At 39.4% G+C, this 287272-nt stretch overlaps 8 protein-coding genes and 1 long non-coding RNA gene across 12 annotated transcripts; 3 read left to right on the top strand and 6 right to left on the bottom strand.

Annotated features, from left to right (window-relative positions):
* Positions 1 to 51957: 51957 nt before the first annotated feature.
* LOC137271671 (ankyrin repeat domain-containing protein 61-like) lies at positions 51958 to 53298 on the bottom strand. Its single transcript, XM_067804096.1, has one exon. It carries the CDS (start codon positions 53296 to 53298, stop codon positions 51958 to 51960), a length of 1341 nt encoding a protein of 446 aa, XP_067660197.1.
* A 33753-nt stretch (positions 53299 to 87051) lies between these two features.
* Positions 87052 to 88785, top strand: LOC137271670 (kelch-like protein 24). The gene has a single exon (XM_067804095.1). It carries the CDS (start codon positions 87052 to 87054, stop codon positions 88783 to 88785), a length of 1734 nt encoding a protein of 577 aa, XP_067660196.1.
* Positions 88786 to 95007: 6222 nt separating this feature from the next.
* LOC137271669 (lysosomal thioesterase PPT2-like) lies at positions 95008 to 113191 on the bottom strand. The gene is made up of 9 exons (XM_067804094.1): positions 112969 to 113191; positions 104786 to 104939; positions 103936 to 104028; positions 103147 to 103201; positions 101452 to 101504; positions 100508 to 100591; positions 99386 to 99470; positions 97415 to 97469; positions 95008 to 96564 (listed from the first exon to the last, which is right to left on the bottom strand). Exons 1-9 carry the CDS (start codon positions 113095 to 113097, stop codon positions 96421 to 96423), a joined length of 852 nt encoding a protein of 283 aa, XP_067660195.1. The 5' UTR covers positions 113098 to 113191; the 3' UTR covers positions 95008 to 96420.
* A 10136-nt stretch (positions 113192 to 123327) lies between these two features.
* Positions 123328 to 131594, bottom strand: LOC137272398 (lysosomal thioesterase PPT2-A-like). Its single transcript, XM_067804775.1, has 9 exons — positions 131385 to 131594; positions 130638 to 130791; positions 129500 to 129592; positions 128581 to 128635; positions 127648 to 127700; positions 126469 to 126552; positions 125798 to 125882; positions 124900 to 124954; positions 123328 to 124505 (listed from the first exon to the last, which is right to left on the bottom strand). The coding sequence occupies exons 1-9, from the start codon at positions 131532 to 131534 to the stop codon at positions 124362 to 124364; spliced, it is 873 nt and encodes a 290-aa protein (XP_067660876.1). The 5' UTR covers positions 131535 to 131594; the 3' UTR covers positions 123328 to 124361.
* A 187-nt stretch (positions 131595 to 131781) lies between these two features.
* LOC137272399 (uncharacterized) lies at positions 131782 to 145474 on the bottom strand. The gene is made up of 2 exons (XR_010956089.1): positions 145398 to 145474; positions 131782 to 132137 (listed from the first exon to the last, which is right to left on the bottom strand). It is a non-coding gene; the product is annotated as an uncharacterized lncRNA (long non-coding RNA).
* Positions 145475 to 155074: 9600 nt separating this feature from the next.
* On the bottom strand, positions 155075 to 186529 carry LOC137272397 (uncharacterized). The gene is made up of 15 exons (XM_067804774.1): positions 186338 to 186529; positions 171642 to 171835; positions 170917 to 171107; positions 168617 to 168778; positions 168259 to 168358; positions 166917 to 167039; positions 164878 to 165976; positions 163074 to 163208; positions 161987 to 162127; positions 161619 to 161689; positions 160059 to 160123; positions 158875 to 159064; positions 157742 to 157816; positions 156134 to 156204; positions 155075 to 155294 (listed from the first exon to the last, which is right to left on the bottom strand). The coding sequence occupies exons 1-15, from the start codon at positions 186422 to 186424 to the stop codon at positions 155137 to 155139; spliced, it is 2862 nt and encodes a 953-aa protein (XP_067660875.1). The 5' UTR covers positions 186425 to 186529; the 3' UTR covers positions 155075 to 155136.
* A 292-nt stretch (positions 186530 to 186821) lies between these two features.
* Positions 186822 to 209467, top strand: LOC137272396 (tetratricopeptide repeat protein 16-like). Of its 2 annotated transcripts, none has more exons than XM_067804773.1 (13): positions 186822 to 186913; positions 188267 to 188678; positions 196365 to 196534; positions 197314 to 197548; positions 198126 to 198226; positions 198949 to 199078; positions 199358 to 199572; positions 199783 to 200030; positions 201395 to 201546; positions 202180 to 202272; positions 203107 to 203309; positions 204788 to 204962; positions 206142 to 209467. In XM_067804773.1, the coding sequence occupies exons 2-13, from the start codon at positions 188325 to 188327 to the stop codon at positions 206346 to 206348; spliced, it is 2283 nt and encodes a 760-aa protein (XP_067660874.1). In that variant the 5' UTR covers positions 186822 to 186913; positions 188267 to 188324; the 3' UTR covers positions 206349 to 209467. The 2 variants fall into 2 exon arrangements, with proteins under 2 accessions (XP_067660874.1, XP_067660873.1); XM_067804772.1 differs by lacking the exon at positions 186822 to 186913 and adding an exon at positions 191390 to 191416 and having other exon boundaries at positions 188325 to 188678; positions 206142 to 206432.
* A 7742-nt stretch (positions 209468 to 217209) lies between these two features.
* On the bottom strand, positions 217210 to 286511 carry LOC137273443 (zinc finger CCCH-type with G patch domain-containing protein-like). Of its 2 annotated transcripts, XM_067806133.1 has the most exons (13): positions 285968 to 286511; positions 281858 to 281954; positions 277450 to 277583; positions 276394 to 276666; positions 273649 to 273743; positions 272284 to 272346; positions 271357 to 271511; positions 271085 to 271257; positions 270012 to 270120; positions 267153 to 267341; positions 219647 to 219759; positions 218355 to 218437; positions 217210 to 217931 (listed from the first exon to the last, which is right to left on the bottom strand). In XM_067806133.1, exons 1-13 carry the CDS (start codon positions 286013 to 286015, stop codon positions 217793 to 217795), a joined length of 1671 nt encoding a protein of 556 aa, XP_067662234.1. In that variant the 5' UTR covers positions 286016 to 286511; the 3' UTR covers positions 217210 to 217792. The 2 variants fall into 2 exon arrangements, with proteins under 2 accessions (XP_067662234.1, XP_067662235.1); XM_067806134.1 differs by lacking the exon at positions 271085 to 271257 and having other exon boundaries at positions 270012 to 270056; positions 271429 to 271511; positions 285968 to 286107.
* Positions 224134 to 264403, top strand: LOC137273441 (uncharacterized). 2 transcript variants are annotated; one of them, XM_067806132.1, is made up of 2 exons: positions 224134 to 224614; positions 258483 to 264403. In XM_067806132.1, exon 2 carries the CDS (start codon positions 258685 to 258687, stop codon positions 260806 to 260808), a length of 2124 nt encoding a protein of 707 aa, XP_067662233.1. In that variant the 5' UTR covers positions 224134 to 224614; positions 258483 to 258684; the 3' UTR covers positions 260809 to 264403. The 2 variants fall into 2 exon arrangements, with proteins under 2 accessions (XP_067662233.1, XP_067662232.1); XM_067806131.1 differs by lacking the exon at positions 224134 to 224614 and adding an exon at positions 241389 to 241485.
* Positions 286512 to 287272: the final 761 nt, after the last annotated feature.

The raw sequence follows: 287272 nt of genomic DNA, 5'->3' as shown, positions 1-287272 counted from the left end.
TTAAATCCTCTCTGTTCTGCGCACATGATTTCAGTTCAGTTTTCCGACCACTATTTAACTAATGACACCACATTTGAAAATTTGTCAACTTCCGTATAATTCTACAATGCACAACCCCAAGGAGTTCACGGCACTGTACATGTGTTGATTAACATGCTGCCATTCGATAAATAAGCAATGGAAATTTCAACGGAAATTATGTGATTTGTGTAAATTCTTGGCAAATGTGCAAAATTTGACTTGCATGTTGCTAAAACAAAAATCTATGAAAATTATTTATGTCTGAAAAAATTACTTCAAGAAGACCAGTATAACTGGCACGAGTCCATTATTAAGCAATGGACATTACAATGCTTGTAACGAATTGACGAGAGAACTGGTCGACTGTGCTAGACCTGTATACGGTTACAAGAAGTAGCTGAGGAGAACAAGACGCCAGCGCAACGTCCTAAGTGATGCCAAGGGCGTCTGCGGGGCATTTTTTATCCAGAATGCACTCGTAGGGCCTGACATCCGGGAAACTAGAAGGGTGCTGATATATTCCTTGAGCATGTTTAACATCATGATGGTGTTTCCCTTGACAGACAGGAGTGCGCTAGTCCGAAGAGCCGTTGGTGTAATTGTCTGGTGCATCCAGACTTACAGATGGCTTCTGTATGCGTGTTAAGGTAATATTCCAGTCAGGGCTCCGGAAAAGGCGCGTATTTGCGAATTTTACTCAATAAAGATCACATTTACTCAATTACAAATCTGGGATTACAAAGAGACGCATAAGAATTACTTAAAACCCAATAGGTCTATAATACCTTGTGTGCTTTACTCAGTGAACTAAATTTGCTTGCGTATGATAATTCGCCGTGGGGCCCGAACTCTACAACAGCGTTTGCAAATGTTAAGTCATGCCTATATATACACCCTTTTTTTAAGTGGTGAGTGAGTGAGTTTGGTTTTACGCCGCACTCAGCAATAATCGAGTCTGGACCAGACAATCCAGTGATCAACAACATGAGCATCGATCTGCGCAATTGGGAACCGATGACATGTGTCAACCAAGTCAGCGAGCCTGACCCACCCGATCCCGTTAGTCGCCTCTTACGACAAGCATAGTCGCCTTTTATGGCAAGCATGGGTTGCTGAAGGCCTATTCTACCCCGGGACCTTCACGGGTCCTTTTAAGTGGAATCACACCACTCATTGAAAACATGTCACTGAATGAGTGGGCTGTATTTATTGACATTACAGCAAAATGCTTCAGCTCCTGGAACCCCAATACACCGCTGTATCTGTGAAGCTGAGATTAGACAATATCTGCTTTGTTTTTGATGCGTGGTCTAACTTAAATTTCAGTTAGACAACGGCTGGAACTACATTTTCCAAGCATAGTAACGTGTGTATAAATTTCCGACTGGGTGTAAATTCTACTTCTGGTCATAAATGTAGCACTTAAAACACTACAACTGACCAGAAATAGAATATGAAGAAAAAGCAGACATAACGATTACAGCCTGGCTCCTTTATTCAGCATTATTGTCGATTTGACAGCGCTTTATTCTTTGAACAATTAGGCACGTGCAGTTTCATGATAAACATGTGCGTGAAGTTGACAGATCGTGGACCTCCGGGATCCATCGCCGCTTTATCGTTCCTGTGGATTGCGAAGTCGGAGAATTTTTAACTGTACGCTTGCGAAAACTCTCCACAATATTGCTTACCTCGTTCTCCTTCACTTGCCCTCTTGTATGACCTGAGGCCCGTTTCACGAAACTCTCGTAAGCCTAAGATCTCGTAACTTTTCTCGTAGCATCCGTAGCTCCTGTGTTACAGTGTAGGAGGTACAATGGCTACGAGAAAACTTACGAGTTCTTAGGCTTACGAGCGTTTTGTGAAACGGGCCCCTGATGCCAAAACGGACCGTTCATCAACTCCTCAGTGGTAGAAGCATGCAGCACACGTCGCACGCAATGAGTGGTTGGTGTAAAACTATAATTGTGGACATTTAGTGATGTTTGTGAGTTGTCTAGTAATTGTCGTATTAATAACTAAGTAGGTTTTGTTAATAATTCAGCATATAATGATTGAGAAATATTATTTGGGGTGAGGAAACGTGATATAAGGAAATACTCTCATGACACGTTTGATTTGATAATCAATTAAGACGTCACAATAAAGATGAGGTCTTTATTCAGTCTAAATATGTCCTTAAATAGCTTTCCCACGATAATGCAACGACTATATGACAAGGACAACCTCGCCACCACAGTCATGCATGTGATGTTATCTTTCAAGATTGGATTGAATATATACCACTTCCCTGCATCTCTTTCCTCCTTCATGCCTCCCCCCTCTCCTTCCTGCCACACCCCCCCACCCCCTTCTCATTCCTGCCTCCAACACCCCACCTGCACCCCCCACCCCCCTCCCCAACACAGAGCAAACATTATGCAGATGAATTGCCCTACGATATCATGTATCATATTGCTGAAGGGCCAGTACAAGTGTCGTGCATGTCAACAGCAGCGTGGTGATGTAAAGCTCTGTTTAGAATTCTCCAAATTTCAACGAGTTAAATCTTTTATTGAACTGATGCCAATAAGTTCATGTGTAAACGGTACCTTGAAGCAGAATGGAATACATGTATTTTGCAAAATCTACTTGAGAACACTTGACTGAAGAAAGTGGCTACAGTTGTACAAGCGTGCATGAACTTTTGATAGGTAGTACACGTATATAACAACAAATGTTGAAAATTTCACATTTTTTAACGGTTTTGAAATTTCACTATTTAAACTTTACAGTGTACTCACCAGCAAATCTAACAGGGGCACACAAATCCTTTTTTCACACACTGAGTTTGTGAACAGTGAATCTCTTAGTCCGAACTCACACTAGTCACAGGGTAGAAAGCGCTGTTCACACGAAATGGACCAAAAGCAACGCCATTTTCTAGCTGGACAGTAAGTGGGTGAGTGAGTTTAGTTTTACGCCGCACTCAGCAATATTCCAGCTATATGGTGGAGGTCTGTAAATAATCGAGTCTGGACCAGACAATCCAGTGATCAACAACATGAGCATCAATCTGCACATATGGAAACCGATGACATGTGTCAACCAAGTTAGCAAGTCTGACCACCCGATCCCGTTAGTCGCCTCTTACGACAAGCATAGTCGCCTTTTATGGCAAGCATGGGTTGCTGAAGGCCTATTCTACCCCGGGACCTTCACTTGTCCTGGACAGTAAGAAGGCAACACGTGGCGCTAGAGTAATGTTAAGTTTTCCCTCTCATTTTCAATATTTTGCTAATGTATCAGATTTTGCCATTTGGCACAGGGGTCTAGAAACTTGACACCTCTATATTTATGGAAATTGCGCCTTCAGCGAGTTCACCCCATTGAGTGTCGAAACAAGATCGCGGAAAATGATCGTTTCAACACGAAATATGACATTCTCATTAGCAGACATGCCTTTATTGGCGGTTAATGCATAGATATAATTGTTTTAGGTCTTCATGAACACTTAAGGCTTTCATGCATCAGTATTGTTTCAATTATCGTCGAAAATTGAAACTGTGCATTCCCATTGCACATTTTATTTCCAACCAATCGGATGACCCAAGGTCACTTATGGCCGACAAGTGAGTAGGACTGCCTGCGATTTTGGTGAAAATGCTTGCTTGCTGTCGAGAAAATGACATGTAGATGTTGAAATTCCGACCCGTGGAATGCCACAACCGATCGAATCAAGCCCAACGCTGGTGCTGTCAACGTGGCTGGAATTAAGAAACGAATTCAAAAGGTTTTCACCGTATTTGGTGATCCATGATTTTGGCGTGAAATTGCGGAGGTAGCTGTTTTCGATGATTCGTGGCCTATAACTTCTGAAATTATAATGATGTGACCATTTATAGCTCATTTTGTAGGGAAATCATCTGGCTTTCGATCTGTTGGCCTCGACGGGGCCTTAAAAATATTTTACGCGGTGACATGCAACTTTGATCGAGGAGGGGGTGGTTCCTTCGTTACATCCCTTTTCTTTTATATATATACATAGTGCTAGGGTAGGGCCTATAAACCTTTATGTCCTTCGAACGCCGGTCCTAAGCGATACAAGCCCCTGTGGGTTCGTGCACACACTCAGAGATATTTTACGTCCGTTTTTCCAAAGTTAATTGGACCTCCGTTCAAAACTCATGTCAAATATACTTTTTGTTTGATAATAAACATTCATTTTGGGGGTGAAAGTTTCGCATCTGTTAAAATGCACTCCTGACCTTTATCCAACATATTCTGTTCAGTTGCATCAGAGGTAATATACAACCTATGTATAGTCTCCCTAGTTTCATGTAATATTCTGAAGCATGACTTGTGGAACCGTGGAACAGGTTGCTATCCGAGCGGTTGTTGTGACAGTAGACAAAATGCTAGTATCTGAAATGAACATACAAATAAAACAGTTCTTAATGCAAAAATATAATATAATGAAAAGGAGCCCCGAGACTTTCTTCATTTTCAGCCTGAAACTGTGGCTATGTAGACTTACCACATATTCAAGACTTGCATGGGATTTCTTTGATATATTTTTCAGGGTTTGCTGCTGAGTGTGGCGTTAAACAACCAACAAGCCAACTCTTTTCTATGTAAAAAAACCCCGCTTAATTATAGATATATGCACATCAAAAAGTACATACGAAGCACACGTATAATGATAAATAATAGTGTTCCGTGTCAAAAGTATATATATGGTTGAAGGATGTTGATTCAGTAATTTAACTTGGATTTAACGCCTTGGATTTTACCGACTCGCTGACACACGCGAGCGTGGGTAGGGTAGTGATTAAATCAGAACCAGAGTGAGTGAGTGAGATTCTGGCAGAGAGGTGACTCTGCAAAACAGCGATACAAAACGTGAGAGAACACACGAGCACACGTTCAGCGCTAACAAACCTAGACACCTGTTCACGGAAAACCTGGGATTCGAACCCAAGACCAATAGTTTCTGGTACGCCTCAAACAACAAAACGATTTTTTTAAAATTTCAAATGAAAATGTCGCAAAATTCTTTTAAACATATGTAGAAGTATTAAAATTCCGGGTCCTGAATAAATGCCGATATACATGTAGTTTGAGTAGCAAACTTGAAATAATTTCAGTTGGAAGACAAAATGGAAAAATCGAGATTTTTAGGTTATTCTGACCACAGTTTTGACCAATCGAATAAGTACATAGATACAATGCGTGTAACCAATGTTTAGTGTTACCCGCCGTGATAATGCTGGAATATTGCTAAAACACGGCGTAAAATCAAACTCATTCACCCACTCAACCAACTCACATATCAACCACAATCGCGCCCCTCAACTTACAACAGCCCTGTCCCACATCAGACTGCAGCTTACACAGTTTGGTCTTTCGTTGAGGAACCTATTTCTGGTGTCCCTGCCGTGATATTGCTGGAAACTTGCTGAAAGCGGCGTAAAACCACACTGACTCAAACCATCAAACTCACTCGCTCATGCATTTCGCGATGCCACTTGATAGTGAGAGAGCCCAGGGAGTCGGAACAGTGTTAAAAGTAACGCTCTGATCCAATCACTCTCGTGGGCGAGAGGCATCCTGTGCTAATTATTAGTGTATTAGTGACACACAAGATTAAACACTTAACTTGCGAGTGAACTAATCGGGACAAGTTTACCGTCGGTGTAAATTTGTATGTCATGATTCAGTGCATATGTGAGGAATGGAGTGTAATTAAGGAACACTGGCGGCGGAATGAAGGTGGATGGGTGACTACCTTGGCCACTGTCAACTGGCGTGATGAGACGCTTGAGCGAGTGAGTTTGATGGTTTGAGTCAGTGTGGTTTTACGCCAACTCACATCAGACTGCAGTTTACACACTTAGGCCTTTCGCGATGGAACCTATTTCTGGTGTCCCCACCGTGATATTGCTGGAAAATGGCTGAAAGCGGCGTAAAACCATACTGACTTAATTGTCCCGATTAGCTCACTCGCAAGTCGAACGTCCTTTCAAATGTGACACCACTACCTTCTCCTTGCGTGTCACTAATTTATCACAGGATGCTTCTCTCCCACGTGAGTAATTTGATGGGAGTGTTACTTTTAACGGTATTCAGTCTCAAAAGGCGCTGTGTATTCTCCGTGATAGAGTAGATATACAGCTCATGAGAGAGTCCAGAAGTACAAAATTAACGTATTCCACATTAAGTTGTCTTGCTGTAAAGAATGAGAACCATCTGTCAAATCGGTCACATGCTGTGTTCAGGGCTACGAACGTTTCGAGAATAAGGGCCCAGTAAAACGCAATACAGCAGTTTAGTTTACTAGTAACACACAATACGTAGGTTTTGTCAACTAGTAAAAGTCAATACAGCAGTTTAGTTTACTAGTAATATATATATATATGGTTTAGATTACCAGTTGAACACAATATATTGGCTGAAAGTTGCCATAAAACGAAATGCTTTGGATTTGTTTAATGCTAAATCGATACATTTGTTGATTTACAATACGTCGGTCTAATTTACTAGTAACCCCAAATACATGTGCTTACTTTACTAGTAACATTAATACCTCGGATTACCTCAGTGCTTCATCTATACATTGGTTAATTTTCCCAGTAAGTAGCGTCGTCTTTCTCTGGTTAAATAACGCAATGCATCGTCTTTCTCTACTTGTAACGCGCCCGCGCAGTACAACGTTTTACGTTCTTGTAACATGAAAAGTACTGAACACGTCACAGTTAAATTCTGGCCTCACAAAAGTCTAGAAAATCTCCGCAACCGTGGCCACACGGGATCTGACAAAATCAAGAAAATTAAACATGCAGTTGTTATGAATATGTGTTAAGAATGAAACAATGAAAACAAAATCTGCTAATTGAAAGCGATTTTTAAAAAAATCTCGCATTTCTTCACAGGCCAGGGCCCCGTTTCACAAAGCTATCGTAAGCTTACGGGTTCTTCAGCTGGACCTGATCAAGTGAATACTAATACATTAATATTGCGTGACCTTGTCACAACTGGTTGGGTCTATTATTGTGAAGGAGTGCACCCTTTGTCACGTGATTACTGACATGTCCGAACAGTCGAGACAAGGTCGCCGTTTGACATCTTAGTGTCGAGAAATCGTCAGCAATGTTCTAACTTTCTTTAAACAATTAGGTCTGATGTTTCCTATTCTGGCTTTAGGCATCAGTGGATCGAAATCAGAAAGTAATTGACTTTACGTTTTTAAGTTAGTTAACCAAACTAGATAACTTATGACTGTAAATACAATTCAATTAAAACATTAAATGATAGCGTTTTTTTCAGCAGAGTTGTTTTCCGGGACAAGTTCTGTAACGAATCCAAGTATGCATGTTTAGCAAGAACGCAACGGTAACATCAATCTCCACTCCCCTATTTAATGAAGTTTGCTGGACCAGTCGTTGGTGCCATTTGACCTCCTGGGTCATGCATATGTAGATTAGCTCAGGTCAAGCTGAACAACCAATAAGATCTCGAGACTTTCCGTGTAGCACTCCTATCTCCTGTACTGTAACATGTTTGCGATATAGTCGTAGCGCTACGAGAGTTTATGAAACGGCGCTCAGGCGTCATAGAGCCGTTTACTTCAATGGGATGACGTCGTTTAACTCTCATGCTCTGCGTCGCCCAATATTACCGAGAACTGCATAGCCAGGATGCGTGGTAGCCAAGGATGGCTGCCTCACGAATAATAACAGTCTGTGGGAAGAGTTGATAACTTCGACAGCAGCCACCTTTATTATGGTTCGGGAATAATGATGTCTGTATTTGATGGTAACCACGTGGCACCGGTGCCAATATAAGCGTAATTATCCATGCGTGGAAATATTTTCATGCTCTTGAATGTGGCCCTAACTCTACTCCACATTACATTAAATGTGATTTATTATTTGATATTATTTACAACAGATAAGTCCCCTGTTCATAATACCGGTTCTGTGCCCGATTGGTGAACATTCTTGTACCACCCACAGGGCATGTGTACATGTGTATTTTATACCTGGGTATATAGTATCATTACGCAATGAATGAAGAATCATGTATACGTCATTATTATTGCTATGACTATTATGACTAATGATATATTATTATCTACCCTAACTGTACTGCATTGTATGTATCATTATTGCGATATGCGTAATGACGTAATATTTAATGTATAATTCTAATGTTCTTTATGTGTAATAAGTAACGTTATTCGTACTTTGAGTTACTGCATTATTCTCGGTATTTATCCCTATGTATTTACCCGTGCATGGAATTATATGTGTCTTGTATGAATTATGTGTGGTGTATTATTGTATTCATTGTTACAGTGTGTCGCTTACCAATTATATTCTCCAGGCGGAAATAAACATTATGATATATACTGACAAAGTGTCGGGAACATTCGATACAGTCGTGGCAGCATCGCCATTCACTTAGAACTTTCTCGACAGCCGGAAGTCAACAAAAGAAACCACCAATCAAGGGAGGCAAGTCTGGAACTCTATCAAAAAGGCGTGTTGCTGAAATACCGTTGCCACTGAACACATATAATGCGAGATGTGACCCAAAATAACTATCACCAAAGCAATGATTATTCAAATTAGAAAAAAACACACTTTCGTAACACATGATCAATCATAAAATGTCAGATTTCAAATCCTGTTGGGTATAGAGGGTTCAGAACACATTCATGTTTTGTGCACTTATCCCGATTTCGCGTTGTTTAATCATTCATCGTTTTCATTTGAACCCAAAACGGACTGTGTAACGAGAGTCAACCTTGTGACATTACTGAACAATTTGCACATGTTTGATATATGATCAGACTTTCGAATACTGGTGTCAGTGTTACTTTAAAAGATTAGTCTGAATCGATCAAACACAATTAACAGCAGATCAATATCCGTAAATCTAGTGGTGTAAATGTTGTTCTGTCACGGTAAATGTTGTTCAGTCATGGATCCATGATAGAAAGCATACATCCATGTGTCATAAAAAAAGAAATAAAACAAACACAACAGGATATTTGGTGGCGATGTATTTAATACGGTTATCCTGATTATCCATCGGATTGTAGCCAAGCAGCATTTCCAAAGAGTTTGCTATTTGTTTGGTCAAATCCAATTTTGGCGTGTGTACTTTTTGTTTTTGCCAGGCACTTGATTTGAATACCTCTTTTTATACGACGTGTACAGCCAGTCCTTCCCACAACACATGTGGTAGGTGAGTGAGTTTGTTAAAAATTCCCCTGTTCACCCAGCAGAAAATGGGTACCCTGTGGGATAAGTGACAATAAACCTTCGCTTCACAAACAGCTTGGCTTATCCGAGATAATAATTATCAAATTGTGATATCGGCGTCCCGTGAACAACTAGTCAGATGGATACATGTAAATAAATAAATAAATAAATAAATAAATAAATAAATAAATAAATAAATAAATAAATAAATAAATAAATAAACAAATAAATAAATAAATAAATAAATATTCTGCACTACTTGCCCCCACAACCTTTCCCCTCCCTCAGCCCTTCCCCACCCATTGTTCCCTCCCCTCGTCTCAACTCCGAGCCCAACCCATTCAATGACCGTGTGGAATGAGACAGGCAAACCTGTCAATTCGACTTCAACCAACACCTTTATTGTCGGATTTCTGAATGGTCTTCATGTATATGTTTCAGTTTGATATGAAGACATTGTGTTGTATGGAGACAAGCCGCTGAAGGACTGAAACCGCATCCCCTAATGCCAACAGGTCAATAAGATGGCATTACTCTGAAGCAGATTGCTTCGTTCCATCACAGCTAAAAGAACCTGGGGATCATTCTATTCTGATACCTGCACGTCAGGTAAGTTCCATTACAGATGTGAATAGAAGGATTACCAGCATTCATTTCGCTTCCGCCTACTTCCGGTCGCCATTGTTGTTCGCTGGTTAAACAATGGCCATCTTTGCGGCTGACAAGATAATGTGCCACTCAGTTGTGAATGTGATGCGTGGCAAAGTGTGTTTTTTCACAGAGACAGTTTCCTGCGTGTGGTGCTAGTCGTCCCAGAGGAAGACGTCTCCCATTAATACGACGTTCCTAGGGGGTGGTGCTTTAGTGCATTTAAGGCATTGTCTTCCTTGCTTCAATTCGTAGAAGATATTCAGGCTACAAGATGTCGACCTGAAGAGGAAATTTTATACATACGCACGCAGGCACGCGGACATACGTACATACATGCACACTCACGTACATACATACGTACATGTACACACACACGCATACATACATACATACATACATACATACATACATACATACATACATACATACATACATACATACATACATACATACATACATACATACATACATACATACATACATGTACCACGAGCACTTTTCCAAAGCACAGTCGTAGGTGACACTACCACCAGTGAAATGCCACTTGACAATTAAAACCCTCATAAGAAAACTGATAAATACACTACTATTCTTGTCGTTTTAATGATAAAATTCTCTTTAGGGACATGCGCATCTTCTTTCACAGATTTCATCATTCCTTGTCGTACAAAGGCAAGCTCTGTAACATAAGACTTTACGACTTTAATCCAAGTTTAAATGTTTTTGAAACTCGAGATTAGCTAGTATTGATGAAACTGAGACAACTTTTTATGTAAAATGGTGTCTTAAGGATTCACCATTGTGATGATACCATAACAGAATTTAAATACATCATCGAGAGACTGAACTTGTCGCGACTCAGGGGCGGTGGGGAAGTCTAATGGTTAAAGCGTCCGCTCTTCACGCTAAAGACCTGAGTTCGATTTCCCGCATTGTGAGAAGCCCATAGTCCCCCACTGTGATATTGCGGGCATATTGCTAAAAGCGGCGTAAAACCAATCACCATTGCCGAGTTATCGTTGCTTAAAACTGGAACTGTAAAACCCAACGTGTTATAGTGGTGGGATATTCTTTAAATGAAAGCCCGCCGTGACATTGCTGGAATATTGCATAAAGTGTCTGTGTGCGTGGTATATTTTTTAGAATATTGCTACCGGTGAGGGTGTTGAAAACCCGTAATAATTCTGGAATATTGCTCAGAGTGACACTGCAAAGCCTGCTGTGATATTTGTGGAATGTTGATTACAGTGTCGATGTAAAACCCGCAAAAATAAGTCTGTAATATTGCGAAAAGCCTCGATACAAGACCCGTCAAAACAATTCTTCTGTATTGCAAAATTAATTAAAGGTGCCTGAAAGGTAAAACCCGAAATATTAAGTTTAAGCGAAAATGGTCAATGTGAAAACTGCAATATTAAGTCTAAACGAAAAGGGCCCATGCCTGTGTAGGGAAGACCACGAGCAGGATAGTGGCCTTCGTAGGAGACTACCTGGGGTTGAGCAGGAACCCCGCTTAACTCATTCATGTATATTCGTTTTTCATGTCTTGTGAAAGCAACGAAAGAAGTTTGAACTCAATCGTGCCTTCGTATTCATTTGTCTTCGTCAACCATATCTAGGTGTTGACAACTAGTGAAGAATCCAGGTAATAATAAAGATCAAGAATACAGATTAAATAGCAACAAATAGGTCTCACATGGCTTGGCTACATAGTTTTGGGTTTTAGAAATATTTGGACGATGGTTGTCCTGAAATAGACGCTATAACAAAAAGATAACAAGGGAATTACAGAAAAAAATTATATCGCCCGAGCAAGAGACAGGGCACTACATACTTTAGCACAAGTCTCGACATTCTTTATTATCCACTTTATTCATGGACACTTGTGCAGTAAAACACGGTAAGCAAATGTGATGACCCTCTTTACTGACGTCGCATTCATTTGACGTAACATACAGCGAATACAGAAACAATGCCTGCTAGGCAAAGCGATATGTAGACACGTGCACATGTGCGTATATGATATATATGACACTGATTGTGTCTCACCATGTGGGCAATAAGACGCCTGTGACACTGCATATCTGAAAGGACATATTATTCACCGTGACCACATTTAGGTCAGTGTAACGATATATTGTTGCTCAAATAACATTTTTCATGATCTCGCGTGATAAATTCATTAATGACTCTTTTACTTTTTCTTCGGTCGTCCTCTATCGTCGAGGTGCTGGCATGAAACAACACATCGCTTAATTCTGTATTCTCATTCTGAATGAACAGCATTACTGTAACTTGATAAATATTCCACATCCGTCCACTCTTCCACTATTCCAAAACTGGCTTTCAACGTCTGCCTGTAGCGTTACGTCAATACCTCATACTTGCGCTCTCCGACGTTGACTGATGAACTTTTATCTGTGAAAGGTAACGCAGCAGTTCACCTTTTAGGTTGACATGCTGGCTTTATGACACTAATGGACTAAATTTAAATTGTACTAGCGAGCTATTTTCAGATTGCGATGTGACGTGAAAACATAGTTTGTTCAACTGTTGCGTAAGGATATATTTGTCTGTGTTTACAACCGCGAGAAATTCCAATGCTGTTAAACATTGAGCCCTAAAAGGGACATTGTCACGTTGTCGCCTTCACAAAATCAACAATGCGACATATTGGCCAGACATTGCAACAATGCGCCATTTATTGCATTACCTTCCTGTGGATGAAAACAAAAATATACTGAAAACGCGACAATGCGACAAATAACCATAGTGTCGCATTATATTTTAGCATTACCGAAAGGGTTAGGTAGAGGAACAATCAAGCGTTTCAGGGACTGAGAAACTATGGAATCTTAGAAGGGACATTGTCGCGTTGTTACATTGCCTCGGTGTCACCCTTTCAAAAACAAGCAAAACGAGGCAAAATTAAACAAAGCGCGACAATGACCCACCTAGGATTCTATACCAGGGGATGTCAAAGATAGTGAGCCTAAGTATATTCTCGATGTCCAATATTTGTTGAGTTGCCATTTTATTGTGAAGGGATCATTAGTAAAGCCATATCCAAGGTTTCACATATGTGGGTAGTGTGTTCCACCAGATATGAGCCATCACAACACATTAGGTTATAATATTTGCAAAATAATTGCTGAAAATGAAAATGATATGTCATTTGGTACCTCTTGAATAACGGTGTGTACTCAGATAATATATAAAGTATGTTCAGATTGGTATTGAATGCATTTCCGTCATAATCAACAGCCAAAGATTTTGATTGCTTGATTTAGACTTAGACAGAGGCTGTTTTTAAGGACACCCCGCTTTGACCTTTCACAAACATTGTGTCCACATATTCAAGCTGGCACTGTTTACGATATATTGGGAGCAGACACTTGCGTGACCATTCAGTATTTAGATTTAGTATCAGTATCATGTATGAATAGTGAAAACATTAGAATCAGTTATTGCCATCTGGAATGGGGTGGGGAGTGTCCCCCAAAACAAGCTATTTCTGTAAACAAGAAGTTATAATTAGTCACTATAAAAAGCGATTGTAGTTTCAAACTTTCTTGCATTGTTTGTTTCCTGAAGTTTGTGATGCACTACTTTTGGACATCCCCTCGTATGAGACAGACTATAAACTGATATTGTGTTGTCTTTCATGAAGAATTACTGGACACTAGACATTTGACTATAGGATAGGATGAAAATAGATGGGGTGGCAAGGTTCTTCAAAGACACTGCCGTTTCCCTCGCAGTGTTAGTGTTGGAATATTGCTAAAATTCGAGAAAAATATAGCAACTCCCCCAAGGTCTGTTTTGTTGTATTGTTTGTCCAATATTATCCCGAAGTAGTCAGCTGGCACAAAAAGATTCATAGAGACAAAGTCATTCCTAAATACTAATGAATTATTGTTTTTGAGCAGTGGCTTCGGTCTAGAATGTCGCGATTTAAAAAAATGTAGCCCACAAGCCAATGAAGAAATTGTAAGTCAGGGACAGTGTTGAGCTATTAGGAGGAAATGACAAGAGACTGCAGCGGGAAAATAGTTCCAAATGATCCCGGTCGACCAATGTCGTCTAATCACGTCTAATTATCAATCATCTTCAAAGAAAGCTCCCCAACAATATAGCGGCCTTCTGTACATGCTACAATGAAGATTTCTTTCTAAAAATAACTCCTTTTTGTTGTGTTATCTTTATAAAGCCGTACAGAATAGATATCCGGTCACCTAATGCCATCTTACTCACGGGGGAGGTCTTTCAATATCAATGCGTAAAGGGAACCATAACAGACAGAATGCGTAGCTGCCCCACCTAAATGGCCGAGTAGACAACCTGTTCTCTTGTCCCACGCTCGACCGGGTTTGATTCCCAGCGTTGAATCTTCTTTTCCAGGGGCTGTTTTATGTAATCAGCTTATGATGATTCAATATATACAATATCCGGATTGGGCGGATATTTTTATATCAGCCCTTTGAGATCCATCCTAGAATTGGTCTTCAACACATGCTTGGCGGAAGATTCGACTAACGGGATCGGGTTGACTGACATGGTTGGCACATTTCATTGTATCCAGCCTCGTAGATCGATGCTCGAGCTTGTCATTGTATCCAGCCTCGTCGTATGCTCGAGCTTGTCATTGTATCCAGCCTCGTCGTATGCTCGAGCTTGTCATTGTATCCAGCCTCGTCGTATGCTCGAGCTTGTCGTATGAGGTGACTAACAGGATCGGGGGGTCAGGCTCGCTTAATCAGGCTTGGTTGACACATGCCATCGGTTCCCAATGGCGGTCATAGATGCTCATGCTGTTGATCATAGGATCGTCTGGTCCAGACTTGATTATTTACAGACCGCCGCCATACAGCTGGAATATTGATTAGCGCGACTTTTAACAAGAGGCAAACGTACAATAGTGCAAGCATCTTGCACACCATTGTACTATATCTGAAGATTTAGAATAATCGATTAGCTTGCGTAGGATGACGCAGAGGAATGCGAGTGAATCCGCGCCGCTCGTCAGTATTACTTACCTGCTGAGAACATGGTGCATACAAAGTAACCAGTCCTAAAATGCACTTAATGGCTGAAACAAATTAACGTCCGGGTCCATAAATATCATTCAGTCACAAGAACGGAAGCTGTGAAAAGAAGGGTGTAATTTATACAGCCCGGCGTCTTGTCTGTGTAAATATGTATTTGTTTTGTTATATGAGACCGACAGCGTTCTAATGGCATCAGAGCCAAATGTTCTGCAACATACCTCATGTTCTGCAACATACCTCAGATCGCTTTGATACATACTGTAGAACATGGGGACTTATAATATAAAATGTATCCGATACAAATACTCTTATGTTTGGTGGTGCTTCAAAAGATTCTAAATACTATTTCAAAATTGAAAATCACATTTATAGAGAACGTGCCTTGTTATTTATACATACGAATCAAATAAAAAAAATAATACATTCACATTAATAAAAAAAGATCTAGCTGAGGAGGCCACCAAAACTATGCATTTGGTTTTAAGCAAAGATAGATTACTTAATTTGTCTTGTACGATTAACATATTCCTTGGTTGAACCTGTCCTTCTTTATGGATGTGAATTATGGGGTTTCGGTAACAATTCTTGAGTAGAAAATATTCATCATTCATGGGGAACTGGGGAGATATCCGCTGGAAAGTGAAATTAAATCACGAATATTACTCTTTTAGGGGAAACCTCATTTCAAGAAAGGTTTCTAAATTTTGTGTCCTAGTTTATAAATTACACTATTATGATACAATCTGTAACACACATGGCTATTAAGGGAGTGCCTTATTGAGGGCACTTTTGACAAAATTGGAATTAATTATATTTAGGTTACGCAGTCGTCGTGTAGGAGTTGACATCCATGATATGCTTAATGATATGATATGATGTATATGTATGATGATATATGTCATGATATGACACACACATGTCCTAATGAAACATTAGTGCATTGATTACTCATTGCCATTTACAAAGTGGTCAAATCTAACATATATCTAGGATTACGCTTTCTTAGTGAAGTCGCGGTGGCTGAGTGGGTTAGGCGGCTGACTTTCTGTGCTGGCGATTAGGTGCTTGACTCTAAGGGTGCGGGTTCGAATCCCGGATGGGGCTCAACAAGAAAAGGTTAAAAAATTTGTACCATGAAACTTTAACCCCAGTATGACATATGTTGCAGTCTCAAAGCACTTGCATCAAACTCAGAAAAATCTGCAAAAGATGTTATTTCTCATATTTTTAAAAATTCTAAACTGAAATATGCCACGTATGTTACATTTGGGATTACATTTTCTTGGTAATGTACAAATTCTAGTACTTTCTGTGTTCAGTCCCATCCGGGATTCGAACCCACACCCTCAGAGTCAGGCACATAACCGCCAGCACAGAAAGTCAGCCGCCTAGTCCTCTCAACCACCACGCCTTCCACGAAAATGAAAGTCAGACAAGTGGTAGTCTAGACTGCGGGCTTTGTGTACCCCCTCTGATAAGTGTTAATTGGCACGGCTCCCGCGGCCGAAAGCTATGATTACACAATGCGATTTAGAAAGTATGGCACCTATCTGAATTTATCACATTATAAAAATCGGAGGTATTACTTCATTTCACAACTTAAAACCGTCGTCTACCAACTGAAACAGGACGATGGATCAAAACTCCCTCAAAAGACAGCTTATGTACACTCCGTAACGCAACCGATATTGGAAATTAATGCCACTCTTTGTATATTTGCCCTCTTTTCGCCCAAAAAAGGAAAACATATGGCAGCAACTGTTTCTTTATATATAGAAACCCGAATATACACAAAATGAACCAGCATTTCCGCTCCAACAAACTAGAAACAATTTGGAAATTACCAGTAATTTGCAATATGGCATATGGTCTCTGGTTTAAACAATCTATTCACCAAAATTTGTTAACAAAGTGCTCGTTCATAACATGATTTTACACAATTTCACATGTAAAAAATCGACTTTACCTGAAAATGTTGAGGTTGATGAGATTTCTAGCAAGGATTAAAAAGGCATCACCACAATGCAACAGAAACCATTTTCCACTTGAAATTATTCAACAAAAATCCAGATTACTTTCGGTAATCGGCAGCTGTTTTTAATGAGTTTCAAGGTCCTCTATTTCAAGACTTGACACGGAACATCGCTAGGAAAGAATGAACACTGGAGATTACAAATCCGCTGTCGTCCGTCCTCAGAATGTTAGTCTGATATCACGGCTTGCAGCTTTATACAACAAAACAGGCATATCAAATGGCCATTACCGTTACGGGCAGATCTCGAGTCACCATTCCAAGCCAAAGATCGTTACATCCGGGTACTATTTTTGCGTGATCGCACTGCCACCGGTGAGAGCACCCATGTCCAGTCAAACTGGACGGAACAGGATGAAAACTTGGAGAGTGAACGCCAGGAGATCGGACGTCTGGCCTGCGCTACGTCGTCACCATGGCACCCAACGTGTCCGTTATCTGCAATTATCAACTTGGTTGTATAGACATTTTCTTCTTATATACAATGCAAAAAATCATGTACCATACAACATTTTCGAAACAGATTTCTGGGTTGTGCGTTTCTTTATTTAATAGCATATAGAGACACTAAGAGTCTTATGAGTCTTATGAGTGAGTATGATATCGCTTTCAGCAATATTCAAGCAATACCATGGCTGGGGACACCAGGGATGGTCTTCACACACTGTACCCATGTTGGGAATCGAACCCAGGTCTTCGGCGTGACAAGCAGACGCGTTTACCACCATGCTACCCCACCGCCCTGTGCAGTTCGTGTAGTACTGATTGTTCACATACACGGGGAACTGTATGAGGCAGTTTATGCAGTACTGACTATTCAGATCACGAGTCTTGTATAATGTCATGATGCCTGCATATTCCATGGAATGTTTGTTGATTCCACTGTCAGCCATGTTCCACCTACATCTGGACAAAACAATGATGAGCATCGATCTACGCAATATTGGGACACGATGACATGACTCACTCACGCCAGCGAGCCTGGGCCCCGTTTCACAAAGCTCTCGTAAGCCTAAGGTCTCGTAACTTTTCTCGTAGCATCCGTAGCTCCTGTGTTACAATATAGGAGGTACAATGGCTACGAGAAAACTTACGAGTTCTTAGGCTTACGAGAGTTTTGTGAAACGGGCCCCTGACCATTTGATCCCGTCAGTCAACTCTTACGACAAACATGGATTATTGAAAGTCAATAATACTTATAATGATTATAATAATAATACTTCAGTGATCGAAGTATTATCATAAAACAATGAGGATGGCTACACTAAGCTTTGGGGTCCGTGGAGTAGGTCCTCGCTCGTCACGCATAAGACACAGGTTTAGTTCCACACATTGGTACAATATATGAAGTGATGTTGTTGGATTCACTCTTATATTGTTGGGATATTGCTAAAAACGGAGCAAACCTAACTCCCTCACTCACTCAAACGTATTTGTTGGCGATCCTGCAATACGTTACAACAGCTACACCAACGCACGCGCATGCCATAATCAGGTGAAATAAGCCAAATATTTGAACAATATTAATTGACAGCAGCATATTGCTACAGGCATGTAAGTGTTTAGCAACGATTGGTGTTGATAACAATAACCTCTCGCAAACAAAAATCCAAGTTTATGCCTACATCTTAGCATCTCGTATGTTCTATTGGTTAGAATTGGTCTTCAGCAATCCGTGGCGACTAACGGATTCGGGTTGTCAAAGTCGCTGATTTGACTGACACGTCATCGTATCTCATCTGCGTAGGTCGATGCTCATGCTGTTGATCACTGGATTGTATTGTCCAGACTCGATTATGTACAGACCGCCCCGATCACTAGAATATTGGTGAATGTGGCGTTGAACAATAAACCAACCAACAAATCTACCCCTAACCTCCGCAATCTGTACACTACACAACCCTGTGCACTTAAAAGAACCCACGAATCCATTGGTATATGACCAAATGGTAGCCACATGAACACGTGCATACACCCATTTACAGGTACAGCAACGTGCAGTAAACTTGGACAAAGTGTTGTGACTATGTGTCCCAGTCCACCCAGCTGTCAATTGGGTACCTCGTTAGGATGAGAGAGCCACAATAAACACGGTGCGCCTAGTGGCAACAAGAGTTGTGAGTTGTATACACCTCAGGGAGTTGAGATTGAAATACGATGTGCTAATGTGCTGTTGGGATTGAGAGAGAGAGAGAGAATGCGGGGGTGGGGGATGGGGAAAGACAGACTCTGATATTTCTGTTAAGTGTTCATCTCCGTGGGTAGTGCGTGTGTGTGTGCGTGTGTGTTTGTGACAGAGGGAGAAGAGGGGAGGACAGGGAGAGAGATTGCTCTGATATTCTATGAACGGTTGGTGAGAGAGAAAGTGACGTGGAGATGGGGCATAGAAGAAGGGAAAGAAATAGGTTCCTGCATTATGCTATTTCTCTTCAAGACAAAAACGTCGTTATGTGCAATGAACAAAAGTAATTCAGTTGCACGCCTCATATATCTCCGTAACACCGCTGACGTGTACACCCATGTCAGTTTGGAGTTGACTGCCGTGTGTCGCACCTGCCATCACCGTGACACCATCTCCGTGAACGTTGTCGTTAATGACAGAAGTTGCCAGTGACGACATCGATAACAGCTTCCCGCTAACACGAACTGATTAAATGGGAACGGCTGCATCCGACTCCCGTACTGGGAAGCAGCGTACATTGGTCACGCTGTTTATGTGACATTGTACTCTTGTATTCTATGTATTTTCAGCAGTGTGTTTGAAATACAATAGAGAACCGATTTCATTAATTAGATGATGTGTTTACTCATAATCACTGTATTGATTGTACACATCTTAGCAGCAAGTGACTGAATCGCATATAATGGCTCGTGTATGGTTGAGATGCTCATGTTAACGATAACGAATGTGTCGTTTCCTTTAGATCAGTTGTCGTAAACAAATCACCTGAAGTCTTTATTGAAATATATATTTTAAAACCCACAAAGCGATTTACGTAAGTAGGACAAATTGCACTAAGGTAGCATACAAGTTAGTGGCACCGTCTTGCTTACTGCATAGAGCGCTTCTGTGTATTCTTCCCACATTTATCAAGATATCGGTTTTACAACACTGTTAAAATCCAAACTGAAACGTCACAAAAAGTGATTCTTACAGTTATACGCCTCATTACTGACTCACTAACTCCTAGAATGTCGATCAAACAATTAAAAAATCATATCGTTTGCAAACAAATCTGCTACAATATTCACACGGGGTATAACCGATAAATCGGAATAGGTTTTCCAATACTTATTAAAACTGAGATATTAAAAATTAATGGCAGTTCCACTTTGATAGGTCTCCTGCGTGTCACGTTAATATTTAAAGATTAATTCAACTGTCAACAGTTCACCCCACACGTCCATGGTTCGAAAGACGTCATGTACCTTCATGCATTAAACACTCCACACCCGCAGAATGAACCCTCCAACCTGATTGAGATATCATTCAGTCCAATAACGCCTTACAGCATTCTGGTTCCTCCCTTTTAGAAGACATATTCCTCATGTGCATCGCTGTTAGAATAACGACAAGAAAATACAGGAATCAATAGGTTGACGAACATTGTCCTGATTGGGTCTTCGCAGCATCGTTGACGTGTACAGTTTTCACAGAGGACAAAAGACCAGAGTTACCTGAGATCAATTATGGACCGTACCACCCTCCCCACTCCCTACACCTTTTACATGAAGACCACGCTCAGATCATCGCTGTGTTGGAAAATGCAATGAAAGTGGGCGGGGCTACCAATATAACACCGCGTCTGAATTCGCTCTGCCACTCCGACCAGTCTTCAGTCAAATAGTATCTTTCCACGCTAACGTAGGAATCAGGGACTTCACCAAATCTAGGAAAGGTAGGTGAACCACTAGACTGTTTTGATTTAACCGAGCTTTTTTGTAACATGCGTTTTTATGAGGATGTTTTAAATAAATATATGACTTTGGGGAAACTACTTTCTTTCCAAATCATACTTGGAAGGTCAAGCTGAACTGCATATAGACTGGAATACTATTCAATAGAACCCGTTTAATAAATTTCCTTTATTAAAAAAATAGAATTTATTTCGGGTTTCTAAGGTCATAGTCACCAGGGGTTTCATTTTATTTTATTTTTTTTATTTTTCATTTTCAATGCAATATCGCCGGTATAATTAATCGTGCATTATCTTCTATTTTTAAACGCTATGAAAATCATAAGTCATAATAGCATTTCCTCAAAACGCCTTGAAGCTTGTTTACAAAGAACATTCATAAGTACTCTTTAAAAAATAACCCGGTAAAACAACGCCGATACTTATAGAACGAATTGAATTTTCTTATAATTGCCTGAACGCTTTCTGAGAATTGCCTTTTTTCCTTTTGATAACAAACCACCCGCTGATGTGGTTTTTTTATGTTCATTTTTATATCTCCATTGTTGATGTCCTTTTTTCGTTTCGTCCGTTCTTTATCTTTCTTACATCTCCGCTGTAGTGACCTATCTTGTCGGACGAAATGGTTTAAGAATAGGAATTGAGGTGGGTTGAGCAAACAACTTTACGTAACACTGTAACATTGTGACCTGAAATCATTAAAGACGAGACAAGACACCTATTAATATCAGAGCGGAGGGTAGTCTTCTGGTTAAAGCGCTCGCTGGTTACGCCGAAGACCCGGGTTCTGTTCACGACATAGGTACAATGTGTGGAGCCCATTCTTGGTGTCCTCCGCTCAACATCTTAAGGTGACGTTCCATCATCCTCACTAAATCATGCAAATCGATGCTCATGCTGTTTATCACAGGATTATCTGATCCAGACATGTCCATTCTAGAGCGCCGACATATAGCTGGAATATTGCTGAGTGAGGTGTAAAATTAAACTCACTCACCCAACCCTAGCCCCGCATACTCTCAACCACTCACTCCGGCGATGCAATGCATCTCAAGCTTGTTCCCGAGGCTATCTCGGCAGGAGGATGGCAGCTTATAGACTTATCATTTAAGCTAACATGTTTTCAGCTCCATACAATTAAATGCACTCCTCTGCAACGATGGAATAGGAACGCTATGTCGTTAAATGTGAATGAACAAACACAATCGCTTCAGTATCGACGTGCAACAGATCAATGCAGCCACTGTTCACAATGTCGTTGAACACGATAAACAAAAAATGATTCTGACGGATTAACGCCACCTTACTGCGCAAATGTTTTGTACTTCCTGGTCAGGACAGGCCAATATTAGTTTATGAGTGGCGTAAAACACCAAAATAGTGATCTCATAGACTGGGCCTAGATTTTCGAAGCTCTCTTATCGCTATGACAGTCGTAAGTGCCATACATTTGCATTAACTTACGACGCTCAAAGCGCTAAGAGAGCTTCGAATATTTAGGTCCAGGCTCTTTTTAACTTGCTGTTTTTCATCTTCATTAAAATCGCAGTTTAGAATATTTCGCTCATGTGACGACGTGCAAGTGTGTGTGTGTGTGTGTAGCTGGTTGTACAAGCCCAGACTTAAGCTGGTTTTATAGTACTAGCTCCCTGATACCATGCCGCAGTTGAGCATGAATACCCCACTCAGACACATTATACTGACTCGGAGCCGACCAGTCGTCGTTGTGCCCATTAATGCCGAGCCCCAGGCAGGAACCAACAAGTACCATATATTTACGGCTTTTGGTATGACGGTTGGAGATCGAATCCGCAATCCTCCTCTATCAGGGCGGACGCTCTAACCACTACACAAGGAGTCAGTCTCTTCATTAAAGGTTACATGCAACCCAAAAATCAAACATTATTATAACACAGTTATCACTTATTCATTATGTATAAATACATAAAATGATTGCTGATTAAGAAAAGACAAATAAACAAAATTATAGGCGTATAATCGCAAGTCAAAAGTGCAATGTAAAATGCAAAGCTAAGCAACCGCTATATCGAATCCCATCAGAGTCGGCGGGTGTGCGCTCAAGTGTTAGGAAGCCTTTTCATTGGCCACTGGTTGATTTGCCGATACGCTTAGCCGGCTCTTTGTTTATGGCTTATAAGCCCGATATGTGTTAATTTCAAATTGCATGTGGTCAGTGATTGAAGCTGTGCATCGCATATTGTCATTAGCAGACAGGCAGGCAGGTATATAGGTTCAATAAACCAGACACTGCATGGGTTTTTTGCGTGACAGAGTCTGCTTATCACAATCAACATGTTTTTTTTAATGTAGCGAGTAGATTATTTACTGGCTTCTGTCAGCCAGGATTAGACCTTTAGGAATATCATGACTTGTGTTTTAACATTGGTTCCTAGACGGGTAATTCCCTTAACATTTGATATTTAACTAACCATGGCGTGGAAATGAAAGATACAAACACCACAATTCCGACATCATAACAAGCTTGAGGTTATGAATAATTATCAGCTACAGTTATTATAGCATAGACTATCGCTGCCGCAATAGTAATTTGCAATAGACTATTGCTGTTCTAATTGTTGTTTCTCCCTCAATAGCCACATTTATATAATAATACCAGGGTATTACAATCCACAATCAAATTGTTCATAGTCTAACATCACCATGGTGTCACATCGAGACAAGGACAACATAAACTAATTGACTGGGGTGCGTCTAAGCCAACATACCAATGCGCCGACATTTACGTCCGCCTTCATGCGCAAAGTGCACAATGGTGACGGTAGGAATAACTGCATGCCTGCATATGAGAGTGCACAATGAGCCAGAGCGCGTATACAGCAGGTCAGAGTGCATAGTAGGAAGCTAATAAGCAAAATAACACAGTAATACTACCTGCATTTTCCTGAGACGAACATAACTGGCGCGAGGTTGCTCACACATATAAGCCGGAGCATTGTCCCTTTGACATATAACAACAGCCCACATAGACAAACCGGGTATCCTCTTGTAATGGTCGAAGGTTTTTGAGACAAATTTCTTGATAACTCCTGATTTGCACGCTGATGTATTGTTTTCATTGGTACAATAGGTTGAGCCTATTCTTTTTTCCTTGCAGATTTTGTACCCCCATGAGCATATGTGATCTTTAAAGACGTCGCAAAACAATGGTCACTATCTTCGATTTGTGGGTTAACTTTTTTAGCAAGAAAATTACCAGTTTTAGAAAGAAACAAAAGCTAACATTCTGATATTGATATTTGCAAGAAACTTTTTTGTAATTAACAAGACACTAAATACTGCAATATTTGACAAAACAGCGGTAGGTTCTATTTCATAATACATTTTTATCGGGCATTGTCTTACAACCACTCACTCAGTGAGACGGGCTGAAAGTAATTTAACATTAAGTGGTACTTCACGGAGTGATAATAGATTCTTTTTCCTCAGATGGAACAGTAACATTTGATTACCAAATCGAAAATATAGCTTCTGAACAATATTTATATTGTTACCATGGGCAGATCCAATATTTCAGAGTTTAATTCTCTACGTTCCTTCTCCATACTGAAACTAAAAGATCGCGATGTGAGTCTCACAAACAAGCTATCAATTTCTTGACGTTATAAATTGGAGGATAAAAAATCAACTCTTATCTTTCAATAGCACGTAATGGTATACATATAACGTATACTTTATCGGTGACAAGTTAATCTTTGTTGGTGTATAATATATCATATACGTTAGACACATATGCTTTGGTCTCCTTTCCTGTTCAATATTAAAACGACTGAAACAAGTAAAAAACTATTCAACTTCAGGGGCTTGTAGATAGTCTTGTGTGATATATAATGAGCTTTATTGAGTGCGCTATTCAATACGTTTCGCTTTAGCGTTTTGAGCCGTTTTGCAGCCTCTGATGTAAAACAAATTTAAAAAAGTCTTTATCACAATGTTTTTTAAAAAATAACATTTCTATTGCAAACGTATTGTAAGACCACGCATTTGATATAGTACGTATCGCACACGTGGACACCCCATGCTTGTCGTAAGAGGTGCCTTACGGGACTCGCTGACTTTGCTGACGCATGTCATCGGTTCCTATTTGCGTAGGTCGATGTTCATGCTGTTGATCACTGGATTGTCTGGTCCAGACTCGATTATTTACAGACTGTCGCTATATAGCTGGAATACTTCTGAGTGTGGTGTAAAGCTAAACTCGCTCACTCACTTACTAGTACGTATTACAGTAATCTGTTACACAATATTGAAGAAAATACACAATGCAAATCAAGTTATACAAGTATTTTTGAAATGCTTATGAAGCATACGACTATAGTCTCAAAGTTAAATCGACACTGTTCGATTCCCCACATGGGTACAATATTTCTGATGTCCCAAGTCGTGAATTTGTGGGAAAATAGCTAAAAGCAGCGTAAAACCACTCTCCTCACTCACTCATGAAGTAAACTGTCTGTAAGTAGTAACCAGTGTTTGATGATGATAAGAAAAAGAATCAAGCAAGAAATGTTTTTGTTTGTTTGTTCGTTTGTTTTGGGGGTTTTCTTTTGTTTTGTTTTGTCTTTGCTGATGTTGCCACTCATTCACCCCATAAAGGTGTCGACACAACAGAGCAATACAACAGAATTATATTAAAGGTCTTTGTTTCGGTTAGGCTATGGGGATCTCGGTCTCAGATCTCGACACTTGCAAGGGAGGTAACCGTGTTTCACCGCAAACTCTATAGCATTGCGCTATTCCTGCGGTTTGAAGGGGTTACTTTCATCTAAAGTAAATTAGCTTAACCTCCAGTTTGAAAGGTGGTTGCACTCACATGTATTGTGTTTTTTCATGGCAGTCACAGTGACCATCGATATGGGTTTTCATCTGTCTGAAAACTCTCTATGTTTATAACAAGTGAGTGAGTTTAGGTTTACTCCGCATCCAGCAATATTCCAGCTATATGGCGGCGGTCTGTAAATAATCGAGTTGGGACCAAACAATCCAGTGATCAACAGCATGAGCATCGACTGTGACAAGTCGCCATGGGTTGCTGAAGACCTATTCCATCCGGGATATTCACGAATCCACTAGATTTGCTTGACTGCACTGATTGTAAATAAAAGCGAAAAAACACATTCAACATCCACAGAAAGTACTGATTGTACATTTCTGATTATTTTATAAGCATTTTTGTCTTATTAAGTGCCTCTCTTAATCGTAACGAAATCAAAGAGACCACTGGTTTAAGTTCGTTATAAACGATGTTCGTTAGACTCGCTTTAACGAAGCTATACATGTGAGGACAATTAAACCCACTGCTCAGTTGCTGTCCGTATTAAAGAAGGGCTGTGGGGTAGCCTAGTGGTCAAAGCTTTCGCTAGTCACACCAAAGACCCGGGTTCGATTCCCCACATGGGTACAATATGTGAAGCCCATTTCCGGTATCCCTCGCCGTGGTATTGCTGGAACGTCGCTGAAAGTGGCGTAAACACATTCTCACTCACTCGTTATAATAGAAGAGTGTTTTCAGACAGAGGCGTGTCATATTCAGTGCAAAATTGCTGACAACGCCACGCCCGACCTTCTCATATTTCATGGCCTTCACCTCAAGTTGCCAGTGTCTCTCCCGAGTCATATACAATTTCTCCCTCGCTCTGTCTGCAAATATCATAATACTCCTATGGGGTTTACACTAAACCAACCATGTTTTCATTTTATTTTTTCCCAGTGCCATCTGATCGTTTTATCTGTTTTTGCAAGTTTGGAGGTTCTCAACGACTCATACTCATTTGGAGATAGTGCTTTTCCGTTCAGAATGCAACATGCAAATTCTTACATAGCGAACAATGCATGTATGTTGCGGCTTCATCAAAAAGGGAAGATAATAATTATTACTTTTTTTATTTGTCGTTCGACCGGAACTATCTTCGACCGGAACGATTTTGTTTATGTAGGATGAGAACGCCCCGCATTGAAGAGAGTTCATTAACTGAATGACGAAGTCTTTGATTTTACAATCGGAGAAGCTTAGAATTACTCAAGTGATTTTATCGCCCTAGTAAAACTACTTTCCTGATTGTTTGTTTTATACGTTTTGATTGTTTACAAGCTCTCGAGAGACTCCAGTTTCATCTTATTGTCAGAACAGTGATTGAAATGTATAAGTCACGTGACGTGGGACAAAGATACCGTTAAGAATCGTCGGTGAGGCAAGAGTTGAAATCGAATATTAGAGGGGTGGATTAAAGCCATTCTGACGCGGTATGTTCAAAGACTCATGTAAGTCACGTGTTTGAAGGAGGTTGTAATTATTATCATAAATGAAGAGCAGACTCGTGGTTGAGGCTGGGGGCGTTTTGGCGACGTCTGTTGACGTGAGCCACTTTGAGGGCACGTTTTAAGGAGAAACTTAATTTGTTGGAATATGAATTATTCATCCTAATGACTCACTACAAGGAGTGAATGGAGAGGACTCCAAAGGCCCGTCCCCTAAACTCTAAGCTTTCCCCCAACATTAAAACAACTTGAGGATATTTTGTTGATGTTTTTCGTGCGAGTACCGTCATCTACTTCTGACCTTATAATTTCTTATTGTCACTTTCATTGGAGTTCCGCTTATCTTTCTGTAATGATTTCAACAACACCTCGATGTCTTGGCGACGACTGTCGAATATGCCCTGATTGACTGGAGTGGAAAATCGTGTCTGTTTAATGTAGATGATTGTTGTGGAGGGCTCGGGTTGCCGAATTTTAGGTCGACAGGGGACACGGTGCATCATGTACTGATGTCAAGGATCGAGTGAGAGACTATGGTTTTACGCCGTTTTTATTTCAGCACAGCAGTTTCAAAGCGGTATTCAGCATAGCTTTAGCCACTTTCAGCAATATTGAAGCGACATCGCGGCGGGAGACACCAGAAATGGATTTCACACATTGTACCAATGTGGGTCGGTATGTAGAGACAAATTGATACATATGACGTTGGTCAGACAGTGTGTAGACACCGCGTTGATACATGTAACGTTAGTCACACTGTGTGTACAGACCGTGTTGGTACACGTGACGCTGGTCAGACAGTGTATAGACATCGCTTTGACACATATGACGTTGGTCTAACAGTGTTTGGAGATCGCGTCGAAACATATGGCGTTGATCAGACAGTATATAGAGATCGCATTGCTATATATGACGTTAGTAAGACAGTGTGCATATCGTATTGATACATATGACGTTGGTCAGACAGTGTACAGAGACGCTGTTGATACATATGACGTTGAACAGAAAGTGTACAGACACCCCGTTGATACATATGACACGTTGAGCAGACAGCAACCACTGAGGTATTCATGGTTTGGTGGAGAGTGGTTAAGTGGGGGTTGTACTGAAAGGGGTCGATGTCATTTTTCACAGGTGCAATTGTAACTGCTGTACCCTTCATAAATATCTTTTAAATGTCTATCCAATCAGAACATGCGTTACGTCGACTTAGATCCAACTTGACTAATACAGGCCACAAATATCCCTTCTCTGCCCTGGACTTGTCTAACTTGTCTGTTCTGTTCGACGGCTTTGGTGACGCCATTGATCCGGCATTACATAACAGAGTTCTGCCTAAAAAGAAACATTTGCGCATCGCGCTGGTGGACAGGCGTTAGTTTCCTGAACCATACGGAAGTTACGACTGATCACTTTTGAAACAATGTCGCTGATTGCACAACTAAATCTTACTGCAACCAATCGCAAATCCTGAACGCTTGCACCATGACAGATACGTAATAGAACAGACATTCGTGGGCAGATATGACAATTAATGTCTGTGGAACTAGTGAAATCTGTCTGCGTGTAATAAATCTTACGACTTCTGTGCTGAACAACGTAACAGGTTTTTTCTCTATTCAAGGATACGCTGAAGTAGAGGAATTGTGAAATAACTGGCGACATTGCACCATGTAATGAAGTGAGCCTCTTTATGGCTTAGTCTAGGAAAATTACTTTACGGAAGATAAGTCACTTCATATTATTTAATCCGCTTACAGTGTCTGTAGGTTTTCTTTGCTTTAAATTGAATAAGTAAAGACCATTTTGCATCTATGCATGTTTTTAATAGTCTACGAATGAGCGAGTGGCTTAGCATTGATACCACTGAACATACTGATGCTTCAATTCCCTGACGTCGCATCCAACAAATCAATACACATTTCTCGTTTTTGCTATAAGATTATTGAACAATTCAACACACAAGGATAACGGAAACGACGCCTTATTCTCTTTGGCATATCATCTTAACATTCACAATAAAACATTTAAAACATAAAGTGATTTTAAACGGAAAATGACACTACACACTTTTTTTACAATATGTAATATTTGCATAATTGATTCGACGTGAAATAGTCCCTGTCCCTTATAATGCTCTTTACGGTTTACTCGACTCTTGTTACGACCATCAAGGTCGGAAGGAGACGAGACATTAGGTGTTGCTTGGTCGGATATCACTACGCCATTCATCATGCGTCATTGATTTGTTGCCTCTGTTTATGACGGGTGTTTATGGACTAGAACTGCGATAATGATTTTGTTCTGATAACAATTAGCGGGACTCCGGATGCAAAAACCTATACAAGTGGGTGGACAATACATTGATTGTGATGATAATTGAATATGACGTCACGACGTGGAGTATAGCACCAAATATATAACATGTGATATCAATCCAAATTTGGAAAATAAGGATGCGATCTTAAATTATGGATAAATGTTATCGCATTCCATCCAGATTTCACACAACTGCTTCGGTTGGCTTAAACTGACTTCACGGAAATGATGAAGACAATATTTTATCGACAGGTTTGAATCCGTTGTGTTGCAAACAAACAGACTCATTAAATGTTGACTCGCATAAGAAATAATTTATTTCAATTAAACGTATTAAAAATGAGATAACAGAAGTTAATGGCTTGAAACTTGAACACCGAGCCACGGAATCTTGGAAGGAAATTGTAGCGTGACTGACAAAAGCATGGGAATTGTGTCAGTATTAACCAAATGTTGACTCGCATAAGAAATAATTTATTTCAATTGAACGTATTAAAATGAAATAGCAGAAGTTAATGGCTTGAAACTTGAATATAGACAGAGCTATGGACTCTAAGAGGGCGATTTTAGCGAACTGACTGACAAAGCATGGAAAATGTGTCAATATTAACCAAATGTTGACTCGCATAAGAAATAATTAATTTCAATTAAACGTATTAAAAAATAACATAGCAGAAGTTAATGGCTTTGAAACTAGAATGCAGACAAAGCCATAGAAACGTAGAAGGAAATCTTAGTGCACTGGCTGACAAAGCATGGAAAATGTGTCAATATTAACCAAAGCGCAGGGCTGCAACTATCCAACAAATAAGGCTGGGTTTCGATGAAAAGAACACGGCCCAACACAGGTGCGGGTGACTCTTCATTTGAAGCATTGACACCCTGTAATTAATATAACAGAACATTAACAGCAGATACCACGATTCCCTCCTTTCGCTCACATTCACGTATAAACACAATGACGCTTTCAGAAATCAGGATCTCGATTATCACAGACTTTATTTTACCCATACATTAGGGGCAATACACTCACGATTAAAATATGAATAAAAATAATTTTGCATTAAGAAGAGTTACATGTTTCTGATGACTTTATCTTTCACCCAGTCAGTTATCGCAATTTTCCGCTATTCTGCTTTAGCTGTTGGCAATCGTCCGAGTTCTGAACTGGGACACGGACATTAACACACAGCAGCCAATATACATACATACATGCATTCATACATACATACATCTACATTCGCGACCTGTCATAACTATGTAATTTCCCTGTCACTGTTAACGACTTGCATTTGGATCTGAGAAAGATTGGATATGCAGGATATCACTATCTTTGTGCAGCAAGCTGGTGCTTGTAATTGTTTTGTACCATTGGGTCAAGAGTCAGAGACAAATGATCGTCATGTTGGTAATAAATGCGTCATCAACACAAAGAAATAAATGACAATGAAATTTCTCCTGGGTATTAAGTAATAACATCTAATGGATTTTGTCCACGCTTTCTTCAAGCACAAAATGGAAGGAAAACTCCCTGTAGGAGGAACATTTCCACGGCATTGATGAGTCATCAATATTTAAACCTCCATCATCAACTATCTTCACATGACTATCATTGCTTGGCCTAAATAGATTATATTCTTGCGTAATACAATCTATATGCGAAAAGATGGTTGTTCATGATGAAGACCTGTCACAGATTCGACCATTAATGCGCATGCAACTTGAAAATTGTGAAAGTGAGGGGCAGTTTGTCAAAACAACAGCGAGTGCCGGAAATGGTGGGAATATTTGATGCAAGAAACCTATGAAACAAAACCCCTTTAGGATAAAGCGGACGGCTTAGACATTCGATTGCTACATACGTTCTCATCTATTACACTTTGTCGGGGAACAGTTCTATGCTGAACAGCAAAAGAAACGCAAGTTTTGAAAAAATAAAATCTCATTAAAGTAAGCGGTCATGTTTATGTCTTTTATTTAAACACAGACTGTTCTGTATAGTTCTTATTGCGCACATATTGCTGGGGTTGAGTCCTATGCGTTATTCATGCTAACAATGTCATTAATCTGATCGCTAAGTAACTGCGGCTTCCAAGATCACACCATCTCTACCACGTCTTGCTCGACCCTCCGGACGCTTCCGAGCTTATATGTTATCTTTCCATAAAAATATCTTTGCGTTGTCGGTGATCTTGTTAAAATTCCAGACGTCATTGCAGAGGCGTGTTTACTTTCAGCCTCTTAGTTGTGAGTTCAGTGATTTTTTTCAGCAAGATCACTGTTCCTGCTGTCAATTACGTGGTTAAATGAGGTCAAGGTCGCGGTGTTAGTGATTTTGTTTCATCATGGTCGACGTTGTGTTGCATGATCAGACATATGTTTATCCATGGTCAAGGTTTTGTGGTCAGTCAACTTTTGCACGATTGTGGTCACACGGCAGACGCAGCCTAACTAGTTTACGTTAACGACTCTACGGTGAAAACGTCACCTTGTCGGATCACCATCCTCTGCAATGACGACAGCGCTGTGTCTGATTATTGTCGCTATTTTCAACAAAGAGCGATGCAGTAGCCTAATGGTTACAGCGTTCGTTCGTCACGCTGATGGCCTAGTTCGATTTCCTATATGGATCCAAAGAGTAAAGCCCATTTCTGGTGTACTCCCTATTTATATTGTTGGGATGTTGCTAAAAGAGATGTATTTTACTAAATCCTTTTAATTCAAAATGAGACCAGACAAATGTGTTACCGAAACAAATAAAATTTATAGAAGTGAGAAAATGTTGATGTTTCAGTATACGCGAAGAGAAGAAATATTTACACGAACGAAGAATCCTGCCATCCGAATTGATTCCTGAGTATTATATGAAGACGTTTAATAAGCGATGAAGCTGCAAAGGCCATCGATCACAGCAGTCTAACAAAGTATCAATTAATTTTCCCCCTTATATAAGCTCCAGATAACAACACAGAAGTATGATGAAATATTTAGGACGTTCAACAATGGCAAACCCATCGCAGCTTAGTGCATACACCGGGTCTATGGTTTCGGGTAGAAAACTGTCACGACATGTAAACAGGATCCGCGCCTAATGACGGGTGTATTTGTGAATTACTCGACGCAGAAACGATTGCTGCAATAATTGTGTTTCTTTCATCGATTTGTAATTGATATTCGTAGTCGGTGTGATTATTAACACCGAAGGAGCTGACCACCAAATATGGCGTTGTTACGAGCAGCCACGATGACGATAATGAGCTTGAATCGTAATTACACATTACTTGCAATCATTGACGAACTTCATATTTATATTGCAATGTTGTTTCCAAATAAATATTTCTTCACTTCTTCGGAGGGATTGTCACCTGGTTATTAAGAAATGACTAATGTGGGAGGTAGTAACCCTGTCTCAGGCGAGCAAGGATGATAGCTTCGGGTGTAGACTATAGTAGAATATAGTTATGTGAGTGACTATAGTTTTACGACGCATTTAGTAATATTCAGAAATCAGCTTTTCACGTAGCACACATGTGGAAATCGAACCGTTTTCGTAGTGACGAACGAACGCTTTAACCAGCCGCCCTGTTAAACAATTCAAAGTGTAATCACGTATAATGGGTCTACGCAAGGTGTCTCTTCGGAGCCGTGTTGATTTGATGGAGGCAAAATTCACCGTCTTTCAGCCAGGAGCCCAAGATATGCATGGCTTGATTAACAAACTTTAACCCGTAACGCATCATATTTTAAACACCCTATGTATGAAACATGTATAATCCCACATTACATCCAACAAAAACCTCTGACGTCTATTAATTTCAGACTGCCGTTCATAAGCAAAGGAATCATAAAGGTCTGAAAATATCAAGCAGAATCAATTAATCTGTATTTGTGGAAAATGTGATAGGTTTAATACCTAAAACCAGCTTTAGGTAATCGGTTATGAAACTGATAGGTTCACACTGGAATTATTTTCTAAATATTAATGAACTGCTATATGTTACACAGATAGCAACACAAATGTGATAAATATCAATCCAACATGAATCTCATTTTGGTATTTATTTCTGGCAAGATAATGGTGAGAAATATTAAGTAAGTCTTTTTCTTAACTGTGATGCCTCTGGGGATGTCAGACTATATATTCTATACCATGTAAACTCGACCAGAAATCAGCCATCTCGGAACACATTCTCAAGAGCCCTGGACATTCAGTTCGATGGGAGGACACCAGGATACTATCTATCAACAATAACAACCAAAGGAAACTAAAAGAGGCCATCGAGATCCGGAGACAGAAACCAGCAATCAACCAAGGAGTGTACCCACCAAGTACCTGGGACTTGTTGATAAATTAATCTCATCTAGCTGTGTACATTCCATCTATGTATTCATTAGTGTTTACAGTGTGCCAATATATAGCCAATCCACCCGTGTACATCCTTATCATCATCCCTAATCATGTACATCATCCTTATCCTCATCTAATCATGTGTATGTCATCACCATTGGCTTCCAACCTTAATCCCCAATCATGTACATCATCCTTAATCCCCAATCTGTGGTATGAATACATAATCTTATTGTTGGCTTCCATCATTGTTATCATAACTGTCGCCTTCCCATCAGTGCTTGTTTATACTGGCTTCCAGCTTTTGTTAACTCATTCCACTTGTTACTTTGTTATTGTTTACCTGTACATATAAATATAACTCTGTACCCCATTCTTATTCACCTGATGAAGGAGTAAGCATTAACTCCGAAACGTTGTGTTCTCATAATAAAGAAGTTGATATCCATAAAATCTTCTTTCTTATGACTGCTCATTGGTCAATAATTTCGAACTACTTACATCTCCCTCAGCTGTAAACAAAGATGGCCACCGCTATGAGGCTATTTTTGTTTATAGAGTGTTCTAGTGACATAAAAGGTTACTGAAAATGCCACCAAGAAATGGTGAAACTTATGCATCGCAGAAATTAAAGCAGTTAATGATAGCACTACTTTCTATGTGCTTGTATTTTATGACGTAATTGTGCCAGTGGTTTCCATTTCCATCACTCTTCACTCTTGTTCACTTGGATGTATTCATACGCAAGTCTTTAGGTGAACTTGTTACAGGTGACGTTTTTTTTAAAACAAATTAAGCATAATATTGGATGATAAATAGAATCTCACCAGAGAGTCTGTTGATATCAAAGCAAACTTTCGAGTTTTCTCACATTTATCAATTTGTGGTGATATCTTCTATAACAAAAGACATGGTTAGATTCCTTACATACCCGACAACAGTGAGTGAGTTTAGTTTTACGCCGCACTCAGCAATATGCCAGCTATATGGCGGCGGTCTGGATATAATCGAGTCGGGACCAGACAATCCAGTGACCAACAACATGAGCATCGATCTGCGCAATTGGGAACCGATGACATGTGTCAACCAAGCCAGCGAGCCTGACCACCCGATCCCGTTAATCGCCTCTTACGACAAGCATAGTCGCCTTTTATGGCAAGTATGGTTTGCTGAAGGCCTATTCTACCCCGAACCTTCACAGGTCTACCCGACGAGTGGCTCTGTTACTTAGTAATAGTAATCATTAATAGATAACGGGTCGAATTTTCAAATGGTGATCAACTCTGGCAAATATATGGTTATATGAGCATAAAATAATATAAATAGGAATATTTCTAGAGCAACTGCCCTGTGGCATATTTTCTAAATGTATAGCCATTATCAAATAAATTACATTACACATTCCTTTCCTGGTAACTGAGATGTCAATAAATAGCACAAAAAACCAAGGCAACTATACGGTTAAACCTGAGGCAAGTGAGTTTGTTAAAAAATGACCAGCAGAAAATGGATACCCGGTGGTTTCAGTCATAAGGCTGTGAGCTGAAATTCTTGAAAGACCTTTAGAAATTGGTGCAGTATTACTAGACAAATCGTATGGATAATGCTTTTTTAAATTTATTTTTCACATTTTTCATATTTGTGAACAATAAATCAAGAAAGTGTTATCTGTAAGACTGGCTTTGTATGACTATTTGACTTCTAGCACCTCACAGGCAGCTTGGGTTATCCGGGGCAAACCCGGACGGCGTGGAGTTTCAGCGCCATGTAAGTGGCCAATTATAATTATCTCTTTATTGTCCCCCTCAATGTATTATTATGTATTAGGCACCTTGTGTTTCTTTTTAATTAATGTCACTGTCAGCACCGTCAGAGGTGTGTTAGTTTGTGGTAGCCTGACATAAGCTGCCTGTGGAAAGAAAGGAGAATGTACAGGCTTGGAAATAAATTTATATGAACACGTTATTTGGGTGAAAACAGAAACACTGTGAAACTCAGTAATACCAAAAGCATGAATGCGATGCATGCGTCAGGTTCATAGTCATCAAATAACAAATGTTTGTTTCTCTTTTAGTCACTAGCAAACGTAAGAGTACACTTCTGTTTCCAGACAGTCCATGATAAAAGGATTTTTAGCACCGGAGCTTTTATGTCGTACTATATAAGGTATATACTGTGTAAGGATATAAACTCCTAATGCATGGTATGTACAATGCGGAAATGCTGTAGTACATATGATATGGAATGTCTCGACACTTCCTCTGTGATGTTTTAGCCCTAGATTACCCTAGTGTATGTTTTTGAGTTTAGATGTACCGTCAAAGAACGTTGGATAGAACATTGTGTTGACAAGACTGCAATTGCTTCGAAGTAATAGTAATTGGGTTTTGTTTTACGACGATTTTAGCATTTAGCAATAATCCAGCAATATCCCGGCAGGGTATATTAGAAATGGGCTTCTCACGTTATTCCTATGTCGGGAAAGGAACCCAGGTCTACCGCGTAGATAAGGACAAACAAACAAACACAAACGCACGCACGCACGCACGCACGCACGCACGCACACATGTCCCCACCACCACATTCCTCTCTGTGGGTAGTGAGTGCGTGTGTGCGAGTGTGCACGTGCGTGTGTGTATGTGTACGAGAGAGAGAGCGAGAGAGAGAGAGAGAGAGAAAGAGAGAGAGAGTGGGGTTGGCCTCCCCTCTCTTGGAGGGTGTGGGGGAAGCTGTCGATTTTATATCAGACAGACTGCGGCACCACGTGACATCGGGACATGACTTCTCTTTAACAGACTCTCGTACAAGATCATTCATCGTGACCAGAATATGTCCGATAAATGGCCAACGCTACCCATGCGCCACGTGATTGTTTGTTCTAACTGATTTATTGATGCTAAATTACTGGAACAGTGTACCTAACTGCATGTATACGTGTAAACCAACATGAAATAATTGCTCGTTTTCATGTTGCTGGCATTTCTTTCACGCAAACAGCGGCACATTTTATCAATTTCATCAGCTTTAAAATATACGATGACAGTAATGGACAACGTAAAAGTACTTACACATTAATGATCAAAAGAATAATTGATAATATTTCAGTCATCAGATCTTGTCATGATTCATTATGATTCAACACGTAAGTTGGGATCTGGTGTTGTTCAATCAGAGTCCAAGATACTGCGATATGCAACGGTTGAATTATGATGAGATATTTTGTTACGGTGCTACCTTAGATGTCGATCGTTACATTCCATTGGGACCTGCCTGAAAACATGGATATTGCACGTATTTCCGCTAAACCATTCGTTTTTTCTTTAAGATTCCCCCCGCTCATTTCTTTCCACAAAATGGATGAATGAATGAATAATGAACGGAAGGATGTATGAATGATGGATGAATGAAAGCATGACGGATTAAAAGTTTGTATGGATGATGAATGAATGAATTATGGATGATGAATGAATGAATAGATGATTTGAATGAAGGATGATGAATGAAAAATGGATAGATGAATGAATAGATAGATAATAGATGACGGATGAATAGATGAAATGAATGAAATGAATAGATTGAATGGATGAATGACGAGACTGAATGAATGAATTAATATGAATGAAGAAACAGATTAAATGAATGCACTTGGATGAATGTTGATTAAATGAATGAATGAATGAATGAATAAGGAAATTTGAATGAATGAAAAGGAAACATACACATTCCTTTTATTAAAATATGTAAATCTTCATAAAATGGTAAATACTATCATACTTCCCTACAAATAAACACAGTAATAGATACGATGATCAGGGATGTCCGAATCTTCAGGCTATTTCTGTATTTCTAGGCCACAGGTCATTAACGACACAGGGCTATTCTTGACCGGAACTTATTTTTCGGATTTCTGTGTAGGAATTTGTTATAGAAATGTGAGTGATGGGTTCATTGTGTCGTCAGGGTGATGCATGACACGCATCAAGGGGCATTACTACAATTGTATACGGACATATGGTTTCCTTGTCAATTTAGTTTTCTTTAGTCTCATCCAAAGTGACAAGCAAGAAATCTTTCTAAGATATTGTTCCGACAGCATGTCTGTTTGAGGTTTCAGTAAGATAAGAACAGATTCGTTTATATTCAGTTCAGACACCACGAACTCTTAAAAGGCTTAGCATATGATATTAAGGTTATTTATGTATGATGGCAATAGATTTGTCTCAACCAGATTTAGAAAGATATATTCTAAAAATAGTGTGCTCGTTTGGCATTTTCGTAGATACGATAGGTTCAATATGCGTCAATGCTTGATTGATCAATGAACAAAATTTTAGACATGACACATGTTTTATTTGGGATTCCACTTTCTCATGAAAGCTTAAATTTGAGTACTTTTGTGGGGATTCAAACCGCCGTCAGGCACCTAATCGCCAGCACACAAAGCCAGTCGTCTAACCCACAAAATCACCGCGGCACTAGGATCTGTACTTAACTGAGAAATTCAATGTATTTACCCCAATATAACGTGCACTGCTTTTGACTATTGTCTAGACTACCAGTTGTCCGACCTCTTCTTTGTGGAATCTACGGGTGACTGAGTGGGTTAACAGCTGACTGTGTGTGTGCTAGCGTTTATATTTAATTAGGTGCCGACGAAAGTACAAGAATCGGTAACTTACTGAAAACTTACAAATAAATAGTATGTGTCACATTTGAGTGAGTGAGCGAACACGTTTTGCGCCGCGTTTAGCAATATTTCGGCAATATCAGGGCGAGAGGCATCAGAAAAGGGATTCACACATTGTACCCATGTGGGGAGTCGAAGCCGGGTCCTCGGCGTCACGAGCTAACACTTTTGACACTAGACTAATATATACCACTAATTGGATTGGTCAGTCATAGGTATCAAATCCCAATAACAACCTATGACTGAAACAAGCGTTTTTTCAAACCAGATGTTTCTTTCATTTTGTGTATAGTATTCTCCTGTCGGCAAGTTTTTCAAAATCATTTGAAAGTTCCATCGCAGCTCCGGAGAGGATTGACGCTTTAAGCAGTCTCTTTGAAATAGCATCTTGACGTCCGATATAATGTGATACGCGAACCGATTGATTCCCTGTGTGTCGAGAGCTGCCGTATTTTCCCAACAGAGGGAACAGTTTACATGGCGATAGATCATTCATTGTATCTGTTTTCATCGGAATGGAAGGATTCTTTGAAAAAAAGTGAAAAAAGGATGAAATATCTATTGGATACTGAGCGAGAAGATCTAAAACAAATCTGCAACATGACTGCATCTGTGGTATCGTCACTACGACGAATTGAGAACAGGCATTGTCCAATATACATTTGATTACAAAGACCGGTTATTCAGCCAGCATATGTAGAGCTTGATTGCAATTATTTATTTGGAAGACTTGTCCGTCAACTCGTGTCTTTCTGTCATAACAATATTGCTGTTATTTATGTAACGAAATTTATAACCTTGATTGGACCTCTACTCACCTCATTCATACTTGAGCTGGTAGTCTAGCTCACTTGTGTTTATAACGCATTGTATTATAAACTAAAGAGGAAACTGGACTCCACTCATTGTATTCCTTCGTATCAGTTCTGGGATAATTTTCCTGTTGACATGTTCGCGCTCACAGAACATCGAGAAATTTCCCTTACCTTAACTATAACCGCCAATCATTAAAATCTTTTACCCTCTTTCAAATACTAAACTAAGTTTATTTTTGACACACTCTCAATTCCCATTTTTTTTTTTTAAAAAAAAAAGAGAAAAAAATATTCTGTAATGTATGTTTAACGGTCATGATTGTGAAACGATATTTGCACAGGGGAGGGGGAAATCTCGTCAGTTTCAAATGTTTATTCCTCTGAGGCGATGGGCGAAATCTTACAGCCTTATACTGTCGCTCGGAATGCTTCATGTGAACCTTACCGAGAAGTGTATAATTAGACAACACACTCAGATTTCCACTTTCGTGATCTCCGAAGAGACGATGTTTGGCCAAAGGAAAGGTCGTACTGATGTCATATCTAATGTACTGAAGAGCAAAAGAAACCAAACTCTGTTTTTTCGGGGTTTTTTGGTTTGTTTGATTTTGTTTGTTTGGGTTTTTTTGTTTTTTGTTTTTGTTTATTTGTTTTTGTTTGTTTGTTTGTTGTTGTTGTTGTTGCTGCTGTTGTTATTGTAAGTTTTGTTGGATGATGACGTCCAAACCTGAATAGCTGGTAATCTGGCTCCGTTTTTGAAAAAAATATACATTTTATTGTTCATATAAATAATTCTCATGACTGAATTTTGACAGATATTACGCAGTACGTGTCTGAACATCAATGTAGAAATGGGTATCTAAATAATACTATCATTAAATGAAGTATGACGTTATGGCATTTTAAGTATGACATTCTGACACTTTATTATTTATCATTATTAAAAGATATTTATATGGCACACGTGCCCATGCTGCTAGTAGATACTCAAGCCGCTGGTATTTTGTCCCTCATCATTGGATGTCAATCTAAAAGCACATCTTATTATCAATCTCAACTCCCTGAGACTCATAGAACTATTGCAGCAACTATTGCGGTTTTCCCTTCCTTACATTTCAAGTATGTCATAATGACATTTTAAGTATGACATTATGGCATTTTAAGTATGACATCACATATGACATTAGAACATTTTAAGTATACAGGACAGACCAGGCAACTAAACATCACGAGAAATTTTCAAATACGTACATACCAGTATATAGCTGTGTCAGATGTAACCGTGACAGTTCAATGCAACATTCAATGCATGTCCCGTCACATAGTTTTGCATGTCAAACATACTTTGGTACTTTGACCTTGTGCCTGCGGATCGTAGTTCAAGAATATGTACCTTTCTGTGCATAAAAGCTTCCATATTATTACTCAAATCAGCGGTTTCAATCCGTATTTGATGCTTTCAAACTGTCTAATCGGAAATGAGTCATAATAGTATTCACCAAATGTGGACTGCACCTAAATTTTGTGGTACAGCATCCTGTGATTGAGCTTACTTTGAAGTCGCTATTCCAGCAATGGGAGACTCCAGAAATGGACTTCACATTTTGAACCAATGTGGGGAAGAGAACCTTGGTCTCCGACGAGACGAACCAACGCTTTAACCACTAGGCTACCGTTTCACAAAGCTCTCGTAAGCCTGAGATCTATTCTCGTAGCATTGGTACCTCCTATGGTACAGTATAGGAGATAGGGATGCTATGGGGAAAATTACGAGATCTTGAGCTTACGAGACCTTTGTGAAACTGACCCCTGGCTATACCACCGCTACTGTACAGCATGCACTACCATCCCCTGTCATAAAGGTAAAACGTATGTTATTTTTGTTTCAGAGTGCTGGAAGCAGAATGCAAGCCTACGTCATAGTAGCCGTGCTCTCAGCACTATTGACTTTATGCACGTGCATGACTATCGACCGATCTCATGCAGCGTTATCTGGCGTGTCCCGCGTGAAACGACAGACTTTCCCGGACGAATACGATGACGTCGATGTGCGCATGGCATACCTGTACAACCTGCTGCTGTCAAGGATGGCGGAACTATCGGCAAAGGAGGCCTACCATAACACTTTCTCTGACTTCAAACGGACTTCACCAAGGGAGATAAATCCTGATAACTCGCCCATAACGCGCAAGAGGAAAGTGTTTTGGCAACCACTTGGTTATCTCCCTGCTTCGGCGCGAATCGGCCACCAGGGTGGATCTTCCGTTGCCGCAAAGGACAAAAACGGTTCGAGTATCTTCCGGTATGGAAAGTGAAACCATGGCAACAGATACTGTGTAAATATACGACTACAATAACGGGAGAAAATAGAAACTCTTATATTTTTAATCTTTCCGTCCCTCTGCATTGGAACTGGAGAGTTTGTAACGCTAACAATGGGAAAGGGTTGTTTGAGGATGTTAAGTGTATGCCAAGTCAGTGTAACGTTAAAATGAACTGGAAATATATCCCCCAGCAGGGCATAAGTCAACCTCTCTGCTTCTCTCTACATATCAAGACAGGAATTATACAGTGACGACTTTCAGCATGTGTAAATATTTTCAGAGACATCATACTATTGTAGCTAAGGATTAATTTCTGTAGAATAAAAGCAATTGTTCCTAACAATTTCTTTAAAAGTTTTTAATACGGTGATCATTTATCTTCTGGCTGAGCGTTCGAGATCGTTCATGAGAATTACATTATAAAAGTGACGATTGTTATTTAGATGCAATTAGGAACTTTTTTTGTTATTCGAATCAAGCTTCAACCGAGTCGAACTCCACTCCCACTTTCTCTGCAACTTGTTCATGCGACTTCTATACTATGAGAACCCAGAAGAAGGTAAATGAGAGATATCAGTTGTGGCAACAGTCGTATGCCTGCTGAAGGCGATTCTCCTTTCCCGACGGTGATGGATATTGTTGACCTATTGGACTTGGACCAGATAAACGGAGCGTCATTACAAATCTGGTTTTTTTTTTCACTTTTCACGTTTTTTCCTATTCCGCCTGTGCACTCTACTAGCATAGATATTTGAAAAAATGCACGGGTATCTTTGAATAGATCTGATCACAATGGCCACACACCTGAATTCTGAGCTAAAACACCAGCGACATCTTTCTTGTTGGTTTATATTCTCTTCAGAATAGTAACATGTATGAGGCATCAAGGTATGTAACAGAGTTGAGTTGATAATGACACGTGGCTCAGTGTGTACGCCTCAAATATCCCGCATTATTTCTCTGTGACGCCAGAATTAGGTTTGACACGATAAACCAATGCGGTAATCGAACCCGGAGCGAACGCTATAAACACAAGATCACCTTACCGACAGCATTTTCGATGAAGATAGCGCTGCAATAAAATTTCCATAACAATCTTGGGGACAGCTGTGACATCATCGGTTACCATGACGTTAGAATCATATGACATCACTTGCCTGTCTGCATTGAAAATATGTTAACCTCACAGTTCTCTAATTATTACGCATGACAAACTAAAAAGTGTATTAAAGGAATGACACTTGCTGATAAATATAATACCCTCCTTGTGTCAACAAATATATCAACACTTGTAGGCCAGTGTTTACAAACCATTTACGAATTTACAATATTCATCGGGGCGGTGGGGTAGCCGAATGGTTAACGCGTTCGCTCGTCACGCCGAAGAATGTGTGAAGCCCATTTCTGGTGATGCCGGCCGTACCATTGATTGGATATTGCTAAAAGCGGGGTAAAACAAACTCACTCATTCACTCACTCACTCACTCACTCACTCACTCCAGTATCCATCGACTCATGGTCACATCTGTACACAAGGGTAGGATTCCCTATATGTCAGGACCATCCTAATGCAAACACGTTCAGGATTACAAGCAGGCACAACGACATTTCATTCTGAAAGAAGGAAAAAATTTCTGTGTTAACAAAACGTGGTGTCTGTGTTTTCTCTTCTTATTACCTCAGTGAGTCCAGGCTGTGTGAGCTCAGCATTGTGCTCCTGGCGCACAAGCCTTGCTTCCCTGAGCCACTTCGAACACAGATCGTGGCTGTCACAACCATACGCCAGGCCAACCACAGGGATTAATTTCAGAATCGTTGCAATTATAATCATAATCAGAGGCAGGCCGTCTCTTCAAATGTCTCAAAAGAAATCACAACAGGAGGGAAAGGAATAATTTTCTTGAATTTCTAACTGTTGGGTTTTGAAGTATCTTTTTTCGAGGAAAGCGAAGATGGCGAAGCTTACGAAAGTCCATCAGTAAGACACACAAATCATCGGCTTTCAACGTACATTGATATCAAGTACAAATGGTTTAGTGATGTAAGGACACGTGTACAAAGTAAAAGTAAGTGCAATCTCCAACTGTAATGCATGCGTGAGTAAGTTTAGTTTTACTCCGCACTCAGCAAAGTCCAGCTTAATAGCGACGGTCTGAAAATATTAGCGACCAGTCCGGATAGCCCTGTGATCAACAGCATGAGCATCGATCTACGCAACTGGATACGATGACATGTGTCAGCCAAGTCAGAGAACCTGACCACCCTTTACGAGACAAGTTTGGGTTACTGCAGATCTATTCTAACCGGTATCTTCATGGGTCCTCAAATTGTAACAATGTATTATTTTGCAGTATATTAATGACGATAATCAACAAACGATATTGAAAATACAAGATTAGGTTCACAGTCATATAGTGAAAAATTATGAGTCAAATATATGACAAGTCAGCAAATTCAAGAATATGGAGCTAGAATTTGACGGACCCTATTAACACTGATCGAAACAGTCAGAAAATCGTCATTATTCAGATAGGTGTCACGTCCTCACTGGGACGATAAGTCGCTAGTAAGATAATTGTAGAAGGCTAGGTACAGCCAGCTTCTAAATATATTAGTCACAAAAACAAACAATGGTTAAAATTCCTTCTAAATTTGAACATAAAAGAACTAAAACAAGGTTCCATGTAAACCTTAACAGATGGCTATTGAGATCACCAGACGACAGGACAGCATTCTTAGTGCCCTTTGCATTGACGTTATGGGCCCATGGAAGGAACAAACAACATTGTCCCAAACCTAACAACGAGTTTGCGCAAAGAGAACGGCGCGAAGTGTGGTGCATTGCTGTCGTAGGGATTCTGTGAGTGAGTGAGTGAATGAGTGAGTTTGGTTTTACGCCGCACTGCAATATTCGAACTATATGGCTGCTGTCTGTAAATAATCGAGTCTGGAACAGACATTCCAGTGACCAAGACATGTCAACAAAATCAACGAGCCTGACCTCCCGATCCCATTTGTAGCCTCTTACGACAAGCATGGGTTACTGAAGATCATTTCTGACCCGGCTCTTGTAGTGAGTCTAGTGAGTTGTGAAATATACTGACATAACACCTGGCGGATTTAGTGCACAGCGTAGACGACGTACCCTTTCATCCAACGCAATGTCCATCCTTCAATATCATTAAGCCTTTACAATCGATAAGGTGAGTGTGAATGAGTTTAGTTTTACGCCGCTTTTAGCAACATTCCAGCAATATCACAGTGCAATATCACGGTCAACCAATGCAAGGCGTACGAGGCGACTAACGGGGTCTGGTGCCCAGGCTCCATGATATCTACTAGGGGCGTAGATCAATGAGGATGATGTCAGATGACACTTGTTACATAGCTTACACACTGCTAATTGAGACATTGATTTGTTTGATTGGCATTATGAGAAGCTGGTAAGTGATAAGAGGGTAAGATTCTTTATGGATAACAACTTCTTTATTACATATGATGATGTATCCTTTCTGCATCATATGTAATAAAGAAGTTGTTATCCATAAAGAATCTTACCCTCCTAATTGAGGCATTAACAAGAAATACACAAACTAACAAGCAGATATCTTTTACACTCAGTGATGCTGAGGTGTTTAAATTAACTACTTCATAGTGAGTGAGTGAGTGTACTTTCGGTTTACTAGGCGTTTAGGAATATTCAAGCAATAATCACGGCGGGGGACACCAGATATGGGCTTTGCACATTATATCCATGTGGGGAATCGAACCCGGGTCTTCGGCGTGACGAGCAAACGCTTTAACCACCAGACTACCCCACCGCATCACATACATAGACACACATACTATGCGGTTGAACAGCGTTCGTTGAAAACCATTCGCACTCACCAGCACAGCAATCACTAACACACATCATCCCACAAACACTTCGCTCCAGGTGAGGTGACAAACACCCAGTCAATCCTTGATGAATCACCACCCAAAGTACGTTCACGTTTGTATTCATTCGATGAGGATACCTGCTGATACGACTGCTCTGCGCATGCGCAGAGACGCGCTCTCGTTCATCACGCTGTTTCACGAGACACAAAGTCTAATGACCATGTTTTGTGCCACAAGACACACGACGTGTTTACATGGTCTAATTTTGTCCACAAATGCGCAAAATGTATTGTCGTAAAAGCCGTAACAAGTTTTAGTTTGCAAGGATTCTTTAATGGATAAGGTTCCAAATACAGAAGTTTCATAGCAATGCCCTTTAACATATGTGGACATTATTCTACGAATGTATGAGTCTGTGAGAAGGCTCGATGCTGCAAATCACGGCCTTGGGAGTATCCACCGGCCTGTGTGACGAATCGGAATGTCATTTTCTCTATCACTGTACACAGCTTGATAATGCACATTAATGCACCCAAATGGACATCGTCTAACTAGTCCGGAAGTCTCGTTCTCGCGTTTCCTCTACTTCCGTTTGGCACATAATACCACTCAGTCGGCTGGCATACTGCTATATCAGAATGCTAGGGGAAACGTTAAATATTTTGTCAAGCATGGAATCGCGGCGTTATCTGGACGTTTCTCCATATACCGCTATTACAGGAACGCTATGGTCATTGGGGGCAAATGGCTAACGATAATTACATATGTGATTACAGAAATTCCTCTCAACGGTACATTATGTTTTTCAGCAGTGCTGTTCCTATACTTATGCACAGGAACGTTTAAAGCTCCTGAACACGGGGGCGACTGGGACTGGTGGTTTGCAGCTATCCCGTATGTGCTTATGGAAATTTCTCATTTATAGTAAATTGTTTTTACTGTAATGTTTTTTCCCTGTGGGACTATCTATGGTAGCTAAGAGAGACCACCCTTCTCAACCAGAATATATCTTCATCTGTTGGACATGCAATGTTTCATTAAAGACGCTAGAGATAGGGCTTGGTGAGTTCATGCCATCTCTGCGAAAATATCTCTAAATATCGCTGTGAAAAAAGTCACATATTACATATAAATGCATTGCAAACTATGTCATTGTTGGTGCAGTTGGCGTCATTTTACCATCTCTGAACTTGGTTTAACTGCTCTTACATGATTACAATGAGTATGGGGACTGTGGGATAGTCTAGTGGTTAAAGCGTTCGCTCGTTATGCCGAAGACATTGTTATAACATGTAAAGCCAACTTCTAGTGTCCCCGCCATTATATTGGTGGACTATTGCTGAAAGCGGTGTAAAACTAAACTCACTCACTACGATAGCCACTGATTATGGAAACGATGGCAACTATCCGGGTGGAAGTTTGAAGGTGTATTTTGCCGAACGAAATCCAGTTTCGAACCCGAAGTCGGATTGTTGGTATCTCCAGCACCCCAAAGCCTGAAGCAATCTGAACAAGATATCAGCCATCTCCAAACATACTCGTGATACTGACGGACAAAAGAGAATTCCTTTCTCCTCAGTATTCACGGATACGACATAAGAACTTAGTAATACTTCGGGTATATGAGCGATATCACATTTCCGTCGCAGTGAGAGCCATGAGAGACACGCTATTATCAACATACATATACGTGCGCACTGGCGAAAAAGATATTTATCAGAACATTTCCCTAGTGTTGATGAGCATGAGCGATATCCAATCTCTTCAATACTAACTGACTCATGGCATGAGACATATCCCAACGCTTCAACACTGACATACATGAGACATATCCTATTCCTTCAACACTGACAGACATGAGACATATCCCTTCGCTTCAACAGTGACATACATGAGACATATCCTATCACTTCAACACTGACAGACATGAGACATATCCCATCGCTTCAATACTGACAGACATGAGACATATCCTATTCCTTCAATACTAACCGACATGAGACATATCACATCGCTTCAACACTGACAGACATGAGACATATCCTATCCCTTTAATAATGACAGACATGAGACATACCCTATCGCTTCAATACTGACAGACATGAGACATATCCTATCGCTTCACCACTGATAGACATGAGACATATCCTATCCCTTTAATACTGACAGACATGAGACATATCCTATCACTTCAATACTGACAGACATGAGACATATCCTATCGCTTCACCACTGACAGACATGAGACATATCCCATCGCTTCAATACTGACAGACATGAGACATAATCTATCGCTTCAATGCTGACAAAGATGAGACACATCCTATCGCTTCAATACTGACAGACATGCGACATAATCTATCGCTTCAATGCTTACCGACATGAGACATATCCCATCGCTTCAATACTGACAGACATGAGACATATCCTATTCCTTCAATACTAACCGACATGAGACATATCCCATCGCTTCAACACTGACAGACATGAGACATATCCTATCCCTTTAATACTGACAGACATGAGACATACCCTATGGCTTCAATACTGACAGACATGAGACATATCCTATTCCTTCACCACTGACAGACATGAGACATATCCTATTCCTTCAACACTGACAGACATGAGACATATCCTATCACTTCAATACTGACAGACATGAGACATATCCTATCGCTTCAACACTGACAGACATGAGACATATCCCATCGCTTCAATACTGACAGACATGAGACATAATCTATCGCTTCAATGCTGACAAAGATGAGACACATCCTATCGCTTCAATACTGACAGACATGCGACATAATCTATCGCTTCAATGCTTACCGACATGAGACATATCCCATCGCTTCAACACTGACAGACATGCGACATAATCTATCGCTTCAATGCTTACCGACATGAGACATATCCCATCGCTTCAATACTGACAGACATGCGACATAATCTATCGCTTCAATGCTTACCGACATGAGACATATCCCATCGCTTCAATACTGACAGACATGAGAGACATCCTATAGTTTCAATGCTTACGGACATGAGACATATCATATCGCTTTTTATAGTTACAGACATAAGAGATATCCTAGCTCATCAATACTGACGGACATATATCCTGATCTTGACGGTCAGAATTGATATGAAATTTCCGTAATATTGACAGACACGCCATCAGATATTCATGGCACAAATGAAATCAAAGACTGAATGAATGTTAAAGTACTCCTTACTGAAAAAAGTGGTAAGTCAGCTAGCTTCCCTGGATTCAGTTTTCATCTATTGATCAGTATGCAGCCATTGGCTGGAGATGTTTCTATGGGGATTTACAGATGAACTCGTCATCGTGCACACATGCTTAGTTGACCAGATACCATCTCTTCACGTTATAGCCCTATCAATGGTGGTATTCATGTGCCCGTTTAAATATCGATCTTGACGCTATTGTATACTTATTTATTTGTTTATTAGTTTGTTTGTTTATTTATGTAAACATTAATTCATTTAAGAGTCATGAGGAGTAAGACATCATCCATCCATTCAGTCAGTCGTTCGTTCATTCATTTACATCGTGCGTCTATCTATCCATCCACTGGGACCGTCCGGCCGTCTGTCGTGAGTGTCCGCATGTGTTTGGAAAAGCTCCTTTGAAAACAACACTTCATTTCCAGCGTGTCATTATCAACACATAAATCAATTTTGGGGTCTTGCATCCATTCACAGGTTGATGACGTTTAGGTTGACGCAGGTACAGGTGAAAACAACAGTCCAGAACTTGTACCATAGATACCATCAGCCGGGACCGACTGTCGAGCACAACCGGTGTCTGTCGACTTTACTGACTGGTCGATGGTGTCGGTCACGTACCCGTCGCCCTGATGTAGAAACTGCTGCTAATATATATAAATATATATATAAGGAACTGACATGCAGTTCCAATAGTGCGAGGTATTTCGGAAGAGGTCAGTGTCCACTAAGATTTAAGTTTCTATGTCCGTATAAATGTCCTCAATGTTGGTGTGATAACGCGTGTGATGAAAAGTATAGAAAACTCATTCTCTTGTCCGACTCGTCATAGATATATATTTGTTTTATGTTGACCCGATATACTGGTTTTTTTTCCACTGGACGAGAGGCTGATCACATGACCGAGACACTGACGTCCTACCAGAGTTCAATGCGGCCTGCAAAGTACCTCTGCCATAGGCCAAGGAGATGTGAGGATTCGTCACATATTGCATTCTCCATTCAGTATATAGTATATATTTCTTGTCCCTTTCAGTTTTGAGAAGTCTACATATCTGGCTGAATATGTTTGATAAAATGGTTTACAACGGTCAAACGGTCCTAAAACGTGTAACACCATTTCGGTTTGTATGGCGATCCTTTGAGAACATTTTATTGTGCGGCTCCACGAAAGTGTTGTCACTGTCATGTATGAATATATATTGTCATAAACCTTACTATAGACACTAGTTATACTTAAAAGCCTGCATTAGGCAACTCGTCTATGATTTATGAGTATATGTGTTTGATTATAAACAAGAGAAATGTCCGATCACGTGATAAACACATTAGGGTGTGGCAGTGATGCGAAGTCATCACTGAGCCCGACTGTGAAGCGTATGAACGGCACATTTTGACATTCACTCATTTTCCATGAGACAGTGGTTTCAACGCCAGGTTGTGTGTGTCTCCTCCCCGTGTGTCTGATTTATGAGCAATTCAGAATTCTCTCCGGTCACATCTTTGGTTTTTACGTCCACCTTTTGATGCACTGATGCGCTGTCACCGCCACTGCTAGGACTGTCCGTAAGAAATCTGATTAATGATTGTGTTATTTCAATCTAATTTTCTAACACGACAACAAAAGATGTTTCTGCAGAACACGTTATGGATACGCTTGCTATGTGACCTGACTTTTTAATGGGCTATTTTTTTCCGTGTCGGAGCTAGCTGCTGTATGTCTGTCTGTGTAAGTTTTAATTCTCATGTTCCAAATGAAATTGCGAAATACATTTCACAAGTACTAAAATATAGTGACAGAAGAACATTTTATCAACTGACTTTCACTGGTATGGGTGAATGTGGGAGTTGGGTTTAACGCCGCTTTTAGCAATATACTGCAGCAATATCACGGCGTAGGACACGATAAATCGGCTTCACACAGATGTGAAGAATCGAAAGCGGGCCTTCGGCGTGACGAGCGAACGATTTAACCAGTTGGCTACTCCACCACCCCTATTTAAATACGAACACCAGTGGAGTGGAACTTGATTCAAACTCCAAACCAGGATTCGAACCCAAGATCACTTCTTTCTGGCACATTAAAGGGATTCAACGTTGCACAAACAGTTTTTATGCTACTTTAAAAAGTTATTGTGCTGGCAGTATATACCGGTTGCATTACAAATACACTAGCATTGCAGTGAAATGCTCTCAACAAAATACACAAACGATAATGGAACGAGTTAACTTCGTTAACTATAGGAACAGACAATGTTATTGATGATGCGTTTGTGCGAAGCATGGTGTACACTGAGTCGTTACAGAGCTTGTCCCGGAAAACAACACTTCTGAAAAACAATCATTTCATGTTTGAATTATTTACGCGGTCATATGCCATCTGGTCTGGTTTACTAACTTTACAACGCACAGACGTCAGTTACTCTCACCATCCGATTCACTTTCGATATCACTCTTTACATGCACCCAGTTCGATTATCACCGGAAACACCAATTGCTGCTGCTGCTCGCAACCTAAAAGCCCGAATCGGAAACACTAGACCACATGTAGCTTCGTTTTAAAGACAACTTCAGACATTGTTGACGATTTCTCGACACTGAGATGTCTCGGCTGTTCGGACACCTTGACAATCAACTGACAAGGGAGAACCTGTTTACATTAAGCCCAACCAGTTGTGATGGATTAGTATTCACTTGAGGTCAAGCTGAACAACCTGTAGCAATATCCAATATCACTCGCGGGGCACACATTATACCCGTGTGGAGACTCGAGCCTGGATCATCAACGTAACGAGCGAACGCTTCAACCACTAAGCTACCCCGCCGCGACTCATAACATATATAAAATGTTGGGATTTTTTTTTATTTTCTGATAGGAAGACAGCCTTGCTTTATTTTTTCATTAATCTCAGCCTGTAATGGTCCTGAGGCTAATTGATTACTTGGAATTATTCGTCTCAAGCTCTACTGATTCTATCGAGACCAATCTTGATGATAATTTAAAGTACAGTTTATATTACAAGACATATGGTTTCACCTTCAAACGTAGCAATGATTACACTGAACCGGAACTAAATATATGCAAGGGCATATCGAGCATGTCTCTCTCTTTAAGGTCAACTTCCGGTCCCTGCCTCCAGCAAGAAGATTGGGTGAATGTTAGCGGCAATTAGGCACAGCTCGTCAGAACCTAGGACGCCATCTTGTAGAACTTTGGGCAGGGGCAAACAATCCACTACATCCATTTCACATCGTTGAATACCGAGAGTGGCTCGGATTTTAACGAGACAAATTCTTATCAAGGAAGGGGGGTTTCGACTTAGTTCCTCCAGCTGCCGCGAGAGATCGTTGTAACCACGTCTTTTTAACAACATCGGCAATTCTCCATCGTTGTCACGGATTCTTATTCTGGACGACGTCATCAACAAAGGAAGAAAACTTGCCATGACGATCTTTTCCCGTCGATGAAGTAGGAGAAATAATGGTGACCTTCCTCTACTGTTGAGAAAGTCTGGGTCAGCTCCGAGGTGTAGTAGGACCCGGATGTGTTCAGGAGAGCCATTCTTGGCAGCTCGGTGTAATGGCGTGTCGCCTGTGAAATCACGTGCGTTGACAAGCGCGCCACATTTGATCGTCTGAGTCACTAAACTGTGGGGATTCGTTGGGTTGTCGCACAAGTAATGTAGAACCTGTCGCTCGCAGTAGTCGCTCTTGTTGACGCTTGCTCCGGACTTCAGCAATTCTTGATACACGCTTCCATGGGCTATAGAAGCGGCGTACAGTAATGGCGTTCTCCCTTCATAGTCTTGGGCTTCCAAGTCCGCCCCTCTCTCCAGGAATATTTTCACTGGTTCTGACACATCAAACTTGGCACACAAGTGAAGTACCGATTGTTTCTGGCACGTGCTGGCGGCAACAAGCACGTCGAAGCCAGCGTTCAGAAGGTGTCGTAGACATGCACTTGATCTCTGATGTTGCTGCCAAACACGTGTTTTAAATTCTTCCTCTTCACGGGATTTCTTAGCCGTATCTCCCATTTCCTCCCAATCGACCGAGATCCGGGGCCAGTATTCCAGAAGCACGGCCACGGCACACCGCCCAAAATTATCCCAAGAATACGGGTTGGCACCATTTTCTAGAAGCAGTTTTACAATCTGGGGCCGTCGGTGCATGCAGGCAAGGTGTAAGGGAGGGGCTGTGCGCGTGAAACGGCCCCCTCCCCTGGGGTGAGAGTTTATCCACGAATCTAGGGAGTGCACGTTACCTGGGTAGATGTTGTCATGCAAGATGCTGCGACATCGCTCTATGTCGTTGTTGACGATAGCATCGTGAAGTCGGCGCCATGACACATCCTCAGCTTTCTCGCTTCCGTAGCGATCGGATATTAGGACGTCATTGAAAACAGGTGAAACTTTCGGCACATCTGGGACTGCTTCCTTGCTGACAAGCTCGCCCATGTTTTTGTGGCACAAACTGCTCACTGTGATAGAGATTCACGCTTGTCGGAACATGTGCAACATTTAGATAGAACGTGTAACGTCCTTTGTGACGTTACCGCACATGACGTCATTAGTAATGACGTCATAATAAGCAAAGCGCCAATGTAGAACACATTGTTTCCCATTGATAGTGCGTGCATAAACATCAACCTCGGAGGAACGAATATCCCCAACTAGTTTAAGGTATCTGTATTGCATTTAAGATGTCAATAACGTTTTCGCGTCTGTAAGATTTGAGCATATCGTTCTTTAATTTCCGATATCGAAAATGCTATTGTAGATATTCTAAAATGTGACTCTGTTCTCGGCAGTCTAGTCAGTAGCCCAATAGATAAGTGATCAATTGTGCACTTCTTGTTGCAAGCATGAAATTTAGCATGAGTGTAGCTTATATCATTCCTATGTAGAGGATGGAGATATGAGATGGAGAGGCCTCGAGATTATTTTTTATTATTGTTCATATAATTTTTCCCCTCTATTTTCGCCATAAGATTTTTTCATTAAATTCTATAGTTCTCATAAATCATATATCAAATTGTGGAAAATTCGTAGTTGAGCATTTTCCGTCTCTACATGTCACGTCAATCGTTAAGGGTTAGGTTTTATAATCTCTTTGTAAATTCAACACGAAACGCCTCGCAGATTGTGGCCACGTTTCATTTTGCGGGGAAAAAAGGGAGTCTTATCTGGATAGTCTGTTCCAGGCTCGATTGTTTACAGACCGCCGCCGTAGAGCTGAGATATTGCTGATTGTTGCGTAAATTACAAACAAACAAACAAATAAAACTTACAAATAAAACCCAATCAGGAACAAGATAATATTATATTATATTATTTCTCCGTTTCTCTTCAAAACCGTGTTTGGTGCACGAATGTGTCTGTTTTCAAAAACATTCTATTTATATATTAAACACCATTAGTGAAATTACAGAGAACTTCTCCTGAAAGACTTTAATTGACACTGTGCTTATTTTGAAACTCTATTTGGATAAATTCTAAAAAAGAAATATGACCCGATTGCAAATTAGGAGAAATCGCCTCACAAAACAGGTGTTGGCAGATTTATGGCGAGCTGGAGTCTATAGTCGCTCACGAAGCAACAGTCGTTACTTTTCCAATCCTTTAACTACGTACATTGTAATAAAAGTTTAACACACAGACCTATCTCTCTATGTATAGCTCATTTAATGAGAAACAATTACCACCACTGCGAGCCATATGTACGTACATCGTCTAACTCACTTGAGGACAAATTACAATCATTGATGATGGTCACTAAACAATTCCCACGCTGATTACAGACCAAAGACGTTACCGGACCTGATCAGTTCGAAATAGATATTGACCGAGTTGATGTATCTAAATATGTAACTGGACATTATAAAAGTAATTTCCGATATTTCTTTATGTTCCCCAAAGAGTAACTTGTTATTGTGGATGCCACTGGTGCGGATAGGTTTCGAATTTGTGGTATGGGTTTGAAACTGCAAGCGTACATATTTACTCAACCTTTCAAAGCAGGCGTTGACCAGCAATGTAAAACTGTCTGTAGTCTATTGGACTCTGGAAGGGACATTGCCACACAGAAACAAGCAAAAAACTGTCAACATTAACTGCCCAAAACGCCGTAATGACCCTTCTGAGAATACATATGGCAGTTCGATAATCAAGACCGACAACTCCGCAGCGTTGGTTTCCTATGTTTAAGCGACATCGTCACCTCATATATATTACTACGGAGGGGCGATGGGGTAGCCTAGTGGTTAAAGCGTTCGCTCGTCACACCGAAGATCCGGATTCGATTCTCGGCATAGGTATAATGAGTGACGACCACTTTCTTGTGTCGCCCGATCTGATATATTGCTAAAGCGGCGTAAACACATACTCACTCACTACTAACTTCCTATCTGCATGACCCGTTCAGGTCTTTGGTACACCAGGCCTTCAGCTACCCATGCTTGCCATAAAAGGCAACTATGTGCTTGTAGCAAGACCAACTGGATCGTGTGGTCAGGCTCACTGACTTGGTTGACACATGTTATCGGTTCCCAACAGCGCAGATCGATGCCCATGCTGTTGATCACACGATTGTCTGGTCCAGACTTGATTATTTACAGGCTGCCGGAATACAGCTGGAATATTGCTGACTGTGGCGTAAAACTAAACTCACTCGCTCGCTCTCTCTCTACCTGTGTACACTATATGTTCTGAATGAACGCAAGTGCTATCAATCACTTTCAGAGTATTTTACGAGAAATATATTGTATTGTCCTTTTTCATTTGAAATATGCTATACTTTTCATTATATTAATTAATTGTGCTGTAATGGAATATCAGTTTCACAAAGAGCTGACTGGTATGCATGGCTAGTATGCTATCTATATGCCCGAGGTGTGTATACATACAATCGCGTGGGAAGTAGACAATCCGAAATCTGGCATTAGAGACAACGATCGGGAAACGTTGGCACGTCATGATCATCCATCACGCCGCCGAGCCTGACCACTCGATCCGTTTTGCTGTCTAGTTGGAGAAACATTGTCAGCATACAATGTCGTCAGTGTAAGTTACTATATATGGCTTGATGGAACGTCGGATTATCTATCATCGCTTTTTTGCAGTTTTGTTTTTGCAGTAACTGCTGCAGTAACTGTTGAATATTTACCCCCAAACGTTTCATGTGAATTTACCGTTTCGGTAAAATGTATTCTTTGCTGCGAATTTTATATTCTTATTTATTTCCTTGTTTCCTTAAATGCAACTGTGCTTCACATAGCCGCGCGTCTTTCCCATATACTGTTTAAGTGAGTGAGTTTAGTTGTTCCCTGCGTATAAGTGTGTGTGTGTGTGTGTGTGTGTGTGTGTGTGTGTGTGTGTGTGTGTGTGTGTGTGTGTGTGTGTGTGTGTGTGTGTGTGTAGAGGTGGGGGGGGGGGGACAAGAAATGGAAGTCATACTTTGTATCTATGTGGGGGATCGAACTTGAGTTTTCGGCAGGACGAGCAAACACTTTAACCACTAGGCTACCCGACCCCCTCGTATATTCTGGTTGCGATAGTTTACAGAGTAGGGCATCGCAATCTTCAAGCAATATCACGGCGGACGGAGGAATGTGCTTCGATTGGGTATCGAACCGGGTATGAAGCATGACGAACGAACAATTAGACTACCCCCACGTCCCGACTGATGGGTCTGTGGCTTAAAATGAAGGATCATTAAAATATAAAAGTCATATTGAATGAATTGTATGAGATGTTTCTATCACAATGTTAGACTTCTCGGTCATTCGAAAGGTCGGGTTCGGAGTTCGAGTCCCCGGAAAAAAATATATTCTCGGGTAGGAAACTTGTTACAAATACTTCATTAATATACTCTTTAGATCGGGATATGATATACAATTTCTTTGTTAACGTCGACTGCTGTTTCATTAAAGTATATAATAATTTCGTCACTTTTAATTCCCACTTTTGGAATTATATTGCTTTGGGAGCTACAGCACCATGCAGAGTGTCTTGCGTAATGAATTAACCGAAACAGTTGGTAGTTTCCCTATCTGGTAAAGCGTATCACTTGAAGAACCGATGATTTCTGAGTGACGGCAAGTTAGGCTTGATCGCCTTCATTGTGCAATCTAGACCCACGTGTTGTCCATATCGTATGGAACAATCTCCACAGTCGTCATCAGCGTGAAGACTTACAGATTGGTCACTTTGGCTGCCGGCTGCAACCTTTACCACTTGCTGCAATCATATAAATCTCCATGGCTAATATTGCTGCAGTTTACACTATTATCAATGGTACATCGATTAATCAACCGTTTTTAGCACAATATGCAGTTTCGTTTTAACTGTTTGAGTCGTTTCCATAGTAACCGACGCAATATTATCCATCAAGCTATGAAAGAAACATAATATGGTCGTGATTAATAGGTTAGAAATCTAATAATCTATCATGTTTTTTTCAAGCTGACTCTTTCTTTGTGGCGACACTTAAGCGATTGAAGAACTTCTCCTTCTAAATCAAAGGCTTCAATCAGGCTTTGTCGAGAGTTTAGGAAGTAAATTGTGACGTGAATGCTGAGCTGAAGAATATGTACAGAAGATTTACATCTGCTTCAATGGCGAGGTTGGTGATGTAATTCTATCATTGTGATGACTATGTGGAAAGATTAAAGTGGGTTTGAGTGTGATTATGTGTGTATGCGTGTTTGTGCGAAAATCTATCAAATAATATCCTAACAAATATATATGAGTTTATATAAATTTATGTGTGATATATATGAGATTTTCACATACGAGAACCAAGAATTTCTAAAACTCCTGACACTGTAGGTATATCTTAAGTGAGTGAGTTTAGTTTTACGACACACTCAGCAATATTCCAGCTATATGGCCGCGGTCTGTAAATAATCGAGTCTGGACCAGACAATCCAGTGATCAACAGTAGGAGCATCGATTTGCTCAACTGGGAGTCGATGACGTGTAAACCAAGTGAGCAAGCCTGATCTTCCGCTAGTCGCCTCTTACGACAAGCATATACATGATGCAGTCGCCGTTATCTTGTGTGTCGTAAAACCAGTCTGGGCTAGCACAGGCAGAAACACGCACTCACGTTCCTACGTCGTCGAAATATTCTTAAGTACGACCGCACAGACGTTCAACCCCACCTCACCTGTCAAGAATATACCTGAATAAGAAGACACCTGAGTTCTTTTTTTAACTGTTATTATGTTTTACAATCATGCCATTACAATGCATTACCAGGTAGAGCTGGAAATATGTACACATTCATGTGGTATATCTGTGAATAAAATTTTCTGTCTATAACAAATATAAATCTTACCTGTCGGAAACCTATTTTCTAAATGTTTTCTTTAATTAGCAAAATTTCTAAAAGTTTCTCGCCACGAAAATCCCCAAGAAGATAGCTGGAGCGGCATTAAACAATAATCACTCGCCTCAGGTCCACATGACGAGCAAAAGAGTGACGAATGAATGTACATGTAGTTTTATGCCGCTCACAGTTACATCATCCAACGATTTCACGACAGGATCACAAAGAGTAGGCGTCTCGCCTTGATACATGCTTGTTTCCTGTTTAAAGCTGAATCGGTTGTTTTCAGTATAAGACAGGCGGTCTTGAAGTAATCGTGTAGGAATCAGACAATCCTATTTTAGGACTTACGCCGTTGGGGCACAATGATACTATCCGATCAAATGGTCGCCTTACTGAAGATAATTGGTTGCCAAGGGCCAATTCGAACCCGGAATCCCCACGGAGTGTTTCCATTGGACTTGAACCTGCTTGACAGAGCTCGCGTTTTTCAAAAATAGAAATGCAATATTTCGTACAACGCTGTATATTTATTCTATTTGAATAAGTAATTGATCACGTTATCCGTGTATTATCGTTCCGCCGTAGGCGATGGGAGTCTTTGACGATAATATTTCCTTATAAAATATGCATGGTCTGGCGAAAAGTGAGAGTTTGTATTTCAGATCTATACATAGAGTTTTCTTTTCCATTTGTGTCTGTCTGTTCCTTCATGTCTTGTTCATGCCACACAAGGAACTGACGATCTAAAGAAAGTGTACACCCACGTTTGACCATCTCTAGTTTGATCGGCGCTTCATGTTCATGAGCAGTTTTGTTAAGTATATGGCCCAAAAGTGGTCGATAGTTTTGGAGAAAATGCCTGCTAACCGTCGAGGAAATTATATGTAGATGTTGCCATAAGTTTTTATACCCATGAAATGCCACTGCCGATCAAATCTCTCCCTACACAGACACTGTCAACGTTCATGGAATTACTAAACGAATTTAAAAGGTGAGTTTTTTTCTGTCTTGGCTGATTCATGATTTTGTCTTGGAACTGAGGAGGTAGATATTTTCGGGGAGTCGTGGTATAACTGTTGAAAAAAATGATCCGATTGTTACCATTCATAGCTCATTTCCAGTGTATGAAACTCCTACAAAGGCCAGAAAGCCCACAGGGCTGATAGCTAAAAACGTTGCCGGCACTGTTAACATGTGACCAGCCCTGTATTAAAAATTCGAAATCGAGATATGGTGTTAAAATAAAGTAATTAATGAATTACTTGTAGTGAGGTAAACTTAAACATGTGCTAAGGCAAATGTAATAAAATCGTAACATGGTGGTCACTGTTGATTCAATAAGTGAAACTTCCAACTGAATCAGAAAAGGAGAAAAGAATGACATTATTCATAGCCTGAAAGCATTCCCTAGACCAGTCACACTTACTGAAAGGAACAACACTGTTCATTGGCTGAAAGCATTCCCTAGACCAGTCACACTTACTGAAAGGAACAACACTGTTCATTGGCTGAAAGCATTTCCTAGACCAGTCACACTTACTGAAAGGAACAACACTGTTCATTGGCTGAAAGCATTCCCTAGACCAGTCACACTTACTGAAAGGAACAACACTGTTCATTGGCTGAAAGCATTCCCTAGACCAGTCACACTTACTGAAAGGAACAACACTGTTCATTGGCTGAAAGCATTCTCTAGACCAATCACATTTAGTGTTAGATAAATGGGTAGGCTGATCTGTGGAAGTTAAAATTTGATTGATCATGAACTACATTGTATACAGACATATCACCTAGCTACGACAACTATTTTCAATTTTTTTCCCATAGTCAATGACATGTTCAAATATATACCCTTGAAAAAATATATTTGCACACAGGGCCGACTATAAAATAAAGTTGTAAGCCCGCCATGAAACTTGCAAGCAGCGGGCCGCCGAGCAGACGTTATTTCATACACGGTCATTTCGTTGGGAAATCATCTAGCTTTCGATCCGTAGTATTTCGCTTGGTGAAATCTAACTTTAATACAGGAGGGTGTGATATCGTCGATACATCCCTTTCCTTTTATACAACAATATTGTAGTGTGTATAGTAATAGGGTATAGTAATAGAGTATAGTATTAGGCGTCTTTTTATTCGCTGGCTCTAAGCGAAACACGTCTGTGTATTCATCTACACATTCTGTTACCTATATGATATTCCCGTGTTACATTCGACGTTACGCCGATATTGCGTAGGTTTTCATATCACGTATTTTTCTGTTAATGAAACATATGTTAAGATGGAAGGATGTGGCTGATTCTTTAAGATTCAGTGATGTGGAGGTGTTTGAATTAACTATTAAGTCGTGAGTGAATGAGTGAGTCTGGTTTTACACCTCTTTTAGGAATATTCCAGCACTTTCACGGCGGGGAACACCAGCAATGGGCTTCACACATTGCACCCACGTGGGGAATCGAACATGGTCTTCGGCGCGACGAGCGAACGCTTTAACCACTAGGTTACCCCACCACCCCCTACTATTTTATAGGGCAGTTTCAGTTTTCATATGGATTATATGGACTGAAAGCGTGAGTGACCTCAGCCTGAGATTAACTCTCTCGAGTTCTTTAGTTACAGGAGAAGGCAACGTTTCATTGGTACTGAGTATAATAGCTCATTACGTCATTCAAAACCTGAACGTGATTTCGAGGCTTTTGATTGGCTATCCAGAATTCCGTTTAATTTCCAGAATTAATGATTAGACAAAGAGTTTACAAGCGACTTATTCGGTTTGTTTGTACGTCAGATATCAACAGAACATTAATCCATTGCAAACGTGGTGCATTGGCAATGAACCCATCCGCGTACGTTATTCTTTCCAACAGCATGTAGCCATTTTTGTACACATTAATACATACATTTTACATGACTTGTGCTTTATTCAGTTTGTTCAAACAGAATGTGTTTGTCCACTGACGGCGCAGTCCAACCATAGCAGCTCCACACACATTGGTGAATAACTTTGTGCAGAAGAAATATGCAAGCATGAATTTTGACATGGAATATGATTATGTCACAGTGAACCTGTTTGTGTATTCAAATTTTGCAAATGCTGACATAGTTTTATGACTGAAAAACCTATACGTTTGTTTTGTGGAAAATTGCTGATATAGTTCAAGCAAGGATCATGAACCCTCAGCCAAGCTAGCCCAAGAACAATAGAGCGTGACAGTGAATGGAGACAGTCCTTTGTTCTGCTGAGTGTTGATGGTTACATCATTGCTGACTCACTGATTGATCTAGTACTTTTCAGCACAACTGAAGCATGGAGTTTTTTCAGACTGTTTATTGTGTTATTTTTTTTTATCTCTTCTTACAAATTGTTCCCCATTTCTTAAGAGTGAAAACAAAGTTTCTAGAACTAAAATTTCACTTGAAACACTTTATACCTTGCGAAGTCTGGGTATTTGTAGAGTTAAGTAAACACGCCATGGATCGAGCGGAGGACAAAACAAAAGGAATTCTTGAATTTCCATGGAAATTCTTTCAACACACAAGAATTACAATCCTTACATGGGACTGCTAAATGCGAGATCTATAAGACATGTCATGTTCGGATCCAGCCTTTTGAAAAAGGGGGTTGGGTTGCAACCCCCACAACCCTCCCCCTGGATCCACCACTGCATGTGAACCTTCAAATGACAAAGCATGAACAATTCATGATCTTATTGCGGATAATAAATTAAATGTTTTGGCAATTACAGAAAACTGGTTTAAAAGTGATGAAACTGACGCCTTGGCAGTTAACAAACTTGATCCAGGTGGATACAAATTTACTCACGTATCCCGATCTAACAGGCAAGGTGTCGGCATTGGTGTCGTGTACGATGATAGATTAAAAATGCGTCGTCTGACTGATGTCAGACACTTTGATTCATTCGAGTTATTGCCTATTGAGTTCGTAACTGAAAATCAGTGGGTAAATGTCATAGTGCTTTACAGGTCACCAAATTCTGGAAACATGTTCTTTGATGATTTCTCGGCACTTTTGGATACATTGAACACATTAGGTAGAAAACTGCTAGTGTGTGGGGATTTCAGTTTTCACATTGACAATCCTGAAGATACCAACGCAAAACAGCTGCTCTATAACCTGGATACCCATGCTCTCATACAAGTTTTAAACCAACCCATTCTGGCGGTCATATTCTGGATAGATCTGGTGATCGTTCGTGAGGAGGTGGACATAAAGCACGTGACCTTTTATCACTCAGTTAAGCCTGACTGCGGCAAGAGAAGATAGAGGAATGTTGTCACATACCGGAAATGGCAAAACGCTGACATTAAGTCTCTCGGTGAAGATATATCAACCGCATGTGTCGGCTACCAAGGCATGTCTGTTTCTGATGCTGTGGACATGTACGATTCACTACCCCGACAGCTAGCGGTCAACATGCACCTGTCAAAGCCTGTACCATCACAACCCATCCTTAGTCTCCATGGTATAATGATAGCATCCGTGCTGCAAAGAGACAGACGCGGAAGCTGGAACGTCAGGTCAGAAGAACTAAATTGGCCATTCATTAAGAGATGCACAGCGAACAATGCAATGCACTAGCATCACTGTTTGAGATAGCAATCTATAAAGATGCCATTAAATCAGCTGCTGCACAGAAGGAAGTGTTCAGAACTGCCAACAGATTGTTGCTTAAACGGAACTTGTTCTCCCATCTCACACATCTATTATTGAACTGGTTAATCGTTTTTCGGGCTTCTTCACTGACAAGATCAACATCATACGTCAATCTTTCAAAGATCACCATGACGCTGCGCAATTTCCTGTAATCATGAACTCCCTTACTTTGTTACCGTTCTGATCAGTGACAGAAGATGAAGTGTCCAAACTTGTCTCCAAATGTCAAGCGAAATCATGTTTGCATGACCCATTACCAACGTGGATCTTGAAACAAACCATTCAATCTCTTCTTCCTATCTGGACGTATATCATCAACAGCTCACTGAGCCAAGCTGTAATGCCTGATCAACTGGAGACAGCAAATATCACTCCCCTCATAATGAAGAAGAATCTCGATCATGAATTGTCAAACCACTACAGACCAATGTCCACTTTGATCATCTCTATGCTAATTGAGCGCATGGTTGTGTCTCAATTCAGAGACCATATAACCAGAAACAACTTGTATGAAGAGTGCCAGTCTGCCTACCGATTCTTCCACTGCACGGAAACTGCTTTGGTGAAGGTTCAGAACGACAACTTAAGAGGTATAGACACAGATGGAGCAGACCTTCTTGTATTGCTGGATTTATCTTCAGCTTTTGACACTGTTGATCATTCTGTGCTACTCTCTACCCTTGAAAACAGTTTTAATGTCAACGATCTTGCATTAGGGTTTTTTGCCTCCTACTTAATTGACCGGAAGCAGGCAGTTGTCATTCAGGTGAAAGGTCAGAGGCAACATACTTGAAGTTTGGGGTGCCCCAGGGCTCCCTCCTAGATCCCCTACTTTTCACATGTTACACATATCCCTTTGGTGATATTGTGAGGCCCTACTACTTAAGTAGGCACCCCTATACTGATGACACCCAAGTCTATTTATTCATCAAGCCATCCAATGCATCTTCAACCAAGTTCTCCTTTTCAAGAGTAGAAACATGTGTTGATTGCATCAAGAGATGGATGCCCATTAATTATTTCAAATTAAATGATGTCATTGATAAAACTGAACTCATTGCGTTCCAGCCTCTTCGACTTCAGAAAAAGATTCTGTTTCCACAGTTTTGTATCGGTGACTCTGCAATAACAGTGCTCCCACGTGCTGGCAATCTTGCTGTAATCTTTGACTCTTCCCTCAGCGTGGAACCCATGTTATCAATCATTATGTCCGTCGTCAATCTTATTTCCATCTGCGCAACATCGGTATGATCCGTCGATACCTGGACGTGAAATCTGCACAAGCTCTATTTCATCTGTGTGACATCCCGCTTGAACTATTGCAACGCTTTATCGTATGGTGTGCCAAACCAAGTCCTCTACACGTTACAGAAGACACAAAATTCAGCCGCACGATTGATCTGTCAACTTAACAGGACTGATCACATCTCTCCTGTCCTCAAACCTCTACACTGGCTTCCAATTCGCTTCAGAATCGACTACAGTCTCTCTGTGAAATACCACAAACTGAAACTCAGTCATATGGTGACAGATCTTTCTCTAGAGCAGAACCCTTCCTTTGGAACAATTTACCATCCATCCTTCGTTCCGAAATAGAACTATCAACTTTTAAAAGTGGTCTCAAAACGCACCTATTCATCTCTTCACATGGATAAAGTGGACTCAGCGCTTTTGAGCAATTGCAGTGATAAACAGCGCGTTTATGAATATCTAAGGAGAGAACATCTGTAGGTGCTGTAATAATGCTACAGAAGACGAGCATCATTTTTCTTCTTGTATGTCCAGCATAAAAGTCATATTGAGAATTCTCTTTAGACACTTAATCCATTGATAACTTTATTTCAAAAACTGTTAAAATGAAATTGCAATTCAAAATATTGCTGCTCTCATTTACTGAATCCATGATCATATGGAAAGTGTATATCTGAAATGTATTATAGGCCAGTGGCCTGTTTAGTTCTGAAATACAGATTGTACTGATATAAACAGTCACCACAGGCAAGTAATAGGCAACCAACTACTTAAATGGGGTAGTTCTAACCCAGATTCTCGACTGGGTACCCATTCTATAGATTGAACGTACATGCAGGCCTTTTGCATTCACATGGCTTCGGCTTTCCAAAATTCACTCACCATCCACTTGTGCTCAGTTAAAGCAACATTTAGCTAATTGATAAATAGGTTTACTTCGATCGTGAAAGAATGTTGATATAATTTTATACTGGGAGGGAAAAACATTCCATGTTCTAGCCTCTGATAGAGTATATTGGGGAGGAGATGGATCGACGTCTACGCCGTCTTCTTCATCTGCCAGATAACGTTCTTGACCTTGCAACAGAACTTAAGAGAATCTGGCGTGACATCCCACAAGCCTTCCTTCCGCGTTTGATAGGCTCTATGTGTCGTCGATGCACTGGTGTTCTCAATGCCGATGGTGGACATACCCGTTATTGTGCTTGTGGCATGGTGGTTTGACCCCTATGCCTCTAGTGGACCCGTGGACCCGTGGACCCGTGAAGGTCCCGGGGTAGAATAGGCCTTCAGCAACTCATGCTTGCTAAAAAAGGCGACTAAGGGGATCTGGTGGTCAGACTCGCTGACTTGGTTGACACTTGTAATCGGTTCCCAATTGCGCAGATCGATGCTCATGTTGTTGATCACTGGATTGTCTGGTTTCATTGACTCGATTATTTACAGACCGCCACCGTATAGCTGGAATATTGCTGAGTGCGGCGTAAAACTAATATTCACTCACTCACTAGTGGACTCGTGACGTCATTGTGATTGACGTTTCGGTTGAAATTCTCCCGACTTGTTATGGTCTCATGATCCCTCCATTAAAGTTTATATGTACCTGTGACATTGTTATCGTACCTCTCAGCTGTGATAATATTTTGACAATGCATAATTTCTTTATGTGGCTAGTATATAAGATCAGCTGCTTTGTGTGTTTAACGCCGCACTCAACAATATTCCAGCTGTACTGTGTCGGTTTGTAAATAATCTAGTCTGGACCACAGTCCAGTGATTACCAGCATGAGCAACGACTCATACAGTTGGGAACCGAGGACATGTGTGAACCAAGTCAGCGAGCCTGACCACCCGATCCCGTTAGTCACCTTTTACCACAAAGCTAACGGTTGATAAAGACCAAGTGTAACTCTGTACATTGTTTGGATTTGCCAATTACAATACACTCACTGTCAGGCGCACAAATCACCAAGAAAACCCTGCTGCTCGGTCATTAATCCGGATTAGCACGCCCTGTCTCGTGTGAAAACACGTGCACATTAGCGCTTTACTTCACACGGTCACCGGAAAATCAAAGCTTCATGCTTTGCCTTAATTAATTTAATTTTGTGTTGATGTAGTCGGTTTCTTTGTAAAATTTAGCATCCGGAAACGGAAACCGAATATCCGTCGCTTTTATAGCGTAAGCGATGTTGCGTGTGTTTTTTTTCAGGAGAATTGACCGGAATCCGCGCCCTCCGGATGTTTGGGGCCCGGGTATCCGGGTTCTCACTTGTTTTTCTCCGAGGCTATGCTAGTGTGATCACCACGTGTCTGTGGTCTGCACATCATTTGAAGCGGTATGAAAATCCTTCACGTTCTTGCTGGTAATTGGGGTGAAGCATGTAATTTCTGTTGTTAGTCTGGGCCATAGATGGCGCCAACATGGGGAGTGAATTAGAACATTATTTACTGGGATATTCGGTTCCATTTGTTCTGGGAGGTTTGGTTTACACAGAAAACCGGGATGTCAGACATTAGACCATGGATTCGATTCTCAGAACCTCGTTGGTCTTGAGTAACGCGCACTGCTTGGATTTCATTAAATTTTGAGCACGACGGCGACTTGCGTCCATTGCAAGTGTCGCGTCTTTAACGGTACAACGAGGTGTATCATACTTTGAAATGAAGAACACAAGATCGGAAACATACAACCTCTGGGTTAATGTCACGGCCTTTATCTTCCAGACGGTGTATAAACACACAGGTTGCGTGATTATCAGGCAATTCTGTTATTGGTACTGGAATGGTATCTGATAAATGGTCTTGTACCAAACAGTGTCCGTCTGTACACACTGCCAGATTGCCCCGTGACGTCAGTGTATGGAGGACAAAATGTCGCCATGATTGTCGCTAGGATACGATACGGTCCTCAGTAAAAGGTCGGAGAGGACATGACGGTTCACTGATGGCAGACCCGGATGCAAATAAAGGTTGAGAGTCACTTAGTGTTTAGTCAGTCAAATAGTACATATGAATCCGTGGGATAAATTGAGTAGCGTGGGCTGGGGTGCGACGTCGGGCGGAGGTATAAAAAGTGCGGGCGTGTTTTGAGTTCAAGACGTCGCTCGTAGAAACTTACAACGATTCGTCACGTTGTGACAAGAGTGCGTCCTGGTCCATTCAAGGTAGTCGTCCTGGAGCCTTAAATCTTTCAGTGAAAATACAATGGGCGACAAGAGGACAGACGACCTGGAATCTTTAAACCTCAGCATCGACGACATCTTGTCCGAGATCAAGTTCATCTACATCCTGCACGGGATTTGCCTCGCTTTCGTCATCACAGTGGGTGTCGTGTGCAACATTTTTAGCCTATATGTCCTCTGTCGACCTCATCTGCGCTCGCCGCCATATTGTCTTCTCCAGGTTCTTACTGTGTGTGACACCGCCATCTTGCTTTACTCGCTATACTCTGATGTTCAACCCGCCATTTCTGCATATAAACAGTCCCTTCAGTTTTCCACCATCGCGAAGTTTGACTTTTCACATTTCACAATCGGAAATGATACCAGGAATGACACGATTACAGAAAACCAGGATCTTTATCTCCTTCTGAAGTCACTAATGGAAACGGAAGTGACGTCATCATTAGAAAATGAGACGCATGGGAATGATGTCTTTGATAATGTATCAGGATATATTCCAGACTCGGGAACCATTGGAGTTTCACACCCAACAGAGCGACTGAGAGCAAATTCGACAAGCGTTGTTATCAATTCCAGGCCGATTGGACAAGCTGTGGAGAGATTTATCGGTTATCTGTTGCTCAATATTGGTCTTCTGTTGACGTTAACACTCGCCATCGAGCGTTGTGTTGCCGTGGTGTCACCGCTCAAGGTTACGTCAGTTGTGACGGTCAGGAGAACACGTATTGCTGTGGCGGGGATTGTGATGACGTCAGTGCTGTTCCACTTGCCGCAGCTTATCAAAGAAGTTATAATGTCAGTCACAATGGAGACGTTCGGAGATGACTTTGAAGGAAACGTCCTGCAGTCGTTTCGTAAGGACTATGAGAGAGCCTTTGTATTTTTCACTTTTATTGTGGGACTTGTCGTGTTGGCTTTGAATATATTCCTGCTACATAAAATATCAATACTACGAAAAAACGGTAAACTTTCCCGCAACGTATCTCAACGCACGAGTTATAAGAGTCAAATTAATATCACCGTTTTGATCACCGGAATAATCTTTTTGCAAATACCAGTATTCCTCTTCATGAACATATTTTCATTTATGACTATGGAAAACTTTCTCACCCAGTTTCAAGTCGTAGCTAAGGTGACTGTGGTACTTCGTTTCCTGTATGTCAGTAACTCTGCCGCCAATGTATTCATGTACTGTGTGTTCAGCCAACAGTTTAGAAAAACCCTCGTCAGTACCTTGCTGGGTTATTATTGTAAAACCAAAAGTCACGTAACCGGAAGTAAATATCACAGCCCTTATACGACCGTAGTGAGTACACCACGCATAGCCAGGGTAAATGTTGACTCGCGTCAAGCGAAGAGTATCTGAAGCGGAGTGTGTGCAAGTTTTTGACGTCACTGTGGGTAGTACTTCATTTATACCACGGCACGACAGCCCCATGTAACCAATATTTAATGTTACTCGTGCCATTTGTACGTATCCTATGTATAAAAACGAAACATCACCTGGGATTCGAACCCGTACCGGATCACCGGATCCTTAACATGTGAAATCAACTGTGATAAGTGAACTGTGTTACCTTAGACCACTCGCCCATACTGAGTCCCCTGTTTGAATTGTGCGTAGGCATTGCATAGAGTATGTATTGTAAATCGACAGTAATTCCTGGACATGAAAGCTTTTCGCACGTGTTACCCTATGGCTGAAAATGAAAGAAACGAGAAATACTTTAGTGATGGTGTTTCGATTTGATTGTCATAATTATGTTTGGTACATGCTTGATTCATGTTTGGTACATGTTTGATTCATGTTTAGTACGGAGCGGCGGGGTTGCCTAGTGGTTAAAGCGTTCGCTCGGCACGCCAAAGTCCCCGGTTCGATTCCCCAAATGGGTACAATGTGTAAAAGTTCCGCCGTGGTTTTGCTGGAATATTTCTAAAAGCGGCGTAAAACTAAACTCGCACATATTTTGTTCATGTTTGGTGACTTTGTTGTGTTTCGACAGTAGTTTCAGCCTAGTGGCGTTTTGATAATGTTCGTAGTACTGTTGTTGAATTAAAGTTTAAATATGTCCCCGCGGACATCTTCAATAGTGACTTAATAAACAGCTGATGTGAGGTTTTAGTAGCTTTGGGCTGGTGTGGTAGCCTAGTGGTTAAAGCGTTCAGCGTCACGTCAAAGACCCCGGTTCGATTCCGCATATGTGTACAGTGTGTGAAGTCCATTTCTGGTGTCCCCTGACGTGATATCGTTGGAATGTTGCTAAACACGGCGTTAAAATATACTCACTAACTCAGAGTAGCTTGTCCTTCAAGAATCCGACACGGACACTTGAGCTGTGAAGCAGACAAACGAGACGTTTGATCAAAGGGAGATAAATCTACAGTAACTGATGCTGCGGCATGGATCGATCAAGCACAATAGAAAAAATATTGATTTCGATGAGACCTGTGCTGAGAATTTGTACAGTAATTTCGTGAGTGTAATTTTACGCCGCATTTCGCAATATTCCAGCTAGAGGAAGAATATTTCCGAACAGTAAAAAGAGAAAACATTTGAGTGAGTGAGTGACTTTTATTTTACGCCACACTCAGCACTATTCCAGCTATATGGCGACGGTATGTAAATTACCGAGTCTGGACCAGACAATCCCGTGATCAACAGCATGAGTATCGATCTGTGCAACTGGGAACTGATGACATGTGTCTGAAGGCTGAAGGCCTATTCTACCCAGGACCTTCACGAGTGAAAACATTTGATGAGTAAGTATAATGCTCTTTGTGTTAGGAGTATAGCGTGAAATAAAATGATATCGAAAAGAAACAAACGCACTCAGTTGCAATACGTGTCTGCTTGTATTGTCATCCGGACAAAATACAAAATAAAACCACGTCTTGTTGGCCTGCAAATTCCGCCACGCGTGCTTCTAGGATGTTGCTATGTGACGGTAGTGGTATCCCAGTGACCCGTCAGTGAATAACAAGTGTCCTGCCAGTTACAGTGATAATACCGCACATCATTACTGAGTCACCCTCAAAACGATAGGTCTGTCCACTCGTTCCTTCTACACCGCACTCCGTTGCGCATATAAAAGAAGCCCAACGTATACCGTGATTCATCGGGAAGCATACAAAATTCCCAAGCGCGACTAGCCTACCACGTATGACGTCAACGGCGCTAACATGGCGGCCCCGTTACTCGTGACACGTGGACGTCAGGCATGCCGGGTCCATCTGAGTAGAAGGGGCGACGGGGAAGCCTAGTTGATAAGCATTCGCTCGTCACCCCCATTTCTAGTTCCCCCAGCCGCGATATTGCCGAAATATTGCTATACGCGGCGTAAAACCATACTCACTCACTCCATGTATGTCGCCGTTTACACACGTTCAGTCCACTCGCTCTACACATGTAACTCTGTGAACCTCATCTCCAGTTTAACATGGTCTTTGAACACCATTTCTGCAACCCAGTCGTTCGCCATCTTGTCATTTTGGATGCCAAATGATCGAGTGAATACAGCTTTACGGCGCTTTTTGCGATAATCCGGCAATATCATGGTGGAGGACACCAGAAATGTACCCATGTCTCAAGGGTGACGAGCGGACGCTTTCAGCTTTAGACTACCCCACCAGAGTAGTAGGTATTGTTTAGAGGTTAAAATTAGTGCACTGTACTAATCCTGGGAACATATGGATTCAGGCTCTAGTCTGTATTAGAAATGCAAATATGAATGAGCGAGTGAGTTCATTTTTACGCCGCACTCAGCAATATTCCAGCTATACATCGGCGGTCTGTAAATACTCGTGTCTGGACCAGACAATCCAGTGATAAACAACATGAGCATCGATCGCAATTGGGAACCGAGGACATGTGTCAACCAAATCAGCGAGCCTGACCACCCGATCTCGTTAGTCGCCTCTTACGACAAACATAGTCGCCTTCTATGGCAGGCCTTGATTTGCTGAAGGTGTTTTCTACCCCGGACCTTCAAGGGTCTGCAAATGTGAAAGCAAATGAGGAGAAACAGTAGAGTTTATCACATTCTGTTTATTGCATCTATCATCCACAAAAACAATAGATAAACAACTATGAATCATTTGACAATATAGTGGCATTTTTAATTTTTCTATTATTGCATACAACATCAACAAATGCGCAATACTGCATGTATACAAATATATGTCGTGCCTTGGTCGACCAGACTGGTCGTCATAAATGCTACTTGTCTGTCGATCGTGATTGTTATCTGCAAACTACAGACGGTGAAACGTGAAGTGTCGTTTCAGAAGGCTCTCTCTTGACCCAACATCCAACATACTAGCTGTATGGAGCGTCCCCGATGTGACAGACACCACGTGTAGTCTAGCAGCCGACTAGACTAACGCTTGGTCTCTACATATATATTAGTTTGGTAGTAACAAACAAACACATTTAAATTGAAAGGGAGACTGAACCTGAGGAAATCAAGGCTTACTTCATTTGGGACTTTAGCACAGTAGGGAGGGTCAGGCAGAATGGAAACTTACGTGCTTCATAGACTGTGAGACAGTCTAAGCAGCACACTGACACATTTCAGTGTAAAATCGAACTTCATCCCGACATGTTCACTTCCACAATTCTTGCACGAAAGTGACGTCTTTGCTTGAAATTCATAACACGCTGAGAAAGAAAACTAATAATCATTACCTATATTTATATACGAATTGATTCCCTCAAAATATCATCCCTAAATGGAATACTCCCACTTTTGTTCATAAAACATATTTTGATTTACACCTGAACCTATGTCCCAGAAAAAACTCACCGATATTCATTTTCTCACTGAGTAATGTATCAGTTTGTTGGTAACCATAGGAACCGAGGCACTGCCAGGTAGAAACTGTGACATGAACTGAAATGGCACAAGCTCTGTAAAGTTCGCTTAGACGAAAATATGAACAGGGTTATCAACCGGTTAGAGGTACAGTTGTCGAACTACTACTAAAAAGGTTCAACACAACCAGACCTGTGCTCATGCTGTTGACCACTGGATTGTGTGGCCCAGACTCGATTGTTTCCAGTCCAGACTCATAAAATAGTGAGTGAGTTGGGTTTCACACCACACCAGCAGTTTTCCATGCAGCAATATCAAGCACGGGACACTCTAAGAGGACAGCACACATTGTATCCATGTGAGGAATCAAACCGTTGTCAAACAGGGTCGAAGACCCATATGGATACTATTTTTTAAGCACATGTCTGGCGCCCCCTGCAGTGTTATTGGTGGAATATGGCTAAAAGCGCCAAAAAAAACCAAAAAAAACATACCCACTCACTTACTTCCCGTCACAACATACACGAAGAGAATGACTGTGATTTAGCCATGTGGGAATCGATCTTGAATTTGATAGTAAGAGAGACCTATATACGACACATATCTCAAGATTTAATATAAAGCGTTTACCTTAACAAGGTCTGCAAAGTTTTAGGTCTTCCTCTGACTTTAAGCTGTGGCGGTGGGGTAGCCTATGGACAAAGACGTTCTTTCGTCAAGCCGACAACCCGAGTCCGACTACAAGATCAACAAAACCGTAAATTCACTCACTCACTCACTCACTTAGTAACGCCAGCCTAAATTCTCTGAAGGTCATTCAGATCATCTGTCAAGAAACTTTATCCGAATCTGTACAAAGCTAAGCTATACACAAGTGAATACTATTGTTTCTCTTTGTGATGATGATTTATTTAAATCGATTTGCTTCACGCATCAGTTGTCACTATGACAACGGATCCAAAGGCGCCGACATACTGCCAAGTAATTGAACACATACGGCGAAATACCTTTACGAAACCTGAATAAGTACAGGGTCGATGTCCGGGGTTTGACATGATAAAGGGAGATAACTCTTTGTCACCCAGGCACACCTGTACAAAGTTTTGCAGGACGGCGATAACAGGGGCCCTCATCGGTGATCATTTAGCATAATGATACATTATTCGTACGGCTAAGGGTCCCTTTTACAACTGAAACAGGATTACAATTATCAAAGCGAAAAGGGCAGGCGCAAAACTTTATATCAAAGGGATGTAATCGCTGTGGTGCGTGTATACGTCACAATTCCCGCAGGAGGAGTATGGACGCGATACAAGAAAGGTGTTTTCTCGTATTGTGAGGCACTGCCAAGATGTCAACAGTTACCACACAAACTGTACAGGTGAGAATTATGTACAATCCGCGAACTGTCACGCGATATGAACTAAAGCTACAATCTCAATTATTGTTACCGAATTAACGGTGGATAGATCCAGGATCCCCTCCATGGATCATTTCATTTAGGACGTCCTTCCGACAGGAAATGTTACCAGTTATAGAGTTTTGTGGCCATACTGTGCTTGTTTCACGTATCTACCGTGATTGGCCATGGCCACTGTGACTACAGAAATGTAGTCGTGCGTAAATTAATTTAATTTAGTAATTGTATGTTTGTGTATCACGTTACACGTATGCTTGTTTTTAAAATGGCTTCCTAGATGTTGAATGTGGATTGCATTCACGCAGAGAGAGAGAGAGAGAGAGAGATTGAGAGAGAGAGAGAGAGAGAGAGAGAGAGAGAGAAAGATTAATATTACACAAATATGTAGGTATACAACGTTATCTATATAAATATGGAAGATATGTTGCTAGAGATGCATGCCAGACAGACAGACTGGCATTTAGATAGATAGAACGTCCTAGAAAAGAAAGAAAGTATACAACTAGTTGTTTTAGACCTTTTTTAGACTATTTTTGCGTGTGTATTCTGCATAATAACGTGTTGATAACGTCTAAAAATGTTTGATGAAATTCAATATTTATGCCAAGTAGCACAAAAATATGAATAACAATTTCTTGTTTATTTATTGCATAGAGTGAGGTTTCTAGGTAGATTTCAACACATTTATCACATTCATTGAAGGTGTAAACTATGACAGAATATTTGCTACATGGAAGCGTCGCCCAAATAAATAAATGTACATACATGCAATAAACAAGCCCATGAAGTAGTGCGATTCGTTATATGTTCACCAATTTCAAGGATGTAGATAATTTATTTTTGCGTTTCCGTCCTTTTGCTCTGTATTCATATATTATAGAACAATGTATAAATCTACAGTTTGATATTTTAGATAGTATGGTATTTTTTCATGGAACAACTGTTTCCACATAGGTTCCGTGGTTTGGTGGCCTTTAACAAGAATATTGATTAAATCGTATAATATTATTCTTCCTGACTAAATCTCTGTTCCAAAACACTGAAATATATATACATCTCGTCTACATATCGAATGTCCTGTCTATGTAGATTTCCGCGTTAATGTTCAATGTGAAAATCTATTAGGTTAAAATAAAAGTCGTCGCCACCATTTCACTTTTCTGATGGGAAGGGCGAATTTACATTATAAATATTAAGAGTCTATGTATAACCGACCCGTTCTATATTAGTGCTCTGTGTATAACCGTCCTAGTCAATATTAGTGATCTATGTATAACCGTCCCAGTCAATATTAGTGATCTGTGGATAAACGTCCCAGTTAATATTAGTGATCTGTGTATAACCGTCCCAGTCAATATTAGTGGTCTGTGTATAACCGTCCTAGTCAATATTAGTGATCTGTGTATAACCGTCCCAGTCAATATTAGTGATCTGTGTATAACCGTCCTAGTCAATGTTAGTGATGTGTGTATAACCGTCCCAGTCAATATTAGTGATCTGTGTATAACTGTCCTAGTCAATATTAGTGATCTGTGTATAACTGTCCTAGTCAATATTAGTGATCTGTGTATAACCGTCCCAGTCAATGTTAGTGATCTGTGTATAACCGTCCTAGTCAATATTATTGATCTGTGTATAAACGTCCGAGTCAATATTAGTGATCTGTCTATAACCGTCCTAGTCAATATTAGTGATCTGTGTATAACCGTCCCAGTCAATATTGGTGATCTGTGTATAACTGTCCCAGTCAATATTATTGATCTGTGTATAACCGTCCCAATCAATATGCCGACCCGGTCAGTATTAGGGGCCTATGTATAACCGATAGATGGAGAGGTAAAAGAAATTACACAACCAGATGTCTCAGGCATTCTCTGTATTTTGGCGTATGTATTCTGCATAATAACGTGTAGATACCATCTGAAATTGTTTGAGGAAATTCAATATTTATGCAATAGTTATAAGTAGCAGAAAAATATGAATGACAAATTGGCATAATCCATTTTTCATGGAACGAATGTTTCCAAATCTTCCGTGGTTTGGAGGTCCTAGTCACGAATACTGATTACAGCGAATGTCCTCCCTTACTAAATCTCCGTTCCAAAACATTGAAATATGTATACACCTCGTCTTCACTTGGAATTTCCTGTCTGTGTAGATTTTCGCGTTAATATTTGACGTGAAAATGTATCAGTTTAAAATAGAACTCGTCGCCGCCGCCATTTCACATTTCTAATGAGAAAGGCGACTTTAGATTTAATAAATACTAGGGGTCTTACATATAACCGATCCGTTCAGTATTAGGGGTTTATGTATAACCGACACTGTCAATAATAGGAATCTATGGGTAACCGACACAGTCAATATTAGAGGTTTATGTGTAACCGACCCGGGCAATATTAGGGGTTTATGTGTAACCGACCCGGTCAATATTAGGGGTGTATGTGTAACCGATCCGGTCAATATTAGGGGTTTATGTGTAACCGACCCGGTCAATATTAGGGGTCTATGCATAACCGTCCCGGTCAGCATAAGGAATATATGTACAATCCCAAGTAAACACAGCATCTTCTCACATCATCGGTACAGCGAACGACACAGAAGAACAACGATTCTGTCCATTGTCAGTCCGCGCATGAGCAACTGCTTGTGTACTATTCCGCGAATGACCTATTACCGAATCCCTCCGCGCATCAATATGTTTTAATTATGGTCTCGTCTGTTTTCCCTACGTCATGCCCTGGTTGTAATGTTATAGCTCTGAAGTCTAGATTTGCACAGTTTGCCACAATGCCTGACATTTTCGTATTGATATGTATTTGCTTTCTGTTAAAATTGGGTATTTTTAAAACGAACGTACAAGTAAGTCTTACCACTGAATTTGATGCGTTGATGAAACTGGGACACTGTAATAAGTGACGAAGATTTAATTTTAAACCATGTTGTCTTGACGATCGATGAGTAGGATATGCCCTAAGATATATAGTGGTATGACCTGCCTCCTAAACACTGTGACAAGTGAAGGTCCGAGGAGTGGTTACAGAGAGGTGATGTGTACCACAGCACTTACCACCCTACTCGCAGCCTTCCTTGACAAACGTCGATGACGTCAATCACACCGATAATGTTTGCTAAAATGTGTAACAAGCGCTAGATGACAATGAACGTCATTTCACAGACGTGTGACATCCGTCAAGGGACGGCATCAATATACATTTTCGATTGCCCACATGGGCACAATGTGTGAAGCCCATTTCTGGCGTCCTCCTCCCTGATATTTGCAGGATTGTTGCTAAAAGCGTCGTAAAATCACACTCACTCACTCACTAGTAAATTGAAGTGTGCACCCTCCTCAGCCCCTTTAGTCCGCTCCTGTAACAACGTACCACCTTGCTTGACGGAGGCACGTACTGTCAATCTTACTTCACAGAAGCAAATGTTTCTTCAGACAGGCTTCATGCATCGATGTCATGCATCGATGTGATATAATTTAATGGCAGTCAATACTTCATTCCGAAAGAAAACGTAGCATCAGTGATTGCGGTTCTTGCGGGGCGACCACATTGTCAGCTTTAACGTATCTTACACAAAGTTCATATCAGTTTAGTTTTTCGCCTCGATGCTCAATCCATTAGATGAGATATATTATATGTCATCAGCCAGCGATCAATTCATGGCTTTTGTTAGCTCCGACCGTCAATGCAGCATCTAGTCATTATGCCTTCATCTTTGTCGAAAGGTCAGGGTTGCATTTGTGTCGTCATATTTCGCTGAGAGACTGATCTTATATCTGGTTTCATCACACAGCTTTCATTGAATACTATGGTTGGTTTGCATCCGTCAGTCTCGGAAGACTATAGTCTTGCACACTGGTTGATGGAGCATCCTGTGATGTGGCTGGCCAGGCCGATGCAGGAATGACAGTCCCTCTGGCAGTTCGGGCAGGTGAACCGTGTTGCTGGTGTGTTCTCTAAGACTTTTCTTCTCTGCCGCTTGGTCTCAGAACATCGGGCATGTGTCTCCTCAATCTGCTGTGGCTCCCCATATGTTGGTGTCGATGTTCAGGGCTTTCATGTCTCCCTTGCAAGTATTACACAATGCCATTTACAACGTGGTAAAATGTAATATTTGTTATATTATGGGGTTACACTTTCTCAGTAAAGGTCAGATTCTATTACTTTTGTTGGGTTGAGTCCCGCTCGTCTGTCTTAACGCCCTCTGACCACCACTGACAATAGCTTGTCAGCAAGTAGCTTGTTTTGTACTAACAACCCCATAGGGATTTGTTTTAGAAGCGAGCAGAATCGAATAGCAAGCTTACTCATACAACTGATATTTTCCAATGATCAAATCCCTACAGAAAACTGTCTGATCCATTCAGCTAAATCACTACAGAAAACTGTCTGATCCATTCAGCCAAATCACTACAGAAAAGTGGCTGATCCATTCAGTCAAATCACTACAGAAAAATGGCTGATCCATTCATCCAAATCACTACAGAAAACTGGATGACCCATTCAGTCAAATCCCTACTGAAAACTGACTGAACCATTCAGTTAAATACCTACTGAAAACTGGCTGACCCATTCAGCTAAATAACTACAGAAAGGTGACTGACCCATTCGGCTAAATCCCTACTGAAAACTGCCTGACCCATTCAGCTAAATCCCTACTGAAACCTGGCTGACCCATTCAGTTAAATCCCTACAGGAAACTGTGTGACTCATTCAGCCAAATCCCTACCAAAACTGGCTGAAACAATAGGCCAAATCCCTACAGAATACTGGCTGATCCATTCAGCTAAATCACTACAGAAAACTGGCTGATCCATTCAGCCAAATCACTACTGAAAACTGGCTGACCCATTCAGTCAAATCCCTACTGAAAACTGGCTGATCCATTCAGCTAAATCCCTACTGAAAACTGCCTGACCCATTCAGCTAAATCCCTACAGGAAACCGTGTGATTCATTCTGCCAATCCCGAAAACTGGCTGAAACAATAGGCCAAATCCTTACAGAAAACCGGCTGACACTGTCGACCTTGTATTCCTACATAAAACTGGCTGACCCAATCAGCCGTATGTCCCATAAGAAACCTGTCTGGCCCAATCGGCCACATACCTACATAAAACTGGCCATGGTTGACCCAGTCGGCCACATCCCTACAGAAACGGCCTGACCCAAAGATCTACCATTTTATGGAAGACTTTCTTACCCATTAATCTGTAATATCCCTACGAAACACTGGCCAACCCAATCGACCATATTGTTTTGGAAACGTTCTGTACATAAACAATGGTTTACGAAATTGGACGTATCCCTACAGAAAAGATAGCATACCCAGTGAGCCATAGCCCTAATAAGAAAAGACTTGCCCATTTCTTCAAAAAAATCTGGCTTCCCCAGTCAGCCTGGTGCTGTTGGAAAACGTGGATAGTCATTCGTCTATATCCCTGGAGAAAACAGGCATGATCAATCAGCTTACTGAAAAGTAACCTACCTAATCGACTTTATTCCTACAGAGGCAATATGCTACATCGTTCATCATGGGCTCATCCGAATGTTGACAGAATCTATGAGAAAACCATCTCTGATCATAACTGCTAAGCCAACGAGAAATTGATTTCTGGTGCTCAGCGTCTATCCGACATTCATTTTTATCGTTACAGTGCTTGTTCCACACGACTGTCACGTTGCAGTGCACGTGTTTCGCGTTGCACGTAATGGCTATCGGTTATCACATCGATTTATTGGTAGCTGTTTTATTGATAGCTGTTTACCAAATCATCACAATTTACCTGCCCTAAAGTGTCATATCGCTTAACCGCTGGTAATTGTGACTATCGAAGTCCACGGAACAATTCAGCGTCTCGCTTCACAACGCGACCGTAACGTTACGGCTACGTAGTATATCTAGCATAACGTAGACATACGACAGAGGCTGCGTTACGATCGCTTCGTAGAAGAGAACCTTGTGTAACGACGAACGCTTCCACAGCGCTCCATCTCACCTGAATTGTTGAAACCTAGACATAATTTGGCGGGAAAGTACGATCATGTGACACCGAGTGAAGAATGTACGCCAAGTGAAGTCGTCAAGGTAACGACTGGTTCTTCCATATCCCAGCGAGGATGACATACATGTAAAACTTGCTTTTGACAAATCATCGCTGCGCACAAACTAACATTTTCCCCACGGAGAATTTACGATTTTGTATTGACCATTATTGAGGGAAAATTGTAACTCAGCGGATCCTGCTGATTACGTGTTTTACATCTTCCGCGGAATCAAATATTCGCGCACGCAACTACAACCAAAGTTGACCCCCAGTAAATACATATGTGACCGTCGGTGCTTTGTGTACCATTCTGAAAGGTACGTGTTATTAAAAAAATGAAACGCATATGTGACTTTTAGAATATTGGACTCAGAGTTGTTGTTTTGAGAAAGCTTATGAGAGGGAGGGGGAGAGGAATGGGGGAGAGGAAGGCAGGACAGGGGTGTTTGAAGAGACCAGGGCTCGAACCTCGACATCCTGTGGCAGGTTGCCCATCAAATCCACTGATGTCAGTAACAGTACATCGTCAAATACCTGCGTTACTTCACTTTTCACTTGAAGAAGCGTATCTTCAGTTATCATACAAACGCTCATTTTTTAACGCGGTGCCATAGCAACGCCATGTCATTCAGCGTGTATTACTTAACAGAAGGCAGGGTTTTCGTTTGTGCCAGTATTGTTGAACGCCAGTTGTCATTCTGTTTGTTGAATGGCGCCGTACTCGGCGCACTCAATTTGTCAATTCACCTACCACCCGACATATGCCCCAACACCCGCACCTATACATTCACTCAACAACCACCCGATATATCCACCAACACAAACACCCATATACATCCACTCACCGACCACCCGACATATCCACCAACACACCTACCCATACATACATCCACTCACAAACCAAGAGCTCCATCAGGTAACCAACCAGTAAAATCAACAAGTTACTAACTCACACGTACGAGCGTATATACAGATGTAGAAAACACATCCAGAACTCGGTTGCCCCAAACGACAGACAGAGACTTACAACAGCACTCCGAGGACCAGAAGTGACTGTTATATTGAATATTAATGACAGTCATGTATACTAGCGTAAAGATGACGACGGCTTGGTAAACATGGAATCCAAGAGGAATGATAGTATGGGAACTGCACATACGCGACCGGTTGATAAAGAGGTTTGTCTTGTTGGTTGGTTTGTTTCTTAACGCTGCATGGCCTAGTGGGTTAGATGGCTGTCTTCGAATCCTGGATGGGACTCCACCCAAAAAGTTGCAGAATCTGTACCATGTTACATTTGACCATGTTCAAAATGACACTGTGAATCATAACAGTTGGACAAATTGTTGTATGATCCAAAGGGAGTTGAGATTGAAAATACTATGTGCAGTCGTGATGGACATCCAATGATCGAGGGAAAAACAAAGCGCCCTTGAGCAGTTGAACCAACAGGATATCGTCGCTATACAAATATCTAGTAGTATAGTATATAGTATAAATTGACAAAAGCCTGGCTAAACGAGAGGTGCAACAAAATACCTCCAGGGCATGTATTAGACACATTATCGAACACCGTGTCGTGTGTTTATTGATTTATCTGCGACATACAAACAGTGATTTGTTTTACAAGAGCATGGGGTAAATAAAGTAGGAAGTGTGTTAACAACACGAGGCTGACTATGTAACTTGCTCCTGGCAAGTTATGGTCGATGTTTGGGCCTATTGTTCTGCAGTGGTTTCCGTTATCTTCTATTTACATGGTGGTTCGTAGAACGACAAAATATGCTGGAGGGAAATCGATGTTAAAGTAGGATCACGCCATTTGTCAACAGGCACACTGCAGGTACTACACTGATTTGACTTGAAACTGCAGTGATTGCATATACAGACGGAGCAAGGTGGAAATATTGGGTAGGTGAGTGCGTCTGTGCGTAGGTTGGGCTGCATAAAAATTAAATTACAAATGTTTCTCGGGCACGTACTTTTCAAAAGTGACGAGGGAGGTAGGACTTTTTATTCAATTTTAATAGAAATAAAGTGACGAGGGAGGATCACATATTTAATGTCCCTTTCTCTCAGAAATACAGCTTGGGAAGTTTAACACGTGAGGTTGTGAATTCTGTCACCCTCGTTCTTACAGACTCTGATTCTCATAGTGGACAAAATGAATGATCAGTCAAGTCTCAATTATCTTTTTCAAAATGCAATACAAAACTTTTACGCACACTAATAAAAATGACGCTTCGATGCCCGAAAAGCATTTTTTTTTTAATTTAGCCACTGTAATTTAGTAAACTTTAGTCATGCGTTTTCCTTGAGTCACGCGTTACAACCGTCAACTTAGAAATATATGCCCAAAGATCTTAATGAAACACCCTCTGTGTTTTTTGCAATGGCGGGATTTCAACACGTACCTCTCGTGGTGACCACGATGGACAAACATGAATTCTTCTGATTCGTATGACACTCCGACTCCTAACAAACAACAAAATGGTAATCACATTGGAATCCATGCTGATTTTATGATTATAAGTGCCTATAAAAAAAAACATTTTTAAAAAAAGACCAAATGAATAGCCCACCGATTTTCATAGAAACCTATGTTTGGAGACAAATATGGCCCTGAAATGTTTACTATTGACTTCAAATTATTGACTTTTGAATGTGAACATTCAAAATTTCGTTTTGCTTGTCGTACACGATTCAAGGTCAATACCGGGTGTAACCTCCATGAAGGGACAGCGTTCCTCGTGTACCAGGTTCTGTACAGGAGGATCTCTTTGTTGCACATGGCGACCAATCAAGTCATAGATATGGTCCAAAGGATTAAAGATCACATATACTCTAATAGGGTACAAATGCAAAATCACTTGCTGACATCGTTATAAATGAAACCCCGTCATTAAAACTGCTCATTTCGATCTTTAATTACCTGAAATCGACCTTTTTGTCAACAGTGCGCAATTCTCAGCCGCAAACGAAATTTCAACCAATCAGAGCGGCGCGTCTTCGTGACGTAATAGTGGGTATAGGAATGAGGGTCTGTGCAGTATTTATCTACATTTCAGGGGTTAAACTATTTCGTTTACAGGTTTGTACAAGCCTGAAATCGCGAAAGCTGTTGAGAAAAATGAAAGCTATATATTCTCAAAATCTACTATCATTTAGTTTTGTCTCCTGCTTTGCCTATTTTGGAGTTAGAACCCTTGTTTTCATAGACGATCCTGTCAAAATCACTTGGTGTCGCTAGGTTGTAATCCGTGTTAGGTGGTATAAACCTACACGTTATTTGTTATCATTCACTTGATACTCAGTTAATGAATTTATAACAGGTCTAATTAGTGGTAACGCCGCTTAGATTACCCGACAAAGGCCCCCGTTTGGCATTTCTTTTGTCTGGATCGATCAAAGGATAAACCGATGTCACGCTGATTGATTAATTAGTTTTATGGGGATTTAAATGGGGATTTGTCAAAAGGTAGAGTTTATGCATGTACATTTACTAATCTATACTGAATACACTCTGTCGTGTCTGTGTCTATGTAAAACAACACCCTTCTTTCAAAGGATTAACCGCCAATACATTGATTGCTATTGGCTGACTAAATAACTTTTTAAAAAGAATGACGCACATTATGCAATTATTTGCCAGGTGTGCTTTCTTGGGTAACCAATAAAACTATACAGCCATGTGAAAAACCTGAAACGATACATCACGTTTTCGTATATTAGACTGTTAAAAGACACATCACTTGGGAAATCTGCAGATGAATTACATATCACTTGTTTTTGTGGATATTGATGGATACATTCCTCGAACAAGGTAATAGCCTGACATTGCTCCTATAACTTTCATTTTAATATTTGCATTTTTGTTTTTAATAAGTTGTCGTAGCTTTCAACAGAATCATTGTTTTCGTCGTTAAGTGTAATGATGCAGACGACATACACTAGGGCGTGCGTGCGAATTATGATTCATATAGGAAAACTATGAAATCTCTACATATTACATTCCTGTTATACATTTGCAGATCGCTTCTTTTTATTAAGTTTCAAAATGCACGCAAGTATGATTATGAAATAATTAGGATTATGAGACCAAGTATAAAGACGTATATTGACAAGTGTCTACATACTGGTGAGTGAACGTTACAAACCAAGTGAATTTAGCAAGTGAAGAAATTTATCGCGCAGTATTTTCACTTCGACCCCGACCTCTCTTAGGTTATGTTACAGATTGTGTCATGCAAACTCCTTTTAGTAATGATTCAAATACACATTTATGTAGTTTTGATTTTCTATCGTGATGAGAACAAACCATACATAATCTCATTAATTCAAATGGATTTGACTTCACGATTTTCAAAAATGGCGGCGCCCTATCTGGGGATGAATGCAATTTAAGTTTGTTTTCACCGACTTACAAAAGGACAATTACTTTCTACTGGTAGTAAAATATGTATTTTATTGATGGACAATAGGATTTTGCATGACATTGCTTATAACATAACAATTTCACTCTTGGAAGTGAAGTGGAGGTCAATATAACATTGCGTGCAATATAAATGTCACTTCGAGCCCCACCTTGCTTCCTTGGAAGAAGTCCTTATGTTAAAAGTTGTGTCATGCAAAATCCTTTTGGCCATGATTCAAATGCATCTTTAACTACCAGTAGAAAGTAGTTTTGATTTTTAACTTGATGAGAACAATTCAAAATCTCAATAATTCTAACGGACTTTAGCCCGTGACTTCAGGATTTTCAAAAATGGCGGCGTCCTGTCTGAGGATGAATGCTATTTAAGTTTGTTTTCACCGACTTACAAAATCAAAATTAGTTTCTACTGGTAGTAATATATGTATTTTATTGATGGGCATTAGGATTCTACATGACATTGCTTATAACATTATAATTTCACTCTTGGAATCGGTCAATATAAGGGGTCAATATAAGACTACTTACGATAATATTGTCACTTCGACCGCAACCTCGTTTCCGAGGAAGAAAGCGTTATATCCATGCAACATCCTTTTGGTCAGCAATGTGTAGTAAGCAGTCTTAATTTTTTAAACTCGATGAAACTTAAACTCCATTTTCTATCCTGGAAGCGTGGTAGGGGGCGAACCATCCGATTTAGTATACGCCACAGGCTTCCACAAAGCTCACTTCGCACACACTAACAACCAATTTAAGCACAAACTACGGAGTCTGGTGGAAATCTGTGTATAGTGACACCATCACCCGACCCCAAGGAACAATTGACGGCAACACAACAATTCGGGTTGTCTTTGGTGACGTCGAGAAATCAGCAAAATGACGAGCTTCCTACACATTTTCTGTCCATTTAACTGGATACCGTTCCTTTTATGACGTCACTGTAGGGCTCTGGCGACAGAGTTACGTAACCTGCCTGCGGTTTCGTTTGCGGGCGAGAGAGAAGCAGACGGCTTTTTATCAACTTTTAAGCGCTTGGTATTAATTAACCACAAGTTTTTTTAGAAAAAAATGGTGTGTCGATTATGACTAACCAAAAGTCTTTCATATGCAGTGATAAAAAGAGTACCCAAAAACTTGAGTTTAGTGGTCCTTTAAGATCGGGGCTCTTTCAAGCGTGTAGATATGCAGTGCGGTGCTTAAGTAAGTTCCGAGAGTAATAGAAAGGAACCATACCTGTCAGCTGATTTTAGCTGATGCTTGATTTTCAATAAAAGATAAATTTAAATGTCAATTATCAAGGCACAATATCACGTATAATATATTTTACCTATATTATGTATATTCGGACATATGCACTCCCTTAAGCTTTCTATATATGCAACAAAAGACCTCTTATTCTTTATCACTTGCCTGAAATCAATAACAGCTTCCAAACGGAAAACACTTGTCATACATGGAATGTAAGCAATTGCTCCGTACGTCGAAAACTGTAGCATGCGGTGTTTTCGGTGTTTGCCGAACTGGTTTCAATCACAAGTTGAGCGTAGGATATTCGTAAAGAGCGCTTCACTTTATAGGGTTCGCTGGAAAAATACTCGACCGGTAGAGGGCGCTAGAGTAGATTTAATGCAGTGTTGCAATAATTCATTGGAACTTTTTAATTCTATGTTGTAGTCCAAACACGTAATGTTTTTGGAATACGTTATAGCCTCCCTGAGGGCTGAGAGTATTAGTGAGAGAAAAGATTTTTTTTTCATTTTCAGAGAAGCGTGGGGTGATATAGTGCCTTTAAATAACATTGCCCTGTAAGGTACAAATGGCAGCAATAAAACATTATTTGTGTCATATAGCTGCAGATTCTTTTTTTACCCTAGTATAATTTGAACCAAATGGTTGAAACGATGTGAACAAATTCAACTCTAGTTCTTTCAGTATTAAAAAAACGACACAAACTCGGAATATTTTCCTTTCATCTACAGTATACTGCTTACAACTCGCGTCAGATCGATACGTTTCTTAATTATGCATGGTTAAATGATATCCTATATGTAATATGAATCAGATTTTTGTTTGTTGTTTAAACGCAAAACACAACTATGCAGATTCTGATTCTTTTTAGTTTGGACCTAATATTAAACATCAAAAATGCAAATTCAACTTATAAAGTGTAAAAATAACGCGAAATCGGATTTCAAAATATTCACTCATTTTCACCCTGCGCTAGGGGAAAAAGTGGTTTCAACAGCTATGGTGCACTGCGCCCACAGCGCATGCGCAGTGATTAGACTCGCGCGGCTTGACCCGAGGAAGGCGACTCGTAAACCACAGTAAGTGATGCGTGCAAGGATTGTCGCAGCGGTCAAAGTTGGAGAACAAGAGATGTTTCTTATCATTACAAATATCTTGTGTAAACCAAATTTCCAAGACAGTGTAGCATGAGAAATGCGGATATATATACTGTTATCCCCCTTGCTTGACAACGGTATATGAATCCATGACGAAACGTTGTATCATGTACAATAAAAGAAGTTTTCTGTGAAAACCATACTTATAAAATGCCAGTCAAACAGGTCATCTCACACTCAATGAGTCCTCTGAGTATCGGCACATGAACCAGCCAATGAAAGGTCTTCGTTACACGTCTTCGTGCACCCACTCTGATTGGGTTCGGCCTCCTAGATGCTTCGTTTCAAGAGAAGTACAGTACAAAATATTGCGCTTTTAATTCGCGATTGTACGCGAAAGTACTGGGTTTTGGGGTCCTTTTCGCAGTCAGCAATGTGTGACCACCGACTTTGGCGCCTCATACAAGAATGATTTCCTGAAAAGCAATTCTGATACGTTTCGAGTTTATATCTAAAATCATAATATGTTTAAAATCAATAATCTTGGTAAATTTACAACTTATAAATGTTTGCTTTCTGTACAGGGTTGCGTTTGTTCCGTCGTGCCTGTAGTTATGATTGTAAATTTGTATATGTAGATATCAGACTACCTGAAATACTAATCGACCAGTATGTTGCAGAATCTTGGTGATGAAATGAAGCCGTTGCCGGGTGTCGACGTCGAGACGGCGTTGCATCTCCAGAGCAACCTACACCGCCTGTACACAGAGCGACGTCACACCGACGTCACTGTGTGTATCAAGGATGCCGTGTTCGAGTGTCACAAGGCAGTGCTCGCTGCAACATCGCCATACTTCGACGCTATGTTCTCCAGCGGAATGAAAGAATGTGTCGACAACATTGTTCGCCCACAGGGACTCTCTACAAACGCCTTTGAGAACATCCTGACTTTTTTGTACACAGGAAGGTGTCAAGTTGACGTCGACAACGCCGAAGAAATTTTGAAAGCGTCGTGCATGTTTCAAATCACGTTGCTGACTGAAAAGTGCGAGAAGTTCCTAATAGGCCATATTTGTTCAGACAATTGTATAGCATTGTGGAAAATAGCCCGTGCGCATGTGTGCAAGCTGTTAGAAGAGAAATCGTATGCGTGCATACTCAGCAATTTTCAAGAAATCTGCAAATCGGAAAATTTCTTCTGTTTGGACAAAGAAGAACTTCAACAAATCATCTCCAACGACGACTTGAACGTCCCCCAAGAGGAGAGCGTCTGTGACGCCGTCTTCTCGTGGTGTAAAGCGGACGTAGGCGAGAGGTCCCACTGCATGGACGACCTCATCCCGCACCTTCGTCTACCCTTGGTGACTTCCGAGTACCTCATCAACGAGGTGGAGTCGCACCCAATACTGAAGGAAAACCGACGCTGTCAGCGGGTCGTGAGTGAGGCAGTCAGTTACCACATGCTGCCCGCTCGCAGGCATGAGTTCATGTCACCCCGCACCTTCCACCGCCACCACACCCACAGCGAGGAGGTGCTTGTGGTACTCGGGGGCTACTCGGACAGCGGAGAGAAGGTCACGGACGTTCTGTGTTACAGCAGCCGGAAGAAGAAGTGGTTCATCCTCTGTCCGTTACTCTTCAAACTCGGTCGAGAATACTGCTGCACTGTGTACGGTAATGATATTTTTGTGTCCGGAGGATCTCAGAAGCCTCAGAGCCTCGTCCGGTTCAACTCAGAGCACAACGAGTGGCATAAATGCACGCAAATGATAACAGGACGTCGTCGTCACGCCATGGTGGCCGTCGGGGAATCGCTGTACGTCATGGGCGGCTATGACGACAGGGCGAACGAGGAGTCAAAGAGAACACTATGCGATGTTGAGGAGTTTCAGCTCAGCACGTGCACATGGCGGAAGGCGGGTTGTCTCGTGCAAGCGGTGAGGTCAATGTCGGCGGCGGTGTCCAAGGAAAAGATTTTCGTGTTCGGAGGTCTACAGAACGACGAAAGAGAGACCTCCGCTATCCAGTGCTTTGACACCCGGATCCAGAGCACATACTTCATAGGGGATTTATGCCTGCCGTGCAAGCTGACCCGTAGCGTCTTTTACGACAAACGCATCTACATTTTCTGCACAGACGGAACCGTCATGGACTACGACGATGACTTCCGGTGTAAAATTGTGTCCAAAATCCCAAACTTTAACCGCCGTCGGTTCGGTGTTGTAAGATGCCGGGGTGGGGTAGTGATAGTAGGTGGCGAGTCGGGGGACACTATATTCCGTGATACAGTATGGTTCGACCCCAGCCTGCTGGATTCTGACCCGAGCTCTGCCACCAGCTTCACTCTACCAGGGAGAGCCAACTTTGGGGTGGCCAATATTGTCATCAAAAAGAAGTTCTTGAATGTGGAATGGGCGGAGGAATTGTAAGGCCAACTTTGGGGCCATTATTCTCATAAAAAATGTTCCTAGATGAGGAAATGTAACAAAGAAACAAAAGTGCCAACTTTGGGATCAATACTGTCACAGGGAAGAATTTCTTTTATGTGGAATATATGTGCGGAGTATCTGTAACTTGTTGACCAACTGTGTGGTCACCAGTATTGTCATAAAGGCGAAGTTCCTGAATAGCGGAGGAGCAGTAACAATGAGACGTTCTGGTATCGGGCTATGTGGAATGGTACTGTTATTCAGTTCCCAGTGATCAGTATTTGGACTGGGAAGAGGCCGTCATATGTAAATTCTAACATGTTTTATTGTGTTCAGTCGAGGAGGTGGCAATCTGTCTGGTGGGTAAGTGGGGAAGTTTTCCCGTCGGGCTTGGATGGCAAATATGAACACAAGCAAATGACAATGACACATGACCTCTTGCTCAGTGACACTGGTTCAGGTTTACAAAATGTGTTGTGGGGTATTATATGTGTTATCTTGGATTCACGTAACTTTCACACAGGACGAACTCTCTCTCTCTCTCTCTTTCTCTCTCTCTCTCTCCCACAAGCACAGACACACGCTCTCTCTCTCTCTCCCACACACACAGACACAGACACACACACACACTCTCTCTCTCTCACACACACACACACACTCTCTGTCTCTCACACACACACTCTCTCACACACACATACACTCCCTCTCTCTCTCACACACACACACTCTCTCACACACAAACACACACACACTCTCTCTCTCACACACACGCACGCACGCACGCACACACACATCTACACTCACGCACATGCGCATGTGAACATCATTTACAAAACAAAACTGCTGGAGTGCTGAAAGTTTACACTCGGTAGCTACAACTGTAACAAAAAAAAACAACAACTGTTTTCCACGAAGGTATCACATTTGATATGACTCGCATTATATAATTGATTGTAGCTTTTGTTTGGATGTGTTTGCAATCCCATGTAAATTAGTAATGTTTTCGTAATCGCATCTTAAGATAATTCCCTCGGCAGGCACTATTGTGTGTTCCAATGTGACTCACTTATACTCTGGAAACTGAACTCGCTGTCCACTCTTATGTTTAACAACTGTACCACAGCACTGATACCCTTTGAAATCTGTCCGCTACTTGTTCATATCGCACAATGTAAGCCAGCTCGTGTCTTCAACTCACATGGCATATATTCATCGGTGGTATCGCCATATTCCTGTGGCAAGGGAGGTAATTGACTATCTGCTGTCCAGATTCACCCATGGCGAACGTGCCTGGACTAGCGTGTATTTTGTTTCTTTTGTTTGTTTGGATTTTTTGTTTGTTTGTTTGTTGTTGTTTTGTTTTGTTTTTGTTTTTTTTGTTTTGTTTTGTTTTTTTGTTGTTTTTTTTTTTTGGGGGGGTGTTGATTTTTTTCGTTTGTTTTGCTTTTTGTTTGTTTGGCTTGACTGGGCTCTATGAACAGTTGATAAATAAGACCAAAAGCATAATTTGCAAAACGTGTTTTGTCAACTTGTCGTCGAGGGGCATTTTCAAGTAATTGCATACGTTTATTCAAGGTCCACCCTTGAGTGTTAAGTTGACGCTCGAAATAAGAGCATAGATATGTAATATGATAGAATCTGGTTGGCCATTTGGGAGAACATAGAAGGGACGTAACTTGTAATAGTCACTGGTGCTGCTACGGTCTAGCACTGGTATTCCAGTCAAAGTTTGGACACTGGACTTGAATTAACGTATGCACATATTCAGATGCAATATTTATGTAGATATATTACTCAAACTACGTTTAGGGCCATTGATTTTTTCATATAACTTTAGTTAATCTATTGTGCCGTGTCAGACGAAGTATAGATTTCTGTAAGAATTGTGTGATACTTTACTCCTTTTGAGTAGTATATTTCTTAAAGGTGCAAGTCCAGGAATATTTAAAGGGAGTGTTCGTTCCGATACCGATACAGTATGCCATAGAGATACTGCTTCATCTGTCGTGACAAAAACCATTCCCAAACTAGCTGACGCTAAACCAAGATACAAGGACTGCTGCCATCTCGGGTCACACCTCAGAAAAGTTTCTAGAATGCTAATCAATCAATGAAATGACTACGCGAGTATACGAGTATTACCACACTAGATTCAAGCTGGTGGCTTCAAGTTCAGTATAAAATATAATTCTAACTTTCACAGAAATGAAAATTCTGACATACCTAACCCATTGCCGAGAGTGGGTTAGTAACTCCATTACATTTAGAAAACTCTTTTCAGAATCTTCAATCTGGCATACAGCACTGTTGTTCGTAATACCTCATGTCCCATTTTAAGGTTGCATGATTTGAAGACACATTCCGACTGAAATCTGATTTCCTGATTGATCTCGATTATGTATGGCCGCCCATGATATGACTCACTCTGTGGGAGTCTGTTATGTTGTGATATGTCTTGTGATTTCATTGTTAACTGTTCTTGTGGAAATGTCCTTGTTTTATAAGGTATGGCTCATTCTGTGATACGCTCAACTTTGCCAATATTCAATGTATAAAGTGTGTGAAGTCTTTCAGTTATGCTTTATGCTTGCAGTTGTCTTACACGTAGGACGATGCGGAGGAAATCCAGAGAAATACATACTACTCAATTGTAGGTAGGGATATGCTGTTTTCTTTCCAAGATTCATATAATCTATCAGGAAATTATAATATGTGAGTGAGTGAGTTTAGTTTTACGCCGCTTTCAGCAATATTCCAACTACATGGCTGTAAATAATCGAGTCTGGACCAGACCATTTAGTGATCAACAGCATGAGCATCGATCTGCACAATTGTGAACAGATGCCATGTGTCATCCAAGTCAGCAAGCCTGACCACCCGATCCCGTTAGTCGCCTCTTACGACAAGCATACTCGCCTTTTATGGCAAGCAAGGGTTGCTGAAGGCCTATTCTACCCCGGGTAGACCTTCACGGGTGTTATAGTATGTGAAAATTGATTAACAGTATCATTAGAGAAGTCGATAAGCTACTGGCAATACCACTTCACCTTCAACTTGGCTGATTGGCTGGTTGTTTAACGCCACACTAAGCAATATATAGCGGCGGTCTGTGAACAATCTGTACCAGACAATCCAGTGATCAGCTTTATGAGTATCGGTCTGCACAGCTGGGATACGATGATATGTTCAACCAAATCAGCAAGTCTGACCACCGGATCTCGTGAGTCGCTTCATCGACACTCATGGGTTGCTGAAGATCAATTTTAGCCAAGATCTTCATGGGGTTTAACCTTCAAGAGCAAAGAAACTGGGGTTGTAAACTCCCCAGGGAGCTGAGAAGAATTGAGTTTTAGTCCAGTTACAATCAACATTTATTAATTACTGATAAAATGTGAAAAGGTGAGTAAATGTACATGTATAGCAGATTAAATGCAATAAAATAGTTTTTATACTTTCAGTAAAGATGTACAGCGTAGGTCTATATGTGCCACACAGAGTGTGTTTAGTTTTACATGGCACTCAGCAATATTCTGTATGGCAGTGGTCTGTAAATAATCACATGTGGACAGACGATGACGTGTGTCAACCGAGTCTGCGAGCCTGACCACCTAATTAATCGTCACTACAAGCATGGGGTTACTGAAGATCAGTTCTAACCCGGATCGGATCTCCACGGGTGTGCCACACGGATATGTTATAGCACAGATATGTTCAAACCTGATAGATTATAACACAGATACATATTAAAAACAATGCAGTACATGGAGACAAACTACACAACAATGTATAACAGACATGGATTACATTTAATTGCATGACATATATACACAAGCAATTTGCTGCATACACAGGTGTGTGTGTGTGTGTGTGTGCGTGTGCGTGTTCGTGTGTGTGGTTTTATAATGTTAGTTCACTCCGATATCATGCGGATGCATATTATACGACTCCGAGGCGACCAGCCCCTGTTGTACCCATTAATGCCTAGAGTCAAGCAGGGACCAACACGTGCCATATTTTAACGTCTTTTGGTATGACGTGGCCGGAAATTGACCAGCGACACTCTAACCAGTATACTATGGAGGCGGTCTTTTTTCTAGTTGATCAGAACGAAATTGATAATGATAGTCACTGAGTCAACTCTTCTTCTTCTTCTTCATCATCATCATCATCATCATCATCAAAACAGAATCACGGAGTGGAACAACAAATCAAACAAAACATAGACGTATCAGTCATCTTTCTGAAATTTGAATATCAGATCATCACACGTATCACGTATTCTGTACTAACCAGAATTACAAAATGTATTAATTTTCGGGGGAAAAAATCATATACTTATGTAATGAGCAGACGATAGAACATTTTTGTCGCGGACTTGATCACGCTCAAGATCATGAAGTACGTGTATCAAATGCCAAGGTCTGTGGAAATGACGCAGTGCTCGAAATATATCAATAACGGCAACGAAAGTCGCCAACTGCAAGAGATACGTGAACTGTTACTCATAATCCAAATATTACATTTCTCCACCTTGGAGAAGTCATGAAACCAAACAGTTCAAATCATAAATGCTAGAACATTCCAAAGACAGGATACAAAGCGTTCCATCATCTGCCGTTTGCAGCAACCAGTTTCAGCTGGACGTGTAGGTGATCACCGTCGTCGAGGTGTACGTCGACGTCATCTACAACATCTCCGGTGCACGTCAACGTCATCTACAACATCTCGTATGTGACAGCAATACACATGTTGAGCCATAAATGGAGGGAGCTTTTCAGAAGATACGATGCAAAGTGTGTACGTTCAGAAGTTGATTGACCAAACAGGTTTAGTTTTGCATATCTTTCCAATTCTGGGTTATTGTATTTTAATTATAAAAATCCACAGGGCGCATAAGTTATCGTTCTGTCATCCTTTTGCATTTGCTGGTCTAGTTTCCAGCTCGAATTGTGATACTGTGTAATGGTACCATTGCGCCATTGCGGTCATGATGATTGCAAGAGCATGGGATGTTGTAACCACGATATATATATACCAAGTCGTTGAAATATTTAAAGGTCACATGCAACGTAAAACACAACTTTGCAGATTCTGGTACCTTTCGGTATGCACTTACCGAAACAAATCATCAAAAATGCCAATTCAACCTATAAAGTTGAAAAAAACGCGATGAAAGAAAGCCCGCGAAATCGGAGTTCAAACGTTTCACTAAATTCCCCCCAGCGCTGGGGGGAAAACTGGTTTCAATAGCTGTGCTGCGCTGCGTCCATAACGCATGCGCAGTGAATAGGTTCGCGGAGCTTGAAACAGTATGCATGCCCAGAGTCTGAGTTCGTGAGCAGTAGTCTAACCTTGGTTGTGTACACAAACAAGTACATAATCTACTCGTTACGTAAAAAACCTTGTTGATTGTGGTAAGCAGTCTCTGTCACAGAGAAAGCTCAGTGTCTGGTTTATTCACACCTATATGTCTGCCTGCCTGTCTGCTAAAGACAACATGCAATACACAGCTTCAATCATTGACCAGTGCAATTTGAATTTAACACCTATCAGACTATACGACATAAAGAAAATAAGATGATTTATGACTCGTGCACCCGAGTCCCGTGTCTGCCATATTATGTAATTAGGCACGTGTGATACACATGACATGTTTTTATGTCTGTGGGTTGCAAACAAACTACATTCATTTTTTTAGGATGACTGGATCTGACGGATACTGGTGCAAACTCTTGTCGGCTGCAAGTCCTGCTTTGTACTTGGACGAACGACAGTTTCCAGTTCACCATCTCTACTAAGATACTTTTTGACTGGATCGAACGAAAATTCAGAGAACATGTATTTTCCAAACCCAACATCTCTATATACATTCTTCATGGATAACGACTTCTTTTAGTGTATATGATTTTGTTTGACAACAGTATATGAATCCATACTGAAACGACGCATCAAGTACACAAAAAGAAGTTGTTGTCCATAAAGAATCTTACTTTCTTGTGACTGGCTATACTTCTAACATGCCCATCAAACAGTTCATCTTTCTGTACACACAATGAACCCTCAGCAGATCAGCAAATGAAACGGCCAATCGGAAGCCGTCGTTACACTTGAGTGCATATCCACCCGCTATGACTGGGTTCGGTCTCCCGAGGGCTTCGTTTCGGGGGAAGTAAGCCCAAGTACAAAATATTGCACTTTTGAATCGCGATTGTACGCTTATAATTTTGTTTATTTGTTTTTTAAAAGCAGCAATGTATATTATATGTCATGAATAAGTGATAAATGTGTTTTAATTATGTTTGATATTTTGGTTGCATGTGACCTTTAAATGATCATCAGCTCCACAAGTAGGCAACTCATGAACATTTAATACGATTTTGAATGGTTTCTACATTGTTGATGCCGTTCTGTAAGATTATTATTTTGGTCTGTGAAAATTGATTGCTGTATTAGAAGATTGTCATATAATGTATGATAGATGCCCGTGTTTATGTGAGGAATGGCCTGATACTGGACTGGTAGATTATCATATAATGTGGGATAGATTTCTGTGTTTATGTGAGGAATGGCTTGGTGCTGTACTGGTAGATTGTCATATAATGTGTGATAGATTTCTGTATTTATGTTAGGAATATGGCTTGATACTACTGTGCTGGTAGATTGTCATATAATGTGTGATAGATTTCTGTATTTATGTTAGGAATATGGCTTGATAATACTGTGCTGGTAGATTATCATATAATGTGTGATAGATTTCTGTGTTTATGTGAGGAATGGCTTGGTGCTGTACTGGTAGATTGTCATATAATGTGTGATAGATTTCTGTATTTATGTTAGGAATATGGCTTGATACTACTGTGCTGGTAGATTGTCATATAATGTGTGATAGATTTCTGTATTTATGTTAGGAATATGGCTTGATAATACTGTGCTGGTAGATTATCATATAATGTGTGATAGATTTCTGTGTTTATGTGAGGAATGGCTTGGTGCTGTACTGGTAGATTGTCATATAATGTGTGATAGATTTCTGTATTTATGTTAGGAATATGGCTTGATACTACTGTGCTGGTAGATTGTCATATAATGTGTGATAGATTTCTGTGTTTATGTGAGGAATGGCATGATGTTGTGCTGGTAGATTGTCATGTTGGGTGTGATAGATTTCAGTGTTTATGTGAGGAATGGCCTGATACTGTGCTGGTAGATTATCATATAATGTGTGATAGATTTCTGTGTTTATGTGAGGAATGGCTTGGTGCTGTACTGGTAGATTGCCATATAATGTGTGAGAGATTTCTGTATTTATGTCAGGAATATGGCTTGATAATACTGTGCTGGTAGATTGTTATATAATGTGTGATAGATTTCTGTGTTTATGTGAGGAATGGCATGATGTTGTGCTGGTAGATTGTCATGTTGGGTGTGATAGATTTCTGTGTTTATGTGAGGAATGGCTTGGTGCTGTACTGGTAGATTGTCATATAATGTGTGATAGATTTCTGTATTTATGTTAGGAATATGGCTTGATGATACTGTGCTTGTAGATGGTCATATAATGTGTGACAGATGTCCGTGTTTATATGAGGAATGACATGATGCTGTGTTGGTAGAGTGTCGTAATCCTTAGAGTATTTAAGTGAGGAATGGCTTGATACCGTTCTCGTAGATGCTCATGTTTTTATGCCAGTTGGTGTGGCAAACGCCGGAAAATGTGAGCATCTTGATTGCCTTCCTGTCGTTGAGTGTCCGGAGTCCAAAACTGTCTTCTTTATACCACTGAAATATAAATAAATAAAAATATGCAACCAATCCCCCTATCCAGAAAACTTAACGACATTCAAACCTTTATGATAAACTATCACACAACTTTGTAGACGATCAGATAAAAACAAAAATGAACTACTGTGGTTAAGTAACTAACTATTGCACCAACTTTATGATGTTAAATAAACTGTATGGCTGTGGTAACCCCATTACTGATGATGCGAATAGTTGTAAAGAAGATAATTATAATTTTCCCTATGCGAGTGAGTGAGTTTAGTTTTACGCCGCACTCAGCAATATTCTAGCTACATGGCGGCGGTCTGTAAATAGTCGAGTCTGGACCAGACAATCCAGTGGTCAACAACATGAACATCGATCTATGCAAATGCATTAAACCGTTGACAAGTGTCAACCAAGTCAGCGAGCCTGACCACCCGATCCCGTTAGTCGCCTTTTACGACAAGCATAGTCGCCTCTTATGGCCAGCATGGGTTACTGAAGGCCTATTCTACCCCCGACCTTGACGGGTCTTTTCCCTGTTCTACGATAATAGCATCTTATACCACTTTGATGATGATGATGATGATGATGATGATGATGGTGATGATTTCTAGCGTTAGGTTTTACATAATTGCGTCCCAAAATATATTTTATCATATTGTGTACTTGTGCCATAGTGAGTGGCAAACATACAGAGGCATCGATGACGCTGGACCTTTGTATTCACATGCAAGGTTTTGGATGGAAATGTTTAAGGTATCTAAAGGAATCAGATGTATTTCATTATAATCTTATTTTAATAATATTCTTTAGAGTCATTGAATAAAGAAAGTTTCCTACTTGCAGTATGAGGAATACGTACTGTTTGATCCTCCATGGGTAGAACAGCCTCACTAGAGTTAAACATCCCGAAGTGTCTGATTTTAACAGAAATGCCTCTAATTATACTCATGGAAACGAGCAATGGAAAGAGTTCCTTTATTATTTCCAGATTTGCATCCACAAAAGCACGACAAGAAACTCGGAGTATAGGAACACTTAACCCGGAGTATAGAAACACTTAACCCGGAGTACAGGAACACTTCACTCGGAGTATAGGAACACTTAACCCGGAGTATAGGAACACTTAACTCGGAGTATAGGAACACTTAAGCCGGAGTATAGGAACACTTAACCCGGAGTACAGGAACACTTAACTCGGAGTATAGGAACACTTAACCCGGAGTATAGGAACACTTAACTCGGAGTATAGGAACACTTAACCCGGAGTACAGGAACACTTAACTCGGAGTATAGGAACACTTAACTCGGAGTATAGGAACACTTAACCCGGAGTATAGGAACACTTAACTCGGAGTATAGGAACACTTAACCCGGAGTATAGGAACACTTAACCCGGAGTATAGGAACACTTAACTCGGAGTATAGGAACACTTCACCCGGAGTATAGGAACACTTAACCCGGAGTATAGGAACACTTAACTCGGAGTATAGGAACACTTAACCCGGAGTATAAGAACACTTAACTCGGAGTATAGGAACACTTAACTCGGAGTATAGGAACACTTAACTCGGAGTATAGGAACACTTAACCCGGAGTATAGGAACACTTAACCCGGAGTATAGGAACACTTAACTCGGAGTATAGGAACACTTAACTCGGAGTATAGGAACACTTAACCCGGAGTATAAGAACACTTAACTCGGAGTATAGGAACACTTAACCCGGAGTACAGGAACACTTAACTCGGAGTACAGGAACACTTAACCCGGAGTATAGGAACACTTAACTCGGAGTATAGGAACACTTAACTCGGAGTATAAGAACACTTAACTCGGAGTATAGGAACACTTAACTCCGAGTATAGGAACACTTAACCCGGAGTATAAGAACACTTAACTCGGAGTATAGGAACACTTAACTCGGAGTATAGGAACACTTAACTCCGAGTATAGGAACACTTAACCCGGAGTATAAGAACACTTAACTCGGAGTATAGGAACACTTAACTCGGAGTATAGGAACACTTAACTCGGAGTACAGGAACACTTAACCCGGAGTACAGGAACACTTAACTCGGAGTATAGGAACACTTAACCCGGAGTATAGGAACACTTAACTCGGAGTATAGGAACACTTAACTCGGAGTATAAGAACACTTAACTCGGAGTATAGGAACACTTAACCCGGAGTACGGGAACACTTAACCCGGAGTACAAGAACACTTAACCCGGAGTATAGGAACACTTATCCCGGAGTATAGGAACACTTAACCCGGAGTACAGGAACACTTAACACTTAACCCGGAGTATAGGAACACTTAACCCTGAGTATAGGAACACTTAACTCGGAGTATAGGAACATTTGCACATCCATGCCTTCCTGTTTTCGTTACCACGGGTATAGGTACGAGTCAGTCAGGTTATAAACTTCTTATATTCAGATTATACCCGACATACATTGGGGATTAGGGAGGCAATACATAGTGTAGTAATCGAGTTCGTCCATCATAGGTGCGACAGTTGAGAGCAAGTTCATAACAACAGCGACCATTTTTGTTAATTGATACTCAGTTTGTTTAAACAAATTCAACTCACCAAACCTGCATTTGCTGAATGACTGCAGACAAATATCAACATCATATGGTTGGTGACGAGCACTTCTGCTTGTCATGGTAAAGATATCCAGTGTTTTAAGAAGGCCGGCTGTGTTCCATAACCTGTTCCATAACCTGTACGTTTTGCCCAGGGGTATACACAGATTGTTTAGGGTTGTATAGACCGACACCTACCCCGATTGTTGATGGTAATAGTTGTTATATCCGGCACCTACCCGGACTGCCACGGGGTGATAACTCCGTCATCTGGCCCAGCAATCAGGACCAATTTCTTCAGGCGAGAGAAGTTTTGTTTGTACGCTGCAACGATGAGTGAAGTAGTGAGTTAAACAGAGAAATCGGAAAGTTGTATTTAATGTTATCAGGCCATGCAATCAGAAGAAGATACACATTGCAGCTTATCAAATGTCACATGTGCATGCTAAGACATTATCCTGTCTGACTGTTAGACCAAGCTGCTTGTTCGGCGCTAGGAGTCATATAGTGGCCATATGAATTAACCCACCGGGTACCCATTCACTGATGGGTGAACAGCGGCAATTATGAACAAACTCAGTGGCCGCAGATAAGACCAATTGTGTGCATGGTTGTTGGACAGGACTGAAGTCTCCCTGGAGTCACCCTGCCACAAAGTCACCTACCCAAGGACTCCCTTGGCCATCTTAGTTTAACTTCAGCTGATTTGAGACCCGGGTTTGATGCACAAAACCACATACTACAACCACAGATAGAGCAATATCAAACGTCGAGCCGCGTGTACATTACTGAATTTGCAATGGCACTCTATTGTTATTTAAATAAATATATTGCCAAATTTATTGTAAACGATGTAAGAAATAAATGAATAAATTCTTCTCATATATTTTCTTTCAAGGTTAAGCAGTCATCAGCAAGATTATGATGTTAAGTTTATTTGATATTTCCTCTTGATCAATCTAAGCTAGCATGGTAGAATTTATGCTTCATCATGAGTTTGCTGATAAGCGCATGACCACGAAAGTCGGTATTTGTTTGTTTTGATGTTATCACAAACTCGACTTGTAGGCAACACCATAAGATTTTGTCGAATATATGTTGCATTATATACATGCATTATATACAAACACATACTAAATAAACTGCATCGTAACTCCCCTTTAAATAATGCATTGTATCATATGGTGTGACGCGTCGGTAAACATTACGACGTCTGCAGGGTGCTACCGTCTGATTGTTGTGGAGTGTTAGAAGGGACAGAAAGAGAAATATGTATGTGAATGATGATAAAAAATCAAAACGTCCGCAATTTGGAAAACTTTGGGAAAGGCTGTACTTCAACAATGTCCTCGCCAACTTACTGTGACTCTGTCCTTTGTCTGTGTCGTTGTTGATGACTGCCAGAAACTGTGAATACATGCGATATTTCGTCAAGTGATGTGGATCTGAAAAATTGGTCGAACTGTGTGACACACTACATATATTACAACACCTATTTCCGTATCCAAGCATACACATTTTCCAGCAGGCCACCTTCCCGTTCCCAACATCCCCCTTCATGTCTCCAGCAGCCCATATTCCCGTTCACCTTCCTGTTCCCTGTACCCCACCTTCCTGTTCCCAGCATTACTCCTTCCTGTTCCCAGCATCCCACCTTCCTGTTCCCAGCAGCCCGCCTTCCTGTTCCCTGCATCCCACCTTCCTGTTCCCAGAATTACTCTTTCCTATTCTCAACATCCCTCCTTCCTGTTCCCAGCAGCCCGCCTTCCTGTTCCCAGCAGCCCGCCTTCCTGTTCCCTGCACCCCACCTTCCTGTTCCCAGCATTACTCCTTCCTGTTCCCTGCATCCCACCTTCCTGTTCCCAGAATTACTCCTTCCTGTTCCCAGCATCCCACCTTCCTGTTCCCAGCATTACTCCTTCCTGTTCCCTGCATCCCACCTTCCTGTTCCCAGAATTACTCCTTCCTATTCTCAACATCCCACCTTCCTGTTCCCAGAATTACTCCTTCCTGTTCCCAGCAGCCCGCCTTCCTGTTCCCTGCACCCCATCTTCCTGTTCCCAGCATTACTCCTTCCTGTTCCCAGCACCCCACCTTCCTGTTCCCAGCATTACTCCTTTCTGTTCCCAGCATCCCACCTTCCTGTTCTCAGAATTACTCCTTCCTATTCCCAGCATCCCTCCTTCCTGTTCCCAGTTCCCCTTCTTCCTGTTCCCAGCAGCCCTACTTGAAGCAAAACCAAAAATGCTCAGGACATCATTCTTATCCGAAAGCCCCGCCCTCTGAATACTATCGTGTAACTCACCCATCCAGTAGTTTCCGAAAGATATGTCTTGACCAGTCTTGGTGTACAAAATCCTACAACAGCACAGAACAGACACTGTAAACAAGTGGAACTCTTTGAGGAGAATAGCTTGTAGGGACATTGTGAACAATGCAAGTTGTGCGACGGAAGTTTAGAGAATTGGCTGTAGGAACAGGTTGTACAGTGGATGTTGTAGGAAGGCGTGTACAGAGTTGGTTTCAGGAACAGGGTGTAAATTGTAACTTGTAAGAAGGAAGTGTAGAGAGTTGGTTGTAGGAAAAGGGTGTACATTGTAAGTTGTAAGAAGGAAGTGTAGAGAGTTGGTTGTAGGAACAGGGTGTACATTGTAAGTTGTAAGAAGGAAGTGTAGAGAGTTGGTTGTAGGAACAGAGTGTACATTGTAAGTTGTAAGAAGGAAGTGTAGAGAATTGGTTGTAGGAACAGGGTGTACATTGTAAGTTGCAAGAAGGAAGTGTAGTGAATTGGTTGTAGGAACAGGGTGTACATTGTAAGTTGTAAGAAGGAAGTGTAGTGAATTGGTTGTAGGAACAGGGTGTACATTGTAAGTTGTAAGAAGGAAGTGTAGAGAATTGGTTGTAGGAACAGGGTGTACATTGTAAGTTGTAAGAAGGAAGTGTAGAGAATTGGTTGTAGGAACAGGGTGTACATTGTAAGTTGTAAGAAGGAAGTGTAGTGAGTTGGTTGTAAGAATAGGTGTGCAGAATAAATTGTTCACTGGTCACGGGACCATGGGTTGAAGCACCTATAAGGTTTTGTTATTCGATACACTTCTATACTGGGTTTAGGTTTTCTAAGTCATTACTGGGTACGTGAAAACTTGATATCAGTGATCATTAATATGTTATTTTTTAAATTCAAAACTCCCAGTAATTATCCAATTTTCACATTTCAAAATATACAGCAAATAACACTGTGTGTCGAGATTTTGTATTGTGTGAAAAATACCATAAAGCCAGTTTTAGAGGTTATTTTAAGCACTTTATATTCGTCTGAGATAATAGTGGATGGTATCAAGAAACATGGAATTTCCCGAAGAATTTAAAACTGCGATGTATATTTTTGTGTTTGACATATTTAGAATTTATTGGACTTGAAAGTGGGGGCTGAAGAGGAAGGGCATATATGACCCAGTGGAACCTAGCTTCCAGTAGGCATTGCCTTAGCAAAGTTGCCACGATGTAATTCCCCTTTCTAATATTCACAGGGCTACACTTTTGTCCAAATTAATTTATTGGAGTGCGAGGAATTTTTTTTTCGTAGCCATGGCGAGCGACACAACAAAAACAGATTTAGAGTTATCTCCCTTCCAACAATTTGCATTCGTAAAACATCGGTAATTTCCGTCCATTATGTTGATGCAATGTTATTCGAGATAACTACCACGAAGTACCGAATGAGTTGCTACTGGCAGCGGGGTGTACTGCGATACAACGTGGGTTGTAAGAAGAGTGGACAGAAACTGGCACCAAGTAATTAATAAAGATAGGATGTACGAGAAGTCGGGTGTAAGTGGGAGGTACGGATTGGTGGTGGGAGGCGAAGAACGTTGATTTTGTTAATTGGTCAGTTATTGACAATAACATATTACAGATTATAATATTACAGGTAAGATGGAAAATCGCAAATGCCATATCAACTCAAGGATATGTGTTTGAGTTTTTAAAGTCTACTCACTTGTAAAGGTTTTTTGTCACAGACTTCGGGAAATACTTCTTTAAGTACACCATGTCTAAAACAAAAAGCAAAAAATGCATCCTAGATCACGATGACGGAAGATAAGGTGGGGTAGCCTAATGCTTAGAGCCTTCGCTCGTCACGCCTAGGACCCGGGTTCGATTCCCCACATGGACACAATGTATGAAGCCAACGTTTGGTGTCCCTGTTGTTATATTGCTGGAATATTGCTAAAACAGCATATAATTAACTCGCTCACGCACTCACTCATAGCAGTCAGAACAACTGTGAGTTGCAGGCTGTGAGTGAGTGAGTGAGTGAGTGAGTGAGTGAGTGAGCGAGTGAGTGGGTTAGTGAGTACAGTTTTAGTAATATTCCAGCAATATCACGGTGTGGCAAAACCAGGACTGGACTTCACATACTATACCCATGGAAGAGCGTCGATACCGGACCTTCGGTGTGACGAGCGAACGCTTTAACCGCTGGGCTATCCCACCACCCCTTTCGAAGTTGTGTACATCACAGACGTATGCTAGCTGAGATGACTGAGATTCTGTCAGGGTATACCCACAGATTGTGTCAGTGAATACTGAGAGTTTGTCAGGGTATACCCACAGATTGTGTCAGGGATGACTGAGAATCTGTCAGGATATACTCACAGACTGTGTCAGGGATTACTGAGATTCTGTCAGGGTATACTCAGATTGTGTCGGGAAATATTGAGATTCTGCCAGGATATACTCACAGATTGTGTCAGGGAATACTCAGATTCTGTCTGGTTATACTCACATCCATACTGACCAGCAAGGGGGCTGCTGAGTGAAATGAATGTGTCCACGTTGTGTTGGAGCACGGACAGGAGACCTCGACATATCAATCCTCCTGAAAGTCAAGAAATGACAGTGTTAATGGCATGTTCGGTGCCACAAGAACGTGAATAAAAGGCTCAGAGAAGCTGGTCACCCCTCGTTTGTGAGTGATGATACCGACCCTATCACCCAATGTTCAATGCAGTCAGTGTGCTTCTGACATTTCTCTGTTGTGATTTATTTACAGTTTTAAATAAATTAAGTATTGTGCCCACTTTGCCTATCTACCACCTGACCAGGAAGAATGTTTGAAACCCCAAAAATAAGAAATAAACCGAGCCCTAACAAAGGTGCAACAACCCATACACCTCCACAGCCAAAGGAGGAACAAATATATCTTGCCCAACCCTTAACAAAGTATAAATTCTGCATATTGCCCAACCCCTAACAAAGGATAAATCCTGCATATTGCCTAACCCCTAACAAAGGATACATTCTGCCTATTGCCCAGCACCAACAAAGGATAAATCCAGCATATTGCCCAACCCCTAACAAAGGATACATTCTGCATATTGCCCAACCCCTAACAAAGGATAAATTCTGCATATTGCAAAACCACTAACACAGGATAAATTCTGCCTAATGCCCAATCACTAACAAAGGATAAATTCTGCATATTGCCCAACCCCTAACAAGAACAAATTCTGCATATTGCAAAACCCCTAACAAAGGATAAATTCTGCCTATTCTGCCTCCCACCCAGCAGCATCCCCATCTAACAAGGGAACAAATACATCCATCAACCCTGAAAAGGGGGCCCCCTCACTCACCCTGCGAGAAGCAAACAAGATGGATGCCTGCAGGGTTGCTTTTCATGACCGCAGCAACTTGGCTCTTGATCTTCCCCACCTGCCTCCAGAGTGGTTCCACGCTACATATACCACTGTAGGCTTTGATTAGGGTCACATTGGTTCCCGGGTGGTCCTGCATGGGAAGAATAAATACCGTATAGAGGGAGGTCCATTCGTGGGTAAACAGTTACCGTTTAGAGGCGGGACCATTCATTGGGAAACAATTACCTTATTGAGGGAGGGCCCTTCATAGGTAAATAATTACCTGTTGAGGGATGTCCGTTCGTGGTTGAACAATTACCTTAGCGAGGGAGGTCCATTCACTGGGAAAGAACTACTGTAGATTCTGTTTATCATACAAAGTCGGTCTACAGATATTTTATTTGAATGCTGAAAAATTTGGTTGGCTGTTTAGCGGCGGGCTCAGCAATATTTCTTCTATGTGTATTTGTAAATAATCGAGTCTGGACCAGACAATCCAGTGATCAACAACATGATCACGAATCAACGCTAGTGGGATACGCCGACACGTGTCAACCAAGTCAACGAGCCTAACTACCGAGGAGTCCATTTTGGGCAAACAACTACCATTTCGAGAGAGGTCCATTCCTTGGTAAACAATTTCCTTATTGATGGAGATTCGTTCGTCGGTGAACAAATTACTGTATGGAGGGACGTCCGTTCCCGGTGAGAAAATTATCCCAGATAGGGTGATCTATCTGCATCACTGTATAGAGGTCCGTTCCTGGGTAAACAATTACCATATAGAGGGAGGTTCATTCCTGGGTAAACAATTACCATATAGAGGGAGGTCCGTTGCAGGGTAAACAATTACCATATAGAGGTAGGTCCGTTCCTGGGGAAATAATTACCATATAGAGCGATGTGCGTTCCTGGGTAAACAATTACCATATAGAGGGAAGTCCGTTGCTGGGTAAACAATTACCATATAGAGGTAGGTCCGTTCCTGGGAAAACAATTACCATATAGAGGGATGTTCGTTCCTGGGTAAACAATTACCATATAGAGGTAGGTCCGTTACTGGGTAAACAATTACCATATAGAGGTAGGTCTGTTCCTGGGGAAACAATTACCATATAGAGTGAGGTGCGTTCCTGGGTAAACAATTACCATATGGAGGGAGGTCCGTTCCTGAGTAAACAAGTGTCATATAGATCGAGGTCCGTTCCTGGGGAAACAATTACCATATAGAGGGAGGTCCGTTGCTGGGTAAACAATTACCATATAGAGGTAGGTCCGTTCCTGGGTAAACAATTGCCATATAGAGGGAGGTTCGTTCCTGGGGAAACAATTACCATATAGAGGGAGGTCCGTTTCTGGGTAAACAATTACCATATAGAGGTAGGTCCGTTCCTGGGTAAACAATTACCATATAGAGGGAGGTCCGTTCCTGGGTAAACAATTACCATATAGAGGGAGGTCCGTTGCTGGGTAAACAATTACCATATATAGGTAGGTCCGTTCCTGGGGAAACAAGTGTCATATTGAGGTAGGTCCGTTCCTGGGGAAACAATTACCATAAAGAGGGAGAGATCCGTTCTGTGGATAAACGATTATCGTATTGAGGGAGATTCATTCGTCGGTGTTTGCATGTCAAACTATTTCGTGGGAGAATGAATCACCGTCTAGAGGTCAGTTCATGATAGAATTTATTATTAATAACATACACACACTGCAGATAACACAATAGACAATAATAGCTCGTAAATATTAAAATAGTTTAATATAAAGTGAAGAAAACAGCGAAGCCACATCGAAGTAATGCTTCTAGAACAATACTGAATTCAAACATGATTGTGCGGGATGATTATTGACAAACATTCGGGTGACATTTCACCTCAAATGTAAAGGATTATCATATTTGGGGCGACTCAGCTTGTCGTAAAAGGCGACTAACGGGATCGGGTGGTCAGGCTCGCTGACTTGGTTGACACATGTCATCGGTTGCCAATTGCGCAATCTCATGTTGTTGATCACTGGATTGTTTGGTCCAGACTCGATTATTTACAGACTGCCGCCATATAGCTGGAATATTGCGGCGTAAAACTAAACTCACTCACTCACTCATATATCGGAGTATAATAAACTACCTTACAGAATGTGATCATGCGAGGATAATGAATTACAATGCACGGGATAAACCTTGGGTGAGTGAGTGAGTTTAGTTTTACGCCGCACCGCAATATTCCAGCTATATGGCGGCGGCCTGTAAATAATTGAGTCTGGACCAGACAATCCAATGACCAACAACATGAGCATCGATCTGCGCAACTGGGAACCGATGAAGTGTGTCAACCAAGTCAGCGAGCCTGACCACCCGACCCCCTTAGTCGCCTCTTACGACAAGCATAGTCGCCTTTTATAGCAAGCGTGGGTTGATAAAACTTGGGTGTATAGTGGAGTGCAAACGTATGTCCAGGCCGACCAACAGACTTGCAAACATTTTTAAGAACGTGAAGAAAGGGATGAGTGTAGACAATCTGTCTGGCCTTTGAGAACAAACTGAATAAAGTTAGAGTCTAACTCAAAACTAGAATGTATGGGCTATTCCCTCGATCTCTGAAAGCAGTCATTCTTTTTTGTAGGTTCTTGTTTTTCGGTTTTACTAATCCCCCAAAATAAAAACGTCGTGAAAGATGTGATGTGTCGGGGGATTTTATACCTCTTCTATCAATGTATAGAAAAAAGTGTTTGGGTTTATTGTTTAACTGTGGACTCACTTTCAACAACGCCACTCACAAATAATGAGTGACTTTAGTTTTACACCGCATTCAGCAATATTCCAGCCATATGACGGCGGTTTTTAAATAATCGAGTATGGACCAGACAATCCAGTGATCAACAACATGAGCATCGATCTGCACAATTGGGAACCGATGACATGTGTCAACCAAGTCAGCTAGTCTGGAAACCCGATCCCGTTAGTCGCCTCTGACGACAAGCACAGTCGCCTTTTATGGCAAGCATGGGTTGCTGAAGGCCTATTCAACCCTGGAACCTTCACAGGTCGGATATTTACATTTTAGCCTTCCCGGGATGTCTGAAAAATAGATTTTAGCCTTCCTGGGATGCCTGAAAAATAGATTTTAGCCTTCCCAGGATGTCTGAAAAATAGATTTTAGCCGTCCCAGGATGTCTAAAAAATAGATTTTAGCCTTCCTGGGATGTCTGAAAAATAGATTTTAGCCTTCCCGGGATGTCTGAAAAATAGATTTTAGCCGTCCCGGGATGTCTGAAAAATAGATTTTAGCCTTCCCGGGATGTCTGAAAAATAGATTTTAGCCTTCCCGGGATGTCTGAAAAATAGATTTTAGCCTTTCCGGGATGTCTGAAAAATAGATTTTAGCCTTCCCGGGATGTCTGAAAAATAGATTTTAGCCTTCCCGGGATGTCTGAAAAATAGATTTTAGCCTTCCCGGGATGACACCCTTGTCACAAATACGTTCACTGTGCTGGCTCATCTATTACTTGTCAAGCAGTAATGACCTGGTTGTAATTGTAGCTTCAGCACATGTACTAGTATTTCAGTTTGTCACATAAGATGCGCAATCGCACTAAGCAAACACATTTAAATGTGAATATGTGGGGTTTATTTGTGTCAGAATACTGAACACAGTTTCGTCCAAGATCCTGTTCAGCATGGTAATGAGTAAAGATATCGATTGACGTCACTTTTGTCACATTTTATTGTTATGTTCAGTCCCTGCAGTTAAATTTCGATATTGGCACTAGTACGCTCTTGCACATTTTCCTGGTGGTATGATAGTTGTCACATGGAACCCTCGCCAAGTGTCAATAAATAATTGACATTACTATTTCAGTAGATGAAACGATATCCTAGAAGCATTCTGTTTATCATACAGTCAGTCTACTAATGTTTTTCAGTGAATGCTGGAAACGGTTTGTTGTTTATCGCCGCGCTCAGCAATATCTCAACTAAGTGTATTTTGCAAATAATCGAGTCTGGACCAGACAATCCAGCGATCAACAACGTGAAAATCAATCTACGCAATATCGATGATTGATATCTAAAAGGAGATACTTTTTTACCCATATGAACAGGGAAGTCATATTTAGAATCTGAAACAAAAATAAGAAAGAAAATAAATCCCGTTTTATTACATATTAGTTTAATCCTACGACAACAATACACAGACTACGCGGCGAACTTAGGCGGTTTCCTTATTTGTATCTGAGTTTCGTATTCCTGTGCCGGGTCTACTTTTTCCGTTGTTCATCACTACTTGTATCCACGGTTAAAAATAGACATTATTTAGTTAGTGAGTTAGTTAGTTTTACGCAACATTTATGGGGAGTAGGACAATCCCCACCCGTACAATACCCACCTGGACAATTCCCACCTGGGGCAATTCCCACCCAGGACAATACCCACCTAGGACAATTCCCACCCAGTTATTTTCACTATAATCCCCATCATACCACATGAAGTTTTTACTTTGTGCAATATTCACTTTGATAAAATATAAACTTGGGTGCTACGGTTTTAAGTATACATATTTTGAGATGAAGCTTAGTGTTAATATTCTTATAAGGTGAGCATACATACTTTGCTAGAAAAACAAAATAATTCTACAGGTTTCATCCTTTTGTTTTTCAGCATTAATCTAATTTAGTAGTGTTTGTAGTAAATTAGAGAGTTGTACATAATATGGTCTGTATTCCACATGCACCTCACTTCCACCATGCATAACCAAGAAGAGGATGTTATGTCATTTCAGGGGGTATCGGTATGGTAGACACAAGGATCTGATGAATAGAGTTGTCAGCTACCACTGTAAGCTGAGACGGACTGGACAATGTAGTGCGTCGTTTATGCAATATCACGGCGGGGCACACCAGAAATGGGCTTCACACATTCTATTCATGTGGGGAATCCCTGGGCGCACCTACCGCACCGCCCATCGTCATTATTTAGGTCTGGGGTATTATTTTAGCCCTCAAATGGCACACGCATTACAGTTATCAAATACACACACATTTGTCATATTTACCGACCACCGTCATGCACTGACCCGTTTGTTTACCGACCAACGTCATACATTGACCCGTTTATTTACCGACCACCATCATACACTGACCCGTTTATTTACCGACCACCATCATACACTGACCCATTTATTCACCGACCACGGACATACATTGACCCGTTTATTTACCGACCACGGACATACACTGACCCGTTTATTTACCGACCAACGTCATACATTGACCCGTTTATTTACCCACCACCATCATACACTGACCCGTTTATTTCCCGACCACCATCATACACTGACCCGTTTATTTACCGACCAACGTCATACATTGACCCGTTTATTTACCCACCACCATCATACACTGACCCGTTTATTTACCGACCACCATCATACACTGACCCGCTTATTTACCGACCACCATCATACACTGACCCATTTATTTACCGACCACGGACATACATTGACCCGTTTATTTACAGACCACCATCATACACTGACCCGTTTATTTCCCGACCACCGTCATACATTGACCCGTTTATTTACCGACCAACGTCTTACATGGACCCGTTTATTTACCGACCATCGTCATACATTGACCCGTTTATTTACCGACCACCATCATACACTGACCCGTTCATTTACAGACCACCATCATACACTGACCCGTTTATTTACCGACCACCATCATACATTGACCCGTTTATTTACCCACCAACGTCATACATGGACCCGTTTATTTACCGACCACCGTCATACATTGACCTGTTTATTTACCCACCACCGTCATACATTGACCCGTTTATTTACCGACCACCGTCATACATTGACCAGTTTATTTACCGACCACCATCATACACTGACCCGTTTATATACCGACCAACGTCATACATTGACCCGTTTCTTTACAGACCACGGACATACACTGACCCGTTTATTTACCCACCAACGTCATACATAGACCCGTTTATTTACCAACCACCGTCATACATTGACCCGTTTATTTACCGACCAACGTCATACATAGACCCGTCTATTTACCGACCACCATCATACATAGACCCGTTTATTTACCGACCACCATCATACACTGACCCGTTCATTTACAGACCACCATCATACACTGACCCGTTTATTTACCGACCACCATCATACATTGACCCGTTTATTTACCCACCAACGTCATACATGGACCCGTTTATTTACCGACCACCGTCATACATTGACCTGTTTATTTACCCACCACCGTCATACATTGACCCGTTTATTTACCGACCACCGTCATACATTGACCAGTTTATTTACCGACCACCATCATACACTGACCCGTTTATATACCGACCAACGTCATACATTGACCCGTTTCTTTACAGACCACGGACATACACTGACCCGTTTATTTACCCACCAACGTCATACATAGACCCGTTTATTTACCAACCACCGTCATACATTGACCCGTTTATTTACCGACCAACGTCATACATAGACCCGTCTATTTACCGACCACCATCATACATAGACCCGTCTATTTACCGACCACCATCATACACTGACCCGTTTATTTACCGACCACGGTCATACAGCTGGAATATATCTGAGTGAAAGCAACACGCACTCATACAAACACTTGAAGTGTGATTTGTTGTAATCCCAGGTTCTTCAGATTCCATTGTCGTGCATCTGGGCTGTAAAGTGATAATTATTAAACACAAATACCCCAAGAAAGGTTTGATTCAAACACTCGAAACGGTATGTGTAGCGTTAAACTGGCTCTTGAAAATCCTTCGGCCTTGACCCGTGACGACGGACAACTTTACTAGGAAGTAATCCAGACCAACAATGAGCTCTGTTGCTGAAACCTTCCTGCACTCGTGACCCGAGTGAAAAAGTAATCACCACATAATCTACATGAGATTGTCACTGAACAGACTCTCTTTGTTCAGTTTCGATTGGATGTTTTCCCTTATTTGGTGTTCCTATCTGGTGCACATTTACACTGAATTCGTTGTACGTCCCCGATTTGTATACACATAGAACTTAGTTAAACACTCCTTGCCATATGTCACGGTCACGGTTGAATAAGACCAGCTCTTTAACCTATATATGGGTCATTGTGCAATTGTGGGATTGTGCAATTATCATCATAAAATCAACACGGACTCCAATCCTTTCGTCGTTTTTGGGGGGAGTCAACGAAAATTCATCATGTTTTTAATATATCTCTCTCTGTCTCTCTCTCTGTCTCTCTCTCTCTCTCTCTCTCTCTCTCTCTCTCTCTCTCTCTCTCTCTCTCTCTCTCTCTCTCTCTCTCTCTCTCTCTCTCTCTCTCTCTCTCTCTCTCTCTCTCTCTCTCTCTCTCTCTGGGGGACTCACCACCGTCAGCGAGAAATTGTAGAACACGGAAGAAGGATTATGTCGTTGGAGGGCCTCACTGATTTTACATCCTGAATCAGTTAGAATATTCGCGTGATATCTCAAAATGACGACAAGTCATGGTCAATATACAGCTTCATTATAGCCTCTCAGTTCCTCTTTCACATATGCACGACGTGTCCCAATAGACTAGACAGTCTATGCCAGTATATTCATGATGTCACTGCAACAACCAGGGCCCCGTTTCACAAAACTCCCGTAAGCCTAAGATCTCGTAACCTTAAATTTCTCGTGGCATTCCTACTTCCTATGTTACAGTATAGGGGGTACGAATGCTACGAGAAAAGTTACGAGATCTTAGGCTTACGAGCATTTTGTGAAACGGGGCCCTGGACGATACGAAAGGTTTTAAAGTACGAGAAACTGAATATATCTTAAATTATTTTAACGATGTTGATCGAATTGATCGATGTTTATGACATCAGTCACTGGTTTGTCTAGTCTATAGTCGTTTATTTGCCAATCGGGGCAGTGGGGTAGCGTAGTGATTAAGCGTACGCTCGTCACGACAAAGGCCCGGCTTCGATTTCCCAATTGGGTACAATTGAAGCCCTATTCTGTTGTCCCGCCGTGATATTGCTGGAATATTGCTTAAAGCGGCGTACAACTCACTCACACATTATTATTTACATATCGCCATCACACTGGTGGGATATTGCTGTACAACAACAACAACAACAACATTTGTGTGCGAACAACTTACAATTTTCAGCTGCTTGAGGGCGTGAACTCCTCTATCCCAGCCAGCACACCATGCATGAAGACCACGTGTTTGTACGCTGCTGTCATCCCCATTAACGTTGTACTCAGCAACAGCAACCACACTCTACAGCCTGCCATGATCGACGGTGACGTCTCAAAGAAGCAATCAGAAACAAACAAACCTGGTCAAAATAATGTCACGAGCACTTGCGTCTTGATGAGTGATCAAGTGCCCAGGATTTGTTCGAACCGTGTATCTTTATATATAAACAACTGCGAGTTACTTCCTTGACTACGGTATGTGGGCGATTTACTTCCGCGTGTTGAATGTTTGTACGTCGTATGCATGTAACAGTGTGGCGAACACAGATACCGTAGTGACGCCGTCGCTTTCTGAAACGGGGACCAATCAAGTTCTCAACTTTTCTTATAAAGATCCTGTAGACGGACGCAATGCTCAGCGTATCAGTTGCGAAAGATTAGTTGGTTGGCTTGTTTGTGTAACGCCTCATTCAGCAATATTCCAACTATTTTGCGATAGTCTGTAAATAATCGATCTCGACCAGACAATCCAGTGATCAACAACATGAGCATCGATCTACGCAATTGGGATACGATGACATGTGTCAACAAAGTCAGCGAACTTCACCTCCTGATCCCGTTCGTCGCGTCTCACGACAAGCATGGCTTACTGAAGATCAATCCTAACCGGATCTTCAAGGCTGAAGAACAATCCAGTTGATGTGGAACGCCGCTTTAATTTCTTGTTTTAGTATTTTCTTTCCTCTTTTGTATCACGCAAAATAACCACTCACATGCAGGCCCTAAATGGGTGTTATTTACGTAGTATTACTTTTAATATATACTTAAGGATACTGTCTCTATGTAACAGGACCAGGGCCCCGTTCCTGAAAGCGATCGTAGCGCTGCAACAGTCGTCAGTCTTTGTTAAAAGTATGGCACTTACGACTATCATTTCGCTACGATCGCTTTCAGGAACGGGGCCCAGTTCCAGAAAGCAATCGCAGCGTTGCGACAGTCGGAAGTCTTACGTATTATACTTACGATCGTCTCAGCGATGCGACAGTCGTAAATTTGATGAAATATTGCAGTTAGGTTGACATTGTCTGTCAAAGTATGGTCGTTAGTCGTCTTAGAGCTACGAAGGCTTAATGTAAGTAGACTCCGACTAGCATGGGAAATAATAAATAACCATTATATTATTTTGCAACCGAACGATGTACATGAAACATGAATCCCCTATGAATGAGTGTATTAGTTTTATGCCGCACTCAGCAATAGTCCAGCTATATGGTGGCGGTAAGTACATAATCGGGTCTGGACCATACTATCCAGTGATCAACAGCATGAGCATCGATCTGCGCTGTTAGGAACCGATGACTTGTGTCGGCCAAGTCAGTGTGTCTGATCCCGTTAGTCGACTCTTACGACAAGCATGAGTTACTGAAGACGAATATTCTAACCCAGACATTCACAGGTCCTGGGATTAAGTGAGTAAGTGTAGTTTTACGCCGCACTCAACAAGATTCCAGCTATATGGCGGCGGCCTGTAAATAATCGAGTCTGGACCAGACAGTCCAGTGATCAACAGCATGACCATCGATCTGTGAAATTGGGATATTATGACATGCGTCAGCCAAGTCAGCGAGCCTGACCAAACGTTCGCGTTAGTCGCCTCTAACGCAAGCATGGGTTACTGAAGGCGAATATTCTAACCCGGAGATTCACGGATTGAAACAGAACGATGTGCATGAAACAAGTCTGGGTACCGTTATACAAAACTATATCAGTGTAGCAGCCATGACATTTCCGAGTCTCGTGTTGGGATTCGAACCACTGGTTTTCTGATCCGAAGTCGGACCCTTGTCCACATGACCAAACAGGTCACCAAGCTGACGAGGTAAGGATATCATCTGTGGGATGACTCCATGACCTGCTACATTAGCGCTTAAGAGATTGTAGGACCCGTCACTTATCTTGGCAATAAGGTCGATTTGTAAAACAGCACCAGGGGTTATCGGGGTCAGCAAATCTGGCGTGGTCAAGACATCAGAGGTTCTGATTATGGGGACTGGTGACTACTGTGTGCTAAACAACCACTGGCCCGCTATCCCGTGGTTAGTAAAAATCCAGTTGGGGCAGTAAATTACCAGTCACTGGCCCGACTGGCTACTGAATGTTCATGGCGTCATCTATACTGCCCGTCAAACGTTATTTAAACCACTCACCATAAGCTGTAAATGCATATGTGTTTACATAGAAGATGAATTTCTCCGCAAACTTTCGGGGTCAAACTGCAAAACTTGTGCAGATGAATTGCTTTAGGATCGTGCATCAAATTGCTGAAATGCATGTGCAAATATCGTGCATTTGAACATCTGCGTTTTGATGTAATGTTTTCATAATATTTCGACAACTTTCATCGAGTTTCCTCATTTATTGATCTTTTGACTATAATCTTTTCAATAGTACGAATTTGTTTTAAAATACATCAGTTCATTTGTAAACAGTACCTTTAAGCAGTATGGAATATTCTGCAAAATCTAGTTTAGAACATTTGACTGAGGTAAGTGGCTGCATTTACGCTGTTGGTCTAAACTTTTGATGGGGAATAATATTTAATTTTCTACTTTTGTAATCGTTTGCTTAGTTCCTAATTCAATATTCGGGTTAGTGAATTATTTCGTGGGCTAGTAACTTTCAACACTGGGTTATTGGTCCTAATCAGAAATGTGCCCAGTTTTCAGTATCGAAGTCAGCTGGCGTGGTTGACCAAGGATGCCTTCCACCAATCGCGCGTTCGTCTGGGAAGCTGCGGGTTGTCGGCGTTAAAGTATTATTCCTGGACAAGCTGTATCGACATGTTCTTGTAGGTTGCAGAAATTGGCGAATGGTGACAATTGGCCTCTTTCCGTCACCAACGAAATGACACGAGTAGTTAGGAATGTTTCCCGGACAGACAAGTCATGCGATTTTTAAAGATGGGACATCAAAAAAAGATATTTTACTCAATTAAACCACTTTACCGGTGATCTCTGAGTTTTGATTGGATCGGCCCCAATCTATTATCGGGATTTTCAGAATGCTCATAATTTTCAAGGTAACGATAAAGTATTTGCACATATAATTGTCACGCATGTAAGATAATGACCCAACGTGATAACAAATGCACCTACCACTCCTAAAAATACAAGCAAACCTCCACCCTTCCACAGCTAGTATATTGAGAATTCTTTTCGAAGCAAAGAGACTTCGTAACTCATACTTAGAAAGTTTAATAAGGAGCAACTTCATACATAACTGTATCACCTCCCCCCATCTCTTGTATTTACGCAAATACTTGTCTTGACACAATCATTGAGCTCGTAAGTCTAAGTCTAAGCACGGTACGCTGGATCTCCTGAAGACTAATATTGCTATGTGAAACGGGACTATTGGCCAAACGAGACTAGTGGCCACACGTTGATATTACTTTGTAACAATGGCTGACTGTCTTTCCTCTGCCTCAAATCCACAACAGATGTCACAGTGACATTTTCAACAGCTACCCCATGGTACACCTACAGAATACCGGATACCAACCTTACACTTACCCTAACCCTAACCAAAAGTAAACTGGCGGGCTTTCAAAGGTGGCGGAAGGTATCCAGTATTCTGTAGTCTTAAAGGGGCACTGATGCGGAGCAATTTCCGTGGACTGGTGTAAACTTTTGTTATTGTTTTTCTCCCGTGAGTACCCGGATGATATCCCAGAATTCGTGACTGGTTCGTGAACTCTGCTGCGCAGTCCGTAAGCGCAATTGATAGTTTAATTATAGACAGATCAAATGAGGTGAAGTCATTTGTACTTCATTACAAATGTATTATGAAAACAAATGAAACACTTTGAAGGTTAATCATCTGCCAGTGGTAGAAATGGTAAAAAACTATTAGGACGGAAAAATAACGAAGCCAATGTACGTCTCTATATTTTGTCTCATAACCCTAATTAGTTTATTGTCATATTTGTATGATTCTGAAAATTAATAAAAGAACACACGATTTGCTTATACTCATCGTAAATTTCTAACATAACAGCAACATTTATACATTGTATAGATTGCCAATGTGGATCCTATTTCACACACATACGCGATCTAGTGTGTGTTTTCTGTCATACAGATTCTGCTGAATGCTACAACAAATAAATTAGAACAAAATGCAAATAATGAATGTAAAACAGACTAATTTTATAGCAACAATGTCAGGCTACTACCTTGTTCAGGGATATATCCATCAATATCCACGTAAAAGAAATCGTATTCCATTCATCTGCAGCTGGTAAATAATCCTGCTCTGTGTCGCGTGTCTTACGACTGTCTCCTTTGCGAAAAAGTAACACATCGTTTCACGTCTTTCGTTGGTGAAAACTAGATAAACCTCTCATTGGTCTCCCAAGATAGCACACCTGGCAACTAATTGTATGATGTCAACTATTCGAAGTAATTTAGTTCACCAATATTGAGCAATCAATCAATCAACGCAAGCGTGGTTAATTCTTTGAAGGGAGGATGTTGTTTTTGCACTCACACTTTACGACAGGGTGCAGTCATCTACACACACTGCCTTTTGACAAATCCGCTAGAAGATAAAAGTAATTAATCAATCAGTGTGTTATCGGTTAATCCTTTGATCGATGTTTGTTTTTGTAACTCAGCTGATAAACCCTCTTGCATCACTTACATGCACATATTACATAACATACAATACATTTGCCATTACAGACCTTAATTTATAATGTTGAGTATTTACTCCAGACAGGAGAAATGCCAAATGGGAACCTTTGTTGAGTAACAAGGAAGATGTAATCTCTGTGTCGCATGCAGCCTGAAAACACTTATGGGCCGAAAGTGTTTTGAGGATACCAACGGAATTTCGTTACATAAGGAATACACACAGGCAATTTTGTGTACTTTGGTAAATAAGTGAAATAAGTTTTTTTTACGTAAGAAAATTTTCAGATTTCTCTACCAAAGCCAAGGTCATCGTTTTTTTGTTTACGAATTCAAATAAATCAACTGTGTGTTTTATTATCATAAATAATAAACCATTGTAGCTACCATAGCTACCAAAGTTTACGTATGCTATTTGCTATCACAGCTCAACCAACACTCAAAACTACCTAAATATAAAGCTTTGCAATCTTCCGTACTGAAACAAATGGCTTGCTACGTGCCTGTAGACATCATATTTTCATGTAACATGATTAAATATCGAGGTTAAAAACACAGAAATAGGATCAAATTGGATCAGTAAGTATACCATCCAAGCATCCGAAAAGAACTACACTGCTGGGATATATGGTTACGATCAGACAAGGAATACCATGGATATTTTTAAACAAATGGCATGTGATGGGCATCCGGCCTCCTGACTGTTTAAGTGAAGAAATTTTGCTAATATGGACAGGAGCCCAGTTCCTTTGTCCGTCACGGTCGAAGGAGTGGGCGCTGACCAATTTGCGGTCTGCTTTCGTAATTAGACCGTTGGCGAGAAGTATTATTCGCTCCGCATCAGTGCCCCTTTAAGTGAAGAAATTTTGCTAATATGGACAGGAGCCCAGTTCCTTTGTCCGTCACGGTCGAAGGAGTGGGCGCTGGCCAATTTGCGGTCTGCTTTCGTAATTAGACCGTTGGCGAGAAGCATTATTCGCTCCGCATCAGTGCCCCTTTAAACACCCATTGCCCATGGCGGTTACTTGGCTATTGGGTTACAGAGGACAAAATCAGGTTATACGTCTCAATAATTTATATCCTTCCTGTGTTGTGTCAGAGTGACATTTTGGTTCACTCAAATGTCAAACAATCTGATCAGATGCACGCAAACTAGGAAAATAATCATGCTGTGCAACATGACCAAGTCACACTTACTCATTTCACAGTGTTTTAGTTCTGGGCCCACTTGCGATCTTAGTGCTACAATGATTCTCCAATATAGGCTTAAGACAGTCGTAGCGCTAAGACAGCTTTGTGCAAGTGGGCCCTGGTCATGTAACCAAACACTATATCTGCAATCAGTTATTGGTCAAACAGAGTGAGGACAATGAGTAATTACATAAATACACTTTTACATTTCTACAACAATGCAGACACGGACACAATTTGTAACAAAAATATATCTTTGATGGTTTCATATTGATAAAACTAATCTACCAGGTATTACATCAAGTTTCATTCAAGGAATAAACTCTCTGCACATGTTGTACTCTCGTGGAGAAAAAAGACAAAAACTCTGGGCCTTCAATGATACATGTGAACACCTTACCCACAAAACTACCTCACCACTCTAATCTGGAGAGGGCAGGTGGGGTAGCCTAGTGGTTAAAGCATTCCCTTATCACACCAAAGACCCAGGGTTCGACTACCCACATGGGTTCAATAAGTGGAGCACATTTTTGGTGTTCATTTTTATTATTGCTGGAATATTTCTAAAAGCAGTGTAAAACTAAACTCATTCTAACTAGTAAAGTGAGCAGGGATCACACCAATCTTTATACAGTCCCATTTTTTCTTACGAGCACGATTCAAAGGCTTCACTCTTTGAACTCATGTGAAGAATAGAACATGTAACAAGGGAGCAATTGTACATGAGGCCACCCTGCTATCACCCAAATATGGAATAAGTAAGGAGATCAAGTACACACCCATTGGATGATAGCATGAGCAGGTTTTCTATTTGGATATGTGGACACACAATGAGCCACATGACAGTGACAAGCGTAGGGTCTATTGTTATACTGAATCCATTAGCAATTACGAATGAATTGTCTAACAGGTGATGCTAACTTTGTTCATCACTAGTAATAAATACAAACGTGTTGCAACAAAAATTTCTGAAATGCATTTGGAGTTGTCTCCACTGTCAAATAAAAAATAAATAAATATGAAACACACACAGCAGGCAAAATGGGAAATCAGAGAATCCATCGAGCATAAAATATCCATCAAATCTGCATGTTGGAGTCAATGTTGATATTTTTCAAATCTGTGGCAGTCTCATATTCATGTTAGAAGTGAAAAAACACATTCTTCAAAGAACTGTCATGCCCATGTTCATTTTGAGGTAGGATTGATGAATCCTGCACTGCAGAACTCTGGATACTCTATAAACAGTCCTCCTGAATCCCCTGTACCATACTGCTATGACCCAAATACCCTCTAAAAGACCGTCTGAATCCCATGTACCACACTACTGAGCTCTAACAGACCCCTGAATCTCATGTGCCTCATTCCCACACACTGAGCATTCTCTCAACAGTCCTCCCGAATCCCATGTACCAGATGGCAGAGCTCTGAATACTCTCGAAACACCCATCCCAAATCCCATGTACCATACAAATGAGATCTCAATACTCTCATAACAAACCCCTGAATCTCATGTACCAAACTTCTGAGTAGTGAATATTTTCTGAATAGACCTCTGAATCCCATGTACCACACTACAGAGCCCTGAATACCCTCTAAAGACACCTAAATGTTACACATTATAGAGAGCTAAATACCCTCTAAACTGACCCCCAAATCCCATGTACCACTCTACCCTCTAAACTGACCCCCAAATCCCATGTACCACTCTACTCTCTAAACTGACCCCCAAATCCCATGTACCACTCTACTCTCTAAACTGACCCCCAAATCCCATGTACCACTCTACCCTCTAAACTGACCCCCAAATCCCAGGTACCACTCTACCCTCTAAACTGACCCCCAAATCCCAGGTACCACTCTACCCTCTAAACTGACCCCCAAATCCCAGGTACCACTCTACCCTCTAAACAGACCCCCAAATCCCAGGTACCACTCTACCCTCTAAACTGACCCCCAAATCCCAGGTACCACTCTACCCTCTAAACAGACCCCCGAATCCTATGAACTATAAAGTGTCTGGAAGCTTCATGTCAGCCAATGGACACAGTTCCTATTGCGGAAACAAGAAACAAAGGACATCAGAATACATTAATATAAAGTAAAATTAAATACACCAATGCAAATACAGGCAAGGCAATAAACACATCTGTAGCATTCTCCAAACACTTGCAAGTATCACTATCTATAGGCTTAAAGTTGACAGCGCTTGCTGATACAGTTTGTTGAGTTGTCATACAGAAGTTGTGAATAAGTCTCAAGGGACAAGTGGTGAATATAATACTGCACGATTCCTGGAACTGTTCTAGCTGTCATCCAACTCTTGTCTATCACACCATTGCTGATCTCCTCTCTGCCATACAACTGCATTCTTGCAAAGTATACTGTGCTCAGAGATCACTCTACATAGTGAGTGAGCGAGCGAGTGAGTGAGTGAGTGAGTGAGTGAGTGAGTGAGTGAGTGAGTGAGTGAGTGAGTGAGTGAGTGAGTGAGTGAGTGAGTGGGTGAGTGATGCTTCATGCTGTGTCATCAGCATTCAGCATTCTTCTAGTGATTTCCTAATTAATGGATAAAACTGAAGCAGTGAGTAACTTCACTAAACATTAACTGTAAAATTGACTATCTACGCCACTAGCAGACACTAAAAATGTCATTTGAAATGCTGCAAAAGAATAAAATGTTCCACAGTCTAAAAGAATACTAAACAGTATGACAATTCAACATGAACCCTGTATCTCACAACAGACTTAGCCATGCTCACAATGCCTAGCATCACAATTCCAACAGCTACTCATTGCAATACAGGCAACCAATGGCAGGTACAAAAATAAGTTAAAAAAACCAAACGTTCAAAGATGAACTCCTCTGTAGAATCTGACTCTGAGCACCAGGTAATTGCACCACTGGAAGGACATCACATCAGGTTATTGATACACACAGTTATACAATGTATCAATATGAATGCCATAGATCTGAAACCACCATTAAGAAATATGTACCTTGTTACCAAAGCCCCATCATGCCAAATCGCCATAGCAACACCTTAAGACAATGGTTTCTTCTTTGAAAAATGTTTGCAAAATAGAAATTGAAAGTATGAACATGTGTTTTTTACAATCTTTGATCACAGCGTGCTAGACAATGGCATATTGAATTTAAATGAATTTCAATGAGACAAAAGTTTATTCCCATTTAAATTGAACAAATTTCTATTCCAATTAAACAGCAAATTTCAATTCCATTTAAATTGAAGATATTTAAATATCCTTTCAACTGAACAAATTTAAATTTTGTTTGAACTGAAAGGGAACCCCAGTGAGATGGGAGATTAAGAATTAGTTAAAAATAATCTAGACTTGCTTCTTTTATGGTTTTCACACAGCAGAAAGGGATTGGCAAGATGGAAAATAATGTGGTTCAGGAACAGTGAGACAGGTACAGTGTACTAGTGTACTAGTGTACTAACATACTAGTTCTAGTTACAAGTTTTGTACAGCTGATTTATACATACTACAGGGCCAGATATTGGTGAAAAGGGGAGGTAATTATCACAGTTTGTTCCTCCATCAATCAGTGCTGACAACAATCAATGAATACATTTTGTCATCAAGATGTTATTGACACAGGATTGCATACTCAGTTTGACATAAAAACAAAATTCATGTTGATATCAACAGTGTAATAGTGAACACTAGAAGAATAGTTGTTTTCGACTAGAAACATGGGAGATCTAACCTTGAGCAGCTCCAGACATACCTGGAATAAACTAGAATCATACCAAGAATTAACTCATGTAACTAGAAGTATATACTCATGGAAATGGATAATGAAGCATATAAAAGTACAAATGCTCATTTATTCTTTTCCAGGTTTCATAAACCTAGCTGATGTGTCTTAGATATATACTAGAAACATTGGTGATATATCCTTCAAATATAACTGAAACATCGTGAAGCACAGAGCCTATAATCTGCTTGGTATATTTGGTTGATATTTTCTGTTTTTCAAAATTCTCTTAGGCCTCGGAGACAAATCTTCATGTCGTCCGTACTAGCTGACACAAGTGATCTCCCTTGGATTGCATAGTATTAGTATCACACAACCCCCCACCCCACCCCACCCTACCACCACCACCACCACCCACTGGAAGAAACGTCGGAATCACAAATAAAAGAACTTGCTATCCATAAAGTTTGTTCAATATCATACTTTCCAACTTCTAAAATGCCACCCAAAGCAGTTAACACTGTGAAACAAAAATGTGTTAACAACAGGGAACACTTCTTCCTGACTTAAACCAGCTTCACTAAGGCAGAGAAACATGGGTGTTCACGAATTCTGTTTCAAAGTAATATGACATTGGTTCTCGTAAGCTTCAGATGTCTGTCTGACCCACTGAAAATTCACAAACCCATGGAATAAAACAGACATTTCAAATTTATATTTTTGATAAATGACACTGAAATACAAAAGTAAAAGTAATAAATAGCAAACAAGTGTCAAACTTATATAACATCTTTAGACTGTATATATCTCATGAAACATGAGATATACTCAATTCCTGTACACATTAAAACTATTGACAAAATAATGATTAAAATCAACATACTAAAAATATGTGTAAAAGCAACATTTCAGAGTATAAATAAAATGGAGAACAACATTCTATGATATGAAAAATATCTCAGTTCAAGAAAGCAAAGTAGAATAATTTATACAAATCAAGCCATAAGCTCATAATTCTTCCTAAGGCTCCAAGGATTTTCAACACATTTTACCATTTGATTGAAAATCTGTTTGTTAAAACACAAATACCACCCATCAAAACAGTGTGTAATTTAACTGTCTGAAATTGTGTTGTATTTTGACAATTATGAAAATACTGTCAATTAAACATAAAGAAATGTTCATTTTGCACACATAACAAAATCATAACGTCAGATAAAATGGTTCAGTTGTAACAAAATCACAGTATAAAACAGTTAAACAGTAAAAACATGTCATACACAGAACACCTGTAGAAAATCATGTCTGACACATGTCCCTTACATGACAGCATGTTTTCTTGGTTTCCTCTCTTGGTTTCAGTCTCTGGTTTCCTGTTTCAAATGCAGTAAATATAGACACAATACCAATAGGTCGTCAGTCTTCATACACACACTTTGATTTATTGCTACCCACTCAACCTGTACATATTGAGACACAACTAAAAGGCAATGATAAACTCCGCGAACAATCTGTGTGAGGAAGCCTTCCAAATCATTCTGGCAGACATAAAGTCACATGGTGAAGATTACTGTCAAACTCCCCATACAGTCTATGTGAGGAATGGTTCCACACTCTTCTTGTAGAATTCAAGACACATGGTGAAGATTGCTGTCAAATTCAGCATACAGTCTATTTGAGGAATGCTTTCGCACTCTTCTTCTAGATACCATGACACAAGGAGGAGGCAACAATCCACCTTCCAACACAGTCTATGTGAGGAATGGTTCAACACTCTTTTTGTAGATATCCATGTTGGAGTGCCATTTGATATGAGGAATTCCACCGTAGGTGAAGACTGTAATTGCCTTCCGTTCGTACAGTGTGCGCAGCCCAAAGCTGTCGTTTATATACCACTAGAAAGAGGAACAGTGTGTGTCAGAATGGAATCAGCAATGTGTTGGTGTGGATGTATAGGTGTGTGCCTGTAATTGGTTAGTCTAGTTTTACACCGCCTTTAGAAATATTCCAATGTTACCATGGTGGATGGACACCAGAAATGGACTCCAGACATTGTATTCATAGGGGAATCAAACCCATGTCATAAGTGTGGTGAGCAAATGCTTTAACCCTTATACTACCCAAAGCTCTATTAGAGTAAATCAAGAGTTACTGAACACACACCCCACCCCTGACCCTGACCCCGACCCTGCTCCCCATTTTTGTTAATGAAGTCTAAATACACTTTAGACTTCATTAAGGTGTGATAATGTCTTTATCTTATGTGGAGTGTAAAGGCTTGAAACATACCCTCTGTTCTTGCATTGGGAGAACCACCTCACTGCCGTTGTACATTCCAAAATGACTAAAATGAAAAAAGAGATATTTCTTGTGAGAATGGCAAGAGCTTGATTTCGTTTCACGGCACTAAGCAATATTCCATCTATGTGAACTCAGTCTTGAACAGACAAAATTGGTTGACATCATGAGCACTGATCTACGCAAAAGGGATGCAATGACATGTGTCAACTAAGTCAGTAGGCCCTACCACCCAATCTTCTAGTCGCCTCTTACAACAAGCATGGGTTGCTAAGGACCAGTTCTTCATGGGAAGATGCTTGTGATATTATCATACAAATATTCAATGTGGTGATCACGAATTATTTGACAACATCAGATACTCCAAATCTGATCTCATACTATACACCAGTGACATTACTAAAATGAGATTGGGTATGGTCTTTGTGACATTCTTATTCATTAACTTGTTTCTCTTTATATACCAATGATAAACTTTATATGACGTCACCATCTGATATTCTGGACCCCTAAAATGCAATACTGACATCAGGCAAGGTGAATATAACATAAAAAATCTACAGTTTTATGACAGTTCTCAAGACAAATTCAGTGTGTGAAATTTGTACTGGTCCTCTGGTCCCTGGCTAGAAAAAATTCATAAGGACCACTAAAAGATAAAATTGCAGCAGTTTTGGAGGCCAGTGAATTTTGTATTGATAGGTACGTAAATCTTTAAATACTATTTTAAACCAGTGAAGTACAGGCAGGACCACTAGGTATTGTCCACTCACTGGTCCTGGGGTCTAGTGGGAAATTTTGAAAGGTCTTTTTCCCTGCAAATTGGGGACATATTTGTAAAGACAATATACTTCAACAGAACCTAACCGTGATGATGGTAGGTACCTACCTAGATTGCCAGGGGGTAATAACACCATCATCTGGACCCCCAACAAGAACCATCTTCTTCAAACGAGAGAAGTTCTCCTTGAAAGCTAGACATTCAAACAGACAAGAACTTTAAGTACCATATCATGTTTCAGATTCGATTTAAGTGATGTTAACCTACTTGCACTAGGTGCAGCCAAAGATAAGAACCTAGTTGCACAAGACAAATTCAAGAAACACTGCTTTTACTGCAACGTATTATGAAGGAAATATGCTTTTGAATTATTATGTTTTGTAAAATCATTTACCCACTCAAAAATTGACTTGCACCAGGTGCAACTTAGACTAATCACGAGTTTACACTTGGTAATATTGGGTTGCGCCAGTGTAAGTAACAATACACTAAATGATGCCCTGAGTTTGGATCATGTTTTAGCTACAATTTTGATAATATACAACTGTATTGAAAGCTAAAACACTAAGAAAAGTTATTGTAAATTCATAATTTCATCCCATACTTTTCAAGTACATATACTTTAAAGGTTTAAGAACCTATCAATATTGTCAATAGACACTGCTGTATTAGCAATCTCAGAGATGAATGTATTGACATTTTCTTAAAGATGCATCCCGTAGAAGATGGAAATGTTATGTAATGAAACGTCATACAAAACAAAACATATAGAAACTTACTTTGACTTTGTCCATTAAAAGTGTCATTGTTGAGGATGGCCAGAAAGTCGGAGAACTTGCGGTATTCATCTTGATGATGTGGATCTAAAATTAAACATCATGGCATGAGTGAGTAGGTGGATGAATGTGTGAGAGTCTGACAGTGTGAGTGAGTGAGAGAGGGAAAGAGAGAGTGAGAGAATACTCAGCTAAGGAAGACTGTTCTAAAGACACAATTTCTCGTCTACTGTTTGAATATCTGATGGGGACCTCTGACAATTTGCATAAACCAACATTAACACTATGACTGCTTATGTTGAGTATATTACAATCATCTTAGTGTTAAAATTGCCTTGTGCATATGAGTCCTTTGGCACGCTGCACAAATCGATCATTATTCTAGGTCTTTTCTTACTCAATACATCAACACAGACTTACAAATGTCTTAGTAACAAGGTTACTTTGTGAACCCAAACCCTGGAGTACAGTGTATCCAGAACCCGGGCTACAACTGATCTTCAGTTATCCATGCTTGTTGTAAGAGGTAACTAACAAGATTGGATGTCAGGCTCGCTGACTTGGTTGACATCATATCGTCTCCCATCATCATATCCCAATTGTGCAGATCAATGCTCATGTGTGAGTTTAGTTTTACACTGCTCTCAGCAAAATTCAAGCTATATGAAGGCAGTCTGTAAATAATCCAGTGATCAACAGTATGAGCACCAATCTGCACAACTGGGAACCGATGACATGTGTCAACCAAGTTAGCGAGTCTGACCACCCAATCCTGTTAGTCGTCTCTTACGACAAGCAGGGTGGCCTTTTATAGTCCACTGGATTGTTAGTGAGTGAGTGAGTGAGTGAGTGAGTGAGTGAGTGAGTGAGTGAGTGAGTGAGTGAGTGAGTGAGTGAGTGAGTTTTACACCACATTGAACAATATTCCAGCCGCATGATGGTGGTCTGTAAAATAATCCAGTGATCAACAGCATGAGCACTGATAAGCGCAACTGGGAACCTATGATGTGGCAACGAAGTCAGTGAGCCTGACCACCCAATCCCATCAGTCACCTCTTACGACAAGTTAAGTCACCTTTTGTGGCAGGCATGGGTTGGTGAAGACCTATTCTACCCCGGTTCATCACAGGTCAGGACACCACTGAACAGTTGGAATGTTGTGTTGTTGAACAGACTACTCACCATACCAATAATTTGCAACAGACCATTTTTGCCCCATGTCAGTGTAGAAATATCTGAAAAGGAATGACAGGCTGAAAATCAACAACTGACTAAACTGTTAATCATGAAATTAATGCATGACTATTTTAATATGAGTGTGAGGGGCTAGTCTAAAATGGGTCACAATATCAATACAAGCTCTGTGTTGATTACACTGCCATGTTTGATCACAATTGCTTGGATGGAAGTCACAATTTCAAAGATTTCCTGCATAGGTAAAGAATGTCCAGTTTGGCTGATGTGCTCGAGTGACTTTAAACAATGACTAGTGATTGTAACCAGTGATAACTGCATGTGACTTGAGGTACCTTTCATGAGGAAGTGACTTGTACTGGTTTAATATGTAGTGTCAACACATCCGTTGTTGTTACATGTCAGCAAATTTGCCAATGAATAAGTCCAAAGGATATCAACTTGTGTCATGGAAATTAGAGCTCATTTGTCAATTACTTTTAAGAGAGATGTCTAAATTGTTGTTATTTTCTGTATTGTTATGATGAATGCTAACATGAAGACAATAAAGACATCAAGACATTCTTTAATTGGGTTCTCAAAAGTAGACATGGTAAGATTGAAATGCCCCATAATAATAATGTGAGAAGAGTATAAACACATTTTTTGCACTGATAAAATGTTCACATAAATTTCATGACTTACAGTGCATAATGATAAGCTGTCTAAACTTTTAATTTTACAAATAATTTGCTAAGCATATTTTCTTACCGTGTTCAAAATTGTTGCTTTGATTATTCATGTTTGATGATTAATTATTCAAGTAAACTGATTTCCAAGAAAACATTTTCACCAGCAAACTATTTTCTCTCACTGGAACATCCAAGATATAGTAACTTGTAATCATGTGATTGCCTGGGAACTGGACACTCAATCACCCACCTGTAAATATTTGACTTGACATATTTTGGGAAAAGGTACTTAAGGTAGTCGGTGTCTGGAAGAAAAAGAACAGGGTGTGAAAGTGACTGCAACTGTATTACATCATTATGACTGGAGGGAAGACATATGTCACATTACGTGTGCATGAGTTAGGGGCAATGTAAGCAGGATGCAAGCTAACAGGGCCAAACGACTCCCATGACCCATGAAAACAAGCTGCTGCAAACCAGCAAATTACAGATGCCAAAGACTGCCTCCGTGGTGTAGTGGTTACAGCGTCTGTCCGGAGAGCGGTAGGTCACAGGATTCCTGGCCTTGTCATATCAAAATATATTAGAATACAGCACTTGCTGGTCCCGGCCTGGTGCTTGGCATTAATGAATGGTTACAAGAAGGACTGGTTGGCTTGGAGTCAGTATAATGTGTCTGAGTGGGGTATTCATGCTTAACTGCTGCATGGTATCTCAGTGGGCTAGCACTAAAAAACCAGCTTAAGTCTGGGCTAGCTCGAACAGACACACCCATGCATGTTGTCATATCAGCGAAATATTTTAAAGTGCAACATTACACCCCTTTTCACTTCACCTGTAGATCATAACTGATAGACAAAGATGATACTTGTCCTCCAGTATGACTGTCTATGCTTTTGTCATTTTTTGGGATGAAAATCGAAATGAATTTGGCTTTGACAGAAAGTTGAAATTGAAATGGATTTTTCAGGATAATTCCGATAAATTCAGGAGGGGCAACATCTCTGCAACTATCAACCTTTCCAGCCAGCCCTAGTGTTGGCTAACCAAGTAGCATGATCAGGACAAATTGGGGTCCAAACCCAGGACCAATGATTCCTAACACTCTACAAAGTCCATCCACACAACAAAAAACTATGTCCTTTGATGTCCCTCAGTGGTATGCTCACCTCCATACTGACCAGCCAAGGGGCAGCTGAGACCGATGAAGGTGTCCACATTGTGTTGCAAGATGGACAGCAAACCACGACACACCAAGCCACCTACACCAGCAACGTTAAAAACAGCTTCACTTCACATGACATATAGTGGCTGCAGAACAGTTATCGCCAATATATATCACTATCAACCATTCACAGTTCTGGTCATGTAAAACTCCAGTGTTTTTTCCCATGGTATTTGACAATGATAAAGGAAAAAAGTGCAAGTTCACAAAAGTCATTCACTGTTTCATTCCCTATCAATCTTCTGTAAAACAAATACTCATTTAGTCACACAATCAATTATTTGAGGTTACTTTATGATATTTCTACCATGACTTCAGTAATTACTGGATTGTGATTGGTTAATTGAAGTCATTCAGAGGTATATAATCACATTTATATACCGCTGAGTTTCAAAAACATGTATTTGCTTAAAATCTGAATAATGTGGTTATGGTAGAAAGGAAACATGGTTATGGATAGAATAGAGATAAACATACTGTGTTGGAAAATGATAGGTATATAACAAAATTATAATAGCTTTAAATCAAATTTAGAGCTATTATAATTTCGTTGTATACCTCTGATTTTCCAACACAGTATGTTTATCTCCTAATTATTTCATTAATGACATGAGACTTCACAAAAAAATTACTAGATATATTCATTTTTGTAATGTTCATTTATGGATGAGACTTCACAAAATAATTACTAGATATATTAATTTTTCTAATGTTCATTAATTATTAGATGTACTCATTTTTGTAATGTTCATTTATGGATGATTTGTTGACATGAAGTTTGCTTTGATTCCGATGTTTTGCACTGTCACTGTCAGCACTGTCGGTGCATCAGTCGTCAACAATGCAATGCAAAACCTTACATGGAATGAGTGATTTAGTGTGCTCATTGTCATGATTGAAGAACAAATAGAAGATGCAAGTTTGGTTCATATTATCAGTTCCATAAATTTATGTAATGTGTAAGACTATCAGTTACATTCACTTGAAAAAATGGGTTGTGTTACTGGAGTACTCTACCCATTTCACCCCAAATTCATCCCTTCATATCCATGGCAACAGCTATGTCACATGCTCTCACTCACCCTGAGAGAAGCAGACAAGATGGATGCCATCAGGGTTGTCGGCCATGATCTGAGAGAAGATGATTTGAATCTTCTCCACCTGGTTCCACATTGGTTCCAGACTGTACGCGTCCACAAATGCATTAATCTGTGTTGTATTGGTACCAGGGTGATCCTGAAATGGAGATGTGACAATAGTTACCAGAGATGTACAAAGAAGAAGTACTCTTACTGTGTTCATATATTCATACAGAAACCATGGAATATTCCACTCTCTGGGATATATTAGGTTTCTTTGAACATATCTTAAAGTTAAACTCTTGTCCAAAGAAGATTACCTTAAACTCTTGTCAATAAGGAGATTATCTGAAGAGTATGGTGTCAGGAATTGGGTAAACTATCTTGAGTCTGTGACACAGGCACACATGCATGCACGCATATACCAATGCTTGCAAACACACACAGACACGCATACACACATACTCTCAACTGCATATATTTTGTTATCAAATATATAATCGCAACCTGTGATTTGCTGAGGGGGAGTTTCTGTTTGACATTCAATATAGTTCTTCCAACATTTTAAGTTTACCTAGTGCCTAAAGAGTAACACGTACAGGTTAGCATTTAGATAAAAAGTTGTTGTCACTTGATTGTGGCATCATTGTTGCTGATAATGTCACAATGGTCTGCAAAGCAGTGTGATGCGATTTCATTTTGGCAATAACCACCTGCAAAAATCTAATTGATTTTTTATAAAATACTTACAATTTTGATCTGCTGTGCAAACTTGTCAAATTCGGATGGTCCAGCCAAAATGCCATGCATAAAGACAACATGTTTGTATCCTGACACCAGTGTCAGCATCATCAACACACACACCAACACCTCCAGCTTCATCATGGAAACAGTTTGCATAATACAAGAGTCGTTTACTGAACAAGAACTGGGTTCTGTGATGTCAAATCTGACAGGTCATTGATGAAACAGTATAATATTTCAAGCCCTTATGTAATTTACCATCAATAAAATCATAATCAGCTTCTCAAAGTCATAAATCTGCACCACAAAACAAAGCTGAAATATCTGAGCCTAAACTGTGAAACTTCCTTGTTTACGAATGAATACAGAACTTTGATAGTTGAGCAACAATTACACAAAGAGAATTTTTATGTCTAATAATCAATCCAATTGATGTAATTCCTCAAAAGTAAGAAAAAAACTACTTCCTCATCATGATGTTTTTGTTTTGTGTCTACTTATGAAACAAATGGCTAGTTGGACTTTCATAGTGATGACAAACAGAATGCTAGTGACTTCATCCTAGAGGGACTAGTTTCCTTGACAACTGGAAGTGGAGGCAGATGAACCCCTGCATGTAATACACCTGGGCAGCTGCAGGAAGGCACAATGGTTTTCAGAACTCTTTCAAGAAGGTCCAAATATCACATTCTTTTTTCAAACAGGATATATGTCCCCCGTTCTGCAGTGGGCTTTCTCTTCTCAGCTTTGTACTTGTCACTATGAAAGAAAAAAAATACAAATGTTCATTTTATACTATTACAGCAGGGTTAAACAGTTTCTACAGTATGATAGGGTTTCCCATTGTTCTTGCAGATGGATCTCAACCATAATTATGTCATCATAATCAGGGCAAGAGGGAAATTAGTCACGACAAGTAATTTCTTAAAGTCACTTGCCGGTAGCAGAGTTTCTAGGTCTTCAGTCCTGACCCACAACGAAGCACATGTCATACATGTGATTTCACCTTAGGCAAGTGAGTTTGTTCAAACATATGTTAAGAGGGAGGATTGCAGAGAAAGGGACCCCTATAACATACAATATCTCCAGCCCAACATTTAAAAAAACCCAAAAACCAAAAACAAACTCACAGAGTTGATGTGATTATGATCAGCATTCTATTGAGTATTTTATGTTTATCAGTTTTCCACTGCAATTTATCAGTTCGCTTTTGAGCCATACAGACTATAACTGCTGAAACAATTGATGATGTGTGCAAACTCAGTTGAGAGAGTATGAATACAGGTTCATTATGAATGATGCTCACATCAAACTGTAGTGGCATCAGAATATCATTTAAACTATATCACAGCATTGTGACCTTGTAGGTTCCACTGTTTTGAAAGCACAACTCTCATACTTTGTCATTTTGACTTTTTGACTAAAATCATCTCAGTGTGCCTGTCAATATGATTACAAAAGAGTTTACTGAAATGAATGCAGAACAATCATCACCCTGAAACATGTTCCACAAGGAGAACGCAAATATTTTCGTGCCCTCAGAATGTCCCTCCATGCCATTCTGCATATAGTGCTAAAACAATATATTACAGTCTGTATGTGCAGGCATGTTGACAAATAATAACACCTTTCCTCATCCACTAACGACAAATAGATCAGTCCAGACACCAGTGCAAAACATATATAGTAGATTCTGTCTAATCTGACATTAAAAGTTACAGTTTCTTGTTGATGCAAACCACCTCAAGCCCAACAGTTAATGAACCACTTTTTATGTAGAGATAGACATGAAAAGAGTCTTTAAATGATGCAATGTTTGATGCTACTATTTATTATTATAAATAATGGACTCGGAATAATGGACTTCCCATCTGTTACTTACTCTGCTACAAGGACACAAAATCACCAAATGTCTTTTCTCCCTACCTGATGTGCTGCAAGTGACTGTAGACATCAACCTGTGTATTAACAGTGTATCACGTGTGGCCATGTGATCCTGTTATCACACAGCAAACATTGGTCCACATAGAGAGATAACCATGACAGCACTAACACCTGTCATCATAATAATGTATTCTCCATGTTCAGCAGCCTGCTTATTCACCAGTTCAATTATTTTGCCTTTCAACATGTTGTGTTCATCTGTGTATGATAGAAAGACTGCTGCTAGGGTTTCTAAATATGCCCATGTTCGAAAAAAAGGCATGTCACAAATTGAAGGAAAACAATTAAATTATCGATATAAATCACTTCATAAATATGGTTATTTCTAAAATTTGGACAATAACCATAATCACAGCATTCACAACCAGGAACAGCTCTTGCTTTCTACAGTTAAATGTTAAAACATTTTGCCTAAGAAACTGCACCAAATATCCACCTCTCAGAACAGCAAGATAAATCCCTGGATGTAATTAATACAGTACCTTAACAAACTTGACTGTCAGTAATTCCAGCATGTCCAACTCAAATTGCGTGACTCTCCCCAAACACTGACCAGCTTGACTGATGTACACACCTGGCTTGTGTGGTCATAGGTAGAATAAATGATTTACAAATAGAACAGAGATGTGTTTTATGTTATACGAGACCTATTATGTACCACCAGTGTGACTTTCATTGACTGGCGTGATCATTGTAATTATAAAGCAGAGGTCGATTGGGTGTGGTAGACAATGGGATAGCAGGAGGCAATTACAGAGGTGTTGGAGTGTAAGTGTTGGGACTGAGATATAACAGTGGGGTGTAGTGGCTGGAGACTGTTGGGTGTAGGGGCTGGAGATTGTGGGGTGTAGGGGCTGGAAATTGTGGGGTGTTGGGGCGAGAGATTGTGGGGTGTAGGGGCTGGAGATTGTTGGGTGTAAGGGGCTGAACATTGAGGGGTGTAGGGGCTGGAGACTGGTGGAGAGGCAGGAGATTGTGGGGTGTAGGGGCTGGAGATTGTGGGTTGCAGGGGTTGAACATTGTTTAGAGAGGTGTAGGGGCAGCAAGGGTGTAAGGGAAATTACTCTAGTGATTGGTGAATGTGTTTAATAGTCATACTGAAGACCCAGGATTGATTCCTCAGATGGGTAAAATATGTGAAGCCCATTTCTGGTGCAATGTCCAATGACACTGCCGGAACATTGCTAAAAGTTCTGTAAAACCATACTCACTAAATATAACACAAGGAAATCCCTGTAACATTGATACCATTATCATGAAACATTTATCGCATTGATAACATGATGAAACCCAATAATGAAATGTAACAGTGCAGCCTTATAACAGACTAATACAATGAAACCATGTCAACGCCTCTCAATGCTAACTTAATTTAGGACAATTTGCAGACCAAAAGTCACTGTGTTCTGTAATCTGACTGATTGAAAAACATGATCAAATGGTATTAAATTCCCGGAAACTGCAAGACTATTTACTGCATACTGACACGTAGAAACCTCGCAAACAATTGTTTTGTTGCATCATCAACAGTGGTGACTTCATTCAAATCATATTGTGACGTAAAGTTAGAATGACGTCACAAATGAGCAACTCCAGATGCTACCATGAGAACCAGCTGAAACGGCCAGCTAATGACACTTCACTGCTGTACTCGTTCTCGATGTAAACGAGTGCAGACAATAAAACCCTTTGGTTTACTTTTGTGTTTACAATGTCAATAAACATCATGTGTTGGCCAATTTCCGGGTGTTATTGAGTATTTGAAGCACGGGAATATTTCATTTGAAATCTCTGTCTGACACCGTCGGTTCAAAATGCATTCCCGTGCTTCAAATACTCAATAACACCCGGAAATTGGCCAACACATGATGTTTATCTCCTAAGTACATAAGTTCATGGCCCTTACCAGCACTGTGGGTGATGATAATATAAAACACATTGTTGGTCATGAATGTACAATAACTGTACCCCATTCTTCCACTGTGTAGCCGAACCTGGGATAAACATGACAACGACCTACTTTGCCAGTATAAAAAGGAAAATAAAAACAAAACAAACCTAGTCATCAAAAGGACAGCTTTAGCACTAGTCAAATTGCCTCAGGTGAGTTCTAAATGTTTTCTCTACAAACTGCAGTTTCCAAGACTAATATGCTTTTAACAGTCTACATTGCTTGGAGTCAGTCTGCTGGAAATGTGGCTTTTAACAACAGCCCCAGGCTGCAACTGGGGACCCCTTCCATTGTGAAGCACTGACCTTGGTGAAAAAATATAGCACTGACATGGTATACAAAAAGAACAGTGGTATTGTTGGGTTTTAGGGTTTGTTTATATATTTGAATCTAGACACCTCCATATCTTTAGTATTTCATTGTGTTGGCACTGCTCCTGGGCCAAAAATTTTACATGACACGCAGAGGTTGAAACTTAACATTATGAACAGATGTTTTTAGGTTTCCCTCAGATATTAACCTGGAAAACAACTGAAATTTTACAGTACTATTACCGTTGGAACACCTAGACAGGGTATCTCCATGTTGTCATGCTTTTTGAGTAACTGAGTCTCTTGTTTTAACAATATTTCAGCTATATCATAACGAAGACACCATAAATGGGCTTCACACATTATACCCACATGGGGAATCAAACTGGGGTCTTTGGTGTGATGAGCGAACACTTTAACCACTTGACTAACCCACTGACCCATACATTTTGAGCTTTATATAAGGATGTGGAGTTTTCAGTTAGTGCATATAATAAGCAGTTGATATTTAAGAGTTAGCTATATTCCTGCAGTATCACAGTGGGAAACATCAGAAATGGGCTTCACACACAGTGCCCAAGTTGGGAACTGAACCTGGTCTTCAGCATGATGAGCAGACGCATTAACTATTTGGCTACCCCACCTCTTCCTATTACTATGATGTCTACTCAGACAATCTTTCACATCAGTAACGATACAGTGGAAGCTGTCTAAACCAGCACACCTCGGGACTGAAGAAATAATCCAGTTTAGACAACGTGCTGGATTGTAGAGCTGATGATAATTGTACAAGTCACAGACGAGACTGAGATTTTCCGCAGGTGCTGATAACTTGCTGGATTGGACAGATGCCGGTTTTGACAGCTTCCACTGTATATAATAACAACTACAGTTTTCACATCACACTGACTAAATACAACACAGGACAGACAGGACTGTACATTGATCAGATTTATTTCTGCTAATAGGATTATTAGCCTGCACTGGCTAACATGTGAAAACCTCACCTTACAGAACAGCCAACATGCCATGAAGCACAAGGTGAAGCAGGCAGTGTGGTCCGATGTAGTGTTGGGCATTGGTTGAAATCTCACAATCGATGGTTGGTTCATTACCGATGAGCAATCATCGTCAAAAGATTGGTTAGCAACATTTTTCAAATTTTCTAATTCAGGTTGTTATTGCAGGTAAGTATAACATGATACAACCAGTTACTTTAAAGTGATGACAAAGTTTATTCTACATAAACTTCCAGGAGTCTTCAAGAAATATTCAGTCAGTGAGTCATGACCTTTCAATAAGTGAAGTGAGTTTTCTGAGAAGTAAAAATGCTTTTCTGGCCTTGCCAGCTAATGAAATACGTTCCACTGTCAAGTGTTTCAAAAACAGTAGCTTCAAAATCGTTTGTGTTTGAATATGAGAAAATATGATTGATTGCCTGGTCGTTTGGCCACTGTGACCAATCTTCAATTATTTCAATGAACATGCTTAATCAGAACACCACTAGTCGGAAGGTACTGTTGTACAAACCCCATGAATTGCTGGTCAGCAACCCATGCTCGTCAAATAACGGGATCAGGTGGTCAGGTTCACTGTATCCCAACTGAGTATCAATGCTTGATGCTTGTGCTGTTGCTTATGCTGTTGATCACTGGACTCAAATGTTTACAGACCACTGAGATATATAGCTAGAATATTGCAGACAGCAGTGTCAAACAACAAGCCTTTGAGCTAAGGCAACTGTATGTGAAACTTGCATTCTCAGATAAGTAGTTCAGAACTAGAACTTGAAAAGAATATAACATTATTAAGTTATAATTACAAACATTTGTGAATTGCCATCAGCTCAAATCATTAGATTCAGCAGTTTGGAGTTTTCAACAGGCTACCACTATATGTTTTTCGTGGACTTATCAGAGCTTTCTGCAAAAACCATAATTCTGAACCCTATGTCTGTTCAAATGTCGATAAAAGTTCCGAAACAAGAACTAAACATTCTAAATTCAAGCCATCATAAATTACAATTACAATTTACAAAGGTCAGCTGCAGAGCACCAGATATGTTTTCAAGCAATTGGGTATTTACTCCCATACCTATTTATGTATGAGCCATTTCATATTTTGATTATTTTTACCAAGAGTTTCTTATCCTTATTGGGCAATTAACCCTGATAAACATATAAATAAAAATGCCTCTGAGCAGACATAAGTTTTTAGTAATTCTTGCATTACCAAATATTTGGCAGCCATCTATAAACACTCAAAATGGAAGTCATGGGACTACTACCATAAACTCCTGACAGTGGCTATGACTATAATAGTATATGTCAACATGGTAAATATAGGCATCCCTTGACACTTGCTAATGCTGTTGTAGAGTTTGGGTGCCACAAAAAATTTTCATTCACAATCCAATTTAGTTGAGTAAAGTATGCAAGGTATTATTGACCTATTGGGTTTTAAGTGATTCTTGTGGGTTTAATTTACTCCCAGATTTTAATTGAGTAAAACTAATTTTGATTGCGTGAAATAAACACATATATGCCTTATCTGCTTGCTGTCCTGTACTGATTTCAGAAGTATTAAAAAATAAAATGTTTATGAACTTTGTTTAGCATGATCAATAATTTGAGAAAAAGGACTTATGCAAAATCCAATTTCAGACAAACTGATTTTTTTTCAGTTTGTCTGCCACAATCTGCTATATTTGAAAATTTCAGAAAAAATTCTAGGTCATATGAATTATTCCGATTACCACATTTGTGAAAGTATTCATTTCAACTATTATCATCAGTTTGATCATGCTGATTTGAAGATCTGCCTGCCTGTGCTACCATGGTTACCACAGACATTAACAGCGCTGCAGCAAATACATTTTATCACAAACATGATACATATCATGAATATTGGGTAATGAATGCAAATAATTATTCATGAATACAATATTGTAGTTAGGTGATTGATGGTCAATATGGAACACCCATGATGGCAGTGTTAATTTGTCACAGAATTAACCAGTGATCTGATGACACTAAAACTTTGTATTTATTAATTTTTGCCAACAGTACTGTGTGCAGCCTTGGCAAACTGACTTCACATGTGCTTCTGCAAGCCGGGGTTCAAAAATGTTTTTAAAGCCACTTCCCATTATTTGATTGTCTGAAATGAAAATTGACTTGCCCCGGGTGTCGGGCGATGGGATTTTTTAACTATCATGACTTGCGCTACTGCAACTATGCAAGGCTAGAGCATGTTCCATTACTACATATCTCACTTTGTAAAACAGTTACAAAGGTTCAAGTAAAATGCCCTGCTTTAAAAAAAAAATTGTAAATATTCATTAATATACCATGAATAACGAACTGAATACATTTCCCAAATGTGTGAGTGAATCATAACAGCCTTAGTCATTAGACAAAGTGTCAGATATGTAATATATTCCCACAAGACTCACAGTGTGGCTGGACAATTCAGCAAGGTCACAATAGCAAACATCTGACAAAATGTGTCACTATGCTATACCATCACAATACACATATCATGATGAAATGCCATTACTGTAACTATTTGGAGCAGTTCCCAAGGCAATGCTTACTCTGGAACCATGCTTTGAAATATCTTAATATTAATACGCAAAATATTGGAAAGGTTCAAGAATAAGATACACAGAATGCTATGATGTGCACACAGCTGGTAAGCAGTCATCAATACTGCAGACAAAGTGTTTAATATCTCATTCAAAACCCCAATATATATCACATTCCAGTCCTTGAAACATGGTCTGGTTGGAGACAGCTCGTCACAGGACCCTACCCTGGTATCTACCGTAGGTCTCAAGAGATGTGGAGAAGTAGCTGATTGAGAACGGTCTTACTGGAGCTGCTATGCACTGTTCTATGAAATAAACTCTCAACACTGTGACTAATCTATTTTCACTTTAATTCTGTTTGCATAAATGTATACAGTTGGAACACTGTTCACAACAATCTAGTCCTATTGTGACTTCAATGAAAAACTATCAATAGGTATTGGAAATGCACCCTATCAGCTGGAGAGTCATAATCAAATATAATGATTGGCCGTCAACTACACAACCTCTCGCCAATCTATCACTATATTTTGGCAGGGGTCGTTGAAAACATGACTGTTCAAGTCCAAAGTTCTAACAATCCTGTTCAAAAATTAAACCGCTATTGAGGAAACCTTGTGCAGCCTCAACTCCACGTGTTTCACGAGGTGAAATTCCACGAAGTCATGAGTGTTTGCATGAATGTTCATACTTCAGAAACAAAAATGCATGCGAATATTCTACATTCACAAATGCAGTTCCTTCTCCTGAACAGGAGCCTTGAAGAAAGCATTCTACAGACACACCTTAAAATGATCCAAGGGTCTTTCTCAACTCAAACTTATAAAAGTCAGCAGAAAGTGCGTGCATAGTCACTAAGAAATGTGAACAACAGACTTTGAAGACTGTTTAACAATAACGATATACATCACTTAAGTAACCATGGCAATCAAGGTTCTTGGGCCTTGTTTCACAAAGTTGTCTTAAGTCTAAGGTCCTGAAACTTTTCTCGTAGCATTTGTTCTTCTTATGTTACAGGATATAGGAGGTACAAATGCTATGAGAAAAGTTATGAGAACTAGAGCTTTGTTTGATGGGGGCCCAGGTAGACTTGTTGGACCCGTTTGAACCAAGTAAGCTGGTCCAGCACTAGTGTGTGTCTACATGTGTATGTATGGATGCTTAAATCCTTTCTGTGTAATGTTTTCTGGCGGCCAGTTTTCACCATAATTTTATTCCACATAATTCCTGAAGCATTCAAAAGCAAATTAAGCCTTCATTTGGGGGGAAACAGTGGAGTTTGAGTATATGTAGATCTTATGTTTGTTGATTAATATTTCCAATGATTTCATGCCATGTCACATTAAGTTGGTACTATTACCATGACCAAACCTTGAATAACTATGACAGGGCACTTGACCTACTTGTGAAGTAGTGGTTTCCACAGACAGCTAAACCAAGCTTGTGGCCAGTGACCTCCACTTGAACTTTATTTATATTATTCTAGCCACAGTCACTAATACATTTACTGAGGATACATGTCCTTTCATTTGAACATCCAAAGTTAATAATCTGCAAAATCTAACGTCCAACATCACTGTTTGTGTTACAAGCTCCATATTTTTTGTGTTTGTTGTGTTTTCTTGATGATGTGATGGATATAATATTATACTAATTAGCTGTACTATGGACCAATTTCACTTTTAATTAATTTATTTTTATTATAAGACAAACAGACAACTGTTTCTACCTGAATATAATTATAAGAATCCATCTGCTTAAAAAATGTGTTACTGTTAGCATCAGCTCACACAACTTATTAAATCTTTGTCGTCGTTTGTGAAAAGAAACTTACCAATTTCATATCATTCTGCATGATACACCAAGGCTCAAGATAAAAGTCATATTGGCATATGTACAGATAAAAAACATGCACAATACGGTTGGAAAAAAATGAGAAAATGTAGCTGATATGCACCAAAGCAATGGTGTAGGGTCTTAGAATCATTTACCGTATTTACCTGAAAAAGTATTGCTTTATTGTTTCTTGATCAGTTTACACAAGAGTAGCAATGTTGTGGGTCAAATATGAATCAAAACACAAGATAAGTTACACGCCATTAAATTCCATTCAGTACTCTAACTTTTCCCTATACTCTTAAATATGGCGTAGCCTCAGGTACTCCTTGTTGAAAAATTACCTGGACCCACTTGCACAGAGCAATCTTAGTTACAATCAATCATAGGCCCCTACCATCAACTTTACAATCACCATAAAATTGCCCCAATCCACTTGCACAAAGACGATCTTAAGACATCATGGATTTAAGATCGCAATCTTAACTAAGATCGAACTCTTAAACGTTGGACGTAGAAATTTCTTAAACTCGACTCCTGTCTACAGTTGTCTTCAAGTGCGCATAGCATGCAGCGCAAATACAACGTGGAACTGGTTAGTGCACACAGATGACATTCCTTCTTTAGCGCACCTTGCAGATTTTTCATGACAACAAACCTAAAAAAACCAAACAAACAAAAGAAAAACCCAAACAACCCCAACCCACAAATCTTTGAAGTAAATAATAACGTTGAAGGAAGAAGGTACCATGTATAATCACTCGTACCTCAGGGGTTATTCTCTAATTTTTCTACATTCTAATTTTTTATGAACTAAACATGTGATACTGCAACCACAGAAATGTCATGTTTTATGCAAATACTGAAATACAAACAAATACATTAACAGATTGGGTCTTGAGTTATTGACCTAATGATCATGAAATTAAAAGATAACACATAAATAAAATTTCCTTATGACATAACACCTAAATGTACCATGATTTGCCAGTGACTGTCAGTTGAACATAGTTTGGCATTGGTGTTATTTGGAGTAAAATCCCATATATATCCCACAAGCATTAGGTTTGTAAAGATATGAAAGTGTGACATGACTGTGGGAGTGTTTCTTGATAATTATTTTTTTGCTTTGTTAAAAAAAATTCACATACCCAAGCTAGTGTATTTTTCCATTTGAAAAATACTTGTATTATATTTAAAATACATAGATTAAAACTCTTGTCTCTCGTCAGATTCAATTTTTACAAGTAGAAAAAAACATATTTTTGTACTTTATCCAACTGTAGATTATTTCAATGATAAACTAAGACAAAATCATTAACCAAAAAGAAATATGTGGATATCTGTTCTGTCACTACAGAACATGCATTGTATTTAAAGGGAAACCACTCCTATCTTGCGTAAAAACTAAAATTAGCTGCCCTTGAGTTATTGAAAAGGTCATGGCCACTGCTAATCGTATGCAGACCCCTTTCGTTAGATCTACTATCCTTTTTTGTTTTTGTAAAAGGTATGGTGTTCATACTTTTTTCAACACTGAACCGGGTGAGAATTGTACTCTATGATATCGACTCGATAATGATGTTGTTCACTACCGCAAATAACAATATTTCTGACGTTAAATCGATGTTGCATTCTCTGTGTCGCTGAAGTGTCAAGGCGAATCATACAGTTTTATGCAATATGAAAGCAATCCCCAAATGTAAAGCTAATTATTTGTGTGAAATTGACACCAACTTGGAGGCCATTTTGCTACTGACTACAATGATCTTAGCTCCTTACAATTGGTTCCGACCAATTGTAAGTTTTGATTGTAACTTACAATGATCTTAGCCTACAATCGCTTTGTGCAAGTGGATGGCGATTGTAGCCTAAGCCTAAGATCGCGATCTTAAAGGGGCACTGATGCGGAGCGAATAATGTTTCTCGCCAACGGTCGAATTACGAAACCAAACCGCAAATTGGTCAGCGCCCGCTCCTTCGACCGTGACGGACAAAGGAACTGGGCTCCTGTCCATATTAGCAGAATTTCTTCACCTAAACAGTCAGGAGGCCGGATGCCCATCATATGCCATTTGTTTAAAAATATCCATGGTATCCCTTGTCTGATCGTAACCAAATATCCCAGCAGTGTAGTTCTTTTCGGATGCTTGGATAGTATAGTTACTGATCCAATTTGATCCTATTTCTGTGTTTTTAACCTCGATGTTACATGAAAATATGATGTCTACAGGCACGTAGCAAGCCATTTGTTTCAGTACGGAAGATTGCAAAGCTTTATATATATAGGTAGTTTTGAGTGTTGGTTCAGCTGTGATAGCAAATATCATACGTAAATTTTGGTAGCTATGGTAGCTACAATGGTTTATTATTTATGATAATAAAAACACACGGTTGATTTATTTGAATTCGTAAACAAAAAACGATGACTTTGCCTTTGGTAGAGAAATCTGAAAATTTTCTTACGTAAAAAAAACCCTTATTTCACCTATTTACCCAAGTACACAGCAAATGCCTGTGTGTATTCCTTATGTAACGAAATTCCGTTGGTATCCTCAAAACAGTTTTGGCCCATAAGTGTTCTCAGACTGCATGCGACACAGAGATTACATCTTCCTTGCTGTAACTCACGTTTGATGGTGTAAACCTACATGTGTTATTTGTCATCATTCTCTGGATGGTCAATTAATGAATTTATAACACGTATAATTAGTAGCAACACCACTTCGGTTACTCAACAAAGGTTCCCATTTGGCATTTCTCCTGTCTGGAGTAAATACTCAACATTATAAATTAAGGTCTGTAATGGCAAATGTATTGTATGTTATGTAATATGTGCATGTAAGTGATGCAAGAGGGTTTATCAGCTGAGTTACAAAAACAAACATCGATCAAAGGATTAACCGATAACACACTGATTGATTAATTACTTTAATCTTCTAGCGGATTTGTCAAAAGGCAGTGTGTGTAGATGACTACACCCCGTCGTAAAGAGTGAGAGCAAAAACAACATCCTCCCTTGAAAGAATTAACCACCCTTGCGTTGATTGATTGATTGCTCATTATTGGTTAACTAAATTACTTAGAATAGTGGACATCATATAATTAGTTTGCCAGGTGTGCTATCTTGGGAGACCAATGAGAGGTTTATCTGGTTTTCACCAACGAAAGACGTGAAACGATGTGTTACTTTTTCGCAAACTAGACAGTTGTAAGACACGCGACATAGAGCAGGATTATTTACCAGCTGCAGATGAATGGAATACGATTTCTTTTACGTGGATATTGATGGATATATCCCTGAACAAGGTAGTAGCCTGACATTGTTGCTATAAAATTAGTCTGTTTTACATTCATTATTTGCATTTTGTTTTAGTTTATTTGTTGAAGCATTCAGCAGAATCTGTATGACAGAAAACACACACTAGATCGCGTATGTGTGTGAAATAGGATCCACATTGGCAATCTACACAATGTATAAATGTTGCTGTTATGTTAGAAATTTACTATTAGTATAAGCAGATCGTGTGTTCTTTTATTAATTTTCAGAATCATACAAATATGACAATAAACTAATTAGGGTTTAATATAAAGATGTACATTGGCTTCGTTATTTTTCCGTCCTGAATGTTTTTTACCATTTCTACCACTGGCAGATGATTAACCTTCAAAGTGTTTCATTTGTTTTCATCATACATTTGTTATGAAGTAAAAATGACTTCACCTAGGGTTGATCTGTCTATAATTAAACTATCAATTGCGCTTACGGAATGCGCAGCAGAGGTCACGAACCAGTCACGAATTCTGGGATATCATCCGGGTACTCACGGGAGAAAAACAATAACAAAAGTTTACACCAGTCCACGGAAATTGCTCCGCATCAGTGCCCCTTTAAGTATTTACAATAATTGTAGCTCTAAGATCGTTTTGTGCAAGTGGGCCCTGGCGCCCTGATACACCAATATTTGCACTGTGTGCACTTGTTGATGCATTAGTAATATGAGTCATGTGGCCCCAGTTACTAATAAACTTGTCACTAATTAGCGAGAATGTATGGACGTCAACTTCTTTATGAAGAGAAACACGATCCGGAGAATAATGAATACCCATTTGGTCGTCAGGTAAAAACATATAAATCGGAAACCGTGTGTTTCTATTGATAAGTTGGGATTGTTTAATTCTCTCCGTTATGTGAAACACTTCTAACTGCCATTCAAAGACACAAACACCAAGTTCTTGACAGCTGTCGAAGACTGCGAAGTTGTTTTGTTTTGGCTTTTTTCAGTTTCATGTTTCCTTACGAGGAATATACGGGTAGAAAGGATCATTTGGGAACGAAAACCCTGACCAGATTAATCATCCTCAGATAAGGAAATGGTTCACTTTACCTGTCACTTGTCTGTGTCAAAATTCATACAAACGTCGCTTTCGTTTTCAGTATATGAGGACATTTTATCTATCGCAGATGTGACTTTCAAGGGAGCTAACTCTAATTGCTTTTTTTTTTCAACACCAAGGGAGATGATTTGCAAGTTCGCTACAAACGTGTCAACAGTTTTCAGTTTAAGAGACAAATGCACAGTGCAAACGTGATCAGTTGTGAACTTTACGTGAACACAATGTTCAAATTCTCATTGCTGTGCCAGTAAGGGGTCGTCTCACTATTTCATTGAAATTAGTTCGCCACGTACTGCATACATCGCGTTTCAGTCACACGGTACTGGTGGAGAAAGAAATTTCGTGCATGAAGGTTAGATGTTTAGTACGGCCTGTACACAATGCTATTCTCTCCGGACTGCTGTGATTTCCGCGTTGAATTGTGGTGGCCATAGTTTCCAGAAATGTAAATGTGGTCCAAACCAGTGTACATCGAGACGTACCATAGGACTGAAGTGTAATAGCCGGTGTCAGGGGAGAACAAATGACGCGATGCCCCAACAAATTATCAGCCTACACTCTGTACTGGTATAATAAATTTCATGTTTTCCATTTCAGTAAAGACTGTCAGGGATATCTATATGGAGTTGTTTATGGAGTTTCGAGCAATTATGTATAAGACGTTCCACTAAAATAATTATCTAGAGAGTGTTTACTAACTGTTATATGTACAGTTACTAAAGAAATAGAATAGTGGGTAGTTAACTTTCTTGAAATATACAGCGATGTAATTTGCGCATATTTTGTTCAATATTCATGCACGCCACTCCTTGACGTCTTGTCATTTTGTAGATCTAAATGTATGTTAAGTGTGGCTGTCACTGTTCAGAATTAACAAAAAATATGTGTTTCATAAACAGCAACTCAGATTTATGGGACGGTCTGTAAGTTCTTGAGGTTGGACAGACAAACCAATCAGTTATGGCAATTTTCTGCTGATCAGCCGATTTCCGCTGATCAAACCAATTGATTCCTTTGACTGGTTTCTATGCAATTTCTCTGGAAGACTCACCCAGATGAGTAAAATGCATGAAACCTGTCTCTGGTGCCCCTGCCATGATATTGCTGGAATATTGCTAAAAGCTGCGTAAATTCGCTCACTCACTTTGGAAGATTCCAATCAGCAATGGTCAGGGATAGTCCCTCAAGGTACTGTGTTTGTACCCATTCCTTCAACTATTATACGGCCACTCTTGGAGACATTGCAAGGGTACATCATCTGTCATTGGACTTTTATGCTAATGACACTCAGCTGCGTCTAGACTTTATAGGGTCACAGAGACTATCAGTCCGGAATGTTTTTGATCTCATGATGCTGTGGAAGATATCAAGGTGTGCATGGATGACCACCTTCCAGACTGAAGGGTGTGTGACAAAGCTGGCAACCTCAGGTTTTGTCCTTGACTCATCTTAAGTGCAGAATCTCCCTTTTCAAAAGTTTGTAAAATGGCACACAATAACATGAGAAACATCAGCCAAGTAAGAAGATTGCTGAATACAAAGACTGCTGTCATTCTAGTCCAGTCCTGTGTGTTGATGTGCTGGATTACTGCAATGCATTGCTGTGGTATTCTAAAACCCCCAACCAACAAGCTTCAATGACATCACCAGTCACCAGACTCGTGAAGAGGACAAGGAAGGACCAGCATATTAGTCCCGTCTTAAAGAACTTACACTGGCTGAAGGATGCAGAGAGAATCTACATGACGTCCTTAACAAGTACAAACCTTGCCATTGGGAGGACAACATCTGCCTGTTCTAACACCCATCAAAACAGGCTGGGCGATCGCAGCTTCTTCAGAACCCCTGTTCTCTGGAACAGCCTTCCACAGGTGATCCAATCCAACACAGAACTGACTAGTTTTCAGTCAAAGTTGAAAACCTATTTTTTCACTGAAATATAATGTTAGCTATTTGTAGTTTTGTGAAAATTCCAAAAGCGTTTCTGAGCAGTTACTAAACTGGATACTAACACTACAGATATATCTATTTCTTATTATTAATTCTGTGATCACCTGCACCCCACATTCGATGACACACTATTAAGTTTTCAGCTGGAAATAGATTTTCCTGTTGCCATCCCTCTCCAAAGAACAACATGACAAGCATCGACATACACAATTAGGATATGATCATGTGTAAACCAAGTCAGCTAGCCTGACCACCTCATACTGTTAGCTGCCTATTAGAACAACCATGGGATGCTGTAAACCAGTTCTATCACACATTTCAGGGGTGTATTCAGTGAAGATGTGTCCTTCATTCTGGTTATTTTCTCAAGAAGGCATTTCTTTGGATATTCAAATATTGTTAAGTTTGGTCTTATATTGCTATATTCCAGCTATATGGCAGTGGTCTGTAAATCTGTAGGTGTGGACCAGACAATCCTCTGATCAACAGCATGAGAATCAATCTACTCAAATTGGGATCTGATGACTTGTAGTAACAGTCAGTGAGTCTGACCACCCGATCCCATTTGTCACCTCTTAGGACAAGCATGGCTTACTGAAGATCAATCCTAACCAGGTCCTTCACGAGTTAAATATGGATAAAAGAAGTGGATAAAAGAAGCTCAAAAAGACAATATAACAGACTATAGATCATTATTTTATTTTTCTGCATATTACATTATCTTCTTCATAAAAAGCAAAAGTGTCAACATAGCAATACACCTAACAACAGTGGATGGAATAATCACATTGTTTAAACTGTATACAGCAACAATGATCTGATCAAAAACAGCATCAAAGCAACAAAGTATGCAATATATGTACAAAAACGTATATTAAAAAATCATCTACTTTGTCTAAAGTATTGTCTTAAATCAACCCAGTGAATCTACTTAATAGTAAGTTTTGTCACAGCAGAAAATATTGAATTAACGTAAAATGATATTGACCCATTAATCATGTTAATCCTGAGAGGATAAGTCGGAGACACCTAGACATATGATATAGTACTCAAAACAACTGAGGGAATACCTACAATCTGTGGTGTGATGATTCATCGATATGCATCGATCGATGGACCACCGATACAGTGAATCAATGCAAAGTTTTACATTAACGAATATCCTGATATGATATTTCTAATGAGCAATGATACATCAATGTTAAACTCTGAATATTGCCAAATCGTGATATCTGTCAAGAAACAGGACTTCCTTTTGTTTGAGGATTAAAATATATACTTACTCAGAAATTTATACCAGACTGTGTCTAACACATTGCTCACATGTTATCAACATTCACAAACGTTGTGTATGGACTTAAGTATCTCATTTTTGAGTAAACACTGAACTATACTGGTAGAATTTGATGAAATACTTTAAAACTGTGTTATGATCTGAAGGTGTTTTATAATTGGTGTAAGAATTAAAGAGTTTAGTACTGTGATACATATCGTACCACCACCCTTGTATCAGGATTATTGTCATATTGTAGCTTTAGTGCAGAATACTTTAGCAATAAGGGATCTGAGTCTTCAAAGATTTGGACATGAAAAAGAACTTATGGTCTACTGTTTTTTAAATAGCCATAACACAGTTGGCATAACAAGTTCAACAGATATTACTGGTTTATTACAATTCACATGTATCATATTATGTATTGGACGGAAATTGATGCAGACTGTATTAGTACAGACCAAAACAAATTCACAAAATAATTATTTTATGATTCATGAAAATATCAAGCACTGGCTTTGTCAATATCATAATAGTAATGATAATTGGTATTGCGTCATAATCTACACAAGTTGGCTTGCTCATTCTACGTTAACATGTAAAACATTAACACTGTTGTAAAATGTTCACCCGGAACCTGAAACCTATACTGAGGAACGTGAAGTTATCGATGGAAGTAAGGCTAGCTATTCTCAAAACATTCGTAGCCCTACGACCTCCTTAAGCCCATTCTTAACACATTGGGTACGATCAAAGTTAAGAATTCTTAGGGCTATGAACTTTTCGAGAATAAGGGCCCAGATTCTTCAAATTAGTCCATCTTTAAATCAGCAGCCTGCCATTACATCAGCAGTGTCAGTGCATACAAACATCACAGTGATGTCTTCCAAATCAGTGTTACCATGGTAACAGTCACAGTACTGTATGGACATACACAACATTCATATAATATGTAGCTTTAATTAAAACTATATTATGTACCTGACACAGAAGGATACTGATTCATGTGGAGCAGATAACATAATACCTGGGGTTTCATGACAGTGACAATTCTGCTCTCCTGACAGGGAGTTATATTAACATGAACTGTCAATACTGACAAGGGCATAATACAAACATATGGACTCTCAGTTACTGGTAACTTGATGGGCTTAGTTGCAGTTATTGTTACCTGTTAATGATGTCCAGATATTAATAAAGTCAGATCCATTTATATATTGAAAGCTTGTATTGTTTGTCACGAGATTGGAAACTGGTTACAAAACAATTTGTATCAATTTATCACATCGCTTTGCTCATAAGCAGGCTCAATATTTCTCAATTGTGAAGTGAAATTAAAACTGGGGGTAGTCTGAAAACTAATTTTAATAATACAATATAGCGTTGAAGTAAAGATAGTTCAGTCGAGAAAATGATTTTATCCCATGAAATGACAGTCTAATGCATGTGGTGTTTGTGTGTGTTTGTGTGTCTGTGTGTGTGTGTTTGCGTGCAGTCAGTAAAAGATCATACCCTTTAAATTACGTGATGACCTCTCACCCTCTTGTTTAGAGAGAATGATACATGTAAACCAAATAATTAACACTAGATGCCTTAAGAATGACAATATATTGCATTGGTATCACATTCCTGTTCAGCAGCTAAATAAAGCAATGCCATGTTCCATGTACGAGAAAATGCAGCACTTCTGTAAAATGTGTGGACGGAAATAACACCTGCTCAGTGATAGAATGCATACAACATATCATGATAAAAGGAATACTGAATTTCAAAACAGCAGCAATATCACAGCTGTGGACAAACATGAATTTAAATGTAAAACATTTCGTGTAATGAGTCACAGACATGCTCCCACTCATCATGATCCTGCATCTTTGGGTGATATAGTTAAATCACATCATCAACATCATCATCATCATCATCATCATCATCAGGCAATGAGATTAGGTAGCTTTACAGTTACAGAATCATTCCTGTCTTTTCCTGAAAAGAACAAATCTGACTTATCTGATGTATTCACAATTTACACACTTTTCTGACAAACAACTGTGTAACCATGGCAACCAGATCGTAACCATGGCAAGCAAACAATAAATAAGTATGTTACTCAGCAGAAAGTGATGTGTTATGGGTTCTGTCCATACTCTTTGAAATAAAAGTGAAAAAGCTAAGCATACAAAAATTCAACAAACTCACACATGGCGAAATCCGCCAACTTAAGCAACCTGATGACAAGGGAATGTTGGCAGTAAGTGAATGTTGTTTCACATGATCATCAACAATCCAGCTTAATGACAAGTATCAATGAAGGCCTGCCAATGGAACTGATAATTTTTAAGCGTTTGATAGTATGTAACAAGGAGACAGTCAGCAGAGACTAAAATGTCATGGCGCCAAACTGTGTTCTCGTCTTGAGACAATAGCACTATCCATACAATGTTCATATATCATATGTGGCTTCACTGATCGGAGGCCAATAAGCTTGGCTTAACCAGCAGACAAGTTAAACAAAAAGTCCTGTGCTACCCACAGCTTGTGTACAGCTCAAGATAAAAACAAACGAGACAGTTTAATAACACAGTCTACAGTCTGTACAAGCCAGGAAACAGTTTAATAATAAGCTCTGTATTGAATATAGTCTGTATACACGTTCATACAGGCAACACTTGGTTAACTATATCTTGTATACAACTAATAGTTGAATCTAGATCGAAAAACAATAAACAGGCTGCACTGGGTTAACTATATCTTGTATACAACTAATAGTTGAATCTAGATCGAAAAACAATAAACAGGCTGCACTGGGTTAACTATATCTTGTATACAACTAATAGTTGAATCTAGATCGAAAAACAATAAACAGGCTGCACTGGGTTAACTATATCTTGTATACAACTAATAGTTGAATCCTAGATCGAAAAACAATAAACAGGCTGCACTGGGTTAACTATAGATTGTATACAAATAATAGTTGAACCTAGATTGAAAAACAATAAACAGGCTGCACTGGGTTAACTATATCTTGTATACAACTAATAGTTGAATCCTAGATCGAAAAACAATAAACAGGCTGCACTGGGTTAACTATAGATTGTATACAAATAATAGTTGAATCTAGATCGAAAAACAATAAACAGGCTGCACTGGGTTAACTATATCTTGTATACAACTAATAGTTGAATCCTAGATCGAAAAACAATAAACAGGCTGCACTGGGTTAACTATAGATTGTATACAAATAATAGTTGAACCTAGATTGAAAAACAATAAACAGGCTGCACTGGGTTAACTATAGATTGTATACTACTAATAGTTGAACCTAGATCGAAAAACAATAAACAGGCTGCACTGGGTTAACTATAGTTTGTATACAGCTAATGGTTGAACCAGGAGATCGTTAACAATAAGCTCTGTATTAACTACAGGCTGCTCTGGGTTAACTACAGCTTGTATATGTTACAGTCAGATTGTGAAATCAGTCATTTCACGAAATGACTAACAATAAGCTCTGTATCAACTAAAGCCTTTATACGGACTGCTCTGGGTTAACAACAGCTTCTACACTGTCTGTACTTACTAAGGCTGGTTTCTAACTTACATCAGGAGACAGGTTAAGAAATGTGTAATCTCTGTATTAACTACAGGCTCATCTAGTATAGATGCATAAAATGGAAAGTAAGTGAAAATCAGGTACAAATAACGTAATATCTTAGCATGACAACCTACAGCTCCATCCACTTGTGCCAATGCCTTCCTTTGTCTCCCAAACCAGATTGCAGGTGCTTCAAGGGAAGTTAAAATGTTGGTGTCATATACTCTTCAAGTAGGGGAACTTCATTTTATTTTTTTATTTACGATTACGATTTCCTTACAACCATAGTTATTTGGAATGTAATCGCTTTTCAAAGATGATTGGTGTATGGCATGTAATTTGCATGTATACCATTTTCATTTCAAAACAAAAGACTAGAAACAAACACTAACAAATGTGTGATGCAAGATGAGTGTCAAAATTAATGTTCTAAGTGATTTCTTGACCTTTTTGAAGAAACGTCAAAATCAAGAATGGGACGCCATGCACGTGTATGGAGCTACTGCATTGTGCACATGCATATCATGCGTTGTGTTTAGGGGTGGTAATAGAGGGAAATGGTGGTGCGTAAATGAGATGTGTGTCCTTGAAACGTTTGTTAATGTTTACACTTCCTATCCAAATTGAAAGTTCAGGTTCCCCTACCTTATTTTAAGATTGTATAACACCATCATCAGGCAGGGCAATGAGTGTGAACTCAACTGATCTCAGGCTACTGATCTGCTTACTATTTTATTACAAAACAAGATCCTTCCTGAAAGCAACTATATATGGATGTACACTTCCATATATTGAGGAACGCAACATTTAAGAGCATTTTATTACTAAACATACTCCTCAAATTAAGAAGTTAACATCCATAAATTCTTGCCTTTATGTGTATCACTTGTACAATACCGTTCAAAGAAAATGCTTCAAAACATGGACAATTTCTGCAAATTGCACAGCAGTGCTATTGTCACAGAATAATGCCTTGAAAACCATCCCAATGGACAGCCATTCTATGAATTGCACAAATTAAAAGATTTTCTTTCTATAACCGCCTCAGCTGCTTTCAGCTGTATATCACTATTCTCACAGTGTCAACTTACTATAGGAGAAATCTGCAATGATGGCATGCTAAGTGGTCACCATCATGTTGAATCCTATGAGTTCAGCAAGCAAAGAAAGATTATTGGGAATAACTAGGATTTCAATGCATGAGCCATAGTTTCTGGCATGCCCAGGGACAAATATCAGCACCTTAGGCAACTGGGCCATTCATATCCCCCCACTTCCTATAAATGCACCCAAGGGTCTAACAGACCTATCTTTATTACATCATGTCTTCATCAACTGAATATTTGATGTTGACTAAGACTAGCTTTATCATGCCAGGTGATATAAATCTCACCCTCGAAAAGTATCCGCCTAAGCAGACCTAGACTCAGTGTTATTCGTTACACTGTTTATACTCAGTCAGGTAACCTTTTCAACTGACCAGTCAGACCACAGCTTACCAAATCACAAAAGTTGACATTTGTACATATCTTTTGAACTTTTACCTCGAAAAAGTTTGTACCCAAATGATTCCGAGTGCTATTTTTCGTACAATTGCTTCCCAGTGATGCACATGGATCATACCACAACTGTGAGTAAACAGTCTCTGAATATTGTTTTTGTCAATCAATATTCAAGGATGTTAGCTTGAAGAAATATTACATAATGGAAACCAAGTCATCAAAAAGCCTTAAGTATATAACATACTGCAGGTCAAATATCTATGTTTTATGCAGACTTTTGTTTGTTGAGAGATCAGTGTATCTGTCCTGCCAAACCCTTAACAGCAGTCATTGTCTGATTAGTTAAATCCATTCGTCCTTCATGCATCTTATTGGGATAGTCATAGGTCACTCAAAGGTGAGATAACGTGACCTTCTGCTAGGGTTTGTTACACTAAGTATAGAAGTGTAACGATTAATACTGAACTGTAGTTTGCTTACACTGGGAAAAGTATACAACTCAGACATCACTGAGGACAAACATATTCCTGTAGTAGTTCATAAATAACAACTTGTTAAGGGTATAATACCTAGCAACAGCCACTACATGAGATCAATAATGGACGGAGTCTGACACTCGCCTCATGCAAGGATTGCTCTCACCGACTTTTCCATCCCCAAAATACTGGGTATAAGGATCACATACAAACAAATCTCTCAATACTGAAAAATGTAGTTTTTTGGTTCAGAAATACTGATTGTTGTCTTGACAAGCAAGGAATGAGATCTGCAAATTCACATTAAAATACTTGTGGATAGATACTCTATAAAGCTGAAGGGTGAAAATCTAAAGATTCAATATGAAAAACATATTTCAAAGTATATTCTTACCCCTTCATTATATTAGACTACTGATTACTCTCTGAATATATGTAAGTTTGACAGAAACAAATAATTCCTTATAAACTGAAATGGAGCCACTGTGATATAACGTATTCATATATAGATGAAGTTTAGACAAGCTTCAGTTAGCACTTTAACAATGCAAAGAGGTGGGCAGAAAATAGATCGATTCAGGGACTGTGAGACAGACTCTGAACAGATGATGGAGCAAAAATAATACTCTGAAATGCTGTGTCCTCATATTACACAAGTTGATGTGCATTAAGTTTCACCGTTACTGTGTATCAGTTTTAAAAACTCCATCATGCCCGCAAAGTGTAATACTACTGGTAACAACAGAGATTATTTTATAGATGGTCTCTGGTCACATATATATTCTATTCAGTGGCTGCAACCAGTCTGTTCAACACTACTAACAGAACCTGATGAGCCTTTGAACTACAGCCATCACCAAGCACTGGCCCGGAATCTTTATGTGCCAAGTTCCTTTCCCTCTACTGCTGGTGTGAGATGGTGTGATCCAGGTATTGCTAACAGATGCTGTTACTCCTTGACGCTTTTCCTTTCATTTTCCCTTTGGCTTTCCCTTTCTTTTTCTTCTTTTTCCCTGGTGTCTTCAGCTCCATTGCACTCTTGGTGCGCCTGTCCTCATCTCGCTTCTGTAACCACAGGAGGTGGTCGGCCCTTGCTGTTAGGAACACAAGGCAAGGACATGTTAGACTGGGAAGACAACTTAGAGCATGTCAAGCATTAGGAAACAGTTATAACACGTGAGATTGTTAACTAGTGCTAATATGTATCAAACAGTTAAATCATGTCAGGAAGTCAAGTATTGTCATGGCATGAGAAATACAATCATAGCATGTCCAACAGTAAGAAAACCATACAGGCCAGGGGACAGCATAGTTTATTTCGGGGCACAGCACATCCTCGATATCTCCAGGCTAAACATTCCAATAAGTCTCCACTATACCCTGGACGCATCTACGCCTCAGCCCGAAAAATTTATTACCTCCCTTGGCTGGCGATTTCTCCAATCAGGTGTCTACGCTGGGAAGTTCAGCGAACCAGTAACAACTCACTTTCACTTTTGAAATTATCTAACTGATTAAACTTGGCAACATAAACCATGCAGAGGTTCTCTGAAAGAGGTAGAAAGAGTTCTTGCATATACAGTATTTTTTCTAAAGTTTCAGACCTATAACTTAAGTGTCTGTATGATTTCCCCAAAACATGAGTCGCACTGCGAGCAAACCTTCGCAGTTGTGACCGCTACCTTTGCTGACAAATGGCAAGCTCGGTTATAATGGCGGCTTAGCTGATTGGCTATTGTGAGAATGCGGAGCCAGCAAAGGGAGGTAATAAAATTATCGGTCCGTCCAGGGTATAGTGGAGACTTATCGGAAGGTTTACCCTGGACATATCAAGGATGGGCCCAACATTGTTAACACAAACTGATTATTACAAAGATGCTCAGCTCTATCAGAAGACCACAAGAGGGATGGACAGTCCTCAGCACTGGCTCACCTAGCTGTTTTTCTGCTAGTTTGAACTTGTTATATTCTTTAGGCAGCCAGAATCTTGGGTGACTCAAAAGCCTGAAATCATCAACACAATGAGTGAATTAGCAAGTGAGTTATATTACTTTTAGCAATATTCCAGCATTTAATGAAATTGGTTTAAACATCCACAATTGGTTCTTTACTTTGTAACATGTTGGGAATTGAACGTCTCTGGTGTGATAAGCAGATACTGTAACACTCAGCTTACCCACCTATCCCCACCAAGAAAAATCACAACCTTCAGAACGGTGTACAATATTTTCTTGGGTAAACTATGAACTTGCACACAATAAGCAAATCCCTCCTTCATGTACAAGTAAATCAGTCATGAATTCAACTTGATGGCATAGCTGCATGAAATATAAATGTCACTACAGCACAATCAATGGCCAGCCTTTTACAATGCATGCTGCCATGCTGGTGATGGGGATGAATATTACAAGCTGACCTTCATCTCCCACTCTTACTTTCTGTATCACTTTTCATGGGACCCTCAAATAGATGTGACATTCTGTCCCTACCATTATCTATACCAGTATTTAAATAAAATATGTCCCTACCATTATCTATACCAGTATTTAAATAAAATATGATCTTTCATGTGAGAACATAATACTGTGTCATATGTTCATGCTCTCCAACACATTTTGATGTGTTTATAACTTTTTTCCAAGTATGATATCTGAAAGAAATTCTGAAATGACTGCTGATAATTTAAACAGATGTGAGGCATGTCATAACCATTTCTTCTGTATTTTCTTGAAACAGTAACTAGTAGTGTGTGGCCCTGTGCATTAAGCCTAGGTTGCAAATCAGGGGCTCTTTTCACAAAGCAACCTTAACTAAAGTTAACCTTAACTCCAATTCTTTCACAAAGCTCTCGAAGGCCTAAGTTCTCGCAACTTTTCTTGTAGCATTCGTACCTCCTGTAACATAGGGAGTATGAATGCTTAGAGAAAAGTTATGACATCTTAGGCTTATGACAGCTTTGTGAAATGGATCCCAGTTGAAGTTTAGCGAGGCTGGTCACAGACAGTCCATGGGTTGGTGACAATGTTTGCATTGACTCCCAAAGTTCTAGGACTTCCATCCTACCAATAATGAATCAGTCATGTGGTCTCACTCTAAGCAAGTGAATTTGTTCAAAACTGTCTCTGTTAACCAAGCAGTGAATGGGTACCCGGTGGGATAAGCCTACTGACTATTAATCATCTAGCACCTCACAGGTCAAGGATAATAATGTCCATTATGTTGTCAGAGCATGCCTGTGCAGCGCCGTTTTCAGTGACATTTTTCAAGTAGAAAATATTGGATTGATAAAATGCAAATACTGAAGCCCAGGTGGAAACAGATGATAAAGAAACATTCAGGGTAGATGTAACAGTTTAATCCATTCCTTTGGAAATGTTTCATCTGTATGGATATATATATATATGCATATATTACTTTTCATTATGTGCATTGGTCCTGGCTAGTGGCATGCTTACAAAATAGAAAATCCCTTACTGTTTTTAATGGTATATATGTCGCCTTCTCATGTTAACTAATAATGAACCTGCTGCTGTGAACCTACCCATCGGATGGTGACATTGGCAGCTCTGATGGGAGATCGTAGTACAGGGTCTTTCCTGTAGGTGGGAACAGCGCTCTGTAGAAACATGAAATGTTGAAATCAAATGAAGAACTCTATGATCCATTTCATAGCCAAATGTCATCACTACAGTGACCATTAATCCATTTTCTGTAACATACATGAAAGTGTAAGCACTATTCACACACAGAGTTTGTCTAATACAGACCACATTGACAGATCAAAGTGATCAAGATACAGTCAGGGTTACAAGAGTTGCTTCCCTTGCTATGCCATGCAAATGCAATGATTTAGCTGAATGTTCCTGAAATGTGTGAGTTTTAGTTAGTAATAATCCTGCAAAAACAAGGCAGGAGGCACCAGAAAGGGCTTCACACATTGTACCCATGTGGGGAATTGAACCCAGGTCTTGAGCGTAATGACAGAACGCCTTAACCACTGGGCTACCCAATTGCCCTCTTAATGTAGGGGAAAGGCATGATGACTTGAACAAGTCAACATCACATGACCATACATAATGATCGTAACTCCCACACTCTGGAAGAGCTGGAAGAGATATATGCTCCGATCATAATTCCCCAGCTCTTCAAGATATATATCTAATACATATGATTCTAATTTTAATATAATACACAAAAGTTTAGACTCAATAGCCACTTTTTTCAGTCAGCTGTTCTTAACTAAATTTCACAAATTATTTCACACTATTTATAGATACTGTTTACACATGAACTGATGTACACTAAAACAAATTTGTAACATAATGAAAAGATTATTGTCATGATTTCAATAAATAATGAAACTCTCAACAAAACTTCACATATAAACGCAGCTGTCCACATGCATGATATTTGCAGATGCTTTTCATCAATTTGATGTATGATCCTGATGTAATTCATCTGCATTAAGGCTGCAGTTGGTTCCCTAATGCTGGTGGAAAACTTCATCTTTCATGTAACCATATATATTTACACAACATTTAGTGATTCTCAACTTTTGATGGGTTGTATATACATTCATGTAGGCCTCAGCATTAAGATCCCCGTGAGAAATGGATCAAGGTCTAAAGAAGACGACGACCTGGAGTGCAAGGTACCAACGATGACAACACCCACCTCTCAAGCGTCTCTGGCTTGACATTGCAGCCCAGCTCTGCCATTCGTGTGTGCATCTCCTGGCATGCCAGGTTCTCCTCTGTCTCTAGGTCATGTGATGGCTTCTTGGTGTTAATGTAGACAATGCTGTCTGGGTCCCAACTCTCCTTCTTCCGAGACATGTTGGTTTGTGAGTAGTTGGCGTACCGCTCTGTAACAGAGAGAGTAAGGTTTGAAGCCAGGCCATTCTTTTAGCAGTATTCCAGCAATATCACTATTGGGGATGCCAGAAAAGGGCTTCATACATTGTACAGATCTAGTGAATTGAACCCACGACTTTGTCATGATGGCAGACACCTTAACCACAAGGCTACCCCAACGTCCTTCACTGCAACACAACCTGTGAAGGTCTGGGGAGGAATAGGTCTTCAGCAACCCATGCTTTCCACAAAAGGCGACAGGATCAGGTTGTCAGGTTCACCGACTTGGTTGACATACGTCATTGGTTTCCAATGAAGCTGCTGCTTTTGATCACTGGATTGTCTCGTCCAGACTCAATTATTTACAGACTGCTGCCATATAGCTGGAATACTGCTGAGTGTGGAGTAAAATCAAACTCACTAACTGTCACACAAGGTTATCATACTATGGAGTTGGAGTTTTAGGAATTTGGAATACTAGCAGTAGCTTGTGATGCAGAGTTAGTTGGGAAGTGGTTTAGAGTAGTGACTGGTATTGATTTAAGCAGTATGTCAGTTGTTTTTCATGGCATGTTGGTATACTGCTTGTCTTGTTTGTTTTGTTTGTTGCTTAATCTCTATGTTTCGTAAATCGTGAGTCTTGATCAACCAAACCAGTGATTAATAGTATGAGCAGTATGCCATGGTGTACAATTACAGGAGGGCAACCAAGCTACCAAATCTGACAACCCAGTCTAAATGATTTAACTGACTGAAAAAACAATAAGCATCACAATCATGACATCTTGATCAAATATGATTTTGAAGGATATTTACTGTATGGAATGCTGTGTCTAGTGTTGACCGCAGATCATTAGAGACTTGCTAATACACAAAAGATAGTTAGCAAACTTCCTCTTTGAAAAGATGGATAACTATATAAAACTTGGTTTGAAGTGATATTTCAGGCAATCTCCTTCAAGATAGTATCCATTATCTAAGTCTGTTCTAGAATTCAGTACTTACTTTTACTAGAGCGAGGACCTCTCTCTGCCGTAGCAGCAGACTGGATTCTGCGAGTGTCAGCATTCCTGCAACATCAACACAGGGTCAGCAGTTGTCTACCTTGGGGAGGAACCAGGTGGTAAGGAGATGATGAGTGTGTTTCCTTGGGACTAAGGAGTCTTCAGAAATTCAGAGAGGTGGAAATAAGGGGAAATGGCAGGGTGAAATTTAGGAGGGTCCTGAAACAATGGAGAGGTTGGAAGGTCTGCAATTAAATCAGAAGTCAAGGGGGTTTGGAATAAACAGGAGGGTTCAGGAGGATTATAGAATGTAGACAATCTAAATAAACTTCGTGTCAGTATTATTCGTTACACTCCTCTACCGAGTCTAAACAAACCCTAGTAGGATTCTGGTCACCTCAGGTAACCCTTGAGATTGACCAATCAGAACGTAGCTTACCAAATCATTTGCACATTTGCACATAACTTTTGAACTTTTACCTCAAAAAGTGTTTGTACCCGAACGATCCCGAACGCTTTTTCTGTTCAATTGCTTTGGGGTGATGCAAACTAGTGCAGTGCATGAACAGTTGCTGAAAATAGGGTTTTTTGATAATATTCAAGGATGTTAGCTTGTGGAAATATTGGCAGATGGTAACCATGTCATCAGAATGCCTTAAGCATATATACTGAAGGTAAAATATCTGTGTTTTATGTGGATCTTCATTTGTTGAAAGATAAGTGTCACTGTCTGGAGAATTTTGTAAGTCCTGCCCAACGTGAACAGTAGCCATTGTCTGATTGGGTAAATCTGTTCACCCTTCTCGCGTTAACAGTGGAAGGTCACAGTTCACTCAAAGGTTACCTGATGCGACCACCTACTAGGGTTTATTAGACTCAGTGTAAGAGTGTTACGGATAATACTGAATTCAGTGAGACTGAGAATATGGGGGATGTCAAGAGGGTTAGGGGTATAGTCATCAGGGTTGGATACGGAAGGGAACAGTCACTGAGGTTTTAAGTAGGAGGAGAAAGCAGCAGGGTCTAGAAATGTGGCAGATGTCAGCAATATTTGGAAATGGTGAGTGAGTTATGTTTTACGCTGCTTTTAGTAACATTCCAGCAATAGCATGGTGGGGTCATCTGAAATGGGCTTCACACATTGTACCCATGTGGGGAATCGAAACCTTGCCTGGTGCCTGACCAATGAACACTTTAACAACTAGGCTACCCCACCGACCCGATCTGGAAAAAGGGGAATAAGCATCAGGGCATGGAAATATGGCTGGAATCAAGAGGTAATGGAAATACAAGAGGTCATTAAGGTTATAGAATGGGAGAGATGACATGAGGATTTACAAACTGGGGAGAGGTTAATAGGGTTTGAAAACAGGGGTTGGAAACAAAAAGGTCTGAACAAAACAACAAGGTAAAATCTGGCACCACTAAATAAAGGCTGAGAGATAAAGGTATGAGTTTCAATTTTCAATAGGGTGGCACTGACTTGTCAAGAATTTCTGCAGTGAAAAAACACCATGTCATTGTTGTATTTTGACAACTGGTGAACAGTTCTGAGACTCACAGTTTCCTGTCTGAGGTGACAAGACAGGAGGTTGGTCGGAGCATCGTGTTGTCCTCTGCATCTGTCTGCATCTGCAGAAACAAAGCAGACGTGTCCTCATTGCAGTAAGTCTCCATACACCATACAGACTGAACAGTGTCATTTTAGGACAAAATCTCAACTGGTCAAGGTGGTATTTATCTAACTCTGAATTTTCCAACAGACATTAGCAGAAAAAAAATGGAATTACAAAAAGAAATATCAGTCGGAATGATTCCTGACAGCATTTCAAAATTTTTGATTGATATTTGTAAATTTCATAGGACTTGTCTGTAACAGATAAACCATTTGGTATTCAATATATTTGAGTGATCAAGGTCTATACTGACACTGAGGGATATGACGCTCTCTGTGTGAACCTTGATGATATTTTCGTCAGCTGTTGGTTCTGGCTTGTGTTTTACTCGTTTTGTATTGGCCGACCTTCCTCGCCGCGGGGGAGCAGGAGGCGCCAGGAACATGTTGTTGAACTGGAAGCAGTCATAGAAACCACATTAAGATAAAGCCTGGTGTCCACAGTTTTAATAATAAATAAATAATAATAATATGCAATATTTGTATAGCGCCATCAAAATATGGCTTAACATAAAATCACTCTAAGGCACTGAACAGTGTTTACTGGGATAAGACATGTGTGGTCATAAGATACAAACATTAGAAGTTACTCTATGACTTGGTCACTCGGGCTGCAACGATTCAGTTCAATTCACTGAAAATTGAATCTGACACCTTAGTTTCGATTTTCAATAACCATTATCACAATTTTGATTTTGATATTTGAATACCTATTCAAACTATTTCAAATCAGCCAGAACATAATTTTGACTCCAAATCAAATAGTTTTGAGTGCTAAAATAAGTAACAACATGGTTGGATTATGAAGGCAGGTTATCCAGTGAGAATTCTTGTTAGAGGACATCACCAAGTTGACAACAGATTTCACCTTAAAAATGCCAACTCTGAGAGTTAAATGAAATCTGATGTTTTTATTTGTATGAAGAATTGAATTGAAAGTGATTGAATCAAGGATCCAACATCGAGAACTCGCATCAAATCTAGTCATGGTCTGGGTGAATCATTACAGCCCTATTGGTTACATGACTTGATCACATGACAGAGCTAAACAACAGAATGTGTTGATACCTATTACACTATGTCAATACTTATCCTTAACAGCACAATAAAGTTCCATTAAATACTGGAAACACTTTAAATATTCAACAAAAATGTGACTATATTTTTGAGACAGTCAAATTTGCAAACAATAAACAGGAAAATGTTTTTAAAGTATTTACTGGAAAATATTTAAAGTACACAAATCATCAAATGCTTAATACACTGATATAATAAACCGTTACAGACTGACCCAAGTTCTACCATTTGTACAAAAGTCCTAAAATAGGACAGTCTGTGTACCTTTTCTTCAGACTTGGCTGCAGCCTTAGCAAGGATCTCGAGGTCCTCAGGGGACAGAGATGCAAACCCCAGACTCGTTTTGGCAGGGGGCTCTGGTTCAGGCTCCGGCTCCGGCTCCTTAGGCTTAGGAGGAACCTGATAAGAGGGAGGAAGTATAGAGTAACTCTTTTCTTAGTAATTTTCCAGCAAAATCATGGTAGGGGGCACAACACACGGGCTTCACACAGAAGGGGGTAGTTGACACTTTGACCACCAGGCTGCCCCACAACCCTGGAATAAAACAAACATCTGAAACTGACAGTACTGGTAGTTCAGAGCAAGTGACACAACAAGACAACTATCTCCCCTGGAACAAGACAGCCATGACTTGTCAGCGGTGGTAGTTCAAAGCAAGGGAGTGTGAGTTTCACCTTCCTGCAACAACACGACAACTATCTCCCCTGGAACAAGACAGCCATGACTTGTCAGCGGTGGTAGTTCAGAGCAAGGGAGTATGATCAGAGCAAGGGAGTATGATCAGAGCAAGGGAGTATGATCAGAGCAATCGAGTATGATCAGAGCAAGGGGGTATGATCAGAGCAATCAAGTATGATCAGAGCAATTGAGTATGATCAGAGCAATTGAGTATGATCAGAGCAAGGGAGTATGATCAGAGCAAGGTATGAGAGCAAGGGAGTACGATCAGAGCAAGGGAGTATGATCAGAGCAATCGAGTATGATCAGAGCAAGGGAGTATGATCAGAGCAAGGGAGTATGATCAGAGCAAGGTATCAGAGCAAGGGAGTATGATCAGAGCAAGGGAGTATGATCAGAGCGAGGGAGTATGATCAGAGCAAGGTATCAGAGCAAGGGAGTATGATCAGAGCAAGGGAGTATGATCAGAGCGAGGGAGTATGATCAGAGCAAGGTATCAGAGCAAGGGAGTATGATCAGCGCAAGGGAGTATGATCAGAGCAAGGGAGTATGATCAGAGCAAGGGAGTATGATCAGCGCGAGGAAGTATGATCAGAGCAAGGGAGTATGATCAGAGCAATTGAGTATGATCAGAGCAAGGGAGTATGATCAGCGCGAGGAAGTATGATCAGAGCAAGGGAGTATGATCAGAGCAAGGTATCAGAGCAAGGGAGTATGATCAGAGCAAGGGAGTATGATCAGCGCAAGGGAGTATGATCAGAGCAAGGGAGTATGATCAGCGCGAGGAAGTATGATCAGAGCAAGGGAGTATGATCAGAGCAAGGGAGTATGATCAGAGCAAGGTATCAGAGCAAGGGAGTATGATCAGAGCAAGGGAGTATGATCAGCGCAAGGGAGTATGATCAGAGCAAGGGAGTATGATCAGCGCAAGGGAGTATGATCAGAGCAAGGGAGTATGATCAGCGCGAGGAAGTATGATCAGAGCAAGGGAGTATGATCAGAGCAAGGGAGTATGATCAGAGCAAGGTATCAGAGCAAGGGAGTATGATCAGAGCAAGGGAGTATGATCAGTGCAAGGGAGTATGATCAGAGCAAGGGAGTATGATCAGCGCGAGGAAGTATGATCAGAGCAAGGGAGTATGATCAGAGCAAGGTATCAGAGCAAGTGAGTATGATCAGCGCAAGGGAGTATGATCAGAGCAAGGGAGTATGACTCTGACACTTTCAGCAATATTCCACCAGTAAAAGGAGGTATGAGAAAAGGCTTTATATTGTAGAGGAGTCAAACTCAGGACCTTAGGGAGAAAAACAAACATTTAAACCAGTGAGTTACCCATCACACTACTTTATGAGTGTGTGTACATATTATATCGTACAGGCAAATCCTCACCTTGATAGATACAGCACTGTTCCTGGGAGACATTCTCTTCTGTTCCAGATAGTCAACGGCCACAGCCAGCTTCTCCCTTGGCTTGGTACTAGTGATGAGAGTCCCTGGGATGACACTGCGTTCAGTCTTCTCTACAGGCATATTGTCGTTGAACTCAAACGTTTTAATGGTCTTGTAAACCAAATTCTCCTTCTCCTCACTGCAGTTTCGCTCTGGAGATTTCCTGCGGTCGGTCCTCATTGCAACTTCATAGTAATTCTTTTCTGTTTGAGATTTGTATAGCTTTGGGTTAGATGGTGGATGTAGGAATTTAGTGATGTTTTTACGTAGATGTGAATTATTGGTATTGTTCACGGAGAGAATGCTTGATTTGTCATCCATGTCGTCTTCATTGTTGTCTTCACTCTCTGTCAAACTGACTTGAGATACCATGGTGATTAAATCAATTTCTTTACGAATCTTTTTCTTTTTTTCCTGTGTTTCTTGTGTGCTGCTTTTATCGCTTTCGGTGTCATCATAACGAACCGTTACCGTAGGGACAACAGGAGAAACTGGGACATGGTTTCGTGCAACTGGCCTGACATCAAGTTCAAGGCCAAGTGTGTCATAATCATGCGTGACAGTATCACTCTGCACCTTTTTCTCAACTAACATCGTAGACGAATCAATACCAGAATTAATCCGACTTCTCACATGACTGTAATCAGCACGTGAAAATTTCTTTTTAGCCATTCCCCTCCTGCCTGCAGAAAGAGTTGCCACCTTCCGTCCCACGTTCCTTGGGGTGATATCAACTGTGACATTACGATCCTCCCTAAAGAGGACTCCAGTGCGACCTGCACTCCGCACGTTCAGACGACTCATGTGCTGCATGGGAGTGGCTGTCGTTGGAGACACTGGCAGAGTGCGGGCGTTCACATCGTACAGACTCGGACTCCTTCTCCCAGAAGCCTGTTCTTCATCATGAGGTGACAGGTTTGTCTTGTCTGCGGGTTGCGCGTTGATGTAGGAAATTCCCGAGCGCTCGTTGTACTTGACAAGTCGGTTAGGTTTGGTGGTGGTGGTCTCATTTGAGTGACTCTCCGCCTCACGTAGCAGCCTGGAATGAGATAAAGTATCATAGACTCCAAATCAGTTTGTCACAGCTAGCATTACCCAACAGAAATTTCCCATGGAGGTGATGTGAAAAAGGAGGATTATCATAAATGGACGATGAATTGAAGTATATTGGACATGAAGCGATCACTAACTTGTGCTATCTTCAGTCTTACTGCCTCACTGAACCTCATTTATGTACAAATATTAGATTGAGCTGAGGAACATGTCACAGAGATTGGCTGTTTGTGGACTTAGTGTCTCTCTACCTTCCATAACACTTCAAGTAGATAACCAAAGCTCATGATATAAGTTAACAGTAAAGCATGTTTAATGTGGAAATGAGGATTCGTTAGAAAACACTATATGAAATTGTGAGATCAGTTGGTGCTGTCGAACCTTAATTTAGCATCAAGAAATAGAGACACATATGCTCACAGATACAAGGACAAACATACATGCGTAGACATGTATGTGCAGATAAACACACAGACACAAACAATCACAGACAGACACCGACACCCACACACAGATACACAGGCTTGTCCATGTAATCATACACAGACAGGCAGACAAACTGAGAGACTGAGAGAGAGAGAGACAGGTAGGCAGGCAGACGCACAAAGAGACATGACAGACACACAGAGTTACATTCGCACCTACAAATGCACACTCAGACAGAGACAGACAGGCAGACACACACAGACCGACACAGACAGACACAGACGCACGCACGCACGCACGCACGCACGCACGCACGCACGCACGCACGCACGCACGCACGCACGCACGCACGCACGCACGCACGCACGCACGCACGCACGCACGCACGCACGCACGCACGCACGCACGCACGCACGCACGCACGCACGCACGCACGCACGCACGCACGCACGCACGCACGCACGCACGCACGCACGCACGCACGTGTAAAAATCTGTCACCTCTCAGTGTCCAGCTCATCCATGTCTGCCTCCTCATCTTCAGCTTTCGGCAGGGACAAATGGATAGGTTCTGGCGTTGGCTTCCGCAGTAGGTAGGACTTCTGGCTCTCACAGGGAAGCGACCTGGTCAAAGGTTAGAAAATAGGTCAGAGAAGTGTAATGTCTCTCCAACAAACGTTTGGGCCTTGACCTTCCTGGTGGAATAGCGCACTGGTAAGTCAAGGTTAAAGAAGTACACTTGTACTCATGAAACAGGTGACACTAATAACGATTCTTCCAGTTTCATTTGAGATCATCTAGCCTCTGTTTCCATGACCTATATGAAGCATTATAGAGGTGTCATCATTTGAAAAATTATTTTCTGATATGTAAAAAGTGGCAGCATAGTGTTTTTCATTACTCGCCTGTGGATGATACTGCAGTGTAATATTTTTATGGTAATATTACACTAGTGTAATACAGCTAGACATATGATATCATAATGGTTACAGTTATGACATCACAATGCTATTGCCTTTGTCACAATAGTATATAGAGGATACTAAACGACCTTCCATGTAATACCATTTTTATTGAAAGAGTTAATGATTTCGTATCAGATGAGCGAAAGCGAGTTTGATACTCAATCTTTAACGAGTTTAATGAAAATGGTATTACATGGAAGGTCGTTTAGTATCCTCTATATACTATTGTGACAAAGGCAATAGCATTGTGATTTGGTTATCTGTTTATTACTCGCTAACATAAGTTGACAGAAACTGCGGTGAAATTGCCTACAGTGTGAGGACTCTCAGCTTTCCGCGAGCCAAGCAAGGTCTAGTAAAATCGCGACATCAACATTAGCATTGTGACGTCACAACTTTGAACCATTTTGATGCCATACATCAAGCGGTATTACACTAGTGTAATACTGAAGTGAAAATATTACACTGCAGTATCTTCAACAGGCGAGTAATAATAGACATTACTTGACTCATGGAAAGCTGAGAGTCATCACAGTGTAGGTAGTCAAATCTATCAAATTATGATGGAGAGTAAGAAACAGAATACTAAACTCACTTCCTTGAAATACTATTTTTGTTAAACTCGAGAAAGATAAGGTACCACTTGCTTTCGCTCATTTGACTCCCTCATTAACAAAATCACTCATTAAAAAATTTTATTACACAGAAGGTCATTTAGTATACTCTATATATCATTGAGAAGGATTAGAAGCTCTTTGAAAATTTTAGAACTAAACCTGGATTGAAAGAATCACTTCAGAGAAATCAGACCAAAGAGCCTTGTCATGAGTTATTGCAAATCATATTGGTCTATATCTATGTATAAACTATGTACTCACTCGACATCACTGACATTATCCAGAGTGGCCTCCCCTGGTTCTGGAGACACACATGGGGCAGGGGGCGCTCCACTGTTAGAGAACTCATAATGGCCATATTCTGAAAATGAAGAGAGCTTTATGGATGCCAACTTCTTTATTATGAGGAACACAACATTTCGGACTATATCCTTAATCCTTGATCAGGTAAATGAATGCAGCATGAGGGAGAGAGCATAATACGTAAGAATAACAAAAGTAACTAAGTAAAAGCCTTTTTGTGTGATTGGCAAAGGACAAATGGAGGCCAGTATTTGTCTGTTAATTAGTTAACTGTTAATTAGTACTGGATGTTAGCCTAACAACACCGTATACTAACCTGACTCGATGGTTGAATGCGAGTCTGCAGCGATGTTGGGGTTGATCATGTCCATGTCGATGCGCAGTCCGGCTGGAGGCCCAACCCATGCAATCCCGGTTGCCGACCCCACAGCCGGTTTGCGTGGGGGGCGCCCGTTTGGATCATACTTGGACCCTTTCACTACAAGACAATGAAGTGTTCACATACAATTAACTTCAAATTTCAATGACAGTTCTGTAACTTAAACATATAAATCTCTAATTCACGTAACACGAATTTGATTTTGAAATGGCTATCATCTGTCACAGTTAAAAAACACAGCAAACTTTCTTCCACAAACTGGTTATTAAATTCTCATAAAAAATGTCTCTGTGTTGCGTACTATGTAAACCCAGTATTGTCTCAGCCATATAATGGTGGCCAGTAAATACTCAAACCTACACCAGACAATCTAGTGATTATCTGTTTGAATGGCATCATACTTATATTTTCTTAATTCACTGACCTTTAAATCATTGATCACATATTTCAGCTGTGATCATAACGTGCATCAACCAATGAATCAATGAGCATGATTTGTAGGGCTGTAATGATTTGACTCGATTCACTGAAAATCAAATCTGCCATCTTTGTTTCAATATTTGATAATCATTATCACTATCTTTTTTTATGTTTTAGAAATGATTTTACCATTATCACTATTTCGACTCAGTATCTGAATATCGTTTTCAACTGTTTCCACAATATATCATGATTTTTCATAAATCTTGTGCAGTTTCAAGTGCTAAAATATGGGAAAATGTGATTCACTGATGCTGTCATTAGTAGACATTGCCAAGTTGATGATAGATTTCAAGCAAGAAAAGCTGACTCACTTGAAAACTGAGAGTTAAATGAAATCTGATGTTTTTGCTTGTATGGAGATTGAATAAAACATGATTGAATCAAGGGTTCAATATCCCATATCCCAGGGTTCTGTAGCCCATATGATTAACTGATCACATTTGTTGCCTGTAACACAACATGCATGGTCTGTTTCAGACCAGTTCTAGCCAGCATATTCCCACGAACTGGGTGAAATTCTGTTCATTCACACTCAAAAAAGTATTCTTAATTTTGTAACTGACACTTTCATTCAAAGCAACCCTATTACAGAGAAAGTTCTTGTTGGAACACAAAAAGTCCAAAGAGCACATCTTCAACAAGTTGAAAACACTTGAAAACCAACATATTTCTATGCTTGTCACGAGAGCAGGATGTATCACCCATTATCATGATAATAGTCATTCAGATATGAAATAGGGAGATGATGTGACAATGGTATCTTTATCCTGACCACCAGCAAGTATGACGTTTATGAACCACTGTCAATACCTTTAGCATTCTGGAAGGTATGGCGGTAAATGTTCTTGTGTATACTTGGCACAAAACCTGTTTGTTTTAGCTAAAAGACTCCATAAGCGCAAAAACATCATGAAATCAATTCTAATGCATTTACAGATCAACAATAATAACTATATACATAACCGTTGACAATAACACATAATTAGTGTTCAGTATACAGTCAGGCCGCGTTAGTCCGGACCCCGGCAATCCGATTCCTGCGATATCCGAACGATAGCTAACTCTAACCAATCTTGTTTACAATTTCAGACATCGGATATGTTTTGTGATTGGTATGATCATTTGACAGACAGATGCAATCACGTGGTTGACACGTGATGTCACTTTGTAACAATGCTGCTAGTCACAAGTATGCCAATGTCAAACTGACCAACGTGAAAGTTGATTTATTGCCCCCAAACACCACATCGCACATTCAGCCAACTTGTATACGTTCGTATGTTTTTGTGTTGCCATGTCACAGGGAAGTAACCCTATTGTAGTTGTGTTCATAAAAGTTCGTTTCAGTAGTCCGTACGTTTCACTATCCGAACATTTTTGATGAAAAATGGACGTGTTTGGATTAACGCAGCCTGACTGTAATACTACAACACAAGTCCTACACATTCTGATATCATCCAATCAGGAAACAGTAGTTGCCGATAGATGTGCCCATATTACTTTATGGAAACAGGGAAGACATTTGTTGGATTAGACAATCAAATGCCTCCGAAACACTTGAAACGTTTTATTTCTAAGTGTGAGATACAGTCATAAATATTACCCATGAACCCTTCTGAACATGAATCCTTCATCATTAGGATTATAATAATATGACTATGCTTGTTAAATTTAGAAATTCACTCTAAGGTAAAGTGATATCCCGATACTGATTAAGATTCAGTAGAAGTGAAGTGATATGATGACCGCCTCACCTGCAATGGTTGTTGGTTCACTAGCCGGTGCCGACTGCGGCAAGTCTTTGGCACTCTGTGGTCGGTTCTTCCTGCCACTAGGGGGCCGAGTACATCCAGTGGTTTTGGCGCTGGCAGGACGTTTCCTGGTCGGGGGTTTTGTGGCCTCACTATGATGTTTGATCAGATCTGGGATGGATGAGTTACTTCCCCTGAATGATAAAGAATGATAAAGAATGATAAAGAATTTTGGGCTCTGAAGTTGTGAAATATTTACGTTTCACACTACTTTAGCAGTATTTCAGTTTTATCATGGCATGTGACCTTGACATTAAAGAAAGCCAAAAGTACCGATGATCATCACTATTTACCATTGGTGAAATCCATGAGGACAACATCTAACCTGTGGAAACAATCTTGGCAAAGCAGGTTCTTGAAATCTGAAACATGTTTCTGGTCTGTCCCTGCAGACACAGTGAATTGTACAAATGGAGCAAAATCTGTGAAGTATTATGCTTTAACAAGCAGAAGAAAGAACAATTATCAATTTTGGTGGTAAATTGGTTCTTTTCCTTAAAGACAAAACAAAAGTTTTTTTCTACCAGTGTTCAATATGTTACTGAAAATCAGTTAAATCTGAAATTACTGAAATCTTAAACATACAGGCTGAAATAAAATCAAGACTAAACTTTCGGTCCAAAATGAGTACAGAGCTGAAATTTCAATGTTTGGTGTGTATTCCTCACCATGCATTCTTCTGCAAGTTTACTGTTGACAATGGCGGGTCTGTCCCGATTTCTGACAGGAACTGATTTCTACAGTTACGATCATACACAGATGGAGCCTTAAGATCACGTGGGTCAGCAAGGCCAAGGTTATAGACTGTGGTCTTCACCTGGTCAAGACGGGCCAAGGACACACTTGCAGGACGGGTCCAGTTCTGTAGGAGTGAATGAATGAGTTTAGTTTTCCATCACTTTTAGCAATATTCCAGCAATATCACAGGGCGCACCATAAATGGGCTTCACATAATGTACCCATGTGGAGAATCAAACCTGGATCTTTGGTGTGATGAGTCAATGCTTTAAACACTAGCCAATAGCTATCCCACAACCCCTGTGAGATGGTGAACATGATGTGTACATGCCAACTCATTTGATACACCAGATACACATTCTATGTTTGTTTATTTGTTTGTTCATTCATCTCATGGGTTCGTGAGTGAGACTTTGCGACTATGTGAGTGTGTGATTTCAAGACCAAGAGAGTGAGTGATACTGCGAGTGGAGAGGATTGATTTTGTGAGAGTTTGTGAGTGATTTTGTGAGTAATTTTGTGAGAGTTGTGATTCTGTGGGTGAGTGAGTAAAAGATTGTCAGTGGAGTGGAGTGGAGTGGAGGGAGCAAAAGTGCAACAAGAGTTTGTGGATGACAGCGTGAGACAAGGTACGAAATTAATGCTTTGAGGTAGCAAATTTGCTATTCAGAATCCTATTTTGCTACCTGAAAAAAAACACGCAGTAGCAACAACTTGCTACATTGCATTTTTTAGTGAAACCACTTATGTTCATCAATTAGCTGTCAGTTTCAAAGGAAATATCTCTACTTGTGCACATTTATTCATAAAATTATATTTTAATTTTTAAAAAAGGCTTGTAGGTTTTTTTGGTCACAACACAATATATAGATGTTTGATTGGCATTTAAGAAGACGCTATATGATGAACATAGAGACATTTCTGGGTTCCATCTTGTTTCATTATGGACAACAACGTAGAACAAGCCCTGAAATGTTGTGGTCCAGAACAGAACAAGTAGATGTTACTAAACCCAGAAAAATGTCGATATTCATCACAATAATTGAATAATTGTGACAAAAAAAACAGTCAGCTCAGTGCGCATGTACAGAAGTATAACATTACTGTTTCAAATGGATCATAATGGACATTCATTATTTCCTGAATCGTACGGGCGATAAAACGTCATTAATAAAGGTAAAGGTATTCCTTTTGCATAGCTTGATAAATACCAGTATGCAGCGGTACTTAACACACTATGACCACAGATCATATAAAGTATCTAACGCAATAGGAAAAAATGCTGCTAACAGGTAAAATATTTTGCTGCCTATTTCTATACCAGGTAGCAAGTACAGTGGAAGCCCTCAAAACTGGCATCCCTCCAATCCGGCATGCTCTCAATATCGGCACTAGAATTTGGTCCCTGCAGAAGCTAGTTAATTTATGATATTTGCATGCCCGCTAATCAGGTGAGGTAAATTGGTGAGTGAAACCTGTCACCTGTACTATAAATTAATTAATGAATGTTGTATTTTTTAATGTTATCGTTATTGATGAAAAAAGAATATGATGACCATCAATATATTGTTCAGTTGTATTTTACGGTACACAGAATATCATTCTCAGGTTGAAAAGGGAAAAGTTCGCTAAACCATCATGCTTGCCATACACATGCCCTTGTTTCCCAGCACATGCCAGTTTAAAGGGCTTCCACTGTACTTTCTACTTCATTATAAAGTTTATTTCGGACACCGGGTGAGAGGGAGTGAGCAAAAGATTGCTTGTGGAGTGAGACTGTGAGGATTTGTGAATGAGAGTGTGGTAATGAATGAGCAAAAGATTGCTAATGCTAGTGGAGTGACAGTGTGAGGCTTTGTCAGTTTGTCAATGTGAGTTCATGAGGTCATGAGTGATTTCACGTGAGAGCATGTATTGGTTGCTGATGACCATATCTAACACACATGATATACCCTGATGGTACACTTCATGCTACATTAAACATAACAATATAAACAATGCATATATTGGACAGATATAAGACAGATTTCATCTATCCATGAAGGAGCTGTCACTCAAGTGATTTTCTTTTTTTCATAAAGATGAAACACAACAATATTCCATTCCTGAGACTTAACCATTATGTTATATGTTGATAAACAAATTATCGAGAATACTTTCTCATTCTGGGCCTGTAAAATCCAACTGTTCCATCATCAATCCTGACTAAGACTGGGTTTGAAAATTTTTTCAAAACTTTACAGGTCACAGGTCCAGTAAACTTTCAAAATCCACTTGACCAGTCATTAACTTCACTTGACCACAGTTAACTATTTGTTAGCAAAATACATATATCAAAACATTTCAGTAGTTTGGCACACTATATACTGGTAAACATTAATATTTTACTCAAATTAAGAATTCCACTCCACCCTATAGCTAAGACTAGAAAGAGAATCTGGTAACTCACCAAAACACAGAGTGGAATTCATCGCCCACAAGCTAGCCAAGACCAGATTTATTCATGCTATACATGGATAAGCAAAATTTCAAAATGTCTCTTTCTTTCACATGATAGTCTTTCATATTTATGCTATTGTCTTTCAAAATATTGAACCAGTAAGAAGAGCTGCATATGCCATAGATTTCATAATGGCGATCACTCACAAACAAATTCTAACAAATCTGAAAGGGAAGCCTTGACTAATGCCATATTTCTTTGCTGGCTTACTGAGATACCATTCCACAGTTGAACAATGAACGCCCTACTCAGAAAATGTAAACAGACTCTGACCAAGGGCTTAGCTACCATTACAGGAAACAAACCTGGGTTTACACATGATTGTTGCTAACAAGGTTGGGCAAGCCATCAATACTATCTAAATGTACAGCTTTGCAACCTATTGGGCTTACAAGAAAAGACTGGCTTGCTACCAGTCCTGGTTTTACCCCTTTAATGCCCAGCACAAGGCAGAGTAACTACAAGTAGTTTCTTTTATCAGCATTGTGTATGACGAACTAGTAATGAACCATCAATATTCCACATTGGCCAGATGTTCCAAACAACAATGGAGGAAACTAGCCAATAACAGAAACTGTCCACATGATCAAAGTAAAGCTTTAGTATGTAGTTGCTATTCTGGACAGTCAGTGGTATCAGCATGTCAAGGGCAAGTAATGACATCTATCATCTTCTAATGATGAGAACATTCACACATAACTGGTATATCAAGCAGTGTCATTAATACTGATATCAGATAAAAATATTTTTTTACTAGGAATTGATATTTAGAAGAAAGACATAAAAATCCAAATCGGCAAATAATATGTCTCAAACAGGACCATTAATATGAATGAGTATTCATTCTGACATCAGAGCATCAAATCAAAATTGCTGGAAAAATTCCTGAACACAAATAATGACGATCAAAGAAAACCCACCTCATTCAGATATTTCCCCATAGAACAGCCCTAGAACCATCTTCATCACATCCAATAGGACATCATCTGACACCATCCAAATCCACAACTCAGACTCTCTCTCTGAGACGGAGTGTATATAAATGACCCTGTACACAATCAGTTGCTAAGACAAGGCCTTGCAATGAACTCACGCTGTTTATATGTATCGGAGAGAAGATCCTCAACGGAGGCCCGCATTCATAATTAATCTGCTGTTTCCGCGTAACTTTGCTTGTGAATAATAAATGCTCCCTGATTGAGCAGGCTCCACTGTCAGTTGAGAATCAGAAGAGATACTCTGCAGTGGAATATATAATACTTAGCAGGTGCTGCCTTTTTCTTAACATCCATTATGACATGTCACGCCGACATAGTGCACTATTACTTCTTGTTCTTTGTTATGCAATGACAAATATTTACTTTACTGTATCTACATGAGACGGAACAATCAATGCTTTGCACCAGGCCAGTTACAAACAGGTTTCATGTTTGTGAGAAATTCATGTGCTGATGTAGTGTAGGTGGGTTTAAGATGGCCATGGTCCTGCCCAAATCACGTCTTCCTATTTATTGGTTGGTGCAAACTTGACGTGTAACAGGAGCAGAAGATGACCTTAACAGTAACCTGCTATCTCAGAATAAGCACCATCCCCACTACACATACATGTCTATGTTATGCTTAGCCACCACCACTGTACAATACATCTCACAATATGGACGACCCCCACTAAACCAGTACATCTCACAATATGGACGACCCCCACTAAACCAGCACATCTCACAATATAGACCATCCCCACTAAACCAGTACATCTCACAAAATAGACCATCCCCACTAAACCAGTACATCTCACAATATGGACCATCCCCACTAAACCAGTACATCTCACAATATGGACCATCCCCACTAAACCAGTACATCTCACAATATGGACCATCCCCACTAAACCAGTACATCTCACAATATGGACCAGTCCAACTAAACCTGTACATCTCACAATATGGACCAGTCCAACTAAACCAGTACATCTCACAATATGGACCATCCCCACTAAACCAATACATCTCACAAAATAGACCATCCCCACTAAACCAGTACATCCCACAATATGGACCATCCCCACTAAACCAGTACATCTCACAATATGGACCAGTCCAACTAAACCTGTACATCTCACAATATGGACCAGTCCAACTAAACCAGTACATCTCACAATATGGACCATCCCCACTAAACCAATACATCTCACAATATGGACCGACCCCCACTTAATCAGTACATCTCTCAATATGGACCACTCCTACCAAACCTGTACATCTCACAATGTGGACCATCCCCACTAAACCAGTACACCTCATAATATGGACCACACCCACCATACCTGTACATCTCACAATGTGGACCAACCCCACTAAACCAGTATATCTCACAATATGGACCACCCCTACCAAACCTGTACATCTCACAACGTGGACCATCCCCACTAAACCAGTACACCTCATAATATGGACCACACCCACCAAACCTGTACATCTCACAATGTGGACCAACCCCACTAAACCAGTATATCTCACAATATGGACCACCCCTACCAAACCTGTACATCTCACAATGTGGACCATCCCCACTAAACCAGTACACCTCTTAATATGGACCACACCCACCATACCTGTACATCTCACAATGTGGACCAACCCCCACCAAATGTGTACATCTCACAATATTGATCACCCTATTCTAAACATGAATATCTCATAATATGGAGAAGTCCTACTTGGCCAATACATCTCAGCGTAAAATTAAACTCACTCACTCACTCACTCACTCCATGAGTAATATTGTGATATTTAATTAGTGAGTGAGTTTTAGTTTTAACCCAATTTTAGCAATATTCCAGCAATATCGCAGCCAGTGACACCAGGAAGGGGTTTCAAACAATGTACCCATGTGGGGAATCAAACCCAGGCCTTCTGCATGACAAGCAAACACTTTAACCGCTAGGCTACCCCAACACCTCAATTTTTCATTAATACTGCTACAAGTTTATAATAACAAAGGTTACAGTTAAAATCAAATGCACAGAAATACCATCCAGTTCTAACTATCTGCAAAGACACTCCATTGGCCACAAACATTGTTTGTTTAAAATATTCACTGAAATGATTGGTAATTTTTCTGGGAAGGGTTTTATATTTCATTAAGAATGTTTTCATGGAAAACACTGGCAATCAAGCCATGTCTACATCCATGCGTGTCATGCCACACATATCAGTAGTCATCATTATTTATTCATAACTAGATAAGGTGCACCCTGTACATATAGTTAGGAAATCAAGCAACACTGTTGCCATCAGAAAAATGCTTTCTCAACGCTTTCTTTTGCTATGATAAAAATCCAGCAAAATCAGCATCAAGGTCAACTTGTCCAAGAATCAATCCTAACATAGTTCAGATTCAGAAATATCAAACAGACACTTAAATTATGCACTCTTATCAGGTTTATGAAGTGGGATCAATAAATTTCTCATTCTCATTTTCAAACATGACTTTTGTAAGTGCAAACCCACATTTAGCGCTAAGCGCCAAGATAGTCGTAATTTACTGTTAATGTATGGCACTTACGACAATCTTAGCGCTAAGAAAGCTTAAGAAAACTGGGCCCAGGGATAGAAATGGAATGTTTCCACAAGGTGACATTGAGCTTTCAACACATTATTTAGGTGTGCCCTCGCAACATTAAGCATTCCCATGCCTAAATTAAATCAAAATGGAAATGTCACATCAATTATATCATTTCAACTTTAAGTTCAATGAATCAGTAAGTATCAAGACATCATCCATTCAGGTTTTCTGTGTCATGCCAAACACTACCACACTGAATCTGCCTTACTACCAACAAAACAGAACACTATATTCTGTGGGCCTAGGAAAAAGAATATATGAAATCACCATCTACAAAAAAAAGAACAAATCAAGTTGCAAAGAGGCCCTACAGTCATCACTATTTAACCTTGCACACAGATTGCAGACACTGATTGGTTGAGTCCATTCTTACATCTTCATGGGGCTGTGGGGTAGTCTAGTGGTTAAAGCTTATGCTCATCAAGCTGAAGACCTGAGTTTGAGAACACACATGGGAACAATGTGTGAGGTGTACCCCTGCCATGACATTGCTGGAATATCATACCAGCTGTGTAAAACTAAACTAAAACTAAACATTTTCAAGGTACCAAGCTAACATGAAAGGTACATCATCATGATCATAAGTTGTTCACTGGTCGCGAGGGGGCCATAGGCTCATGTACCTCCCTCGAGGTTTGTTTATGTTCCCTGAGCCCACATGGCAAGGGGAACATAAAGAAACCTCGAGGGTACATGAGCCTATGGACTCCGAGGGACCAGTGAACAACATATTTATCTTTCCGAACACCTGAATTTTAATTTTGAACTGTTTGAAGCACTTCTGTTGAATGCGAGGTGAATCGCCATTTTGCAGACGACACAAGGTAAACAGATGTAGAGTTATCTCCCTTCCACCAATTTTCAAACGCAAAACACTGGTAATTTCCATGCTTGATGCGTGATTCAATGTTATTCAAGGTAAAAAAGTACTACCATGAAGCATCAGAAGAGCTCTGAATTCCCAGTGGTGTACATTGTAAGCGGGCTACATTGAAAATAATAGAATGGCGCTTAGCCAATCAGAAAGCGACATTCATGTGTCAGGTTAGATAATATCATTTATCTTACCTCACACATAAATGTTGCTGTCTGATTGGCTGAGCACTCTTCTATTATTTTCAGTGTACCTTGTCTACAAGAGAGGTGCATTGCAATACACCCCACTGCCAAAAGCAACTCATTTGGTACTTCGTTGTAGTTACTTTTTCATCTCGCATAACATTAAATGACACATGATGCACAGAAATTACCAATGTTTTGCGAATGGAATTCAGTGGAAGGGAGATAACTTTAAATCTGTTTTTCTTGTACTGTTCACAAAATGTAGTGAAGGTTACGAAAACATTTGACTCTCTTTGAAGCCTTTCCAATGAATAAATTTTGAGAAAACCTTCCAGTGTAGTCCCTGTGAATATTATGAAGGGGAATTACATCATGGCAACTTTACTAAGACAATACCTACTGGTAAAAACTGGAATATGCAAGATTCAAATTGTTTGATTTACACAGGATAGCTAAAGTGTATGATCCGATACCCATGCTTCAAACAGTTCAAAATTAACAGTGAGGTGTTCGGTAAATACGTTGTACACTGGTCCCTTGGGGATCATAGGTTGAGGTACCCTTGATGTTTGTTTATGTTCCCTGAGCCCAAAGGTCCCTTTGTGATAACTGAACAACGTAAATTTATCTTACCTGACATACATGTTGTTTTCTGTGTGGTTGAGCGATCTTCTATTATTTTCAATGTACCCCGCTTACATGTAACATTTTCTACGTACCCTATTAGGAATGCTGAACTCATTTAGTACTTTGTGGTAGCAATTCTTCATCTTGAATAATACTGAATCATGTATGAAATATGGAAATTATCGATGTCTTGAGAATGCAACTCAGTGGAAGGGTGATAACTCTAAAGCTGTTTTTCTTGTCGTTTGCAAAATATCGCGATCGTTACAAAAAGATTTCTACCCATGCTTTAAACAATTCAAAATTAACATTGAGGTGTTCCGTAAGATAAATAACCCGTTCACTTGTCCCTCTGGGATATACCTCTGATGTTCCTTGAGGATGAGTTTATATTCGCTTCTGGCCAAGGGAACATAAACAAATATTGAAGAACATCAACGCATGACCCCGAGGGACCAGTGAACAACTTATAACAAACTCTCATGAAATTGCCGAAACGCTGACACCAGGAGTAAACATATTTTCTTGTGTTAGTGGGCACATTATTTTCCAAAACAAATATCTCTGTAGAGGTGTGTGTAAATTATCCATGCAACAATGAATTTTGACAATTGTTTCACGAAACACAATCACTAATGTTTGCACGGAACACTGGGAATACCATGTGCTTAGACTCAATCATTCTCTTCCTACAGTGGTTACTTGTCATATCTTCCTATGAACCTCTGTTCTGATACAACCATATTTCCCAGTGCTCTTAAAATCGCCTAAGGGAAAAAGATCACAACACAAATTATCTCCCTTCTTGCTATTCAATCAGAACACGTGTAACATTGACTTAGATCCAGCTTGGCTAATTCAAGCCAATGTGAGGACACAAACATGTCTCAACTGCCGGGGAAATGTGTTGATGTGGCACACAAGACATTTAATGGGCAGCTTGTCAGTTGTCAACAAGACGCCATTGAGTTGCCATTACACGACTGAGTTCTTTCTGTATGAAACATGAGCGCATCGTGCTGGGTAAGAGGCTCTAGTTTTCACGAAGCATGCGGAAATTAACGATGCCTTTCAAATGATCACTTTTGAAACAGTGTTGCTGATTTGCACAACTATATCTGATTCCAACCGATCATGACCAAACCCTCGCACCATGAAAGGACCGTATTAGAACAGAGGTTCGTAGGAAGATATGACAAGTAACTACTGTAGGGGGAGAATGACACTCAATAGTAAATGCAGGTGAATTGTCCTGAGCACTCCTAAACATTTTTTCTTCCTTGCAACAAAAGCATTGAACCACGAAAGACTCTGAAGAGTCATCTGATGTAGAAACTTGTGTTGAGAATTGGCTAATATCTCACAATTGATGAATGTTCATTGCAACTGATCAATCATTGAAAATAACTGATTAGCATCATTTATCAAAATCTCCTGGTTACGTTTGCTAATGCACAAAAAATATATAAAAAAACGTGGTTCTCTCGGGTTTTTTGTAAATTGCACATCATAAAACATGACTAGTATGTTAGGAACATAAAGTCAGTCATGACAAGGAACGAGCTGGTAGTGCTTATTCAATGAAACAGAAAACCAACCCTGTGAAACATGTTAATACAAACAGGTGTTTCAAAACTGTTTGTGTTCGATTATGAGATTGAGAAAACATGATCAATTGCTTGGTCATTTAGTCATTGTGACCAAGATTTCGATTATTTCACCTAATCTGACTGCCACAAGTAGGAACTTACCAATGGAGCTTCCTAAAACAAAGACAGTCCATCCTCTACTCTATTATCTCCCTCTGAGTGTACAACAGCTCGTTAAGCCTCCCCAGCTAACGAACACAATTAATTATCCATATCAGCTCGACATAAGAAAGTACTAGTAAATTATACTGAGGAGTACCAGTAGGAAATATCCAATGATTGCAGTCTTTGTATGAGGTACCTTTGAGGGTTGGAATGTGGAAACATTTCTCAATGTTGAAATATTATATTTAAATCAGAACTAAATAAAACTGAGGAATTGAGTGAGTGTTTTGGAGTTTGGGTTTTTTTGGTTTTTGTGTGAGAGAGAGGGAGCGGGGTGGGGCTGGGGTGGGGGGTTTTCACAGTATGGAGGGTGCAGGTTATGCTGCACCGAATCAGATTCTGTTGTTAAATAAATACTACAGTGCAGGCAGAATCATATGATAGCAGTGATTGGTTGATTTTGGGTAAGATTTTTTTTCAGTCTAAGTAAACTTAGTCTCAGTTTATTTCGTTACGCTCCACCACTGAGTCTAAGTTACAAAACCTAGTGGAAGGTCGCTTCAGGTAACCTTTGAGCGACCAATAACCGTCCAATCCCTCACATTTGTGTTTCTATTGTGGCTTTAAAGCCATACTGTGCATACATATACATTTAATAGCTATAAACAACCCGATTAATTTTTAAGATATTTTAACATTACTCTATGGAAACTTCTAAAGGAAGTCTATGGGAAAACATTTGGTGTTGTGTAGCCTGCAAGACAAGGAAGCATGGAAATGTTGAGGGGAAGTAACATGCCATTGGGATTTGAACCAGAAAATATATTTTTAGACTTTGGTTCATACCATGCATCTATTTTATTCCACATATCCCTTCACCCCTCCCCTAATAAAAAGAAGATAAGTAATTAATTTCTTCCAACATATCATTTTTTGACAGTCTCACAACAAGCAAATTCTTTGTGGGGGGGGTGTAGATCTGAAGCAAAAGGCAAATCAACATTTTCTTGTATTTTCCAAAACAAATGTTTTAAATTTAACAACCGGTGCCTGGTTGACCCTTGATTATCAAATTGCAAGTCATTTGTGCCTGTGGGGTAGCCTAGTGGTTAAAATGTTTCCTTGTTGTGCCGATGGCGTAGGTTTGATTCCCCACTTGGTGCTATGAGTGCAAACCATTTCTGGTGTCCCCACAGTGATATTGCTGGAATATTGCTAAATGCAGCGTAAAACCTAACTCACTCACTCACTCACAGGCAAGTCATTTAGTACAGTCAGGAGTTTCAAGGAATGGCACATTCCTGAGTGATGGCTTGTATTCAATCAAACGTCACTCCCTCCTCCCAGCCCGATTACCCTCCATGCACCTAGATGAGAATATCCATGGTGTGTGTGAACTTTTTCTCCTCTGAATCAAACCCTCATCAAATATTCACCCACTAGCTAATGAAGACCTCTAACCAAAGCTTCTAACCTTCATCGCAGATCACTGAACCTTTGCATAACTACACCCAATCATTATGTGTATAGCATTATTCACTTGCTATAGCAAGTGATTACGCCCGTCTATGATGTGATCATGGACACGCCACTGGACATCAGAGAACATAACCAAGGAAGATGGAAGGTGGGTGCTTAAAACGTTTCTGGGTTATCATTAATTATTTCTTTCATTTATTAACTACTTCTCAAAATCAATATATGTATAAGTCATCCATTCTAATATTTCACAGCTTACACATTTCATTCTATGACATCAGCCATTATTATTTGAAGCAAAATGAGATATGGGGCTGAATTGTTTTACTTCATGTGCTTTGGTTTGATTTGTCCAATGGGATAAAATACATGCTAAACCATATACTATTTACCAAGGAGGGAAAATTAAAATTTAGTACTATGCTTATCAGTGGGGAACAGGTGTCATATAGTTGAAATATTGCTGAGTGCGGCATCAAACAACAAATGGTGTCAAATGCATGTAAATAACAGGTAATACTTGTACTATTTGTTAAAAGGGCATGACAGTATTTTTACAATGCTCTTTCTGTCTTATGATCTCACAAACTGTCAAACATTTTTTGCTAATGAGAAAAAACATATACATGTGATACATAAATCATTTTTATTTGGGTTTGATTATTCAATTTGATTTGGCTTAATTTTGCTCTTGTGATTTAAATCTGTGTTCTCAAACACAGAAAAAGGTGTAGGTGCTTTGTCATCAAACTTACTCAAGATGTGATGTGTACTGGCAACTTAACTTTATATCTGTGTTTGAGAATTAAACTATGAAGGTCTGTATAATGTTTCTGTTGTTTTTCCTAAATGTTTTAACTGCAGAATGTTTTGCAGAATATTGAAAAATAGGGTGCAGAATTTGCTTAAATTTGCTGCGGAATTCTTAAAAATTTGCTGCAGAATCCAGGAGGGACTGGAATGTTTGGGGGATCTGCACTCTGCTATTATATACTTCTCAAAAAAAGGCATGGGAACTGTAGATTCAATGTACAATTGTCGAAACTGAGAGATATATGGAACTGAATCAATGTTGATACAATAACAATGGATGTTTTGAGAATGCATCACCCTCCTCATTCATAGCAAAGCTGTTCATTCAATTATCCCCCTTGTTAGGTGACTGGAGTATGACATGAAAATTTCAGGTTTACAGTTTTCAGTCAGCAGTGTGTGATTTGACCCTGAAAACCCTGACCATGTGCAGATGCAAGAAAATGAAATGGCCTACAGTAATTTATTGACCTGCCTGAAAAACGTCAAGATTCATAATGCCACCCCATCATGTGTAGGAGGCCCCCACGTTGTGCGCATGCTTCCCATGCATTGTGTTTGTGTGTGGTGATGACTTAATTTTTACACGTAACCTATCCCTTATTCAACATAATGTGGAATTTCAAGAAACGAGGCATTTACCAGAAAAAAAATTTATGAGATAACCGTAGCAGCTCTGGGAAATGTTAATGACAACTGGAATGTTGAAAATACTCAGTGATATTAAATTTACAATGATCACATTTTCCTAGAACCAAGTCATGTTTGCTGATGTCAGAGATGAAACTGTTCTATAACTTTCAAAGAAAAACAATGTGGAAAGTGGAGTGAGTGAGTGAGTGAGTGAGTGGCCATCAGTGACAGAAGTGCTGTAAGTCTGAGACAACAGTTTGACAAAATCAGCAGCATGGATAGGATTCTGACAAACTTTAAACAACAATGGAGGTAAACACAGAATCAGGGTTTCTGGTGTGTCTAAGGCCCGCAACTCTGCACAGTGGATTGTTACACCAAAGATGTCTGGGCTATCTGTGCCCCTATGCACAGTAGAATATAAATGCATAATATAGAATATAAATTGTTTGACAACACTTTCTGGAAAAGTAAGAAAAGATGATGTTTCAATGATGTTCATAACAGCATTAACCATAAAATATACCTAGTAAACAGATTGGTCTAATAATAAGAATACAGCTTTGGAAGACAACAAGATATTTGCCCTTGGTTGTTTTGTGTTTAACTCAAATACACTTTCAACATAGTATTTGATTAGAATGATTACACTAAGTCATATATACATGTATATAATAGTATTAATACTTGAGTGCTTGAATTCTTTAGCCAAATTACTTTGTAACCCTAGAATGAAAGAATGTGACTGACGGTACAATGTCAACCAAACAGGTTGACATAGTTGCATCATGCATAGCTGCATCTAGACAAATACTTAGATTTGCTAAATAATTTGTTAAATTGATAACAAATTAAAACAGACAACCTTGATATATGCTATGCTGTTATGCACTGATACAATGGAAGGGCTCAAGATAATTTTTTCAAGAATACAAAGTACAGTGTTGGTCATTTACAGTCCTGATCAGTCAATCAATTGGCGACATGATGACATGTGTCAACCAAGTCACTGAGCCTGAACACGTTAATTGCCTCTCACAACAAACATGAGTTATTGAACACCAATTCTAACCTGGGTTCTCATGGGTAGATGGTACTGGTGGTGTGACATTGGCCTCACATCATATATAATCTTTGTGTTGTAGTTCCGATTTAGCGCCAAACAAACTTATACATAACAGAAATGAGAGATGCGGAGGACAGAGTTTGCAATACTCTAGTTTGTCAATTTGCTGTAAGAGCCTACTGCTGCCTGCAATTTTTCAAAATCTACAGGCCCTGAATGAAACTTGCACCCAGTTTTATTAAAAGTCAAACCAATAAAAACAAAATACTAGACTACACAGGACACACTTCCATACTGTTTCTACAAAATCAGTTAGTGAAGACTATGGCTTAGGGAGACGTTTTTATTTGCTAAAGACTGGTGTTAACATTCCTAACTCCAAAGCCCTGAAATACCAGGAAGTGAAACTTTAGGTTATCAGAACATGATGGATCATGGATGATTCTTAGAAAAGAAAAAGATTATGGAAAAGATCTGACAGATTGCACTTGCAAGAAAAAGACAGGTAATGTACACATCTGTCACAAGGGCCTGCAAATATTTGAAACTGCCAGCCTGAAACAATATCAGTCAGTGCTGGGTTTCCCGGAAGGTGATTATTTGAATGCTGGCTGAGAGAAATATCATCAGACAATTACAATGCTGCATTTGCTGACAAGATTTGTAGAGCACTGGCTTGTTTAACTGATACACCCTTACTATGTCAGATATCATATATTTCTGTTATTATTTGTGCCACAAATTACAACTCAAATGTGTTGTTTTGAAGTATACTATTAACTGATGACAAAAAAAGGCACGACGGTCTACCATTTGAAACAGATCACACTGACAGAATCCCCATCACAGTTCCACCTCTGGTAAACTTGATCCCTTCATAGTTCAGATAGGGATCTTTCAGATTACTGTTTTGTCACATCAGAACGTTAGTGAATAATCCTACCTTTGCAATTACCAGCTGAGAAACCGTGTCGAGCAACATATTTGACATTTGCACGGTGATCGTGAACTGATCGGCATAGACACATACACTGTTTTGATCGAAAACAGAACAAATTGTAAGCCTACCTTTGCAGCAATAGCCCTGATTTCATCACATTGATCTATCAGGTCATCAGCTATGCCTAATTCCCCGTCATCTTCAATGTCTTCCATGGCGGCGACCAAACACTGAAGATCAATGCCTTTACAACCAAACGCAACACTGATTAAGTTTACATCGGAACATGTTATCCGCCATGATAGCGCTTCACGCACTAATTCCTCAACCTATAAGTAACGACACATTTCATTGGCCAACTGAATTCACCGGTAACACGTTCCAATAAATTCTTGCAGTGTTGCAGATGCATTTACTATTTTCTGTTTGCATTTTTTTGCAACAGTAACAGTAATTTTGGTTACTCTGCAATGAAACAAACGAGTTCAAAGGTAGTATTACTTTAGAAAACATATGTAAAGGATTGACCTAAATCTATGAATAGCCAATCAAATTGTATTTTACATCTGGTCGGTTTCAAAGAAACCGGAAGTTCCTTCTCCATGGAAATATGTAAACAACAAGGCGTCAAGACGGTACTGAATCGTGACTTCTGAACTTGTTCCACCATGTAGAAATCGTATGGAAACAATGAAAAAATAAAGGTACAGGAAATACACATTACATTTTGTGATCGTGTTGATATTGTGGAGAATACATTTGTTTGATGTGTAATTGTTGAACTGTAAGTTTGATTATCAGTCACTGTTGAGATTTAGTTTATACTTTCTGAAATAACTGTCACTTGACGAATGTTTCCTTGATTGGTAACTGTTCAAGTAGTTTGCCAAAGCAAAGCACGACAGACAAAGTCAGATTTAGTTAACTACCCTACACCTACCTTCCGCTATAGCTTTTGCTTAAACAAAAATACAGAAGTAAACAGATTGAGCAGTTAATTGAGCCATATTCATTTCATCTACTTTTTGTATTCTAGCATCAGCCATGTATCTCATTATAAAAACTGAACAAGTTTGTTTTAAGATTGGAATGTTCATTGAACATGTATGAAAGTAATCCAGATTTAACATTAAAGCCTAAAAATGACAAGGGCAACTGAAAAAAACAACAAGAACAATGCAAATTCACCAAAATGTCCCTGTTTCATAAGACAACTTTCAAGTAAATGAAATGTACAGTGATTGATAATTTGGATTCCTGTTAGAATACATGCTGTATCATTTTTTGTCTGCAGAATCTTTTATTACAGCTCGTCCTAGACAAATAAATTCAAACATCAATCACTGTAGGGATATATATCAAATGATATTTTAGGCAGAATTTCTGCACAGTTTGAAAAATATGTGATATTCTTATTATCATTTTGATACATCAGCAGGTAAAGAGATGATTATTTGTCATGTAGATTTGGCCTGCACAAGCAGTGATCTGATATAGCATAAGAACGCTATTACACTCTATGTTAATAACACAGAGAAACAACTAGTAATATTTCTTTGGTTTGTTCAATGACAACAACTCTGTAGTTTGATATATTTTTTATGTCAGATAAGTATGACTTCAGTATAACAGCATGTCTTTAAGTTCAATATAAAAAAACCTGGAAGGACTAGTTGATTTCTAACATAGGTTGACACAATAAGGAACGTAACTTTGTAATGGAACATATATTATATTTGGGATGATATCTTCTCCATAAAGTACAGATTCTAGTACCCTTGTTGACTTGATTCCCATCTGGGATTCAAACCCACACCCTCAGGGTCAGGTACCTTATTGCCTGCATACAAAGTCAGCAGCTTGACCGCTGTCCTATTGTTCATTATATGTCAGCAGATTTTGTGTCATGAAGACAGTAGAGCAATTGGAATGTCGATTCATGTGACATTATTGAAATATATTTTGTTAAAGAAGAACTAAAATATATTCTCATTTGAGATATATAATTCATAATTTCACCTTGCACAAACATAGTGTTTATATAATCCTGTTTTCAGTGAGAGGAATGGAAGTCTCGGGAGGCTGAAGTGTTCATCATCAGAAGTACGCTTAAAGATGTCAACCACCAATAAACCTGGTGCATTAGAGAAGGTGGCCCCTGGGTCTGGCTTCCCAAGTAAGAGCACTCATGAATCTGCTGGCGGGGAAATGCAGCCTTACGTACACGAGCCCAAAAATGTCAACGTCCACCAGTTCTACCCGATATTGGAGCACACTTTCACAAAAAGCGCGAGCAAGTTTGCTGAGGAACAGCAGCATCAAATGGAAGTGGCCATTAAACAGTTTGTGGAGGAGGAGGAAGATGGGGGAGGTCTGAGGGCTATCACAAGTGGCGGGGATGATGGGGATGTTGCTGATGCAGGGGAACTCCAGGCTGATGCCAACAACTGTGCTGAAAATGATCCTCAGGTAATTATGATTATTATTATTATTATTATTAATATAGATACTCTGAATCCATGACAATCTAGGTTTAAATTGGTCTTCAGCAACCTATGGTTGTGCTAGGGGGCACCCAAGATGATCAGATTGTCATGTTTACTTACTTGATTGACACATGTCATTGCATCCCAGTTGTGTATAGCAAAACTCATGATGTCAGTCACACGATTGTCTGGTTCAGCCATAACTACTACTGATTATCAGTATTTGCAGACTGGCTTGGTGTAGCTGGAATATTGCCAAGTGCAACATTAAAAAACAGCCAAACAAATGTAAATACAAAAGCAGTTGCTTTAGATAAATGACATCCTTGTTTCTAAGATTAATTAAAGATGCAATGCCTCAAGGTTTGAAAAATTGTTTTGAGCCACCAGCTCCTACAGTCTGTTTCTTTCAGAAATTTTACTGTAGTCAACACAGTTTCACTAATCTTCACAGGGTGCTAAATAACAAATGAAATGATAAGACGTCTTTCCATAAGGTTCATTTCACATTCTTAAGGAATATAGTTATATGGTCAAACTGAAAACGCAAAAATGTCACAATTTGAGCCCCACTGTGCTATTTAGAGCCACGACAAGTCGTTTGTTCGTTCGTTCGTTCGAGTGAGTGAGTGAGTGAGTGAGTGAGTGAGTGAGTGAGTGAGTGAGTGAGTGAGTGAGTGAGTGAGTGAGTGAGTGAGTACCCCACCACCTCGGTCTTACATGTCCAAGTCAAAATTATTATTTCATTGCAAAACCAAAGGCCTTGTGATTGTTGTATTAAACACGTTAGTTTTGTAGAGTGATGTGAAAAAAAGCTGTCATCTTTTTGAAAAAGCGGTCTATGTTTAATAGTTATGGTGAAAGAATATTTGTACTTAGGTTTTACTAAACATCTGAGGTGTTGAAAAGAGTAAGAGTGGTTGTGGTATAGAAGTTGAATCCATTGATCTTCCTCATTGAGAAACAAAACAGATGTCTTGAAGTGAACTGAAAAATATTGTGCCACCCAAAATCTCTGACACTTTGCCCCTGGAACAAAAAAGATAGTCAGTCTCTGAACTTCATTGTTGTGAAGGACATGGTGGCAAAGATGTGTAACATGCCACAGTTTGCTATGCAAAGTTGCTCCCCTTGTGTGTGGCAGAAACCTATGACCTTGAATTTGAATCCTTAAGTTGTAAATGCCGGAGATCTACATCACTAATGTGTTCCTTCACATTAAGGGACATTTCGGTAGCTTAGTGGTTAAAGCATCCATTCAGCACACTGAAGGCCTGGGTTCAATTCCCCACATGGGTACTATGTGTGAAGCCTATATCTGGTGTCATCTACCATGATATTGCTGGAATAGTGCTAAAAGTGGCATAAAACCATATTCACTCACTCACTTACTCACTCACTCTTCGCATGTTAAGTTGTCTCTTGGTGATCTGCTGTTATTTCAGAAGTTGATGAGTAGCCATGAAGACAAAATACTTTATGACAGACAATTTCTTTATCATGTAATGATGGAAAATACTGGTATACATTCTCATAACATTATCAAGCAGCCTTGTTTTCATTGCTGTCATTGTAGCACTCTGTGAAGTAACTGAGACACTGTTCAAAGTGGGACTGCCTCCTTGGCTTAGTGGTTAGAGTGTTCGCCAGGAGAGCGGAATGATCGTGGGTTTGATTCCCCATCCTCATCATGCCAAAAGATGTTAAAATATGGTACTTGTTGGTCTCTGCCTGGCACTCATCATTAATGGGTACACCAAGGAGTGGTCGGGTCGGAGTTAGTATAGTACATTTGAATGGGGTATTCATGCTTAACTGTGGCATGGTATCTCAGTGCGCTGGCACTATAAAACTGGTTACATCTGTCATATTTTAAATAGTAAACATGATTTTGTAATTTCAGCTTGATATTAGAGTAGATATTTCCTTTAATGTCAAATATGTAGAGAATCTCACTTAAGCCTTGGATATTTGTTACTTTATCAACTCGTATTGATATAATTGATATCAGTAGACACTTGGGTGAGATTCTATTTATCATCCCAAATCATTCTTCATTATTTCAATGACAAACATACATCTCTGAACACAGTACTGCCATTAGATCTGCAGTACAGCGATGTCATAGTGTTGTGACATTATCAACTTCATGACGTCATAGCATTGTCCAGGCATTGTACAAAATCTTCTGTCAAAAATCTCACACAAGCAATATCTCCTGTGAAATCCACTTTTGGATAATAAATTTCATAGAATACAAACGGAATGGACGTTACCTTTTCCCAATATTTTACACTGTGATGGTAATGACTTGTTAATGTGACACTGTTATTATTAGAAGAAATATAAATATGAATTTCAAGTACACATTCTGTCCAGATATCATTCATTCATCAGAAGAGTGTATTCTATCAGTTTAAAACATTAAACATGAGTGTGTAAACATTCAAATATTTGATAACTTTCAAAATTGAAAATGGGCCTCACGATGTGAAGTCAGCCATGAGTGAAATATTCTTAAGTGTGACATTAAGCCTCACCTCACCTCACCTCACCTCACCTCACCTCACCTCACCTCACCTCACCTCACCTCACCTCACCTCACCTCACCTCACCTCACCTGTTCAAAGTGGAATAAAACCCAACTCACCCACTTATCGTCTGTGAAGGTTTAATTTATTGAACTGATTGCAGCTGTTCCGTGCTATTTGGGGCAAGAAGGTAGGTACTGTAGGTGATCAAGTGTACTGGCAGCCATTGGCCATATCAGCAACTTCACTATATGTATTTCTCCATGCTGGTTTTTATAAGCTTGTGTTTTTGCATGTTAGTTTTTTGTCCATATGTGTGAAACAGGTATTGTACTCTATCCACTTCTCCACAAAAAAACACTCTGTGGAATTCAATGAACTTATGCATGGACTTTCTTGGGACTCTAATAGTGTCCATCTCATATCTTATCATACAGTGGATAGAGTTCTCAGCAGGATAAAGCCAATGGATATTTTCGGTATCCACTACGGTCATATGCGGAAAATGATGCAAATTAGAGAGGTCATGTACAAATTTTAGGGACTACTTTGACAGTGTAAACAAACATAGCGTCAAAGGTTGGGGGTCTTGTCCAGATTGACACTGTGGCTATGGCTAGGTACTGTCAGTGCTTAAATCTCAGAAAAGTCATGTCTGGTTATGATAGATGGAGTAGATTACAAAGCGAAGATAGGAATTCATATCCTTATGAAGATACCAACAACAGTTCCCCGACTGACTGTCAGTTTTAGTGAGAGAATGCCACAGGAATAAAGTTGCACGATTTCACATGAAAATTAAGGTGTACTTGTTGTTCAAAGGTTTAACTGAAGGTTTCTAAAGTTCCATGCGAGTTGGTTGTTATTTTGCTCAGATTTGTTGACAACACTACATGCTTTAACATAAAAACTTATCGGGAACTAGATGATCTAATTCATTCAGCTGAGTGATCAGAAGAAAACTGATTTACTGAGCTAGATGTGACTTCACATATTACTACGCACGTCATAGATGTGTAGGCACATCCCACAATGTGTAGTTTGATGATTTGTCGTAAATTAATTTTGCATTTTTTAAATGATAGAGTGACAGAATGACATTGTTTGAAATATTGGTTATCACACTCGTGTGTTTTGGGATGGTTAATGTCCTGCATTAGGAATAAACACTTATTTACTCCAAATGCAAGATATGAAACATCCCCCAAAACACATTTGCATGATAACCTATATTTGTTTTTGTGTTTTTGTTTTTTTTTGTTAGTTTAGTACCATCCAACAGAGGGGAAAACAATTTATTTCCAAAGTTATTTCACTAATTTTTGTATGTAATATTTTTCATATTTCACACAAAAGTTTCCACAGCAATATTATAATTTGGTTTTGGACAGATGATGATGTTCACGACAGAAGGTCACAGGATGGGTCAAACTTAGAGTGACACTCTTTGAGACGAAATTCAAAGTTATAATTATAAACAAAAGTTGGTATAGAAATGAAATATTGAACACAATTTGTGGACCACTGACTGGAGTTGTATGATTTGAGAACTTGCTAATGGCCAATGACAATTTATGTTGAATAATGTTTTTTGTAGTAGACTGTGTTTATAGATGTGCTGATATACATATATAATAATATATATAGCAATTTGTGCGTGTAGAATGATACTAGAATGATGTTAAGATACATCATACAAAGATGCATCGATTCAATATCTGCTGTCTTGACCTTGTCAGAAATCATCATTTTCTGATGGTATTTATGTGTAATCAATCTATTTTTCTGTGTCCTGAAACCTCTGAATGTAGTTAAACTGTATGCACCATGTTTAATCATCAAAATATTTTGCCCTAGATGTGCCCTATAGCTAGTACTGATCTGTGTGATATGCCTAGAAGTGGTAGCCATTATTTTCCTGAAAATAATGTATGTTTTATGTACAGTATGGTTCAAAATTATTGAGAATAGCTAAAGCATTTCATATTATTAAACGAGAACAAATCAGATAAAATTGAATGTATTGTAAAAGTGAACTGACCTTTTCATGTTGTGTAGGTAACAATTTAATATTTTATCAAGTCTCCTTGAGCTTCACGGCACAGTCTAAGACGGGTAGGCATACTTCCTATCAGAGAGGTTAGTGTCTCGTGAGTTATGCTGTCCCAGTATCGGACCACTTCTCTCTTCACGTCTTCAATTTTTGTCAACCCCTTTTGATTCACACATTCCTTCATCATCCCCCAAATGTTCTCAATGGGATTTAAGTCAGGACTATATGCAGGAAATGGTAATGCAGTCATATTTTTCTCCTGAAACCACTGCTTGGCATGTTTTGCGGTGTGTTTAGGATCATTATCTTGCTGCAAAATCCAGTCATTTCCATAAAACACATGTGCACTTGGAAGGAGAAAATTATCTAATATGTTAGTGTAGCGTTGACTTGTCAGATTTCCCTCAAACACACACAGCAGGGTCGCTCCTAATAAGGATATCCCTCCCCATACATGAAACTTTAGGCTGTATTTAGGTCGTCGATACAACGGTGCTGACGCAGACTTTGTCCATATTTTCACATTATTGGGATATACCCATATTGAGCTTTCATCAGTAAAAATCACATTTTCCCAGTCAAAGTTTTCATGTGCCAAACACCACTCAACACGCCTGTCTTTATGTTCTTGTTTCATGAGAGGAGAAGGAATTCCAGTCTTTTTCTCCCATCCAAGATCATTCAAATTTCTTCTAACTGTAGATTTTGATACAACTGTTGATCCCCTTTCTATCATTTCATACCTGATGTTGGAGATGCTTGCCCTTTGCTTTTCAGACGCTAAAATTCCCAGCCGGACGCGATCTGAGAAGTCCAATTTTCTGGGTCTCCCTGCTCCTTTCTGGTGCCCCAAATCCTTTACCTCTTTAAACTTCTTCCTAATCCTATACACAGTAGAAAGAGGAGTTCCTGTTCTCTCTGCCAATGTATTTACATCATCAATTCCTTGATTACACAACTCAAAAATCAACCTTCTTTTATCTTCAGCAGACATTGTTGACAGTGCTGAGGAAAATGACGTCTGCTACAAATTCAGGGGAGGTAACTCTAATTGTACTATACTCAGTAGGCCAAGATGAGTTACCTCCCTTATACCATTACTTAGTTTTAAGTATCAGTGAATCAGTTGAGGTGTTAGGATAGCTCAAAGTAAGAAGAAAAATTCTCAATAATTATGAACCAGACTATATAAAGGATTTTTGAAGAATTACTTTCTGTTTCCTTTGATTCTTTCATAGTTTTCATTTTTGAACCAGTTTCATTTTTCAGTTCTTTGTACACATCATGCTATTTACACTGTATACAGATTAACAGCAAATCTAGCAGCGGACGTCACATGCTTATGCAAATCTCCTGCAAATACTGTCTGTGTGGCTTAAATATGGACTGATGAATTGCAATGCAACTCAAAAACTAATAAATATAAACTGCACAGTGAATTGCTGATCATAATGAAAAGATCAGACCAACTCTGTGAGGTTTTAGCAGAATTTATGTATCCAGAAAATTTATTGTTGTTTAACAAACCACAGTGTATCATTAAAGTATTGAAATAGTTCACTATTTGTTATGAGGGAAGAGTGCAGAGAAAGCGTCAGCCAGGTGTTCGAGAAGCACATGCACAAGTGCTGACTAAGTTATTCATTCATTAACCTGTGCAGTGCCGTCTCCATCCTTTCTTGCAAACTTATCGGTCTCTTTCTTTGCATTCATCCTTTGTAACAAATAGCGAACTGTGTCAATATTTTAATGATTGTTTGTTAAACCAGTTTTTATTTTTAGAGCTTTAATTCTGAAAAAAACCCTTACAGTTTGTCTAATGTTTGGATTATGGTCAGTTTTGCGATGAGTAATATCTGGTTATTAGTTTTCGAGTTAGACTGCTTTTCATCAATCCACTTTTGACTCAAATGAACTGTGGTCATGCTGCACATAAAAGCCACGTTTACTTTTATGAATTTGTAACCTGCCAACAGAATTGGTAAAAGCACTCTCCCTACCCTGTGTTGAAAGAAAAAAATGTTTTCCACAGCTGCAAATTACATAATATTATCACCATTATGATCAGATGGACCCTCAACACATAACCAAAGTAGCTGTCTTCAGTTAATTTAGAAAACTGAAATGTAATCAAACAATATTTTCCTATACATGTTATGGTTTTCAGGTAGGGATTGTTCAGGATTTAGAGTTTGAAGAACCTTTAACAGGTTGACAGGAAAATATTGTGTTCCAGTTTGGGAAATTTTGCTGCAGACATGATGCCTGATCTCTGCCAGGAATCTGATTAGGTCAGATAAATCTCTGTAGTGACACCTTTGTGTACATCTGTTGTGATGTATGTGAAATGTATGTAATATATTTTGAAATGTAATCAATGTAATGAGTATTAATTCTAGCTTTTGGGGAGATCAGAAGTCTAAATGACATAAAACAGGAATTCAGTTTTTGAAAGGCATGTAGTTAGACAAACCTGAATACATGACACGTTTTATGGATAACAACTTTTTCAACAAGAATTGGTTGTTTGAATGTTATTTATTGTATTTTACCAACATAATGCAGAGCCCATTCTATAACAGTAAACATTGCAAATACATGATTTCAGTATTTGTGAAGGTTACAGATTTCAAACTGAAGGATATGTATATATAGTTGGTTTTAAGGTGTGTATGATATTTATAAGGAATATTGGATCCTTTTAAAGATATCTGTTTTAGTCATACAAATATCTTTTGCATGTTCTTTTGTCAAAGTCATCAATAATCTGGGTGGTATAAATACCCTTGTCATTTTGATTTATGTTCCCCTATGAATTTTCAGCTTTTAAGGTCAGTTGATCTGTGAACCAGGCAGGGGGAATTGGTCGAAAAATATACATGAATTTTGCTGTGGTCTCTAAGACAAGAAATTATTACTGGTCCACTGCACCATTCAACTTAGTGATGTTGACACAAAGGCAACTAATGTATGAAGACATGGGTTAGAACTGACTGTCTTCAGTAACCAATGCTTGTCTTATGTACCTACCCCTCTCTGGATCTGTCCGTATGCTTTGTGTCTATGTTGCCTTTATTCTGTCCAGCCGGAACACCAGCCAGAGCCGGGTGTGTTCTCCACAGCGGTGGATGAAGAGACCCTGGAGGCAGCCATGGCCAGGAGCAAAAGTATCTACACCACGGAAGAGTGGGAGACCGAGTCTAAGCCCGCCATGCCTAGTGGTGGACAGATCATCACTGACAGGGTCATTGAACAGTGAGTTGGTTGGGGGTGGTGGAGGCCATGTTTTAATGAATTTTCTGTCAAGTTTGGAAAAAGTTTAGAGAGGTGTTTTGATGAGAGTATGATCTGTGTGACCAGTCAAAATTGATGTTTTCATGAGTGGCCATTTATGAAACTGCTACTCCAAAAAGCATTTTCCATCCATGTATACTTCAAAACTACTGAAAATTATCATTTACATTGCTGTCTGACAGTCACTCATCATTAAGCTACGTTCTGAAACAGACTTGACATTTTAGCAATGTCATTATTCAGCTCCATTTTGAAAGAAACTGGTTTTCAATCATGCTTAATACAAAAAGGCCAAAGTTTTCAGTTAGCTCATAATAACTAGTTCTTTGTAACATGAGCATATATTTTTACAAATTGCTAAATTACCTCCCCATGTGAGAGTTTAATTGTTGCTTACACATTTTAACAAGAATAGATCTAGGGTGCTCAAAACTATTCTAAATGTTATAGGTAAATGTAACTCATATGTAAATGACTCATACAGTCAATGGTACCCAGGACTTGACTAATCTGGTCCCACATATGTCCCGTTTATCAAGGGCGATGGGGTAGTCTAGTGGTTAAGTGTTTGCTTGTCACACAAGGCCTGGGTCAGTTCCCCACATGGGTACAATGTGTGAAGCCCATTTGTGGTGTCTCCTGCTGTGATGTTGCTGGCATATTGCTAAAAGCAGCATAAACTATATTCACTCTGTCAGTCTGTCAGTCCTGTTTATCATTGACGTATTCCACTTGTGCAGCATAGACATGGCCGAGGAGCTGAAGAAGTCTGGGAAGTATGTGGCTGCCATTAGGTGTCTCACCAGGGCAATTGGGTTGAAGACCGATGATCCATTGTTGTACATGGAGCGGGGAGAGTGCTACGTCCAGCTGTGTGACTTCCAGTCTGCTGTGCTCAACTACAAGAAAGCATGTCTCCTGGGACCAAGCAATGAGGTGTTCTACAGTCGGCTGGCGTTCCTCTACTATTTCCAGGCAAGCAATAAAAGTTTCTGAACCCTTCAACTGTGGGATAGTATTCCACATCTAACTTGTTCAGCTATAATTGTTCTGGACCCTGTACAATAAAGCATTCTACTATTAGTTTGTTTTCCATAGCTGCTTTTAGTTGAACTGTAATTGTCCTGGTTTCTGCACAATGAGGCTCAACAGTTGACTGGTGTTCCACAACTTTTTTTAGTTGAGCTCTACTTGTTCTAGACCCTGCACAGTAAGGGGTTCTACTGGTGACTGGTGTTCCAAAACTTGTTTTAGTTGAGCTGTACTTGTTCTAGACCCTGCACAATAAGGGGTTCTACTCTTGATTGGTGTTCCACAACTACCTTTAGTTAAGCTGTAATTGTTCTGGATCCTGCACAATAAGGGGTTGTACAGTTGACTGGTTTTCCACAACTACGTTCAGTTGATCTGTAATTGTTTTGGACCCTGTAGAGTAAGGGGTTGTACTGTTGACTGGTGTTCCACAACTAGCTTTAGTTGAGCTATACTTCTGAGGTTGCGAGCACTCGTGAAAAATTCCTCAGTGATAACACACTGCTGTCCACTGTTTCAGGGTCAGATGTTATTTGACCAGCACCTGTATGCTGAGGCCCTTGAATCCTTCTCCAGGGCAGCTGAGATGAAGCCAGACAACATCGGCTACCACATCAGAAGGTAAGTACATCAACGGACATGAATCTCAGCAAGCAGGCTAGAGATTAGGGCATTTGGCATAGACATTACAAGATAGATAGAGACCTAACAACAATGTCTATGTTACATTACTACATTAGATTTGGAAAATTAAGTCTTTCAAAACTTTCCTGTTGATTATGAATATTCAAAAGTTTGATTTTGCCTTTTAGTGTATTTTGTCTGGACTCAGGGAGTAATATTACTTAGTAATTATCAATCCAGTCATGATCAGCCTGTAAAAGTTCATATTTTGAAAAATGGTGCCAGGAGACATTATTCAGTTATAGACTGGTGATTAGGTCAATGCCTGTTTATATGGACCAACGAAAAGTAATATATCTTTCGCGGGTCCATAAAAACAGGTATTGACCGGATTCACCCATCTATAATTGTTTTATTATGTAATTTCTGAAAAAAAGTTTCAAAAATCCCAAATATTTCCATCTAGTCAAGAAAAGTAGGGGTTTTTTTCACTACAAACTAATAACATTATGTCAACAATACTTTGACATGACAACAGAATGACATCATATATAGTTTTACTTTTGATGAGACCTTGGTAAGAGTCGGTATGCATTTCTGTCGATGGTCACATGGCCATCTCAAGACCAATCAGGTGGCTGGAAAAATATGTTTACATAACAAACAGCTCTGATCTTGATACAGCAGTTTTAGAAGCAATATGTTGTGATGTGTTGCAGTATTTCGTGTCTGGCAGCACTGCAGCGCCATGGGGAGTGCCTTGCTTTGGTCAATAAACGACTGGAGATAGACAACACCAATGCAGATCTATACATCATGAGGGCCAGGCTGCATGAGATGTTTAGAAATGTGAGTTATACTGCAGATGACCAGTAGGTACAATTACGGCCATTGCTTATTTTTCTGACATTTTGTCACAGCATTTTGTCATGGTAGTGTCAATGATCTGCATGTTTCAGACTAAATAGTTTTACTATGATGTGAAGATAGTTTCAGTTTCAGACAATTTTGTGTTGCTCCAATGTGAAGCATTTTATGTTTCAGACAATGTTGTGTTTCTACAGTGTGAAGAGTTTTATGTTTCAGACAATTTTGTGTTGCTACAGTGTGAAGGGTTATATGTTTCAGACAACATTGTGTTACTACGATGTGAAAGATGCCCTGGCCCTGGATGGAGAGCATTCTGAAGCCAAGATGATGATGGCGGCCTTAGAACGTCGAGCAGATGATAACAAGAAGCAAGCCATGCATCTAAACGTTCTCAGCAAACATAGAGAGGCTTTGCAGAAGATTTCCATTGCCATAGAAACAAACCCCTTGATAGCCAGCTACCATGTTCTGAGGTAATATTACAGATGTAACTCAAGAAACTTTGAATAACCCTCTCCAGTTGAGAAGTAATTGATATTGGAGACCTATTCTGTCCTAGATGATGGGGAGATTGACACAGAACTGACATGTTTTGTTTATGTTGGTTTGTTTTGTTGTGATCATTTCATGTCAAGTTTGTTAGTATTGCATTTTCATACCAGGTTTTCAACCCTTGTTTTCAGAGGAGCTCTTCACAGAAAGCTCCATGATTTCAACGCAGCAATAGATGACTTCCTGCTGGCTCTGGACAAGTGTGATCATGATGAGGACAATCCAGTGTATGCCGACTCACAGCGACAGCTGTTGTTGACGTACAATGACTTTGCTGTGGAGTGCTTCTCCAAGTGTTTCTATGATGAGGCCATCATTCTGCTCAACAAGGCCATCAAGGGAGAGAAGCATGAGAAGGGACTCTACATCAACAGGGGAGGTAAGCAAGGACTTCAAAACTGAAACAAAAGAAGTCTAAGGTCTAATTTTCATGACACCTAGACAAATAGCATCCATGTTATATCAGTGATACTGAAACAAGATCTGTTGTAATGTATAGAAGACTATGGTTATAACAGACTCAAAGGGACCATTGATTTCAGTTCTTCAAAAATCATACCTTCAAATATGTAATCTGATTAAGATATCTGTCCCAACTGAATTAATTTTTTTAAACTGTGAGCCTTTGCAAGATGTTACAAGTAGTATATTTTTTTCGGAAAAATGTGAAGGAGAGTTGGCTTTTGTTCAAGTTCAGACATTAAATTGGTTAAAAAAATTGGTCCTAAAAAATTCTTATTAAACTGTACAATAGACTTTGAAACTGGAAAGTGTATGAAGTTGCAGCAACTGGAACTTGATCCAGATAATGTAAACAACGTATCCCGGAAGTCACGTGATCCAGAATGAATGACAAGGAGGCCACACCTCCGACAGCCTTTCAAAATGTGATACAATTAAGAATGATGCTAAATCCCAATTAAAACGTGCACTGAAAAACGTATGTCTAGGCTTTAGATGATTCCAATAATCCCCAGTGTATGAAACCCTCAGCAGAGACTGTAACTTGATCAACATAAAATGGTCAACATTGCATGTTGGAATGACCTTGGGCCCCCCGCATCGCCAAGACAATCAGCGACTGTCCAACATAAAATTAAACTGTAATATTTCCTACAGGCAATAAATCATACTCGACTTGCGACGGACAGTTATGACTGTGAGTGTATCTGTATCTCAGTAATCTGTACACTTGATTCCCATCAGCCAAGGATAATCCGCCGGAATGAATCCGGATCTCAACAAGGTTAGAAAAATAAAACCATAACAATCACCTAACTACAAACAGATACATAGAGAGCAGACCAAGTTTTAATAATATCCTTGTTAATTAGAAGTTATACAATAAAAATGTCCTATAATGCGAAAATGAGAATTCAGCTGTGACGTAGCCCTGGAACCCTACCTTGCTTGAGAAGTCAAATCTGGCGCACCGATGCTAACCTTGACAGCTCTATTTATAGGTGACCTAGAGTCACATGATACACAAACATGACGTCAGAAATATCCAAGATGGCGACTGTAAACATGACGGACGTTACTTGCGTTGGAAATTACTGTTATTATTGATACTGTAGCTTGGAAGCAGACTGCACAAAGGTATGTCACCTTAATTAAATTAAGCATAAGGCTGGTATCTTGGCTGGAATCACTGTGATGGCTAGGAGGTTGATTATTTCTGATTATTGCCAAGATCAGACTTGAATTTTTTTTACAATATGAAAAGAATTCTATACATTTCAGACTGTTTCTTCAAGCAAAACGAGTTGAACTTTGCCCTCCAGGACTATCACCAAGCCATGGAGCTGGACGCAAATGACCAGGCAACTAAGTCACGTATTGCTGTCATACACAACGAGTTTGGGGTCGGCGCCTATCAGGAAAAGAACTATGCTGTAAGCGTACATCCAGTTTGGTGTAAAATTTGACTGTTTGTTTGGTATTTTTTGTTTGTTCTTTGATCCTACTCTGAGCAATATTCCAGCTTTATTACCAATGAGGGTGAAAATATCAGGGTTCATATTATTCATACGATGCCCAAGGGTAAAATATCACTTTGTCATGATGACGTGAAGTCAGGAACAATGACACTTGTGCCTGGTATGGTTGTATATTGTGGTCGCACTTGGAAAATACCAACATTTATGGTATATTTACTACTAAACATATTAATACATGGACACATACTTAATGTCCTCTATTTAATATTGGTTTATGGAAATGAATGAGTCTTTACTGGACGATCCAGTGATGGACATGACAAGAATCAAATTCAAGAACTGAAATATGATGACAGTGCTTCAACCAAGTCAGCAAGTCTGATCACCAGATCCCATCAACCATCTCTTGTAGGTGAAGGAAGACCAAATATAAAGTGGATTCTTTGTGGGTGAAGAATTGATTGAGTAAAGGTTGAGATGAATACAGCCTCACTGTTGTACCTTGGTGGAGTGGTTGCCTTGGTGAAACAGTCTTGTTGCTGAGTAATGATATTTCATGATGATTTCAACCCTACATTTACCTGACAGGAATCCGAGGTGAAATTCACTATGGCTATCCAGTACAACCCCCATGTTGGTCAGTACTACATTGCTCGGGCACGCACCAGGTACATGCTGGAGGTGAGTAAAGGAGCCTGCATGATTACAGGGAGATAACTCTTTTTGTCTGCTCTGTCTTGTCTGCACCCTAGCTACAGTCTGTTTAGTACATGTACTGTGGGAAGTAGTGGTCACTAGCCTCAGTGGTGATTTTATAAACCATGTACAGCCATGTCACATACAAAATGGATTCAAGCCAGTGATTTAATGAACCCAAAAGGTCAACAACATGGAGATAACTCCCATTTGGGCCTGCTCCAAAAGTCAGCATTATTGGGGGTGGTCGGGGTGGGGAATGTTATTAGAGGTAGTATGGTATCATCAAAATTCTGATTTTTAAAAGTGATGATGATTTTTATGGAGTAGCATGTACAATGTGAATGACCCCCCCTCCCCTCTAAAATTTACGTAGACAGTCAGTACTTCACCCCTGTATGTCATGCATATAATGTATCTTCAGTGGAGTATATTTTCTTTTACTTTGCATGTACATAATGATACCAAAGATTAAGTGGTTTAAACAACACATCTTGAAAAGTTATGTACATTTCACAGTTTGTCATATTATGTTCAAGTGGTACATAATTGTTGAAATATTAGTCTTTTAGAATGGTAATTTGAAGTACAAACTGATATCCCTTCCAAAACTGTGATGACATGTTATCAGTACAGATTGTGTGTGGTGATGTTTACAAGATGTCGCTGTAACAGGCCAAACATTTAGGAGAATTCTGATGACAAGTGCTCACCATTAAAATATATTTTTGATAGAACTGTAAACTAATTTCTGTATGACTCCTATATCTTGTCACCATGACAAGGCAGCATTGCAACACACCAGTTATCCCTCTTCAGAATTCAACTGGAGCCCGCCAGGATCTCATCCTGGGCCTGCTGCTCGACCCCACCAATGAGGACGTGATCTCCATTCTGTCTCGCCTCTTCCCGGGCAAGTCTGTGGCTGATGTCGTAAACAGCCCTGTTGCTGATGCTGCCCGCCAGACTCTGGACAATCTTGTGGCCACAGCTTCACCCATAAAACTCCAGCCACTGGACAGGCAAGTGATGGACAGTAATGCCCTAGCTTTAGCAGTAGTAGCTATTCAACTTTGGTTGGCCCAGTTGACACAGTCGCCAGTTTTGCTGAGCAGACTTTTGTCACTTACTTTGTCGGAAAGCTATCGGATATGATTCTCACCGTGCCCTGATAATATTTCCACACATAAGGAAGATACAACTGCAGAGTGTGATTAAAAATGTGACTATTTAAAATATCTTGAAGTTTCTCTTGTTTCATATTTTGTCCATAGTTCAGCTTAAATCTTTGGAGAGCATTTAGAAGTTGAAAGCATAAGAAAAGCCAGATTTAGGGATATCAATTTCGCTATTGTGGATAACACAACGTTTGGGAGTGTATGCTTGCTACTCCATCATCACCTGATGAAGGAGCAAGCATATGCTCTGAAACATTTTGTTATCCACAAGAAAGAAGTTGACATCCCTAAATCTGGTTTTTCTTACAGTTCAACTTTTCAAATCACCTCTGACAATGGTGTACGTCTTTCTTGCCTACTGACAAATTTGTACAATGAAGGCCCCATTCCACTTAGTGATCTTAATGCCAAGGTTATCATAACTCCTGTTCTTTAAAGTTCAACATTGACTTTGATGATCCTAGCACAGTTAGCAAGAATATTGTTGTGGAACTTGGCCCTGACAATTCTTCATGAAATTAAGTTTTGAATACTATGAGTTTAATTCTAGCATATCACTGTAGAATCCACATGTAATGTTGCTGTAATTTGTTGAAAGTATGTTTATTTAGAAACTGTTTATAATTTATGGCTTGAGGAGGTGATGATCATTCATTGTAGTGCGGGTGAGGTGGGGTTCACCCATTTTGTTCTGGGCAGGTATGGGTGGTCAGCAATTTTGTACACATGTAATAGTGGGGCTCAGCAATTTTGAAAAAAATATGCTTGAAAATAATAGAAAGGTAGTGTGTATGTGGCAGGGATGTCATTGATTTTTGTGCATGACATGCAGAGAGGGGTCATTTACTTTGTTCATGAATTTTAGGGGTGTGGTCATTCATATTGTACATGCTTCTCCATAAAAATCACACTCACCTCCCGTATAGTCCATGAAGTAAAAGAATAAATAACTTTTTTGGCACTTTTGCTTTTCAAACACATGGATGTTCCTCTCTCTGCACTCCTCCCTTGTAACAAACAGTGATGTGTGTCGGTGTTTTGTTTAAGAGTTTGTTATTTTTTTATTTTTAGGACAAAAATTCTTCAAAAACCTCACAGAGTTGGTGTGATGTTTTGTTTATGATCAGTGTTTCACTGAGTATTTTATGTTATTTTATTTTATCACTAGTTTTTTAGCTAGATTGCGATTCATCAGTCTGCTTTTGAGCCAAACGGACTATAGCCGTAAATTATGAATGATTCCTTAATCAGTACTGTTCACTCACCCACTCAATTCATCCACAAGCCATCATGCATCATCAGTGATGTCATTTCGTATGCAGATTGCAGGAAGGCAAGACACAGGGTCAAGATGACTCCAGGCCAGGCACAGGGGAGGGACAAGGGTTGTCTCCCCATGACACCCAGGTCTGGCGGCCTGGAGGGGGAATCCCAGCTCTGGCTCTGTGTATTGAGGAGAGAGATTTCAACTTGAAGTTTGCCCAGAAGAAGAAGAAGGTGAGATCTGTAATGTCTGTAGTTTCCTCAAACTTCGATTCCCTCACAGACACTCTGTAAGTTTACATGCTCAACAAAAGGAGAGCATTCCCAGTTGATTTGCATAAGTATGTATGGATTAGGTCAACTTCTTAGAGAGAATATTCTGCTAGACCCCGACTCCAGACTAGCGACAGGTTACAGGTATAGATTAAATGTTAGACTTTGTGTCCCTTGTGGTGAAGTGAATACAGTAATGGTTAATGAAGCATGGAACCTTCTTTTTTCAATCGTTACTACTTGCAAAATTTTGATTTTGAGAAACATTTCAGCATCACTGATTTGTCAAAGAGCTAATAAATGTGTCTGTGGATAAAGCATATTCTTGGTGAGCAGAAGGCTAAAGGTTATGTGCCTTGCTACCAAAAGACATTGACAGATGGTACTTATTGTTACCTTGCCTGGTGTTTGGCAGTAAAGTGATAGGACAAAGACTGGTTAGCGCTCAGTGGCCTGGCACTGGAAAACTAACAAAGTACATGATTAGCACTAGCATCCTCATACACTCCCATACACACATACATATAAGCACATTAATCTTGAATCTTAGTTAAAACCAATGTTTATCTCCAGTAGTAATATAGCTATATGGTATTGTAAGAAGTTAGTTAGCCAGCTACCTCTGAGGATCTGAGATAGACTAGGTCTTCAGCAACTCATGCTTGTTTTCACATGTGAAGATCCAGGTAGAATTGGTCTTCAGTAACCCATACTTGTTTCCATGCATGAAGCTCTAGGTAGAATTGGTCTTCAGTAACCCATGCTTGTTGCCACCTGTGAAGATCCAGGTCGAATTGGTCTTCAGTAACCCATGCTTGTTGCCACCTGTGAAGATCCAGGTCGAATTGGTCATCAGCAACCCATGCTTGTTGCCACCTGTGAAGATCCAGGTCGAATGGGTCTTCAGTAACCCATGTTTGTTAGCAAAGGCTGGTGGGATCAGGTGCTCAGATTCACTGACTTGATCAACACATGGCATAATATCCTAGTTGTATTGACTGATCCTCATGCTGTTGATCAGTTGGTTGTCTTGTCCAGACTCAGTTATTTACAGACCGCCATAGAGTTGGACTATTGCTGAATGCAGCATTAAACAACAAACAAAGAAACTAAACCCATAATTTTCTATTTCCCCTACAGGCAAACACTCGAGTGAAAGATGCAATGTTCAACCGGAAGACCCTCAAGTACAATGGCCCTCGCATGGCCCCCCTGCCTCCTCCGTCCTCCCAGCCCCGCTATGGCAGTCTCTCAATGAGGAAACATCATGTAGTCACACCGGAACTCGGTCATCAGAAAGGGTACTCGTGGCGGACATTTACTCTGGGTGTCGGAACCCAGATCTGATGTTTAATGGATATTTGCCTTCATCATCAACACCAATTTCTGTGTGATTTTGTAAGGGGTCTTGTTACAATTAGTGAAAGAATCTGACAAAAATCTTCGCGGTAAAGATGTTATTTGATACCCCATGTTCATGTTCACATAAGTTTGGTAACCTTGAAAATTGTTGAACCACATAGGAAGTACAAAAACTGGCCAAAACAGGAATGATCTGTTGCAGTTTCTGAAATATTTACACGTCAAGTATACTGAGCAGCAAAGAAATGCAACCCTGGCTTTTTGTCATGTTGTCAAATAGAAGTCATAAACATGAACACATATGGTCATGAGATTTCTTTTTTGTGTGATTGTTTCTTTTGTTGCTCAGTATACAGTAGAATCATTTGTTTTGTTGTGACATGATTCTGAATCCTCAGTCAGTGTTTTGTCCAGTGAGATGAGCTACAGTGGTTTCATCTTGTTTAAAAACCATCCTCAGCATTACAGGGTATAATCACAGTGAGATTAACATGTTGATGATTCAGCGGGGTTTTTTCTCTGTTTTACTGTTGATTATTGGTTATGTACAAAATATGAACTGTGCACTGAGTAGTGTGTGTCTGCAAAAATACACCATCAGTACACCACAAATATACACCAATGCATGATAAGTACAAACTATTGCATCACCAGCACAACACCAGTACACCACAAATACACAAGTACACCAGAGACACACCACAAGTACACCGGTGCATCACCAGTACACCACAAATACACCTCAAGTAAAACACCAATGCATCACCAGTACACCAAAAGTACACCATAAGTACACGACAAATACATTACCAGCACACCTACAATGCATCATCAGTACAGCACAGATACACCACAAACACACTGCATGTATACCTCAAGAACACCAAAGCAGCACAGTTACAACGCTGATGTACAGTACCAACAGAATGCGATTCCCTGTAGTAAGTGAGTCACAAAGTACATGATCATGCCAACATTGGAGGTTCAAGGTTTTACAAGTTACATGTATATAGATACTTGTATTGTCAATGGTTTTGTAAGCAAAACTTTCTGATCAATAGCCATACTAGACCTACTTACATGTACCAAGATTTCTGCCATTCTGCCATGTTGAACAGCTCTTGCCAAAATAATCCATTCAGCATACAGATTAATTTATCCTAACAGTATTAAACTTCCAAACTACCAAATATTAAACATTAGCTGAATTTTATATTAAATTATGAATTCTGCAGTTATTGCTTTTTTATACAGTTACCTTGACTTCCATCTTAAAGTTTTCTTGTGATTGGAGAAAGAACATCTGTAAACATGGTGTTAATTGTCATAAATGTGTGTTTTGTTACGCATCATTGGTTATGAGGACCTAAAGTTTGTTTCTTAATTATAAATCCAACATTGCCAACTGTGAAGATTTATATTCCTCAATTTGAGTGAAATCAGATAGCAGACTTAAGGATTTTGGAACAACTGTGGGTGCACAGCTGGTATAAACCCATGACGATTCTTGATGCAACTGGTCTTCAGTAACCCATGCTTATCATATACGAAGTGGTTAACGGGATCGGGTGGTCAGGCTCAATGACTTGATTGACTTTATTGACTCAAGACATCATATTCCAGTTGTGTAGATCAATGCTCTTTCTGTTGATCACAGGATTGTCTGGTCCAGACTTGATTATTTACAGACTGCTGCCATGTAGCTGGAATATTCCTGAGTATGGTATTAAACACCAAACAAAACAGATGGTACGCCACCCAACCCACCCACCTACTGGAATATTTGCACGTCAGATACACTTTTGCAGAACGGGTCAATATTTCAAATGTATCTCATTCCCCATTCCCCATCATCATCCCCATTCCCCAGCATCATGTTTTACCTCGATACTGTGATATTACTCTTACCAGTAATTATTGATGGGGATTACCCATTACACACCTTTAGTGAAGCCCTTCCAAGTAAATGTGAATAGTAGGAGATGCTGCATTATAAACAGTAGAGTAGTTCAATGGTAAGCTGGCTGACACGATTATACTAAGGCTGTTATGAATCACTTGTGAGTCAAACCATATTCCTTCATGAATTCAATTCATTATTTGCAGTTCTCTTGAAACCCAGTGATCATGGTTTTTAAAGAGTCTTATTCACTCAAATCTGTCATTTGTGAAAGAGAGATATGTGATATGTTCACACCAGATAGGGTAATAATTAAAATCGTTATGTATTTCATTTGACAGTTTATGTGTTCACTGTCATGACTTACTAACACTGTCAACTCAGTCAAAACATGTCAGTTAATATATTTGTTACCATTTGACTGAATGTGTAATGGGATTCGTGATCCTATATTGTGACATGTATTGTATTTGCAGCGCTGATTCATTGTGTATGTTCCTGAAGAGAATAAACAGGACAATGTCCAGGTTGTGTACACAGTGTGCGAAACAGTTTCCAAATTTTGCCAGTCAGTCGAGCTAGCTGTGCCTGAAAGTTGCTAGTCTACAAAATAATTCACTTAAGCTCAAAATTTAAATGTAGAAATTAAGCAAACAATTTCAAACATAAATGAGAATAAGATATTGTCGGCATGACACAGATTTCATCATTACACTGCTAATATCATGCACACTTTTATCAGGCCACAGTCTTGCATGATTTAAAAGTGTATTATAACTTAACAAGACAAGAGAGAAAGATATATTTACAAAATGACCCCATGAAAATTGACTTATATGAGCCAGCTGGGTCTGGGTGAGTTTTTCACTAGCCCCAGACTAACAAGCCAGTGGCTATTTCACAGACTGTGTGTACATATATAGTATTCCTAGTTTTCTTCATTTGGTTTGATGTTTGGTTTCATAACTGACAAGTACCGTTTTAATAATCCTTATCTTCAGGGAATCCTGTTTATGTGATTTCATTTAATGCCTGATTGTACACAGGAGTTTATGTATTATTTTTTGGGAGTATTTTTATATGTTATATTCATCAAATCTTGTTACCATGGTTACACTAAAAGCCAAATATGACATCACGATTGCATTGTTGATGTTTGAGATTTATGTGATTGAGCTGCGTGATTGAATAAAGACATTTCAAATTGTTCTGGAGTCAGTTGATACATTGTTGCCCTTTAGAAATGTTGAAATTTCTGTTGTACTTAAAGAGTGAGTGAGATTAGTTTTACGCCACACTCAGCAATATTCCAGCTACATGGCGGCGGTCTGTAAATAATCTAGCCCAGACCAGACAATCCAGTGATCAACAACATGAGCATCGATCTGTGCAACTGGGAACCGATGACATGCGTCAACCAAGTCAGCGAGCCTGACCACCTGATCCCGTTTGTCGCCTCTTACAACAAGCATAGTCGCCTTTTATGGCAAGCTTGGGTTGCTGAAGACCTATTCTACCCCGGGGCCTTCATGGGTCGTATTTAAAACGTTTGGATACCACGATTTGTGCGTATACTGTATGCAGTGGGATGTAACAGTAAGAACGAGTAGGTAGGTAGGTAGATAAGGTTTTTGGGCGACCTTAGGCCTTAAAAGGCCTATATCCACCTTTACACTCAACAACTGTTACATTTTTGTTCAGTTAACTTACGTCGTACAGATCCATTTAACAAGGATAAATCATATTCAGGAAATGGTTGGATTTATTATAAAGAATCTGAAGGTATTGTCTCATGCTGCAAATGGGTGATTTCATTTTCAAATTGTGTTAAAACATTTTCATAGCTGCTTACAGCCTCAAACTGATCTGTTAAAGATTTGGTTCCTCATCACAGTAATTAGCGCACTGATCCAAAACAGGAATAAGGACCTATTACTGTTCCCACTGATCTTTTTTACACAGCTATTTCCGTTTATCTTGCTTCTAATCACACCTCTTAATGTTCGTGTCACACAAGGATCCATCCTGAGATAAACCTGGGCAAGAGTTATCTCCCTTATCAAATTTAATTTGGACATGCAGTTGTATTTGGAGATAGCGTATTCTCTTTTTTTTAATATCAATCTAGAGTGAATTTATAAAATGTATTTTATAACAAAATTATACTTTAAAATTTGTTTTCTTTGAGGAAACAATATTTTGTTTTATTCCTGTTTTTTTCTGAAGTCAATTAATGTGTCAAGTCCTACATACTGCCTTGAAAATTGATTTTCCTGCTTTATTTCATATCAATAGACAGCTTTGGTTATCAGCGGTTTGAGCAACTACAGCAAATGGAATAGCACATAACAATTGCATTGCAACGTTGTCCAGAGAATGAGGCTGTCTGTCTGTGAGTTTGTTTTTATGCCACTTTCAGCAATATTCCAGCAATATCACTGCAGGGGTCACCAGAAATGGGTTTCACATATTGTGTCCATGATAGGAATTGAACTTGGGTTTTCAGCCTGATGAGCAGATCCCACCACTGCCCCACCCCTATCTCTGTCACTTCTTTAAGTGGCATTTAGAAGCTGTCATGATGAAAGGAACAATTTTTATAGAAACTTGCTTGATAATGGTGTTAGTTTTCCACAAAAAAATGTCAAATCTGTTGCAACAAAGAAGTTGTCTATCCATAAAATCTGTTCCTCTCCATCATTGTTCTCAAGAGCATGTGAACCTTCTCACGACTATCAGCCCGTTTTTCAAGATGCTTTTTCTCCCATAACTCTCAGTCTGCAACATATAAGGTCATCACTCTCCTGTTGTTCCCAGGTTCACAAAGTCACCATCAACTCCCTCAGACATGGCTAAGTCTGTCTAATATTAAGTGTGGGAAGAATCCCAGAGACGGGACACAATCATCGTGACAATATCGTTTTTTTCAGTGGACCGGTGTTTATGGCTGTCAGGGTCATTTCCTGATCGTAAATCATGCACGTACCATAGCTGATGCAGTAACATCACACTCGTCTTGTGTGCACATGTACATAATTACCTAAGTAAAGTATCAGTTTTTGTTATGAGGATACACTCCTCTGTTGTGTTCATGTAAGAAAACATTTCATTTGCGTTGAAACTCATGCATAAACTGTGTCTTGTAAATGATATGCTGTATTAGTTCCTTTTGAATAAATTTGTTATATTTTTTGTGCACATAATTAGGCATTGTCAATGTCACAGTATCATTGTCAGTTAATGTGATAATGTCACAGTTTTATTGTCACTTAAGTGTTCATGTCACAGTGTCATTGTCATTCATGGAGATAATGTCACAGTGTCATTGTCAATTAAGTTTTCATGCCACAGAGTCATTGTCAGTTAAGTGTTCAAGACACAGTGTCATTGTCAGTTAAGTGTTCATGCCACAGTGAGATTGTAATTTAAGTGTTCATGTCACAGTGAGATTGTAATTTAAGTGTTCAGGTCACAGTGTCATTGCCAGTTAAGTGTTCATGGAGATAATGTCACAGTGTCATAATTTGTCAGTTAAGTCTGTGTTCATGCCTAAGTGTCATTGTCAGTTAAGTCTTCATGCCACAGTGTCTTTGTTAGTTAAGTGTTCATGTCACAGTGAAATTGTAATTTAAGTGTTCAGGTCACAGTGTCATTGCCAGTTAAGTGTTCATGTCACAGTGTTATTGTCAGTTAAGTGTTCATGCCACAGTGTCATTGTCAGTTAAGTGTTATTGTCACAGTGTCATTGTCAGTTCCACATACAGTATCAACACCGAGTGTCACTGTGAGTGTTAATAAAAGAGACAGTGATAACCTCACTGAGCCAGATCTTCACAAACAAAAGACATATCATGATAACACTCAGGGACTCATTCATCAGATGTTAAGGGGAGCTAAGTGGGGGTTAGTGCTTGAAGACCCCTCATTAAATACAGCTTAGGGCATTCCAAGGATCAATTTGTCAGTGTGAATGTACTTTCCCCAGTTAGCCACTACCCCTGGTCAATCCACCCAGCTAATACCCCTGTACATGTCCAGTGTTCTGGAACCTCCACAAAATGCTGCTCAAACTGGGCCCAGAGTGGTCAGTTATTCCTGATCAATCGTCCATGTAATACTCTGACCTTCAACTTGCTCATCCAAAACATTAACACAGGTACAACCCTGAATTCATGAATAAACTGTTCAACAGTGCTGTTTTGCTGATAATCTGTTTCTATAAGCTGGAGAAATCTGTCCCTCCTGAAATGAGACCTGGACTCCTATGTGGACAGATTGATTGTCATGTATGATGAATTGCCAGAACAAGTTCTTATATACTCTTCAAAAAAAGTAGAGGATCCTCACAATTTTTTTTGTTTATGACTAAAAATATTTAGGAGATTTATCGAAGTCAATCAGTGATGTTATTGAATGTTTTGAGAGTGCATCACCATTTGCACTTCTTTACAACCATAGTTATTTGGAATGTAGTTGCTTTTGAAAGATGATTGGTGTATATCATGTAATTTGCATGTATACAATTTTCATTTTAAAGCAAACGACTAGAAACAAACACTAACAAATGTGTGATGCATGATGAGTGTCAAAAGTAATATTCTAAGTGATTTCTCGACCTTCTTGAAAAAACATCAAAATCAAGAATGGGACCCCACATGTATGGGGCTTTGAAATGTTTGTTAACATTTACACTTCCCATTCAAATTGAAAGTTCATTATCCCCTGCTTTTTTGAAGAGTATATCACAATTGTAAACATGACAATATAAATTGTCTAGGTGAATTAAGATTCAGGACCGTGTCTTAAATGCATGCACACACAGAGAGAAAGGGTAATAAAAGTGAGTGATTGATGGTTTTTAGCAATATTCAAGCAATATCACAGCAATGAACACATGAAATGTTTCATAAAAGTGAAATTTAAATTATTCAATTACTTTTTTTTCTATTGAAAACTGACTCACTGCATCCCACTGCACCTTGATAGTGATGGAGTAGGACAACAAAGTTACTTTCATGTTTGTATTACAAAAATATTGATATGATAGTTAACATCCAATTCATTCTTTTCTTGTCGTAAGAGGCGACTAACGGGATCGGTTGGTCAGGCTCACTGACTTGGTTGACGCGTGTCATCGGTTCCCAATTGCGCAGATCGATGCTCATGTTGTTGATCACTGGATTGTCTGGTCCAGACTCGATTATTTACAGACCGCCGCCATATAGCTGTAATATTGCTGAGTGCGGCGTAAAACTAAACTCACTCACTCACTCATTCTTTTCTAAATTTGTATGAAAACAGTAAGCTGCTGTCAGTATAATGTTCAAATGTCAGTCACTAGACTTTGAAAGAACACCCTTCATTCACAGAACCATCTGCAACATGTGACCAAATCCACATCACCAATGACTTTGTTTATGGATAAGCTCCCACAATGCTCCAGTGTCTAGAAATATGCTATGTCTATGCTACCCAACCAAAAACATCCTTTCATGACAATAATCACTGGTATTACCTAAACCTTTCAACAGTTTTATGATCTCTTAATGTATGTTTATACCATGCCTTATTTAACAGGCTGATCACTGAAGCGTGGCAAGTCGACTGATTTATTCACTTTACAGTCCCACATGAAATCACGCCACGAGGATTGTACGACACAGACGAGGTAAGTGCATGTCACAAGTGTGAAGTGAACAAGTTTTTATCTTTGTGCAATGAAGTTATGACGCAGGTTGAAATGGATACTGGTAAACATGAGATGCTCTGTTCATTGTAGGCTTGTACAGTTTACATACATCCTGATCAGTCTGCTTGACATAAATCATGATGAATCTACTTTACATATTATTTATAGATTACATTACATCTTCTTATGTACCATCATTATACATATCAAGTTTTTGCAGAGCAAAGAATTCTGTATTTTTCCCCCGAAGTAAAACCTACATCTTCATAAGTTTACATTTACTTTTTCATAAACACTATTATATTAAAATATAAGGCGTTTGTTGAACATAGAATTCTGCAGTTCACACTAACTTCACACCACATCTAAATACGTCTACTTCACATATACTTCCTCATCTATACCATTGCACATATCAGGCTTTTGCATTAAACAGAATTTTGCAGTTCATTAACACTATTACACATATTAGCATTTAGCAGGAATGCAGAATCCTGCAGTTTCATTCACATCTTTGCATATGTCATGTTTCGCAGAACACAGAATTCTGCAGTTTCATTCACATCTTTGCATGCATCACGCTTTTGTAGAATACAGAACTCTGCAGTTTCACAGACATCTTTACACATGTCAGGCTTTTGTAGAACACAAAATTCTGCATTTTCATTAACACCTTTACATATGTCACATTTTATAGATCACAGAATTCTGCATTTCAGGCTAACTTATACCTACAACTTGATGAATACATTTAAAGACTCCTTCTAAACAGCACTCTCATCAACAACATTGTACATACTACTAAAATAAGCTGGACTATTGATTCTTAAATATTACTATGATGTAAAAGAGGAAAGGTACTTAAAGAGATTTTGAATGAACGAATATTCTTTGTCATCTTCCTAGTATACAGTAACAGACATACTTTAGCAGTATGAAGGAATCAAGTGTGCGTTAATGTATTTTTGTTGTTTGGTTTGTTGTTTAACACCACACTCAGCAATATTCCAGCTACATAGCGGTGGTCTCTAAATAATAGAGTCTAGAAATGTGGAATAGTGGTGTGACGATTCGATCCACAGACTGTCGATACAGTGAATTGACACATAGTTGTTGTATTTTGCCTAACTCAGTAATATTCCAGCTATTTGGTGGAGGTTTGTAAAAAAACAAGCCTGGACCAGACAATCCCATGATCAACAGTATGAGCATCGATCTGCGCAATTCAGAGCCTGACCACCCCATTCTGTCAGTCGCCTCTTACATACATAGTCACATATTATGGCAAGCATGAGCAGCTGAAGGCCTATTCTACCCTGGACCTTCATAGGTTTTTTATCTTAAGGTGATTTATAGTTGGTGTTAGAATTTAAGATATCAATATCATGCTACATGTTGTATTGCCACCCTTGTATTGGGATCTGTATTTTATTGCAGCTTCAGCGCACAATACTCTGCCAATATATCATTATGACTAAAATCATAGTATTGTGATGTAGCTTATTGCAGGTTGTATGATAATACCAGTACAAGTCTATAACAGACAATCCAGTGATCAACAGCACGAGCAATTATCTATGATGACATCTCAGATGTATGCCAAGTCAGACAAGGTCTATCACATAATGATCACTTCACAGAAGTAATGTTTGTTTGTTGATTAACATCGCACTCCGCAATATTCCACTGCAGCCATCTGTAAATAGCCAAACCAGACAATCCAGTGATCAACAGCATTAGCATTAACATACACAGCTGGGGTACAATAATGTGCATCAACCAAGCCAGTGTACGTGACCACCCCATCATGTTCGTCGCTTCTTACAAGCATGGGCTGTTGATGATCAATTCTAACCTGCATCTTCATAGGAACAGATTAACTGTAGTACAGAATAATGTGAAGAGTCCATTGTGCTTAATTTCTTTTGAATGGTATACTTCATAGGAACTCAAATCCTGGATGTTGAATACATCCCTAAAATTGTGTACTTTCACACAATAAACATCAGAATTCCATTTGATCTTCTAAAACACTTAGAGAATTAAAATGTTTGAAAACAGACTGATCAAAGTGTCAGTGAAAATTACAGATGACAGACGTGATTCCTTGGAAGCATGAATGTTACAGAAGGCTGGTATAATAAAAAATATCATAAAGTGAAAAAGCAAGAAGAGGACACACAGTCTGATGTCCATTGTGGACATATCAGACTAACAGCATGTGGTCTTTGGCAGCATGGCAGGCAGAGATGAAACTCATTTATTATGGGCATGGCTAAAATTGGTGAGGGTGTATGTGTATGTTGCTGAAAACATCTACTCGTATTGTGTGACCTTTTGTCAAAATATGAAAATGCTCTGGGGTCCAAATTCAGATGAACTTCCTGTCTCGTCTTCAATTCAGCCTGCCCCACATTTGGAAAGGTGTCAGTGAGCAAGTATGTTTTTACAATGCTTTTAACAATATTGTGACAATATGATGGCAAGAGACACCAGTAAAGTGTTCTACATATTGTACCAATGTGGGGTATTGAACATGGGTCTTTGGCATGATGAGTAACCACTAGACTGCCCAAGTGAAGAAACAATGCCAAAATGTGCAAGGGCATCCAAAAAGGTCTAATTATCACCAAGACGTTTTCTGGGTAGAAACACTTTATTTTGATTTCTTGTCCATAAGACTTCTTTACACAGTTACCATCCACAGTGACACACTTCTCCCAACATTTCTTGACCTTGTGCAGACCGTTTGAAAACTGATTCACAACAGTATCATAAGATGGGCTATCTTCACCATAAACAGATTTCATCTCCTCTTGATTCTGTCCAGCAGTCCAACCCTTCGATTGTAAAAACATGATAACACCGCATGACTCAATCTTCTGCAAGCATGGGGCTACTCGTGTTTAGGATCAACTCGCACAAGATTGAATAAAGTGATGTAAGTAGTGTTTGGTCCATTAACTAGATAAGGATCACTGAGGTTGCCTTATAATTTGCAACATAATTTCTCAATAAATTCATGGAGATAATTAGAATTTCTCTTATATTCCCTTACATGTTTGAAAATATGCAATCTTAACAGAATAACTGTTTCAGTGAGTGAGAATGCTTTCACAATGCATTTAGCAATATTCTGGCAATATCATGGCAGTGGACACTGGAAAAGTAACTCTTTGAATGGCATTCAAGAAGTTAGTGAGTAAATAATTGTCTTGATAATATACTTACAAATAACTAATGAAATAAACCAGTTGTTAGCCTTAAAAGTTGGACGATTTGTTTTATTTTCTTTCAGTGGATACATTGTTGAAAACTTTTATTTCCCTTCATTGCACAAAATTAACCACAAAACAAACCAAATATTTCATTTCTTAAAATCATTCCACTTCTAGGTATGTTGATTAAAGGTTCTGTAGAAGATGAGCTTGGTTTGTATAGCAGATTCATTATATTGTTGCTATTTAATGCATCATATTAGCTCTTTGTCAAAGACTGGATCTTGTTGCAGTCAGTACAGGATCTGTGATGATACATTTGTGTAACAGACCACACTATATCTGTGATACCACAATTTTGTTACAGATAGTACAGGATCTATGATGAGACATTCTGTTACAGACAGTACAGAATCTGTCATGACAAATCTGTGCCACAGTCTGCATTAAATCTGTGATAACACATTCTTGTCACCAGCAGTACAGGGTCTGTGATGATTCAACCTGTCAGACAGCACTGGATCTGTGATACCACATTATTGTCAGATGGCTCTGGATCTGTGTTAGCACACCTTGTCACTAAAAGCCTTGCAGCAATTTGTCCAGAAAGTAGAAGCAGACGTCAAAACACCATGAGTTTCTTGCTGTCACTCCGACTCTGCTTGTGTTTTTCCAGGGTAACCTGTGATGACTTCAAATTTGCCAGGTAGGCTTCTGCAGAGGAAATCTTTTGCCGAACTTGATCTGCAACCCTCTTGTCCCTGTGTACAGACAGAACAGAAGTTAAAGATCAGTTTCTCACACCTAAAAGCCCTTTTATAACCTTTGTCACATATATCTATCGGTGAATGTAAACCATGTTAGCACTCAAAGAAGGACTCAACACTCTTGCAAGCTTAATTTAAATCATTCTAACAATCATATGAGTTGGATGACATATCTCCCAGGTCTGGTACATTTGCCACTGGAGTTCTTAAGTGAAGAAACAAGTAATGCTGTTCAGCACTTTTCAACATTCCAAATCATCAAACGGCACCAGTTCACAATTACACAAACCCAAATAACTAATTTCATCAAGGCAATATTCTAAGGAAATATACAGAACTGCAAATCTTAAATCAAATAAAAGATTCTCAACCCTCAAATGATTAAAAAAATACATAAATTAAAAAAAGAGATCTCACCTGTCTTGATTACGTGTAAGAGAAGCATGCAGCCGTGTCAACTCCTTTTCCACTTTTCGAATTTCTTCGTATGTTTGGAAAGCCTGCAACATACACACGCCATGAATTACATGCATCTTCTGGTCTACTGGTATGAAGCACTTCAATGTACTGAATGAATTATATCCCTTAGTCATGCCAGGATCTGCTAATTGGTGTCTTTCAGATAAGATATTTGTTCTGATCAGGATCCTTCACAAGCTCTGTTAAAGGAATTCCTGTAAACATCTCAGGCTTTGTTCTAAAAATATAACCAAACCAAATTCACTTCCTCCCTGACAGTTAACAGAGAGACTGATGGAAGCACAGAACCTTTCACCATCCAAGTTATGTGATCTGTTTGTTTGTAATTCTATTGTTGAATGCCACTCTTAGCAATATTTCCCCAATATCGAATAAAAGCAAGTCTGGACCACTCAGTCTAATGACTGACTGTAGACCATACAGAAAAATTGTGAGGCTTTTCAAACAAAAGAGGGTGACAAATCACTAGGGATAGCTATGACTTTGTGTTAAAATCTTCACTTCATTTTCTGTATGAGTTTGTGGGACCACAGAATTATGGCAACAGAGGGAACGGCTATGCCATAATTAAATCAAGTCTGGACCACTCAGTCTAGTGATTGACATCATGAGCATCAATGTCAACTATGTAAACAATATGATCCCATTGGTGACAAATTACAAGTTTGTGTTGCAGAGGATTCACTGTAATGCTGATCCGCAGAGCAAGAAACAAGCTTGAGTAGCTAAAGACCAATTCCACCCTGTATCTTCTTGGGTTGGTTGGTTTGTAACAAATGTTTGTTGTCTAATGCTACACTCAGCTATATACCATTTATATGGTGGAGGTCTGTAAATAACTTCGACCAAACAATCAAGTGATCAACTGGATAAAGGTTGATCAACACAATTGGGACAGGATTATTCGTGTCAACCATGTCAGCGAGCCTGACCATCTGATCCTGTTAGTCACATCCTATGATAAGCATGGGTTACTGAAGATCAATTCTAACCCAGACCTTCATGAGACACAATTAAGCTGGCTCTATCATCACAACAAACTGCCTCAACACAGCTGTACTGGCTGTCGGAGGCACCAATGTCCACACTCTCCATCACTTTTACCTGATGTTGGGGCCAGAACATTGTGCCCTGAAATGTTGAAACCGTGAAAAGATGAAACCTAGAAAATTCTCTATGTTCATCAAATAGCATCTTCCAAAATGCCAATCAACCATCCACACTTTCACCTGTATGTTGAGGTGCTTGTCCGATTTCTTGCGGAGTTCTGATTCTGGGATGTGGTGACTTGTCTTGGACTTGCTGCCACTTGCATGATGGGATACAAGCTCACTCAGATTACCTGAAAAACAATTTCATTTATTGAAAAAACATCCTGTTTATTCCAGTCATCCATGATTAGGAACATTCATATAAGAAGGCATTGCATTCGACAGGAACAACCCAATGTTCATAATGCATGAACAAGAGAATTTGTGTTTTTTTTTAAGGGGAGAAAGTTGTGGGGAACTAGGGGTCAAGAATTATTAAACATCACCCATGACATCCTGTTCTGCCCTGGAATACCTAGAGAGAGACAACCACTGGGTACTTGGGGCTGAGATCTGGCCGAACATCTCCATGAATTACAAGACAGGAATGGAACATTGAAAGAGACAACCACTGGGTACTAAGGGCTGAAATCTGGCTTAACATTTCCATGAATTACAAGACAGGAATGGAACATTGAAAGAGACAACCACTGGGTACTAGGGGCTGAAATCTGTCTGAACATCTCCATAAAGTCATAAGAATGGGAAACTGCATAATAACGTACTATGCCTCATACCTGTCAACGTCACCGTAGACAGACTAATAATAATGGCCATTTATATCACTTCTTTTCCACACACTTGTGCCTGCTCAAAGCACTAACATTAAAGGTTATTAGTCACACAACATGCCCACCGGGTACCCAGAAAGTACACTTTCTGTTGGATGAACAGAGTCAAGTTTGAACTAACTCACTTGCCTAAGGTGAGACCACATGTGCCTCATGATCTTCCTTGTGGGACAGGAGTGAAGTCCTAGAAACTCAGGGAATTAAAATAGAAATACGGTCACCGATCTAAGGACTGTCAGCACACACACATCACCACTACAATGAGGTAGTAAGGCCCGGGGTGTTCTGCACCAGAATCTCCTACAGAACGACAAACATCCTATGTCAGATTGATATTGTGTGTCTATCAAACACAGTGACATGTTTTTACATGAAATCTCATCTCCAACTTACACCCCCTTAGATGATATAATCAAATCTAAATATGTCACCTGTGGCTCTAGATAATTTTCTGGATAATTACAACCATATTTCACAGATGCTTTCTCTGAAAATTTCAAACCCAATCCTTTTAGAAATAAAAAAAGTTTAACTTGAGACTTCAAAGCCTTTTTTGTCATGGCAAATGAGACCCCAACCTCTCTTGCCACACATAAATCTTGATGACAGGATATCATGTAAGCCTTCAATTCACCCTGTCATGCCCACAGTGTGGCCTGTGTGTCTGTCTGCTGAGCCATGGACTGTATAAAGCTGGCAAAACATGCGAGTCAGCAGTTTTAGCCAACACAGCAGGTATAGGGTTTGACAAGCACAAGCTACACAATGAACATGTATAGTACACACAGTGGCCGGGTGCATGTAAATCTTCCGATTTTATAACACAGGATATTTCTATTAAATCCGTCAAGTGGCTCCTCATACGTTTGTTTGCCATGTTACACAAGACTGAAGGGTACATTTTGTGAAGATGCGTACCTGAAGGTGCATATAAGGCTGAAATATGTAATGCTGCGCTAAAGTGTCACAGAATCTAAACATTACCGGGCTGGTTGTGCACTTAAAAGAACCCATGAATCTGTTGATATATGACCAGATGGTGGCTACATGAATATGTACATTATTATAATACCTAGCTGCGGATGCACCCACATGCAGTAAACTTGGACAGAGTACTGTGACCATGTGTCCCTGTCCACCCAGCTGTGAATTGGGTAGCTTGTTAGGATGAGAGAACCCACATAAACTCTGTGCATCTGGTAGCAGTATCAGTCGTATACTCCGCAGGGAGTTGAGATTGATAGTACAATGTGACATTGAGATTGACACCCTGTGACCGAGGAAAATAGCAGGACCTTGAAGAAGCACTAGTTGCATGGATATGTGCGCCATATAAATATAAGAAGCTTGTGTAGGAGTATTCTCGCTTTATACATGCTTGTTAGTTTGTTGGTTTGTTGTTTAATGATGTGATCAGCAATATTCCAGCTGTACTCCAGCAGTAATTAATCATGTCTGGACCAGACAATCCAGTGATGATGTCCTTGAATTGAACATTTGTGTGAGTTATCAATATTCCAGGTACATGGCAGCGGTCTGTACACAATCTAGACTGGACAAGACAATCCACTGATCAACAGTATAAGCCTCAATACACACAACTGAAATATAATGACATGTGTCAACCAAGTCAGCAAGCCTGACAACCCAACGCCATTAGTCACATCTTACAACAAGCATTTTTCATGTTGGGGTGAGTGAGTGAGTTCAGTGTGTGCAACTTTGACCCAACAAAGTCATAGAACGGAGAAAGCAAAATTGCATAAGAGAAACTGCTCACATATGGGGCTAAATCTGGGCCAGCACGTAGATGGGCAAACACTTTAACCACTGTGCTGCCCAACTACCTCAGCTTGGGATCAGTATTGACAGGTGATGCTCATGGATTACAATACACTTAAAAATGCAGAGAGCAAAATCTGAAATACGACCAAACAATGCGTTAAATCTTCATGCAATCCCGCTCATCCACCAGCACATCCTGTGTGTTTGTTTTGTGTTTGTACCTGTATTGCCAGATTTAACAGTAAAAATACAGTTCTGGGTCTCCTTTCACAAAGGGAGTCATAATCCACTAAGGTAACCTTCATGCATTGTTAAAGAACTGGAGTTAAGATTAACCTTAGTAAAGGTGGCTTTGTGAAAGGAGGCCCTGGTGCCAACAATACAAAGTGATCTAAAATTTAAGGTGATCTCAGCTCCCATATTTAACACAGACATATGACGTACAGAGAATAAAGGCTACTTTGTACAAATTGGCACCCTTTTCAGTTCTTAATTATTGTGTTATCCTTTGTCAAACACAGCTCTGACATCATAAGAATCATCATTGTTAAATACACACATTATTTTACACACTTTTTATGTATTCAGCAATTTCATATTTCATGTTGTTTTTATTTGGATTTTTGTCAAGCTCTATGAGCCAAATCAAATTTCATTTAAGGTAATAAAGTATTGTCTGTCATATATACAAAAATGGAGAGTGAGTTTAGCATTTAATAATGCCGCAGTCAGCAATATTCCAACTATATTACGGCAGATTGTAAATAATCAAGTCTGGACCATACAATCCAGTGATCAGCTGCATGAGCATTGATCAACACAACTAGAATAGCTTTATCAGGTGAATCAGGTGATCAACAGCTTGAAGGTCTATCAACGCAACTGTGATATGATGATGTGTGTCAACAAAGTCAGCGAGTCTGACCACCTGATCCTGTTAGTCATCTCCTATGACAAGCATGGGTTGTTGAAGATCATTTCTAAACCGAATCTTCATGGGTTACACAATAATGGAGCAAGCTCATAAAGTCTGCCTGTATCAATGAAAATAGCAACACTGCAAAAGCCTGTCCTTGGACTTGACTGTTTTATTCAAAGCAGCTTGATCTCATGAAAATTCAGCCCTGATTCTTCAGGTGTTTGTACTGGTTGTATGAGCTTAAACTGTGTCAAATCAATCTGAACGCACTGAGATGATGCAAGAGCTCTCCTATACCTGGCATGTCAGCTCTCCAAGACTTCAAGTACAAAACCTTCAAAGAGAGACATTAACAGCACTACCATAGTAACAATCAATTGTGTGTCCGGAACTGTTCCTCTATAACATCAACAACAGCAATATACAGACACAACAAAAATAGAATCGGCCTGGAGCCTTTGAGATCAATAACTTGTACATTAACAAGATCCTCACACTGAGTTGCATCACTGACCAGAACAACATATTGATTATCAAGTTTCCTTATAATGAAAAGGATTAGGACAACGTCAGTCTCCCAGTGTGATATAAACATCAAAACGGAGCATGCACAATTATGGAACTGTACTCGATCATGTGGAAACTGTTCTGTCCCGATACACTCTGACGGACACAGCTGATCAACTGACATGTCGAGATGGGGATGTTGTGAGCTGGCTGGCAGATCAGGGGATATTACAGACTGTGGCATAATGCTGAAAGATGGGATATATGACACAGACATGTGATATCACGCTGAGACAAGGATTTATAAGACAGACGTGACATACTGCTGAGAAGATGGATATTACACCCATATACAATCTAATGTGGAGAGAAGGAACATATATAACACAGAAATGTAATATCATACTGAGAGAAAGGACTTATGAGATAGAGACATAATATAAACAATTGAAAAAGGATATAACAGCCAGATGTTCTCTAATGTTGAGAGAAGGGACATGTAACACAAACATGTGATATAAGACTGACAGCAAGGACTTATGAGACAAACATGTGACATCATGCTGCAAAAAGGGATATAACAGACAGATGTGATCTAATGTGGATAAAGGGACTGATGACACAGAGATCTGACATCAGGCTAAGAGAAAGGACTTATGATACAGACGCAATATAAACAAGTGTAAAAGGATATAACAGCCAGATGTTCTCTAATGAGGAGAGAAGGGATATATAACACGGAGATGACATATTTGTCAGAAGGGATATGTGAGAAGTGTTATATATATAATGCAGAGATGTGACGTAACTCTTAGCGAACGAATATGAAGGAATGCAAAGAGATGACATGACAGATGTGGCATGACAATCAGTAAATGGCTATAACAGATTTGTGAGGTGACACGAAGACGACGAATATAACACAGTGTGTTACAATGCTGAGACAGAGATTAGAAAGGAGAAAAAATGTGAGATGCCACTGAATGAAAGGGTATAACAGAGATGTGGCATAACACTGAAAGAAAGGATATAACAGAAATGTAGTTTCATCCTGAAAGAAAGGATATATACAGATGTATGCAGAGACAGACAAGGCCTATCACAGTAAGTATGCACGTTGATTAACACTGCACTCAGCAACATCAAATGGTGCAACTGAAATACAATGACATTTGTCAACCAAGTCAGTGAGCCTGACTACCCGATTCTGTTAGTCACATCATACAAGCATGGACTGCCAATGAATTTTCACCCAAACCTGACCCTAACACAAGGCTGAAATCAGGCCAGATGTACAATGAACGATAGATGTTACATTGTCCATTACATAATGTACAATTCGGATACATGAGACCTTTAAGCTCACAACATGCTACGAGAAGGTGTATCTAAACTAACACTCAAACCACTCCTTGCCTTAACAAACTGGATACTAGATTCTTCGTAAGTGTCATGACCATTCGATCTGACACATCAATGAGATCTCAGTGTAGAAGTGGATCTGTCTGTGTATGATTATGAAAATCAAGGATAAATATATGAGTGACAATCAAGCATTAGACCCGAGTATCTACTACTGATGTGACAATTCATCGGTTTGATCTACTATTGATGTGACAATTCATCGGTTTGATCTACTATTGAAGTGACGATTCATCAATACCAAGTTTTACTCTATTGTATACCCCAAAATGATACTTCAAATGAGCCATGATACATCAATGTTTAACTTAGAATGCTGCCAAATCACGATATCTGTCAAGAAAAAAGACCAACTTTTGTTCGAGGACTAAAATAGACATTACTTATTTTTCCTTCATAAATAAATGTCTTAAAAATTCTTGCATTATGAACTGTGTCAAATATTGAGCTCACATGTTATCAACATTCATAAAGTATGTGTACAAACTTGATTATCTTGTTTCTGAATGAACATTGGACAACGTTTGCAAAGTATGACGAAATACTTTAAAACTGGTTTTGGTTTGATCTTAAGATGATTTGTAGCTGTTGTCAGACTTAAAGATTTAAGTATTGTGATACGTTTGATCACATGTTGCCACTCTTGTATCGGGTTTCCTATCATATCGCAGCTTCAGTGCACAATACTTTCACAATAAATATGTCATCTTGACTAAAATTTTAGCATCTTGATATATTGTATCGTAGGTTGTATGCCAATTACCAGCACTAGTATCTACATCTGTTGGGTCAACATATTCACAAGGATTTCCTTAAAAGGCAGTTGGAAGTTAATGATAATGCTCCAGTTTCATAACATCCTTGATGGTAAAGCATATATCTTATTTTGATTTTGATGGACCATATTCATCCCATGACAAAAGATGTGACACAGGTTAGATATATTAACACACAGATATATATATACAAGTGTGTGAAATGACATGTTTTTGCACACTTGGCACATCTGCACTTTGACAAGTACCTGATCACTGTCAAGCACTAACACACTGACAAGCACTTGTTACACTGACAAGTAACTTCACGCAAACAAGCACATTTACTTTGATAAACACATCTCCACCCTAAGAAATGAATGCTGACAAGTAACTTCACACTTTCAAGCACCTCAATCCATTCACACCAACAAACACTTTCACAATAACATGCACCTGCACATCGAGAAACATCTTCACACTGACAAGCACCTGCACACTGAGAAACACTTTCGAATTCACATTGAGAAACATCCTCACACTGAGAAGAACCTGCACACTCAGAAACACCTTCACACTGACAAGCAACCACATACTGAGAAACATCATCACACTGACAAGCACCTGCACAGTGAGAAACACCTTCACACTGACAAGCACCTGCACAGTGAGAAACACCTTCACACTGACAAGCACCTACACACTGTGAAACACCTTCACACTCAGAAACACCTTCACAATGACAAGCACCTACACAGTGAGAAACACCTTTTACACATTTACACAGGACACCTGTCTGTACATTGAAATCAGGGAGAATATCTGACCCAGTTCTACTGGTACAACAGCAGTATTCCCAACAGCTCAAACATGGCAAATCAATAAATACTAAAATACCAACACACCAGACTGATGACACCAACCCAGCAACCTGCTTCCTGCTATAGTCTACCAATGACACTACTACGTATAAGCATCAGTATTTTGTACTCTGACCTACATAGAGATGATCATATGGTACTATGGTCAGTTACCTTAATGGTTAAAGCACCTGCTCATCACACCGACAACCCAGGTAAGATTCCTCACATGGCTGAAACGTATGACATCCATTTCTGGTATCCCCTGCCATAGTAATGCTGGAATAGTGCTAACGGCGGCATAAAACTTAACTACTCACTCCTCATTGTACCTCACTGACATTTACTGCTCTAAATTTCCATAAAATAATCAGAGGTTTCAAATCATCATTCCAAAAGCCTGCTCTTGTTCATAACTTTTATCAGGGCCTCAGGGAGTGCATTTCACTGCTCAAGGTATTACCACACATTTATTGCACAAACTTGTACTCCAATTCAGAAGTTTCAAATCACAGTAAACACCTCTACATTATACCTAAATTGTTTCACGTTGGCACTATAATCTTGTGTTCAAGGTACAAACAAGTATGTACTACTGAAATTTCTAAACCAAATCACAAGTTTCAATTCAGGGTAATTCTATTTTTCAGTTTTTTCCAAGGTGTCACCATTATCTTATGTTGTTCATTTCAATGTAAGTTGTATTACCAGACACGTGTTCCAGAATTTCTACCATCAATCAGTAGCTTCAAACAGTCACCACCTCTATTTTGATAACTGCATGTTTGGTCCCAAAATCAATGGAACTTGGTTGAATTTTATTTGAGTGGCATTCTAGAAGTCAGTACAGTCAATATTCAACAAATTCTTGCTTGACAACAGTACAGTAATCTATATGAAAATATGGCACTCAGAAGTTGTTATCGATAAAGTCTGTTCAGTATGGTTGAATATGTATGTAACCTAGCCGTATGTATGAAGCACATTCTGACCCAGGCTGCAGAAACCGAGCCCCCATGTCAGTGTCACCTTCTGGTGCTGCATTTTCTACATCAGCATCTGTCACATTATATAGCAACACCATCATTCATAAAAGTAGGTGAACGTAAGATGTCTGACATAAAACATCACCAACGACAGAGTTTTCATCCATGCAAGTCATTTTATGTAACCAAAGTATTTTGCTTGTGCATCACTACAGCCTGTTAGCATATGCTTCCATGGCTTGGATCTTTCAGCTTTTTTAATTCAACACCAAGCAAATCCCCATAGACAGAGTTGAGCATCCATATGGGAGATTTTATACTTTATGATTTCTTGGGCAACGATGCAACCTGTTCACATTAGTTTTCCATGACCTTGGTCTACCAGCATTTTTGATTTCACATTAAATGTTAATTCAAAACTGATACTGTCTGAAGACTGATATATTGATCACAACAAGGATTTTCTGTGACTAATGCTGTCTAACTTCAATACCAGACCACACACCACCCTCAATTTCCTGCAGACATTTTTTAAAATAGACAGTTCCAGACATATGGCCTTGATTTCTCGAAACAAATTTAAGTATGGGTTTAAGCAACAGTTTAGCTCAAATTTGAGAAAACACAATTCCCACAATTAACTGAAATCGATATTAAACTCAAACATAGCAGATCATTTAAGTTTGAAGGATAGATTACTTCAGTTGTTTAGGCTTTTTTACTTGAAATTTGCACTTGATTTATAAAATTCAGCCGTTTCAAATTGTCAAACTCAGTTTAAAATTTGAGTAAAAAGTTTGTTTCGAGAAATCAGGATCTGGTGTACAACTGTTGAAATGAACCAATGTAAGTTCATGATGAATCTTAAGGATGTTGGGGTAGTCTAATTGTAAAGCGTTTGTTCGCCGTGCTAAGAACCCAGGTTTGATTTCCCTAACAGAAACAATTAGTGAAACCCATTTCTGGTGTCCACCATCGTGTCATTTCTGGAATATCACTAAAGGCCATGTAAAAGTTAAAACTCACTCACTGAATATTTTTCCACAAAGAAGGGAAGTTTTTTTGTCATTTTTTTCTATGTTGTAATAACGCGACACACATTACAAATGACCTTAAAGTAAATGTTCAAAACCAGTAACAAGAGGAAGAAAGATTGTGTTCAAAACCAGGCTATTCTGTGAACATTTTCCATACATTCAGGAGTATGGCAGTTGTAACTATGCATAGCAGCTTTCTGTGATATTGCTTACTGAAGCATATTATAACAATAACAAGGATTCAAAAAGATAGTTCACTTAATCTTAACTGTATCATTGTTTTTCTTACTTTGACAGCTTCTGATTATTTCATCATTAAAACAATGATCTGAATATTACCCCCATATACCACCCCTATCATTCTCCTGTAAAAGAAGCCTTTGAACATGACAACATACCCCCTGCTGTGACTATAGATGGTATAAGAAGCAGACATGTGACTGACCACACCCCTTCTTCACACACACACCTAGCCTGCCTGTGTCAGACTTTGATGTATCGGGTCCATGTGTACAGATAAGATGTTATTAATACTGGGTAGGTAGTTCACAGTGAGTGAGTGATCTGGGGTTATAGCAAACATGGAGGAAAGATAAGATTCATACACTGCATGTTAGTCTGTCTCATAGTCCTTTCTCCAATGCTTAAGCCCTATATAAAGCGAGTCTAGATTTTCTCAGATTCTGAATTTCCCATCTCACTTGGGCTCCTTTTTAATTTAAAAGACATTAGCTGTCAAAACACACATTATATATAGTCAGAGTTCAACCCACACAGGAAATCAAACCGGAGTCTTCAGCTTGATGAGCCAACACTTGATCCCTGTGACTTTCCAATCACCACCACCTGTAACTTCTCTATCTGCAGGGGTATCCTAGTAGTTAAAGTGTTCACTATTCACGCCAATAATCTGGGTTCATTTCTGGTGTCCTTCATTGCAATATTGCTGGAATATTCCTTAAAGCAGTGCAAACACCCATTCTTTATGTGGCATTTGGATTTTGGTATGATGTAGGGGAATGGTTCTGTATATATATATATATATTTTTTAACTCTTTACATAAGCCTTTTAAGTGCAATATGCAATGTTTTGCTGTCACTTGCTTGATAACAGTGTTAGTATCTACACCGAAACGTTGCATATGTTGTCATATAGAAGTTGTATAAATATCAGAGTCTCCCTCTTGTTAACCACAAAATGTGCCTCAGCTTTCACTCAAGGAAACAGATAATAGTCATGAACCATTGAGTATTAACTCACAAACAATCTTAAACATTGGGAATTCAAAGTTTTCTTTGGATGTCCAACAGGTTTTTACTCCCTTGGGTTAAGATTAAGATTAACAGAGTATCCATTTTTATACACCTCTGCCTTTAAGATTTCATCAGTTCACGTCCTGCATTGTGTAACGGTGCATAAACACACATCAATATATCTCTGATTAACAGCGACAATGACGTAGCAACCTCTCCATGCATGGTTTACTCCTGCAGTAGAATTCACACATGTGTGATGGGTGATGCTGGGAAAACACAGATCCGGGAAGAAATACAGGTAAGCAAGTTGAAATGGGGATTATGGGTAACTTGTATAGAGCTGATATTCTACTGGCTTGACATATATTTCTTACATGTGTAATTTTGTATTTGTATGCAAGCAATTCATAGTTTGTTATGTAATGCAATTGTTTTGTGTATTTTACTGTCCAATAAGCAGGTTGACTGAACAAGAGTACAGGTTTGATATCTATTACTCCTTGCAATTTTCAAAATACCATTTTTACATCTACCTTGTGTTGACGTGGTAGAACACATTTCAATACTTGGCATATGATGGTACATAACATCAGATCTATTTTTGAACACATTCTTTGTTCTAGGAAGTTGTAATCGTTAAACAACAACTATTGCAAAAAAATATGATACATCATCAGATCAGGGTCAAAGAAAAACAAAAAATATATAAACACATGTCAATCACTAAAAAGGGTTGCGCAACGATTAGTTTTAATCACAGATGGGGACAAGTCTCATACTCTAGTGAGATAGACATGTTCAGGTAAATTAATAAGGCTCATAGGATCCTGTAGTGTTATGTTTATCAAGCGTACCTACCTGTGGGGGGTGTATTGTGAAGAGTGGGGATGGAGGATGAAGGGTGTATGTATACTCTATAGACTCTATCAGCTGACTGGTTAGGGCAGTTTAAGTGTCGGGTTTCACGTCATGAGGTGAAGATGGATCAGCTGTTAGAACCTATTGATATAAACTCTGACAACCAGGATATAGCCCGCAACAAAACATTACACAAGTGGCGACCAACCAGAGAGTCCAAGTAGCATTTAACACTGTGAAATTGGATATAACATGATAACTACTGTATGAAAGAAAGTCAGTGGAGGTAAGTCTTTAAGTTACATTATCGTTAAGTGTTACATGTTACATGAGATATTTGCCAATATTATTGTAAAATATTCAGAAGAACCCTCAGTTCAGGTTACATGAAAAGTTTGATTCAGCTCAGACTAATGCCTAGTCTATCAGTCTCTGAGTACATAAACGTTTGACAGAAACAACTAATTCTTTGAAGTGAAAAGGAATCCATTTAGGGCTCAAGTATCACAAATGGCTGGATGGAGGCAGTTAATAATATGGTTCAGGGACTGTAAGACAAACTAGATTTAGTTTAAAAAAACTTTCTGCGTCATTGTTTTTTTGTCAGTATTTCACAGACCCTCAAACTAGTGGAAAACATTTTATTTAGTTAAAATAACAAATATCAAATATCTTATGAGATACAGCTGAACTTTAAACAATTATAAAGTGATGTCAATCTGGGAACAAAAAGTGTGAAGATACTTTGAATGTAGAATGAGTGAGTGACAGTGAGTGAGTGAGTGAGAGAGAGAGAAAGAGAGAGAGAGTGAGTGAGAGAGAGAGAGAGAGTGAGTGAGTAGAGTGGAGTTTTATGATGCTTTTGGCAATATTCCAGCAATATCACAACGGGGAACACCAGAAATGGGCTTCACACTTTGTACCCATGTGGGGAATGGAATCCGGGTCTTTGGTATGAGAAATGGATGCTTTAATCACTTGGCTACCAACCGCCCCTGAACGTAAAGAGATGAAGTGGTCATGGATCTGATGTAATGGAGCTGTTTGATGATTCCAGGATAAAACTTGGTGTCAAACATGTTGTTGCAATACACGTAGACTGACATTTTATCTCAGCATATTTATAATTTTGATGAATAATTCCATTTATAATTAAAAGGTTAGCTCTAATAATAGAGATGGGAGATTCATCCTTATGGTTAGTCTTTGAATACATATAATTTTACTAGAAACAAATTCCAACTAAACTGAAAAGTAGTTCCAGTGATAGGTGCACAGAAAAATAGTCCTTGAAAAAAAAAGTCCCAGAAAAAAGTCCTAAATTTGCCTTGGAAAAGAGTTCTGAGACTGGACAAAAAGTCCTATTTTGAAAAAGGGAATAAAAAGTATTTTTCAGATTGTGATAGTTTTATATAGCGTTTATTGACGTTCAAGTATTGTATATTCATACACCAAATGTAAAATAGACAGATCCTGTTAACATTGTAACATAGGTTTTCACCTCTATTCCTACTACTGAATATTGATGAGTTTTAATGTATCCTGGTGCTCTGAAAACCACGCCAGTTGGGTCACTTGAGATAGAAGCAAACATCCCTCCACTTCAGATCCATTCGGAATCAGTTATCCTGAACAGAAGGATTAAAAATCACTTCCTTCCAAAAGATTCTCCAGGGCATCTCAAGAAAAACAAAGCAAAGAACTCCTTCTATGCAAGATCCAGCAGGCTACTCAAGGAAAGAAACATCTATCTCCCTTCTAGGTCAGACCCCAACTTCTCTCCAACAGCAATCATGAATGATATACCACCATGGCAATGGAAACCTCCAACCATAGTAACATCAATTCCAGAACAAGCCAATAAGTCAGAAAACCCAGTCAAGTTGAAGATGCTAGCCTTGGAGTTAATCCAGACTAAATATTCAGAATACAGAAAGATCTACACTGACGGCTCCCTGGATCCAAACAATGGAAAAGCTGGGGCAGGCATATATCTCCAAGACGATGAGAGTAGTGTCATCATTCCACTCACCCCCTGCTCAATCCTCAGTGCAGAACTTACAGCAATAGAAAGAGCCTTGCTGGAAATTAAAGATCTTTCCAACTCCGGTCCTTACACCATCCTGACGGACTCTTTATCATCCCTGCACACTCTGTTGTCATACAAACCTACTGAGTACTACCATCAAACCAAAGCCATCAACAGTCTGCTACAAACCCTGAAAACTGTCATCTGCCTACAATGGATCCCAAGCCATGTAGGGATTATTGGGAACGAAAAGGCTGACGAACTTGCCAAGCAAGCATCTGAGTGTGGCCCTCTGCTAAAACCTATGTCATCTCTACCTAGTTTGAAATGCAGAGTGAAGGAAACCTCTAGTGATAAATGGTCAAATATCTGGCTCAATAACAGCAAAGGTCGAAAGTACTTTGAACTGCAGGAAAAACCCAACAGAATTTTCTACAAAAATATCAAAAGAACGGATCAAGTTACCATCTCTAGAATCCGACTGAACCACTTTCCCTGTCAGAGCTATCTAGCCAAATATCATCTGGCAACTGACCCCAGTTGCACATTTTGTAATCAAGAAGAGGAAGATCTTGAGCACATCTTATTCAGATGCCCCGAATATGATGAAATCAGGTCAACAGCCAACAACAATCTTAAAGAAGCCCTTGAAAACAGAAATAATGAATGGGCTCAATTCATCAATATAATCAAGAGGAGAAACGAGAGGGTACATGCAAGGGCCACGACGCCAGAGGCATGCTCCACTACCTAACCTAATGAAGCCATGGACCCTCAGTTAAATAGTGTTGATGGATGGGCAAATACTACCCCTAGCTGTAACATATCTTGATATGTTTCATTCAGAGCTTCAGCATTGCGAAAAGGGCAGAAGGAAAAATAATGCTGTTCAGGAACTGGGACACAGACTAGGATACATGGAGTGTTAACGTTGTCCTTAATGGTCATATCAACATATTTACTGACTGTCATTATGACGCAAACCTGTGTGGGTCAGATGTATACTGAAAGAAACAGTAAACTGGAAAATTCAAGTGTTTCTACAATTTTTTCAAGTTTTAATCACTAGCTTTCATCAGCACTGTGGTAATGAAAACTAGAAAATAATAAAGGAACACTTGAATTTTCCTATGATCCCTTAGTTGTTTCTCTCAGTATATATGTGTATCATTCATTGGACAGTGTACATATGATGAACGCAAGTTATACCACGCCATAAATATTTGTGATGCCATATAATGTGTCCTTGCTAAGAGAAACCATGTGACCCCAGTGTTTTAAACCATGTCCTGTTAGGACAAGCCATGGACCCTCAGTTAAGTAGTGTTGATGGATGGGCAAATACTAGCCCTGTAACTATTAACTCAAGTGTCTGAGCCCCAAACGATAACTGAGTAATATGTCAACAAGGGTAAACCCAGCAGATTAACTGCCGAACACAGAGATTTGTACCTGTCTCCTCGTTATCTCACCTGTTTACTCACAATACTCCAGAAACCATAAATGCCAGGGCCCAGATTTCCGAAGTTCTCTTAGCGCTAAGACAGTCTTAAATGCCATACATTAACATTGACATAAGTCTGTCTTAGCGCTAAGGGAGCTTTGAAAATGTACGCCCAGGTTTAAAGTAAACTTCTGATGGTAAATGTATAAAACCACTTGTTTGTATAAAGATTTTATGAAGATGTCTGCTTTATTTGATCCACCCTACAGAGCTGTAACAGTGCATCAAAGTATCGATGGATTGCAACTGTTGAGTCTCTGATAGCAATTAATTGATTGTAGAAACAAAAAACTATCGATGCATCTACAGTATGTGTGACTATCTATGGTTTAGTAACTGACTTCTTTTGATAAATGCTCGTGGCAAAATACAGGAAGTTTGAGTGCATCCTTGCAGCTTCATTGAGTTTATGTTCTGACTGTTTACTTCACCTGGGATTCAAGTTTCTTGTCAGTTACTAAATGAGACTGACACTACTTCAGCCTGTTCTCATTTCATACAAACTATACATTCAATTGGGGAAAGGACTTTAGATTAGACAATTCAAGGAGAGAAGAAACCATAGTTGGTCACAAAGATGGCAACAGTATGTTGCAATCATAAGATTATCGCTATTGCTATAGTTGTTTCCCCATCAATGGTCACCCATAATACCCTGGCTCTCAAGGATTAGAAATAATACAGTTATGCATCTTCATACAGATAGTTGTCACACCTGTGATAGGCTGGTCTGCTGCAGGTAATGGTCGTGTCAGTTGATGATACAAGTGTACTGTTTCCCATACAGCCATCTCTCATCTCATTTCACACTCCATACATTTCATGAATAAAGATAACCATCTTAAGTCGGTACTGTTTTCCTAACCACATTTCACATATATCATGCTGTTCATCACACAATGAAACACTCAGATGACATGAGCAAAGACCTGTGTTCCTGAATATTTTCCACATATTCTGACCACCATACTATGGCCCTGGAGTTAATTGAACTAGCCAACTATGTAAATACAGTTTTAACACTTAGTAACACCACATGAATTCAATCATTATGATTTTGCTTATGACAGAAAGAAAATAATTCGCTCCCATTACTGACACTTGTACTAGTTTCCTCAAGACAACCACTTGCTCTAGCATCATTTTACCAGATAGATGTTTACCATGAAACTTCCCAGGACATGTGTAGTAGAGAAATTCAACCATGTCAGACAAAAGATATTTTGTTAGCAATGACCTAAACTTCAGAATTTATGCGAAGTCTAAAACATATTTTCTTGAAGTTTGGGGGATTTCAAGAAGCCATTACAAAAAGTTGATTTATGTTCTAAACTATGCTGCTTGTTATGAAAAAAAAATATCTTTGGACTTATCAACACAAAACTTTATTGGCATACAACTTGATTTATTTGGTGTGAACTGACACTTATGTTGATAAAAATATTTTGAGCATATTAATGATAATGATTATTACACTCAATGATGAAAATAGAGGGACATCATAAATGATGATGATGATGATGATGATGATGATGATGATGATGATGATGATGATATTGTGATGATTATATTATCTAATCATCAGTTCTAAGTCCATCATTCTCATGAATCTGTTCCAAACCAAACTGGCCAATTTCAATAGAATGCTTAACCACACAACCATCTCACATCACCTCACATTTCATGTCCTCCTGCAGAATATACTGCACGCCCTCGTGTCCGCACTTGCCGGCACCCAAACCACATTTATGGCCTCCGACAATACTGACACAGCAACAGCTCTTGTCTGCATACGGAGGCAGTTGTCACTATTGATAAAACTAGACACACGATGCATACGGCCCATCACAACTACTGTCAATCCTCCTCTTACAATATTCATCCCGCAGAATGACCTACTAACATCAAAGTATTTATTATACCATTTACCTGGTGGGCTTTCAAATACAACAGCCATGTACTGCTAATGCATTCATGACTGCACCAACTGAATCATAGAATGAACATGTGCAGTTAATCAAAGCACTGGACTTTTTATTTAATTTCTTTCATGATGATAGGTGTTCTCATTGCATAGATACAAGTAATAGAAGGGACTGAAACGTGATTAAAAAACATGGTTGTTTGCCTAGGAAGACCTTGATCTTGTCAGTTTGTATGACCCTCTGTTAACCATGCAGAAACCATGCTGAATACAGACATGAGAAGATAAAAATATTCTTTCTGAAACACACTTTGCATGATTGTTTGCTGTGTGTGGAGAACTGTTGTTTTGAGGGCATATCCCCAAATAGGTGCACTCGTAGAGGACACGTTGTCAAGGGTACTCTGTTCTCAGTCTCTAATGCCATGGATGAGTGAGTGAGAAAGTGAGAGTGAGTGAGTGCATGAGTGAGTGAGTGAGTATGCGAATGAATGAGTGAGTAAGTGACCGTTTAAAGTAATGAGCTGGAATCAACATTCAGTGAGAGGCATATCCCAGCAACTCATATTCTCAAGGCTGTGAGTGAGTGAGTGAGTGAGTGAGTGAGGATTTGTTTCCTATTCTGAGACTTTAACCTCATTCAATGCAAAAATGTAAACCTGAACCAACAGACCTATACAATCATGTGATGTTGCTGAAATAATGCTATCAATTTATTATACCCAGAACACAGAAAAAACATCAAATATAATTAAATGAAAGTTACAAACACACAACATTTTGAAAAGATATATCACAATCTGCTTGTCACTCTCATTGTTTTTATGATGGCACAGGCTGGCAAAGATGTAGGAAATTTCATGGATGTACTGGTATAGGGTCAGCAGTCTGGCCACAACAGACTCATTTATGACCAGATAACGTAGAATTGACTTCAATGCTACAGCACAAATACAACATGTCCACAAAGAATCCCTGAGCTCATCCTGATTGTTCATATTCTGTGAATATTCCATGTCTTTCATCAGTCTCTCTTCAACCTACATCATGTGAGTCCCCAACTGGAATACTGTTCTAATTTTTTCATGTCCGACTCAGTCTAGATGCTGACACAAGGAGAAGCTGATGCGTAGAGTGAGAGTGAATTTTAGTTTCATGCGGCTTTTAGCACTAGTCCATCAATATCACGGCAGGGACACAAGAAATTGGCTCGACACAATGTACTCATGTGGAGAAATGAACCCAGGTCTTCAATGTGATGAGCGAACGCTTTAACTGCTAGTCTACAGCATTCCTCCAACAGATGCAGGGATATAATAATGTTCAGAGACACAGACACACTGAGGCACATAGACACAAGCACAGACACAGATACAGAGACTCTGACAGACACAGATACAGATACAGAGACTATGACTGACATAGATACAGATACAGAGATTCTTGACAGATACAGAGACTGAAAAACACAGATTCAGAGACTCTGAAAAACACAGATTCAGAGACTCTGACAGACACAGAGACACTGACAGACAAAGACACAGACACAGATACAGAGATTCTTGACAGACACAGAGACTCTGAAAAACACAGATTCAGAGTCTCTGACTGACACAAACACAATACTGAGACTCTGACAGACACAGATACTGAGACTCTGACAGACACAGATACACAGGCAGACACAGACATATGCACAGACACTGTGAGAGACAGACAAACCAGATCATATAGCCAGGTCCCTGTACCAGTGTTCAACCTTGGGGAACCAGAATCTGTTAGATTTTCCAATGTGTTTTGGATTTAAGGAACATCAACTTTCAAAATTGTTGCATCCACCCCTTCATTTTCATGCTAAACAATGTGCTGATTGCCTGTCCATTGTCCTTCATACTCTCTCAGCTACTCATACCTGAGACTTCTAATCTGTATAATGGACAAACAACTTGCTCCATAAACATGCCAAACAAACCAGTATCTTTGGCTCTAAACACTTATACAGGATATACCTGAGTCGCTAGACGATGTTGATGAAAGTTTATGGCCTGAAATGGTGATGGAAAGATGCCTGATGCAAACAAACATTTCAGGTCTTTGACCTCACATGGGGTTAAAAGTGTACAATATTTATGGTCTAATTTTTGATAAAATCAATGATTTGATATCGAGAGTCCTCCATGAGCGAGTGATTTATCACAACAAGACATAGGTCATCAGATAGACAGCGAGGTTAAGACCAGGCTGCAAGCACTTGAGCAGTGCCTGGGAACTCAGTCCTGAGTAACAAGTACAGATTTATTATTACTTACGGCTAAAGTAATAAAACATTCACTGACTCAGTTAAAGATAGATGAATGCAGTCTTTCAGTGACAAGATATTAAGAAAACCTAACTTCTGATACAAATACCTTTTAAAACTTTTATTTCATGAGCATATTTGGAGCAAATCATCAGAAATGCACAAAGAACCTGAATAATTTCATGGCCCACAAAATTGTAGCAACATGAAAAATTGTCTGATCTGGTCCAATTTGATCATTATCATCTGCTATACCATCTTCATCCCCAGTCTCCATTTGCAACAACTCCACCACCTATCTGAAATACGCAGTGAATATAAAAGCTTACGTCATTATTGACGCAATGCCACTGGACCCTAAGTTCAGATAAGCAAAGCTTGTAATTTGTTCTTGTTTAAAACTACTTACTTTATTTTTTGTCAGTGCTGATTAAATACCTGACCTGCTTTACCTGGTTTTCTTATTGATTTGAAACAGCCACAGTTGATGCGCTGATGAACGTTCCATACTGAAGTTGACTCCCAAAACATGTCCATGACACTCTCTCATGACACCAGGGCATGATGATGATGCCTATATTTTCATGTCTAGAGCAAAAACTGCAGGACATCTTCATTATCAACTGGAACATCATCTACACCCACCTTCGGTAACTACCACTATATGCAAATTTGGCCTTGTCTTCAAGCACCATTTCAAGTGTTCCTTAAAGAAGCTATGTTTGACATTTTGTCCATTCACACACTTATGACATACAAAGTATGCAGGAATTCCTTCTATCCAGATATTTGTTCACGACTGTACAGATTGCCATTTTCATCAATGACTGTGCCACACAAAATACAAAAAAGTTATAATGTATATAATATTAAATATCATACTGTTGTGTGTTCTTACAGCAAACTGAACTGTGCACGGTATGAGCTGGCACAGGTCTCATCAAGCAGACAAGTTCCTGTAAGTTAACTGTTTCATATGGAGCTGGAGTCAGTTTCAAATGGCTCTGTATTCAATTGAAGGATTGACCATTTAGTAATCCTTGGGGGCCTGACATTTGAGTTTGAAACTGAATATTTTACAGCAGCTTTTGAAAAAAATATAACTCTCTGAAAAGAGGAAGCAATCAATATTTTTTAACCCACAAAGATAATTTTTTAAACATTCAGAATCTCCCAAGAATGAATAATTACATCTTTGTTGAAACCTCAGGAAAAGGTATTTAAATACCACAAGTTTCAGGAAATATTTAAATGTCCAAGCATGGTGTCTCCTCCAGAAAATCAAATGACTGTCTCTTTGACTGTATAATCGAAATGACCTATAGTCTGAGTAAACAGTTAGAAAGAAGTTTGTCTTTGTTGGGAAGTCCTACGTGAGCTTGGCTAACAGCTCTATACATCTACTGAACTAAATACATCAAAGAAAACATCTAAAGGTATTATGCATATTCAAATATTCACTGACAAAAAAAATCTACTTTTAAGTCAAGTGCTGCTGACAAAAAATGTTGCTAGTGAAATTACATCTGTTATTTGCATCGTCCCAGGAGAATTTCTCAGTAGAGACTGGCTACTTTTCTGCATTAGTTCATGTTGTGTCAGAGCTTGCTCTGGCTAAAAGAGGCACTGCTGCATCAGGTGTCCTTTGAAGTTTACAATCAGAACTTTACTCATGAAATGATATATTAATCCCACTTGAGCTGATGTAGAGCACTGATATATCATGAGCTGACTGACTTCCATAAAATCCCCTTCAAAACTGATATATCGGGGGTTAACTGAAATGCATGAAGTTTCCTTCAAAACTGATACATCATGAGCTGACTAACTTACATAAAATCCCCTTCAACACTGATATGTCATGAGCTGACTGACTTACATAAAATCCCCCGCAACACTGATATTTCATGAGCTGGCTTGCTAAGAATCCGCTTCAACCTTGATATATCACTAACTGACTGATTTGCTTAGAATACCCTTCAACACCGATAAATTATCATGAGCCTACTGTCTCATTTAGCATGCCCTTAAAAACTGATATATCATGAACTGACATACTTAGAATCCCCATTAACACTGACATGTCATGGGCCTACTTGCTTGCTTTGAATCCCCTTGAAATACTGATGTGGAACACTGATATATCATGAGCTGACTTACTAGGAATCCCCTTGAAATACTTATGTGGAACACTAATATATCATGAGCTGACTTACTAGGAATCCCCTTGAAATACTGATGTGGACACTTATATATCCTGAGCTGACTTACTAGGAATCCCCTTGAAATACTGATGTGGAACACTAATATATCATGAGCTGACTTACTTGGAATCCCCATGAAATTGTAATGTAGAACACTGATATATCATGAGCTGACTTACTTGGAATCCCCTTTGAAATACTGATGTGGAACACTAATATATCATGAGCTGACTTACTAGGAATCCCTTTGAAATACTTATGTGAAACACTAATATATCATAAGCTGATTTACTTGGAATCCCCTTGAAATACTGATGTAGAACACTGATATATCATGAGCTGACTTACTAGGAATCCCCTTGAAATACTGATGTGGAACACTCAGTGACTTAATAGGAACGCTGATACATCATGAACTGACTTACTTGCTTCTTATCCCCTCCCAACACTGATGTATGACAAATATATGCAGAGCTGATCAATCTACATATAATCCCACTGCAAAACACTGTAATGATCAACTTAAACAACAGTGACATGTACACTTAAGCTATGTCCATGTCAAACAGCTCAAAAAGTAATCTTTAGCGAAAGAGCACCTGACAAGCCCTTGCATGATTTATGTTAAATTTTGGAGGCATGAAAAATGGAGGAGGTAGTTCATTATCATTTGAAAGGTATTAGGTCACAGCGACCCAGGTCTATCCGGCAACTGACATTCAAATCCACACATGCGAGATGTGACAAGCGAGATGGTCATTGTAGCACTGAAGTGTGTTGTGGAACGTTGGGGTACAATATTGTCACAGCGTTGTTGTTGCCTGCCAAACACAGGACAAGGTAAAATGTAGTTTCTCTTTCTATCCTCTCAATACAGATTTGCAATTTTCCAAGACAATATATACTACAAAACAGAAGTAAAGTATACCCCATTTGTAACTTTCATAAGTAGTCTGTTGTAACTTGACCTCATTTATGATGACTATATTCAATGTCATGATATCATGACAGGAAAATTGGTCTTTTTGATATGTTTTGAGCACCTTATTCATAAATACATTTGGATCAGGTTTTTAGGAAAGAAGAATATTAAAATGTTTCATACAAAAGTAGCTGAGATTGAATTAATGCATGTTCTATTGTTTTTTTTATGAAATGAACAGTTATAAATGTAACAAAACTGCAAAAACTGTACAGATAACTGTTTGAAGAGACATTTACATGTATGTTGTCAGCAAATAGTAATTGAAACATATGCTGCCTTGCTAGTCTGGAGCTTGTTGTCAACTGGGTAGACGAAGAATTACAGAAAAATCATCAAAAGGAAATATAGCTGGATTGTATTTTCATTTTTTATTGATATAATGACTTTAGTTATTTAGTTTATTTAAGTAATCTACGAAATGATCTATTATACATAACAATAGACATTAACTTCTACCCAAATTGCAGGGGTTTTCTTTGACAAAATGTGTTGGTAGGACAGCCTAGTGCTCATCATGCAAAAGATCGGGGTTCAATTGGGTATAATGGGTACGTGTGACGCTCATTTCTGGCATCCCCCCCCACAACTGGAATATTGTTAAAAGTGGCGTAAAACTTAACACACTCACTCACTCTTTCACAAATGGAAACATTATGGCAAATTTGGTGAATAAGATTCATAAATGACACATGACCACTAAAATCACTTTGCTCCTGGTCATGTTTCAGACTCACATGTCTACATGCACAATGCACTAAGCATTGACAGACACAGACAGCATTGTGCTGTCATTCTTGTTTACACACTGATTATTCATAATGCAATAATACCTTATGTCATTATTTAATGTCAGTGTGATATTACAACCAAACTTTGAGACATTCAGTAAATTCTAAACAGTTTAAGTTAGCAGCCAGCACTACCTCACATATTCATCTTAATCAAAGTGGGGAGATTATATTTCTATATTTAGATGCCCCAACCTAACTGTCACCGCCCACAAAATAAATTGAGACAATTTGACATTCATACTCCCTCACCCTTTGCATCAGTTTTGGAATTTTTTTTAGAAATATTACACAACCAATGCTACTTGAAGAACTGTGAAGACGAGTGAGTGAGTGAGTGAGTGGGTGAGTGAGTGAGTGGGTGAGGTTAGTTTCACACTGCTCTCAGCAATATTTGAGCTATATGGCGGCGGTCTGTAAATAATCGAATCTGGACCAGACAATCCAGTGATCAACAGCATGAGCATCAATCTACGCAATTTGGAACTGATGACAGGTGTCAAGCAAATCAGCTAGTCTGACCACCCGATCCTGTTAGTCACCTCTTATGACAATCATAGTCACCTTTTATGGCAAGCAAGGGTTGCTGAAAGCCTATTCTACCCCGTAACTTCACGGGTGTGAGTGAATGAGAGGTAATGAGTGAGTGAGTGAGAGTCAATGAGTCAGCGAGTTTAGTTTTAAGCTCCTTTTAGCAATATTTCAGCAATATCATGGCAGAGGACACCAAAAATGAGCTTCATGCATTTGTACCCATGTGGGGAATCAAAACCAGGTTTTCTGTGTGATGAGTGGACACTTTAGTCACTAGGCTACCTCCCCTCCCCTTTGAAACTCTAGAAACACGATCACTGGGATTTACAACGCAAGATTATGAGATTTCAGTGATGTTAAAACTGCATTTTTTTCAAATGAAGGAGTTCATGAAAACTAATGCTTAGTCTCTGAAAATATATATTTTTGACAGAAACTAACAAATAATTCACAAATAATTACTTTTAATAATAACTTTCCAGCAGCACTTTGAAGCTTGCAGAGAAAGAGGTCCTATAGCAAAAACACCCACTGGTTCAAAGATATGCGAAATAACTTCATGTACATATAAATACCCTCATCTAAAAATATAATGTCAGCTGTGGAGAATAATGAACATAGATTATAGACTGAAACAAATTTCAGTGGCGTAATGACAAAATGGAAGTGAATTTAAATGAACAGATCAGTGAAAATGAGTGATACAACTAGATGTTTGCCAAAATGGCAAGTATGTAATTATGAATGAAATTGCATACAAAGGACACAATGTGAATATTTCGTATGTATTTCAAAGTCATTAACTGTCCAATGTCTACACTGTCTATTTTGTTCAGTGTCCTAATTTTAGAAAGAAAACTGTAATGACTGTAAATATGATACAGTTTAAACATGTTGGCCAGATCACTGATAATAACAAGTAGTGACCAGATGTAACCTTGATATCATACTGCAACAAGTGACCAGAAAACTGTCATCTGAATCAACGGTGTCACCTTGTCATGGCCAAAACATTTACACTTTTACTAAAACACACAAAAACATAACATATTTCTTTATGGTTAAAGGGCACAGGAATACGATAATAATATTCAGTTTTATAAATAAGGAGTCACGTGTTTATAGTAAATCTGAACACAGGGAATGACTCAAGGAGTTTGTACCTACGTCCTGAAAAAGACTGTACCTTTCCTTTGTCAGAAGCAAAATTATCCACACAGTTTTAACACACTCTCTAGCACCAGAAATGCGGTATTAATATTGAAGGCAAGTGCGAGTCCAAGCTTGTGTGTACATAAAGAAAAGGATTGATAACATCAAAATGAATTTTAATAACATGATTTTCACAGACGTAAGTGGTTAACATGAACCTGTTTATAGCCTTGAGGACTTAAATGTTGGAAAGAGTGGAAGGTTTGTTTGCTCACATGGGTAGTATCTGATAACTGCATTTTTTATACGCAAATTGGTTTCTGAATTGGTCTCATACATAGCTTTGAAGTTTTTCATAACATCACTTTAGATCTATATCATTCTTCTGTTCTTTCCATGTTAAAAAAACGGCATCAATGACTTTAATTCAGGTCAAATTAGCTTTTAGATTCAGATGAAGCAAAAAAGAGGTCTCAAAAGTTAATAAATTTGCATTTTTGATTACATTTGGGAGATATGTCATGGTACAATGGTATTGGATAAAGGAATTATATTTTGAGCTTCCTTTTAATTTCTACTCCATTGCAAATTTAAAGAAAGCAACAAGTGAACCCACAGTATCAGTGCAGTTAAGATGATAAATATGGTACTATTAACCTCACAAAGAGTAACAGAATGTCTGGTCTGAGAGAAGTCTTGCTTGTTCTCATTCATGATGGTGAACTACTCCCCTACAACTATCTCTATTCTCCTGAACCTACTGACCCATAAACCCTACCTCAATGTATCTAAATCACGAAGGATACAAACATTAAATAAATGTACATTCATCTTTAATGTAAATATTCATGGGATGCTATATTGTTACTGATGCTGTTTTCCTAACAATAAAACACATTTTGGATTTCAAGTCACAATGACAAAATAGATGAAACAAATTCCTGACAAAACATTAACATAAGCAACAATGGTTTCACAGAACTGGATGTAATTCAATTTCACACAATGACAGGTCAGAGTATGTGGGTATGAAGGTAAGTTGTGAGGTAAAGTGTATCATTCTGTAATTGCTGACCCTCATCTATCATACTGATGACTAAATGCACCTGTGATATGAGTTGGGTTTCAGATGCTGCATATCATAGGTTTGATGTTTATATCATATGATTATATGTTTATATGTTTGATGAAGTTTAATTGATGCCTCCAGTATTGGTTACTGACATTTGATTCAAGTTGGGTTTCTAAATGAAGCAGCACATATGTCCATTTACAATCTTAGTATGGGTTCATGTAATTCGTTCATGGTTTTGAGAATAGCATGATGAGGGAGCTACACTCAGGAAGAGTGAGTGAACATGGTTTTACAACACTTTTAGCTTCATTCTAGAAATGTTCATGAGGGGGACACCAGAAAAGGACTAAACATATAATAATGTACCCATGTAGGGAATCAAAACTAGGTTTCCAGGGTGACATTCGAATGCTTTAACCATTAGGCTATCCCACCATCCCTGCAACAGGAAGATGTTCTAATACCTTTGAAAGTGGATAAGTTGGACACAGTTATAAACAATATTTCAGCTATATCATCCCAGAAAATCTCCATGAAATTTCAAAGTGACACAGTTCATACACTCTAGTCACTCTGGTTAAAGGGGCACTGATGCGGAGCGAATAATGTTTCTCGCCAACGGTCTAGTTACGAAACCAAACCGCAAATTGGTCAGCGCCCGCTCCTTCGACTGTGACGGACAAAGGAACTGGGCTCCTGTCCATATTAGCAGAATTTCTTCGCCTAAACAGTCAGGAGGCCGGATGCCCATCATATGCCATTTGTTTAAAAATATCCATGGTATTCCTTGTCTGATCGTAACCAAATATCCCAGCAGTGTAGTTCTTTTCGGATGCTTGGATGGTATAGTTACTGATCCAATTTGATCCTATTTGTGTGTTTTTAACCTCGATATTTAATCATGTTACATGAAAATATGATGTCTACAGGCACGTAGCAAGCCATTTGTTTCATTACGGAAGATTGCAAAGCTTTATATTTAGGTAGCTTTGAGTGTTGGTTCAGCTGTGATAGCAAATATCATACGTCAATTTTGGTAGCTATGGTAGCTACAATGGTTTATTATTTATGATAATAAAAACACACGGTTGATTTATTTGAATTCGTAAACAAAAAATGATGACTTTGCCTTTGGTAGAGAAATCTGAAAATTTTCTTACGTAAAAACCCCTTATTTCACCTATTTACCCAAGAACACAGCAAATGCCTGTGTGTATTCCTTATGTAACGAAATTCAGTTGGTATCCTCAAAACAGTTTCGGCCCATAAGTGTTTTCAGGCTGCATGCGACACAGAGATTACATCTTTCAACTCGCGTTTGAACCTACACGTGTTATTTGTCATCATTCTCTGGATGGTCAATTAGCGAATTTATAACAGGTATAATTAGTAGTAACACCACTTCGGTTACTCAACAAAGGTTCCCATTTGGCATTTCTCCTGTCTGGGGTAAATACTCAACATTATAAATTAAGGTCTGTAATGGCAAATGTATTGTATGTTATGTAATATGTGCATGTAAGTGATGCAAGAGGGTTTATCAGCTGAGTTGCAAAAACAATAACATCGATCAAAGGATTAACCGATAACACACTGATTGATTAATTACTTTTATCTCCTAGCGGATTTGTCAAAAGGCAGTGTGTGTAGATGACTACACCCTGTTGTAAAGAGTGAGTGCAAAAACAACATCCTCCCTTCAAAGAATTAACCACCCTTGCGCTGATTGATTGATTGTTCATTATTGGTTAACTAAATTACTTAGAATAGTGGACATCATACAATTAGTTGCCAGGTGTGCTATCTTGGGAGACCAATGAGAGGTTTATCTGGTTTTCATTAACGAAAGACGTGAAACGATGTGTTACTTTTTCGCAAACTAGACAGTTGTAAGACACGCGACACAGAGCAGGATTATTTACCAGCTGCAGATGAATGGAATACGATTTCTTTTACGTAGATATTGATGGATGCATTCCTGAACAAGGTAGTAGCCTGACATTGTTGCTATAAAATTAGTCTGTTTTACTTTCATTATTTGCATTTTGTTTTAGTTTATTTGTTGTAGCATTCAGCAGAATCTGTATGACAGAAAACACACACTAGATCGCGTATGTGTGTGAAATAGGATCCACATTGACAATGTATAAATGTTGCTGTTATGTTAGAAATTTACTATGAGTATAAGCAGATCTTGTGTTCTTTCATTAATTTTCAGAATCATACAAATATGACAATAAACTAATCAGGGTTATGAGACAAAATATAGAGACGTACATTGGCTTCGTTATTTTTCTGTCCTAATAGTTTTTTACCATTTCTACCACTGGCAGATGATTAACCTTCAAAGTGTTTCATTTGTTTTCATAATACATTTGTAATGAAGTAAAAATGACTTCACCTAAGTTGATCTGTCTATAATTAAACTATCAGTTGCGCTTACGGAATGCGCAGCAGAGGTCACAAACCAGTCACGAATTCTGGGATATCATCCGGGTACTCACGGGAGAAAAACAATAACAAACGTTTACACCAGTCCACGGAAATTGTTCCGCATCAGTGCCCCTTTAAATTCATAAACAAAGTACAGTCCACTGAAAGAATAATTCAAGATTCAAGATTTAAGCTTATGAGCACATGATCCCCACAATGATAAGGGAGAAAGCTCTGCATAACCATGGTTGTGTTTTAGATCACAGGCTACTCATGCCTTCTACAGCTGAAGGTTATGAGCTGGGCTTTAGAAGAGTTGAACAAGATATATGAACAGTTAAATGTTACACTTGTACAAGCAAGGACTTGCCAAATGCTTAGCATCTGCACAATATATTGTAGTCTTTACTCTGAAGTGAGGTTAAAGAAATAAGTGAGTTTTCATAACACAGAACTACTGATGCACAATGCCATCTGAATGGAGCCCACAACTGTTACACACAGGGCATGTGTTGTCAGTACTTAAGTGAATGAGTTCCCTCAGTTTGAAGAAGGGTGTACCTGTGGTGCAAGGTGAGTTTCAAAATGGGGACATGCTGATGAGGAACACTAGGGTACTGTGTACACAGTAGCCTCGGTGGAGACTCTCAGGTAGATATTGTGTCTACTCAAGTAGGGGGTATTCTGTCATACAGAACAACTACAAATACTCAAACCATTAAAATCTGTAACAAAACATATTTCAGCAAGGTCAAAGCCGTATTAGGATGTTTTGATGTATACCAAGGTTGCATGCATGAGAAGGGTCATCAAACTTAAGCATATTCAAATTTGGGTTTAAGCAATGGTGGATTAGACACATTTCACCGACATGAGTTAACATGACAATATACAAACATTGTCAACATACAACAAAGGTATAGGTTGTAGAGGACAGTATACAATTCATCGCTACATAACTGATAATAACTGATAATAATAATAATAACTGATGGGAACATGGAGGCCAAGGCACACCATTTATCTTAGTTGTTAAACACAAAGGGAAGATTCATTTCACTATTGTTTTCTTTTGGTAAGAAATGACAAATTTATGACTCTTGAAACTGGAGAATAAAACAAATGAGTTTCCAATGTATGTTAACAGCTTTCTATATTGGCTTTTCTTCAGTTTTGCCTTTCTCAATGACCAGACAATCATTGTGTGAAACGTCCCCTGATCACATAGTCATTTGTGTTTTCTTCGTCAATTAAGAATTTGCTTTACATGTAACTTCTTGTGTTCACACCATGAGTACACTGATAATGAGTACAGTTTTAATGTCTACATTTTGTGTGAGGTACAGTGACATAGTAATAATGCGCAGAGAAATAAAATGAACAGTGATAAAGTGAACAATGACAAAGTGTACAGTGGCAAAGTGTCCAATAGGTGTATAAAGATGTAAGACAGTATGTGACATAAGTTGTACAATGATAGAGCAATTGCTTATAAAGTGCATGATAAGTGTGAAGTGTAAAGTTTGCTGAAATAATGTTTAACATCATTTGATAATGTACAAAAAGTCTAGCTTGCTTAAAGGTGTTCAGGCAATACCTGTTTCTGTATACACAAAAGGCTGCTATTCTATTGCAGCGAAATCACTGTCAGGTGTTTTAGGCGATGTCATGATACTGTTTGTAAGTTACTGAAGTATTTCAGCAATATATCTCAAAGCGTACATTTGTGTTCAGTTTGTGTTGTTTCAATAAAAGAGCGTGTTTGTGGATGAAAGCTGTTCACCTGAATACACCATTTGCCTGTCCAAGGAAAACTTGTGTTCCACCATGAATTTACATTAACAATCTTTAGCTTTATTGCAGGGTGGAATAAATCTTTGAGGGAAAATAAATAGGTTCACAGTTACACACTACTGCCGTATCTGCTATCCAACATGCTGCCTTACTACCTGTAACCCTGCACTTAAAATATATAGAGTGAGACACCTTCTGCCTTACAAATCACAAGTAACAGCACGGAGGTGAGAGTTATCTGCCCTTGGTCTTTGATCACCATACAATGTGGGTTCAGACATGTATGAGGACCTCAAACACTCGAGGGTGGATAAAACTCAACAGCTTGTATTATGTAGCCTTGATCAATGATAAGCATGTTAACACCACATACTGCCTAAGGTACTGGAGCTTACCTTTCAAAAAGTGTCACAATGTAGACGATTTGTCACAGGCCAGCTACCTTGCATTAAAAACATTCTATCCGACATTTGGGTGTGATTATACAAGTCTCATCCATAGTTTCAAGTTTTCGGACAATTCAGGACACCTTTCTGTGATAAACTGAGAGATTTTGATGAGTAAAATATTCCCAAATATTTCACTTAGAGACTGGTGATATAATAAATGGGTGGTAGGTAGGTGGTCAGTCATAGAAATATCAGTCATTTTTATTCCATCTTGTGAGTTTTTCCAGTTACTGTTCAGAAATCACTGCAATGGACACAGGCCCCTTGTTGCTAATGCACTGCTATGATAATTACCTTTCTACCTAATGTTAACTTTGCACAATCCTGATATTAGAGTGTGACTTGTGACATATCAAGGAAACATCTATTCTTCAATGTTATGTAAACATTATAAGTTGTTCAATGGTCATGAGGGGGCCATGGATTGATGTACCCTCGATGTTTGTTTATATTCCCTGGGACCAGTGAGCAATTTATTTATCTTACAGAACACCTCAATGTTAATTTTGAACTGTTTGAAGCATGGCTATCAGATTATACATTTCAGCCAACCTGTGTAAATCAAATGCTTCGATTCTTGCATCTTGCTGTTTTTCCCACAGGTATTGTCATGTAAAATCACAGCAGTGCAATTTCCCTACTTAATATTCATATGGACTACATTTGAACGTTTTGTCCAAATGTTTTCATTGGAATGCAAGGCAAATCTTTTCAAAGCCATTGCTAGATTTCGTACATGACACAAGAAAAACAAATTCAGATTTATCTCAACTCCATCGATTTGCATTCGCAAGACATCAGTAATTTTTGTTCATTATGCATGATTCAATGTTATTCGAGATAAAGAAGTATTACAACAAAGTACCGAATGAGGTGCCATTGGCAGCGGGGTACCCAGGATGCATATCTGCATCAACATTTGTTGTTTAGATTACTGGACCCCTAAATGATGCTCAATATTAACATAGTTTAAATCAAAGAGTGCACTAAAAGGAAATATTGTGGCAATGACTTCAACAAATATCACTTTATACTTCTTTCCTTACAAGAATGAAGACATATCATCATCCTGATTTTCATAAAGCCCAAAAGAAGAGAATTTATTGATGTCAACCTCTTTTCTAAGATAAACACAGCATTGTGGAGTATTTTCTTACTCATTCACCAATTTGACATCAATAAATTGTCACCTTTTTTGGTGCATCACTTCTCAATGGCATCCAAATGCTTTAACAAAAACAAAACACTATTATTTTGCTCAATATAAGGAAAGAAGGATTTACAGTAAAATAACATGTCTTACTTAGTTGATAAAGTGATAGCACAGAAAATGTTCAGTAATACAAACAGAGAGAAACAGAACTATACAACTGTTAGAAGAAAAGGGGTTAACACAGCTCCACACGACCTATCCCCAACACAATGTTGTACAAACACACGCTACCAGAGTCAAGGGATCTGTGCTTGGGGCTGTCAAAGAGGTGATGTTGACCCATCTCATTACACTCTCTTTACCTGCTCCCTTCCCTGGATACCTATCTACCTGTTAATTTAAGGTGAGACACTGGGTGAACGGATCAAGGACTTTGAACATATTTCTACAGGTAAATCTCACTGTTCATGTGCACCATTAAATTAGGGGCGGAACCTGGAGACAGACAGTCCAAGAGACAATGAATGATCAACAAAGGTGAAACCGCTGTTGATTACAGGTAAGACAGGTACATTTACCTCAGAACACAGCTGATTTATTTTGATGCATTATTTGAAAGATAATTTTGTGTCAGATGAAAGAAAGTTGAGAATGGATTACTGTAAGACTGGTAAGTTGTTGATTGTCTAAGTGAACAGGTGTGAATGCTTGTTGTCAGCAGGTGAGTAAAAAGAAGGAAATGCCTGGGAACATGCATGTTCAGGTAAATCAGTGTGATGCAGTTACGCCCTGTGTGGATTAACTGAGGGATTAACGTCTGGTGACAATGCCTAGAGGAAAGTTACAACATGTATGTACCGGTGATAATACGCAAATAAAGGTGGCCATTCTTGTACAGGTAACTTAGGTAAGTAAAATTAATATTTCAATGTCTATATGGAAAAAGGAGAATCAAACATGGCAGGAAAACTATTATTAGGTCACCTTGACATTTATTTCCATGTCCATTTCATTTCATACCTTGATATTTTCCATTCTGTTCCTTTCTTGTCATAAATTACATTCATCCCTTGTGTTTCATAATGAAATCATAACACACAATCCTTTCTAGACAATGGATGTGGGAAATACATGTACAAGACTTGCATGTGTAAAGTGTTTGTGGTTTAAAAATATCACCAAAATAACTTTGAAAATTGTAGGTACTTTAATGATTGTATCACAGTTGTCATTGTGAAATCCTGTTTTGCATAACTCGTTTGGAAATGTATTTAGTTTTTTCATAAAGCAAAACACATATAAAGTGCCCTTGTTATCGATAACATTTTCTCAGGATAAACTTTATACATGTTACAACCTTTAAATGAAAGAAAATGCAAAATAGAAACGAGTGGTTCTGTACCTGTGTGATTATATTTGATAAATGCACCCTCAACTGTCCAATTAAACTGTATCAATTAGTAACAACATACATATGTACCAGGTTCACTTACCTGTTGATTACAGGTTAGAGAAAGTAAAATATGCCAGTGCTACAAGTCTTTATAAAGTAATGTCAAGGCTTCCTGGCATTGCAAATTCAGGCCTAAATGTACATTTTAAATGTCAGGGTTGTTTACCTCTTGATTACAGGTGTGAAAAGCAATAAATGTCAAACACCTGAACATGCAGACACTTTATAGTTGAACCACTATAACTACTTTGTTGATAATCACAGGAAACAGCTTAAAAAACTTACTGCATTTGAATGGAGTTATGTTTTCCTTTCCAGTATTAACAATTTCATATTTTATTAAACTTTAAATTTCAAGCGATTTCTTGTTGATATTTTGTCTCCAGCCTATTGAACTACCAAATCAGTTATGTTTCTTCAGACTACTGCACGTCCGAATAAACATCACACCTTTCAAAATCAAGTGCAAATAAAATATTTTCTTAAAGCTTGAATTGATATATTACATGCTCAGATGCTACCATGGGCCCCATTTCCCACGAATCATAGCCCAGAGGGTAGCTATAAACCTCGACTCAGAAGGACATGTTTTAAATGAAAGCTGCTCCAGGTGTTGCAACATATATCTAAACAGGAAAATCTTAAAAAAGTTTAAACTTGTATTTCCTCTATTTGTTGCCCATAGCTCTCATCACTGAATATTTAAGGCCTCATCAAAAGTAAAGTATGAAACCAGACAAGATGTGTGTTACTTTATCAGGTCACTGATTTTAAGTGAGAGACTGAACTAGAAAGATTCATCAATTCTGCGACTACTGTACCATGATGCAATGTTCCAGTGCACCGTGCATTGTGTGACTTGCACTGTGTCGTGGTGTGACTTGCACTGTGTCATGGTGTGACTTTCCACTGTATCATGGTGTGACTTGTACTGTGACATGCTGCATTTTGTTGTGATGCAGTGTCTTCTGTGTGTAGTTGTGCTGTAAGTTCAGTCTCTAGATATTAACCCACAAACAGTCATGTCACACACTCTTCCTGGCTTTGACAACAGTAACTGAATGAATGTAGTTTAATGTCACAATCAGCTATATCAAGGCAACCTGTAAATCAGAGGTGAGACCAGACAAACCAGTGATTTACATACAATACAATCCATGATGCCACTCAATCTGACCACATGATCTTGTAACCTCATATGGAATAGCATGGCGAGAATCTCTTCTATTACCTGTGTTCCAACAAGGTATTTTAACACAAGCATCCCTGTTGGTTGATCAACATGAGCGTGGGTGAAGGTGTAGGTGGGGGATATGGGGTGGAAGTGTGAGGGTGGAACTGTGTGGATTGGAAGAGGGGTGACAGGTCAATCCCACTAGCACAGGCAGTCGTGCATCTACAAAAGAGCCACCATTATGTTGTATACGGTATGTCAACGTTGTACACAGTAACGGTATTGACAGTGAGAGGAGGGCCATGTGAGTGTTGAGTGTCACGTGGTGCAAGGTCGTCAGAGTTTGAGTCAATACCACCCACAAACAAATAAAGTTTATCCTCAAGTAAAAAATAATCACTCCTCCATCTGACATTTTGTCTGAATGAAATGGAAAAGAAAAGCAAAAATGGCTGGTTTTCAATACATTACTCAGAGGCTAAAGTCATATCAATCACATGCACTTAAATCACTCCTTTAATTCTCAAGGGTATTCTCTATCTTGTTAAACATACTTTTTTTAATTTAAAAAAATCAGACGTTTTAAAAATCATGAAAATGTCCCTAAAATGCCATTTGACTTCAGTAAAATCATTGCAACACACATGACATGCTCATGTAGCCAAATGCTATAAAATGCTGATTCATCATTTATCAATATTCACATACAACACAATAACGCTCATTCTCTTCACATACAGGTTACTCCTGTCATATCTTCCTACGATACGTAGGAAGATATGACAGGAGTAACTTCTGTGAGAAGAGAATAAATAATGCTCAACGGTGACTAAAATCAATGCAATTGAATTTCTTCATTTTCAACACCTTATTATTAAAAGTAAAGTAGGACAGAGAAAGAAACTTTTCAAACTTTCCTACTTGACCACAGGACCAGTGAGTGGAAAATAATTAGTCATCCTGTCTGTACTTTAGTGGTACAAAATAACATTTGTAGATTTATGTAACTATTAATACAAGATTCTTGACTTGAGCTGGAAACTCAGAATGATGAGGAAATGCTATGAAGCAGTAACTCCAATGATTACACAGACAGTGACTGAATGACAGTGACTGTTAATTTCATGAAATTCTATGAAGTATAAGATCAAATGACATAATCAGACCCACAATAATTTTAACATGCTGTTCTATATTCTGTTCTGTTCTATACCATAACTCAAATGTTATAGATAATGTTAAACTGAGCAGCAGGTACAACCCGTATTTGTCTGGTGCACCAAGGTTATTACTTAGGGCTTCCTCAGGTGCATGTAGCTTTCCTTTCCATGAATGGAGCCCCAAATCTGTATGTGTTGAAAATAAAGGCTCCTTTCTGACACGAACTTTCTATGTGTGTAACCTCTACATACAAAACATGGGGCATGGATACATATGTCCTGTTGTATCAAACAGCTTACCATCTGTTTCTTTAACTGTTATGTATCTTGTCTCAAGGAAAATACATAAACGGACATCAATTCATTCTCTGCTCAAACGCAAACCAAGAAATACATGAACACCTGCACACACATGAAAAAAAGATATCTGAAAACAAAGATATACTTCATGTAAAGCCTGACCCATCTTTTGACAAGGGCATCTTTTTCCCATTTCCGGAAAGCTATTCAGGATTCATTAATGCTTCTACACATTTCAGATTGCTTGTTGAAGTGGCATTTGAAGGTTGCTCGTTTGCATGTGAATGCATCTCCTCATACACCATGCAAAGGTTCTACAATGAAAAACCGTGTAACCCTCTGTGTGATATGTAAATTTATTCTGCTCCAAATGTTGAAATACAGGGGGCCCATTGTTGGCACAGGTGGAGGTTAAACTTTCGCCTGTCAGCGGGATGGCAACTTTCATAAACACTTTACTACTGATGTCAGTGCCTGTAATCTGGGGCATATAGAAACGTAAAATTTTGTACAGCCGATATCTCTTGTGATGATGATGATGATGATGATGATGATGATGATGATGATGATGATGGCAATGATGATGGCAATGATGATAGTGATGTGGTGATGATGATGAAGAAGGTGACTACGACAATGATGATGATGATGATGATGATGATGATGATGATGATGAAGCTTACATCAAGCTTACGTCAACCCCTTCCGACTCATGGAACACAAACAAGAACTTATACTGTCACAGTATCTAGAACTGGCTGTCAATAAAGATCATAAGGATCAATAATTGATAAGTAAACATTGACAGATTATCAATAAATATAAGGGACTAATAGCTTGGAGCAAAAATGCTAAAATGGTGAGTGGTGACATGTTTTTGAACAGATTATTAAGAAAACAGCATCCTCTAAGTTATCCAGAAGAAGACCATGAACAAAGTCCTAAATTTGCATACTGTGTGTGAAAATTATAACATAACAGTTAATGTGTGATACTATAGATGACACAATTTTCATATTGATAATCATTGATAATTTTTCCTATCGACAATTTTTATAATTATCAATCATTATAGCCCACCCAAACAGTAACAGTAAATACAACAGACCAGGATAGTGTGTCTGAGAGGTGTGAGTTCAAGTTGCACTTTTTTTATGATAACTAAATACAGCCAGGTGTTGTCACACTGCTGGTCTGTAGGTAATTTTGTGCTTGTCCATACTGCATGAATGCATCTCTGCATGTTCATTTAATAAGTAGACTTACATGAGCAGTGAGTACAAACTCATTTCACCTCTCGTAACACTGAATGCCCTGTGACTGACAAACCTGCCAAACATACAGTGATAGATCAAGCATGAATGATGAAGTGTCAGGTCACACCTTGATAACATCAGAAGTGATTTTTTTAATGCACATACAGTTCAAATTTGACCTTTTATCAACTTGGGAACAATCACACAGGATCACCTCAGCCAGAAAGTCATAGAGAATTCAACGCAAGTCATAAATAGGGCGTGTGACCTATGGCTCCATTCATGGGTGACCTCCATCTCTCACTCAATGATTTCAGATTATTTTATGATGGGTGTGCTGTGGTTCATATGTGTCATTTACTTCAAAATCCATTAAAAGACAATACAGAGCTCAATGACTTAACTTCCTCAACATCATGATACATCCTTTCAAAACCCCTCTGCATTCACTCGCCACCCTTTACCTTGCCATTGGACATAGATGAAGGAATAAGAATATATTAGGAAACATCACATTCCTCACACTAAAGACGTTGGCATCCATAAATTCTCAACTTTCATAGAGTGAGCAAGAAAACTATATATCTTAACAATTTTGGGGAGCTACTTTCATATACTAAATGGCAGGGGACACCAGAAATGGACTTCACACATCATCTGTAAGTCTGCAATCAACCACTGATAAATTAAGTGATATTAAGAATAGAGCGCTCATTTGAGTAGTAAAGTTTTCATTGATTCCTGCTTTTCTGTTCCATAATCAAACAAAACAGCACCCAATCATTTTCCTCCTGACAGAAATAAAGAGAAAGCCAAAAATCAGAAATCTGATCAAGAATAGTTCAGATTTCCCCTGGTTTTGAGTTTTGAGATGATCCCTCACCACAGACAGTCTTGAATAAACATTAGCATTATTTAATAATAATGTCAACACAGTGACAGTGTGCTTAGGAATGTTCCCCTAACAAACAGTTCTATACCTACAAGCATGTACAGTCACATGGTGAATACGCTGTTTACTACATGTGTATGCAGCATTCATTGAATACTTGTCTAAACTGGAGCTGTGCATAATGATGGAATGTGCTTAATGTATTTTCAGTACTTGTGTCTATAGCCAGTCCAAGATCATGCATGCAAATGTAAGACACATTTTGTAAATTGTGTTTGAGCTATATGACCATTTCCCACCCATCTCTCATGTCACCCACATGTATAAGGTATGTGATTGTTCATTGGGTTGCATGTGTTATTTTGACAGAGAAATTGTTTTCATTTAACACATTTATAACAGAGGCTTGCAGGCATGCATGTTTCCATGCTTTCGTCTAATTTAACATCACAGAAATTGCTTCAATTTACTACATTTAAAAGGTTGTATGATTTTGACATCAGAGAAATTGTTTTCATTTCCCAGATTTATAAGGGGGTTGCATGCATGCAAGAAGGCTTCCATGCACACTTGTCTGATTTTGACATCAGAGAAATCATTTTTGTTTATATGTGTCTTGAAAACAAATCATGTCTACATCTTCATGCCCTTCTAATTAGGGGTACATGCTTCCCAAAGCAAAAGCATTCACTGGATACCAGATTCACTGTATATGTTTTATTTCAGTTTCAGTTCAATCTGTTGTAAGTGTAGATAATACATGTGTTTGTGTAGACTATATCTTATATGAGTAGCCAGAGAGTGTGTTTCACTGACCCATCAGCTCAAAGCTCCATGAGGCACATGGCTTACAATATAGGATAACTGGGCTAAAGATAATTTTTTACATCAGTTTCCTCAATATTTGCTTCAATGATAAAACAATTTCATCAAAAGAGGGGTTTGAGTCCTTAAAATGAATTGTAACTGACCATTTTAACGAATAAATGCAAAGTTGTTGTGCTCAAGCTTAGACTTAAAACTTTGAGTGTGTGTGAGTGAGTGAGTGGAATGATTTGGAATGAATTAGGATTTCAACCCACAATCATTGGTTAGGGGCATGTTGACCCAGATTAACAAAGAGAAGAATGGTAGGAGAGGCAGGGATGTGAGAAAGAAAATCAGACAGCGAATATGAACCCATTCGTCATCATGATGTTGTATGCTTGCATAACTGAATCATGTTTTGTTTCTTTTCAGGTACCAGAACTAATGATGAGTTAGCAGACAGCCAAACAAGAACCCACAGACCTAAAAGATTTGGTTTTGTCTGACAATATTCTTTGAAATGAGAGACTTCAGTAAGATGTGATATCTTGGAGGAATCAAAACAAGACTAACAATATTCAGAGACATGAAGGACTGCTGTAACTTGTGACATCCCTGAGGAATTTAAGACAAGATGATGAACCCCAGTCTGCCCCCAATGACTCCCGTCTGCTGCCTCTGCCAGACTGTATTCCAGGATCCAAAGGTTCTGCCCTGCCTCCATACATTCTGTTCATCATGCTTAAAGAATCTTGTGACAGGAGATCTGGGATTAGGGGAGATAACCTGTCCTTTGTGTGGCTGTCACGTGACACTCCCTGTCAGAGGTGTGTCTGGATTGGTTACAAATGTGCTTGTGAAGCGACTCGCAGATAACTACTTAAATGACATTATGGAAAGTCTCCACAATGAACACACAGAGACTTCAGAACCAGACGAAGGGTTTGGGGAACAGTCGGAAGTCCATGTTGGTCACATGACAAGATCTGAGACTTGGCATGGTCATACAGATGTCACTCCACAGACCACAGTAGTGCAGTCGAAGTCACTGGATGGAGACAAGCAGTCAGGTCTTTCTACAGCAGTTTTGAATTCTGATTCTACACCAGCAGAAAGACACGAGAAGAAGAAGGAAGCATGTCGAGTAACAGGCAAACTCATGTCCAAGCTAATGCATCTTCAAGGCGAGGCTTTGAGGATTACCTATTCCATTGATTCAGTGAATGAAGGAGTTCGTCAGTGGCAGGAGAAGAACGTTGAGATCAAGGCTAACATCATGGACAGATCCCGGATGCTGCAGCATCTCATCAAAAGACATGAGCAGAAGCTTCTAGCAGAGGTGGACAACCTGGAGAACCATGAGCAGTTCCTCAATGAAGCTGACAGGACCAAGAATGAACTGAGAGTGAATCTGAAGCGTGTTCTTAATGCTGTGGAGTTTCTGAAACAGATACAAAACTTTGGGCAAGATGAGGAGATTCTGGAAATGAAGGACTTTCTCCTGGGTGATCTAAAGATTTTGTGCAGTGTTGAAACCAACACAAAAGAATATACTTTGAAGGTCCCAACAGTGACGTCATATGAGAATCTTGATGATGAGTTTGGCAGTTTGATTCCAGTTGAGAAGCAGTCTGTTGTGTTTGAGCCTGACACTGGAGAAGGACTAGGTGACATGAAACTTACACAGCTGGAGAAAGTCAAACAAATGGAGTTCACAAAAGTCTCAAGTACAAAACTAAGGCGAAGAAGAGCCAAGACACAGCAAATTCGCTTTTCTTCTCCTCAAGGAAGGGAACTGAGGTTCTCATCACCCCAGAGAAGAGCAACAAGGATCATCACCTCCGAGGACAGGGACCTGGAAGTGGAGAAGACATCTCCAGAAGATGATCCTGATGGCCCTGAGGACATTAAGGACCTGCAGGAAACTCTAAAACTAAGGAGGAAGGAACTGTTGGAAGAGAAACATATGCAGGACAACATGGAAAACATCCATGATGTTCACTTGTTCAGTGCCCACAGACGTCCAGCCAGAGAGAAGAAGAGGAGAGTCCAGTCCTTCAGTGGGAGACCGTCCTCACAGACATGGCTGATGGAACAAGCTGCAACAGGATTAGAAGCTCCCAATGAAACTGAACAATCAAAAGGACACAGGCAGACAGCCTCACTAGACAAAGCTGGAAGCATTGACAGCATAGAGGGGGAAATAAGTGCTGGTCATGATGATTCCCAAGAAACGCCAGCCAATGAAGACATGAACATGAAGTTGAAATATCTTCGTGACAACTGGAGACGGAGAAGAGAGATTCTCAAATCCAGTGAGAGTTCCCAGACATCATTCGAAAAAGCACCTGGTGATATGAGTCCCATATCACCTGAGTCTCCTAAATCACCAGAAGCAAAAGTTGGAACTGACACCAAGTTCCAAATGTTCCGAGACCAGCTCAGCTCCATGAGACATCACCATGTGCCAAGTAGCAACTCTCCTCCACCAACATCACAACACATCAGTCCATCGCGCAGGATGTCGGACAGTATGGCAGGGCGCAAATCATCAACGGGGTCCATCCCAGAAGTGTCTGGTGAGATGGACTATTTATCCTCCAACAGTACCTATGAAAATGAAACAAATGGAAGGCAGGATACAGAAGGACAAATGTTTGGTACAAACGACGGCAGTCTGACCCGTAATCGACTACAGCAACTCCGTGCAAATGCCAGGAAGAAGAAGGAAAGATGGAGGTCCCAGACACTGTCATAGACACTGTCATCAACACTGCAAGACGGGCATACAGGTGATCATAGTGGTGTGGTTTGACACATAACACTACAACTGACCAGAAAACCAGATGTGCTAAATCAGTGTACTAATGTAATGACAGTCATACTGGATACTATTAATACTTATGTGCTGCACAACACATTTTTACCATGATACAAACTATTGTATACGATCGCTAACGCCTTGCTTTTTCTCAACCTAGATCATGGATCATCCAGTGTATATAATTTGCATTCTATTATCACGCATACTTTGACCATCACTGCTCTGAACTATAGGAACAGAAACAACTGAAGTGATGGTCTTTAGTGAATGATGAAAAGTTAAACACAAAGGATACAGCATGGTGAAAAGGTACATTCTACTGAAAGGACAGAAACTGATATCTGTTCATTCTGCGATCTTCAGCTTGTGACAGAGACTGTAGAGAAGCACTGGTTCTGTCAAATCTCTCACTTCAGAAGATTCCTGTCATTAAGCCATTGACCCCAAGTCACACAAAGTGAACTGTATAAGCTAGATACACTTCCATTTATTGTACATGATCATACATTTTCATGGAATTTGTGCTAAAAATGTGTGTGCATACAAATGCATGCACAGTCAACTCACATCCAGAATCAAGAATGATTTGTACAGACGGCACAGCAAGGGTTCCATGACAGGCGGCAAGAAGGTAGAAGAGAACAAATCATTTGTATTTTAAATTGATATTCCATCAGAAGGCTTTGTATTTGCATAAAATACCTGTATTGTCTTGGATCAAAGTTTCCAAGCCAGTGTTGCAGCAGCTGAATTCTTGGTATGAAAAGGCTTGAACATACGCCTTGTCACATGCATTGAGTTGACAGAATATTACACAAATTGTGAAGGCTTAATTATTGTTATTGATTATTAAAAGAATGTTTTAGAATAGGGAAATATATGTACATATGTGTATATAAGCATGTTAACTGTTAAGCCTTAATGATGCATTAATGCAAGTTATCATATAGCAATGTTCTTGATCTCTGCCGTGAAACCTGATAACTTCTAGTGGTGCAATTCACACACAAATCTGATCTTCTACTCATACACTAAACATCTGAGGACATCCCATTATGACAACTCTCAGCATCAGCCAGTCAGACTGTGGCTGCACAATCTGAATAGCTGAAGTTACAAAATGGTGCCTTCCATTTCACAGACTATGGTTTATTATAAATCAAAAGTCAGTGTGTTCTGTAATCTGATTGGTTAAAAAACATGATCAAATGGTATTTGATTCCCGGAAACTGCAAGACTATTTGCTGCGTATTGACATGTGGGAACATCGCAAACAATTGTTTTGTTGTGTCATCTACGGTGGTGACGTCATTCAAATCATATTGTGACGTAAAGTCATAATGATGTTACAAATGAGCAGCACCAGATGCTACAATGGGAACCAGCTGAAACGAGCAGCTGATGACACTTCACTGCAGTAAACGATGTAAATGAGAGCAGATGATTTTAGGAGGAAGTCACCATTTTTGTTCTGGGGAGGTAGTCAGGGTCATCAACTTTGAACACATGTACTAGGGTGGGCCAACAATTCTGTACATCAAAATATTAAAAAGTTATGTTTAAAAATATCTGAGGTGGGGTGGGGTGGGGTGGGGTTGCTGTGACTGATTTGGTACATGACATATCCCCCATATCCCCACCGTAGGGGTGAGGGTTTGTACATAAATTTTAGAGGGGTCACATTATAGATTCTTCTCCATAGGAACATCATCAACCTCCCAGCCTTAAATCATGAATGGTTGCTTATTAATATTCCAGTGGACACCATGTTTTGTAAAAGCGGCATAAAGAAGCACTCTCACTCACTCACTCACTCACTCACTCGGTGGTGAGAGGAATGGTCCTTCCAATGTCAGTGTACTGGGATGTCCTCAGACCTTTGTGTATTATAGTGAGGAGTAAGACCAGGATGGGGTATGATTGCTGTGATTCCAATCACAAAAAAAATCATGGATGTCAACTTCTGTTATATGAGGAAAGTTATCTGAAGTATATTTTCTCCCCTTCATCAGGTGGAATAAGAAAATACTCCAAAACATCCCAGGTGTCATTCAACTTACCAATCTTAGCCCGATGCCATCTGTAAACAGCTAAAGTCCCATTCTTAGCGTGATATTATGACTGGCATACAGCTCCACTAGCTCATTTGGCATTCATCACCCAGAATTGAAGAATTTATGCCTCCTCTGAAGAAAAATTGCTCTTTTTCCCTGGAGAGTTCTTCTTTATGTTTACACTTGGTTCCAGATCTACTTTCAAACCCTGATAGACCATGCAAAGGGAGGTAATTCATGCGTCACATTTTTGTATCCCTTGACAAAAGAGACTTTATCTAAGTTTGGGTCGGATTGTAAGATTGGGACTGGCTACGATCAGCCTAATGCATAACATTTACCTAAGACAACTGTAAAATTGTTTAACTTGCTCATCATAGATTAGATCAGTTAGACGGTACGGCACCCTGTTCCTCATAACACAGAGGTTGGTATCTACCAATCCCCCTCAATGTGTATCAGAATGCACTCAAAGCCTTGAACAGTTTCTCTTGCACTAGATGAACAAATCACCATACAGGTCACTGCACACAGCCTTGAGAGAATTGCTCATGTAATTGAACCACAATACTATATCTTTTCGAACAATAACAATGTGCCTACTCAGCATATGTGCAGTACAGCATAGCTGTTGTATGGGTGACACATTAGCCATTGTCTTTCTGTCTTTCACAATTGTATAGTTCTGAACACAAGCTCAATTGATTATCTTTGATGATGGTCTATGACCCATTTCTTAATCTTTATCAATAGATCCACTCATGAATTTGAAGTGTGAAAAAATATATGCTTATATCAATAATTTTCATTCCAACTATTAATAGATTATGTTTTAATTTAACTTGACAGGTCATTCATGTAAAAAACACAATTAAAGTCAACTTCAATGGTTTTTGATAGCAACTACTGATGTTTGAAACTGGATTCTTTTTATATATTGTAATTTTTCGACCAACAACTAGAAATGGGCCAAAAGCGCCTCTAAAGTCTGAGTTTGTATGGTGTGCTCTATGAAAGTTGTTAGTTTTTTGGCTATTTCATTGATGTTTTTTTTATGTTTATTGTATCTTTGTACAGTATTTCAGTTTTAATATGACATGCTTGCTTCATAAGAGCACATCAATCTGGCCAAATACAGAACCCCAAGTTGTCATGGTAACTGGATAAATTAAACATTCCAGGGCCTAGATTTTCGAAGCTCTCTTAGCACTAAGATAGTTGTAAGTTAATGTTAATGTACGGCACTTACGATCTTAGCGCAAACACAGCTTTGAAAATATGGGCCCAGAATAGGAAACTGCATGGGCGAAAACATTTGTTAACATTAAATAACAATATGGCAACATGATGTGTAGGTGTGTTATCATCGGATTAGAATACAGTTTTGTGATAGAGTCAAATTTGAACAAAAGTGATCCTAGAAGAAGAAAATCTAAACACAAACAAAATGTCTAAAACAAAACGAAAGAAAAAAAGGATTACTATTTGAAGTTTTAACTGTTGAGATATCAATCAAAGTGAAGCAGAATTCAAAACCATGCTATTGCCAGACAGATGGCTAATCTAAGGGAGACAACTCTGTTCAACAAATTTCAGCATTGGAGACCACTTAAACAACCTCAAGATCTGCCATCTTGTTCAGTGGCTGAAACTGTTATTTGCATGCTGCCCCGGTGTAGCTAAATGAAAGCTGATGGTGGAATTATACCACATTCACTTGACCACCCAAACTGTATCTCTGCTTCAATGTCCCTTTTCAATCAAGAAAATGTGATCCTTCTATCCCATCTTTGTATCACATGTTATGCATTTATACATACTGCCTGTGTACACTGATATGTTTCATACTGAACCCTCCATATTTTACAAACAACATCCATGGCATTATATCATTAAGGGTAAAGGCTGCTGACTTTCGATAATGAACTATGGGAGGATCTTCACTCGATTCTGAAGAGGAAATTACATCTATCATGACACTGAGCTTACAAAAAACTCCACTGAATAACATTTGCATTTTAAAGAATACGAAAATACCTTTGCTGAAACATGTTACTTATTTAAACTGCAAATCAGAATTAAAGATCAATATATTAATGGACATTTAAAAATCATGACTAGTTTGAGTAGGAGATGGTACTTCATTACAAGCCATCCAAATGCTTAAATCAGACATAACATCCTGCAAACATAAAGCTAAAGTTTTAAGTAATAGACTATTAATAACTACTATCTAAATTCATTGTCAACTTGTACTGGTTCCACGAACAGAAAACAGCGTTTTTGCATTTTTATGCTTAATGTTTGGTGTACATCAAAAATATGACCCAGCTGACAAAATGGTGTTTTGGGGACATAAACATAACTTGCTGGGGCTGTCAAAGCCGTCTGTGTCTGCAGTAAGCCATGCTTGTTAAACATAATGCTCTCACTCCATGGTGATATTTACAGCCTGACACAGCACATCTACTCATGCGTCATTCCTTTTCTTTCTATCTTCCAAAGTGTCTTTCATCAGTCCTCTTGAAGTCTTTTGTAAGAAAGTGCTTTCATAATTTTTCTGCCTTTCAGGAAAATATATTTTCTCATTTTGTAATATCTATCAATATGCAACATTTCAAGCAGTTTTGTTCTGTCAGTTGTAAAGACTAGTGTATTTTTATGACTTTTAAGTTTTGTTAACATGTTTTTTTACATAAACTGAGTTTTTCTTCATATGTTTTCTACTATGTGAACTAATGTGAGATTGAAAACTATATTATCTATGCTTCTACAAATAAAATATAAATTATATTCTTGTCTGTTTCTTTCTGGTCTGATTGGAGTGAGCTTCATGTCCTAGGAAGCTCCCCACCAGTAGTATATTTTATCAGTATTTCAGTGAGTTCTGGGATTTGTATCAGTTTCACATGGAACAAAAAATGTACTAATGCAGTTCTGGAACTCTGGAAAGGGAGACAAGCATGGGATAGTATGTTATACTTATTAAACTAATATTAGTGTTGTATGTGTTGTGTTGATATCCAGTTCACTGATTTCCTGTACAACAGCCCTAAGATGTTTTGTTTTCCCTCAATCACTGGATATCCTGTACAACAGCCCTAAGATGTTTTGTTTTCCCTCAATCACTGGATATCCTGTACAACAGCCCTAAGATGTTTTGTTTTCCCTCAATCACTGGATATCCATTACAACAACACATCATATTATAATCTCAACTCCCTGGGGATCATACAACTCTTGCTGCCTACCAATCGCACCAAGTTGATGTGGCTTTCACATCCTTACAAGGTACCCATTCACAACTGGGTAGACTGGGACACATAGTCACAAACAAATTCAGTGTTTGCATGTATTCATGTAGCCACCACCTGGCCATCTACCAACAGATTCAGGGATTCAGGGTTGTGTACTGTACATATGTGGTTGTGACAACACTCAAAGATTCTGCACACAAAATTGCCTCCAAGATTTGCACACCCAGTCACAGGTGGACTGGATCCCGGCCAGTGTTTGCAATTGTTTAATTTACCAGCCGGCCATCAGGGCCTGCTGTTACATGCACAATTCAAAATCTACAGGCCCTGAATGAAATCTACAGGCCCAATAGGTCACATTAAAAAATCAAAACAAAACAAAACAGACTACATTGTACAAAGCTTCAAGCAAAGCCTATGGCACAGAGAGGAGTTAATATTTGTTAGACTGGCGTTGACATTCCAATGCCAAAGCCTTGAAATACCAGGAAGTGAAACTGTAAGTTACTGTAACATGATGGATCGTGGATGATTCGCGAAACATTAATAAACATGATAAAGGACAGATTGGGAATCATTCCAGTTGAAAAATAATTGACCTCGCACGCTGATCCTGGCACTTCCAAGCTTGCTGGATTACTAGCCTGGCGCTTTATACAGCTCACTTAGACAAATTAGATAATTTCTGCCAAAAACAAGCTTTGAGGAGAGGGGATCATTACTGCTTCAGAATCCTGAATGTAATGAATAGCTGTTTGATGAATACAAATTCAGTGAAACAAATGGTACCAGGAAAAGAACATACATCACTATGATCTACAATATACTGATTATCCCAGAAGATAAGATTTCAACCTGTTTTTTTATCTATACTAACTGCATACAAAGAAAATCTGTAAACACAGCACAAGAAGATTGTCACCTAGATTAGTGAAGCTCACATAAAATCTCCCATCTGTCATCCTACCTTTCTTTCCCCTCAGCTTCTTGTTGATGAAGTCAAACACATTTGGCGGAGTGTCCCTGACAACTGGATTGCTTGATGCTGCTTTTCTCTCCTCCTTGCGTTTTTTCCTCTTCAGTTTCTTGAGTGCGTCAAAGAGATCCTGATCTCCTGCGATCTCTTTCAGTTCCATGATCTTATCCAGAGACTTGCCTACAAGACAAAGACAAGCTGAATATCAAATAATAGATAGCGATGACATCATATATCATGATCATATCTACAGTGAGTGAGTTTAGTTTTGGGTCATTTTTTCCAATATTCCAGCAATATCAAGGCAGTTGTATTCTTAGACTTGCCTAAACCATAGGGACATGTTGGATATTAAATAACGGATAGTATTAGTGATGTGACATCATGCATCATGATCTTATCCAGAGACTGGTCTACACACAAGCATGTCTGATATTAATTCCAGATAGTGTTAGTGAGGTGACATCATGCATCCTGATCTTATCCAGAGACTGGTCTACACACAAGCATGTCTGATATTAATTCCAGATAGTGTTAGTGAGGTGACATCATGCATCATGATCTTATCCAGAGACTGGTCTACACACAAGCATGTCTGATATCAATTCCAGATAGTGTTAGTGAGGTGACATCATGCATCATAATCTTATCTAGAGACTGGTCTACACACAAGCATGTCTGATATTAATTCCAGATAGTGTTAGTGATGTGACATCATATATCATGATCTTTATCCAGAGACTGGTCTACACACAAGCATGTCTGATATTAATTCCAGATAGTGTTAGTGAGGTGACTTCATGCATCATGATCTTATCCAGAGACTGGTCTACACACAAGCATGTCTGATATTAATTCCAGATAGTGTTAGTGAGGTGACATCATGCATCCTGATCTTATCTAGAGACTGGTCTACACACAAGCATGTCTGATATTAATTCCAGATAGTGTTAGTGATGTGACATCATATATCATGATCTTATCCAGAGACTGGTCTACACACAAGCATGTCTGATATTAATTCCAGATAGTGTTAGTGAGGTGACATCATGCATCCTGATCTTATCTAGAGACTGGTCTACACACAAGCATGTCTGATATTAATTCCAGATAGTGTTAGTGAGGTGACATCATGCATCCTGATCTTATCTAGAGACTGGTCTACACACAAGCATGTCTGATATTAATTCCAGATAGTGTTAGTGAGGTGACATCATGCATCCTGATCTTATCTAGAGACTGGTCTACACACAAGCATGTCTGATATTAATTCCAGATAGTGTTAGTGATGTGACATCATATATCATGATCTTATCCAGAGACTGGTCTACACACAAGCATGTCTGATATTAATTCCAGATAGTGTTAGTGAGGTGACATCATGCATCCTGATCTTATCTAGAGACTGGTCTACACACAAGCATGTCTGATATTAATTCCAGATAGTGTTAGTGAGGTGACTTCATGCATCATGATCTTATCCAGAGACTGGTCTACACACAAGCATGTCTGATATTAATTCCAGATAGTGTTAGTGAGGTGACATCATGCATCATAATCTTATCTAGAGACTGGTCTACACACAAGCATGTCTGATATTAATTCCAGATAGTGTTAGAGAGATGACATCATGCATCCTGATCTTATCTAGAGACTGGTCTACACACAAGCATGTCTGATATTAATTCCAGATAGTGTTAGTGAGGTGGCATCATGCATCATGATCGTATCCAGAGACTGGTCTACACACAAGCATGTCTGATATTAATTCCAGATAGTGTTAGTGAGGTGACATCATGCATCATGATCTTATCTAGAGACTGGTCTACACACAAGCATGTCTGATATTAATTCCAGATAGTGTTAGTGAGGTGACATCATGCATCATAATCTTATCTAGAGACTGGTCTACACACAAGCATGTCTGATATTAATTCCAGATAGTGTTAGTGAGGTGACATCATGCATCCTGATCTTATCTAGAGACTGGTCTACACACAAGCATGTCTGATATTAATTCCAGATAGTGTTAGTGAGGTGACATCATGCATCCTGATCTTATCTAGAGACTGGTCTACACACAAGCATGTCTGATATTAATTCCAGATAGTGTTAGTGAGGTGACATCATGCATCATGATCGTATCCAGAGACTGGTCTACACACAAGCATGTCTGATATTAATTCCAGATAGTGTTAGTGATGTGACATCATGCATCATAATCTTATCTAGAGACTGGTCTACACACAAGCATGTCTGATATTAATTCCAGATAGTGTTAGTGAGGTGACATCATGCATCATGATCTTATCTAGAGACTGGTCTACACACAAGCATGTCTGATATTAATTCCAGATAGTGTTAGTGAGGTGACATCATGCATCATAATCTTATCTAGAGACTGGTCTACACACAAGCATGTCTGATATTAATTCCAGATAGTGTTAGTGATGTGACATCATATATCATGATCTTTATCCAGAGACTGGTCTACACATACAGTGTCATCAATATGATAACTATGTTTATAAATCCTTGGTAACATGATTTGTTAAATATGCAAATACGGTCACCTTGTGGAACTACTTTTAGCTCCAAATTGCTTGCAAAATGAACCATATGTACAACCGGGAAATATATGTAATCAGGGGACTTACATAGTCCTTGAAATATAGTCCTTGAAACCTCCATTATACATATTTATTGTAAATCTGTGATTACACACACACGTTTAAACAATTTTGTTTACACAATTGCTGACATGAGTGAGAAGTGTGTCAACATTTCGCCTAGGGTACACAGTTTAAGATCTGCAGATAACTGTGAACCTGAGACTGATGACTTCCTCACCTTGTGGCAGAAGCTGAATAGGGACTGGTTCAGCTCGACCTTCACCTCTCACCCCAAGACCTTGGCCTGTAATGTAGCCCATCTTTGCCATCAGTTTCGAACCAATGCCCTGAAAGAGCAAATCATATTTCACCTGACAATAAACTGACTAGTAACTGAGCCAAGAGCAGGTGGCCTTGATGGGTGGATCATTAAAACCTCGACCACAATTGTCATGAGCACTGTATGATGAAGTAGTCTATGATTTTCCATACCATATTTAGGCCTCACGACGAGGGGTTATAACATTTGTGTTCACATTCTTGACTAGCATCGTTCGATTTCTTAGGGGAATAGGCCTAAAGAAACCTGCATGGAGGTAACACAGAAATCATATGGAACTTGTATGGAGCTCTTAAAGAAGCTGAATGGTGACCATGTGGTAGCTGTCCGATGGCCATGCAGATATTCCCCAATCCTATGATCCTTTAGATTGAAAAAAACAACGCAGCTGAGCGGCCTCCATGTGGTACCTGTGTAAAGCCAACTACAGGCCATGAGCTTACGTTTTTTCACAAATTTTGACAAGATTGTAGAGGCTCTGGCACCCACAGAATTGTGAGATAATTGTACAGCCACTGCCTGCCGCCGCACGGCCACCACACGGAAATGGAACTTCGAGCAGTCTATGGACATTGTAAACCCATCACAGGCCAAATGTGAACCTGGCATAAGGTTTTGCTCAGGTAGATGCAACTTATTTAATTTCCAATAAAGAACTTATGAAATATTGAAAAAGGCTGGGTACACAGACATGTAACTGGAGACATATTCCCCATGTTTGTTTAACTTTAATGCTGTACATCATTACTGTTTTGGAAGAAAATAGACAGAAAAAGCAACACACAAACAAGCCTCAAATTTCAAGTGAGGGTAAAAGGAGGAAATCAGAAGGGTCTTATGAGATAATCATGATTTGAAATTACAACTGAAACTCGGTTGAGTGTCTGACATAATTACAATACTTAGATAAAGAAAGGCACAAGTTTGTAATGGGAACACAGATGATGACCTTCACCTATACTGTCACTGACCTTGGTGTATTGTTCCCATTCTCCTAAAGCTGCAGTTGTTTTGGGTGGTTTCCATAGAAACACAGGCAATTCATCCTCCGAATCTGAATCCTCCCTACTGATTGTCTGAGACGATGTTGAAGGCTCCTCCTCTTTCTCATCATCAGACAAAAGACTGTCATCAACATGCTGCTCTGCAGTATGCAGAAAGTAGAATGAGTGCCAGAAGACGTAGTCGAGAGACATTGATTGTTGGAAATATGTTCAAGAAATCAAACTTTAACAAAACTCACCCTGAGGCAGGATGTCCTGGAGCTCCACAGTTTCAGAGTTCCCGTGAGAGGTGAAGGTCACAGTTACCTCACCGTCTGCTACATCGTCAATGGAAGCAGGATGCCAGACGTCATCCGAGTAACGAGCAAAGCACTTGCCTCCAACCTGCACATGGCTGAAAGGATGAGTTTTATCAGAGTTTACATATTTTTTGTTTAGAAACCAGTGATTGTACAAACCTCAAAAAGACAGAGGTCTGAAAATGGTCAGCTCTGAACCAGGCAATCCAGTGACTATGTCAAGAGGGTCATTCCACACAAATGAGACACAACAATATGTAGTCGGGTTGCCAAACGAAAAAAAATCACCCGATCCATCTGCAGTTTGTTTGGTGTCAAACATCATAATGGTGGTCTGTAAATAATTTATTCAGGCCCAGACAGTCCAGTGATTAACAGCATGAGCATCAGTCTACCAACTGGGATAAAATAATGTGCTAACCAGGTCAGCGAGCTTGACCAAACGGTGACACCTGATTCTGTTTGTTGTCTCTAACGATGAGCATGGGTTGCTGAGGACCAATTCTAACCTCCATCTTAATGGGTCGATCCATTTACAAGTGCAGGTTGCTATAGATACACAACGTGGGTCGATCCATTTACAAGTGCAGGTTGCTATAGATACACAACGTGGGTCGATCCATTTACAAGTGCAGGTTGCTATAGATACACAACGTGGGTCGATCCATTTACAAGTGCAGGTTGCTATAGATACACAACGTGGGTCGATCCATTTACAAGTGCAGGTTGCTATATATGCAGCTGATAAAACGTTGCTTCATGAACAGTTTCTACACCTGTTCCATTTCTTCCATCGTTTAATTGCCACCGGAGACTCAACAGTTGCAATCCATCAATAGTTTGATGCATGGCTACAGCACTGCCTACCTGTAATCAGGGTCCTGATATGCCTGGAGGTCTTTTATGTTGACCACGTGTCCGTGGGAGTATCTGGAAAAGGACACACAACATCAATAGCAAAATGAGAGACCACAGACAAATACTGTTTGTTTGGTATCTGGGTTGCTTCTTGTTCAGTTAGAAGTATCAGAATTTATTACCTACAACAGCAAAAATATATAACGGCTATTTTTAATACCATGCCCTGGGCAAAATATCAGTTTGTCGTGGTGATGTGACATCTTAATGCTATGATGTCATATTTCTTCTGAGATATTATGTCAATATGTGGCAACAATGGGTAGCCAGCTTATTTTTCAAAATAGTTTGGGGTTTATTTTCCCCTATTTGACAATTCCGGTATAAAACAGAATATCATGTTTGTGCCCATATCACACTTTGTTTACAACATGGGTGAGTAAATGTTGGTGTTTCCTGAGTGAGTATGTATGATATGGGCATGAACATAATATTTGAAAAGTATTTATTACCAAAGTCATCAAATGTTAGCACTAATATAATATCTACTTATCAGAGTTCACAAAAATCCACCAATGTGACTGCAAACCATAAACAATCGAACATGGACCCAATGATAATAAGAGCATATGAGCCTTTAGGTATCTGTTACTACCAGATGGTAACCAACTTAATGGCAAGACTGAAAACACAAATACTAACTCAACAGAGACACATAAGAGGCACCGATGTCTGGAAAGTGTGTTATTAAACATGTCAAAGGTATCATGATATACTAATAATAAACAAAATTATTTGCACATTCAAAAATCTTATCTGGACATATAATTCATGAACTCAGCTCAAATAATGAACAAGCCTTATCCATTAAATGTTCGTAATTGAAATTTCCCACTTCATGATCAACTTTAACCCTTAGAATCCTTAGGAGTGAGTGAGGTAAGGTGAGTTGAGTTTTAAGCCACACTCAGCAACATTCCAGCTAAATGGTGGTAGTGTAAACAATAAAGTCTGGACCCAACAATTCAGTGATCAACAGCATGAGCACTGATCTGTGCCACTGAGAACCGATGACAAGTGCCAACCAAGTCAGAGAGCCTGACCACCCGATCCCGTTAGTTGCCTCTTACGACAAACATAGCCATCTTTTTATGGCAAGCATGGCTTGCTGAAGACCTATTCTATCATGGATCTTCACAGGTCAGAATCCTGAGTTCTTAAGTTCTTAAGAATAATGACTGGCCTTTCTGAATGTGGAAATATATTTTATTTTAAGTTCTCAATAATATGTTTAAGATAAAAAATGATAAACTTTACGCATTACAATTAACTATAAAATACCAATAATGACTTTAAATGTACGAATATACTTACTTGCACTTTTCCTCTGAGAAGCGACATCTACCATCTAGGAAGAATCTGCAGGGCACCATAGATATATGGGTTGGGTTACAGAACATCACACTGACCTGTCATAACAACAAACACAGAACCTATAGGTTACCATGGAAACTCAGGACATCACACTCACCTGACATAAGAACGAACACAAAAAACTGTAGGTTAGCATTGAAACACAGAACACCACACTTTCATCTCATGATGACAAACATCAAAACTAAATTGTCTTTAGATCGTCATGGATACGTGAAGTTCAAAATACAGAAGTTAACGCATGGAGTCAAATTGGGTACAATGTTGAAGCCCATTCCTGGTGTTCCCCACTGTAATATTACTGGGAAAATGCTAAAAACAGTGTACAGTCGTGCCCCGTATATCCGAATGCTGGTGTTTTTATTGAAATCGTCAGGATAAGCGAATTTTTGGATATCTGAATCATGGGTCATATGTACAAAGAAACGTACAAAGAAACAAACATAGTAGGCATCAGACATAATCTTTATTGATTACACATTGCATTGGATCAGTGCATACAAATTACAGTGTCTCATACCTGTTCATGCTCGTTTGAAAAAGTCTGTCATAGCCTTCTGCAATGGCTTTGTAGAATAGCGAGTGGACTTTACTTTAAGTACACTCGTAATAGCTAATCAGCTGATCAAGGCAAACACGAGCTTCCTTGTGAGACATGGGTGGGGGAGGTGGCACTTGCTCAACTTCGTCATCATCATCAGCAGCAGCCTCGCTGTCAGAACACACTGCTTGGAGGATGTCAGTGTCATTCAAAGACTCGCCGGTCACTTCGTCACTGTCGACATTGACAGATCATCGGCACTGACAGTCACAGTTCCAACTTGTGCATATGATCGAAGTGCATCTCGAAGTTCCAACAAGGCCATGTCTTCTTGTGGGTCCTCACTTGATTGGATAATATCCACATGACGAAAGCAGTTTGCAATTGTCTTTTCGCTCACAGCTGTCCAGGCTTGCTTGATCATCCGGATTGCATTGCGAATGTTGACAGCTGGTTTCTGGTTCGTGTCAATACACTCGATGAAATGCCTCACAAGAAGCTTGCGGTAATGTGCTTTGAAAGCACGGATTATGCCGGCATCCTTCGGCTGTATGTGTGCAGTCGTGTTGGGCGGCAGGAAGTGTAATTTGACATGTGTCAACTTCACATTGTGGGTGTGGCTAGCTGCATTGTCCATCAATAATATGGCACGCCTCCCTCTCAATCTGCCAATCATCTGCCTATCAAATGATAGTAACGAATCACGAAAGAGTTCTGAAGTCATCCACACTTTGGCATTGTTCCTGTACCTAACATAAACTTCCGGATTAAAGTCACTACCGAAACAATGGGGACGCCTAGCCTTGCCAACCACAAAGGTTTTGATTTTTACTGAACCATCTGCATTTGCACACAATGCTATGCTGACTCGTTCTTTGGAGCGCTTTGTACCACTGACAGGTTGAGATGCAAGTGTCTGATTCGGTCCAAGTTTGAAGAACAATCCAGTCTCGTCTACATTGAAGATGTCTTGCTCCTCATAGTCTTCAAGCACCTTCTTTAGATCTTCTTGGCCCTTAATCACAGCTTCTTTATCAGCACTTGCCGCTTCGCCTTCATATTTCCTGCTTGATACACAATGTCTTAATTTGAACCGTGTTAACCAGCCACGAGAATAAGCAAAGTCAGTGATACCCATGCTATCTCCAAAAGTACATGCTTTTTCAATTACTATTTCATCATTGACGGGTAAATTACGACTGGTCACATCAGAAATCCAAAGATAAACTGCTTCTTCCATCTTCTTATGTTTAGCATTCCGAGCATGTGATAACTCCGACAAACTTTCAGGAATTTCTAGCCATTTTGATTTGTCTTTCAGAATGTCACTGATTGTTGACTTGCCAATGGTGTGACCAAATTTTGTGCCGAAGTGTCTACTAAGGATTTCTAGGCTTGCTGAGGGATAACTGCTCCTTGTATCTACAAATTTCTCTCTTTTCCCCTGCTGAAATGGCATGCCGTTTACGTTTGTTTGGTTGACTTGTCATTTTGATCAACTGACAAAAACATGTTTCTCAGAGTAATTATAGTGACCTACAAATTGACACGCTTCAAAATGAACTCAGTGTCACCCTGCTACTCAGCGGTTGACTAATCTTCTCACGCGTCAAAGATTGCTGACTTCTTTCATGTATGGCACGCGAGGCCCTCGGTAATCCCGTGTGTAAACATACAGTGCTCAGCTATCCGGATATACAAGACAAACAATGTACATAAATTGGTGTTTTGTATGTGACAATGATCGTACGGTTACAGAAACCGTATTTCCGGATAACTGAGTAATTTTACAACATTGTGAATTCGTTTTACGGAATTTTCGTTCGGAAGGCGAGTTTTCCAGATATCTGAGGTTCGGGTATACGGGGCACGACTGTACAACCAAACTGACATGACAAGCAGTGTTAAAATTGATTAGTGAAGGGGCCACTCTTCTTACCGAAGACTCAGGTTTGATTCCTCTCATTGGTATGATGTGTGGAGCCCATTTCTGGTGTACCAGATAGTGATTTTGTTGGAATTTTTGCTGCCAAAAATAGCGTAAAACAGTAGTCATACGTTAAATTCAGTATATTTCCTAGCACCCGTCCTGACCAAAACCTACACACAGCTGGAAGTTCATATACAGAGAGAGGTAGCCCTACCTTGGGTATTTCATCATCTGTGATGCTGGGCTCCACTTGAAACACCAGTGCATTGTGGTAAGCAAGGCCACCCCAGTCATGGGAGAATGGGGCTCGACATTTCATGCCAACAAGTTCGGAGAAAGATTCGGCGACTGAAGCATCTGCCTCTTCCTCATCATCTGATTGGCCAGATTCTTTCAGTTGTAGTTCTGATTGGTTGCCTGTAGGTGGCGGTGATACACTGGAAGTGCCAACTGGAGGAGCATCAAATACATCCCCTCCAAGTGCTGCCTGGAAATTCATACAGAATACATATGGGAATTCAGTCTGGGGATTAAACTAGAGGACTGGTCTATCAGATGTTGAAGAGAAGAAAAGTGAAAGGAACACTTGTACTTTCAAGAGTTCCCTCATTTGTTTTCCTGAGTATTTATACACATACTGTGCACTCTATCTAACTCCAACTCTGCCCTTTTCGGATTGCTGTATAAACCAGACTGAACTTAGGTTCTGACATCATCCTTTTTTGTGGTCATAATGAAAAAGTTCTCTATCTCGGACCCTCATTATTTAGGCATTTTAGGACCAAAGTGTCGGTCCAAAAAGGTAGTTACACGAAAAAACATTGCTTTTCAATTCGTACTGAGCAGGAAGTTCAGTTGGCCAATAAACTTTGAATACACAATCGATTGATTGGTTTGTGTATTTTGTCTCCAACCATTATGACCAGCAAATGACTTGAGCCTTCAGGCAGTGATATAGGAAATTTCTGTCTAACTTGGACTGCTGTCTAATTCGGACTTTTCAGTTGGTTCCAAGCCAGTCAGAATTAGACAGAGTACACTGTATTTGACTGCCACAGTGGCTCTTGGGAGATAGGAGAAACAACAAGCATAGCCCTTGTGTCCAGTTACTTAGACCTTTTTGAGGACATAATAGTTATTTTTATACTGAGAAAAGTACATGACAAAGTTCAAATAGTTTAATTCAGACCCATGGGGATCAAACAAACGAGATTTCACCTTTAACATATGTAATCAATAATCCATGTAAAAAGATGAAAATTTCCCTCACCTGAAATGCAGAATATTCATCATCGATTGTGGTCGCTGCAGATGTTGCTGATGATGCTGGTGGTGCTGGTGGTGTAGTGGCAGATGATTCCAGAGATGCAAGCAACTTACTTTTCTTCAAAGACAGTAAACTCTCTGCAGGAAGACATCAACATTACATCACATAACCATTATAAGTGCCATTGTGATTCTCATTTATCAACATATATCTTCTTCACACATAAATTAAAAGGCTGTTAATACATACAATAAGCGTGGTACATGTGATCCGTACATCTCTTGTCAACCCTGCTGCTTTGATATAGATGCTGATCTATCTAATATCATAGGTAGGGCTGCAATGATTCACCCAAACCTAGATTTGATTTTTGTTATATTGGACCCTTGATTTGATCATTTTCGATTCGATTTTCCATACAAGTAAAATCATCAGATTTCATCAGAGTCTCTGAGTTGGCATTTTCGGTATGAAATCCATAGTCAACTTGATGATGTCTACTAACATTTCTAATTGGATAATTAGAATGACATCAACCAATCACATTTTTCCTTCTTCCAGTGTTCTAAACTGGGAGTAACAAATAAATTCTGCCTGTGTGGAATAATTCAAATAGGTATTTAAATACTGCAAATCATGAAATTAATGCATCATGAATTTAATGTGAGTGCAAAGGTCTTGTCTAAAATGTGTCATGAAATTAATGCGAGCTCAGGAAGCTGTGCTGATCAGAAAATGCAACACCCTGATTCTTTGTTGTTCATTTTCTTTTCATTTCTTATTACCACACACTAGTTACCTGAATTGAACTTGTTAAGCATTGAATGGAATGGAGCTGACGATGTTTTGATTACGCTGCCGTGTTTGATCACGTGATTGCTTGCTACTACTTGTCTTATGACAACAATGAATGGTGAATTCAAGGTGGCCATGAAGAACCAAGTTATTAATTGGTATGCCAACAAAGTGTCAGACAATTTGACATGTTCCAAAAAGGACACACTTGTGGATTTACGAATAAGTGTGATGAAGCCTCTACATGCCAAATGGATGGAGGCCGCGATTGCAAAGGTGAGCAAAGATCGCGAAACGATCCTGCGTGACTGGAGAATGTCCAGTCTGGCTGATGTGCTTCAATGACTTTGAACAATTGACAGTGATTATTGTAACCAGTGACAACTGACTTGCGATACCCATAATGAGGAAGTGACCTGTATTGACTGGTGTAGTGTGTAGTGTCAACACTTCTACTTAGTGAAAAAATTTGCCGATGAATAATTTTAATAGGTATTAAGTAGATTTCCGTTTTCTGACGTTTATTCAAAAGTACACCCCCAGACTGAAATGCGTCATTTTAATAATGCGACACATGTACAGACGCATTTTTCGCATTAATAAAATGCTCGCATTAATTTAATGATTTACAGTATCTAAATGGTGAAAATGGTTATTGAAAATGGAAACTAAGGTTTCAGATTCGATTTTTGATGAACTGAACCTAATCATTGGATAAGTAAAACAAATGCTATTGATTTGATGAGTCCTTTTTCTGTTTGTTTGTTGTCTAAATCTACACTCAGCAATATTCCAGCTAGTAGATGGTATGTATAAATCAAGTCTGTACCAGATTATCTAGATATCAGCTGCATGAGTATCATTCTAAGCAGTTGGGACACAATGTCAACAAAGTCAGCAATCATGCAATCCTGTGTTTGCCTTAAATGACAAGCATGGGTTGCTGAAGTCCAATTCTACCAAGGATCTTCAGTTGTAACAAATAATCTGCATGGCCGCATCTCATATCAGCTGGTCACATCATGACATTGAGGCCTTGGAAGACCAGCTCCTTTGCTACAGATGCAGAACAGTAAGTCCTTCCAGCATTCCGTAGTTCCACAGATGCAGAATAAATCATGGAAAGTACCTTGCCATGCAGAAAAACATCTGCCCCATGGAAAACGCATTTCCATGCAATATACCTGTATAATTTGCCGGGTTTTTTGCCACGGAATTTAGTTATTTGAAAGTTGACTCATGATTGCTTATCACACGAAACAATATTTAGTAGAGTTTATCATATCATTCCTGATCATACAGGGTGCTGTTTCATCTTTCTAAACAAAAAATTACCCATCTTGCAAGAAAAAACATGCTGCCGGCTGTATGCTTTGAATGTCATGAAGCTCTAAAACAGTTACAGATTTGTGTTCAAGAATTAAAATTTGAAATTCTTTCTCAATTTTTGTTGTTTTTTAAGTTGGAAAAATTGGATGCAGAATTTTGTTAAATTTACTGTGTACTAGTAATTCATAAAAATTTCCAACGGAATCCAGGTGGGACTGAACACTGTAACATCTTCAGATGTCAGAAGGTAGTGTTTATTCTTGCCTCAAAGAAGAGGCTGACGTCTCCCATACATTGTATATAGTTGGATAGTGGCTTATGCCTAAGATAATGTTAAAGAAAACAACAGATGTTCTCAAGTGTCCTAAATCCCACAACATGGAGATACAAATTCTACAAGAATTGATTCCATGAGCACTAATGATAAAGCTGGCATCTCTTGTACTTTACATATTATTTCCCCCCAAACGATAAACACAATAATATTATTTCTAAGACGCTTCTGTGAAAGATCAAAGGCGCCGACAATACTTTATCAGACCATAATGTGCACTTTTTGCATTACGTCACAATGTGTTGACGTCACTGCGCCATTCCAGTCTGCCTACTCGTAATCGAACTTTTTTGCACTATGTCACAATGTAACCGACGTCACGATGGATGTCAGTTGCCATCGCCTCCTACAGCCTCCCACAGTAAACTGCCTCGTCGCATCCCGTTTCTTGGTTTGTATCACACAGCTAACATCACTGGTGGAAACATTACGTTTATGTTATCGGAAGGATAAAATGTCTCATAGTTCCACTCAAAATTTTACAGAGACACGGTAACGCTTGCAATGTTTACATTCCCACAATGCCATCATGGAATGTCACATGACTAGTCAGCTTCAACTGGATGTACTGATATAAACTTTCGTTGGTAGTAGAAACGAGACGGTCATATTGCCTTGTATGGTTTAAGAGAATCACAAGTGTAACTAAAACGATCTAGAGAAGATACTTAACCTGAACATAAACCATCACCAAACTGTTCATCATTTGTTTTTCTTTGTCTTAACGTAGGGGGCTGACAGGTCAAAAGAACAGAATCCTGTGCAAGGATTCTTAATTAAGGTCACAGATGTTTGTTTTCTGCCATAGATTAATCAAAATTAGGCTTAGAAACTATTAAATACGGCATCTTAAAAAAGAAATACAAGTCCTCGTGCTTTAACTATAATAGTTCAGGGCGAAAGTGTGCTTTTTTACACTATACATGGTGGTAGAGCAAACTGTATTTCTTAATTACAGCCACGTAAATACCAAGGGAAATGATTAGGAGATAAACATCATGTGTTGGCCAATTTCCGGGTGTTATTGAGTATTTGAAGCACGGGAATGCATTTGGAACCGACGGCGTCAGCCGGAGGTTTCAAATGAAATATTCCCGTGCTTCAAATACTCAATAACACCCGGAAATTGGCCAACACATGATGTTTATCGACATTGTAAACACAAAAGTAAACCAAAGGGGTTTTAGTGTCTGCACTCGTTCACATCGAATACGGACACAACAGTGAAGTGTCATCAGCTGGCCGTTTCAGCTGGTTCTCATGGTAGCATCTGGAGGTGCTCATTTGTGACGTCATTCTAACTTTACGTCACAATATGATTTGAATGACGTCACCACTGTTGATGACACAACAAAACAATTGTTTACGTGTCAATACGCGGTGAATAGTCTTTCAGTTTCCGGGATTCTAATACCATTTAATCATGTTTTTCAACCAATCAGATTACAGAACACAGTAACTTTTGGTTTACAATAATGAATAAATAAAAATACTGATGAAAACAGAGAGACACAGAAGAAAATTCTCTAGTGGAGAATAATGATAAATTTTTCACCTAAATTTACATTCTAAAAAGATATTCCCAGAGTTTGAGTTACCTGCCTAACCGATTGCTCGATTGTCAACACAGACTGCCAGATTCTCAAATTCACCTGCCTGATGGTCAGGTTAAAATTAAGACGTGTACAAGACGTGTACGTGAAGATATTCATCATATTTCAGGATAATAAATCATTACTGAAAAAACGAAAAATAAATGATGAATTAAAACTGGATGACAAACTATCTTGGTTGTCAAACTTAAATTATTTGCTGGCATGAAGTTTTGGTCAGGGCTGACATGTTATACATCTAACCAGCCCTGTGGTCTGGCTGAAAGTTTGGGGAATTTCATCCCCAGACATTATTATGATTGTGTGTCTTAGATTAGTGGATGTAAGCATAGTGTTTCACCTTGTGTCAGGTTGATAAGCTCTGTGAGATCCTCTTGCAGTTTGATCAGGTCATCTGTTGCACCAGCAGCTTGTACCGCCTGACTGACCTGAGAAAGCTGTGGGTCAAAACAGAAATGATCACAATTGTAGTGACAAATACAGGTCCATAAGCAGAGGTGATGAGAGAGTCTCCACATTTGGTGAACTCAAGAAGAAACTCAATTCATCAGGTGGTTAGGCTTTTTGGCTTGGTTGATTACATAACATAAGATCTCCATTGCTCTGTATGCTCATAACGTCTATCACTTGAATGTCGTTATTTACAGGTTGCTATGACATAGTTGAAATATACTGATAGCTGAAGTGCAGCTAAACAGAAAACAAAGACATTGTCAGTGTTACTGTTTGGGACATTTCTTTCATATTTTCTAATGGTACCAGCATGATGATATCAAGTTTATCTGTTTGTTATGATTTAAGCAACATTACAGCAATCTGTAGTCAAATCTTAAACACACAATCTGATGATTGATATAATGCCTAAAGTCCCAACTGAAGTGTGGGTGTGGTGATACTCAATGATTTGAATCACCGAGTCTGACAACCTGGGCCCCATTCAACAAGGTGATTGTATGGCTAAGGTGGTTGTAACTCCTATACTTCAACACAGACTTTCGAAATTCGTAGCGCTAATGTGATCATAACTCCCATGCCTTAACACAGACTTATGAAACTTGTAGCGATAATGTGATCATAACTTCCATGCCTTAACACAGACTTATGAAACTTGTAGCGCTAATGTGATCATAACTCCCATGCCTTAACACAGACTTATGAAACTCGTAGCGATAAGGTGATCATAACTCCCATGCCTTAACACAGACTTATGAAACTCGTAGCGATAATGTGATCATAACTTCCATGCCTTAACACAGACTTATGAAACTCGTAGTGATAAGGTGATCATAACTCCCATACCTTACCACAGACTTATGAAACTCGTAGCGATAAGGTGATCATAACTCCCATGCCTTAACACAGACTTATGAAACTCGTAGCGATAAGGTGATCATAACTCCCATGCCTTACCACAGACTTATGAAACTTGTAGCGATAAGGTGATCATAATTCCCATACCTTACCACAGACTTATGAAACTCGTAGCGATAAGGTGATCATAACTCCCATTCCTTAACACAGACTTATGAAACTTGTAGCGATAAGGTGATCATAACTCCCATACCTTAACACAGACTTATGAAACTTGTAGCGATAAGGTGATCATAACTCCCATGCCTTAACACAGACTTATGAAACTTGTAGCGATAAGGTGATCATAACTCCCATACCTTACCACAGACTTATGAAACTTGTAGCGATAAGGTGATCATAACTCCCATACCTTACCACAGACTTATGAAACTCGTAGCGATAAGGTGATCATAACTCCCATTCCTTACCACAGACTTATGAAACTTGTAGCGATAAGGTGATCATAACTCCCATGCCTTAACACAGACTTATGAAACTTGTAGCGATAAGGTGATCATAACTCCCATACCTTAACACAGACTTATGAAACTCGTAGCGATAAGGTGATCATAACTCCCATTCCTTAACACAGACTTATGAAACTTGTAGCGATAAGGTGATCATAACTCCCATACCTTAACACAGACTTATGAAACTTGTAGCGATAAGGTGATCATAACTCCCATGCCTTAACACAGACTTATGAAACTTGTAGCGATAAGGTGATCATAACTCCCATACCTTAACACAGACTTATGAAACTAGTAGCGATAAGGTGATCATAACTCCCATTCCTTAACACAGACTTATGAAACTCGTAGCGATAAGGTGATCATAACTCCCATACCTTACCACAGACTTATGAAACTCGTAGCGATAAGGTGATCATAACTCCCATACCTTAACACAGACTTATGAAACTCGTAGCGATAAGGTGATCATAACTCCCATGCCTTAACACAGACTTATGAAACTCGTAGCGATAAGGTGATCATAACTCCCATGCCTTAACACAGACTTATGAAACTCGTAGCGATAAGGTGATCATAACTCCCATGCCTTAACACAGACTTATGAAACTTGTAGCACTAAGATGATCATAACTTCCATACTTTAACATTATCGGATGGAAAAACAACACAAACAGTTCTAACCGTATGAATGCTTGTTGTGTTTTAATGAAGGGCCCTCTCCTTTTACATCTGCATCTATCAGGTGATAAATCCATCAGATGAATTATCACTTGTGAGCCGATGATAAACAATTTCATCTGCTATTGACGAAATGAGACTTCTCCCATTCTCGCAGTTTAACGAGGAATGGAGAGTATGGAAAGGGGGAAGAGGTCATGACATGTCCGAGCTGGTACAATTTCACCCATACTAATTCGAGACATTGCAAGATTTTCATTACTCTCAGATTTGGGCCACTTCCTAGTTACCTGTCACAAGTGTCAGCAAAGTAAGTACCCGCTTGGTGTCTTGCTTCAGCTATTGTGGCAGAAAATGTGTCTACTGAGTGTAAAGGAAACATGCAACATGGGAGAGTGAGCTATGCTTTATTTGTTTGTATAATTTACCCAGTGTTACAGATTGGGATTTTAGTTACAGATTGAGTTATTTTTATTAGAAAAGGTAACCTAACCCCTAGTATCGTAAACACCGAAAATACCTACCCCAACAAAACTAAATCCAATCATTTAATCAAGATCACTGGGTCATAGTCAAATGGGTAGAATGACAAAAGGGCAGAAAAAAAGAGTCAAATGGTATCTGTACGCTAATAGCCAAATGGATTGCTAAATGGACCAAACTGAAGAGTGAAAAATGCCGAAAAAGGACAGAAAAATGAAACTTTTAACAAATTACATAATAAAATAGTGTAAATAATGTTATGTTTGTTGTTATTATTTTAAATGGACAGTGTGCCTTGTTATTGGTGAAAAAGGGTGCAAAATAGGCCAATGTTCAAATCTGCCAAGTGCATGGATGAGGATGTCACCCTTGACATGGTGGAGTGTTGCCAGCTGGGAGCAGAGACAACCCAGAATATTTCACTCATATCTGACAATGAGTTAGACTTAAGAGAGTGAATGTCCCACTTGTGAGAAACAGAATGTTGTGTAGTATCTGAAACGGATATACCTGGGCTTGGATGAACTGATACTGTCACGCTTAAAATTATGAACTATGTCAACAAAAATTGAAAAACATTGGTAAACATTTTTTGTTCGCCCACATGACTAAGAATGTGGTCCTTTGACATTTTTCCATGATCCAGGCATTTGCCTTTCACCACAGCCCATTTTACTTTTTTCCATCGGCCGTTTTGACTTGGCACTTCTCGGCTGAGCTTTTCCAGTGTTCACAATGGTGTTTCAAAGTAACAGGACATTGGGTCCTGTAAGTTTCAGATGACTGTCTGACCCACTGAAAATTCACAGGACCCACAGAACAAAATTCAACACACATTTCCGATTTAACATTTCTCATAATTGGCATCGAAATTAACACTATATAATGACAAACATTATAAACATAAATTTATAAAAAGTGAACAAGTGTCAGGTGCCACAAATAAGAACTTCAGACAAAGTCATTTTATTATATTCAGTCAGACACTGGGGCCAGCAGGTTGGGGACTTCTGTCTGACCATTGGCAAATCGGCCAGATTTGTCAGAGTGTCAGACACTATTCGTGAACACTGCTTTTGCCCTACGGCCCATATGACTAGATTCCAGATCAGTGAAGCCTATGCCAAAACTGTCAGCCTGTGCCAACCAAGAGACATCTGTTACTCAGGCAGCACTGGTAGAGTGAGTTATTAACGATTAATAAACAAACAGGAAGATGGAATCTGTTTTAAAAGTTGTCATATCCGTGAATGACCACTTCTCACCTTCCCTCACCTGACAGGTGGCTGTGGTTACATCCAATTCGGTGACATGTTAATTACTCTGACTTCTCACAAACAATAAAATCCATAGCTGAAAAACATTGCTAAGCGGGAAAATTTCTTCAGCTTTCGCGCTATGCGTAATTCGAACAGATATAATCTACGGTTATCATACGTCAGAATTCCGGATCCAAGACATACCTGCGTTCTATACATTTCCAGCGACTGCTCAAGGCCTTCCTCGTCCATATTGCTGCCCGGTTAAACAGAATGATCGTTGCTGTTTACTTTGTAATTCACAAACCGGTACTGTTCATGGGCGCCGCCATATTGGTAAAGCTAAGCAGATTCGCTCTTTTCGTATAATGTTGAACTCACGTACAAAATACGTTCAAAATAGCTTCCTGAAACTAGTATTAAGTCCATGCTTCCCTACTTAAATAAACCATTCACTGGCCCGTGGCGGGACCATCGTATCCCAGCTGCTAAATCGATGTCAATCACTGGATTGTTTGGTCCAAACTCGATTGTTTTCAGATCGCCACCACATACCTGGAATGTCGCTGAGTGTGGCGTGAAACAACAAACAAGCAAACAAATATGAAAGCCAGTCTAGGCTTGAAACCCGAGCACCTGATAAATTCCAAATGTAAAGCCTAAACAAATGTATGGAATATTTTAATTACCAAAATTTGAGTCGTTGTCCAACATTGTGAACAATATATGAAGCGTATCTAATTACGAGGGTTGGCTGAAAAGTTCTAAGCCTCACTGTGAAAAAAAGTTACAAAGTCCATGTTTGTAATTTATTTTTCAACATAGTCCTCTTCCAAGTTCACACACTTTTGCCAGCGATTCTGCAAGGCCCGAATCCCAGTCAGGAAGAAATCTTCTTCAGCTACCCTAAAAAAATCAGTCACAGCGGAAATGACGTCATCATTACTTGCAAAATGGCGACCGGCGAGTTCCTTTTTCATTTTGGGGAACAGGTGGAAGTCAGGAGCCAAATCAGGTGAATAAGGAAGATGGTCAATGAGTTCAGAGCCACAATCGCGGATTGTTGACATGGCCACCACCGATTTATGAACAGGCGCATTGTCTTGGTGGAAGAGGATACCTTTAGCGATCATCCCTCGTCGTTTGGCTTTGATTGCTTCTCGCAACTGGTGCAGTAGATCAGCATAGCATCTGCCGTTGATAGTTTGACCTTTTTCAAGATAATCAATGAGCAGAATACCCCTGGAATCCCAAAAGACTGATGCCATCACCTTTCCAGCTGAAGGAACAGACTTGGCTTTCTTCGGAGCTGGTGAATCAGGATGCTTCCACTGTTTTGACTGTAGTTTTGTTTCTGGTTGAAAGTGATGTATCCAGGTCTCATCCATGGTTACAAATCGTGCCACAAAATCATCGGGATCTGCTTCAAAACGACGCAAATTGTCAAGGGACGTCTGGAACCTGACACGTTTCTGTTCTGCTGTCAAGAGCTTTGGCACCCATCTTGCA

The sequence above is a fragment of the Haliotis asinina genome, chromosome 2, assembly GCF_037392515.1.
Source record: "Haliotis asinina isolate JCU_RB_2024 chromosome 2, JCU_Hal_asi_v2, whole genome shotgun sequence".
Taxonomy (NCBI): Eukaryota; Metazoa; Mollusca; class Gastropoda; order Lepetellida; family Haliotidae; genus Haliotis; species Haliotis asinina.
Note: the sequence above shows the minus strand (reverse complement) of the source record. Positions and strands in the feature narration are given on the sequence as shown.

Excerpts from the sequence above, each read along its gene's own strand:
- LOC137271671 (XM_067804096.1), bottom strand. The coding sequence starts at position 53,298 with ATGGGCGAGCTTGTCAGCAAGGAAGCAGTCCCAGATGTGCCGAAAGTT.
- LOC137271670 (XM_067804095.1), top strand. The coding sequence starts at position 87,052 with ATGAAGCCGTTGCCGGGTGTCGACGTCGAGACGGCGTTGCATCTCCAG.
- LOC137271669 (XM_067804094.1), bottom strand. The coding sequence starts at position 113,097 with ATGGCAGGCTGTAGAGTGTGGTTGCTGTTGCTGAGTACAACGTTAATG. Across the intron at positions 103,202-103,935 it reads CCTTGCTGGTCAGTATGGAT|ACATGGTGTACTTAAAGAAG; the intron begins GTGAGTATAACC and ends TTTTTGTTTTAG. Across the intron at positions 99,471-100,507 it reads AGACAAAGGACAGAGTCACA|CGTACAAACAAAACTTCTCT; the intron begins GTAAGTTGGCGA and ends TCATCGTTGCAG.
- LOC137272398 (XM_067804775.1), bottom strand. The coding sequence starts at position 131,534 with ATGCAAACTGTTTCCATGATGAAGCTGGAGGTGTTGGTGTGTGTGTTG. Across the intron at positions 126,553-127,647 it reads TGTTGCAAATTATTGGTATG|ATCCACATCATCAAGATGAA; the intron begins GTGAGTAGTCTG and ends GTTTAATTTTAG. Across the intron at positions 125,883-126,468 it reads TTTTAATGGACAAAGTCAAA|CTTTCAAGGAGAACTTCTCT; the intron begins GTAAGTTTCTAT and ends TTGAATGTCTAG.
- LOC137272397 (XM_067804774.1), bottom strand. The coding sequence starts at position 186,424 with ATGGAAGACATTGAAGATGACGGGGAATTAGGCATAGCTGATGACCTG. Across the intron at positions 163,209-164,877 it reads ACAGTGCTGTATCTATCAAG|GTTCCTCCTAAGCCTAAGGA; the intron begins GTGAGGATTTGC and ends CCCTCTTATCAG. Across the intron at positions 156,205-157,741 it reads CCAATGTCACCATCCGATGG|GCTTTTGAGTCACCCAAGAT; the intron begins GTAGGTTCACAG and ends TGATGATTTCAG.
- LOC137272396 (XM_067804772.1), top strand. The coding sequence starts at position 188,325 with ATGTCAACCACCAATAAACCTGGTGCATTAGAGAAGGTGGCCCCTGGG. Across the intron at positions 191,417-196,364 it reads GTGCTATTTGGGGCAAGAAG|CCGGAACACCAGCCAGAGCC; the intron begins GTAGGTACTGTA and ends TATTCTGTCCAG. Across the intron at positions 198,227-198,948 it reads ATCGGCTACCACATCAGAAG|TATTTCGTGTCTGGCAGCAC; the intron begins GTAAGTACATCA and ends GATGTGTTGCAG.
- LOC137273441 (XM_067806132.1), top strand. The coding sequence starts at position 258,685 with ATGATGAACCCCAGTCTGCCCCCAATGACTCCCGTCTGCTGCCTCTGC.
- LOC137273443 (XM_067806133.1), bottom strand. The coding sequence starts at position 286,015 with ATGGACGAGGAAGGCCTTGAGCAGTCGCTGGAAATGTATAGAACGCAG. Across the intron at positions 272,347-273,648 it reads TTCTCAGAGGAAAAGTGCAA|ATACTCCCACGGACACGTGG; the intron begins GTAAGTATATTC and ends GTCCTTTTCCAG. Across the intron at positions 218,438-219,646 it reads ACAAGCACCTCAACATACAG|GCTTTCCAAACATACGAAGA; the intron begins GTGAAAGTGTGG and ends TGTATGTTGCAG.